A 288,358-nucleotide genomic window follows, 5' to 3' on the forward strand; every position below is an offset into this window, starting at 1 on the left:
GTTAACGTATTTCTGGTGAACTGCAAAACTAGCATTAACACAAAATGCATGTTTCCTTTTGGTTCTAAACAGCTGAGCGGAACCGTACCTAATCCCACCAGCTGCAGAGCTGGACCGTCTCTGCACTTTTTAAGTAGTAAGAGGAATGAGGATCTGTGGTTGTATTCCCCCAGCCCCTGACTTTCTCAGTCTAACGGATTGCCGGTGACTATTCAATAAACAGATGTCTGATGGAGGGGAGGGACAAAGGGATGGATGGAAGAAGAGAAGGAATTTCACAGGGTTTTCTTGGACGATTGTTATTTAGTTTTATTTCGTAATCATAAACTTAACTCTGTAAACCAGCTAGAGTTGGAAGGGGTAAGGAAAACGTGAAACCCCATGAACTGAGTTGAGAGCATGAAGATTATAGAACATTCCATGATGGAATGAAGATGGGGGTGAAGAGGTGCTCTCCCAAGCTACAGAAGGAATGGTCTGGTGGTTAAGATAAAGCACAAGCCAAATTTATTCGAGTTGTCCACAGTCAGTGATGATGATCTTCCGGCTGGTCCTGCCATTCCTGGACCCTTGGCGCTCCATGGCTATCACAACATCCATGCCTTCTTCCCCCTGGCCGAAGGCCACCTGCTTGCCATCCAGCCACTCGGCCTTGGCAGTGCAGATGGAAAGCTGGGAACCATTTGTGTTGGGTCCAGCATTTGCCATGGACAAAATGCCAGAACCCGTGTGCTTCAGGATGAAATTCTCAGCATCAGATTTCTCCTGGTAGACGGACTTACTGCCTGTGCTATTGTGGTGTGTGAAGTCCCCACCCTAGCACATAAATCCCAGAATAATTCTGTGAAAGCAGGAACCTTTATAACTACATCCTTTCTCCCCAGCACTCAGAGCATGAAAGTTTCCTGCTGTCTTTGGCACTTTGTCTGCAAACAGCTCTAAAGAGACGCAGCCCAAAGGGTCGCCATCAGCAACAATGTCGAAGAACACGATGAGGTTGACCACGGCTGGGTGCAGAAACATCTGAGGTGGCTGTGGCCTCTGCAAGGCTGGATTTTTGTGATTTAAAAGTACTTGAACTAGCTCAAAAATCACTGGGCAAACCAAGCCAACCAAAGGTTATGCAAATTGTCTGAGGCACAGTAGGCCAGCAGTGCCCACTTAAAAAGCAAGTGGACTTACATCTATGTTTTCTGGAGGCCTAAAATTTCTCATATACAATAAGGACTTCAATGCCACAAGCAGTTTAAATGTGAATTGCCTGAGTTGTTATGACTGAAGTTTCATTTTGCTTAGCAGTGCTTCTCAAACGTGGTCAATAACGGGCCGTATCATGGTTGGCCTGGGGCAGTGCTGCTTGGCATCTGTCATTCCAGTGTTTATTTGTAGCGATATATTTCACTTTTAAAGTGTCCTGGTTTTGAAAGGATATCATTGATATGGTCACTAACCAGTGACTAACTGCATTTGAAAATTCTGGCTATTAAAAACAGAGCTTACCTGATGCCCTGGCTGGTGGGGTTCAATTGGTTGGGTGTCGTCCCACAAACCAAAAGGTTAGATTCCTGGTCAGGGCACATGCCTGGGTTGCAGTTTCAGTACCTGGTCAGAAGGCAACCAATCGATGTTTCTCTCTCACATTGATGTTTCTCTCCTTCTCTCCCTCTCATCCCCTTTACATACTTACATACATACATACATACATACATACATACATAAATGTTGAAAAAAAGTGGAGCTACTTGGGTCCCACTTCAAACCTCATAAAGTAGGACCTCAGAAGGTCAGGCCCAGGAATAGGCATTTTAACAAGCACCCCTAAGCAATGGTTAGGATTATCAAAGTTTAAGAACCATTGCATTAACACATAGTAGAGGGTGATAGATTTCCATGAGGAGATTCTAGAGCAGTGAATGAAAATAAACAGGAAGAGGTGACATTAAATAATACACCTAAAGCCACCAATATGGAATTCTGCTGATTTGGCAAGTTTCCTCATGCCCTGTATCCACTGCCACCAGAACATCTATCTTTGTCCCAGCGGCAGCGAGACGACTGAAACGGTACAGATGTGAGGAAGCACGAGAGGGTTCCGTCCGGCTCCCATGTGGACATTTGCCATGACGCTCTGACGGCCGTAATTCCAGGTCCACGTATCCTCACGTCCCGTCCATCTGACCCGTTCCTTCACTAGACCAGCTGTGCGAGGCTACCTATAAAAACGAGTCATTCCAGACGGCTATTTTTTATCCTTCCCCATGCCACCCTCTGTAGATCCAAATTTTAACTTTAGAAAAATAAATACCATTATTCCAGTAATCCAGGCTGAGTTTTTCCACCAAAGAATTAAGGAAAGGGGAAGAGCAGCATGACCCCATGGAGGGAGAGGTTTGCTTGGAAGTCTTCTTTTCTTCTTGTAGTCTTCCTCTTCACAAGGACTTGACAATTTTAGTTAAACTTGAGCAACGCCATCTAGGATCACCGTATATAGGTATGCCTTGCTTTTCGAAAGTTCGTGTTATGCAACCTTGCTTTTGTGAAATACTTGCTTTCACTAACTGAAAGAAATCCTAAAAGGATTTTCACTCTTACAAAAAAAGGTGAAAAGTGAAAATAGCCTTTTGTGTTTTGCAGTGAACTGGTGTGGAGGCAGCTAGAGTGGCCCCACCAAGCTACTTCCCAAGAACTACACTCGGCACCTCAGCATTAAACCCCCATAGCTTTAAACTGAGTTTGTGAACATCTGTGTTTTATTTTGTGCATCCAATAGCAAAACGTGTCCTAAGGTGCCAGAAAAGCCTAAGAGAGTTCCTAAGAGCGTTACCCTTAGCATAAAACTGGATGCAATTTAGCATTTCCATCATGGTTAACAAAATAAAAGCATTGTGTGCGTTTTGAATTTTGGGTCTAGGAATGCTCAAAATTATTCTGTATTAATTAATGGTAACTGCTTCTTTACTTTATGCCATTTCAGTTCATGGAAGTTTTCGTAGAATGCTCTACTTTTGGATTGCAAGGGAAACCTGAACACAGGTAATCTTTATTTGCTATAGTTGTTAACTAATGTTCGTTGGTTGCAAGGGACATAAAACAACTCTGGCTAACTTAGACAAAAATGGAAGATTATGGGAAGGATTCTAGAACATTTCATGGATTCTAAGGAAAAAGTGAAGGGCAAAGGCTCAAAATGACAAGAAGTGGGAAGGCTCCAAGGCTTCAAGGAGTTCACAGATCTCTTTCCAGAATTTGCCATGAATGCCACTTGGATTGAGTGGCCTCTCACCTCTCCGTCTCACTATTCCAAATGCTATTCATAGGGATGCAGAACACAGTCAGGTAGCAACTCCCAGGCAGGTGCCTATGGCCACACAGAGTCACATAACATCACATAGCATAGACGGGATCTTCTGGAGCCTACATCTCTGTTCAAAGGCATAATCTCTCTGAGAACATTGAAATCACCATTGACCATGTAGCTACCAAAATGTCACCAGTTACAACACTCCCTCTGGCTGCCCAGAATGCTCACACACACTCACACACCACATACCTTTCCCCCTCTGTATCCAAAATAAATGGTCATGACACATGATCACCAACCCTCACTCAACAGCAGTGGGAGACAACCAAAGCCATTTCCAGTCATCGCACACGGAGGTGAGATATGGGCCTTCAAGTCCAGGACCTCTGGTTCATATTCATCCCTCTTCAGGTCTGTCACAACCCAATCTCAATGCTCTACAGCCTAAGGACAACATGATAAATTCAACCATTACTTGGAGAACATTACATGCTCCTGGAAAAAAAGGAAACAAAAAATTTCATTATTATAATTCTCATTTTAAAAAGGAAACATGAGAATAAATAGTATACTTAGCAAGGAAATATTGGTACAAGCTACTGCCCTCTGTTCTGCAGGCGTTCACAAGACTGCTGCTGACATATAACAGATTCCTTCTTTGTTTCTTCCCAGTTCTGGTTTCCAGCCAGCACCACAGCTTGCCAGGTTCTTTGCCCTGATTGCACAAAGAATCCAGCAAGTCCAGGTGACTGTCTTAGCTACCAAGCCAATAAAACCTACACTTTTTTAACCCTTGGATGAAGCATTTCTCCACTAAGAACTGAACATTTTAGGTTAAAAGAGTTAAATATTTTTAAAGAGTTAAAGCAAAATTTCTGAAAGAGAAAGAATAGGTGTAATTGCAAGAGGTATCTTCACCTCTAGGTCCTAGGATGCATTCCACTCTGTCTGTAAAAACAATATTAAATGTGTTGGTCACTGGTTTCGTTCATGTTTTATGTTCTACATCAAAGCACACCAATATCACAATACATCTTAGATAGTGTTGTGGCTAAATTTCCACGTGGCCATTCCAGTGAAGCCTGGCATCATCGGGGTGACTGGATATTATACACAGTAAGGCCAGGCAGCCAGTGGCCTAGTGCCTTGCCTGTGTCTCCATGCAGTGAGTGCATCAATCAGAAGCCATGCACAGCATCCTGTGACGCCTGCAGGGGTGTCCGACCTTTTGGTGTCTCTGGGCCACGCTGGAAGAAGAAGAGTTGTCTTGGGCCACACATTAAATACACAAACACTAACAAAAGCTGATGAGCAAAAAAAGGTCTGTGCATAATTTTTGTGATACTTGCCACCACAGAGAAGCAAAAAAGTCCTCAGGTAATAACCCTAATTATTCAGCAGCCCTCTTGATAATCTTTGAAAATTGTTGAGCAGGTCCCAAGTTTGTGATCACTAATATAGAAAATATACATATCTAAGTAATAAAATTTAGTATAAAAGTTTGTAGTAAAATTAAATAATGCTTTAATAAGTAAATTTATGATTTTGTGTTGGGCCACATTCATAGCCATATTGGGCCACATGCGGCCTGCAGGCTGCGGGTTGGATATCCCTGCTTTGGAGGCATGTAAGCAGAGAAAGCAAATCCAAATCCATAAAAACTATTCCAGTGATGATAAGTTGCTGCTCTTTCATGATCAAGGGGCATTCCCAACTTAAAATAACTGATCTGCCACAGAGTAGCAGGCCAGGTGCCCTAGAAGCACATTGCTGGTCGCTGTTGCTGCCAGTATAGGAATCAGTCTTGATTGTGTCGTTGAGTCCAAGCACCTCCTCCATTCTGGCCATCACAGCTGTCAGGTCCATGGACCAACAGACTAGCTGGAGGAGGAGAATGACTGACTCCTAGAGAAGGAATCATTTTTCCCTACTTATTAAGAGCCTCTTCTGCAATGATAGTCTCTTAATGTGCACTCCCATAAACAGATATTCTCACGGTCTGGGCCCTTCTGAATAGTCCATCCATCCTTCCCTGAAACTGCCTAGTCGTCAGTTCTCCAGTCTTGATTCTCCTAAGTCCCTGACCATCTTAGTCAGGCCAGGACTAAAATTACCTTGTATGTGCTGATTCAGGCCTCTCCATCTTTATAACATCGCCACTGTCCCTACCGAGCTCCTTGCCCCAGACTACACACATTGCCCAGGTCATCCTGGTCCCTCCCTCAGAGACATCTCTGACCTCCCCTGAATCCAGCAATGACAGAGTTAATGTCTGGCACAACCCAGATTGTTGAGCACTAGATTCAATTGCCTTACTTGTTACAGATTTGGATGGCACCTCTGTGCCAAATAATGAGCTCAAGAATTGGTATAGATCCTGATCCCAAGTAAAATAGACAATAAAATGTTTCCTTTCTTCCAAAGTGGACAACACAATTACTTCTCAAAATTTAACATTGTAAGCATTCTCCTTCACAAATGTAGTTCAGGGCCACCCTGGAAAACGGGAATGCTTCCTCTCTGTGTCTGCCTGGTGCCAGCACATCATGCGAAGCCATCTGTACACCAGGTTGAAGTTACTCTATCCCTGCTCCACTCGTCATGGGAAACTCCCTATGAGACATATGAAGGAAAGTAATATAGGAGTGCAGCTGTGTATTCATTCAATTCACCTGAGTCTTCAGGCTTCTCATAGGCTTGGCCTTCATACTCTCCTCCTCCTTCTCCCTCTATTGGATGTGGATCACAGCTGGGAATGCCTGGCTTTATGGCTATGTGTCTGAGACAACACTGTTTTATGGGAGGCATCAAGGTAACGTGGCCATCTTATGCCAGATGGCTGATGATTCTGTCTCTGTGTGAGCCTAGCCACAAGCCAGGAGTTATTTCTCAAAATGAGGGGTCATCTACTAAAGGGGCCTTTGCATTCTCTTGTTGGGGCTTGTCACGGGTTCCATCACGCTTTCAGATGGGCCCCAGGCAATTCCAGCAGCACTGGATCCGTGTGCTCACCAGGGCCAGGGCAGAGCTGCCTGCCCTGCACAAGGGCCAGCTGCAGAGCCCCCGCCCACTTTGGGCCCCACTCCAAACTGGCAGCTGTTGGGTGGTTGCCCAGAAAAAGGTCAGCATATGACACCCAAAAGTGGCAATACCATATCTAAGATCCAAAGAGGCCCCAACTCACTATGCCTGGAAAATTCTGTTTTAAAACTTTGTGGATGAATGTTTCAATATCTCATATAAATCACAAACTCGGTATTTTTAACTTCGAAGTGCTAAAATGTCAAAGCGCCACTCTATTATAGTAGTCAAATTTGGTGATTATTTTTTCCCACTTCATTTCATTCATTCATTCTTTATTTAAACCCCATCTGCTTAGAGAAGGGATTGAAAGTGTCCTATCATGTCTCATTATCGCTTTTCCTTAATAAAAAATGGTAGCAAGAAGTTGCAGAGTAAAACAGAATTTTATAATATTCAGATAAGTTCATCACTTAGCTACATTTACTATGTTATGAATCTATATGCAGAAATCTGCCACATTTGAAAAACTATTTAAGGACAATTCAAAAGCTCTAAGAATCTGTAGCTCTTGTGTGAGACAAGCACAATAAAGATTGCCTCACATAAGCAGGAAATCATCCTTTGCTGAGTTCTTTGGAAGCCATCTTAGTGAAGACTTTCAAATGTAAAATATCTATCAGAAATTTTTTTAACAGCACCTTGGGGGTTGAGGCAGCAGCAGGAGAAACTCCCAGCCTCATAGAAGAGTTCATTGGAGAGACCCACAGGGTCCTAGAATGTACACAAGTCTACCCACCTGGGAATCAGCACCAGAAAGGCCCAATTTGATTGTGGGAAAGTGACTGAAAACCAGCAGAGGGCAGAGCAAGCAGCACTGTTCCCTTTCAGACCTCTCCAGCACATACAGTATCACAATGCAGCCACCAGTGTTGCCCTGTCCTGGTGTAAACCTAAGGCTCCGCCCCTTACTACGTAACAGATGTGCTGAGGAAATGGCCCAAATGAAAGAACAGATCAAAGCTCCAGAAAAAATACAACTAAGTGATGAAGAGATAGCCAACCTATCAGATGCACAGTTCAAAACACTGGTAATCAGGATGCTCACAGAAATGGTTGAGTTTGGTCACAAATTAGAAGAAAAAATGAAGGCTACGAAAAGTGAAATAAAGGAAAATGAATAGGGAACCAACAGTGACGCGGAAGGAAACCAGGACTCAAAACAACGGTTTGGAGCAGAAGGAAGAAAGAAACATTTAACCCGAACAGAATGAAGAAACAAGAATTCAAAAAAATAAGGAGAGGCTTAGGAACCTCCAGGACATCTTTAAAGGTTCCAACATCCGAATCATAGGGGTGGTAGAAGGAGAAGAGGAAGAGCAAGAAATTGAAAACTTATTTGAACAAATAATGAAGGTGAACTTCCCCAATCTGGCAAAGGAAATAGACTTCTAGGAAGTCCAGGAAGCTCAGAGAGTCCCAAAGAAGTTGGACCCCAGGAGGAACACACCAAGGCACATCATCATTGCAGTACCCGAGGTTAAAGATGAGAGAATCTTAAAAGTAGCATGAGAAAAGGAGACAGTTACCTACACAGGAGTGCCCATAAGACTATAAGCTGATTTCTCAAAAGAGATCTTGCAGGCAAAAAGGGTCTGGAAAGAAGTATTCAAAGTCATGAAAGGCAAAGACCTACATCCAAGATGACTCTATCCAGCAAAGCTATCATTTAGAATGGAAGGGCAAATAAAGTGCTTCCTAGGTAAGATCAAGTTAAAGGAGTTCATCATCACTAAGCCCTTCTTATATGAAATGTTAAAGGGACTTATCTAAGAAAAACATCAAAACTATGAACAGTAAAATGACAGCAAACTCACAGCTGTTAACCGAACCTAAAAACAAAACCAAAAACAAACTAAGCAAACAACTAGAACAGGAACAGAATCACCAAAATGGAGAACACATGAAGGGTTATCAGCGGGGAAGCGGGAGGGAGAGATGAGGGAAAAGGTACAGGGAATAAGCAGCATAAATGGCAGGTAGAAAATAGACAGGGAGAGGTTAAGAGTAGCATAGGAAATGCAGAAGCCAAAGAACTTACATGTACAACACATGGACATGAACTAAAGGGGGGAATGCAGGTGGGAGGGGGTGTGCAGGGCAAAGGGGAGTAAAGGTGGGGGATGGGACAATTGTAATATCATAATCAATAAAATATATTTAAAAAATAAAATTAAATTAAAACCAAAAAAAAGAAAAATCATTTTTTAAACAAATCACTCTTTTGTCTATTCCCTTTAGCAAATATCGGAAATAAATGAACACCTACATCCCTATGAACTTTTTAAAGTGATTTTAACACAAGTTTATTCTGAGTACACCCAAAAAAGTGCTTCATTTCTGCAAGTATTTATTCATTATCTACCACATGTAGGTTCTGTGTGGGACCATGGGCAATAAGCCATCAGAATGTACGGTCTAGTAGAGGTTACAAATAAGTAGTTAGAAAATTACAGTATAGTTTGGTATGTTCTAAGACAGGACTTACAAGAAGGTGCTATGGTATTGAGGGTCAGGAAAACTTTCCGAAGAAAGTGATATCTAAGCTGAGGCCCAAAGGGAGAAGGAAGTAGGAGCCACACAGACCAAGAAGCTAGAACATGAAGGAAAGAGCGTGCGTTCTGGGCAGCACAAACATTACCTGCGAAGACCCAGAAACCAGAGAGCGTAGCATGCCTGGGCACCAAAGGCAGTTCAGTAAGTGTGGCTCTTAGAGTTGGGGCAGTGGTGACAGTGGTAGTCAGAGAATAATGGAAGCATATGTGTGGTGGACACGGTTCCTTGCCCAATTCCCTTTCTCAAATAACAGAATCTCAGAAAGTTGGCACAGATCCATTGGTTTAAGGGGGATGAATGATTCTAGGGAATAAAGGAAGGTAATTTCACTTTAATTAGCTATCAGAGTTTTTGGCCAATCAGATCTAAGCAGAAGTCAGCTGAAGTTTCTTTTCTGGGTTAAAATTGGACCCTCCCAAGGAGAAAGCTGTTGCCCCCACTTCTTCCCTGTCTGGGATGCTCGCACAGGCCTTAGAAACAGCCTAGAGGAAGCTGCTACAGCCATCTTGTGATCAAGGAAAAGACTCAAAGAATTGCAAAGAGCTGACTCAGGCACTAGCCTTTAGCTGAGCTAATAAACTATGCCTGGAACTATCTTTGTCTAAACTTCTTGGTGTGTGAGAGAATGAAATGTCTTTATTATTTAAGTGTTTGTCTGTGTTCTGCACTTGCAGCTGGGCATCTCCCTAAGGGTTATATGAAGACTGAATTGATAAGCTGAGGTCATATCGTGGAGGGCCTTACAAGCTATTCTAATCAAGGCCCTTTTGTTTGCATGTAACAAAAACCTATTTGCAGCTGGCTTAGGTGAAAGGGGAGACATTATAGGAATGTACTGGAGTATGTCATATGGTACAAGGAAATGTGGAACAAACAACGTGAGCAAAGATGGACTATAGTCAAGGTTTAGGGACAACTTGAACCAGAGCTTGTAATACGACCAGCAGGTTGCTGCCTGTCTCTCATCCATGCTTCTCCCCATGGGTTGGCTGTGTGCTTTCTCACTGTTGACTGGGTTCCAGCACATGGTGAAAACATGGCCATTGACAGCTCTTGAACTTCTGCTCTTTTAGCTTCCACTCCCAGGAAGGAAATGCTCCCTCTAATATTAAATTTAAGAATCTCATGTCCATAAATAAAGTAGTTGTTCTGGGTGGCCAGAACAACAGAAAACCACTGCACAGGGGATGAACAGATGATAAGCAAATCGAGAGAAATAATTAAATTTGTCCTGTAGAAAGATCACCAAAGCCTCAGGCTAGAGAATGGATTGGGAGGGTAGTTCAGGGAGGAGGAGCAATCGCCAAAATCTGTGTGAGAAGTAAGAGTGCTTAAACGGAGGTAGAGAGGGTGCAGGTAATGTTAAAGCTCTTATCTAGCCATTGTGGTTAGTCCCTTTCAAATCACAGTGAAGACCACAACTTGTCTCTGGGAGCAGGGGCTGGGAGGAAGTGAGCAGAGAGCTGTACCTGTGATTGCAGTTTTAAGCAAAGGTTTTGTAAAAAGATTAATCAATTTGCCCTCTTTGATCATAATTAATATTTTTAAGCTCTGTTTTAAGATTCGACTGACTTCAAGTACTGCTGGAGCTAACACTTATTCAATACTGATTTAACATAAAAATCAATGAGCAATTCACAAGTTTCTTTAAGTCAGAAAATACCAAATATGAAAAGCCAGTGATCCATACTTATGTGTTCTTACCAACCCAACATATTTTAGCAGAATATCACTTACTGTGTGCTGTGCAGAAAGAACAGTTTATCTGAAATCAAAGGCAAATGATGCCTCGATGTATTGCAATGCTAGGAAGTGGAAGTAAATGTTTGCAAATAAAAGCAGAGTCATGAAACTAAAGAGGAACCAAATATAATCACACATAATAACAAGAAAAAGAATTAACCCAAGTGAATGATCAAATGTCATATTGGTACAACCTGATGAATTGGGGGATTGAATTGATACTGATATGATTTCAGATATAGGCTTTTTTTTTCTATTTGGTGCCTAGATCTGTTTTAGATGGATGTTTCTTCAAGAGTAGACCACAAACCCACAAGCCAGGGAAAAAAGATGACAGATGGGAAAAGGTCAGGATGAGGAGGGGAGGAAAGACAGAAAATGAGAAGGGAAAGAAGTGTTTCCCCAGTGTGAGTCAGTAAATATTTACTGCATCTTTGCTGGCGCAGGCTCCAGGCTGAGACTGGCAACAACGGTTGACAGGCCATGTTGCTGCAAACGCACTGACCCTGTTGGAGGGGTCATTGTGACAATGTGACTGATGGCAGACCCTTGAGCTGGGCTCAGGTAGTCCTAGGCTCCTTACCCACTCCCTGCCCTTGGAATGTGTGCTGTGCCCACCTTTGCCACAGTGGGAGCTATTTCAAGGGCACACAGAGTTTCTTACACAGTCTTGCATCTGGATCTCGAGAGCTCTCCCTTAGTATTCTCTACCTTCCCAAAGCTACACCAGCCTCTTGGGCCCATAGATCCAATGGTTTTCAAAATTTCATGTGCATGAGAATAACTCAAAGAGATAGTTTAAAATGCAGAATCCTTGGCCTCCACCCAAAGGTTAATCTACTAGGTCTGAGATGGAGCGTATACTGTTAATGAGCCTCTCAGACACCACTGAAGCACACTGAGGTTGAAGAACCACAGCCCCAGAGAGACAGATTCCAGACCATCAGGGGAACCTGCAAATTATAAAATACAGTATGTACTCTGTAAAAAAGCCAAGTATTACCAAAGGGTATAAGTGAAAATCCAACCTTCCTCCACCTCCAACCTTAGTCAAAGAAAATGAACACTCCCCAGAGACAGCCTCTGTTCGCATTTTAGTAAATGTCATTAGAAACCTATACTTTAATGTAATATATAAAAAAATTACTTAAATAGAATTGTATTTCATGCTGTGTTGTGCAAGCTGCTCTTTTCACTTTTATAAAATCTTGACCTCATTTCTTTTTAACAGCTATCAGTGTTTAATATGTAAGTGTACTGTAATTTAGTTAATCTTTCTTTGAGACGGACATTTTACTGTTTTCAAAGTTATTTCATTTTTTTATTGTTGTTCAGTTAGTTGTCCCCATTCCCCTCCCCCACCTGTTGCTCTCCCCTGCCCTGTCCAACCCTTGCTCCCAAAGACAATGCCCTCCCCATTGTCCTTGCCCATGAGTCCTTTGTACATGTTCCCCTTCTTCCCCCGTGACCCCCTCCCTCCCCTCTGGTCCTTGTCAGTTTTAATGTTATAAACAGTGTTGTGATGCTCATTTTCACATGTTCACTTTTGTACACTCATGTATTTCTGCATCAAAAGATCCTAAAAGCAGAAATGCAGAATCACAAGTATATACAGTTAATATTATGCATGTATTGCCAAATTGTAAAGTTGCATAAATTTTTTGTTTCTAACTTAAGCCACCATCAATAGATGAATGGATAAAAAAGTTATGGTGTATATATAATAATATATACACAGAAATGTACATATATGTGCATCTATGTCTATATACATGCATGCATACATACACATATGTATATATAGACATATACACATGTGTATACATGTATGCATAAATATTTATGATTCAGCCATAATTAATGAGGAAATCCTATCATTTGTGACAACATGGATGGACTTTGAAGGCATTATGCTAAGTGAAATAAGTTAGAGAAAGACAAACACAGTGTGACCTCATCTATGTGTAATCTAAAAAAACAAAAAAGCAAGAAAACAAAAAAGACCAAACTCATAAGAAGAGATCGGATTAGTGGTTATCAGTGGTGGGGTGGGGGAGGGGAAATTGGAGAAAGGTAATCAAAGGTACAAACTTTTATAAGACAACGAAGTGCTAGGGATACAACACACAATGTGATGACGATAGTGAACACTGCCGTATGACACACAGGACTGAGAACCGTCATCACAAGGAGAAATTATTTCCTTTTTTAATTGTATCTGTATGAGATGATGGATGTTTACTAAACCTATCATAGTAATCATTTCCCAATATAAGTGAATCAAATCACCTTTGTATGACTTAAAATTATACAGTGATGTGTGTCAATTATTTCTCAATAAAACTGGAAAAGAAAGTTTTTGTTCTATCCTCACTTTATGAGGGTCTGTTTCCCATATTCTCATTAACTCCGAGCATTTTAGCATTTTTGGTTTTCATGTTTGCCAATACGATACGTGAAAATGTTTTTAAGTTGAAAAATGTTTTAATCGTCAACTGAGGACAATTTCTCCATTTCCTTTAGAGAGAAAGGAAGGAAGAGAGGGAAACATCGATGCAAGAGAGAAGCTCTGATTGGCTGCCTCCTGCACAGGCCAGGATTAGGAATTGAACTCACAGTATTTTGGTTATGACACTCCAACAAACTAAGCTACACCAACGAGGGCTTAAGTTGAAAATTTTTTATTGAAAAATACTATTTTTAAATTTTTACTATTTCAGTGTATTATAAATTATTTGTCCTTGGCTTTTGCCCACATTTCAGTGGGAGTGTTGATGAGAACCCTTCTTCAACATGAAAATATCCTGACTCCCTGCCCGCCCTACTAAATAGTAGTAATACACATAATATATATTAATCAAGAAAACACAAAATGCAAGGTTACTATTAATTCACCAATGGAGGGACTTCTACTTCTTACTAATATGAAATAACAGGCACCAAATGTAGCTCCCACCTGAAGTAAATAAAACAAAATACAACTCAAAATATTGGATACTAGGAAATAATATATTTATCCTTCTTTCCCTCCACCCAAGCCACTGACAACTGATTTCTTTTATTGTTTCTCTTATTTTGCCTTTTCCAGAATGTTATCTAGCTGGAATCACACATTAAGTGGCCTTTTACACTGGCTTTCATTTAGCAATATTCTTTTAAGCTTCCTTAAAAGAATATGTCTTCCTTATGTCTTTTCATGGCTTCATAGCAAACTCCTTTTTAACATTGATTAATATTCCACTGTGTGGATACACCACAGTTTATCTGTTTACTTATTGAAGGACATCTTGGTTGCTCCCAATTCTGGGGCGATTGTTAAAAAAGCTGCCATAAATATTTATGTGCAGCTATAAATATTTGTGTGCATGTTTTTGGATCGACATGCTTTCAACTCACTTGGGTAAATGACAAGAATTGCAACTGCAGGGTCGTATAGGAAGAGCTGTACCATTTTGCATTCCCACCAGCAGTACAGGAGAATGTCTTTTGTGCCACATCTTCATCAGTATTTCGTCTTGTCAATGTTTTGAGCCATTCAAATAGGTGTGCAGTGGTATCTCATTGTTTCAATTTGCAATTTTTTAATATAATATTGGGCACATGTTTATATTATTTCCCATTTGTATGTCATCTCTAGTAAAGTGTTTGCCCAGAATTCTGCCTATTTATTAATTAGGTTGTTCATTTTCTGATTGTTGAGTTTTAAGATTTCTTAAAGATGTGTATTTTAGAAAACAAAGATTTCTTAAAGATTATATTTTAGATAAAGTCCTTTATCAGATAAGTTTTTTAAAAGTATTTTCTCCCAGTCTATGGCTTATCTTTTGACAGTGTTTTTTCCAGAGAGAAGTTTTATTTTTAAGTTCCACTATCCATTTTTAATTTCATAGATTGTGCCTTTGGTGTAGTATCTAAAGAGTCTTCACCAAACCCAAGATTATCTAAATTCTCTCCTATGTTATCCTCTAAGTTTTGAAGTTTTGTGTTTTATATTTAGGCCTATGATCCACCTTGAGTTAATTTTTGTGGAAGGTATGAGGTCAGTGTCTAGATGCATTTTAGGGTGTGTGAAGGTCCAGCTGCTCCTTCACCATTTGTTGAAAAAACGATCCTTTCTCCACTGAACTGCTTTAACTTTTTGTGAAAGGCCAGATGATTATCGAATCTCTGCCTCTGGTCCATTGATCTATTTGTCTGTTCTTTTGCCAGTGCAGCACTGTCTTGATTACTACAGCTTGACAGTAATTCTTGAAGTCAGGTCACGCCAGTTATTTGACTCTGTTTCTCTCCTTTAATAATGTGCAGCTATTCTTGTGGCTGAAGTTTTTCAGTTTGATTAAAACTATAAATCCACACCTCCAAGTTCAATAACCCTTTTCCCCACCCAAAACTCCAGCAACATGATAATCAAACTTCTTTAAATTAATGATAAGGGGGAAAGAAGTCTTTAAAAAGCAGCCAAGGTGTGTGTGTGGGAGGGTGGGTTGGGGCTGGGGGGAGACACAGAGGACCAAAGATAAGAATGACAGATTTTGAGCCAGGAACAATGCAAGACAGAAGCAAGGTTGGAATTATATTTTTAAAGTATTGGAAAGAAGTCAACCTAGAGTTCCTTACCAATGAAAAAATATTACAAAACCAAGGTGAAATAGACCTTTTCAGATGTACAAAACTAAAAGGTTTATCACCAACATACCTACATCTCAAGAGTTTTGTTGTACTATCACATCACATGTACTTTTAAAATTGTAGCATTTGTCAAGCAGGTGTTTTATCTGCAGACATTAGTTGTTAGAGATTCAAATCCTGTGATCGTTTGCATTAATACAAAAACCATCATGGTCCTGTGACCCAGGGATTGAGAATTATTGTTTTTGAATATAAACATGAGAAATGAAGAGCTTAATTACAATAAAAGCTGGGCTATAATAATACCCAAAGACATAGTGGGTTAAACAACATTGAACTTTATTTCCTTTTCATAAAACAGTACACTCAGGAGAACCAGGCAGTACAGCAGATCAGGTGGTCAGGGATCCAGGCGCCTTGCTACCCTCTAAGTATTGCCCTTATTTGCATGCTCAAAGGTGGTCCAACCAGTGGCAAAGGCAGAGGGCAAAGGTGAAGGTGTGTTTCTTTCAAAGGCATGACCTAAAAATTATATGCGTCTCTTCCAGGCACATTCTACCGGCCAGAACCTGGTCACACGGGTATACCTTGCAGCAAAAGAAGTTAGAAAATATAGTCATTTGCTGTGTAACAACATACTCAGCTGAAATTTATATTACTATAGGAAAAATGGAGGAAAAGTATTGGGAAGTAATTACCATATTTTGCTGTGTAAAATGCACACATTTTTGCCCCAATTTCAGAGGGAAAAATAAAGATGTGCATTATACATAGGTACTACTAATTCTGTATCTACCTTCTATGATGTATAAATATTGTAAATTTGTTACTGGTACATAAAACTTCTTGTACCTTGTATCTGTTCTTGTTATCTGTGTTTTGTAATTATGTGTTACATAAAATTTCTTATACTATAAGCATTTAAAAATAAATGCTAAAATTCTTTTATGATACAAAAAAACCCCCAAGTGTCTAAATATAAAGAAGTAAAAAAATTGAATTAAAAAATTAAAATGAAAGATTTTTTTCCCTGAAAGTTTGGGTCAAAAATGTGGGTGTGCATCATACATGGCAAAATACAGTAACAGTCTCTGCCAAGGCAAGTAAGTTAAGAAGTTAAAAGAAAAAGAAAAGTACATCTGACCAGGAATTAGAATGTATGGGTTATAGTCCTAATTCAGCCTCCTAAACCAAACGATGGACCCACACTTCCCCTGAATTACTTTGATTATCTGCACCTGAGTTCTTAGGGTGGCAGAGGCGTGGGGGGCGGGGGGGAGGCGGTGCAGCGGAGACAGAGAGACAGAGAGAGAAAGATCTAGGGAGTTCCATCCAAATCTTTCAGGTGAATCTTGTTCTCTCCTGGACAGTGACCCTTCAAAGGCTCATAAGCTCTATGACTGCCAAGACCAGGACACAGCTACAAACTCTAGGTTAAGGTTTGCCCAAACCCCAGCACAGTTCCTAGTCAGAGCAGGATCATACTAGATGGCAAAAGTTCCAATGGATGATAGTGATGTGGAACTGCATTGTTTTATGCAGAAATCTAAGCTGCTTTGGTAATGAAAATAATTACCTTTCTCTTTAGCATAAAATAAGCCTTCTCTCTTCACTGTAGCCTTATTTTTGAAGGGAAAGGAAGTTAATTTTAATTAACAAAACTTAATGCTATTAATTAAACATTTGTTCTATTTTCACATGCTCACACAAATTTGCCTCAAGATATAACTAATTCTGCTGACAGTATAATAGAAGTTTTGTTTTGCTGTGTGGAGAGCAAAACTGATTACAAGAATTAAACCAAACTTGGTCAAGATACTTAGCCCATCTTCTTGGGTACATCTAATTCCTCTTTAAGTATCACACAATACGGGAAATAAGTGACTTCATTTTGCCAATAACATTTAGCTTAACTTTTCTTTACATTTTTATCATCAATAAAAATCACAGAATTTAACAATAATTTTTAAAATAATGTATTCAAAGTTTATTCTTAGAGAGTATCTAATTTTAACCTCCCAGCAATGCTGAAGGAAAAGTGATATTTTTTATTAATTAGCTGAGCTTTAAAGAGATATAGATTTATATTATAGCACTTTTTCTTTTTAGCTTTTAATTTTTAATAGTGATGTGGATTGGTTTAAAGACAATGATAATAATAACTGAAGCTCTACATTAGCATCATACTCTAGAAAAGCATGAGTACTGTCAAAGATGAGTCAGAAAATGAGAAGATGTTGGAGCAGTAGGATACTATAAATACGTCTGGATGGCGGAGCACTCATCTGCATCATGGTGCCCACTGCCCAACAGAAAGAAGGGTATTCTGCCTTACTTGCTCATGTTGGGGGAGCACATAAGGAGTATTCAGACCATAAAAATATCTACCAACAGTCCACTAAATGAATTGTATTAATGCAGATGAAGAGTTTGTGTATGCTCATTTAGACATTTATGTATTTATTTACACATATATATACATTTTCTTTTCCTCTCCTGTGCTAAACAATTACTAATCTACTTTCTGTCTCTATAGAATTCCCCATCCTAGACTTTCATGTGAATGGAATCATATAACATATAAACTTTTATGGCTGGCTTCTTTCACTTAACATAATGTTTTCACAGTTCATCTAAGTAACAACATGTACAAGTATTTCATCCTTTGTCACAGCTCAGTAATATTCTACTGTATAGACATACTATATTTTGTTTATGTATTTATCCACTGATGGACAGTTGTACTATTTCCATCTTTTGACTATTCTGAACAATGCTGCTACAGACATCCACATGTAAGTTTTTGTGCAGACATAGGTCTTCATTCCTCTTGGGTGTATACCTGGGAGTGGAACTGCTGGGTCATACGGTAACTCTATGTTCAATCATTGAGGGACTTCCAGACCATTTTCTAAAGTGGCTGCATCTTTTACATTCCCATCAGCAATGCATGCAGGTTTCTCTCTCTCCACATCCTCACCTGGATTTACCCTTAAGCAACATTACTTTGCTCAGAATGGTGGAATGGAAGAAGAGGGCAATACCCTGGAGACTTAGTGGAGGCTGTGCAAGCTCTGGAGCCTACTTTCCGATTTCTTTAATGTTTAATAAGATGAACCTTTATTTCATGTAATCCACTGCTATTCTGGGCATCTGGTAATGACCGCCTAATAGATTTCCTAATATATAAGGTTCTATTAGCACATCTTGAACCTGGGAAGCCATCAAAAAGAATATCATTGAATGAATATGTAAGAATTTTTTTCTTTTGAGTTTTTTTTTTCATCATTCTGTTCCACTCTGGAAAACACACATTATTTCCTTCTTAATTTCAGATTCCAACATTCAATACCCATCCTCTTCTTAGAAATGTTTTCAGTTCTCCCTAGCACCTGTGGGTGCTCTGCAAGAATGAAACAACCACCTGATACCCAGGAACGAATGGAAGTACTATCGGTGGGGTGATTTTTGAAATGGGAAGAAAAGCACTCATTGTGGTTTAGGTAGAATGAGCACAAACGTAGTATTTTCTTCCTCAAATATTATCCTAAATTTTAGGACAGCATTAATAATGATGAAAAGTCATTAAAAGCTCTGTCTTAAACTCTCTGGGAGCCTCAGGAATTTCAGCGCCATGCTGACCAGATAGTGTTTGTGTCCCACAACTGTTTACTTTTAGACACGGTTTTGGAGCCACTTTCAGCCTCCGTGGCGGGTTGTTAGAGCCCACAGCCCCAGCTTTCACCTCAATCTTTGGAAAAGTAAGAGGAAACCTGAGTCATTAGTTATATAAATCAGCAGTTTTGTCCACCTCCCCTAATGCTTGTGTTCCACTCATCCGTATTTTGTGAACAAACACGTAACCTGCCATTCTGGCTCTGGTAATGGATATAAATATCTACCACAACGTCTGTCTTTCTTTTTTTTCTGTTTCTCTCTTTTTTAAAAAATTTTATTTTAATCGTTGTTCAAGTACAGTTTTCTGTCTTTTACTCCCATCCCAGCCCATCCCCCCAGCCCTCTCCACCTTCCTCCCATTTCCACCCCCCCCTTAGTTTTTGTCCATGTGTCCTTTATACTTGTTCCCATTCTCCCCTGAAATTCCCTCCCCTCTCCCCTCTGGTCACTGTCAGCGTGTTCTCTTTCATAAACAGGTTTCTAATAGTTTTTCCTGAAACTAGTACATCACCACTGGTGGAAAGGAAGACATGACAGAGTCAAGACATTTTGTGACTGATTTCTCTCTCAATGTTTTAATTAACTGACTTGATATATTCAACCAACACTTGTTGAGGACCTACTATGTTAGAAATAGCACTTCATTCTGTTTATAAAAAAATCTCATTTTTTCAAACTCATAATATTTTTTATGCATAAGTTAATGGTTCTTGAAATCAAATATTTAAAAGCAAATATCTTAATCATCCTTCTGGTACAAGGAAGGCCTTTTTTTTTTCATGTTAGGAGTTTTGCTCCTCCCCCACCCCCACACACCTTTTCCTTCTTAAAACAGGAAAATCATTTAGCTTGTGTTGTTAATAGGTCAGTTTGAATGCGCCTTGTAAAAGCCAGATATACGAGCAATGTTTTTCTCTCCCAAAATTTCTCCTGAATCTCAGATTTTTAGTAATTTGCTATTTTTATAGCATTTCATTATTTATTTATAAACATTTATTAAGGACTTTGCTCTATTCCATATTTTGTGCCATTCTGAGACAGGCTCAAACCTATCAATGATTAACAGAATCCCAAAGAATATATCCAAAGAATAATGTCAACTTTAAAGGTTACATACATTTCTGGAGCTGCACTATCTTATTACTTTTCTATTAAAATGGCAACATCTTCTCCTATACAATTTCGCTATCATTTTGGTCAGCCATATTTCTATCTTGAGATTAGCTAAATCTCTTGGTTCAGACAATCCTGGATTCAAATTTCTCCTCGGTATCCTGTTAGCTGAACGCCTTTCTGGCACTCTGGGCAGTGTTTTCATTTGTGAAACAGGAATAACAATTTCATCTACACTGTTGGGTTGCCGTAAAAACTACATGGAAAGCATATAGCACATATGCTCGGCACAGAAGGAGCTGCCCATTCACGTTAGCTGCGGATTTCAGATGTTTGCATCTTTATTTGACAACTGTCTCTCCTTCCACCCTGTTAAATTGTTTCAATCAGTGACTACTCAATAAACTTGTTAGCAAGTATATACCATAACCAGGGATTGAGTCATAGCACATTGGGATTGCTTTTCAGTAGAGATAATTTTGGGAATTACCTATTCCAGCACTTTTCTTCACGTGATCACTACCGGGTAGTTTAAAAACATGGTTTGATTTTTTCCTGATGACAAAGGATAAGAGAAGATGAAATTATTATAAACATCAACAACTCAAGTATAAAAGGTATGTGACTATGTGAGAATGAAAAAATTATATACATACAACTCCCCACGCCCCCACCCCCACACAGCCTTTTTCCTTCAAGCCCAGACTTGATTCACAGGTACAGGCCTCTGTAACTTTTCTTGGCACCGAAGTCATGGAATCTCCTGTCCCTAAAGCCACAAAAACCTATAGTGGAAGCAGGTAGCTTGCCCTACACAGGGCACAGTGGGAAGGAACCCTTTGCTACGGCTCCCACCTGTCGGCCAGGTCATTGTGACGCAAAAGCTATGGATACGTGGAACACCCGCGGGAGAGCAGGGGCGGGGTCTCCCGGGCGGCTGCTCGGAGCAGGGGATTCCCCAGGAAGTGGGAGTGGATGAAAGACCCCAGGGAGTTGAGAGGGAGACTCACTCGCCCCATCCCCGACCCGCCCGAAACAAAGTGAGGCCATAGCCCCCTCCATCATTCAGATCCCGAGGTTCTGCTGGGAGGGTTCTCGAAAAAGGAGAGGTAGGGAGAGAGGGCGGTGGCGGTGGCGGTGCCCGGACTGCCGGTGCCCGCTCGCCCCCGCCGCTGCGCTGCGCTGGGGCGCGCGCGGGATCCGCGGGTTGCTATTCCGGCTGGCGGCCGCCACCGCAGGAAGGACCGGTTCCTGCGCTCCCCCGCCCCTTTCCCTTGCCTTCTGCTGACGCTGACGTCGGTTGAGGGAGCTGGAGAGACGCTCCGACTGCTGCCGGGAGGCTCCTAGGGGCCGGGGCCCGAGGTACCTGCCCTCCGGGGCCGGGGTGGGGGTGCACCGGGCGGGCTGCAGGCTGTTGCGGGAATCGCCCCGCAGCCAGGGCGATCGGGGCGCCAGCCTGGGACTGCCAGTTCGGCGGCGGGTGACAGGCAGGTCGCCTTCTCCTGCTGCTGATCCTCAAGCGGGAACCTCTGAAGCCCCTTACCCTCCCCCGCCTGCTCCCTCGGGCCTGGGAAGGTCTGGCAGACGCGCGCGCCAAGAGAGCGTGCGTCAGCCCCAGGGGAGCCGGAGGAAAGCGTTCGGGGCTCTGGCCCCATCTCTCCCCAGCGCCCAAGCACCCCGACTCACGCCAGCCCACATCACCCTCTCACGCCTAGCCCCGCAGTGGCTCCGGCCCCAGGACCTCAAGGTCCTTGAGACTGGGGCTGACTTGTTGACAAGTTCACCTGCCGCGGAGCGTGGTGTTTGCCTTTGCTCTTCACCCCACTGCCCATCCTTGGCGGAGGTGGCAGGGAGCAGATGGGTACCTCTTTATAGCCTCTAGTGCCGAGAGGCCCGAGCTTGGTTCCCTGGGAGGGAGGTGGTGACTAGCCTCGGACCTGACGGGAGCGAGAGACCCTAAGCAGGCCAGATCTCTGCAAACCCTGACGCGCCCGTTTCCTTTGGGTGTTGCTGACGCCTCCTTTCCTGACCCGGGGCTATTGCAGCTCCTGCTTCCTCTAGAAACGAGCACATCCTGTTATTATGCCGGCTGTTATCCAGAACGACTCCGCATTAATCTTTCACACCGTCTTTCACCTGGAGTGCTCCCTAGGCCCCTCAGCTTTTCTCGCGGGGGGCGGGGGGCGTGCGGAGGGCGGAGAATGGAGGGTCTTAAAAGTACTGCGCCTTGCACTAGCGTTAACTGCCTGGTTGGGGAGAGTCCTAGTTTAGAAAGAGAATCAGGTTTCCCTGTGTTTAGATAGCATGAAAAATCAGCATTAGAAAGGGTGCTGGGTGGCAGCCTTAGTAACTGAGATCTGGTAACTTTATAAAAATGATCAGGGCCTGGGAAAATACAGCACCAGCTGGTTTGAGAATGATATTGAATGTAGGAAGCAAGGTACATAGGGCATTAGCCATTGAGGCTCTATAAATTATGACTCACTGCAAACATGTTCGTGTCCAAACATTTCAGTGAAATGTGGCCAGAGAAATCTCACATTGGTTCCTGTCGACATTTGGTTTAGATTTTCTGAGGTCGAAACTGTTCCTGGGGGTTGGGAAGTGAAATGGGGAATGCTTATTGGTTTGAAATCAATGCTCCAGACTTAGTTCCTTACCTTCTTACCTCCTGTTTAAAATACCCACATTTTTAAACATGCTTTTAAGTGGGTTTTCAAATGAGCTTCTCTTTAGGTTTTAGTTTCGAAACATCATGTGTAGAGTAAACCATAGGGACAAAATCTATTTGTATTCCTTAATAATTCCATTGTCACTGGTTTTAGACCATCATATGCCTATATATTTAATTGCAGGAGATGTGACTTTCTAAATATATCTTGTTTTGTATTGTATAGGTAAATAGTTGTACTACGTATATTAAAGATAAAAGATCTTTAGAAAGTGACGGTGAAGCTATTGAGTATGAATTATAATAGTGAAGAAACCTGAGGCTAAAAACACGGCCTGTGGATACTTCATCCACAGGTCATTAAATGCTGAAGACATCCGATGGGAAATGCCTGGACAGTTCATTTTATAGTTGTCTTCCCCTCATGGGGTACACCTGAGTGTCTAGCTGACCACTTTCTCTGAGCATCTTTATCTTGCTCTAAACATTTCTCCCTCCACGTCAGCTGTGTGAAAAATACAGAACATTTTGTTACCCAAGAGAAAACCTTAAATATTGCTGTTTCTCCACACATTTGACTAAACAGTACGTGTTTTCAGGTGCAGGCAGTGTTACCGGAGATAGGGAGGTGTGGCCACTGTGCAATGAATGACAGAGCATGAACTCTAAGGTTACAGACCCCTCATGCAGGAGAAGGCAGGTGTGTTAATAGGTCACATGGATCAGGAAGAGTTTTTCTTCTTTACAGTTGAGCTTCATAGCTAGAAGCCCTGGTAGCAATATGTAGGATCAGTGCACTGGTCATGAGGGTAATTTTTACTCCATCTGCATGGTCAGATTTATGGAATCCATGGATCCATTTGCTCTCTGCATGTTTTTATTTATTAGATAACATAGGTCACTAATTAATTAACTTAATTCCCAACCTCACCTCTCTCTAGAATCTACCTCAACAGAGCTTTACCCTCAAAGACTGATACAGGATAAACATTTCCCCCGATGAACTCCCCCCCCCACACACACAATCACATTTATTAGCATGGAGGATGCGCAGCGGGTACACAGGCCATGGATCCCAATGGAGCAGGATTGGAAGCCCAGCTACAACAGCTAACCTGCCGTGTGCCCTTAAGCAAGTTGCTTAAGCTCTCTACACCATCCTTTCCATACCTACAGAACAAGAATATACACCTTGTAGAGTTCTGGTTGGGAGGAGAGATAGTATATGTTGACCTTTAACAAATAGCCAGCTCTTTCTCAGAAAAAAATCCTTTTACTCATGAACAGCAAAGAATTGCAATTCAGAACATGTGGTCCAATGGTGAACCACTTGTTAGTCCAGAGAAACAGAGGAGAGAATGCTCTCTTTTATAGACTTGGAGGAAATTGAAAGTTGGAAGGATAGTGGCTTTTCATTGGCTGAGTTATGGCAGTCTCCCATTGGCTGAACTGTTATTGGGCAAGGAAGACTCTTTTTCTGCTGCTGCTGAGGTAATAAACTAGTATCACCTCCTGTCAGAGATGCAAGGCATGTCTCCTTCTATTGGGGTCAGTGGGGTTCTTGAGTGACAGCTGTGAGAGTTTTCTAAATGAGGTTTCTGTTTACTTTTACACACAAAGAAAATGCTTTGCACAGTGACTAGGGCTCAAGTAGTAGCAGTAAAGTATTCTTTCACATGCTAAACATAGGTGCTATTTGTATCTGAAAGGATGCTGCTCCTTTTCCCCTAGTGAGAGGGCAGGTATTCCAATTGGGTTTTCAGTAGTTAGGTGATTTTGTACCAATACTGAGAGTCTGGGCTTTCTAGAATACTTCAGAAGATGGGGATGCAGTCTGTGGTCCAGAAACGAAGCAAAGCTCATTTGTTCCCATGCGGAAAGATCTTCCACATCCCTGCCACTCAGGTGTGACCTGTAGACCAGCAACAGCGGCTTCCCCTTGGAGCTTGCTAGACCTGCAGAATCTCAATCTGCCCCACAGGCTCACTGAATTTGAATCTGCATTTTAACAAGATCCCAGAGTGAGTCATGTGTACATTAAAGTTTGAGGAGCATTGTTCTGACCTGGCATTTACTAAACTTTCCTGTCCAATGGAATGAATCAGTTGGGGGCTTGTTAAATGTGGATTCCCAGCCTGGCTTCTCCCATCTCCTGTTAACACCTCAGGTGCCCCTGACATCCAGGGCCCTTCCATGTTCTTCGGGAAACACTGCACCAAACTCTCTGTCCAACAAGGCACTCTAAAATGGGCCAGTGCCCTCTTTCCTTGACAAAGGTGCACATTAAGCCCTTTTAAGGTAGGTAGGTATTATCATCGCTATCTGATAAAAAAAAAAGTTAAGACCACCTCCCTGCCATCCTGGATAATGCATGTGGTAGAAGTACCTTGAACCTCTGTAAATCCTAGTTAACCCTGCATTCTCCACTTTAGCATCCAAATGTATGCACTCTGTGTGTGTGTGTAAATCATTTTAAATATTAATGAATCTCTCCAGGACAGGGATGACTGTACATAATAGGGCATTTAATGCATGCTTTTAAGCTTCCTTCTGTGTGGCTGTAGACCAGTTCCTTAGAATAACTGATTGTCAGCTTCATCCATAAAATGAGAGTGATGTCTCCTTGGTAGTGTTGTCAGGGTAAACATAATGTGCACGAAGCACACAGCTCAGTGTCTGAAAGTGTTAGTTCTTCAACTAATGGCAACTATTTGGCCCAATGAAAACCTAGTGAGAGAGAACGAGTTCATGGAAATCTGAGGAAATGGCATTGCTCATGATGAGAAATCTCTTCTGCTAAGTCAGAGGACATCATTCACCAGGACTTTGACCAAATCAGGCAAGTGAGGTCACTACTTAGTTTTCAGCAAGCATTGTTGGGTCTGTGCCATGTGCCACACACTGGGCTGGTACTGGGAATCCCAAGATAAGACCCCGACCCTACCCTGCTCAGGAGGAGCCTAGAGCCTGGTAAGGGAGAAATAGAGAAGTCAGCTGACAATCATGTTTAGCAAAAACATAGAAGGATGAAGCCCAGGCCTGCCAGCCAGGTGGGAGAGAGAAGAGAGAAAACCTGAGAAGGTTCGTGGAAGAGGGGATTGTTGAGCTGAGCCTTAAAGGACCAATAGGAATTTGGCAGGTGAAAAGGGTTGGGAATGGAGAGGAAGAGTTCCCAATGCAGCGTCCAGGAGCACAAAGGGAGAGAATACTGGAAAGTAGTCCTTGTGTGCATGTGTGTCTCTTAGTAGCTGAGTGACCTTGGACAAGTTTATCATCTGTGATTTGAGATTCTAAGTGTGATAATCAGGGTAAGCACAAGATTGATTTCAATCAATCTTGTTACGATTGATTGTCTACGATTATTTGCTGAATAGTCGTAGTGGTGGTGGTAGAGGTCTTAGTGGAAAATATGGGACCAGAATTGTCATTAGAATTAGAGAAATTAAAGAGGTCAATTTTAGAATACATGTAACAGAAAATATATACAATTTAAAAAAAAGAGACTGAAAAATACAACAGAATGCAATATGATATGTTGTGGTGAGAAACAGGGGGTGTATGTGTTCAGTGATGGACTGCTGATTATATTGACAATGGTGCATCGTTAACCCCGAGACTCTAGGTGCAGTGTGGAAAGGCCCTCTCAGTCTAGGTGGTGAGAGTACTTGCACAAGGAGTGACTGTAAAGTATTGCAGCTACTTTCCCAGAGCACACATTAAAATCTCTTCCATTACTTACCATCATCTCTCACATCCTATTCTCTGTTCCCAGAATAGGGCATGGACACCAATACCCTAAACCTAAAGGTACTTAGGGGAAATCTAGCCTTCTCTGCATGTTTCTGGGGAAGTGCATCCGAAGCCAGAGTCCAAGGAGCTAATTGTGATAAATGCCCCCCCTTATTGTGAGGAACCCCGATAGCCACCAGGAGTCCATCAGCAAGGTTTTGCTGTGTGCAAGAACCATTGTAGTAATGGATTTGGGGCTAACACAGGGCCCAAGCCTATGATTAGGAGTGGTTGTTTGTTTGTTTGTTTGTTTTTTAGAAATAGAGCCCATTATCCATCTCTTTCATCCAGTGGTAGAAAAGAGTGGTTAAAAACAGAAACTCAGGAGTTGAAAGCAGATCTAAATTTACTGGTTGTTGACTATGGCCAAACTATTTCATCTTTCTAAGCTTTTCTTTTCCTTTTTTTGTAATAACTTTATTTTTCAATTACAGTTTCCATTCAGTATCATTTTGTATTGATTTCAGGTGTACAGCATAGGGGTTAAACAACCATATACTCTACAAAGCTTCCCCCTCTCACTTCAAGTACACATCTAATACCATACATACTTACTACAATACTACTGACTTTTCTTTCTATACCGTAGCTTACAACCAGATGACCTTTTTTTGTGACTACCAATGTGTATTTCTTAATTCCTTCACCTTTTCAACTTTTTTTCGCACTTGCAAAAGGGGGTCTAGCTCCTTCCTTGTGGTGGCATCGGCATGAGATGATGGGGTTAAGACTTCACACATGTGAAGTGCTCTGTAAATGAGAGCACATAATTCCTGCCCTTTGTCCATCACATATTATGAGAGGCTGCTGTTTCAGGTACTTGCTTGGTGTAAGGAGGCGAAGATGAACCAGTGAGAGTCCCTGTCTTCAGGGGACTTGCAGTCTGGTGCAGGAGACGAAGATGTAATTAGCTCATTGCAGGAGAGTAACAGGAGTGCAGGGTATCACCAACACAGGGCAGTTAATTCTTCAATGATGAGGGCAGGAGTGGAAGGCCCCTGAGGGATGGCAGGGTGGATGTTGGGTGGGGGAAGGCTTCATGGAGGAGGTGACATTTGAGGAGAGTCTTGCAGTAAGGTGTATGTTGGCCAGCTGGATAAAAGAGGGGAAGGCATTTCAAGTGGAAGGAAACTTTGCAAGTGATATGCAAGGTATATAAAAGAAGGCTCTAGCATTCTGAAATGACCAGAGGAATAGTTCTGTGTGAGGGATAGCAACATATTTTTGGAAAGGGAGCCAGAATGTGAAGAGGCTTGGGTTTTTTGCTAAGAAGTTTGGAATTTTCTCTGGTGGGAGGGTGGTATAATTAGATTTGCATATTATAGTAATAGCTAAGACTGTGGTGTAAAAGATTGGAGTAGGCAGATACAGGGATAATGTTACCTCTGAAGGCCTAGACCAAGTCCTGGATGTGACTATAGAAAGGAGAGGATGTAGCTAATAGCTTTTTAGGAGGTAGAAGGGGGAGAACTTGGAGACTGGCTGCAAAAGATGAGAGAAAAGTCAAGTTTTCAACTTGGGCCACTCAGTGGGTTTCATGCTGGTGATTAACATAGGGACCACAGGAAGAAGATCAATGTGGGGGTAGAGATAGTGGGAGATAAGTGTAGTTTTACATGTGCTGAATTTGAAATACCTATGGGATATCCAGGTGAAGATTACAGCAAGGAAATGGAAATTTTATACCCTTCTCCAGAGCATCAGATCCACCTTCCCACCTCCCTACTGTAATCTCTGGGGAGGTGTTTAATTCTGGAAGTCATTGGCATACAGCTGTTGGTTGAAGCCACGGAAGTGGATTAAATCACCTAGAGAGAGCTAGTGAAGTGTAATAGAAGACAATCAAGTTTGGAACCTTATAGATCACTGATATTTGAGAGGTGGGTACAGAGGAAGAGGAGCTGACAAAGAAAATAGAAAAGCCAGCAAGAGTGTAGACAGTGTTTCCTGAGAAATCAAGGAAGGGAAGCTCAGTTAGAGGTCAGGTGCACTGAGCACTTGAGTTGGGCACAGACTGAGAAACTTTCTCTGGTATGGTGGGGAAAGGAACCAGGCCGTGTGGGCTCAGAACTCTGCAGAGTAAGGATGTAGATGGTAACTAGAGGAAGGAAGCAGTAGAAGAACGTGGGTTCAGGGCAGAAAGGGAGGTTGGTTAACTTGAAAGAGAAGGGATGATAGATGGACTAAAGGTGGACAGGGGCAGGGTGGTGAGGTCTGTCCTCTGTAGAGAGAAAGAAAGAAGTGAACAGCTGCAGGTATAGTCATGGTGCTGGAATGTACCAAAGAAGTGGGCAGTGGTACATGAGGAGTGGAAGCTGTGAGAGAAGGTGCCCAGTGCAATGCCAATGGTCAGCATTCCCTGAAGGGCACAGGGAGGGAGACTGGTCATCATCACCCTGGGGAGTTTTCTTCCACAGGTTCATTCCTTGGTGTTGCCATGGGCATCTTTGCAAAGTGGGTAAACTTTGCGGTGGTGCCAAACCGCTCTCCCCTTCTGCTTCCGGCTCCTCTCTGCACTCTGGGCCTGGAGCTCTGTGCCTTTGAGCCACTTCCTACTTATTCTGTGTGCCCTGCCAGGTGTACGCCCAATGGCCCTGTCTTTCCTGATCCCCATCAACAAGAACAGTCTTCTGCCCTGTTCACTGCGGCAGGCTGCTATTTAATCCCGTAAGGTTCTTTCCTAGGAAAGTAGAGAGAACCTGGAAAAGGGATCTTATATTATGAGTTCTCACATAACACTAACTGATGACCCAGTAGCGATAGACAAGGTGGCTTTGTTAGTGGGGTGCAGGAAAATACGGTGCTTTCTCTTGTTGCTTGCTTCCCTCTGCTGCTGACTTTTATTCTAACATCCTCCTTTTGCTTCTCCCTGCCCTCCCTTGGCTGCCTTCATCCCTTGCTTTTAAGCCAGCCCAAACTCAAACATGATTTAGTGACTACAACTTTACCAAGGAAGTCCTTGAGTCCACGCCATTTCCAGAGCAAGGAGCTGTGTACAACATAGACATTTGAAAAACCTCATATTGGTGCCTGTGTGCTTCAGGAATTTAATACCAATGAAAAAGGCTAACTATGTGTCTTTGGAAATTTTCTTCAGTCCCAGGCCTTAGTTCCCTGCTCTTTGAAAAGAGATTAGACTAAATGATCTATAAATTCTCTCCAAGCTCTGAGTGATCCTGTGGAGGCATAAAGAAATCACTTGATCATCTCATTAAGATGCTTTATTATGAATTTAATCTTAAAGAAGAAGAACCTCGTAAATGTTAGTGTCTCCCTAATTGGTCTGATTGTTGACATTATGCTAATGTGTAATCTCATGGAGTTGTGGTCACTGTATTCATGTACTTTTCTTCTGTCACACCTGTAATATTATTAACCATTTATTTCTGTATATTTCCATATAAATTATATAATAAAATTTATATATTTTGTATTTGTAGGTATATGTATTTCTACTGAAATTACTGGGGTGACCTTGGTTAATAAAATTATGTTGGTTCCAGATGTACAGTTCTGAAATACATCATCTGCATAGTGTATTGTGTGTTCACCACCCCAAGTCAAGTCTCCTTCCATCACCATTTATCTCCTCTTCACCCTCTCCTACCTCCCCCGCTACCCTTCCCTTTCCTCTGGTAATCATCATACTGTTGTCTGTGCCTATGAGTTTTTCGTTTAATTTTAAATTTTTCTTTAATTTTTTTGTTTTTTTGCTTAATCTATCACCTTTTTCACATAACCCCACAACCCCTCTCCCCTCTGACAGTGTTCAGTCTGTTCTCTGTATCTGTGAATCTGTTAGTTTATTAAGTTCATTAGATTCCACATATAAGTGACATCATATGGTAATTGTCTTTCTCTAACTGGCTTATTTCACTTAGCATAATACTCTCCAGGCCTATCCATGCTGTCACAAAAAGTAAAATTTCCTTCTTTTTTATGACCAGATAGTATTCTAGTATGTAAATGTACCACAGCTTTTTTTATCTACTCATCTACTGATGGACACTTGGGCTGCTTCCAAATCTTGGCTATTATAAATAATGCTGCAATGAACCTAAGGATGCATATATTTTTTTGAATCAGTGTTTTGGGTTTCTTCACTTATATTCCCAGAAGTGGAATTGCTAGGTCATAAGGCAGCTCCATTTTTCACTTTTTGAGGTATTTCCATACTGCTTTCCACAGTGGCTATACCAGTCTGCATTCCCACCAACAGTGCACAAGAGTTCCCTTTTCTCCACATCCTCTCCAACACTTGTTTGTTGATTTGTTTATGATGGCCATTCTCACTGGTGTGAAGTTGTATCTCATTGTGGTTTTAATTTGTATCTCTCTGATGGCTAGTGATGCTGATGCAGAGACATCTTTTCATATGTCTCTGGGCCCTTTGTATGTCATCCTTGGAGAACTATTTGTTCAAGTTTTTTGTCCATTTCTTAATTGGATTGTTTTTTGGTGTTGAGTTTTATAAGTTCTTTAAATTTTGAATATTAACTCCTTATCAGATGTATCACTGATAAATGTTTTCCCATCAAATGTGTTGTCTTTTCATTTTGTTGATGATTTCCTCTGCTGTGCAAAAAATTTTTAGGCAGATGTAGTCTGATTTAGTTTTTGCTTGTTTCTGTGCCTCAGGAGATATATCAGAAAAAAATATTTCTATGAGCAATACCTGAGATTTTACTACCTATGTTTTCTTACAGGATTTTAATCATTTTAAGTCTAACATTTAAGTCTTTGATCCATTTTGAGTTTATTCTTGTGTATTGTGTAAGAAAGTGGTCTAGCTTTATTTTTTTTATGTTCCAGTATCTGTTCAATTTTCCCAACACTATTGAATAGACTATCTTTACCCCATTGTATGTTCTTGCCTACTGTATCAAATATTAATTAGCCATAAAGGCATGGATTTATTTCTGGACTTTATATTCTGTTCCATTGACCTATGTGTCTCTTTTTATGCCAATACCATGCTGTTTTGATTACTATGGCCTTGTAGTATAGTTTGATTTCAGGTAGTGTGATTCCTCCAACTTTGTTCTTCTTTTTCAAGATTGTTTTAACTATTTGGGATCTTTTGTAGTTCCATATAAATTTTTGGAATATTTGTTCCAGTTCTGTGAAATATGCCATTGTTATCCTTATAGGAATTGTGTTAAATCTATAGATTGCTTTGGGTAATGTGGACATTTTAGTGATGTTAATTCTTTCTAACATGAACACGTTATATGTTTCCATTTATTTGTACCTTCCTAAATTTCTTTTTTCAGTGTCTTATAATTTTAGGAGTACTGGTCTTTTACATCCTTGGTTAAATTTATTTCTAGGTATTTTATTTTATTTTATTTTTTGATGCAATTGTGAATGGGATTTTTTAAAATATATTTTATTGACTGCATTATTACAGTTGTCCCAATTATTCCCCCTTTGCCTCCCTCCATCCAGTACCCCTGTTCCCTCCAGCAATCCCCCCCGCCCACTCCTGCCTTAGTTCATGCCCATGGGTTGTACATATAAGTTCTTTGGCTTCTCCACTTCCTATATTATTCTTAACATCACCTTGTCTATTTTGTACCTTCCAATTATGCTTTTTAATCTCTGCACCTTTTCCCCCATTCCCTTCCCAGCTGATAAGCTTCCAAGCGATCTCCATATTTATGATTCGGTTCCTGTTCTGGTTGTTTACTTAGTTTGTGTTTTTAGGTTCAGTTATTGATAGTTTGAATTTGTTGCCATTAATGTTCATAGTTTTGATCTTCTTTTTTCTTAAATAAGTCCCTTTAATGATGAACTCCTTTAGCTTTACCTTGTCTGGGAACTTTTTAGTTTGATGTAGTCTGATTTAGTTTTTTCTTGTTTCTTTGCCTCAGGAGATATATCAGGAGATATGTTCATATTTGGGGAAGCTCTTTATCTGCCCTTCCATTCTAAATGATAGCTTTGCTGGATAGAGTGATCTAGGTTGTAGGTCCTCGCTTTTCATCACTTTTAATACTTCCTGCTAGTCCCTTCTTGCCTGCAAAGTCTCTTTTGAGAAATCAACTGATAGTCTTATGGGAACTCTTTTGCAGATAACTCTCTTCCTTTCTCTTGCTGCATTTCAGATTCTCTCTTTATCTTTACCTCTCTCATTTTGATTATGATGTGTCTTGGTGTGGTCCTCTTTGGGACCAACTTGTTTGGGACTCTTTGTATGTCTATTTCCTTCACCAAATTAGGGAAGTTTTCTTTCACTATTTTTTCAAGTATTTTTTAACTTCATTTTAATTGTTCATGTACAGTTTTTCTGTCTTTTACTAAGTATTCAATTGCTTGCTCTTCCTTTTTTCCTTCTCAGCATCCTAATGATTCAGATGTTGGTACATTCGGAGATGTCCCAGAGGTTTCTTATTCTCTCCTCACTTTTTTTTTTGAATTCTTGTTTCTTCATGCTGTCTGGTTGAATACTTATTTCTTCCTTATGTTCCAAATCATTGATTTGAATCCCAGCCTCCTCCCCTTCACTGTTAGTTCTCTGTGGATTTTCCTTTATTTCACTCAGTATAACCTTCATTTCTTCCTTTATATTGTTGCTGTACCTAATGAGGGTTTTTTTTTAAGATTTTTATTTTTATTTATTTATTTTTAGAGAGGGAAGGGAGGGAGAAAGAGAGAGAGAGAGAGAGAGAGAAACATCAATGTGCGGTTGCTGGGGACCACGGCCTGCAACCCAGGCATGTGCCCTGACTGGGAATCAAACCTACGATGCTTTGGTTCTCAGCCCGAGTTCAATCCACTGAGCTATGCCAGCCAGGGCCCTAATGAGTTTTTTGAGCATCCTGATCACCAGTGTTTTGAACTCTGCATCTGACAGATTGGTTATCTCCATTTTGTTTAGATCTTTTTCTGAGGTTTTGTTCTGTTCTTTTATTTGGGCCATATTTCTTTATCTTCTCAATTTGGCAGCCTCCCTGTGTTTGTTTCTGTGTATTAGGTAGAGCTGCTTTGACTCCCTGTCTTAGTAGTGTGGCCTAATGTAGAAAAGGCACCTGTAAATTGTGTGGAGCAGAACCTAGGTTGCTAGGGCAGGGCAACCTGCTTTACTGCTTTGGTGCTCTGTGTGGGGAGAAGGCTTAGAGAGGGGACTGTGCTGTTGCCTGGCTTCTGGAGGTTTGCCCCATCACTTCGCCCACTCCCCATATGTTACTGGTGCCTTTCTAGCTATTGTCCTGGGGGTGAATCCAGAGTGAGTGAGTCTGCATATATTCTAAGACTGTGTGGGCCCTTTAAGCAGAGTTTTCTGAAAATGTGGCTGTTTCTTCTGCTGCCTCAACCCCCACTTGTTTTTATAGCCAGAAGTTATGGGGATTTATCTTCTGGGTGCTGCAATCTTGGACTGTGTGATCTGGCCTGGGGCTGGGATTGCTTGCTCTCAAGGTATCCCTCCAGATTTTTATCCACAACACATGAATGTGGGACCACCCTTCCCCCCACCCTACTGCCTCTCTGTACCACAATGCATCTCCTCAGCTCTCTGCCCTTCTTCATGTCTTCACCCCTCCTACAAGTCTGGATGAATGTGGTTTCTTTAAATCCTTGGTTGTCTGGATTTTCTTACAGTTCTGGGCATTACTTCTTTTGAGATTTAATTGTAATTCTCTCTGTGGTTGAGCAAGGAGGTGAGCATGTCTACCTATGCCTCCATTTTGATCAGATGTGTGGGTCAGGATTATTTTCTTAGTTTCCCTTTGAGATAGTTCATTATTGGAGTATCAAAGTGCAACTTGTTTCTGGGTATTTATTTTGTATCCTGTTACTTCACTGAATTCATTTATGTGTTCTAATAGTTTTTTTACAGAATCTTTAGAGTTGTCTATATACAGTTTCATGTCATCTGCAAGTAATGACAGTTTTACTTCCTTCTTTCCCATTTGGATGCCTTTATTTCTTCTTCTTATCTGATTGCTATCTCTTGGACTTCCAGTACCATGTTGATAAGAGTGATGAAAGCAGATATCCCTGTCTTATTCCCACTCTTAAGGGCAACCCTTATAGTTTTTGCCCATTGAATATAATGTTGACTACACATTTGTCATGTATGGCTTTATTGCATTCAGGTATGTTCCCTCTATTTCTACTTTGGTGAGAGTTTTTATCATAAATGGGTGCTGGATTTTATCAAATGTTTTTTCTGCATCTGTTGACATGATCATATAGTTTTTATCCTTCATTTGTCTACGTGGTGTATAACGTTTATTAGGTTGTACACATTGTACCAACTGTCCATGTCTGGAATAAATCCCACTTGATCGTGGTGTATAATCTTTTTGATGTATTGCTGTATTCAGTTTGCTAATATTTTGTGAAGATTTTAGGATCTTTGATCTCATTGTTAACCCATTCACTGTTTCTAACATGTTATTTAGCTTCCATGTCTCATGGAAATTGGCCTATAATTTCCCTTTTTTTAGTGCCTTTATCTGAATTTGGAATTAGGGTAATGCTGGCCTCATAAAATGAGCTTGGGAGTTTTCCCTCCTCTTGAATTTTTCATAATCATTTGAGAAGCATAGGTGTTAGTTCTTTCATTTTTTGGTAAAATTCACCTGAGACTCCATCCAGTCCAGTACTTTTGTTTGTTGGAAGTTTTTTTGTTAGTGCTTCAATTTCACTAGTAGTATTCTGTCTATTCAGATTGTATGATTTTTCCAGACTCACTTTTGGAAGACTTTATGTTTCTCAGAGTTTATCCATTTCATCCAGATTGTCCAATTTATTGGCATTTTGTCATTCATAACATTTTTTTTACAATGCTTTGTATTTCTTTGGTGTCAGTTGTTACTTCTCCTCTTTCATTTCAGATTTTATTTATTTGGGTCCTCTCTCTTATTTCCTTGATGAGTCCAGTTAAGGGTTTATCAATCTCATTGATTTTTTCAAAGAATCAGTTCTTGGTTTTATTGATCTTTGTATATTTTTTTAGACTCTGTTTTGTTTATTCTGCTTTGGTCTTTATTACATTATTCTTCCCATTTTGAACTTTATTGTTCTTTTTCTATTTCCTTTAAGTGTAAAATTAGCTTGTTCATTTGAGATAGGCTTGTAATGCTATGAATTTCCCTCTTAGGACTACTTTTGCTGTGTCCCATGAATTTTGGGTTTTTGAATTCTCGTTTTCATTTTTTAAGGTATTTTGATTTCTTCTTTGATCTCCTTGTTAACCCATTCACTATTTCTAACATGTTATTTAGCTTTCACGTCTGTGTGTTTTTCAGTTTTTTTCTTGTGATTAATTTCTACTTTCATACCATTATGCTTGGAGAAAGTGCTATATGATTTCAGTCTTCTTAAATTTATTGAGACTTATTTTGTCTCCTAACATGTGGTCTCTCCTAGAAAACATTCCACATACACTTGAAAAGAATTCTGCTGCTTTGGGCTGAACTGCTCTGAAGATATCATGTAAATCCATCTGATTTAGCGTGTCATTTAAGGCCACTGTTTCCCTCTTGACTTTCTGTCTGGAACATCTACCCATTAATGTCAATGGGGTGTTAAAATCCCCTAGTATGACTGTATTACTGTCAGTCTCTTCCATTATGTCCATCAAGATTTGCTTTATATATTTAGGTGCTCCTATGTTGAATGCATACATGTTTACAAGGATTATATCCTCCTGTTGGATCGTTACCTTTATCATTATGTAGTGTCCTTGTTTGTCTTTTACTATAGCCTTTGTTTTAAAGTTTATTTTGTTGGCCCTGGATAGTGTGGCTCAGTGGATTGAGTGCCAGCCTGTAAACCAAAGGGTTACAGATTCGATTCCCAGTCTAAGGTACATGCTTGAATTGTGGGCCAGGTCCCTGGTGGGGGGGCAGTGAGAGGGAACCACACATTGTTGTTTCTCTCCCTCTCTTTCTCACTCTCTTCCCATCTCTCTAAAAATAAATAAATAAAAAATTTTAAAAAATAAAGTTTATTTTGTCAGATATAAATATTGCAACCCCAGCTTTTTTTTTCCTTTCCGTTCACACAAAATGGCATGTAGATACATATTTTTATGTGGAGAATATGTAAGTATAAATTTATAGAGAGAAATGTAGATATATTCTTATATAGAAAAAAGAGACAGGGAGAAGTGGAGGGAGGGAGGGAGAAAGATTATCCTCATCTTTTCCCATTTGATGGTCTTATGGTAGATGATTCATCTATTTCTTCTTCACATGAATCTGATTTGAAACAAATAGCACATTATACACATACAGTTGGACCATTTTAAAGCAACTTATGAAAATACATTTTCATATATTTTCTATATGAAAATATAGAGTGCAGGCATTTTATAGGTCATTTGTAAAGGCTATATATATATATATACTCACATATATATATAATCTTTATATACATATATGTATATATATTTGAGATTGTATTTTTGTAACAATATTTCTGACAATAATTATCAGAGTTTCTGGGAAGAAAGTACTGTTTAAAGGTATTTGCAGCTGTACAGAATATTAGTGGCCTTAGTTATGGAATTAATTTCAAGCTCTTTGTTGATTTGCCTAATGCCATAGACAAAAGCCATTCAATGAAAACATAATGGCAGTCACAGATATAATTTAAAGTGTTCTGGTATGCACATTTAAAACACTAAAAGGAAATAGGTAGAATTAGGTAATATATTTTATTTAACCCAATATATTAAACATATTTCAACATAAAATATAAAATACATATATAAATAAATATAAAATAGACTGTAAATATACATTTATATATAATATAGTAATATAGTTACATAAGGTTTAAATATATCAACAGAAAAAACATATAATTTCTCTAAATATAAAATAAAATATTGATCAATGAGCTATATTTGGTGGGCAGTACTAAGTCTTCAAAATCCAGTGTGTGTTATACATATAAACTATGTCTGAATTCAGCTGCTCAATAGCCATGTGTTGCTGTTGCCTGCTGTATTGCACAACATAATCTGAGATTATTGGTTCCATAACAAAAATTTAAGTTGGTGTCCTTCTTTAAAATAATGTTTATATAGCCTTCCAAATTTTATAATTGGGTGCCAATTATAAAATGCAGTTTTGAAATACAATTTGACTTATTCCTATCATTTGATAATGTTCTCTGCTGGTAGTTGAAAGGTGTAATATTTCTTTACAGAAATTGATTGAGAACTTTGTCTGGATAGGGTGTTCCTTCTTTCACCTTTTGAGGTTAAGCTTTTAGAGAAAAAGCCACCATAAATACTAGAGATTAAAATCCATATGGTAAATTCTAATGGACATTTGAAAGTTACATAAACCAACCTAAATAAAAGTAAAGGTGAATATACTTTATACAGCAAGTGTTTTTAATTAATCTTTTCTTCAGCAAAAATAGCCTATTCTTTTTTTATTTCCAGTCCTCTAATCCATTTTATATTATTTGCTCTTGTGGATGTCTTTGAGGTTTGTTGTTTTCACATGAGTTTTTTGTTTTGTTTGTTTTGTATTTTTGTAGCAGAAAATTCACCCTTGAATTTTCTTTGCAAGCAGCACTTTAGTTAAGAGAAAGAAGGACAAACAAGACATAGACTGTGCCCGTTGGGAGCCATGCTAGTTCTGTGCAGTTAATTTTGTTTTTCAGTTTGTTTTGTGGGGACATATTTTTAACCAATATTAATGTTAAGGAGTAAGAACTTTTGGAGAATATCTTGGCTATTCCTTTTTAGTTTCTTAGAATATGAGATGTGGTGTTTGATATTTCCCTTTGAGAAATATCTCTTAGAATAGAGGAGGAGACCAAGGAGAGTACCAGGTGTGACTAGTGTTTCTGTCTCAGCATTCCTCCTTATGAACTCAATCTCTAACCTGATCTTGGACACATTTTCTCCATTTTTGCAACCCCAATTTCCTCATCTTTAAAAAGATGTGTTCATCATCTCTAAACTTTCCCTTATATGTAAATGTCTCTAAAAGTAATTAAAATTAGCTTTGTAGTTGTTTGTGACTGAGGGTATTTTAGATGTCAGCTAGCCTCCTCTGCTATTTGACAGAGTAGCAAAGGAAGGCCAGATGGGTGGAGTGACTTGGAGGAGGCAGAAGCTTATGGCATGGTCATGGGTTCACCAGCTTTTATTTTATATTGAGCAGCATATTGAGGGACAAGGTATGTCGATGACATTAAAAATATTTACTTAGACCCTGGCTGGTGTAGCTCAATGGATGGAGCGTGGGCTGAGAACCAAAGGGTCTCCAGTTCAATTCCTACTCAGGGCACATGCCTGGGTTGCGGGCCAGGTCCCCAGTAGGGGCTGTGTAAGAGGCAACCACACATTGATGCTTCTCTCCCTCTCTTTCTCCTCCCTTCCCCTCTCTTTAAAAGTAAACAAATAAAATCTTTAAAAAAAATATTTACTTTAAGAATGTGATTGTAATAGGTTTTGGGCATCATTAAGCTTAATTAATATCTGTATAATGCTTCAGCTATTTCAGAATGTGAATGAAATGATCATCTAAAATTCAAATTTTAAAAATTACTTACATGTATAGGGTTTAAATACAAACTCTATCTTTTAGCTCCCTTGAATAAGGTTAGAATCCTGTTTTCTTCTTGTAAGACTTGCTGACTCACAGAATTGAAGCATGACTCACAGAATTAAAGCATGAGCATGTTTATGTTTCACTTCTACTTGCGAATTTATGAAATGTCAAAAATCATTTGTATAAGACACAAAACTCAACTAGAAACAGAATCCATTTAAACTTACATGGAATACTGAAGTAATCAGAGCCTTAAAGTCTGAAAGGAAAAGGTACATGATATCTGAGAGAAGGGGAAAAAGTACAAGTGAATTAAAGTTACATTACTTTGATGTTTAGCTTTTGACAGGATGGAAGATAATTCAACTTCCCACCCTCCATAGGCATCTCTCTCTCTCTCTCTCTCTGTTTTGTGAACATGATCTGAGGAATCAATATTTTAAAAATAATAAGTATAGGTAATTATGTCTGGGGGATTGTTTCATCTTTTTCTCTGTTTCTGCTGAAACTGTCTTAATATTTATACTTCAAAGATACTTATGGGAAATTATAAAAACCATTGTGACAGGAGAGAAAGTGATTAAATAAACCTCTGGAAAAGAGGTGAAAACTACTTTGAGCAAAAGAAATGTACAAACGTTACATTAAAACTCGGTGCCTAGAACCACTGACGAATGTGTCTTCCCTCCATGCGTGAGGCAGCCGTCAGGGGCCGCGCTGAAGCTCTGGCCCTGGAGCTGGCCCGTTTTTTCTTCAGGCCTGTCAGGGGCCTGTCTCGATCACAGGTCCCCACTGTAAAAGGAAAAGGCTTCATTTGGTTGTCTCAGTTTCCTCTGGGCTCTAAATTATATGACTTACACAGACCTAAAACTGCTCCAGAGAAATAAACCTAGTGACAATGCAAAATATTAAAAACTGGGGATGTTTCTAACTGAAGTGAATCTCTGTAATAATGGAAACATGGAACCAGCAGAAAGTTATATAAATAAGTATTATGCAATTGGAAGTTAAATCTAAGAGACATGCCACAAACTTACGGATAGTCAAAGATGAACTCTCTAGGCATTCACTATATGTGAAATAAACAGCACTTAGTGTCTACGCTCTGGTGGCCATAGAATATATGGAAATGCTAAAAGTGACAAAAGGTAGCCTCAGTGATTGGCCCCTATGTCTCCCCACTCATACTATCTTTTGTTAAGTTATGGGAATGCACATCTGCTTATGGTTGGTTGTACATGCACACCATGCCATTCAACCATGGGAGAATTTGTTCATTGCTTTCCCTCTGCCTGGAATGATGCCCCCACCACTGTTCCCCCACCACACACACATACGCACACATGCACTCTTAACCATCACAGGGCCAGACTCTACTGATTCTTAGACACTCAGCCCCAAGGCCATGGAGCAAGCAAGCTCTGTGACCTCTCCTCTCTGTTCCCCTCACCTTGGGTGTCTTCCTCTGTCACGGTGCTCCTTGCATGTCACAGGTGACAGGTCACAGGTAACACTCGGGATTCCCTGACTTCAGATTCTCCTTTTCATTTATACACCAAACAGCCTCAAAAGTCTGTGGCATGGAGTGATGTATAATTTTACGGAGGATTAATTTTAAACAGTTATTCTGTATTTCATCAAATATAAGACACCATTGCTCATGAGATCTTTTGCCATTTTATGCTCCATGAAAAAAGAAAATGACTGCGAAACAGTTGACAAGGTATCAACTGAAGTTCATATCCCAGGTTTGGCAGTGTTGGAACCTGAACAGATTTGCACCTTGTTCAGTGCCCTGTGGTGCCCTGAAGCTGGTGTTTGGGGATGAGTGATTTTACTATGAGGTGATTGAAATATGCCACTTCACACCTATAATACTATAAGCCTCTCTTCTCTTAAAAAGGGTTTCTTTTTTTTTTTAATTTTATGTATTTATTTTTAGGGAGCGGGGAAGGGAGGGAGAAAGAGAGGAAGAGAAACATCGATGTGAGGGAGAAACATTCATCAGTTGCCTCTGGTCGGCACCCCGACCAGGGACCAAACACACAACCCAGGCATGTGCCCTTACCAGGAATCAAACTGGCAACCATTTGCTCTGCAGGACAGTGCCCAACCAACTGAGCCACACTGGCCAGGGCAAACATGTCTTTCATATGGGAAAAAAACAGCCTACTTGCCAAAGAAAGCTAGATGTGATGTGGACAACAGAACTGAAGAGCTCCAACACAGTGACAAGTTTTAGTTAGAAAATAGACATTTTGAATAACTTAGAGAGGAAAATGACAAATTTGGCAGTGCCTCAGATCAGCAGTTCAAGAGAATGTACCTTACATTCAGTGCAGAGACAAGAAAAAGGGATCTTAGACTCCATCTCAGCTAGTACTGGAATTAAAAGAAAAACTGCTCACTGGTGGGAGAGAAAATCTGTTAAGGTTGGAGATATAATTAATTTAAACATAAAACCACCCAAGAGACAGGATACAGGAAGTGTGGTTCAGGAGGAAGGTTACTGAAACATTGCTGTGGATTGAGAGTAGTGATAGGGTGAAATACAGCTATTGATCTTACTTTACTCTGAAGAAGGGTTGGCTCAAGGATTTTAGATTCTTTGCATAATCCAAATGCAATCAGAAGTGCCATAAACTAACTCCATAAGCTCATAGAAAAGGGCATAACTTGAAAAGTTGAGTGCTGCTGAAGGCAGCCTATATGGACTGAAAATACTTTTCCATGTTCTATCTCCAAGGGGGAAAAGTCATGACTTCTCTTCTTTCACTGTAGTGATGCATCAAACTTTTTTTTTTTAAAGAAGATTTGCTTTAGCATTCTTTGAACCTAGCAGAATTGGAAAAGATTATTTTGTGGGTATTTAGGAAAAACTTTGCTTATGTATTGGCCATCTGGTGTGTTCAAAATGGTTTTTTCAATGGCTATCGGAAATTGAAATAAGTCGAACAGTAGTAGCCTGTCCACAAAGGTGGATAATTTGATCATCCACAAGTGAACAAACAAGTGTTGGTGAGCACGTGGAGAAAATAGAAGGCTTGTGCACTGTTGGGAGGATTGTACATTGGTGCAGCCACTATGGAAAAAAGTATGGAGGTTCCTAAAAAATTTCAAAATAGAACTACCATATGACCCAGTAATCCCACTTATGGGTATTTATTTTAAAAACACTAATTTGAAAAGATACATACATTCTGTGTTCATTGGAACATTCTTTACGACAACCAAAATAGGAAGCGTGCTAGGCATCCATCTGTAGATAGTGAGATAAAGAAGATGTGGTACACATATACAACATAATACTACTCAGCCATACAGTAGAATGGAAGCTTACCATTTGGACAGTGTGGATTGTCCCAGAGGGTACTATGCTAAGTGAAATAAGTCAGAGAAAGACAAACACCATATGGTTTCACTTATATGTGAAATCTAAAACACAAAATAAACAAAACAGAAGCAAACTCATAGATACAGAGAGCAGACATATAGTTGCAAGATGGGAGGGGGTTGGCCAGCTAGGTAAAAAGGAGAGGGGATTAGGATGTGCAAAAGGGCCCTGGCTGGTGTGGCTCAGTGGACTGAGCACTGGCCAAAGGGCCCATTTGCTCCAGTTGCGTATAATCCAGCACTTTATTCAAGACAAAATTCATTTCCAGAAAGAATTTTTTCTAGGTGCCATTTAGCTGTGGCACTCAGATTGTAATATGCTTAAAAGGCCCTTGCAACGGCTATTAGAAATGCAGACTCCTGGACACATTCCCAGAGATTCCAGTTCAGTAGGGAAAGGGTGAGGCCCATGAATCTGCATGTTGGCATCCCAGAAGATTCCAGAGCAAGTAGCCTGGAAACAGTGCCTGGAGGAACACTGCCGTGTAGCATCATAATCCGGAAGTAGCTTGGAAGTCCAGGTAGAAGGGACAGTTTGCTCAGTGATTTCATTATCTATTTTACCACAGATAAATTGTTAAATACTTTTAAAGATCAAAGATTTATAAAAAAAGTTGCAGCAAATGAAATAGTCAACAGTTAAAAGGCAACTTACTGGGTGGGAGAAAATATTTGCAAACCATATATCAAATGAAGGGTTAATATCCAGAATATTCAGAACTCCTACAATGCAATAACAAGGAAATTATTCAATTAGAAAACAGGCAAAGGACTTGACCAGACATTTTTCCAAAGAAGATACACAAATGGAAAATAAGCCTATGGAAAGATGCTCACCTTCATTAATGCTCAGGGTAATGCAAATCAAAACCACAATGACATATCACCTCATGCCCATTAGGATGACTGCTATAAAAAAATTCCAGAAAATAATGTGTTGGTGAAGATGTGAAGAAATTGGAACCCCTGAAACACTGTTGGTGGGAATGTGAAACGGTGCAGTCACTGTGAAAAAAGTATGAAGATTTCTCACAAAATAAAAAATAGAGCTACCATATGATCTAGTGATTCTACTTCTGGGTATAATAGCCTAAGAAAATAAAAACAGAATCTTGAAGAGATATTTTTACATTTATGTTTATTGCAGCATTATTCACAATAGCCAAAATGTGTAAGCAATCTAAATGTCCATCAATGGAAGAATTGACTGAAAACAATGTGCTACATACACGTACAATGGAATATTATTGAGCCTTTAACAAGACAGAAAACTGTCCTATGTTACAGTGTGTATGAACCTTGAGGTCATTGTTCTAAGTGAAATAAACTAATTACAAGACAAATGCTGCATAATTCCACTTACATTAAGAATCTAAGATAGCCAAACTCAGAGATAGAGAGTAAAATGGTGATTGCTAGGGGTTGGGGGAGGAGGAAACGGGAAATTGTTCAGTGGGTATAAAGTTTCAGTCATGCAAGATGAAGATGTTCTGGAGGACTGTTGTACAACAATGTTAAAGTTAACAATACTGTACTATGCACTTAAAAATTGTTAAGAGAATAAATATGTTTTTTTTTACCACAGCAAAAATATTAATCAGAAAGTACTAATAATCCTGGACTCCTGGCCAAAATAGAGGCATCGGTAGATTCATTTCACCTCCTTGCACAACTGAAAGAAGGACAACAACAAATTTAAAAATGAAAAATAACCAGAACTTCCAGAAAATCAAGCTGTATGACAACCAAGAAGTTAAAGAAACATTCATGCAGACCAGTGTGGGGGCCAGGGGGCGGGGGGGATGTGCAGCAAGGCAGCAGCTAGAGGACCAAGTAGGTGAGGTGACAGCTGGTGGACTAGGCAAGGTGGTGGCTGGAGGATGAGGCAGAGCCACCTTTGCATGCAGATAAACTGGGAGGATCAACTGGGGAGTGAAACAGACTGTGCAACCCAGGGTTGTGGTCGCAAGAGAAACTCCCAGCCTCATAGGAGAGTCCATTGGAGAGACCCAGAGGGTCCTAGAATGTGCACAAACCCACCTCCCCAGGAATCAGCACCAGAAGGGCCCAATTTGCTTGTGGGAAGTGGGGGAAGTGACTGAAAGCCAGCAGAGAGCCAAGCAAGTGGCATTGTTCCCTCCCAGGCCCCTCCCCACACACAGCACCACAATGTAGCTACATGGTGTAACAGCTATGCCAAGACAAAAAAAAATATGGCCCAAATGAAAAAACAGATCAAAGCTCCAAAAAATAGAACTAAGAAATGAAGAGATAGCCAACTTATCAAATGCACAGTTCAAAACACTGGTAATCAGGATGCTCACAGAATTGGTTGAGTTCGGTCACAAAATAGAGGAAAGAGTGAAAGCTATGAAAAGTGAAATAAAGGAAAATGTACAGGAAACCAACAGTGATGAGAAAGAAACCAGGACTCAAATCAATGGCTTGGAGCAGAAGGAAAAAATAAACATTCAGCCAGAACAGGATGAAGAAACAAGAATTCAAAAAAATAAGGAGAGGCTTAGGAACCTCCAGGACATCTTTATAGGTTCCAACATCTGAATCATAGGGGTGCCAGAAGGAGAAGAGGAAGAGCAAAAATTGAAAACTTATTTGAACAAATAATGAAGGCGAACTTCCCCAATCTGGCAAAGGAAATAGACTTCCAGGAAGTCCAGGAAGCTCAGAGAGTCCCAAAGAAGTTGGACCCAAGGAAGAACACACCAAGGCACATCATCATTACATTACCCAAGATTAAAGATGAGAGAATCTGCCCTGGCTGGCATAGCTCAGTGGATTGAGTGCAGGCTGCGAACCAAAGCATTGCAGGTTTGATTCCCAGTCAGGGCACGTGCCAGGGTTGCAGGCCACGGCCCCCAGCAACCACACACTGATGTTTTTCTCTCTCTCTCTCTTTCTCCCTCCCTTCCCTCTCTAAAAATCAATCAATCAATCAATAAATAGGGAAAACATGATTTTAAAAAAGAAAGAAACTCTGGATTCCCTTTAAAAAAAAGATGAGAGAATCTTAAAAGCAGTAAGAGAAAAGGAGACAGTTACCTACAAAGGAATGCACATAAGACTATCAGCTGATTTCTCAAAAGAAACCTTGCAGGCAAAAAGGGTCTGGAAAGAAGTATTCAAAGTCATGAAAGGCAAGGACCTACATCCAAGATTGCTCTATCCAGCAAAGCTATCATTTAGAATAGAAGGGCAGATAAAGTGCTTCTCAGATAAGGTCAAGTTAAAGTGAGTTCATTGTCATCAAGCCCTTATTATACAAAATGTTAAAGGGACTTTTCTAAGAAAAAGATCAAAACTATGAACGGTAAAATGATAACAAATTCACAACTATTAACAACTGAACCTAAAAAAAAAACAAAGCAAAAAAAAACAAACAAACTAAGCAATCAACTAGAACAGGAACAAAATCACAAAAATAGAGATCACCTGAAGAGTTAATCAGTGGGGAAGCAGGAGGGAGAGATGGGGGAAAAGGTACAGGGAATAAACAGCATAAATGGCAGGTAGAAAATAGACAGGGGAATGTTAAGAATAGTGTGGGAAATGAAGAAGCCAAAGAACTTACATGTACAACCTATGGACATGACCTAAGAGGGCAGAGGGGAATAAATGGGAATAAAAATGGGACAACTGTAATAGCATAATCACTAAAATATTAAAAAAAGAAAGGACTAACTATCCTAATAGTTCCTGGTGACATCAAACTCAAGACAAGAGTATAATTTCATTTCCTTGAACAATATCTTTTTATGAAAATTTTTGTTGGAAATTTTGAGCTAAGTAAAGCAAATGTGTACTTACTGTGAAGCTGTATGGGTGGTTGGTGGCCTCCCACGATTTACTGAGCAGAGGACACGGCTTACTCATCATGAATGTCATTTCCAAAGCAAATGGTCCAAAAACCTGGATGCTCTCCAGGAGAAGGAGAGATGATGATTACGGGATGCTGTCATTCCAGCGGCATCTGGACACTCTAAGAAAGAAGCCTGGAATTTCAACACCTTAATTTAGTTCCCTTAACACATTTTTGAAAGCCTGGGAAACTTTAATCATTTTAGGGGTACTAGTTGCCAGGACCCTTTCTAAGGCAAAAGGAGACGATTGCACTGATTTTGTTGGAATAGCCAGAAGCACTCATACATGGAGCATTCACTCTGGCAGCCAGCACTCTGTGTCTGGCCAGAGGCCATCTCTTTAAGTAGTGAGCTCACCACTCTTTCCAGTAAAGAGTAGCAGGGAAGTGTGGCTGGGTTCGGTGGTTCTGCCCCTCCCTATTGGCTGGCTAGTAGCTTCCGTGAATGGGGCAAATGAAGTGAGAGGCAGAGACATCAAGTGACTCCCATATGAATGAATGAGATGACAATAAAAATGTTAGGCTGAAAAAAACTGAAATAAACACATTTTCTTCTTTTTACCCATTCTTGGTATCTCATTGCAGCCAATCAATTCTTTTTCTGTTTTTGTAATGCACTAGTTCATTTTTTAGAATTACTAATTATGAAATATTTCAGATCTCTAAAGCATACTGATGCAATATACTCGCTGCCTAATTTAACAGAGAGAACACTACAGGTACAGTTGAAGTCCCTGCATACACATCTCAAATAATACCCCCCCCCCCCACTGCAGTGGTAACTGTTGTCTGGAATTTAGTGTTCATCATTCCTAAGCAATTCTTTACACCTTCACCACATAATATTTCTATACTTTTTTATATATATATATATATATATATATATATATATATATATATATATATATATATATATATCATTGCTCTGTATGTTATGGTCTCATTTTATACAGCCTTCTACAACCTTCCTTTTTCTTTCAACCTGCTTGTTCATTTCTTACACTTCATTTGGGATATTTCTTCCAGTGTTACTTAGCTAAACTATTCTTGACACCAGTGTGCAGTGTTATTGTGCAGTGTTAATGTTGGGCCCCTAGAATACAGTCAGAAATGCCTTAGATTGGGATTTCTATGTGTCAAATTAACCCATCATTGTAACATAGTGTGTGACTGTTAAATGTGTTTTTATTTCAGGTTGTAACTTACCCTCTCATGCTTTTTCCCTGCCCCTTCTCCCCAAGTCATCAATAGAAAAAGAAGAAGAAAACATGTCAGGACACAAATGGTAAGAAAGTTGTTGTCTTTTCTGAATTGGGAAAGGCTAATCAAAGTGGAAAACATGTGGTATAAGTTCAATAAGTGTCTGTGGAATAGAAAAATCAGGAGTCACATTAGCAATGAATAACCTGCTAGTCCCTATCCAATGTTGCGTATAGTCATGTTCAATATCCCTATTAAATGTAATATGGAAACAAAGTACCCCAAAATATAAGTTCTTATCTGATGAGTATTCTCTAAGAAATTAATTTTTCTCTGACTTTTCTCTTCAAAAGCAAATGTTGGCTTTTCTTACCACCATTTCTTTAAATATAGTGATACAGTTTTTATCACTATCTTATTTATAATGTATAATATTAGAATTATATTAAGATAATTTTATGTAGGGAAGTGATAAAATAATGAATGAACACAAACTCAGACTCATTAATTTGTAGTCATGACTTGTTGAGCCCTAGCAGTCATGGCTCAGTGGACTGAGTGGCTGCCTGTGAACCAAAGGGTTACTGGTTCGATTCCCAATCTAGGTCACATGCCTGGATTGCAGGCCAGGTCCCCAGTAGGGGGTGCACGAGAGACAATCACACATTGATGTTTCTCTTCCTCTCTTTCTCCCTCCCTTCCCCTCTCTAAAATAAATAAATAAACTCTTTAAAGAAAAGAGCCAATCACTGTTGAAATTAATGATGATGAATAAAGCACATGTGGTAATCATATGGCAATGTTAGCACCAACATTTATGTGCCTATAACACATCTAAGCAGCATGGTTAACATCTTATAAATTCCAGATCTGTTTCAAGCAGTGGTTCTGAACCCTTTCGAACTTTTATCCCATCAGGCAAGCAGATCTTTGTCACATTTTACCGCCTTTAATTTGTATCATGAAAAACGTGGTGCATGTTTTTATTATCAAATGCACAATTAATTATGACAAAGAGTATACTTTTTAATCCCTCCTCTCTCAGTAGAGAGTTTTAAAAGGTAATTAATAAATAGCTAAGGGATTTAGTTTCCCTGAGCATCGCCATTTGACAGCTTTCTAACTAAGGGTTGTCATACTGGTTTTTTTTTTAATTATTCCATCTTGCCTCATTAAGACAAGGGGATGGTTCCATCCTGTGACCCTCCTAATGGCTGTCATATCAGCAGCGGCTGTGGGAAGTAGGTAGTCACTTTCGTGTGACAGATCGGAGAGCCCCAAGAAGTGGGCTGTTCTCCGAAGTCTTTTTCCCACTTACTCCGCCACTTCGTTACGTGTTGCTGAATACAAGGGCTGCAGAACCATTGTACTGAGCCCTGGACTGGGGATTCAGGGGCCTGGATTTTAATCCTGTGTGACTTTAGACAAGATTCTTAACCTTTTCAAACCTAAGATTCCTCATTTGTTGAATGACTTGGGGTGGGATTGAGGCATTCGTTTTCGCTAGATCTCTAAAGGTCCCTTTTATTTTTTTCAAAAAGGAATTTATTTTTTTTCTGTTAGTCCATGACCTTTGGGAAAAAATAAAAAGATAACAATACAATGAAGTCCACTTAATTCCCCTGAAATTCCCCTGAAATAACCCCAGTTTGGGGGTTGGGGTATATCCTTCCAGTCTATTAATGTACAATCTCTAGAGAGAGATTATCTTTTATATAAAAGTTATGGATATTTTCATCTTATTTTTTATTATATAAGTTCTTACTAGAACTTCTAAATAATGCAGAAACCATGAAAGTCCCTCCAATTCTACTTCTGTCTTCCAAAGATAACTGTTGCTAAGAAAATCATCTGAAATCCCTCATGACTTTTTAGGAATAAAAACGTGAATCGAAAACTGCCAATGTTATCGGAAAGGAGGTTAGCAATCATCAGGTTCTGAGACACAGGTATTCTGATACGGTAGTGTAAAGCAACTCATGGTTTAGGACACAGGCTTGGCACACTTTGAGTGGCAGTAGCTCGGATGGAATATGACGTGTGTCTGTACAGCACAGGAGTGGGGGCCTCTGGAGCAGGAATCTAGGTGGGAGGAGGGCTGCAGATGACAAGGGGCGGGGTGGAGTGCCCAAGGCAGACTTCCTGTCAGTACTTGAGGTACTCAGGTCACTTTACAGAATTCCATTTCATTCTCAATTTTTTTTCTGATTTCTTCTTACGTACTTTTTGATTTGATCTTCACTATGTTTTTCCTGAAGAATGTAAAGTATTCCAAGCATTTATATTTCAGAAATTAAAGTTTTAATGTCAGAAATCTACAACAGGTTTTTTAAATGTTTTTAAATTTTATTTGGCTTGGTAAGAAGTCTACCCTCAATTTTTTAAGTGTACAACACAGTGTTGTTAACTCCAGGCACTGTATCTCAGGAATCTGTTCATCAGGCATAATTGAAACTGTATGACTGTTGATGAGCAATATCCCATCTCTCCTTCACCCCACCAGCCCCTGGTTGCCACCATTCTATACTCTGATTCTATGAGCTTGACTATTTTTAGGTACCTCTGTGACAGATTTGAAGCATGCTGTTTTTCAGCCCTTTATCTTGGCTTGTCTGCCATCGCTTCAGGGGTGGAGAGACCTCTGGTGTCCAGCTTTGGCTCTGGCTCACTGGTGACTTGAGCCAGTCACCCTGCCCCGTGGGGCCTCACCTTCCCCACTTCTAAAAGGCGTGTGTCCTGCCTGTTGATATCTAAACTCTCTTCGAGGTTGAGTTTCTTGATTTCCTGCAAAAGTTGTTTTATTTCTTCATTAACTTTTAAGGTTTTAGAGTCAGGGTTGATTAGCTTGTTTGGTGTAATAACCACAAAAGAAAGTATTTATATATTATTAATGTTGTAAGCATATAATATAATATTTAGGTAAGTTTGTTCACACTGGAATATCACAGTCATTATGAAAGTCATGAATAAAATAGCTCTTTAAATGTTTTCAGCAGCTATCCCTGGGACTTACAGGATCGGTATGCTCAGGATAAGTCGGTTGTGAACAAGATGCAGCAGAAGTACTGGGAAACAAAGCAGGCCTTCATCAAAGCCACCGGGAAGAAGGAGGACGAGCACGTTGTGGCCTCTGATGCGGACCTGGACGCTAAGCTGGAGGTGAGCCCCCAATTTCCCTCTGTCCCTGCACAGCTGTCTTGCCGGAGCCGCGGGCCTGGGGCAGACTCCGCTGGCCAGGCATAGGAGCTTTACATTCAAAAATCGATTGTGAGCAACCAGTTCATGAGGAAAATCTAGGATTATATCATTTCAATCCCAGCCTACATATATATTTTCAAACCTACAAATTCTCATGTAACTATCCATATGCATCCATTAATTTTTTTTATTTTTTGCACTTAGTTGAAATGCATGGCATGTGGTCTGTTCTCAGTAACTGTTGAAAAACATGAATGCAATTAAAGAACCACCACTAGTGATATCAACACTGGGGTCTGGTAAATGTTTACATTTAGAAAAAGAAAAAAAATGACAGCAAGAGATCCTGGAAAGTGGAGTCTGGTGAGCTTGGTGCTCCACCCTGGAAAATTCTAGAATGAAGTATAAGCAGATACTTAGTTAGACTAGTTAATAATCCAGTAAGCTGAATTTGTATCTGGTTGACCCTGGAATACCAATATAACTGGTAGAAGGTCCACTAACCCTGCTTCTTCCTGGATATTCTGCCAATAGTTTAGATTAAAGTTTAAAAAGCTTACCTCTGGGAATAACGGGGCACTGAGAGGAAAAAGATGCTATAGAACCTGGAAAGAATTCAATGTGATCTCCTGGTTTAATATATGAGCTAAACTTAATGAGCCGAACATTGAATGAGATTGAAACAAAAAGCCCAAGATTTCTGAAAGCTTTCTGAGAAGGGTGGCTGGCTGGTGGAAACCGTGGTTGGATTGTCGCAGAGAGAGAGGTTTAGGGGGAGAGAGGTTGGTTGTCAATTGTACAGGAAGCTCTATCACGTGGAGGAGGGGTAATTCCTTCTGTGCGTCTGAGGGCAGAAACAGACCCCGGGCCACCATTCATGGTGCTCATCTCTCATGAAACTACCTCGTGCTGGTTGTTTGCCTCTCCTTCCTCCTCCAGGAGGTCAAATTCCATGTCAGCCTATTCACCATTATGTCTTCAGCCAGTCACACAGTATACATTCCCGAACTATTAACCAAACAAGTGTACATGTTAATGCAATTAACCTTAGTTCCCAGCTGTCCCCCTGTCTCTAGAATTGTTCAAACAGAAGCTGGGTGTTTGGTAGGGACGTTCTAATGGAGATTGCTCCAATAGAGAAAAGTACCACTCAAAGGTATCTATTTTGATATTCACATTCTAAATACAGTTGAAATTATTATAAGTTGCTTTTGCTTTCCATGACTTACAACTTTATGTTTTTCTTAACACCCTAGTAAACACAAACCTCATTCAAAAAGGAATTTCATGTGTTAATTATTAGTACATTAAACACAATACAGCAATTTTACATTTATATTTAGACTCTTGCAGCAGCGTTTTTACTGAATCAACTATAGTGTAATCAAAACAACTGCTGTCCTAAGCACAGAACATCCAAAGAACTTAGCTGTTACTAATAATTTTACACATGATAGAGGTTTCTGTTGCAGAAATGTTAATACTGATGTTGGTATTTATAGAGACTGGAATCCATCAACCAAACATATGAAAACAGTGTGCAGGCTGTTTTGATGTGGTTTTACACTGTTATCCACACAAGGCAAGCCTATAAAATAAGAATTTGTATTCTGTGGGCACAGAAAGCTATGTGCCAAGCTAAAATAATGGTCGGATTTCATTCCATCCTTTTGGGAAGTCAGTGTAGAAGTGTTGCACTGAGTTTAAATATTTGCCCAAATTTCTTGCTAATAAAATAATTTTCTCAAAAATAACTCTTACGTACAAGCACAAACAAAATATACCCGACTAGCAAGACTTAGTTAAATTAAGTCTTTTAGGTGCCACAGCAGAGGAGACCAGCCAGGTGGTGGAAAGTTTTCTTATCTTATTTTGGGTGTGGTTACCAGAGTGTGTACAGGTGTCAAACTCACAGAACTAACACTGCAGAGCTGTGCCTTCTATTGCATTTAATCTACACCTCAGTTTTTCAAAGGTGAGCAGTAACAACAGATCAGACCCTGAATGCATTTTTTGAATTTCCTTGTGTTGGTGGTTTATGACCCGGAATACTGATATCAAGCATTTGTGAGGGAACAGATTCAGACTGCTGATTTCCTATTTTGTTTTATGGTAAATGAGTGCTTTTGTTTTCCTTTTCCAAACAGGTAGGGGATATATTATAATGAAATGACATTTACTAAAGTTTATATGATTTATTTCCACGTTTTGTCACAGTAAGCACTCCTGGGAATAGTTTTAATCTTTTCAGTATAGACATAAGCCTCCCTTTTTATTAATGTACTCATACACATTATGAAGCAGATCATCTGTTTTGACCTAAATAGTGAAGTGCTATCTAACACCAGGACGTGACTGCTGCGTCACCATGACCAGTAAGCTCGGAGGGAAAAAAAGGAACCTTTTGCCTTGGCACATTGGGTGGCTCTTCAGAGGCAGAATGTTGTCTTCCGGGTTTTCTAGTTGAAGCCAGCACTGGCCTCTGTGCTGGTGGAGATAGTGTGAAGTATCTGTTCTGTCTTTTCTTGAGCTGTCTCAGTTTCTGATGCAAAGACCAGGTCCACCATGAGTTAAAAGTACAGCCCACCTGCTTTTCCCTTAATTCCCTCTGTTATGGCTATAGCATGACATTCGATTTCTTCTCTGTGTACTTTATGAAATCATTGGAAAAATAAGGAGTAATGGGGCTGCTAGGTGAACTCCATTTTACCAGACGTCTTCCAAACAGACAAACATTCAGCTGATTGATTTTTGTTTGCTTTTTATGGAGTTGTTTTAGCATGCCCTAAAAGACATTAGGATCATAAACTAAGCTAATTTTATGTTTTAAATATGATACTTAATTGACAGATTCTCCATTAAAAAAAGAAGACAGCAAATGGTAAAAGAAATAAATTAGATTATGAATGAATATTGGGTCTCTGGTTTACCAAATCCTTTAATTGGGCCCTTCACTTAGGATTTCTGTTTTTCAGCTATTATTTCAATTGTCTGGAGGAAATCGTTGCTCTGCAGATTTTAATTTAGATTGCAGAGATGATGAATTCCAATAAATACAGAGCAATATGAGAACGTATTAGAAGGCTTTGCTCACAGTTGCTGTGTAGTACACCACGTAACACCAAGCACGCTTAGCATGTGATCTCGTTTTTAGTGGGCAAATCAAGCACTATGGTTATGTTCAGTGTACTTATTTTTTTATTTCACTTCTGCCTATTTCATTTAGCAGTTTGTTTGTATTTTTATTACAGCTGTTTCACTCAATTCAGAGAACCTGTTTGGACTTGTCTAAAGCAATTGTACTCTATCAAAAGAGAATATGTTGTAAGTATACCATAAGTATGAATATTGATCAGTTAGTAAGATATCGGATATTTTGCCTCATGGTGTCATTGCATATGTTTAGGAAGTAAGACCAAGAAACTGCTAGCTAGGAGTGTCTGTCTTTGCTCTGTAAGTGGGTGGGGGGAGGATCTTGAATAATTTTTATCAGAAATCCTTTATGTAGGCTGTTTATCTTTCAATGCAAGTACCGTAATGGAAGAATTTTGTATTGGGTCTCCCATGATTAAGCACATACCATTTATTTTTCTAACTATAAAAAAGTTTTCTCAGTTTTTATATTTTGGGGTTAAAAAATTTTTTAATTGCCCTGGCTCTCTTCTATCTAATGTTGTTCTTTTAAAATGGCCAAATGGAGAGAGAAGGAACGTAAGGTTAATTCATTGACAATGTTTTAGGGTTAGCATTTCCTCAGCATTTTCTGCTGTACATTGGTTATTAGAAAAGAAGACTTTTCTGTGATGATCCTGTCTTAAAATCATTACCAACAAAGTTATCCTTGAGATGTAAATAAATATCAAGTAGTACATTAGTCTGGGTTGTTTTTTTGTTTTATTTTGTTTTGTTTTGTTTTTTTTATAGATGACTTAGCACAGATTCTGTATTTCTGAGACTAAATGTGAAATTTTCTGTTTCTAATTGCTGCCAAACCCTTTTCCACTCATCACAAATTAACAGTCAGTCACCTTCCTTCATTAGTAGTCTTTCATTAAGACTACTTGGGGATAAGCACAAGCTCCTAGGACTGACAGGCAGAATTCGTAGATTGTCTGTATTGCCATTCACTGCGTGTTGGAGCTAAGACTTTTCCAGGGCTGTAACTCCATAGCCTTGAGTAGGGAAGAAGTCAAGATATAGGAGGCACACGCGTGCCCCCACTTTTCTGTCCACATCCCATCAGTCTCGGTTACAGGTCCTTTTTGTCACCAAGCAGCCTTCAGGTTCTCCTTCCTGTCTGCATGTTCACGGCCCCATCCTAGCCAGGCCACCTCCATCGCTCTCTCTGTGTGCTGCATTGGCTTCCTCACTGACATCCCCGCCTGCAGCCCTGCCCCCTCCAGCCTGTGGTCTCCACTGCAGTCAGAGAGCAATCAGGTCACTCTGCCGGAGCTTCCAGGGGTCCGAGCTGGACAGTGTGAGCAACAAAATCAATAATGACTGTATTGAATTATTATAATCCATAAAGTTAAATGAATATCTGTAAAATCTAAGTGTAAATAAACAAATGAGGAAGAGAAACACCTCTTCCTGATAAAATAACTCCAATTAATAAATACAGAAAGAAGGAAGGAGCCACAAAATCATCATCAGGCAAACTCCACAGTAAGAGTTGTGACAGGATGCACTGAAAGACAGTATAATTAGTGAATGAAAATCTGAGGAGAAACTGGATGTTCGCATAGTCTTGGGTATTCCCCCAATATTTTAATAATTACAAAAGGGAACAAACATAAATTTACAGTAGAGAAACCCAGTAGACAGCACCTAAAGAAGTGATGGAGCTGAACCTCATGGTGAAAATGGGTGCTGATGTCTTGCAGCCCCGACCCCACGCCCTCCACCTGCATGGCTCGTTACCTACACACCTGTAACCCAGTCTGGTCTGAGAAATTGGACAAACACTTATTCAGGGAGATTCTGCACAACACCTGGCAGGTACTTTTAAAGGGCGTCCAGGTCATGAAACACAGGACAGAGAATTGTCGCAGATTGGAGGTGCCTAAGGAGACTTGACATCTCGGTGCCACGTGGGGTCCAGGACTGGATCCTGGATCAGAAAATCGACATCAATGGGGACACTAGGAAAATGCAGATCGGGCTGTGGTTCGCCCAGGAGCCTGGCCTGAAGTTCGTTTCCTGGCCATAATCCTTGCACCACGCGCCGTCAGGTGCTAACATTAGGGAAAGCTGAGGAAGCAGGTGCAGGAACTCTGCATTCCACTTAGAGTTTTTCTATAAGCCCCAAATAATTTCAAAAATTAAACGTTTTTAAAAATGCACACTGGAACATATCATTTCTCTGATGAAAAAACCCCAGTAGCATTTACAGTAAGATCCAGACTTCCATGCCATGGCTTATAAATTCCCACGTGATCGGCCCTGCTCACCCCTCCAGCCACTTTTGTCCTCACCCACCTGGGACCTGAGGCCTTTCGCCCTCCCTGTTTCCTCTCTGTGGAGTGTCCCTGCCCTGATGTCTTAAGAGTGGTTTCTTCCTGTCAGTCAGAGCCCGCCTTCCTGGTCACTGCTCCGATATACCTTCCTTGACCACCAGTCAAAAGCATCTACTAATTTCTCTTACTCTCTGATATTGGATTTGTGATTACATACTTTTTTAATTTTCTATCTCCTGCTTCTTGAATATAAGCTTCATTAGAGCAAGTATCTCACAAATTATAAATTAATTCACCCTGTGCTGAGTGAATTAATGCTGCCTAGCTAATTGCTTTTACAGTTCTTTAGTTGCCTTTTGGGGGCACATCTGAAAATCTAATCAGCGATTAAATATGAATAGGTTTTGATTTGTCTCTGAATTGTTAAACACCAATAAAGTGAAAACTTATAAGTATAAATTTGTGAGTTATATATTGCCCTAGAAGAATTTTAAATGTCTATCAATTAATTTCAGTATTTTATTTTATTCAAATTAACATTAAGAAATGAACATCTCAGAAAATGAGAGCCATCACTAAGCAATCGGCTCAGATATTTCCCATCGCCCTCTGAGCAGCACTACCAATTAATCAGAATCTAGCTCTTAAACCAAAACCTGTTAACTCCCCTGCCCCTGCCCCCAAGTTCAATCCTCAAGTGCACAAAGTGATCAGAAACAATTTTTCAAATGCTTCAACCTACTTATGCTTATTTAGAAAAGAGTGCATTTCATGTAATTATTCAGGTTCCATGAATTGGTTTCTTCCTAGCCTTAAGCTGAATGTGTTTGTTTGTGTATGACTTGAGGCTTCAAGGTAGAAGAGGCGACAGCAGCCTCGTGCTGTTATGAGCAAACACGTGACCTCGCTGTCCATAGGGACAGAGTCGCTGTGGGATTGAGTGAGTCTTCCACTAGTAAGTGAAGTGAAGAGGAATGAAATGCATTATAAAAAAATACTTCTTATAATTACAGGAGCTTTTTAAAGCCACATAGAACCATGGCATAAATATCAAATAAGCATTTGAAGTGAAACAAAATGCACAGGGATAACAATGGGAAAGTTACAATGAATTCAGTGTCACAAGCATTTGCCTGGGGAATCCATAGTCCACAGGAGGCCCCTGTCCTGAGAAAGCTTACAGTCTCTGTGGAAATACTCTAATACCGGACGCTCAGAGGACACTGCTGTCCTACAGAAATAGGGATAAACTACTTCACAGAGGAAGTAGCTGTTGAGCTGGACTTTGACCAATGAACAAGATTTTGAGAGACAGAAGAGGAAGGCGTGTAGTCATTCATTCACCTCTCGGGAAGGATGGATTCTTAAAGCTCCTTCTTTTTTGGAATGTGCAGAGTGAACCATGGTCACAGATTAATAAGGGAGAAGTATAGAATTTAACCTTCACCTTTGGATTTGTGGTTCCTGGCTAACATTCTATAGCCGTTGTTGGAGAGGTTATGTGAAGTACAGGGTGCATTTTCAAAAAAGTCTGGATGGTTCATGAAAACAAACCAGAACAAACATTTCAAAAGCAGGTTTAGAGCTGGCCGGTGTAGCTCAGTTGTGTAGAGCATCATCCTATGAACTGAAAAGTCATGGGTTCGATTCCCAGTCAGGGCACATACCTAGGTTGCAAGTTCGGTCCCCTGTGGGGGTGTGTATGAGAGCCAACCAATCGATGTGTCTCTCTCACATTGATATTTCTCTCCTCCTTCCCTTCCCCCTCTCTAAAAAAAATAAAAATAAATTTTAAAAAACAATTTTATAGACACATGATGTATAAAAACAATACGGAAGTGTGAAATAAAAGTAGTGGTGTTCTGAGTAGGTCCTTAGCAAATCCTTTGTTTAGAGAAAAATACCACATTCCAGGAAGCTCGGTGCTACCCCTTGCTTGGCTGTTGGTGAGTGTGCCTTCAGGATGAGCAGTTGCATTTGATGAAGCTGTCTCTTCTGTGGGGAAAAAGAGTGTTTTGCCATAGTAAATAATGATGGTGTGATTATATCTGCATACACCTTTCTGTGCTCATGTTGCTACTTCCTTAGGATGTATTCCCAACAGAAGTGCAATATCAAAGAGACATTTGTACTTGTTGCCAAATCAACCTGTAGAAAGCTTGTACCAGTCACTGTCTCTCCAATAGTGCCATCTGAGGGTGTCTTGAAAAATAAGAACCAATAGCCCTGGCTGGTTTGGGTCAGTGGATTGAGTGCCAGCCTGTAAACCAAAGGGTTGCCCATTCGACTCCCAGTCAGGGCACATGCCTGGGTTGCAGGCCAGGTCCCCAGTAGGGGGCACGTGAGAGGCAACCACACATTGATGTTTCTCTCCCCATCTTTCTCCCTCCCTTCCCCTCTCTCTATAAATACATAAATAAATCTTAAAAAAAATAAAGGACTAATATAAATATCAAATCATTATGTTGTATACTTGAAATTCATATAATGTATGTCAATTGTACAGCAATTAAAAAAAATAAGACCAAGACTAGGCATAACCAATTCAGATGTGGTTCCAGCTGTGCATTTAAAAAATCCACCAAGCCATCAATCTACCCACCCTCACTCCTCATCCCCCGCCCCACCAACCAAAAACCTAGGTCATGGATAAGGTGTTTGAATTGCTTTATAATCAAGTAGAATGTAACTCAGAAAGCAGAGATCAAAAAGTCAGCAAGAGGGAAAAACAGAAGGAAACCAGCCCTCCATTAGAGGCAGCCTCAGAACATTCCCACAGTCATACTTGACAAACTCAACTTTTTCATTTCAGCCCGAAGCAGCACATTATCGGCTCGCTTTTCAGTGCAGAGGTCATTTTCTGGTTCTAATTACAGGGCACCAAGCGCATGGACAGATGTACTCAAGTGAATTTGATCTCTCGTTTTTGTAAAAGGAAGAACAGCGTGAAAGTTAAACGGCGGGGGCAGGGAGCGTACCTCGTAGCCTGTCACTTGGATTTAATTTCACCTCGTCTTTGACTCTAGAAGAGAGAGGACCTTGTGATTCGTCCCTCTCCTTCTCTCTCTGTAATAAAAATGCTCATTGTTCATTGCTCTTTTTGGTCTTTTCTTCATCAGTCTTGTCCCAAGAAGAAAATGAACTGGGAAAATTTCTCCGATCCCAAGGCTTCCAAGATAAAACCAGAGCAGGAAAAATGATGCAAGCGACAGGAAAGGCCCTCTGCTTTTCGTCCCAGCAAAGGTGTGTGGCCTTCCTCGGGGCTCTGTTTAGGGGACCTGCTGAGACTGTGGGACCTGCTTACTCATGGAGGAGAATTGCCCATTGTTCTGTAGAAAGCTCTTGCTTACCTCATGCTATTCTGTTCTCGTTGTTAGTCTGTATTTATTTTCTCATTAATATAACAGGTATGATCTTTTCCCCTCCATATTTAAATTAATTTGTTTTCATATTTCTTCTGGTCTGTAGGGTGCATTTTATACGCCAGTCACTGAGGACTGTCCTAGGCTCATATTTGACCTTGAGCATTGCTCATAGCAATCAGTCTGGTCCTCTTCCAGCAGCTGATCTAAGCTGGAGACCAGTGGGAAGGGTTCCTCCTCTGCTCTAGGTGAGCCAATGAACTCGAAAGCAGTATTGTTCAAGATTCCCGAGCCATTCTGCTCCGACCCTGGACAGCAATACTAGCAGTCCCACCTGGGCGCGTGTGAGAAATGCAGAATGTAGGCCCCATCGCAGAACTGCTGAGTCCCGATCTGCATTTCAACCAGATCCCTAGTTGATTTCAATGCACATTCAAGTTTGAGAAGCTCTGGTGCAGAGAAGACTGTACTAAATAAGCAACTTTTTTTTTAACACTACCATGACATGTTTTTACCGTCAGCATAGAACAAGCAGGAGCCCCTGCATCTAGTTGCATTTGGCGTCTGAGAAATTCCCACTCTTCTCCTCCTCCTTCCCCAGTAACTAACAGGCCTCCAAAAATGTCACACACTAATATTAGGCAGGATTGTACCTAAATAAGGCTTAGAGGTGTTTTCAAAAAATATTTAGGCCACAAAAATTTCACTTAGATTATCCAACAGTTTCTTCCCTGTTAATTTCTTCTTCCTGCTTTCTCTCGCTGTGGGCCAAGAGCAGGCCTGTTGTCAAGTGTCTCTGTGACAACCAAGGAAGGTGGAGTAGAAGAGAGACCAATCGTGTCAGTTTTCCAGTGGTCCCACTCCAGGGCATGTTGGTTCTTCCTAGTGACATCTGGACTCTGGCCTTGTGGGCCATGCCAACTCTCCTCGTTGAATGGAGCCATTGCTAATAGATCTTTACCCCAGGTTTCCAAGAAAAGTTTCTTTATAATCTTGAATTACACCTTTTAATCTTATTATAACTGTTTTCCTTACAAAAATAGTACTTACTCATTCTAGAAAAATTTTAAAACAAAGAAAACCCCAGAGGGCAGAATTCAAAAACAACTAAAATTTTAATAGAGACGATCCACTTTTAACCCCTTGGCACTTTCTATCATCTTTGCTTTCCACAGCCTTAAAAGGGTAATTGATTCTTGAAAAATCATTTATATATTCTCATATGGTAAGCAGATGATTATTACTAATTTCAGTGGGAAAATTCTTATATAGACCCCCATGCCAAAATTAGCATCCATTTGTGCAAGACACCACTAAATTCCTGGACACATCACTACAAAAGCTACCGTTACTGATCCCATGATTGTTTTATAATAAGGCTCACCAGCGGTACCCTTTCGTACCCTTTCACACTTGTGTACCAAATTATCTCACACAGCACACCTCTGGTACCTTAAGATTATATAAGCTAACCTCTGGATACAGATAAAAACAGTAAAAGAAGACAACAAAAACAATGCAGATGATACATGAAAGTATCGCTGCTATAAACTAGCAACCTGTTCTGTGCCCATAATTCAGTGCAGTGTGGACAGCTTTGCAGTTTGGAAGGTGGCCTCCTGCAGGACGCCTCTGCTTTTGTGGCACTCGGCTGCTCATCAGACAGGTGAACTCACAACCAGTCCTCCTGAACGTGGGGGAGGAGGAGGATTACATCCACGCTCGTGAAGTTAACCCTCAGACTTTGAATGGACGTATTTTGGTATATGTCAGAATTTGTTTTTAATATAATCAGCATCATACCATACTATTTTTGGATAGTATTGCATTATTTAGCAAATTGATTTTGCTGATCAGATAGCACTAACCACCTTTTATGCCTATATATACATTTAAAAAAAATAAATATTTGTAGCAAAGTATTTCATCATCCAGGCATGCCGTAATACATTGTACCTGAGACCTTCCCTGTACTACCTACCAAAGAATGAATGTCTTTGGGGTAGACCTTTAGGCACTGTATTAAGTATTCCCTTTGGGTAGATTTTCATGAATGAAAACGTGGGTCAGTCTTTCACTGCAACTGGGTGGTTCTGGTTCCTGAGTTTTTCCTTGGTCGGGACTCAGTCCCTGGTACCACAAGCGAAGAAGTGCTCACCTTTCTCATCTCATATGCAGCAGCAAGTGACAGGAAAAAAAACGAGGTGCTTTTATGTGCCTTTTCCTTTTCTTCAAGATCTTCATCTCTATCACCATGCCATTACATCTTCACAAGTTTGGGTCCACCTTGACAACAGTCAAAGAAATGGAGAGTGTTTTATTCACAAGACCCTTTTCAGCCAGTTTAGGAAAAGTGGTGAAATCCAAGGGAAGCTGAAAAAAAGAGTCCAGAAATAAACAGGATCTTTAGGGGGACAGCTGAGGACTTTTTTTCTCCTTCTCAGTAGAAGTCTTCAATTTTATAAACCTCCACACCAGCATTCATTTCACTGTTTCACTTGGCAGTCGCTGCTATGACTGCTCGTTCAAGTTTGATGAATGGTATTAAATTTGACCCCGTGGCAATGAAGCACAGGCTATTTCACAGCACAACGTGTCTTTGAAAACAACTTGCAACACCTGGGTAGGACGGTGTGGGCACACTGTTTTCAAAGAAGTGCTGAGTACTTAAATACAGGGCTTTATAGGCAAAAAAACTAAATATTAAAAGGGATTTTTTCCTTAAAAGGTGTACAGCTGTATCCCTATCTTACTGTGCTGTGCACGTGGGAGGCATGATCGATGGGTGCAGCGGCCCAAGGCCGACTTCAGCTCACGGACAGCATCACCCCAGCGAGGCAGGTTTACATTTAAACTGAAATGTAAATATGCATCTTATTTTTATTTTTTGAAACTTTGCCCTGCAACTTCATGCAGATGACTTTTTTTTAAGAGTGCAATTCATCTGACATTACTGTTTGGGGTAGGAAGAGGCAAAGAGAGTATTTTTCCCCCAGAATATACATTTTATCCAAAGTTTGAGACACATCAAGCATTATTATTTTTATTTTTAATTTTTTTGCTGAATAAATGATGGTATGGTATGACCAATATTATGATTATTTTACACCCACTTCATTGTGTGACATACTTTCGTGTCTTGGGTCGTATCCCTGAGTTTCGCTTTTTCAGGAGGATCAAATCGCAGACCCTATCTGAAAGTGCCTAACGCAGGAGACCCTGTGTGCGAGCACTGCTTCCCCTCCCCGGGCCGTTTAAACATGCTTCTGCGTGTGCTTCATCCTCTGACTGTTGAAGCAAAGAGCAGGTGCCCAGGCCTTGGGAGAGCCATCCACACTGGCCGGGGCAACCCCACGCACACACGGGTCATCCCTCCCTGAAGGGCCAGGCTTCAGAGGAGCAGTGGGCAGGGAGTGGCCCAGAGCAGACATGGGAAATGGTCAGTCCTTGGCCTTTCTTCATTCACTCAGGATTGATTCCAGCTTCAGTGAGTATTCTTTGCCCAGGCATGAGGCCACGCCCGACAATACTGATGGAAAGACGTCCCAATAATGCAGTGAAGTAACAGTAACCTAAGAGATGAGCACATGGCTAATCATTCCTGGTCGACTCACCCGTTCACATTTCACTTGTAATTCACCAAACATTTCTACAGCATTGTCTGTGTTCCAGGCATTGTGCTAGGCCCATGAGTTTAAGACTGGTAAATTGTCAATGATTCCAATCGCTAGCCCGCTGAATTTCAAGATTGGGGCTTTATCCACCATTTAGGTTGGCCTTGCGAAATCCTTTGTGTCGATTTCACCAAGAAGTGGAGACTTTTCGGCATCGGGCCATCTCAGACACTTGGCTGACGGTGAACCGCATGGAGCAGTGCCGGACAGAGTACCGAGGGGCGTTATTGTGGATGAAGGATGTGTCACAGGAGCTCGATCCAGACCTCTACAAGCAAATGGAGAAGTTCAGGAAGGTAGGAGACTTGGTGAGGGTGACCAAAAGGGGCACCTGCTGGAAGGTAAGGAGGTGTGATCTCAATCCCTCTACTGAAGAAGACGTAACTCAAAAGCACCAAGGATGCAATTAATCATTGCTGGTGTCTTTTTATGTGACAGAATACCAATTAATGTGATCTATAATTCTCTAAGGATAAGAGCAAAGAGACAGCTGGAAATTGCTGGGACTCAGTTACTGGTTGTAATTGAAGTCAGATTTTCATATAATGTGCACTTTTTGTAAGATTGTCTCTTTTAAATGCTTTTTCATGCATAACTAATCAAGTTTAGATCAAATGAAAGTGGAAGGTGAACAGGCTATTGTGGAAATCTTTTTTCGATTGCTAATGAATATTAAAAGTGATAGAATAGTAATGCTCCTTTGTTTTGTGAATTGGTTCAGAAGCAGCAAGGTTTCATTGTAGGATTAAATCTTGGCCATTGACTCCATCCAAAATAGGTCTTTTCAGAAGTTTGTCTGAGGAAAATACATAGCTGAGGAGATGTGTATGTATGCTCCTAAATTTCCCTGAAATAACTACTGAGCAGCAGAGAACAAACCGTGTTTCCTTGGTTTTTTAATTAGTTTGTGTCCATTTAGCTGTTTGGAGTTTTAGTCCAACAAGGGTACATCCCTCCACTAGGTGGCAGTCATGCATTTAGTATTTATGAAAGTGCAGTGAGATTTTTTTTTTTGTTGTGTATGTAGTCTTGGGTTCTTTGTTTGGTCAACTTAGATATATTTCAGGGTGTGAAAGAAAAAATATAAAGCAAATGTTAGATTTCACGTAACACTGTATCAACTGTCGTTACTCCTTTCAAATGATTCAATGATATTGCTTAAAATTTCTAGATTTCTTTTGAAGTGCAGCATTGCAGAGCTGTGGATGGGAGGCCCTGCTGGTACACAGGAAGTGGATATATGGGGTGTGTGGGGTGTGTTGGATGGGGGTGCGCAGGGGGAGGGTGAGGGGAGACCTTCTGTTGCTTAAGAATCAGGTCACCAATTCTTGACCTAGGTATTAGAGTCATACAAATTCTTCTAAAAGTCGAGTTGCATTCTTGTTTGTGATTTAGAATCCCTTTCTGTGAAGGAACTCAGAGCCCATTTTATTTCTGATCATGGATGACCTTAATGTGTTAGCAGCGTCTAACTTCTTGGTGAGGCAGGCTTCTGAGCTCATGGGAAATCAGAACTGAAAATTCCTTTAATAAATGAGCAAGTGAGACTCACTCGCTCTATAAAAGAGAAAAGCAGAGCCTCGGCATAGTAAATAAAACTTTTCAAGAGTTGGTAGCTAGACGTTGGTGAGGCCAGGCTTTCCTGACTTTCTTATCAGGCACGCAATTGGGTTTGCCTTTGACACTTTGTTTGGGAGTTGGGGGAGGATGGAGGGTGGACTGGAGGAGTTAAAAAAAGAAAAAGCAGGGGAGCTCTCAACATTATCTGTGGGCACTACACCCCACAGATACAACTTTACAGCTTTACAACCACGACATCCTTGGAGCCTCAAAATAACCAGGACACAAATTTCATTTTATGGGTGAAGAAAAGAGTGCCTACCTGAAGTGACTAGCCCAGGGTTAGACGGGAAAATGAAAGCCAGAATCCCAGAAAATTTTTTTCCCCTAAGAGGAAAAAAAGGGAAGTTGAAGAACGTACCTAAAATTAAAAAGGACATTTTCATAGTAATGCCTCTCCTGTGATTTATCCATTCAACAAACATTCATTGAACACATTCTCTGTGCCAGATAATAAAAGTAAACTTGTTCTGGAAGGCTGGAGAATTTCATGTGGACTTGTGTTTCTTTTGTTTGTTTGTTTTGTTTTGTGTTGGAAGGTGGTTACTAGCTGTGTGAGGATGAAATAGAAACCAAGCCCTTCGTCATTTGGTTTGAATGTTGAAACATTACCCACTCTTTACTGTCATCAGCCTGTTGATTTTGGAAAATATGGTTGAAAACCTTACTTGCCATACAGAAGGAGCTGCAGTGATGCCTTGCCCCAGTCCCATGTGTTCTGGGTTTCATTTAGCAGCGGAACATGGTGTACTTAGGATTTAGGGAAAGAATGTTTTTTCATCCTTACCAGAGAATATGTTTATTGGTTTTAGACAGAGAGTAAAGGAGAGAAAGAGAGGGAGAGAGAAATACCAATGTGAGAGAGAGACATTGATCAGTTGCCTCCCATAGGTGTCCTGACTGGGGATCAAACCCGCAACCTAGGTATGTGCCCTGACTAGGAATTGAACCTGTAGCCTTTGGCTGTACAGAATGATACTCTCACCAACTGAGCCATCTGGCCAGGGTGGGAAAGAATTTTTTTAAGAAATCAAATGCAAGTATGTATTTGGTGAAGCTGGACTCTCCATGGGAACAGAGACTAGACTGATTCTCTTTACTGTCATACCCCCATGGCCAGCCCAGCGCCTGTCCCCAAGTTAGTACTGATATCAATGGCCGGATTTCAGTCATTGAGCTTGAAGTGCCAGAAGCAGTTTCTCAAACCTCTAGAGCATGCCCATCAAATGCAACTGACCTTCAGATATGTTTGAAACGGACGTGTGTGGTTTTGCAGGTACGAAGTAGCATTGTTAGTTTGAGCCTTGCTGCTCTCTTTGGAATGAATTTAAATCATGGAGTTTGCTGTTCATGTGGAGTTCATAACATGGAACTTAACTTCGAGCAAGCTTTTGTGTTTCATTCCAGTTAGGATTCGATGTTAAACAGACCTTTGCTAATCTCTCATGAAATTGTTAATTCTCAGTCCTCTGGGAGGGAGGTCGAGCTGCCCGTGGCTCCCTGGGTGGCACTGTGGGGTGGGGAATTTCTGTCTCCCCAGAGTCTCTTCCTGCTACTGCCAGGGTTCGACGGATGAATCTTGGACTAAAGGAGTATTTTGCTATAATTTCTGTTGAGTTCTCACTTTCTGAGGAGACAGAATTCTAACTCATACCTCACAGATGGGATCCCTTGATTACCATCTTTAATAGGCATTCACTCATTTATTCATTCATCCAACCAATGATATTGAAGCCCCACTGCATGCTGGGCCATGAGTGGGATACAGACATGATCCCTGGCTTCCTGTCATGTGTAGTCACTTGGGGATGGGGCAGGTAAGCACGGTGCAGTACCATGGACCATCATCTGAGGTAGCACATGCTGCCACCCACAAGGGCTACCTGGAGAAAGTGGCATCTAAACAAGATGTGAAGGGGGAGTTGGGAAGAAGTTGGGTGCAGGGAGTAGGGACAGCAGAGCAGAGCTCTAGGCTGAGGAAGCAACTTGGATAAAAGCCTTTAGGTGAAAGCATTTCTAAGGACCTGAAAGGCACAGAAGGTACCGTGGGTGTGGGAACAGTGGTGCCCAGAGCAGGGAGCTGCAAAGGTCAGCAGAGCTGAGGCGTGTGTCCCAGAGGGCTGGCGGGGTGGCGGGCGGGGGAGGGGTGGAAGGGTTCGAGAAGGGGAGGGGCACGACTAAGTCCATATTATCGGTAGCTCACTCAGATTTTAATGTGCAGGATCGGGCCTTGAGTCCGGGAGGGCTGCAGGGAGGCTTCTGGATGAACCAGACAAGACGTGGGGTGCCCGTGGAGTGAGCAGTAGCCCAAGAAATAGGCCGTCCTGACCTTTCCCAGACTCCGTGCTAGCACCGCTTTAACTGCTCAGCTCTTCATTCTTTTTAGAGATGAGCAGAAAAAAAGTATAAATAAATAAACAGCACAGTCAAGTGTACTTTCGCATCCTATCAAGGCTGTTTTCATAGTGTTTTCCAAATGCTAAAAAAACTTTTTGAATAGCACACAGTAAGCCTGACTGAAATGACGAATGAAAAACTTAAAATTAAACAAAGTAAATAATCTGTTTCCATTCCGGCGCGCTTTGAAGCGCCGGGGCCGATGACAGAGCACTCGGCAGCAACATTAATAAGCATGCAGCGAGTGCCTGCGTTTGGGGGTGGAAATACGAAGAGGTGGAAAAGCTTGTTCCCAGCCCCCAAGAAGGACCCTGCTAGTCATCTGTTCCTTGTCAAAATTACCGTGATAAACAAGACACCTGGAGAGTGGCCATATGTAGCTATTCTCCTAAAAACCGAACCTTAGGAAACGGTGCATGAACTTGAGTGGGCGGGGCGGCTGCGGCTGGGTGCCGTCGGAAGCCCCTCCTGACAGCGTGACTCACCCCAGCAGGGAAATGGACGGGAGGCTACACCGTGAAGTATTTTATGAGCAGTTGCAACGTGTGATATATGTGCCCTTTGAAGGCAGAGTGAAAGGGTGTAATTTAAAAATAGAAGCCAGCTTCTTGTAGCCGATTACATCAGCTTAAGCTGTGAGCTCACGGCAGCGCTTTCGCGGCGAGGTCCCTGAGAGAGTCCTCCTGTGGTCAATTAAGTGTCTTGTTTTTCTTGAGAGTCAGAAGCGGGATGGAGGGTAATTATTCTAAATGGAATAAAAGCTGCGTTAGGTGTAAGGAAATAGTTCTGAACCCTCTAAAGAGATAATATGGAAATGTATACGTGGGCATCTGGACGAGTCGGCGTCCTCATAGGCAAGGACGGGGGAGCTGGCATTGGAATGGGGCCGTTTATCACACGGTAAACGAGCCCCTCTGCCCGTGTCTAGTGTCCCATCACCGCGCTTCAGAGGGCGTCTGAAAGGTAGAGAATGGGAGTGGTGCCCCGGTATTCCCAGGCCGGTAGCTATTTAAAATAGTGTTCGACTTCTGAGAGCTGTTAATTCACCAGAGTCGTGTTATTGAAGGATCTGTTCCTGGGAGAAGGTTTCATTAACAAATGGTGGTGGCTCAATAGGTGTGGGGCTTTATTAGGGTCATCAGTCAGGGGTGTCCCCATGTCCCGATGGAAGATTCGGGGCTGCAGAGTGTGGTCGGGGGCTAGTAAACAGCAGCGTTGACATCAGAGGGGTTTTTCCTGTGGACAAAGATGGGTTAATTAATTTGACAGTATCATTAATTACTGCAGAAATCGTTGGTCTTTGTCAGAGGTCGGGCTCTTTTAGCAATGGAGGGCAGGTCCCCAGAGAGCTGGAGAATATTGCAGGCGAATCACCACTCAGCCATCTCCCCGTTCTGTGATAAAGGCCTTTCCTTTGGCCTGGGCCTTCCAGCTTTCCTGCTGGAAGCAGTGTTCTGCTCTGGTTCAGTGCCAAGGGCAGGGCGGAGACTCCTCCCCGCCCCAGGACATGGTGTTGAAAGACGGGGGAGAATGTCAGCTCTGGGTCCATGCGATGGATCCACGCTGTCTGTGTAAGCAGCACCTTGATCTCAGGGCTCTGCGTAATTCATAGAGAAAGGGGTGGGGGGCTTCACCTGCTGTCTCTTCTGTCTCCTCGAGTTCTAAACTTCTATGCCCAGGGTTGAGTTCTTTGGTGAGGAGAAAGTTCCTCGTGTGAAGCTAGCACTCTCCATTAGATCTACTTCATAGCCCTCCATGTTCGTTTGTTGGGTTTTGGGGTGTGTGTTGTTTGTTTTGGTGTGGTTGTTTAACTAGGGTGCCTGTGTTCTGTGGTGCCCAAGAAGATTGAACCGAGTTGCTAAACCCCACCCTTGGGTTGCCGTCCCTTTACACTACCCACAGGCCTCAGCAAAAGCCCACCACTGTCACATGGCACAGTGGGGAAGGGAACAAATAATTACACCCTTGCTTTCATTTCGGAATTTCACGAGATGAGGCCTTTGGGGCTTTGTGTGTCGTTATTGATTTCCCCTGCTGAACTTGGTGACTAGCAAAAATTAGTTTCAGGGTTAAGCCAAGACCATTTGGAATGGCATGCATGAAACAGATAACCCTCGAGGAGCGGATGCCTGGCTGGCCGGCCGGCTGGAAACAGAGTGGAGGAAGGCGCCTGAGCTCAGCGCTGGGATGGCTCCCCACTCCGAGTCTAGCCCTGCCCACAACAGCTGTGACAGCTTGGCGAGGTCTCTAAGTCTATGGCAGCGTTCTCATCCACTAAAGGAGAGACAGGTACTAGATGCTCTCGGAGCTCTCTCCCAACCATAACATTTCTATTATCCTTTCTCCGAATTGTTAAGCCCTAAAATTGTTAAGCTCATCTGCAGAGACGTGGAGCCCGGAGCAGGCTAACGTGCCCTTTGTCAGCGTGGTGGTGTTTTCCTCCCACTCCAAGTAGTTCTGGTCTCGCTGGGTCAGCCTGGTCCGGCTGCCCTTGTGCTAATATTAGACTCTGGAAAAGAGGAATGTTTCCCTCGTAATTCTTGGGTAGAGGAGCCTTCAGTGTTTACAGACTGACTGTGTTTATTTCTTATTTCGATATTAGACTTTTGCAAGGGTCAGAAACCTATGACCCACAGGCCAGCCGCCTGTTTTTGGAAATCAGGTTTTTTATTGGAACTCCACCATACCCATTCATTTACTTGGGTCTGTGGCTGCTTTCATAATACCCTGGCAGAGCCGGGTGGTTAGGTCAGACACCACTGAGGCCCACAAAGCCGGAATACTGGCTTTCTGTCCCTTTGCAGAAAAGAGTTTGCTGGTCCTGATTCACAGGCCCTTCTAATGCGTGTTGGAGTCAAGAAGTTTGGGTAATTAAAAAAAATTAATAATAGTAGAATACACAAAATAAAATTTATCACCTTAAACATTTAAATGTTTTGTTTGATTTATTGATTTTAGAGAAAGAGAGAAGGGAGGGAAACAGAAAAAGAGAAACATTGATTTGTTGTTCCACTTACTGACACATTTGCTGGTTGATTCTTGTATGTGCCTTGCCTAGGAGTCAAACCTGCAACCTTGCCTTAACAGGACAATGCTCTAATCAACCGGGGCATCTGGCCAGGGCACTATCTGAACCATTTTTCAGTGTCCAGTCCAGTAATAACTATGTTCACATTGTTGCGAACATGCTGTTGTGAACAGCAGATCTCCAAAACTTTTGCATCTTGCAAAACAGAAACTCTAATACCCATTCAACAACCAGTCCCTGTGTTCCCCTCCCCCAGCCCCCGGTAACCACCATTCTGCTTTTGTTTTCATGAATTTGACTACTTTAGGTATCTCATATAAGTGGAATCATGCAGTATTTGCCTTTTTATGACCTGATTATTTCATTTTGCATAATATCTTCAGGGTTCATCCATGCTGCAGCATGTGGCAGGATTTCCTTCCTTTTTAAGGCTAAGCAGTATTCTGATGTATGTATACCCCACATTTTATTTATCCATTTATTTAGCAGTGGACATATTTGGGTTGCTTCTACCTCTTGGCTAGTATAAATAGTGTTTCTACAAATGTGGTATGCAAATAACTCTTCCGGACCCTCCTTTGAACCCCAAATATATAATAAACAAACATAATATGCATCTTATAAATGTTTGTATTACTGCATGAAATTTAATCCTGCCATTGAATAAAAATGAGACTCAGGCTTTGCAAGCAAGGAGTCATTTGATTCTATCCCCCGAGAAGATATTGTCTGCATATAGTGATTCATAGTTTATATTATCTCATTTCTATAAGAATAGTAAACATTGGTACGGTTTTTAAAAATAAACATATATAATGCTGTAAAAGCTAATGTGTTGGCTTAAAACAGATTTTTTTCAAGCGGGGGTTAGAGAGGACTGCTTCTCTCTTGAGACAAATGCTGAGGGTTTGCATGTGGCATTTCTGATTGTTTGAGGGGGAAGCCTGCTGAACTCTCAAGTTTCAGAGTGGACTCTGGACAAAAGTGAGTTATCGAAGTGTGAACTGATCCTGCCCAAGATAGTTTTCCTTTTGCCAGATTGTCTGGCTTTTCCCCCGACCCTTGTGTGTGCTAGGTGTCCCATGCAGGCCTGGTTTCTACAATTTCACGGACAATAATGTACCAGACCTACAGATTTGACTGAGTAGAGCCATCAGGTTCCAGGTCAAAACGCCGCCGTACAGTGAGCCCATCTCATAATAAGGGCTTCTCAGGGCCTCAGCCGCTGGGATCTGTTGGATGGATTCATTATTTCCATGTTTCATCACGTTGTGCTTTTGGCTGCAGGGTCAGAGGGATGGCTGGTGCCCAGGCAGCATACCGCAACCCTCCCCCCCAACCCCCGCCTCCTGCCCAACAACCACAGACTGTTCCATCTGCCTCCGTCTGCTTTGGGTTGCTGTTGAAGAAGGTGTCATCTTAGATTATGGTTATGTGGAAAATCACTGTGTTCAAGTAGTTTGATTTACCAGTTACCATCTTTCTAGTTCGCCTCCAAGGCTGTCATATCTATATCATCCTCTTCCTTTGGGTTAGCAGCTCAAATGTCATCTTTCCTAGCCGGTCCCCTTTCTCTCTCATTTTTAAATGTGGATGCTTTAAGAACCCATCTCACTATGCTGTTCTTATTTTTAAAAAATGGTTCTCACCATTTTAAGTGGCAAAACCAGTTTTAAAAATGGTTTACTTATATACACAAAATAGAATGTGGATTTTATTTAATTTCAAGCATGAATAATATATCTACCATTTCCTGAATGCCAGGACCTTTATATACTCTAAGTTACTTTTCGTAGAGTCAGAAAGAATTTTCTTCAACTACATTCTTCTTTGCAACCAGACTTTTCAGTGACAGGAAAAAAATAATGATTTGACCGTTTTCTAAATCATCACTTTTACCTCAGACTGGATTTATAAATGGGCTATGGAGTGCTACTATTTCAGAAAGGAAGCACTAAGTCACGATTGCTTTAGGAAAAACCTACATTCTGTGTTTGATTGTCATTAAGGAATATTGAAAAGCTTTAAATAGCACTTTAAAAAATCATTAAATTATTTTTGTGAACCCCAGCAAAGGATTCTAACAGGATTTAAGCAGTATTAGTCCCATAATGGAGTTGTGAGCTGTCACTGGTTTCACAGGTTTTCTGTCTCTCAGTGAAAATCCGAACCCGCTGTGTCCCAAGTCCTAAATTTATCCATGCTTGACTGTCTGAACTATCAAAAGAATAAGACAGTAGAACACTGGTATTTTCCACTCACCGTTCTGAAATTTGAAAAAAAGAGCCCTGGCTGGGTGGCTTAGTTGGTTGGGGCATCATTCTGTATACCAAAAGGCCGCAGGCTCGATTCCTGGTCGGGGCGCCTACCTAGGTTGTGGGTTTAGCCCTCCATAGGGGCAGGAACAGGAGACAACCAATCAATGTTTCTCTCTCTTTCTCCCCACCGCTCCCCTTTCCTCTCTCTCTAAAACCAATACAAGCATATCATCAGTGAGGATTAAGAAAACAAAGATAATCTGCTGATTCCTTGGCCTCCAGAGAACAGGTACAATCTGAATCTAGAAGGGAGGTGGGCCAGGGGCCTCTGCACCATGCCCATGTGTGTCTGGCCGTCGTGGCACTCTGTTCTCTAAAGTGCGCACAGTTTCCCACCACTTTCATCTCGCTCCTCTCAAAGAGGGGCATTCCTTTGCCCCCTTTAATGAGTTTGCAGTAAAACCTTAAACAGAAAGCAGCTTTAAGTGTGTGAGCTACTCTTTCCAGCATAAAACTTTCAGGACAAAGTCCAGGTGTAATATAATTATCCCAAGTGAAAAAATCTCTTTGTCATACAGCAGTTATCTCAAACTAAATCATTACCCCACACAAGATCAATGAAACCCATACAGAGGAGCCCTAAAATATTAAACCCAACCACTTGACTTGAACTCAGGGAGGCCTAAGAAAAAGCAGGTCCATGAAAGGCCATAGATATAACTTTGAAATGAAATTCCCACATGCATTAATCAGGCTTCTGTTGTTTCCATCAAATGAAATATGATTTTAGGGCTTGGTAACACTTCACAGTTGATTGGCTCTTTCTATCCAGCTACCCATCTATCTGTCCATCTATCTATTTAAATCCTCTCCCCAGCTGTGATGCTGAGACAGCCATTGTCATTTAGATGCTGCGTCCTTCCCGCGGTGTTTCTGGTGACTGCTGACACTGGAATAAGGGGTGCTTCTCAAGAGACATTAATTATATAAACAAATTGAGGAACGGAGTTGTTGGGTTTTTTTTCTACTTTGTTCCTTTAAATAGTTTTTTACCCACCCTGGGCATTTAGAGGTGGGACTCTGTGTTCTTATACGCAAAAACCATTCATGAGTATTAGATCACATTCCGAGAGAGGCCCAGGCAAAGAGATGTGGAAAATACCTCATACAGGGAGCAAGCACCGTGTGAAAAGCCCATAGATTAATGCACAGGAAATAAATGAAGAAATTTCTCAAATAGACAGGGAAGCTGCAAAGAAGCTAGTGGAGTAAAATAGATTACATAGAAGATCTTGTTCTCTTTCAGGGCTTTTTTTTTCCCCTTAAACAAGGGGGAAAAGGTGCAGGCAAACCTGGCTGTGGTGATTGTTTCTGGGGCCGGATACTTGTTTGTGGGTGGGGGTCCCATGAAAGGAGGTAGGATGACAAGAGATGGCAATGAAGGCTGCACTTTTACTGTATGCCTCCTTGTGCCTTTTAACTTGTGTGCCCCGCACATGTATTATCCTTAAAGTAATTTGTATAAAAAATAATGAGATTAGAATGAGAACAGATACAAGTTGGTAGAAGGAAAAAGCTACTGACAGAAAACTCTTACATGGACATAAATGGGGAGGATTTTTGTGTTTGTGTGGTTTTTGATATAAAGGGAAGAGAGAACACAGGCTTTAGAGGCAGCAAGGAGAAGCCAAGTTCCAAAGGTGATGTCATAGGGCAGCTGGATGGAGGGGGTGGGAGGATGGAATCATGTTCAGAGGCCTCAGCAGAGACAGCCACGTGAGGTGGTTAAGTTGCTGAGGGATAAAAGGATCAAAAATAATGCCCGAGGAAAACCCACCAAAATCAGCAAAGAGGATGAGAATGCTACTTTCTAAAAGCCTTCCCTGTTCGAGAAAACTGGAATAAGCAGAGTTATGGTTTACCGGAAGGGAGAAAAGGTGAGGAAGTGAGTAGATAACTTTTCCCATTACCCTCAGCTGCATCCTGGAGGGGACGAGTCCTGTGTTTTACACCAGTGAGAAAGGAGAGAAGATTCCTTCCCAAAAAGGATTCAAAGAGGGAGAGGGCAGCTATTGCGCAGCGAACAGCCTCCGCATTTTCTGCCCCACACTAGGGCCTTTGAGTGGCGTCGCAGCACCCTATAGGCTGACATTTGATCACTCAACGTGGAGGTTTTCTGCTGGTTTTAATAACTTCTTCTGTGTTTACTGTTCACTTCTCATTCCTGCTATTTAACACGCTCAGTCAAAATCTTTTCCCTACAATGTCCCTCTCATCTCTTTTCTCTAAACTTGTTTTCTGCTACATCTCTGAGATCTAGCAATTTCATCAGTATCTTTTTATGGGTAGTCTTCCAGGTTTTTATTTTTTATTTTTACCAACAAAATCAGGAATATTGATGCTCCTGTGGGCCCTAATTTTGTCATTAAAATCTCTTGAAAAGTAATATCAATTGCCATAAATCAAACTATAGCCCTTTGGCTTCCTAGTATTTATTTATTTATTATGGGTTTATTTTTAATACACTCACAAGGGCCTCCTGAGTGCTCAAGCTTAAAAAGAAATTGACATGCATGCAGATTCTAAACCGCACATCGCTCTGTGCACATGCTATGGACTGGGCTCCTGCTCTCCAAGTATTCATGTCAAAATCAGATGCGACCGGGAGGCACAAGGACAGAGGGTTTCCAGAGACAGCATGGCACGCTCAGGTTTCACTGGAATTTTATTACGGTCACCACAAATCAAGTGTTTCAGAGTGAAAGGTCAAAAGCATCTTTAATTTTAAAGCTTTCCATATCTCCCTCATCCAGGCAGCGTAGGCGATGCCCCCTCCCCCTCCCTCCCCAGGCCCTGCCAGGAAAAGCCAGTGATTTGTAAATGGAAGCTATGTCAGCTAGAGATTTTATTGGTACTTATTATCCCAGCCTCTGTCTGCTTTTAATTTTAATTTTCTGCTGAAAGAACTAGCTTTGTCTCTAAAAAAATTTTTTTTTGCACGTCTTCCACTTTAAAATAAAAAGCAACAGCCAGAAGTAGTGATGTGGTGGCAGACAATGGTTAGGCGTCCTGAGTTAGACTCCCTTCTCCCTGTCCTGAATGTGTTTTCCATTTGGGGCAGCACCTCTTGCCTTCTGTGCTGACCAACTGGTTCCTCCTCTCTTCCTGGCTTGTCCCACTTTCCCCACCGTTCTTCAGTTGAGTCAAAGGACTCATGGACATGGACGACAGTGTGGTGGTTGCTGCAGGGAGTGGGGAAGAAGGGGACTAAACCATACGGGAAAAATACACTAAGGATTTTAAAAAGAAAAGAAAAAGAAGATTCGATCAACTTTTTCACTTATTATTCTTCAATCAAGAAAATAAGAACAGCGTATTTTAAGAGAATGTTAATTAAACATGAGTTGTGCAAATGTCAAAATACTGCTTTTTTTTTAGTATAATTTTGATAGTAAAAAAAAAAAGCAGATATTTAGGCTCCGCAGTGAACTATATGATAGGTTCATTTATGGAAGGTATTTAACATACTTGAAATCTTTCCCAGCCTCAGGTTTTTCTTAGCATTCAGCCTTATAGATAGGTGTAACAGCTGCTGAAATGTGTACATAATGCAGACAGTTTCTGACTGGGTATTTGTAAGATGGTCTTCAGTTCACAATGCCATCTCAGAGTCGTTCCTTCCCTGAGGCACACAGTGGGTCTGTGAATGCTGGTCCCATTTCACTGGCGCCATGCATCTGACTGGCTCGCCCAGGGCCACCTGTATGAATGGAAGTCCTCTGGTGCCAAGGTCAATGCTCTTGCCAGCACAGCTGCCCCAAGTTCCTCCTACTCCAATAAGTGGGCCTGTGTGTCATGCTGAGCCGCAGTGGGAGAACCAGTTTCTGTGGCGGAGACCCAGCGACTCAGTGACATAGCAGCCGCATCTTCCAGCTCGTTCTGTATCCTCTGCACTCACTTTCTCTGGCCCCAAAGCTCCTTTTACCATACTCCCTTAAGAAGTATTTGGATTTTTTCCCCTTCTCATCAAGCCAGCCTATCAGTGTGTCTGTCCTCTGAACATCTAGTCACGTTTCTGGATTCAGCATTGAGCACGTCTTGGGTTCTAACTGGTTCTGGGTGCCCTTTTGAGGTGAAATTGCTGGTCTTCAGTGTGGGTGCCTTGGGGGCAGGTGCCTGAATCCTGAGTGTGTTTCAACCTCAGGGCCTTGAGTCTGAATGGAAGGTCAAAGGCTCGTGACTGGAAAGGAGACATCACGGAGGCCAGCACGCCACTCAAGGATCGTGTGCTCGTGGACGGGTAGGCTGAAAGCCAGTACACTATAGAAAGGCATTTACATGTAGCAGGAAAGCAACAGAGGCCCTACAGCAAATAGACACAAAGTTAGCATTTCCAATAATAAAGGACATCTTCTTATACATCCAACTAACCCTGAGTTAGAGTCTTTCTGTCCTGAGTTGAGTGTAAGAATCCTCTCAGAAGCCAGTTGGACATGGGGAATCCTGGGTTCCACCTAAGGATTCTGATTTATGGGGTCTGGTTTTTAATGAACTCCCAGCTGCTTTCCTTGCTGGGGTCCATAGACTACACCTTGAGACACATTTTCCCAATATGTCACCACAGAATAGCTGATGCTCACACTAATGACTGATGCATCAGAAAAGGTAATGTCGCTGTATTTGACAAGACAGACATTCAAGAAGGCAGGTGTCTGTTGAATGAAGATTTCTTATTTTTAAAGTGCTTTTTTTCAATAGACTAAACTTGAATTATATGGAAAAGTTACTTAACTAAAATCACTTCATCCCCAGGAATCCTAGTAAATGAATCATTACTGTGCTCCCTGGTGCTCACTACGTGTTTGCTTAAGTGCCAGAGCCTCGAGAGTTGTGTACCACCAACACTCAGATACGCTTACTTTGTTCACTCACAATCAATATTAACCTTGCTAATTAAATCAGTTCTCCAATTTCAACGAACTCCTCCTCCATGTTCTCCCGGTCGGCTTAGAAAACAAAGAGCTGGGATGGAGCCTCAGGTTAGTTAATATCTTGAATCGATTGCTCAAGACCATGCTGCTCTGTCGGCACGCAGCAAACAACCCTGTGAATTAATTTATACATGTTCAACACAGGGCATCTTCCAAGTGCAATCTGGCACTGTTAAAGTGTCCTGATATGCATGTTAAACTGAAAATGCCTACAGCATCACAAAGAAATCCTTCCCGCCACATCCTTCCCCGGTCATGGGGCTTGTCTGCTGCCTGAAGCTGGTTCATCCTCTGGCGACTAGCGCAGCCTGAGACAGAGAAGCCTTCACCACCAGGTCCTTCAGCGGGGCCGTCATGTACTCTGTGGTTTGTTACAGCAAATGTTATTCATAAGAAATACAGTTTGGGCTTTGACTTACTTACCAAGATGTTGAGAAAAAGTCAGGGATGGTATGAAAATAGTAATTCTCAAATGTCATTTGTCCCAGGATGACATTTCTGTGCTTGTGGGATACAGGAGGGGCTATGAAATTGTAAGTAAGGAATGTCAGGAATACAGTGTTTTGTCATTTCTCAACAGATGTCCAGCCATTCTTAAATAGGACAAAAGAAACTTTGAAGTTGAAGGTATTAGTAGAAATCACAACAACATTAACAAATATATTATTAAGAGTTTATCATGTGCCAGCGACTATTCTAAGCATTTTGAATAGGCTCATTCAAGTTCTCCAAAGGGCAGACACCGTGATCCCCTCTTCTCAGCTGGGGATTTTGAAGCTTAGAGAGGCTAAGTGACTTCTGAAATGTCTCGCAGAATGCAGCAGGGCCGGGTGGGAGGGGTTGTGCATTTACTCAGGTCACCTCTACACACACATTTTCTAGACCCGAAGTGGTTTCCTTATGAGCGTGTGTGGTAGGACCTGTAGACTTGTCAGTTAAAAGAGGTTAAATAGCCTCCCTCATTCAGTAATGTTGAACCTATCCAAAATTTGGCTTCCTATTAGCCTTGGTTCAAATAGTCTCTTTGGAGATTCTCTTTCAGAATCCCACCCCACTTTTCCTCCCTAGGGGGCACGGTGCTGACTGTGTCCTGGAGGTGGCCAGGGCATCTTGAAGCCACCCTCCATCCCCGGCTCCATGCTGGTCTTTGCTGCAGCATGGCCAGTCTGGGCTCGCCCAGTGAGTCCCTGAGGCCTGTGACTGGGGCAGCACCTGGTCTCTTTCCTCAGCTCTAGCAGTGTTCTAGAAGCTCTAGCCACCTTCCCTCCGTGAATCACCAGTGGGGGTTCTTTGTCCCTTGACTAGAACAGCAGACAACAGGACGGAAGAGTTTATAAGGGAAGGAGGTTGGGGAGAGTCGGTCAGGAAAGAGGAATTGCAGGTCTGAAGTGGCAGCTCCATCACTGTTTGCTTTCTTGTTGCCAGGGAGCTGAGCACACACACAGTGAGCAGGCGGCCCACCTTGCCACCTGTGCCCTTGACAGTTGGCTCTCTGGGCAGCTAATTCTGGATCAGGGAGGTGTATTGGGTAGACACTGAAGGCACAGAGCAGGAATGTGTGGTCCTTGCCATGAACAGGCTTTAAGACAGTCGGGGAGAGAGGTGGACACATATGTGATAACTCTAGTGCAGTGAGCTACACCCAAAGCCCTGTATCTAGAGAAGAAATGATTAATTTCTCAGCTCTTCACTATTCTGCTGCCTCTGGTAAATGTCCTTTCTCCTTATCTGTTTCACTAACTGGTGCCTTTTCTGTCTCAAGCTGACTAACAGGGCATCTCTTGAAACGTTCATCAGGTCCTTCATCGTCATTTTCACATTCTTCAAGTTACTTATCATCTCTCACAACTTCAAGTCCATGTTCTTCATTTTGCCTGCTACAGCTGTCTCCTTAAGCCTGCTTTCTTGCTTAATATATGCAAGATGGGTACTAGGCTATCAGGGTAATCAGTGCATAAGCTAGAGAAATATGTATTTTCTGTGTTGTACACCTGAAACTAATATTATATTGAATGTCAACTGTAATTGAAAAATAAATTTTAAAAAATTCATTAAAAAGATATATGAAAACCACTGGGCAACCCTAAGGTCTCCTCATAGTCCACACCCCAGTGTCCAAACAACTCGACATGACTTTGCTCTCTCTCCTTTTCCAGTCCCCTCTGCAGACAGACCTCTTTTCTTTACAGCACACCCAACTTTCCCGGTGGCCCTACTAGTCTCCTAGACCCCAGACTCAAAACCCGACTCATTCCCTACCTTCATCTCCTTTGCCCAGTCAACCGTCATTCATAGTCTGCTGAGACTTCTTCAGAACACCCCCTGCACTGGACCCTTCCTTCCCTTGCTTCTCACTGCAGCCACCTTCTTGCCTCTTTCATACTCCTTGCCTTCTCTTCCCTTTACCTTCTCTCCCTCTCCCTCCCCTCTCCCTTCCCTCCCCTCCTTCCTCTCCCTCCCCCACCTCACACACACACACACACACACACTAAGCCCAAATCATGCCTTCTCCAAGGTTTTCAAGCAGTAAGAGGTAGACTTGTTTGGATGTTCTAGATGCAGGTGCCCGTGGATGACCCTGTTGTGTCCCCTTCACATCTAAGTGCATGTCTGTGCACGTGATAGGTGCATTTGATAGTGCAGAGGTCTGCAGAACCTGTAGCATTTAAGCCAGAGAGGTAAGTACTCTCTCAGCCTTACCTGGCTGTGTTGTACCGACCCAGTGCTTGCTTCCTCCAGATCAGGCCTCACTCAGGACACCCTATTCGGAACTTGAATGAAAGAGACTATGCTTTGCAGCTCTGATTGGGACCCTTTGTTGTTTTTTTCTCTCCCGCTGCTTCAGTCAGAAATCCTGTGCCTTTTTTTATGTGTTCTGGCAGGCATATTCTGTTTGTGCTGTCATCACGAATCCCTTGTTACCCAAAGTGTAATTCCTGTTTTCAAAAACACTTTACAACCTTGCTGTCCCTCCTCATCCTGTGAGTCGGGCCAGCATGGGCTGCCTTGTCCTTGTCACATCTCATGTGGTTCCCTCTCTAAAAAGCAGAGTTTTTCCTTGAAACACTGATCTGAATTCTGGGTCTGCCCCCGACTCCCAAGTCTCCTGGAAAGAGACTCCCAGAGGGACAGACTGACCCTTTTATGAAGAGCAGAAGCTAGAAAATTAATGGGAATGTTGATTAAGGAAGGAATCAGGTTTTTAAAAGATGTTTTGAGGTTCATCCCAGCAGGAGTGCCTAGATGTTTCCCTTCTCTGTGGCAATATTTGTGGTTTTTTTACCATTTTGCTTTGATTCTGGAGCAAAAAAGTTATATTTGCAAAGAGAGCGCTTACTTCAAAGATAAATTAACTGACCATATGTCAGCAGAAACTCGAGGCTCACTTTCCACTCTTTGATCTTCCTTCAGTGGCCAGTTGTTGAATGTGCCTGTTGAGTTGGACGCTATGGAAAGTAGAATGCAGATAAAAAACGGCCCCCTCCTCAGTTCTACAGTTGAACTGGGGAGATAAGACTTATCCTCACAAGAGAGAGAATGCGCTTGGTCACTATGTGCTTGGATGAGTGGTATGGTCCGTGTATGGCATTTGCTTAGAATCGTCCCCCTGAAACCTCACTGAAGGCATGAATTTCCATCTAAATTAGGAGAACTTGCCAAATGTATTTCTATTAACATAAGCCAGATGAGGAAAAAAGATTGTCTAATAATAACTGGTCATACTCAGGGTATTCCATTTCTTCCATCTTTCATTTTTTAAGTCATAGCTCATGGGCCACAAGAGAAACATGATAAGGAAGAAGGCAGAGACTCCCAGAATTTGACTAACACGTGGTCACCTTGGAGAGCCTGGTAGCACTGGGCTTAGATCCCTCTTCCTGGATGATTCTAGATTCAACGCCCCTTTCAGCCTGAGCATGATGATGTGGTAGCTGGTTGCCAGACTGGTGATACCAACCAAGCTTTCTGGTTGGGTGATAGCAGGAAATAGCCTGACAGTACTGCTGGATAGTGAGGCTCTGCTGATTTTTAGGGAAGGTAAGAAGGGAGATAACAAGCTTTATAGTAACCACCGTCATGTGGGAAACCTGGAGGTACCGCCAGGTTTTGGAGAGATGGTGTGTGTGTGTTTCTATGTGTATAAGAAAGAAAGAGAGTGAGTGTACAACACGGGTGTGTTCAGAGCCAGCAGTGTCTCTGCTTCTAGCATTTTTCCTGCCTGTTTTTACACAGTTAAGTTTGGGGCATAAGAACAGTAATTCATTCTTAGTATTGTGTGAGACAGGGGTATGAGATAGGTCCCGGTGGAATTACATATTTTGACTTGGAGCTCTAAGAAAAAACCAGGTGAGATAGTCCCCTTTGGGAACTGTTGGTATCTATGATTGAGGTGCACGAGAAAAGATGGACTTAGGAGAGGACTTGGAATACAAAGGGAAAAAGTGACTGGAATTTCATCATTTAAAGGGTCAAGTATAGAAGGCAAAGGTATAAAGAAAAAACAAGATTATTGGTGTTAATGCAACCCCCCAAATTAATGTATTTCAAAGGAAGAATCTGTCAGCCCTGAATGCTACCCATGTTAAATCAAATAGGATGAAGGATAAAAAGTGCTCCTGGATGTAGCATCAGACAAGTGTGTTTTGCAGAATTATTGAGTAAGGTGCTTGTGTGGAAGGAAGAACAAGGGAGATGAGGAAAAGGAGATACAGTATGTGGACAACTCTCTTTGAGAAGCTTGGACGGGGAGTAGAATATAGAGGAAGGCAGAAGACAGAGTGGTTTTTCCCAATAGGAGACACTAATGCGTGTCTGACTACAGATGGGAAAGGGGGAGGATGTAGAGTACAAAGCTGAAGAGAAAGGAATACTGTGGTGCTTGTGGGTCCTCACCTCAAAGACTAGAAGAATTGGAATATAGAGTGGTCTTTGGAAGGAAGCGGAAAGAAAGGAAGAAAGGGAGGGAAAGGAAGGGAGGCAGGGAACAAATGGTGGAAAGTCTATATACATCTGATACTAGGACAAGAAGTTCCCATATGGCAGTGTCAGCCTTCACCTTTAAGTGTCAGGAATAGACATCCCCTGAGAATAAAGGGGGAAGAAGAGGAGTTGGATATAAGGTGACAGGAGAAGGCATGTCATATTTAACTAAAGAAACACTGTCATGAGGGCCTGGTTGAGGGCAGTCACCAGGGCCACCAGGTACCACTGTGCAGGCTGTGTATTGGGCCAGGTTGCCATACCTGACAGGGTCATTGCTTACATCATAAACACTGTTTATTTGTTATGACAAGATTCTGGCAGATGGCAGTAAAGTTATCTCGTTCTTGCAAAATCAAGATTATCAGGGCCCTGGCTGGCACAGCTCAGTGGATTGAGCACGGGCTGTGAACCAAAGTGTCACAGGTTCGATTCCCAGTCAGGGCACATGCCTGGGTTGCGGGCCATGGTCCCCAGCAACCACACATTGATGTTTCTCTCTCTCTCTCTTTCTCCCTCCCTTCCCTCCCTAAAAAATAAATTAATTAAATCTTAAGAAAAAAGATTATCAGGACAGCTCTCTGTCAGAGAAGTGAAGTGTGTTGAGGAAGTACCATCTTGTTCTGATTCCCCTGTAAGCACCGTGTGGATACTCGTCCTCATGCAGGGGTGAGATAATGCCACCCTGCCCCAGGCACTGACCTTTCTTCCGCAGCACATGAGTTGCTGCAGGGACAGACACGAGAAGGTGGGGAATGGGTCCGTCCACAGTTGGAGTTTTCCAGGTAGTTGCGACATGAGTAGAAATAGGAAATGTTGGTGACCATAGCAAAGAGAGATTGAGGTGATACCTCTACAATACAAGCTAGACAAGGAGCAGAGTGAGGACCAGGTCAGTGGATCTGAAGCATCAGTGAGAATGAAGCCCTTGTTGTTACACTGGGGATTCCTGAAGAAGTGAGTCCCAAGGATAGGGAGCCATGATCCAAGAGTGTGGTATTTCCCTGGTGATTTTGGAGGTAGGGAGCTTCTGGTGAGGTCCAGGTTGCTGTGGGAGAAAGGAGAGTGTGCTCATAGACTTAATATACCTTACATATATTTTTCCCTTAGCTGCCAGTGTGTACAAAGTCTAAACTAGAAGAGAAATAAAGGTCCCCAAAATTAAATATGATTATCTCAATTTTCTGCATTTGAGCTATAAAATATGAAAATAGAAATTAAACAGAAACCATGATCAGTATTTTCAAATACAGTTTTATAGGCATGTGCTTTCTTAGATGTTACTTAGCTATTCATTAGACATTATTAAGATGATTTTAGTTATTTTGCTCCTTAATGATCTGAAAAATATTTCAACTTTTGTTATTCTGACATACTGGTAAGGCTTATTTAAAAATCAGCTCTGTGTGTGTGACTCAGGGAGAGGAAACGAGTGTGTGTTAATGTGCAAGGGTAGCAAGAGTTACTATTGAGACTCAATTATTTTTTAAAATAGGCTGGTACACTGGGAAACTAGATGTGACAAAATATTAAGTATTATAAATACAGAAATAGTAAAAAGAGCCCTCAGAGTTAGTAAAGTATTTGAATAAAGGCCACTTTAGGAATAAAATAATTTATTTTATTAATAAATTAAAACCAAAAACCAGGGTACTTTAAAACCAAAGTCTGATCAGCAAATACAAATATTACCTTGTAATCAAGAGGGATCATTACAATAAGGGTCAGTGGATCTTATGACCATGTTTGGGATACAGAAGTATTTCCCTGATATTCCTGTTCCCATGAGTGGATGTTTGGATGCTGTTTCAGTTACTATGGCTGAGTAAATTACTCCAAAACTTAGTAGAATGGAACAGCCATTCATCATGCTCACAGAGTCTGTGGGTCAGGAATTCAGACAAGGCACAGAAATGACCCTTGTGACTTTCACAGCAAAGGACAATACAGCTTTGGGCTGACTCTTTTTGGGGAGGATACTTGCCCTTAGAACCCAGCCAGCAACCAGCATCAACCATTAGACATGTGGGCAGTTTGGCTTCTGCACAGCATGGTGGCATCCCCAGATGAAGAGCAGGTTGCAAGCTGCACTGCCTTTTGACGTGGAAGTCACACAGCACATTTCTGCATGCTGCTCATCAACGCAGTTGGTTAGGAAGTCTGTCCCATGTGGAACTGGAAATATTGCTCTGGTCATTTTTGCAAAATGCACTCTGATACGCATACCTCTCAGTTTCAATAAGCATTCACTATTCAAAGATATCTTCTGAGATCCAGGGGTACACCTGTTTAAAATACATATCATTTCCTGGATTCATGATTGCAAATGCCCTGGAAAATGAAGGAGCCCAAGAAACAAATGGTGTTAACCCTTTCAGAACACCTGAATAGCTCTTACTTCTCCCAGCTACCCCAAACCTTCATAACCCTCCTCTACTTAAGCTTCCATCCTCACTCTCAGCTCATGGCTTGGCCTCTTATTCCAGTTAGAAATTTGCAGCCATCAGCCCTGGCTGGTGTGGCTCGGTGGATTGAGCACTGGCCTGTGACAAAGGGTCGCTGGTTTGATTCTCAGTCAGGGCACAACCCTGGGTTGTGGGTCAGGTCCCCAGTAGGGGGCATGTGAGATGCAACCACACATTGATGTTTCTCTACCTCTCTTTCTTCCTCTCTTCCCTTCTGTCTAAAAGTAAGTAAATAAATAATTCTTTTTTTAAAAAATTGTAGTCATCAGATAGCACCTTTCTAGGTATCCCCTGCTCTTTTTCCATGCCCTTCCCATCAAAACTCTCAAAAACTAGTCTCCATTTACTCAGCTCCTTATTACTCAGCCCCGCTACTCTCACCAAATGTCTATGACTTCCCAAAGTCCAAAATCTGTCACATTTTTTTCAGGCCATATCTTAAAGGACTTCTTCTCAGCAGCCTTTTACAAGGTGACCACTCCCTCCTGCTTCAAACTCTATGGCCTTGACCCTCTGAAATCTTTTGTCTACCATATTAATGTTGGTATTTCCCAGGATCCCCTCCTTGCCCAAATATTCGTCCTAACTTTTACGTTTTTTCTGAGTGATCTATTTGTGCTGCTAGATTAAACTACGGTTGACTCCAAAATCTTTATCTCTAGTCCAGTGCTCTCCCTCAAACCCACCCTAATATGCCCAAGTGCCTCTTGAGTGTCTCTGCTTACATATAGAGATGGGCTAACGCTATAAATACAAGGCATCTGAAACTGATTTTATTGCCCTGTCTCCCAGTATTGCTACCCCAGCGCCAGCTCACTGTATTCTCACTGAGGCTAAAAACCTAAGAAATGTCAGGAGGCACTACTTTCTTGTACCTTCTATAGCTACCAGATCCCCAGATTCATAGATTTTACATTCTAAATATGACCAGATCTGTGCCTACCATCTCAGCTCTCCTTCCTGCCTGGACTTCCAGCCCTACATACCATGCCTCCCTGCTTCAAGTCTGCCTGCACACAACCCGGTGCGATCAAAATGAAAGCAAAATCCAACCACATCACGTCTCTGTTTAGTGGCTGCTGAGGCCACAGGATCGAGTTCAAGCTCCTCAACATCCCACAAAACCCTTCTGTGGTTTTGCTCTTGTCCATACCGAGGGCCTTACCTCACACCACTTCCAGCCTCATGTTTTATGCTGCAAAAACTTCAGGCTGCTTAGTTTCCTCCAGACAATGAGCTGTTTCTTAACTCATTTGTTTGCTCATATTGTGTCCTCTGCCACGAGACAGGTTGAAGCCAATACCAGGTAGGCGGTTGGTACTGCCTCAGCCTTGAAAAGGAGAATAGAAGCATGCGAGGGAAGGGCTGTGGGTTGGTTTGCACAGTGTGCACGGCAGGATGGGTGGATGTTTGGCAATGGGTGACATTTACCCAAACCACACTTTCTGCCGTAGGCCATTAGCTTGTATTCTCTTTTCATGTTTTGGCTGCGACCACAATTAGTATTGCTTGTCACATGCACAACTTACAGAAACTTTAATTTTCAAAAGAAAATTCATAGATTATGTCATTCCAGAATCTATATACTACTCTTCTTACAAAGTTACCTCTTAGAGGAAATGTTTTTGGTCAATTCCCAACATCCATTCTACCCCAGATGGTTTAGTCCAAGACTGTAGTTCTCCAAGTGTGGTCCCCAGGCAGCTGTACCAATATCAACTGGGAACTCATTAGAAATGCATTCTTGAGCCCAGACCCACTGACTCAGAGATTCTGAGTATGGGGCCCAGCAAGCTGTGTCTGAATAAGATGCTCCAGGTGATTCTGATTTATGTGCAAGTTCAAGAGCCATTCACTGGTTTTAGATAATATAGGTAATGCAACTCTGGCTTGTGAGAGGTGAGAAGTCAGTTAGGTCAGTGGGGAGCCTCTGGGAAAAGTGTTCTTGCTTCCAAGAGGGATATTCAGGAAAAGATCAGGAAATACTCCTGTATTTACCGGGATGTTATCACGTCTGGATATGACCCCTGGAGCTGCTGCAGCCTTCTTCAGATCTATGAAGAGTGCCAGCTAATAGCAAAGCAACATGTCGTGAATGGTAGGTAACACGGGAAACTGGAAAGAACTTTGGTCCTTTAGGACTTTTTCACAGCGCCATTGAATTAGCCAGCTGGTATGGTCCTACCTCTACAGCGAGAATTAGTTTCCTTAATATTTAGTTCTTTTCAAGTCAGTTCTCTGATGCTTGTTTTAAAAATATAATTGATGCATATATTTATTATTTGTAGATACATTTCTTCACATTGAAAAATTCTTCCTTTGTTTTTCTAGGAGATGCTAGGTGGTGATTATAATTACTTACCATGACAGTGAGGTTCTTTGCAACCAAGCAAAACCTACATGTCCCATTCACATCTAGAATGTAGTGGTCACGCTTCACTGTAACAATCTAATAATGATCCTCCAAGCCATTTTTCCTATTTTTCCTGGAGGTTCAGGACTTTCCCAGGAGCCCCCGCCCAAGCATCCTTGTGAATCCCATAGGAATGCTGTATTCCTCGATGCTACTGTGGCTGTCACATGTCTCCTCAGTCAGCTGTCAGCCTCCTTCCCACCGGGTCACTTTCTGCACGTCATCCCTTGTCATCCTGTAACCAAGGAGAATTAAAATGCAGATGTATGACTCCTCATAGAATTCATCAGCCAAGCACTTTCAGAGTCCACTTCTGGAGGACGTGTCTCTCCTCTGTCCCCAGCATGTCCCCATGTCACAGGAGACAGCTTCACTTTCCCACCTGGGAGTTCCATTGGGCCTGTCTTGCCTCCCACTGAGGTTTTCAAAGATTGAAGTCTTACTTGTCTAAAGGGAACAGCATGAGAGAAGCAATCCACCCACTAGGAAGATTAGCATTTACAGAGCTCCTTAGCTCCTCCTCCCCTCTCCCTTCTGTCTCCTTTCCAGAATAGGTCCCTGCCTTTGCCTCTTCTAATCAAAGATGTATCCAAGTGCTCTTCCCTGAAACAAAGAAGCAATTTCTCCTCAAAGGTGAATTCAGACCTCACTTTGAAGATTGTTTTCTGCTTTGAAGAAGGTTTTCACAAACGTTGAGTTGACTGCTTGCTGATGGAGCATGCTACACAAGGATCAGGCACTCTCTGAGGAGTGGAAGTCTTGCAGATTAGAAGGAGGACCTTGGAGATAAAGCAGCTGTGGGAGCCACCCTGCCAGGCCTTTCAGGAAGAACCACACAACTAGACGCCCCAAAACTAGAACCAGAGCGTCCCTCAGGGTCCGCCCACTGGCTCAAGTCAGCAGACAGAACTCATGGGCTCCTAGCTGGGTGCACAGCCGCACTCTGGGTCTGTGTCGTCTCCAGTTCCCCACGGCTAATTGTCTCTTTCTTTCCATATTCTCCAGTTTAAAGTTTAAATTTCCAGGAGAGAGAATTTGATTGGGCTAGTTCATCAATGTCTTTTGTGTTTGAGCAGAGCTTTTTATGCCAGATGACCTCACAGGTCATTGACCCCGGTGGAATGACTCCCTTGGGTCAGGTGACAACCCCAGGTCTGTCAGCTGTATTGACTGGATGGAGTGGGGGTGAGGGTGAGGGACAGGGTCACAGGGTAAACCACAAAGCCGCTCCTCCCAGGGAATAGGCTAAGGTTGCTCCTTCAGCAGAGCCTGTGGGTGGGGCAGTTTCCCTTGCCAAGAGCCAGTGGGCCTGGCCCAGGCAATTATCATCGCAGTGTGACCAGTAGGACAATGCAGTCCTTTCTACAGGCAGCGCAAGGGAAGGCTGACTTTAATTAATGGTTGACATCCACGTTTTGACCTCATCAGGTTGTTCTTTCAGGACCTCAGTTTCTTCATCTATAAAATCAAATAGTTCATCTGAGTGATGTTTAAGGACCTTCTGTTCAGGGCAGATCCAGGTCATATAAGGGGGGGAGGGTTATGCAATATTTGGAACTCTATAGGAAAAGCATTACAAAATGAAGTGCAAGGTCTTAGAAGGGGCCCTGAAACTCAAGCTTCCTGATTTTCATGTAAATCCTCTGCTTCTCTCCCTAAATTCTGTGGTTTCTTTTGGTCATTGTTCTGAGCTCTACCTACCTCACGTTCACAGTGTGAGGCTTTTCTGATGAACTGCACAGAGGCTCGTCTTTTGCTTCATTCCCAAAGAACAGCGTGCTCCCCAGCAGTCCCTTAAATGGACTATAGGCAATCTGGTCGTTTGAGAAGGTAGAAAATGTGGTCCACAAACATTGCACAAATTGGAAATATATGGTTATGATATTTGAATTAATTAGCACGAGTTTTACAGAAATCCCTTCACTTTCTAACTATACATTCTTCAAGGTATATTCGTGCTGCAAAGACGGTGGCAGTGTATCTTAGCTGATGCATCTTCAGGCTCCGTGTTGCTGCTTATGTTTGTTTAATTTGCTACTGTTGTTACCATTGGATTGCACTATATCCGCCTGTTCACACACAAAAGAGATCCACAATAATGTAAAATTTGTATTTTTTTATCATGAGTGAGGTTGAATAATTTTTCATATGTTAAAGGCCACTTCTATGCCTATTTTACAATAAATTATCTGTGTGTGTCTTTTTCCATTTTTCTATGACAATTTTTTTATCTTACTCTCTCAATTTAAAAATGTTTTTTTGTATAGAACCAGAGGCATTGAAATTAAGAGCAATCTGACAATAACCAGAGGGGAGATGGGAGGGGATAATGAGGGGAAGGATTTTCAGGAACTACTATAAAGGACACATGAGCCCTGGCTGGCGTAGCTCAGTGGATTAAGCATGGGCTGGGAAACAAAGTGTCCCAGGTTCGATTCCCAGCCAGGGTACATTCTTGGGTTGCAGGCCATAACCCCCAGTAACCGCACATTGATGTTTCTCTCTCTCTGTCTCTCTCTTTCCCCCCCTCCCTTCCCTCCCTAAAAATAAATAAATAAAATCTTAAAAAAAAAAAAAGACACATGAACAAAACCAAGGGGGAGGTTGGAAGCAAGGGAGGGAGGTGGGTTTGCCTGGGGTGGGGGGTAAATACAGACAACTATAATTGAACAACAATAAAATAATTTAAAAAAACAAAAAATAAATAAAAAATTAAAATGTTTTTGTATATTACAGGTACTATTCCTTTATCTGCAATATACATTGCAAATATTTTCTTTCAGTTTATCAGTTATCATTGGATTTTGTGTATACTATTTTACTATACAGAAATTTTTTTTAATTAATCAAATTTATCAGACACTTCTTTCATTGCATCTGGGTTTCGAGACATAGTTAGAAATTCTTTATCTACACTCAAGTTCAAGAGGAATTCATTCACCTGTAGTTTCTTTAGTACTGGTATAGTCTTAGTTTTTACATATAGATCCCCAACTAACCTGGAGTTTATTCTTGCGTGTGGTGTGTGTTATGGATCCAGTTTGTCTTTGCCAATGGCCTAGTCAGTTCTCCCAGTGTTATTTGCTAAGTTCATTTTTGCACCAGTGATTTGAGATACTATATTTATCATACTGCTAAGGTTTCATAGGTACTTGTGTTTATTTTTCTATTTTCCTATTTTCTGCTCTACACCTCCAGTGCTCCTTCAAGGGCCAGTGACACGCTGTTTTTAAAAGGAACTTTAGTAGACATGTCTGCCTGGCTTGTTTCCCCCTCGTAACACTTCTTTTGTAGTGTTTCCCTGGCTATTCCTACATGTTTATTTTCCAGATATGAAATTTACTATTGCCTTGTCATTTCTGTGGGGTTGGTTTAAATTATAAATTAACTTGGGGATGACTAACATCTTTATTAGGTGAGCATTCTTTTCTAAAGGCAAAGGGCAGCCTCTGTTCCATCAAGTCTACTTTTATTTTTCAGGGATGTTTTATAGTTCTCCTTATAAGGATTTTATGCATTTCGTGCTAAATTTATTCTTAAGTGTTTTGTCTTTTTTATTGCTATTATAAATAGAGTGTTTTCTGTCTTTGTACATTCTTTTTTAGCCTGCTTCTTTACTGAAATCCATTATTTTGATTTGGTTTTGCAATGACTCTTTAGGGCTTTCTAGGTCCATGATTATATCATGTATACATATAGTTGTACTTCCTTTTCAGTTTATATGTCTCCCATTGACTAAAACTTCTGGTAAAATTTTATTTTCCTATTTTGAGTTGAATGGTAGTACAACAGTAGGTAACCTTGCTTTGCTCTAATCATAGTGGAATGTTGACTTTAAGACTTGGGGACGTTCCGTTTAGTTACCTACAGGGTATGTGGGTGGCAGTGGGGTGGCAAGGGGGTGAAATGAGGGAGGGATAGCCCTTTTTCAGTGTACCAGTTTCTACAGACCTGCCTTGTGGATATATTAATATTTCACATATCAAAAAATGAATGAAATAGATGCAAAAGTAAATTAAGCCCCACAGTATGTTTAGGGGCTCTTAAATTGAATACAAACAAATGAAACAAATTATATTTCATAAACCAGTCAGAAAAAGACAAAGACCATATGATTTCACTCATATGTGCGATCTAATGAACAAATTGAACTAACAAGCAAGATGGGGACAGTCTCACAGACAGAGAGCAGGGTGACAGCTAGTTGGGGGACAATAGGGGATGGAGGGTCTGAGCAATAAGGAAAAAGGGCTCATGGACACGGACCACAGGGTGGTGGTTGCTGCAGGGAGGAGGGTAAAAAGGAACTAAGTGGTAATGGAAAAAATACAATAAAGATTAAATCGAAAAATAAAATACAATAAAATCTAAAAAGAACAAATCGTATTTCAAATTAATAACCACATTGAAAAAGGAAGGGGAAAAGTGAACCCAAGTAGCTTTTGAATCCAGTGTTATGACAACAGGCTCTCAGATGAAAACCAAAAACAACTGTGAAAATAAAAAATTGAACTTGTTAATAGACCTCTCTTTTTACAGAAGCATAAATTAGCAATCCTGAAACCATTTTTTGTTCCTCCTAGGACTGCATGAGTAAATTGTGAATACTGGGAGCTAGGTTTTGCTCTCCGGGAGAAGGAAGCTACAATTATGGTAGAAGGAGAAAACTGGAATGAACCCTGCAATATGGGATTAAAATTGTAGAGATGGGTATGAACTCCTGGGCTCTAATACATACACGTGCATATAAATGTAAATTAATATGGCTATGTGTGGGCATAATATATGTGTGTGCACTGTGTGTGTTGAATGCATGTGTACATGCAGACACACATTTGTTTGTGTGCGTGCGTCAGCATGCCCTAGCTCTGTCTTCCCAGACGGCCTTGTAGTGATTTCACTCCGGTAGCAATGAGCTAAGATCTTTATTTCTATATACCCCATCTTCCACTAAAAGGGACTGGGGCTCCATGGAGAAATAGCTGAATTCCAAATCCAGGCAGAGAAAGAATCGCAGCATCTTGTCATGCTAACAAGTAAGGAAGTGCTTAGAGAATGATAGGAACTTGTGGAATGACACAGGAAACAGCTTGAAGGGGCTGCCATTGGCCAAATCTGGGGTAATGTAATAATTAAATTACTAACTTAAAGAAATAATGTTAATAAATTTAACACCCTTGAGTAAAGTGCTATGAGCTACATTGATGTAAACCAGCAAACAAGTAAATAAGGAAAAGGGAAAGCTGTAGGAGAAAGCTCACTAATATAGAAGGAACAATGGAATTAGAAAACCAGATTTGCAAGCCACCATAAAAACAATTGATACAGGCAATAATCACCCACAAATGCTGAAACTAGTAAAGTTTGAGAGTAGGATATTTACATTGTCTCCCAGTACATTCCTGCAAACTACTTTTTATTTACAAAGAGTAGAATAGTAACTCTAAGTGGAGAAACCTGGCAAGCACCATCTTAACCAAAAAATTAGTTAACATTGGTATTAATGAGATTAATCAACAGTACGTGTATTTTCCTTTGTTACACAGAGAAAAACCAGGATCACTTTTGAGGTATGCGGCCAGAGGTGTAGAACCCCAGTGTAACCATGAGGGCACGTAGGACAGACCAAAGCTGGGGGCCGGGGTTCTGCAGGAGACCTGGCCTGTGCAGAGGCAGACCCAGGACTGGACCCAGATTCGAGGAGAGTGCAAAGTTAGGACCATTCAATGCAATGCATGATTTTAGATGTTCTTTTGCTATAAAAGATATTATTGGGAAATTGATAAAATCTCAATAAGATTTTATAGATATTTCCATGTTAATTTCTGATTTCTATAATTATAATGTTTATGTAAGAGTTTTCCTTATTTTTAGAAAATATGCCATGTAATATTGGGGAATAAGAGAGCATAATACCCACAACTTACTCTTTTAAATAGTTTATAAAAAATAATGTGTGCTCATGTGTATTTAGTAAAAGACAGATACAGTAAATGTTGAAATTTGGGGAATCTGGGTGAAGGGTGTCAGGAATATGAAAGATTCTTGCAGACTTTCTTGAAGGGCGTCTGGAGTTGTTTAGCGACTTCATGGTTTGAATTTTAGTACATTTCTTCATAATATTATTCAAATTAAGAAAATTAAGCATTCACTATGTGATGGAAAAACACTGAGACAAGGTAACAGCAGTTCATATCACATATCCTATTGTATTTTTATTGTAACTATTGTGATAATAGTTACAATAATGTATCAGCATGAGTCTTGGCAAGTTTAGTGAAACCTGGCCTGTGTCTTTCAGATGCAGTGATCGAAGTCACATTATGCACCAAGACAGTAATTTCAGTCACTCTGGTATAAATTAGGGGGTGGGGTAGGGCAGATGGGCAGCTGTGATCCTATTAGATTATTGGAGCTTATTGCTGGAGCATACTGGAGTCAGACAATGGTTCCTTGCATCTGCCGACTGCTCTGTGTCTCTGGAATAAACAACTCTGTGGTTCGTTTAGTCATCATCGTACTGGAGTCATGTCCCTGAGGAACACCAGGGCAGTAAAATTTTAGAAGCTAAATGTTTAACTTTCCAGAGTGTCTGTGCAAGACAGAGCAGGGTTCACAGAAGCCAACTTCCTCGTTCCCTAAACACTGAGCCCAGAATGGAGAGATCGCACTTGGTGACTGTGAACTTTGCAGTGTTGGATTCATAAACTTGGCAAACCAAAAATAGATTCTGTTGTTGATCCCAAAACCTACATTCTGATGATAAACTGATGGTGGGTGAAACCTTTTTAAATGTGAGATTTCGTTCCTGCTCTGTCCCTGTGCACGTGATCGAGTCAGGTTGTGTTGCACTGAGCCTGGGAGAAGAAACACATTGCCCAGGAAGGGTTTTCTAAGCCGCTGGAAGGAAAGTACTAAATGCCAGTTCTGTTAGGTTTTAGAATCCTCCAGGGGGCACCAGAACATTCCACTGTAGTTGGCCACATTTCATTAAGTCCAGAAAGGCGAACTATATTGCCTTTTTATAATTGATTCGCCCACTGAAACGTTTTTAGTTCCATTAACATTATTTTTTTTTCGTACATGGGCCTTTTTCCGAACGTTTGTTTTTACGACATCTGTGAGTTTATGGAATGTTTCTGCCTCCGAGGAGGTAGAGGAAGTGAGGAGATCATCTCTTGGATGAGCCCTTAGAAACCGGAGCCAGGCCTCCTCGGGGTAAATGCGAACGCTTTCAGCCACTCTGAGAGTACGGATTTTCCAAATGTTCCTAATCTGGCCAAGGGGGTGTGGGGGGGAGAATTTGAGGAAACTGAGAATTCATTCACTTTCTTAGCTTAATGCTGTGTCTAAGCTACCCTGTTATTATCATTATTAATAATAAACACAGTGAACTTCGTGGTGGATTTTTACATGAATTTTATGCAGAAGTAAGGTGTTGCCAGGCTACTGCATAATATTACTCAGTTCTGGTCCAGGAGTACAAAATTCCAACGGGCCTCCTGAGTCTGTCCCTCCAATTAGTGGCTACTTCATTATGAATAAAGCACCCTCATTACTGTGGGCCTTCAAGTGAAATAGGATCCCCTACCTCTTGAAATCCGCCTTTCTAAGTACAGACAGTTCCCAACTTACAAACAATCCACTTAAGAACCACCAAGGCATTCAGAGGCTGCCTAGCCTCCTGCAGCTGCTGCCCGGGCCCCCTGCCCAGCCCCCCTGCCCAGCCCCCACCCCACACTCCTGCTCTGCTCAAGGGAGTTCTGCCCTCCCTCCTGCAGAGCCAGCTGCCCACCTGCCCCCCTAGGCTGCGGGCTCGGAGCTCAGGGTTCAGTGAGGCCTCAGAGCTACCGCTGGTTTTATAGTCGAGCTCAGCTATGGGGTAAATAGGCTTTTGTGGCCTGGCCTGGGAACCAAACCACCATTTAAAAAAAAGAAGAAGAAAAAACCTGTCTCCATGGGAAAATGTATTCTGCATCCCCAACAACCAGCCAACAGACGTTAGAATGAGTGTGGGAGCTGTCTCCATGCCTCTAGCAGGGCGGAGAGCAGGAAGGACGGCCTGCGGGTTCTGGGTTCCCGTTCTGCTCTAGCACTAACACCCCCTCCCCTCCACTGGGCCTCAGCAAACCCCTTACCCTCCCTGGGTCTCACATTGTCCGTGAAACAATAGGATTGAACCGAGTTATAAGCCTCCTTCTAGTATAATGACTCCAGTTGGTCAAAGCCCTACTCTCGTGTCTTTCATTCAGTCACTCACCCACAGACAGTCTACTCAGGACACCTGCTCTGTGCCAGGCTCTAGGCTAAGGGTTGGGGTTGCAGTCAAGTCCCACCGATCCCAGCTCTGGAGGGGCTCCGTGTTTGTGGGGAGACAAGTCTCTCGGCCAATGCTTCTGTAACGTCGGGACTGTGGTTGAGATGACCTCTGGGTGTCACCAAGCTCAGAAGGGTGGCATCCGAAGCAGATGAAGACTTCCTGTCCTGGTTTCTGTTTTCATTCTCTCCTCTCCCTGGGTATCAAGGCTGGTTCCCTGGGAAGCGTGGGCAGTTCCAGCTCTTCCCTGGCCTCTCGGGGTGGTCCTGCCCACTGCCTTGCATCACCGAGAGATGGAGTGCAGAGGATGCTCCTGCCAAATCCCTCAGCAGGTTCCCTTGAGTGCTGCCCAGAATGCCGCCTTCTCCCTGCCCAGGTGAGCTGCAGCCTAAAGCTTGCTCTCCCTGTCTCCCGGGCCTTCTGTGCCCTGGCACCTCCTGGATTGCCAGTGACTGTGGTGTTCCCAGATTAAAACAGAATTCACACTCCCCCCATGTTTCTAAAGTCGCAGGCATCTCCTGCTGTTCTGTATTTATAATCTCTAAATTTCTACCAAAAATCAGTGTTAGGCTCCTACCCTTACCCCACACTCGCTAATGACATGAACAATAAAGGTGATTTGAAAAGGTCCTCTGCCATCTGGAAGGTGATACGGCAGCTCAGGTTTGAGTCTGGGCTCTGTGACTTGGTGTCTGACGTTGATAATCACGTCGTCAGGAAGGTTCCTGAGCAAGGCAGTGACTGTGGTTTGGGGGGAGATCGCCTTGGTAGGTCCGTGCAGGCTGCCAGAGCGGGGAGCGGAGGGGAGGGGAGAGAGTTCCAGAGCACAGTGACGAGTCTTGGTGCCAGATACATGTGTCACTGTGTGTTAGGAAATCATTCTCATGCAGTGTTTTTTACACTTTTGAACAGCTGTTCCTCCGAAGTATTATAAGAATTAAGTATTCTATTTATTTTGCATCTCTGAAAGCAGTTTTGACAATTATAACAGGAAATAACCCCTCAAAATCTGTTTGTTTGTTTGTTTGTTTGTTTGTTTTCATATTAATAGTAAAACATCCCAGGACAGTTTTGGATTAATAAAACTTTTCGTTTCCAACCCCAAACTATTAAGTTCCATGAGATGTCTTTAGTATAAGAAATCACCTGCCAACAGGTGAGTTCACTTCCTACCACTGGGCTCTCCTAGGTTCAGTCTGGGGCTCCATGCTGTGGAGCAGTATCATCTTGGGTAGGTCTTTGAGCTTGTCTGTACCTCGATGGCTTCGTCAGAAAAATGGGCATTATAATATTAATTGCATTAACTTCATAAGATTCTTAGAAGGGTTAAATCTGTAATATTTGTAAAGTACTTAAAGTCTGGTCCACGTAGCACACCACCAGCATTCATTCTTGCCCAGTTTTAAGTATTCTTTCACTAAAATAAATCCAACTAAAATAAAGAGCCTATCTGTTATGTCAAGATGTTGAATGGTTTGTCTTTTCCATGGGGAGAGGGCCTTACTGAAATAAGAGCTCAATTCTAACCAGTTGCCATATTTTCCCTTATCGGTGGCACATGGGGACCCAGGCACAAGTTGTGTGTAACAGAGCCCATCAAACTGAATACCTCGTGTCCAAAAGCGAATTCTTGATGCTTTCACCCCGGACAGCCCCTTCTCTTTACCTCCTTGTCTGTTGATGTAGGCTTCAAACGTTAGCTTCAGGTTTGACTTCCCCCTCTCCTTGTCTGATGTATATCATTGGTTTCAAAATCTCATTTCCGGAAATACCTCTCTCTTCCATGCCCTCCTCTCCATTCTTGTAGCAGTCTACACAGTGCTGCCATAGTCATCTTCCCAAGTACCTGCTCTGCGGCCACGTCCCTGTTGAGGACCTTTTGCAGCTCCCTGTGACTTAGCAACGCAGAGCCCCCACCTGTCATCAGAGACCCTTCAATGCACAGACCCAGCCCACTCTCCACCCCTGTTTCCAGTACTCAAATGCCCAGCAGCCTGTGCTCCAGGGTGAGCCCATGCACGGTCTCCTCTGAATCTGTTGCCCTGACACCCCCTTTCATTTGCCAAGTGCCCGTGTTCAGGCAATAAATTATAGGCTCCAGTTTCTGTTATCCTGTTAGCCAGATTCTGTATTCCATGATTCCCACCCTCCTCCCCATGCTCCTCGCATCTGGAATGTGCTTCCCTTGATCCGTGCTTATCCAAAAGCTTCCTCTTTTTTAAAAACCAGACCATATGTTGCTTCCTCCACTCTTTCAACCTCCCAGGGCACTTTATACACCACTCTTTGCCACCTAACACTTTCTACCTTGCATTGTGGTTACTTGCATGCTAGTGTAGCTTATCTTCCAGACCTAGGTCCTAGAAGTAAGAAGCCATGTCTGAGCAACATTGTGTGTACTACAGCATCATGTAACATGGGGCCTCCCGTGCCTGGAAATTGCAGGTGCCAGTCAGTGCTTGCTGTGTATCAAGCATTGCATGTGTGACGTACAGCGTATACACTATGTGCCTTATCTGCATATATCTCCTCCTTTAATCCTAACAACAGTCCTGAGAAGTTCCTAATTTAGAAATCGAGACTTGGATGAAATAACTTGCTCGGGGTCACAGAGACAATAAGTCTAAATGCAAATACTTGAACCCAAATTTCTCTGATTCAAAGAGCATGACTTTAGCCTTTTCACTCCAGCAGGCTGGTTCTTAAACTTCAGCATGCAACGTAATCACCTGCGGGGCTTGTGAAAACATATCACTGAGGCGCATCCAGCTTTCTGATTCAGCAGGTCTGGGGTGGGGCCTGAGAATTACATTCCTAACAGGCTCCCAGGGGATGCTGATGTTGCTGGTCCAGGAATCCCATTTTGAGAACCCCTGCAGAAGCATAGTCCTTGGTCAATGAATAAATGATAGATGATGGATCGTTTTATGTAAAATTCGTAATTCTGCTCTGCACTTTATGTATCAGGCACATTCGTATACTCAGTTATCAGTCTTACAAGATCAGGATTACAATTGCATTTTATTTTAGCTGTCTCATAGTATTGCTTAAGTTTGAATCTGAGCTGAGTTTTCTATGTTTTTTAACCAAAGGAGGATACAACTATTTTAATGTATCTCTTTTTCTTTTTATTTTCTTTCATATCTTAAAAATGTTTAGTTCAAAATAATGCTAAAGATAGCTTACATATCTCGCCACTCTCCAAGGTAACTTTATATCATACTCCTGGGTATATATTTTACACACAACAGCTATTTAATCCATAGTTGGTCATCAGGTTTTATTTCAAGTATGAATTATTTCTCTAAACTTAAATGTATTCTAAAAGGATTATTTGTAAGCAACCTGGGAAGAGAAAAAGCTCCCTTGTGATTTTTATATTGTGATATATTCCTTAGGGAGGATGATTAAAGCAAATTTCCTTTTTTCTGCTCTGTATCACATCTTAACAAAACAAGCCACGATACGAATTCGGCTGTTACTTCCGAGTGAAGAGCAGACCCCTTTCCCTGTTGAGTGTGCTTCCTGCAATGGATAAGAAGCACAGCCGCCACAGAAGGCTGTGTGCTGGCCCTCCCTGCCGTCCTCTCGGAGCCTGGAAGTGGCACCAGGCCTTGCTGTACATCCGTGACGTAAAGCCCCACCTCGCTCTGCAGAAACAGGTTGAGACGAGCATTATCCATAGGAAAGCAGGCACTTGCAGGATGTTCCTTCCTGGGCACTGTCCTGGGCGACTGGACACATACTTAACAACTCTGACTGGGCAGTGACCATGATCTTGCTGTGGAAGTTAAAAGCTCATTGATTCTGCATATAGAAGACGCTAGCAAATTAACTAGCTCTTTCTGTTTTATCAGCGAGATAAACATCTTGATGGAGACTAAGAAGTAACTTTCTGTGTTAGTGATAATATACAGAAAAATAAATGTATGGAAATCCTATCCTATTTTGTTCCATTCTCAGGGTACTTTTCAAATACTACTTTATTTTCTATTATTCGTGCCTGTGTCTCATCTTCCCTGCAATCTGAACTTTCTTTGAGAGTGGGGAGCATACCTTATTCATTGTTCTTAAATGTTTCTATGTCATTTAACCACCCTTTTTACAACTACCCTTACAAATTCGGGGATATAGTCTCCCTGTGTGAAAACTCTCATTTGCATTGCCAACCTTGGCATGACAGTGGGTTTCCTTTCAAAAAGAATTACGTGGCACAAAAGTGAACAAACAGGATGCTATCGTGTACCACACAAAAACAGAATTTTAAAAAGACAAAGCATTTTCCAAAATAGCATAAATCATGAATGTTAGCTCCACTGGCTATTCTGGAAAAGTTGTCTTCTTTCAAGGTAGTTCTTTAATTCATTTTTATTGCTTTATGTTTTATCAACGATAAAAATTAGGAAGAAACATAGCACCTGTAAGACAACTACCAGGATTATAGACCTTCCTCTAACTGATTCCACTGTAGGACAATCCAATGGTTGGCTTCTACTGACTCCAGTATTCAAGGAAAAAAAAAAGGGTCCCAATCTCCTGCTCTGCCCAGATTTCATAATAAATCCGTCACATATTAATATTGAGCAATTAATATATTCCAGGCAGTGCAAAGCCCTAGAAATAAAATCGTGAATTAGGCCATCCCTGACCCTGCCTTTGTAGAATTCATAATGTTGTCAGGGAGACACACTAATCGGGCACAGTGCAGACTCTAGAGCTAGGAGAGAAGATCTAAAGGATCTTATTGGGGCCCATAGCAGAAATGCCTAATTCTGCCCACTGGGACAGGATAGGCATCTCAGAAATATCACTGTTTAAGCTGAAGACTGTGCATGCATAATCAGCAGCCAGGTGAGAGGGGGAAGGAGAGGATGAGTTTTCCCAGCCGTGTGGCGTGTGGCAGGATGTGTTGAGAGTGCAGAAGGGGATGGGGGAGGTCGCAGAGAATGAAGGGAATCTGACCCGAGCGTTGCGTTTTTCTGCCATTAGCCGTGTAACTGGAACACTGCTCCAGGAATCATATATGCCCAGATATGTTCACCTCTTAGAAAGTAGAAGAGTTTAACATTCAGATAATCTTCTAGATAATTTTCACTGTATTGATATTGTATATTTAGTTTGCATTTGGGTTGTGTTCTTTTGACCTCTGAAACAAGGTAATGGGAACGCTAGTCATACCTTACATTTCTTTTCTTTTTAAATTTTTAATTGAATGTATTGGGGTTACATTTCCTAATTAAGCACTGGGTTATTTTCTTAACCACATTTAAAATTGGAAGTGGCAAGTACCTGAGAATACATCTAACCAAAGACATACAAGACTTTTATACTACAAATTCCAAAACTGCAAACCATTGCTTAGAAAAATTAAAGCAGAGTTAGTTAAGCAAAGGGAAGGGTATACCATGTTTATGGATTAGAATACTCCATTCCTTCTTATCAACATATCAGTACTCTCCAAATGGATCTGTACATTCAATGCAACACCATTCCCAACCCCAAGAGGAAATTCACAGGATGATAATAAACTTGCAGAAATACAAAGGACTTAGAAGAGCCAAAGTGATCTTTAAAAACAAGGATAAAGCAAAGTACCTACATTTCTAAATGTTAAGACTTCATATAAAGCTATAGGAATTAAAACAGTTGGTTTTGACCAACAAATAATCAACCAATAGAACAGACTAGATAATTTGTAACACACACACACGGTCACCCAGTTTCTGTCCAAAGCATTGCTGCAGTTCATTGGAAGAAATAATGATCTTTTCAATCAACGAGGCTGGGTCAGTTGGGTCATAGACTTAAAATCCAAAATTAAAACAGCAAATCTTTCAGAATAAAACATAGGCAAAAATATCTAAATGACCTTGGGACAGGAAAAGAATTCTTTAACAAAACAGAAAAAACACTAACCCTAAAAGAGAATAATAAATTGTATCTTATCAAAATTAAAAAGTCTGTTCTTTAAAAGATACCACTGAGCAAAGATAAACTACAGGCTGGAAGAAGATACTTGCAGTACAACAAGTTGCTTGTATCAAGAGCGTCTGAAGAAGTTTCACAAATCAAAAAGAAAAATATCGATCACCTAGATATAAAAAGCAAAATTTCTGAACAGACACTTGACAAAGGAAGATATCAAATCTGCAACACGAATCTGCAAAGGTGCGGGCATTATTACTCATCAGGGAAGTGAAAATTAACACCCACTGAATGGCTAAAATGGAACAAACTGACAATCACAAATGTTAGTGAAGACACGAAGCAACTGAAATTACATCGCTGCTGGCAGCATAAATGGGTGGGACTACTGTGGAAAACTGTTTGGTATTATCTACCAAAAAGAATGTATTTCTGGCTTCTGGGTCTAGAACCCAGGAAAATGAGTGTTCATGTAAAACTTATGTATAAGAATTTTTATAGTGGTGTGATTCATGATAGCCCCAAAGTGAAAGCAAATCAAATGTCTACCACCAGTAGTATGGATAAATAAATCATGGTGGTGTTCATTCAGTAGGCGACTATACAGCCGTGGAAAAGAATTAGCTGTTACTATGTTGTAATAATAGGGCTGAATGCTGTTGAAAAGAATGAGACATCACCGAGTATGTGGTGTGCGATTTCCTTTATGTGAAGTTCAAAATCAGGCAAGTGTCATCTATGGTGATAGAGGTCAGATTACTCAGACTATCTTGGTTCTGTTTGGGAGGAGATAGTCCCTGTAGTGACACACGAAGGAGTCCCTTGGAGTACTGAGAATGTCCTATATATTGATCTGGGGGTGGTTATGTGGGGTGAATATGTACATCTTTTAATGTTTATGGAGCTAATTTTAATGTACAGGGTCTGACAGAAGTACCCTGTCAGACCCTGTACATTTATGGCCTGCTTGAGTGTGGTTGGTAGGGTAATAATATGGGTGTAATAATTTACAGTTTTAATTTGAGCATTTCATCTAAAATGTCATCTGGTGTGCTTGAGTGTGATATTGTTATGTTACAGAATTACATGCCTATGATTTTGTAATAAAAAAGGGACGTTATTTGCGCTGGACCCTGTACTTAAATGTAAGCTGTACCTTAATTAAACAGTTAAAATATAACTGAAAATAAGTGGTTAGAGGAGGCAGAAGACTAGAGGCATAGAGCACATATGAAAGAAAGCACCAACTAAAATGATTTTTTAGTGGCACAATTATTTAGAAGCACTTTAAAAAGAAAAGGACCGTTGTGATGAGAGGCATTTTTGTTGTTGTTCACATATCCAACTTTCTGGTTCCTTCACCTTTTCAAGCATATATCTCTCCCAGCCCTAAATATCAAGAAATCTCTTGTATGTAAAAGTATAAAAAATGGCTTTCTCCTTTTTCAAGGAAAGCACTATTAGCCTCTGGAAACTGGTTTGGGGAACTTGGGCCAAGAGCCTTAGAAGGTCACCAGAGTCAGCCAGGACTTCTGAGTTCCATTGAGAACAGGCCAAAGATGTGTTCAGAAGTTTCACTGTTTCCAGATTCACCCCACCATGCTGAGCCCAACCCCTTGTTTCTGTGCAACATTTCTACAAGAATTCAGCAACAGTGAAATGAATGTCTGAACACTTTAGTAATCATCTGGTATGATTGATGGCATTCCTGCTGACAATCAAAGTAGTAACAGAAGTAAATCTTTGGATCGTTGCTGATTGTCTATGGGATTGTTAGACTGTAACCTGATTCCAGTATCATATCTTGTCATTTAGCCTCTTCTTAAAGATCCATCCCAACATTAGGTAGAATAGTCTAGGCTAGGCTATGGTACAAAGAGATACTCAAAATTCTGTAATTCCATGGCTTAAACTAATAGAAGTTTTGTTTTATTTGTTTCTTTGTTTTTACTCACCAGATAGTCCTGGATAGGTGTTCTGGTCAATGGACTGGCTCTCCTCCAAGAAGTCATTTAAAGACCCAGGCTGATAACAGCTTTGCAATCTTTAATTTTTTAAGACTTTATTTATTTTTAGAAAGGGGAAGGGAGGGAGAGAGAGAGAGAGAGAGAGAGAGAGAGAGAGAGATGGAGATGGATCAGTTGCCTTTCACACACCCCCACCCAGGGACCTGGCCTACAACCCAGGCATGTGCCCTGATGGGGAATCGAACCAGTGACCTTTCAGTTTGTGGGACAATGCCCAACCCACTGAGCCGCTCTAGTCAGGGCCTCTTTACAGTCTTTAAGTCTGCCTCCCAGTGTTCCCTAGATGTGGACACCCCAGTCATCCCCAAAGGAAGCAGCGCATGCAGGAACATGTGGAGAAAGGCTTTATGAGCCAAACCCCTCTCCTTGTGCTCACATTCCATGGTGGGAACTCTTGTCCCATGGCCACACCTGTTTTTAGGGGAGTCTGGAAAATACACAAAGGCCGGTGAATTTTTATGGACAGCTGGCGGCCTCAGCCACAGGAATATTTGCTCATCATACTGAAAATCTGAAATGTTCTCAGGCCTGTAATGACAGAGGGAGTCAGCATTGGCACAGAACTTTACTGAACTGGGTGTGTACAAAGAACGCAAACCCACGTCTTCCAGAACAGCTGATTAGAGCAAACTGGAATGAAGTGTTTCCTAGCAGGAAGGAGCAAAGAGGCGCTCTAGAAATGTGTGGAATCTCAACACAGATCATGGTTTAAAGAGTTAGACTAATGGGAAATTGAAAGAGCTGGACCAGCTTTCTTCTTGGTATACAATTACTATGGAGTGTCTTCTAAAAGAAACCAAAAAAAAACAAAAAACAAAGCCATGCCAAGGGACAAGATGTAAATCATTAGACTATAAAAGTAGAGGCTATACGCCCAAAGCTCCTGATGGTGTATACTGCTGTGCACCAGGTTAAAAACTATTTGACTAGTATTTTTAGCTCCTACTATCAGTACTTGGGTAACAAAATCATGATACAGTTCCTGCCCCAAGCTCCCTGGGGAATACAGAAGTCAATTAAAATGATAGCGATCATACCATGTGATGAGTGTCATGTGAGATGGTAGAGGTACATGATCAAGTGCTGTAGGGGCCACAGAGGGGGCATCTACAGCCAGGTTTGAGGATTGAAATGTGCTTCCAGGAAGGTGAAGTATAAGCTGAATTTTAAAGAGCCAAAGAGGAGAAAAAATAAGACATCGATGGGAACAGCATATGAAAAGGAAGAGGATAAAACTCCTTTATGAGCTGGGAGAAAAGAGTGAGTTGGAAGATTCACTGGCGGAAAGAAAGAAAGAAGCCGAAGACGAATGTCAAGAAGTGGGCCAGGGCCAGATAAGGAAGGCGTGCACGCAGGTTACAGAGTCTGGGTTTACCCTCCGTACTCTGGGTGCCCAGGGAAGTAGTGGGTTTTGCATCAGTCGTCTCAGGTACGTCCTGACTCCCAGACCCACCACCCTCTAGAGCTCAAGGGCAGCAGCACGGATGCACAGAGGGAATGTCCGCATCTCCCCCCATGTGCTCTGTTCGGGCCCCACTCCAAGTGAATAAGCACAGCTCCTCACGCAAGACAATTCTCAGCTGATCAGTCCACCTGTTAGTTTATAAGTCAATTTGTGTTTGTGAGTTAGATTACTCACACCGAATGACCATCGATAAGCATAATAAAAATATACTGTAATATAAAGAACAGTCAGGTTTAGCTTGGGCAGCCAAGAGACACAAGAAAATTCTCCAGTCTTTCACGTGGCCTGCAGACAGGAACAAGTGATCAAAAAGAGGAATAAAAAAAGAAATGATACATTTTTAAGACCACAGTAAAGTACAAGAAATAGCAATGGGATAAAATGACAGTGTTGTAGCTGTGTAGTCCCCTGAAATGTGTGCGTCTCAGATTAGAGAGAGATTGACAAAACTGGTGCCCTGGGCTCAGTCTTGTGACCCTAGTTAATATGTCCATAAATGACCTAAAAGAGGAAGTGAACCCAGTCAGTTATATTTTCCTGATGACAGAAATGCTCTATGTTAAAAACAGATCACAGAAAAATAATTTACCAACTGAGCAAACATTAAGAATGTTGGGGAGGTGTAATAGCTAGCTAAATTAATCTGAAATGTATCTGTATATTTTGCCCTACATGGTTGTGAATAATTTTAACTGTATTTATTTCAAATTGCCAAGGGCTTGAAAATAGAAGACCCTTAATTCTGATCCTACATGAATGGATATATTATTGCATAGTGAGTAATGGTTTGTATTTACTTATTTATTTTTAGAGAGAGGGGAAGAGAAGGAGAAAGAAGGAGAGAAACATCAATGTGTGGTTGCCTCTCAAGCACCCCCTACTGGCGACCTGGCCCACAACCCAGGCATGTGCCCAGAGTGGAAATGGAACTGGTGACCCTTTAGTTCACAGGCCCACATTCAATTCACTGAGCTGTACTAGCCAGGGCAATAGTTTGTATTTTAAAACAAGCTATAATCATGAATTTAACATATTAGAATATTTTTTTGTAATGAGTTAATAAGGCGACAAGGAGAAAGAGTAGTAGACAAAACTGACACCCCTCCCCCATTTGGGGTGATATACAGTTAATCTTACTAGTTTGAGATTTGCTACAATGGGGAACGCAAAGTGAATCAGTGAAAATAGCGTGGACTTTCACATCCTGCCCCTCCCCGGCCAGTCATATTAGCTAGGGCAAGTTACCTAATGGTTCTGAAACCCAGTTTCCTTCTCCGTGAAGCAGAAACAAAAGTATGGTGTAGGAGTGTTGTTAGAATCAAATGAGAGTATGTGTATGTTCTCGTAACACCTGGTCAGTAAATGGTGGTGGTGATGGTTAGGAAGGGAGACAGTATCTGGGAAAGGCCACCAGAAGTTCTGCAAACTGCGCAAGTTGTGCACTGTCGAAGAGCGGTGCTGTCCTAGCTGATGTGGCTCGGTTGGAGTGTAACCCTGCACCTGAAGGGTTGCGGGTTTGATTGCCAGTCAGGGCACATACCTTGGTGGTGGGCTCGATCCCCAGTACAGGCTTCTAGTACGGGCGTGTATGGGAGGCAACCAATCAATGCTTGGCGTTGATATTTCTCTCTCTTCCTCTCTCCTTTTCTTTCTCAAAATCAATGAGAAAATGTCCTCGGGTAAGGATTTAAAAAAAGAAAGAGCAGTGTTACATAGTGAGAAAGTAAGGCCTAAGAGTTCATTCTTCTGCTCTTCTCTCTTTATTCATTCAGTGTTTTGCATACCCGCTAGCTACAGGCCTGGAATTGAATTACTCCTGTGAAATCGAATAGTTAACTTCCACCTTCCTGCAGCTTATCGTTGAGGGAAGCTGGGCATACGTGGGAGCGGGTAGCACTTACCGTAGCTTTGTGTCAGAAGGGTGTTTGCCAAGCACATTGACTGCAGAGAGGAAGAGTTGCTAACTCAGCTGAGGAGCATCACAGAAAAAGGTTCTCAGAAGAGAAAACCTTTGAGTGGAAACTTAAAAGGTGAGTAAGAGTTACCATCTGGACAACGAGGGGAGGGCTTTCCAGGCAGAGGAAATGTGCAGAAATGTGGAGGTGGGTTTGCTATGGTGCGGCTGGAGAATGGCAGCCCGGTGTGCCCAGAACACGTGGCACCAGCAGGTAACGTGGGAGAGGAGGGGGAGGGGCCACAGGTAGGCAGGGTACGGGTGCGGGGTTTATATTTCAGACAAGAGGAGACAACATCCAACCCTGGGCCAGATCCTGGGCTTTCTACTTAACTGCTGTTTGGCTTTAAGCAGATCATTTTGTACCTGAGTTTTTTCTTCTGTGAGAGTGGAACATGGTGAAACATTGCCGTCCTGAGATGTTCACTCCTCTTCCTCTCCTCACCCAACTTGGAACACATGGTTCAGTGGAATAAACAAAGGAGAGCGAAAATTCTCTTTTCTGGGAACTTAAAAGAGAGTGGTCTGTGGTATGTGTGGGCCCCTACTTCTTCTGAATCAGCATTGAGATACTTATTAAGGTTTTCATCCAGCACAGTATTTTATACATTCCTAGAACATTACCCAGAAGTTCTGGTGAGCTCCTCCATTCTAGGTGGCTTTTGCATTCGTGACCAGAAAACATGTTACAGACATGAGGTTCTAAAGAGAAAGTAGGGGAGAAATTTGGATTTTTTTTCATTAGTATCTGAATAAATGTTGCATAATGTTCATATGAATGGGTTGAGATTACGTCCGTGACATGGGTGCGTTGTTCTGAGTACACAGGCGGGTCCAATGTCCTCGTCTTGAATAAGCAGTTTTCGTTCGTGTAAAGGGAATGCTAGCTGACCAATTCGATTTTATCTATACATTCAGCAGCAGTATAGCCGAAAAGCCTTAGAATCACTGCTTATTTATTATCACTGAATTGTTCAACTTCAAAATGCTTGTTTAAGAGGAAATAAAAGACAATGGCATCTTTGTTTTGGGAAAAGTATTAATTATTAGCTATCATAGTTGTAGTATTAAACATGTATAGATTTCTTCCTGATCCCTTCTCCCTTTTGTCTCTCAGACTGTAGGAGTGCTTTCTCCAATGCACTTTAACCACCTGGTCCCTCCACTTGTTTGTACCAGTGGAACATCTCTCTCTGGCCTAGTCCTAACGTCTCTTCAGTTCCTCTCGCCCAGTATTTAGACGTGAATCTTTGAAGAACGTTGCTAGAATGATGCTGCAGAGGGTGGAAGTGTTTTTTCCTTCACTGTAGAGTGAAAATTGTCTCTTTTTTCTTTTCTTGGCATTTTAGGGGAAAATCCCAAATGACAATGTGCGGGCGGGGTAGGGATGTGCAAAACTTTATAAGCACATTTAACTATTATTCAATACCAATAGACTACATTCATTACAACAAAAGCGTGAAGGACAACATAGATATGAATGAGCTTTCTATAGAAACTTAAAACTATTGATATGGTCATACACTGACTTTCAAAATATAGAGATTTTTAAATCGCCCGTTGAGTTGGGTTAAGAGCACCATTTTATCAACTTGTTCACAAACATATGTGTCAATAAGGCATGTAAAACAGATGGGAAAAAAAACAGAAAACCAAAGAGAATGACCACAGTTCCTTGCCAGGCCGAGAACACTGTGCCCTCAGGGCCTTCGCATTCATCATTCTTTCTGCCACGAAAGTGATCTTCCCCCAATATCTATATCATTTGCCTTCTCGCTTCCTCCAGGTTTCTGCTCCACGATCAGTCTTCCCAGGGAGTTTTTACCAGACCATTCCATTTAAAACAGAATCCTCTGCCATTCCTCCCTATCCTGCACTTATGTCTTTCTTACATTGCTTTTTTTCCCTATATTGCTTTATTTTCATCATCCAATAAACCATATATTTACTTTTGTTGTTTATTGTCCAGTTTCACCCAGCAGAGTGTAAGCATCCTGAAAGAAGAGGCTTGACTTTATTTCCTGCTGTTCTCGGCATCTAAAACTGTAGGTGCTCAATACTATTTCTTGGGAAGAAAAACAGAATTTATGAAGTAAGAATGGTTTCAGGATAGCTAAAACTTGGAATGACTGAGGTTTATGTAACATGCTAACAACAAAGCTGTTATAAGTGTGAAGACAGATGGAATAGATGGTTTAATATATTATGTATTCTTTATTAATGAATACATATGAATGGTTCAGTAATGAGTAACTTTCCTTCATCAACTACCAGGTTATCCTGAAGTAGAAGATAGTTTGATAGAAAAGACAGGATCAATGTTTGGTTCTTTGTCAGAATATTCAGTTGGTTCACTGGCATTCTCTACAGGTGCCCAATGAGGTTGTTTAGTTTTATCAATTTGTTCATTTTCTCGTTTTTATGTATCCATATAAACTCATAGATTTGAATATGTTTGATGTATTTTTATTGTTGATGATATTACTTTATTGATGCTGAAATTGTCTCACCTTTGACTAGAGGGGCCTTTCAGGTTTCCTCCTGAGTCCTTTAGACACGGCTCTGGTAGTGGTCCTCCTTGCTTTCTTGCACAACAAAATGTTTCCGAACCATCTGACATATTTCCTGCCCCAGCCCTGGAATCAGCCATTTTGACAAGAAAACCTGGCTCCTTTAAGAGAGAAATGGTAGTTAGAGCCCATGAGCGGGGTGATGGGGTGCATACTGCTTTTGAGCTAGCCATTATTTTTAGACCTTTACTGTGAACAGAGCCAGATAATATATTTTTGGATTATTTAACCTTAATAATGAAAGCAGAGAAAATAGAACTAAGCTTCTATTGTACTTTTATCTTTAAGGGAAGTGTTACTAGAACTGGAAAGGATAGAAAGAAACTCTGAAGGAACACTTGAAGCTCAATATATGAAAGGGGCTAATGTGTATTCGTTGTATGCAAATACACTTAGTCACTGGACTTAGATGGATTATGTCCCAGAAAGATCACATGTACCCATGCACAGAAATACTTCCAGTAAACTGAGAAATCAGAGGTGATAGAAAAACAAAGAAATAATGTTCTATTTTAAAAGAGAATTTTAAAACCTTAACAATTTAATATAGTAAATTACACTTTAATTCTTAATCAAATCTAGAACTGATTACTATATAGATGGTTTGTAAGAACTTAGAAAATAATTGAGATTATTCTGAAGCAGAATGGATTTATTTTAATACCAGACTAACCCTCATTTCCTCATTGATAAAATTTTGAAAGTTCCATATTGTTCTCTATAGAAAAAATATGGAGAAAAGTGAGTTAGAGATGAGATTAAAAAAAAAAAGCAAGACCAAGTTGGGTCTAGTCTTAGGACTCATTTTAAATATAAAGACAAGGACAAGTTAGAGTAAAAGGAAAGCTTAATATATAGTTTGAAAACCTAATCAAAAGAAATCTGAAGAGGCTATATTAATATTAGACAAAATAGACTTCAGAACAAGAACTATTGCTGGACATAAATATAATCTTTACTAAACATGGTTACCAGAGGAATGGAGGTCACTTTAAAATCCGTCAGTGTAATTCTCTATGTGAGTAGACCAAAAGCAAATCATATGATCACCCCAGCAGATCCAGAAAAAGGATTTGATAAAATCATATCTACTCCTGATAAAAATTCTCAGCAACCTAGAAGGAGTAGAAGGAAACATCTTCAGTATGGAAAACAGTATGGTAGTTCCTCAAAAAATTAAGAATAGTGTTACCATAGGACCCAGCCATCCCTCTTCTGAGTATCTACCCCCAAAACTAGAAAACATTTATTTGTAAAGGTAAATGAACCCCTGTGTTGACTGCAGCATTATTCATGGTGGCCAAGACATGGAAACAACTGAAGTTCCCTTCAACACAAGGTTGGATAAAGAAGATGCAGTGCATATCTGCTCTGGGAGGGGAAATGTGGTCTAGGAAAGAGAGCACCAGCCCTCATTTACACCACATTGTTAGAATAAAGAGAAGGAATATCAAAAAAATAGACAGTCCCTGACTCTACACTTTATTGCCCACACGCATGCGTGGCACACATACAGTCATTTACACAGACTTCTGTGCACAACACAGTGTTAAAATTGCTCCTGCCATCGATGGGTAAATACCATAGATGAAGTACAGAACAGTGACTCAGCAAGGTGTTTGGTTAGCTGAACCTCGACAGGTCTTCCTTGGTTCATTGGCCTCCAAAACAAGATCTTTTAATAAAGCCAAATATCTAACCTTCGGTTTTCCAAGTAATTTCAGACAGAGTAGCCTTTGTCTTGCAGTACCTCACTAAGCCAAAACAAGTGATTGGTGTATGCTGTCATCCTAAATGTATTCTCTGGATGCAGGATGTTGCCTCAGAGGAAAATCGGGGTGAACGAATGAAGTTAATGAGGGAGGGGTATTGAGAGCTGTTTGAGAAAGAAATTAAGGATTCTGATGTGGTCTCAGGTGTCCATGAGAATCGTCTGGTGGAAAAGGCAATTTAGACGATGACATTGAGCTTAAGGTGGTTAGATACATAAGAACCAGAGCACTTTTTCATACCCAGCACCACTATCCACCCCTTAACTCTAGCTCTGTCCTCACCTACCCTCATCTCTCGACTCCTAACCATCCCCACACCACAGTGAGTGATCATTTCAAACCGAAAAATAAGATCCTGTGTCTTCCAGGCTTAAAGGCCTCTGGTGTTTTTCCACTGCTTCTAGGATTAAAAACTAAAATCTTGAGCACGCCTACAAGGCTCCTGCTCCAGAATGTGCCCCAACCCACCCCCCTCACCTCATCTCAGACAACCCTTACACTTTCTCTCAGCAACCCAGCTACACTGGCCTTCTGGGACCTGCCTTCTTGCCCTCTGCCGCATGGCCTTTGCACATGCTCTGCTCCCTTCTTGCACGGTTAATCATGTTCAGTCCTTTAGAATGGAGCTTATGTGTTGCTTCTTTGGAGAATGTCCTTCCAGATTCTGTGGTAAATCATTGTGGGTCTGTGTGGCTTTCTTTCCAAGCATCTCACTCAGTTTGCTGTTATTCCCTCACTGATGTGAAAACGCCCACCGGACTTTCAGTCTGTGAGGATGGAGACCACCTCCATTTTACTCGCTGCAGCCACTATGTAGAAAATACTTAGTAAATATTTGCTGAATGAATGGTTGGAGGTAGGGAGGCAGAGCCTTTTCCTGGAAGGCAATGTAAAAGTAGGATTGCAGTTTTTCTTTATTTTGTTTTTAAAGGAAAGAAAACACTTCCAAAAAAATACAAAACTACTCTCAAATTATTTGGTTGTGGGGTAACATGAAGACCTTTCCCACTGGATGGGGAAGCCAGATTGAACTGAGAGGATGAATAGCTTTGGCTTCGCCATAATGTAGTTCAAGTTGGGGCTAAGAGGTAGAATTTCAGGTTAGGAGGAACAAGAACAGAGGAGTGCCCTGTAGTTTTGGCAGTTGAGACATTGCTCCTTTCTCTGGTAAACTGCGTTTCTGCAGCCTGGGGGAGGCAGGGTCAGAAAGAGGGTCTGATATGCCCAGCCATTTCCTGGAGCTGGGAGAATAAGAGGAGAAAGGTGGGGCCCCAGAAACAAAATTAAGAAATAAACAAAGGGGACATTTATTTGACTAAAGACTTTTTAAAGGACCTTGAAAAACAGAGGAGCTCCTCAAGATGTTTATGTAATTGAATGTAATTTATCTGGGATTGAAAGGAATAATAATCAAAACATTTTTCACTTAAGTGCATCTGGAGGCATATGAAATTAGACTCTGCCTGCCTGTGTCCTTGGTGTTTTGTCCTCAGGCTGCAGACTGGAAATGCGTTTCAGAGAGCAGACATGCAGTACAAAACAGTAAGTGAACTTGACCAGATTCGAAATGCCCAGCAGTGTACCATCCTCCTTGTTTGGCAGGGAGAGGGCTCAGCATTTGGAAACTCAGCAGTGCATTAAGTATTTTAATAATCATTGTTGACGCACAAAGCATATGGCCTTTCGGAACTCGCTGGGTCAAGTGTTGAAGTCTTCTTCTGGGTTTCTAAAATGACTTTACAGAAATTCAAACAAAATTAAATTAGGGCACATTTCAAAGCATGTTAATTCATGAGCTTTGTGTTATAAGCAAGTGAAACAAGTTTTCTCCTAGGATAAAAGAATATCTATGCGTAATCGATTATGTTAATGTAAAGGAAAAAGCTTTAGTTCCATCCTTGCAAAAATATTCATTTGCATTTAATTAGGAAACCTAGGACCTCCCCCTGATCAGGCCAGTCTCGCAGATACCTAGCATGCACTATGTCGAGCTTTAAGCCCCATCTCAGATACTCCCCTATCTCAGAAGCCTTTATTGCCCACCTACCTACCATTTATAGCTATTATTGATGGCTACAATAATGCTGTGAAATAAGCAACCATAACTCTCAGTGGCTTAAAACAACACAAGTTTCTTCTTGCTCACAAGTCTACGGGTAATCAGGACCATTCTGATCTCTGCCGGCTCATTCCCGAGTCTGTGTCCCGCTGTGGCCATAGTTGGCCAGCCCAGGCATGTTCTCAGGCTGGCCTGGGCACACGACCATGGCCATCTCAAAGCAAGAGAGAAAGTGGACGCACACTAGCATTTATTTTTTTCAAGCTTCCAATTTCATCACATTTGTTAGCATCCCATTGGCCAAAGCAAGTTACATGCCAAGCCCAGAGGCAGAGTGAGAAAAGAGTACAGTGTTACAGGGCAGAAAGTAGGCTACTGGGAAGCCAGTCCTTGTGGCTTTAAAGCCATCAACCCACCCCCCTGCCCCACCCCTCACCCCTCACCCCAGCATTCATCATTCCCTAGTCTGTGCTACCTGTGTTCTTCAGCCTGGGTCCTGTTATCCTTTTCCCATTGTATTACAATTTAGTTGCTAACTTGTCTGTCTTCTCTGAAAGATTAGGGGGTCCTTATGCCTCTGTGCTTTCATTCATAAGTATTTCTTGACCAGCTGCTCTGTATCTTACTCCTTTACAGACACCCTAGTGCCTAGCATTGGTCCTGGCACATAATAAGTGCTCACTAAGTATGTGTTGAATGAATGCTCACACCCATATTAATCCCTACCCCCCCCACCCCCCCGCAGAAATGGTTGAGGACAGATGCCTCTGGGGTCCAGATTGAGGAGGAGGGGTTCCTGGCCTGTGCAGCTGGGGCACTCCTGGGGCACCCACAGAGGGTCTCAGCTGCTGGCACGCCTTTCCCTCCCCTCTCCCACCTCTCCCCTCTCTCCCCTCTGGAACACGGGTTTTCTTTTCTCTGTCTCCTTATTTCCCACTCGGGAAGGCAGGAAAATCACTGATATTTAACTGACTCTAAATTCCTTTTATGATCAGCACTCCCGCATTCTTTACCTGGAGTCTCTCCACTCTCCAGTGGGGAAAGATTGGCTTGGGGACTGATTTCAGCCCAAGGCGTGGACAGTTTGAGAGGCTTCCGTCCTCCGGTTTTCCCATCTCCATAGACCAAGAACACAGAGGAGTTCTTAGGAAATGTTTTACGCAGATAGAGACACGAGACCCTATTCACTTAGGGTCCAATTCTGTCCACGTGGTGGTAAACGTGCTGCCTCTTTGTTTTTCAGTTCCATAGAATATACAGGGAATACTTGTGCTTCTGACTAGAACCATCATTTTGAGCCTCTTGATTTTCCGGCTACTAGTGTAAGTTGCTTAGGAGGTAGAAAGCATGGCTTAGGAACCAGGCAGGCTACTCTAGGGTGCCAGCCCTGCCTGTTTGTTACTTTCCCGAATGAAGCCTCTCACCCCCAGCAGTCAAGGAGGCAATAACAGAGGCTGGGGGAGAATAAATGCTGGCAGGCGGTGAGTGACTTGTCTTAACTGTTCAATTGTATCCATTGTGAATTATATAGATTGTTAAATTGTTTCAATTGTTAAATTTCCACTATGATTATATCATAATTTTATAAGCTGTGAATATAGGTTAGTATTACTAGTGGTAAAACTTAATGTATTTTATATGAAATGATCTTCATACTTATCTTTATTAGAAAATAAAATCATCCCTTCTAAAACTACTTTGAAGGTGATGCTTTAAAATGGTATGCAGGTAATTTACCTTTTGAAATGGCCTGGAAAATCTCTTCACTCAGTCACCAAATATGTATTCAGCACCTGCTTTGTACCTGGTTGCTAGATGCTGAGTATATAATGGTGATCAAGGTAGACATTGTCTTTGCCCCCGGTATGTGTCCTGTGATGGAAGAGCTATTATTACTTCCAACTCACGGTTCCCTGCCTGGTAACTACCGCTGCATGAATTATCTGAGAAAAATGAGTATCTGGCTGGCTTTCCCTGGGTAAAATATGATGTGGTGATGCCTCAGATGGGAGGAAAGGGAAATTTTGATGTACCCATTTCTAATGTAGCTGTATTAAATTTTAAAACCTTCTATTTCATTATGAAATAATACATAGAATTTCTGAGTCTTTTCCTGACCTTTCCCCTGCCCCAGAATTACTGTATGGCTCAGGGGTGGATGGAGGATTGCTAGGTACATACTCAATTTTAAAACCTTGGAAGTTTATCAGTGGCGGTCATTTTTCAGGCTGCATCACAATTCCCTGTCATGGAATCCTAGGCTGGGTCTTGGACCAGAAAAGGACAAAAATTGGTAAAATCCAAATGACGTCTGCTGTTAATAGCATTGTATCAGTATTCATTTCTTGTGTTTAACAAATGCAGCGTGTTATGTAAGATGTTAACACTGGGGAAGCCAGCTTCCAGGAACTGCAGGAATACAGGAGGGAGAATTCTTCCCTTGCTGCCCTGTGTGGTTCCAGGCTTCTCCCTGCCGTGGGCCGTTTGTGATTGGCCGGAGAGGAGAGAAATTGTAATATTCATCTGAGAAAAGTATAATTAGGATGGTAAGTTCGCTATATGGTTCTGATAGGCAGTGCTGTCATCGAGGTTCTCTGGAGGTAAAGAACAGATGCTGTGGAATCTTCTTGCCCTCCCTGGAATTTTCAAATGTGTTTGCTTACGTGAAAAGCATAAGCCCACTATTGCTCTTTTCCCACCAGCAGATTTGAACTTCTGAAGAGTTTTTTTGGTTCAAAATGGTTCCTTTTACTTTCACAGGTACAAGCACAGGTACGCCTTGCCAAAAAGAGCTTTGACAAATTGAAGATGGACGTGTGTCAAAAAGTGGATCTTCTTGGAGCAAGCAGATGCAATCTCTTGTCTCATATGCTCGCAACATACCAGGTAACAAAGTGATGTTTGTTGCAATGAACCAAGGATGTTAAGAAGTTTAGATAACAGAAGAATGGTGTTTGAGCTCAAAGTACGATTTGGGCCTTTCTCATAATTCATTTCCTACGTCTCTGTCTTCCAGCGGACTGCAGTCGAATCAAGCCAAGTACTACTAGCTGTTCCCTGTTCACACGCTGTAATCTGCCCCCTCCCCGCCCTGCATTGGCTTGGGGGGTGCCCTCAGCCTGAGCGCCTGTCCCCTCCACGTGTGCCTTTCCAAACCCCACTCTGTGTGACGTTTCAGACTGTGCCTTGCCCTTCAGAACACCCCCTCGGGAGTCAGCATTGATGCCTGCACCTCCCCCAGCACAGTCACTTACCCATCAGGCCGTCTTCATTCAATGAACTTGGTTTTGTCCCATACTAACCTCCAGTTGGCACTTTGTATCCATCAAAGTACCACGAGCACCGACCGAGAGTGGGAGGCCAAATCTATCAACGTTAACAAGACCAGATTCCCTGTCCCCAGAGAACTGAAGGTTCAGGAAGAAAGTCAGAGGCAGTGTAGTCCGTGTGTATTTTCTATACTTCAAGGACAGACCAGGGTGTGCCAGGTAAAATAAGTTCTATAGGATCCGACGAGGGTTTGAAGAGGGAGACATCAAATCAGTTGAGGGATCACAAAAGTATACTGTTAATGCTTAGCCCTGGGTTCGGGTGGCTAGATCCGGGATAAGTGCACAGAGGATGGAGCGGAGAAGGCCCCAGGTGGTCGAGGACATGAGTCTAAGTGTTTGGGGGCACAGTGGGCCATTTAGTTTGGCTGAAATGCAGGGTGTCAGGAGGGGCATGGTGGGAAAGGAGTCTGCAGAGACAGGCTGGAGTCCCTTTGGAGGACCTCGATGGCCGCAGACGGGCACATGTCTCTGGGGCCCACAACCAGAGCCAGGCATTCAGGACGCTGATGGCTTTGCTGTCTTTCTTCACAGACCACTCTGCTTCATTTTTGGGAGAAAACGTCTCACACCATGGCAGCCATCCACGAGAGCTTCAAAGGCTACCAGCCCTACGAATTCACTACATTAAAGGTATGAGAGCTCGAGAGGCCATTAGAAAATCTTGTGAAAAGAAAAGTTTTGCTTCTGTCACTGTGCCCACTGCAGCAAGCAGCATTATTCTGACAGACCCCAAACGTCAAAGCGGGAACTGTGGCCCTCAGTGGTGTCTTCCTTACGGCACCAATATTCACAGCCACAACAACCCAGACACACAGGCTGGGCCACGGGGTGCATGTCCCCAGGAGATGAACTGCGGTGAACCCCAGCCTGTCCGACTCCTTCCAAAAGCTGAAGAGGAGACTGGACAAATCCAGAACATTCTGTTACTTTTTAATTATTGAATTCAAATAGGCTCACTGGAGAAGGTATTTTTTTTCTCCCTTACTTCTGGCAAAAAAACAAAACAAAACACATTTTATTCTGTGAGCACTATCCAATATGGAATTGGATTTTTCCATAAGACACTGGAGTAATATTCTCTAATTGCAATAGCAACATTAAACTCAATTATTTCTCAGCTCAAAAGAGACACATGCACGATGTCTGATTCCCGGGGTTGCAGCTGAAGGTGGAAACGTTTTGCTCCCTGATGGTTGCTGAGGGTGAGCGCCTGTTGAGATAAGGACATGATTTGGGTTCCAAAAGGATTTTAAGAATGGGGAGCGAACACTGGGTTACCAGGTCAGAGCCTTAAAACAGAAACACCAGGAAAGAACTGTTCAAGTTCACCTAGAAATTACCTTTCTAGTTTTTCAGGCAATTTGTGTCTTATCATCTTGTTTAACAAACATTAAAAAGCTGGTTTTTGTTGCCATTAAGCACCTCTTTGATTTTGAGATGTTTGTGATGTCACTGCATCTACGAAAATACTAAGACAGAAACCCTTTGAAGACCCTGGCCCTTTAAAGGAAGGTCCCAAGAGGAACCCAAGACAGTCCAGTCACCTTGTACTGTACCTGACCTGACACCAGACAGGACACCTGGCCATGGGGGGTGTTCCTTACAACCCCTGTCCGCTGCTCGCTTGCTTCCTGGTGGGCTGCATGAATGGAATCAGAATGTGTCTTTTCCTGTTCTGTCAGCTGGACTATGAGCACTTGGGGGTGGAGATTCATTTCTCACGTATCCTCCTCCGTCCAGCCCACTGTACCGCACAGAGGGAACCCACAGCCTTCCTCATCCCGTGGGCAGTGTGGCCGCTGTCAGTAAGGACTGCGGTCCTTCCCCCTGACTTACTGCTGCTTTCAGTAAATCATGGGGAAGGAACTATCCCAACCAAGGCCATTGATTAAAAGTGGAAGAGAGAAAAAAGAGGAACATAGTTATAAAGAATAAATGGCAATACATTCTTACCTATCAATAATCACTTTACATATAAATGGCTTAAATGCTTCAGTCAAAAGGCATAGGATAGCTGAATAAGAAAGTAAGACCCTGCCCTGGCCAGGTGGCCCAGTTGGTTGGAGTGTCATTGTCCCCTGTAACAAAAAAGGTTGCAGTTTGATGTCTAGTCAGGGCACATGCCTCGGTTGCAGGTTTGGTCCCCTGTTGGGGTATGTGCAGGAGACAGCCAATCCAGTCACTGTTTCTTTCTCTCCCTTCTCCCTCTCTCTCCCTCCCCCTCCCTTTTCCTTCCCTCTCTCTCTAAAATCAATGAACATATCCTTAGGTGAGAATTTAAAAGAAAAAAGACCCTTACATATGCTGTCTACAAAAGACACATAGACTAAAAACAAAGAGATGGAGAAAGATATTTTATGCAAATAGAAATGAAAAAATAAACTGGTCAGCAATTCCTATATCCAACACAATGACTTTAAAACAAAGACTATAATACGAGACAAAGAAGAACACTACATAATGATAAAAGGAACAATCCAACAAGAGGATGTAACCCTAGTAAACATTTATGCAACCAACATAGGGGCACCTAAATATGTAATGCAAATCTCCATGGACATAGGGGAAAGATATACCGTGACAGAGCCATATTAGGGGATGTTAATTCCCCTTTGACATCAATGGATAGATCTTCTAGACAGGAAATCAACAAGGAAACTGTTGCCTTAAATGACACACCAGATCAGATGGATTTAATGGATATCTTCAGGTTAATTACAATTAGTACAACTCACACTATTTATGTTTTTTACACGGGCCTGAGCAGAATCCCATGGATCATTCTTTGATAAAGCAGAGAGTTTGTTTTAGGGCAGGAATGTGCATCAGATTTTGTTTTACAATACAGGCAACTTCAGGTTGTCTTTTGAAAGACAACTGTATGTAACACAGGTAAGCCAGGAGGAAGCTGAAGTGATGCCTACCCAAAGTATAGTTTAAAAGAAGCTCAGGTTTGAGCTACCATATTTTTCAGACCGTAAGATGCACCTAGGTTTTAGAGGAGGTAAATAGGAAAACAATTTTGAAGCAAAAAATGTGGTAAAATATTTAATAACATAAATAACATAATATTTCACCAATGTAAATGTAAACAGAACTCGACAGCAGTATTAACCACCATTATTCCTCCCAAATTGCCGGGGGGGGGGGCGTCTTATAGTCTGAAAAATATGGTAATTGCATGTAAAGTACAACATGAAGTTGAATTTGTGCCACAAGAATGGAAGAGTCCTTCTGTGTACCCCTGGCCTCCTGTGCTGAGGGAAACACGGCCCTTTAATTTCTGCCATGGCATTTAATCCTGCAGAGAGGATCCAGCTAATGGTTATGTCAGAGGATTTCTGGGCAGAAGATTTAGGGAAAGTTTGATGGCGATGGTTCAGGATATAATTGCAAATATTTTGGGCAGATGACACTTTATTGCCTTTTTCATCCCCAGAGCCTTTCTTAAATTATGGTTTAAGTACCAGTTTATGGTTTGATTTTAATACAAACTCAGTAGGAGCAATACATCTGTTGAGGTATAATATGATTATAGTAATATCAAGAATGTTAAGTGTCCAGAAGTCACTATGCCGAATTATGTCTCTTGAATGCTATTCATCTAGAACCTCAAGCTAATAGCTAATTCTTTTTTATATGGATTCACACCTGTATAATGGAGTTCTGTTATTATGCAGCCGTCATTGCATAGATGGAGGTGTGTATCCTATCGTCTGCCGTGAAACATGAAAATGAAAACCATCGGTACTTTCTGTATCACTGTCAAGCCTAAGGACATTACCTGACTTACCAACCCTCTTGCACTAACATATTTTTTAAATACATTCCTTAGATTTAGATTTGATCAAGTCATCGAATGCATATAATTTTCTTCTGAATGGCACTATATATTGATAATGAATACTTTGAAATTTAAGTAGATACTTTTACGATTTATTTGTTCTCCTGATTTACCTAAGTAAATCGCCCCTTAAATGCCTTTTCGGGCTCTGGCTGGAAAGAAAACATTGTCTTTGGAGAGGTTTGCCAGGCTCTGTTAATGAAAAGCAACCCATTTGTTTTCTTTGCTGCAGGGTGTGTTCAGAGTGTGTTGGTAATTGTGCCACTGCAGCTGTATTTCCTGACTGTTAGTTTTATGCTTGATGAAGGATGATAATTAATGTGTTAAACGCTTGGTGCATCCTGTTTGGAGGGGAGAGTGTTTTGCTGCAGAATTACAAGGATTTAACTCATGCCCCAGACGTTCAAGTTTTATATCTAATGAGTCTTTCTCTAGAAAATATGTACAGTTCTTTTTCAAAATCATTTTATTATAAAAGTGAATTGAAAAATATCCAGGTCACTATGTTGACATTTTGTAAATATTGTGTGGTCAAGGTTTTCGTTTTTTTCGGGGTTTTTGTCTCTGTGTGTGTGTGTGTGTGTGTGTATGTGTGAGAGAGAGAGAGAGAAACAGCTTTTATTCAGGCCTGACCTGATTCTGTTGACTCTGCTTTTAGTGGCTTAGTCTTTTGCCGTTTTAATTTTTGATAGATTTTTGTAGAATTTTAACTTTATGGAAAATTTAGAATTGAAATTTAATATTACAAACTATTCTAGCCTAGTAATTTTAACAGTCACATTTAAAAAGTGGACTGTTTTTAAGTAGTTTCCAGTTTCCAATAAAAGAAGAGATGCCATAATCTCGTATTTCCAAACAATAAATATGTATTGATTCATTAAAATGCTACTAAGCATATGCGTTTTGCATGAGTTATCATTAATGTGTTAATTTTACACGGATTCGAAGTCATCTGGAAATGTCTTTCATGTGGTAGAAATGGTCAAGTTACGGGGATGGGAATGGAATGTCACTAGCCTGTGTTGAAAGCACTCCCACATTTTTAGAGAAAATAGTTTAGACTTGGAGTTTAAAGCATTGCTTTAAAAATGAAATGAAGTGCTGCCCCTCAGATGTGGTCCTGTCCACCTCATCCTTCTGGGAGGTTGCTTCCTCACACGTGTCCCCTGGGTCTAAACCTGCATCACGGGGAGGGGCCGGGGAAGCCCTCAGGAGTCAAGTGGCTCTGCCCTGGAAAATCTAAAATTCCTTTTGTATCAGTGTCCTGTTTGTCCTCTCTGGGCTGCTGGCACGTGGGTTGAGCTGGAGGTCTGTGTAGAGAAGTGAGCCCTGGGCACTTTGGAGGTGTGGGCACGCTCATTGAGAGCTGTTGGACGAGAAGGCCTGCCCCTCCGCATCTGTATTTTTAAGAGATCCAAGTGGCTATGTTTGCTGAAAATGCCTGGTAGCAGCGTGCCTTCCTGCGACGTGCCCGTCCCAGTGTTTTGGAAGGAAAGCCGGGTTTGTGACTGTGGGTGCAGGAGAAAGCATAGCATGTAAGAGCACAGTCTCGGGAACTGGCAGGCCTGGCTCAAAACCCCATACTGTCACTTCTCAGTTGTGTGGCAGTGGCAGCAGCACAATAACAGCATTGGCCATGGCCATGGTGGTGGCCCTGGTAGCCCCATGTGGGGGCGATAGGGATGGACTCATCAAGATTACTATGTGATGAACCCAGAAGACAGCCATTGGCAGTATCAATACTGAAGTGTTTGTTGAGGTTGCCAGGTCCCATACCCCAGCTTCCACTACTTCCTTACTCACCACTTGCGCCCTGGCTGATTGGTACTGCAGTGAGTTTCACAGGCAAGGCTGTGGGTGGCAGTTGCATAGGAGGCCTCTCAGACCTCGCCCAGATAACCCATCCCACGTCCTGCCTGACCCCCACAGACGCTCTGGCAGCTCCTTCCCAGCCCTTTCCTTAAGCCCTGCAGGCCAGTCTGGGCTCATCTGACACCCACGGGGACCCGAGAGGGTGGGGCAGGCCTGCTGGCAAGAAAGCAAGAAGAGCCTCCCGCCCAGCAATGGGGCTCATTCTAAAACTGCAGTTTGCCTTTGCAACTGGCTCTCTGTGCCAGGTTCCTAACTCTGCGAAAGCTGAATTTGAAAATCTAACTCTGAGCATGCTAAAAAAATAACCACCAAAACAGCTGTGCCACTGCTCCCTCTTCTTCTCCTGGGGTCTGAGACAGCACTGTTGTGTGGAACATCCTTCTGGAGACCAGAACGCTTTGAGCTTTCACAATTCAGAAAACATCTTTTTCTGAATTTTGTTTTTCTCAGATTCGTATGCCTAACAGCCTTCTTCCACCCACCTCCACATTTCTCAGTTAATCACTTGAACATTTACTGACAAGCCACATGGCTCTGTAGTTACTTGCTTTGAAAATAAAGCCATAATAGTTTTTATGAAAATTGGGTAAATATCTGTGCAATGCTATTTTTGTTGCCAGTCCCAACATGGCAATTACTGATGGCGAGCATCCAGAATATCCCTTTAGACTTTCAACTTTTCGCTCAGTGTCATTACACTGCATTTAGCAGAATGATTTTTTTTTTAACCCAAGCTGCTCCAGGCCAGCTCATTGCAAGCAGCAAATTGGGACACATCCAGGTCACTGGGAAAGAAGTGGTTAGAGGGTTTGACCACGACCACCACTGAAATCTAGGTGGGCAAGCAAGAGTGTGGCCAGGCATGAGTTCATCCATCCCTTCTGGTGACTGACGTTTGTTCCTCTGGGCAGCTGGTAGCTCAGACCCTACTCACAGAGTTAGGGTTAGGGTTAGGGTTAGGGAAGAACAGTGAGTTCTTCTCCAGCCCCACCTCTTCTCACTCCCTAACTCTTTATCGAGGGGAAAGGAAAAACTTATTAAGTGGAGTGGTTATTTTATGCCAAGCTCTCTGCTAAGGGCAAAGTGTAATCATGTCAAGGGGAGTTTGTCATGGTATCTGTGACTCTAATATACCAAGGTTGGGAATTATAATTAATGATACTGTTAGGTTCAGCATTGACATATAGAAAGCGAAGTGCATATATATATAATATTTTTAAATTGTGTTTATTGATTTTAGAGAGGGTGGTGGGGTGGGGTGGGGAGAGAGAGAGAAACATTGATGTGGGGGAGAAACATCGATCAGTTACCTCCCATACTCACCCTGACTGGGGATTGAACCCACCGCCTTTCAGTGTACGGGATGACACTGCAACCAGCCAAGCCACCCAGCCAGGGCCAAGTACATATATTTTAGTTAAGCTTCAAAATAACCTTGGGAAGATGGGTGTACCCATTCTTGTTTCCATGTTTCCAAGAGGAAACTGAAGCTCAGAAAGGCCTACTAATTGCCCGAGGCTACACTCGCACGCAGTCCGGGGCAGGTCTGGGACTCAGCACACTCAGGCTTTCTCGCTCTGCTGTGTGGCATTTCTTCCGGGTGGCACTTCTGGCCATGAGGCAGGAGAGCAGGAGAAAGCAGGAGTGCCACTTTTAAAAGCTACAGCTGTAAACTTGCTATTAAAAATAACACTTTAACATGTTGGCTTGTAGGCGAAAGAAAGCCTGTTTTATGTCATCCACCAGGTACCTAGGAACCTATGATCTTTTCTTGAGAATTTGGAGTGAAGTCCTCTGGATCTCCTTGGCATTTCCCATGAAAGGGGAGCTCAGTACATGTTCTTGGCTTGCCTATTTAATACTCTTTCTTAGCCAGTGGTGGAATTTTAAAGACCTGGATTCAAATATTGCTTCTACCTGTTAGTGGTTGAATAGCCCTAAGCAAGTCACTTCACCCCTCTGAGTCTGCATTTTCACATCAGGAAATCAGGAGCATGCTGGGTCTTGTGAGATATGGAAGACACATGATGTAGGACCTGAACAGGATGAATTTTTACGACATCTAATTTCTTTTAGATTTTTAGAAGTCGTTGATAAGAAAGCACATTTTGAGTGCTTACCATGAACTTGGTACTGTGCAGAAGCATTATTTTGGTTCATCCTCACAATGTCCCAAGAAAGGTATTCTTGTTGATGGCTCCATTGTTGACAGGTAAACAGAGGGCCCAAGGGGGGAAGACCATTTTCCATGTCATAGCACTATGTAATCTGTCTCCAACATCCAGGACATTATCTTACCTTTCCAGTACCAATTTTCCTTCTTATTTTATTTTTTAAGAATGTAACTTTATTTCTGGGTAGGAAGGATATATATATATATATATTTTAAAGATTTTATTCATTTACCTTTAGAGAGGGAAGGGAGGGAGAAAGAGAGAGAGAGAGAAACATCAATGTGCGGTTGCTGGGGGCCGTGGCCTGCAATCCAGGCATGTGCACTGACTGGGAATCGAACCTACGACACTTTGGTTCACAGCCCATGCTCAATCCACTGAGCTACACCAGCCAGGGCTAGGAAGGATATATTTTTTAAAAAATATATTGATTGATTTTAGAGAGAGAAGAAGGAAGAGAGAGTGAGAGAGGCATCGATTTGTTGCTGCAGTCACTCATGCATTCGCTTGTTGCCTCTTATATGTGCCCTGACTGGAAATCAGACCTGCAACCCCGGGCGTCATAACAACGCTCTAACCAACTGAGCTACCCAGCCAATGCCCTTCTTATTTTAAAGAATAAGGTTCTAGCCCTGGCTGTGGAGCTCAGTTGTTTAGAGTGTTGAGTGTTGTCCCATGCACCAAAAGTTGTGTGTTTGATACCCAGTTGGTGCATGTACAGGAGGCAACCTTTCAATGATTCTCTCTCAAAAAGATGTCTCTCTCTCTCTTTCTCTCAAATCAATAAACCTATCCCATATCCTTGGGTGAGGATTTAAACAAAAAAAAGGGTATATAATTTATGATTGTGTTCATTTTTCTCTAATTGTACTCTTTAACATTTTGTTCTATAGTACAACGTGAGAGCGCCTTCTGGCCCTAGATTAATAGTGCCCCTTATTTAGCGTCTTCATGAACTTATAGCTTCATAACGGCATGGGCGGGGAGGGCACATGCTTCATGTCCATGAATCGCGTGGCTCATAGACATCATCATGTCCTCTGCTTTTTATCCTTCATGTGCTACCAATTATATAAACACAAACACACACACCCAGCTGAGTCCAGCATCTTTTTACCATGCCTCACTATTTTGAGCACTTTTATTTCCTTTTATGGACAATATTTGGCACCTTCATAGGCATGCAGTATAAATAATGGGAAGTAGCATAAGAGAAGTAAATGTCGTAATTAAAAATTAGAGAAAATGCTATCCAACTGTCCAAGTCAAACATTAAATTTAGGTCAAATATTAGGGCCGGCTGCTGGCCTTCTGTCTGTGAAGTTTGTTTGCTGGGTCATTTTGCTTTCATTCAGACGACTGTTACTCTTGCTTCTTATTTTCCTAATATAGGAAGTCATACCTCCCGTTATTATATTAAGCTGTTTCCTTTCTAAGACACTTAGCAAGCTCTGTCTGTGCATTTCCTCTGTCACGCCGATCTTATACATCATGTGTGTGCTTCCTGAAACCATTTAAGCCTTGATGGAAACTATTAGCATGTCAGTGCAGGCTTAACAGAGAAAGGTTGCTTAGTCTAAAAACATTCTTTCCTCTGCAGAGAACTTTTCAGTTTTATGTGATGCTATTCGGCTGCTAATAGTGATTTTCACAAGCAATTTTAATGAAGGACCTAGTGGAATTGGGGGTTAGAAACCAAATGCACTCACATGTCGTTTCTGCACATGCATTTGAATGTGGCTTCCATCAGCCGGTGATACGGAACAGTTCCATCTGAGGGCTGCCTCGTCTGTACGGTCGGCCAGGCCTCTTCGATTCATTTCGCCTGAGCAGGTGTTCATGTCACACAGAAAGCTGTCACCTCTGACTTTCATGGACGCTACAGGGTTAAGTGTTTTCAGCTGAGTTGTGGACTTTAATCTAAAGAATCACCTCCACCCCAGCCCCCAGTTGGGCCTTTTAATCAAGCTGGGGGAGAGCAGTGGTCCACCGTGTGGGTGCCCTGTGCATGTGATTTGTCCTCTCTGATGTGTCAGAGTTTCTCCCAGCCTCTTTATCTCTTCAGGGTAAGAAACGAGTTCCATCTTTGTAAGAAACAAGTTCCACATGTGCTGGGGGCGGGAGGCGGGTCCTGCCGTATAGAGGAGCGTGTAGCTTAGTTTGATCTGAAGATCTTACTTTATGAGGAGATGCCCCTCTAAAATCGATTGTGGTGATGGCTGCCCAACTCTGCGCCTCTTCTAAATATCCCTGAATTGTATTCTTCAAATGGGTGGGTTCTCTGGTACATGCTGTCTCAGTAAAACTGATACATGTGCATGCATGCACACACCATTCCCCTTGGTTCAAAATTCTAATGTTTAGTAAACAGGCCCATGTGCCCAGTATAATTTTTCACTTGTAATTTCATAAGCCTTTTCATATTACTCTCCTGACCCTTTGCATTTTCTAGCTACAGAACTCTAATTTTTGCTGTTTAACCTTCTGTACATTAATTTATCAATCAACAAGTACATATATAGCATCCCTTTTAAGTGGCAACAACCAGATTATAAAAGGGACAGTGGTCATAATAGGCCGAGAGGCACTTTTGTCACGGGAATTATTAATGATAAATTAAAGTAGCAATTGGAACTGCGGCCCTTCTGCTGGTAAAGCACAATAGTGATTTCACTGTGACTGTGGTGACAGGGTGAAGACAATTGAGTCCCTGCTACTGCTGGACAGGGGAAGGGTTGAAAAGGAGGAAGGAGCAGTTTACATTACAAAAGGATTGTCTGAGAGCTGTTCCAGTGAGTTTCTGAGGGGCGGTCAGGCTGCAGACAGGGGATGAGAATGGTGGAGCTGTCCAGCGCATCTCAGGGGCTTAGGCTAGCACCCTGGCAGTGAAACAGGGCCCAGAGGCTGAGAGCAGACAGGTCCTGGCCCCGCCTGGTTCCCACTGACAACCAGGAAATGCAGCGAGAAGATAACTGAGCAAACCAGGAGGCCTGAGCAAGTGTCAGAGAATCCAAGAGTGAGTCCAAAAGCCACTGGAACCTGAGCTGAAAAAACTCCGGGCTTCACTTTGACCAGGGTTGGACCACTCTTTGGGGGAGTAAAATGGCATCAAGGAGTGTGTGTGTGTGTGTATGAATAAAATGCTGTGATTAGCAGATGTATTGAAAAAGAGTAAGTCCTTGACATCTGTTGAACTCCTCCTTAAGGTTGCACGTTTCCAAAATGTGCACACACACAGGCACACACACCCTGATTTTACCAGATGCTGTGGGGTATATAATTAAAGAAAAACAAACCATCTAGACTACAGTCCATATTCCAATTGCCTCATTTGTTCCAGTGCTGTTCTTTATAGCACTTCCCCTCCAGCCAAGGATCGTGGATTCCATTTGGCTCGCATGCATTAGAGAGACAGAAAAAGCCCCGGAATACGAAGGAACTAATGAGGCAAAATGTTAAATATTGATGAATGCCGGTAAAGGAATGTTCTCCCTGTGCGACCCCTGCCGACCTCTTTATCCCAGCCTCATAAGTCTTGTCCGGCTGCACACTATACCGCAGCCCCAGTGGCCTCCTTTTTGTCCCTCGGACAAGCCAAGCTGTCCCCACTTTTAGGCCTCTGCACTCAGGGCCCCCTCTTTTCCCTGAGCTGCACTTAGCTGGCTTCAATGTGTCACTTAGCTCTCAGTTGAAATGTCACTTCCAAGAGAGGACGTTTCTGGTAACCAAAGTGGTCCGATCCCTTTCTATCCCCCTATTTTGATTCTCTGCCTAGGCCCACCACTAGCTGATAGTTTTGTCTGTCTCATTCACCAGTGTAGCCCTAGAGTCCAAAACAGCACCCAGGTGCTCAAAAACTGCGCCCTGAGTGTGCTCATCTGAATGCCCAGAAATAGGAAGTCATTACAGATGATGGCAGTGCCTTCTGGTTGTGGTTTGTGTAAGAAAATGCTTCAGCTCTTGAATCAGGGCCATATATTCAGTGAGAAAAACCTTGGCTCTCCATTAGAATAATGATGAATAAGTGTACATTTCTATATATTTTAATTCAATATTAAATGCTTAAGGTACATAAAATCTTTTTTATATTCTCCACTATAACAAAGAGTTGGGGGGGGCGCTCATGGCTTTTAGAGAGGGGGGAAGGGAAAGAAACACCTGCTGCTAGAGAGAAGCATGGATTGATTGCCTCCCATTGGTGTATGGACCAGGGGTCACACACTCCCATGCCCAGACTAGAGATCAAACCCACAACCTAGGTGTGTGCCCCAACCGGGAATCCAACCACAACCTTTCGGTTACGGGACGACGCTCCAACCAACTGAGACACACTGGCCAGGGTGTAAAGAGTGTTTTTGGTTATGAAATACCAACACAGCTTACATGGGTTAAGAGGGCATCTACTGTCTATCAAATGCATATATATATTTTTATATCTATATATCTATACACACACACACATATTCCAAGTATATAAGTAGTACAAACATGAAAAAAGAAAGGAAATACATGAAAATAACAACTCATTATTTGGGAGAAATGAAACTATGAGTGGTTTTTCCTATTTAAATTTTCCTAGCATTTTACATGTAGTTCTGTTATTTTTCTAATTTAAAAATACTTTTAAGAGACAAAAGTAATACAGAGCAATCAAACATTGCTAAAACTGTGAATGCAGTTTGGAGATAGAAGAACCTTCTCAAATTTGGCATGCTGCTGCCAGAAGCTTTACAGAAAACAGTGGTAATTCATCTGGGCTTTGCGAAGACATATTTTGAGGGTGGACCGAAAAGTAAGCAGAGAGATCTTTTTTGGTTAAGAAGCAGAATGAACAAAGACTGGAAGGGCCCGAGTAGTCCGTGGGAGACAAGCCTACATGAATGGAAAGCTTGAATTTGGGGGGTGGGAGGAGGGACTTGGGGGAGGAAGATAGGATCGCATGTTAGAAGATCTTTGAAACTATGCGGAGGCTTAGACTAGAAGTGGAAAGAAATAAGGAACCACTATAGGTTCTTGAGAAGAAGGGTAACGCGGTGGCCTGGGTGTTTCAGGACAGTTATCCTACGCAGGGAGGGAACCAGAGCTGGCAGCTAGGCAGGCGCGGCCAGTGTCAGTCTGGTACTCGTGGCCGACACCAATGCCGGTCACAGCGCTGCTCCGCCTCAGTCGCCCTCCAGCTAGGCATCGCCCGTCCATCCGTCCAGCTGGCAGAGGAGGCTTGGCTGCCTGTTTCTGTGCGTGTTGTCACACCAGCGAGGTGAGAGCTGGGGAGACGGAAGGCAGGAGAAGAGACGCAAAGGCCCAGTGGATGGACTTTCATGGTTCAGGAAATAGAAGGAGGATCAGAGTCTTGAGATGTTTCTTTTATGTTTGTAGGTTTGTGTTTTATTTAGGGCCAGAAATAGAAATCTTTTTGTGTAACTCCTCATTGAGGTGTTAGAGAAATGTTCTGCTTTTTAAGGCTCTGTCTCTGGGGTACGGTTTTTATGCAGTTGCTGTGTAAAAAATCTTCCCTTAACTATTTAATAAACCTTGAGGATAGTCACTCCAAGAAATCATGTGTCATGAAACGACTCTCTCCTGCCTTTAATCTACAAAGGTTTAGAAGCACCTGCTGTGTCCACTTGAGGGAATTAACTTGTCAGAATATGTTCAGCCACTACTTATGGTTTTTTTTTAAGGTTTTGTTTTCTCTTGTTTTTTTAAGCTGTTTTTAGATGTGGAATAGCAAACAAAATTAAAAATAAAGTGAAATTGTCTTATCTTTGGGGGAGAAAAACTTCTACTCTGACAGTGTGTGGGCTGCAAGCAGAACAGAATGTTTATCTTAACTACATGTTAAAGATGGAAAATAAAGTTTGCAATAGCCAAAAGGCCTTCTTCTGAATAACTTATCACAAAAGGGAAAACACAAATCTAGTGGCAAAACAACTTTCCTTTATAGGCTAGTGCTTCTTGGATGGGTCAGAGAACATATAAACTTTCGTTTCTGTCCACACACACAGTAGCCTCCCCAAACCCCTCATTCAAGGTTTGGTTGCTGGGACGAGGGGCAGTTGAATTTTTTATGGATGATCTTTCTTTTTTTTTCTTTTGTTCTCTTTTCCTCTATCATCTCTGCTTGTGATCAAGAGCTTACAAGACCCCATGAAAAAACTGGTTGAGAAGGAAGAAAGGAAGAAGCTCACCCAGCAGGGAAGTGCCGAGGCCACAGCGGACGAGCCGAGTCAGTAAGTCGCCGGCCACTCGTCTTGACATCTTTGTGCCCTTGGGCGAGGGCCGCGCAGGCCGCACTGACCACTTCCGAGGGGGCCTCGGACCTGGGCTCATCGTTTACTCCCTCATTTCTGGGAGTGGATGTGCTCAAATGGAGACCAAACCCTCCAGCACGCTTTTCTACCAGACCAGGATTCACTCACCCCAGTAAGAGACCCACTCCGGGGGTGCTTGGGAGGACACACTTGTGAGGCTTTCAGTGGGGCAGGAAAGGGTAGTGTCCCCACTGCCCGGTCTCGGCTTTCTGGACCCTGTCTGGCCCTTTTGTCACCATCATTTACAAGATCCTGCCCTAGATAGGAAATCCCCTGGCTTTTGTCTCAGAGAAGGAAATAACCTATGACACTGCCTCGTAACTCATCTCCTACTTAGGTGCGATCACCCGAATGCACTGGGCTTTGACATTTTGCGTGCTGCCCTTCAGACTGGCTGTTTTCTCCTCTGTGAGGCGAGAGCAGCTCTGAGTACAGGAAGTGACTGCTCCATCTTCATTTCTCGCCTCTGTGCAAAGAGAGCGCCTCCAGTCATTTTACATAATGAGAGAATCGTTGGACATATATGGTGCAAACCTTCGCATACAGCCGGGAGAAGGTTTAAATGTGAATCTGTCTTTTTCTATTGAGATGTCAGAGCCTGCAGGAGCGGCATTAACCTTGAACGGGCCTGACCTAGGAAACCAAAATAGATTACCCTGCCGTTTGCTCCTTTTCCACCCACACACACAATTAGATGACAGTCTTATGGCAGAGCAGCCTGATATTTTTACTGTGTTTCTAAATAAGTTTCAAATACACACACACACACACACACACACACACACACACATGTTTTTTTGTCCCACTCAAATGTTTGCTACCAATTGTAGCCACCCCCTCTTTTTTAAAGCAAACGCTAGCAAATTTCTTTAGTGCAGAAGAGAAACAAGTTTTCACTGTAGGAAGGCTATAGAATGTGATCTCAGTGTGGTGCAGGTGACTATATTGGGGAAGCAGTTTAACCTATTCCTAGTAATACAAATAAGTATAGTACCTGGTGGTGAGCACCTTCTCTGTACCCAGCACAGTGCCAGGCACATTACTGATGTCATCTCACGGCGGCCCTCCCTGTGATCAGGGTGGGCACTTCCCCAGCACATGAGTGAAGGAAGTGAGACTCAGCGAGGTTAAGGGACTGGCCACCACCCCCCGTGTGGTAGGAGGTAGAGCCCGAGGGGGTCCTGGCATCTTTTCACCATATAGGGCCACTACAGGGGAAAGAAAGCCCCAGCCCTTACTCAGAAGGGAGCCACCCAAGAGCATCTTGATTAGTTTTAATTCATTTCAGATTTCTGCTTTTATTTAGTACCTCATTTTTAAAAGCTCAAATGTGTAATCCATGAACTTTTGAAAGACAATGGAAATTTAACAAGCACTTTCCCAGAAAGAACAGATAAAGGTGAACCGCTGTGGGAGGAAGGAGGCACCAAGGCACCAGCTGGGTCTCAGGGTGGGTGTCTCTGCCATGGTCCTACCTGTGTGTGGGAAGAGCTGAGGCAGGCGACAGTCGTCTGCCTCTGAGAGCGATCCTCAGCCTCGTGTAACTTAATTAACTTGCTGAGAAGTCCTCCAGAAATTAGGATAAACACCTGCTTGCCCATTGGTTGTTTAACTATGTTTTTAAAAGCGATAACTTCAGTATCCATCTTTCTTATCCCTAACTAACCACCTAGATATGTGCAGAATTTGTGCCTTACAGTGAAACAAGATTCAGATGTTAAGATGCTACTAATCAGCCTTGGGACAGGACAAAGCAAGCAAACAAATGTATTTCTTCTTCAAAAGCACAGCCTGTCAATGACTACATTCACTGTGTGTGTGTGTGTGTGTGTGTGTGTGTGTGTGTGTGTGTGTGTGTGTGTGTTGTAAGTGCGGTAATAGATATGGTACCAAAAAGCTGGCTGTATCATAAATACAACATTTCAGAACGACATTACTAATGGTGTTTTTTTTTTAATTTTAAGGTTAATTTCCTTAGAGGAAGAAAACCAGCGTAAGGAATCCTCTATTTTTAAGAGTAAGTTTTGATTTGTATTTACAATTGATTCTGAAATACTACTGCTCAACAGCCAGCTCATTGTCTTTTCTGGGAAACTCCCCCTAGGCCTTTCTTCTCTTCCAACTGAGAAAATTGTAGATTAATATGCTTTTAGTCTTAAATTGGCATAGCCCAGTGACATCGACCCTACAGTGTCATTGAGAGGGGTTGTACATTGGGAACCAGAAAATAGCGTCATTAGTCGCCTCGGCAGCAGCCCATCAGAGGAGTGTCCACCGTGGAGAGTCGGCAGAGAGCTATTTCTTGTGCAACAGATGACATCATTTCTGCTATTCCCATGACTAGTTCTGACAGCCATTTGGGCTGCAGAGATAGTTTTAATAAGCTCACATAATTGCATCGGGTGGGTATGGTTTGCACTGTGCTGTGGGGTGGGTGTAGGTCTTTATGGGGAACAGAGGGGGAGGATGGGACAATGCCTTTCAGGTGATACTTGGGCCTGTTCTGCAAGGAGTGACCCCAGATCCCTCCATGTCCCGACCCTCCTGTGGTCGGAAGAACGATCAGAGTGTTGGTGGAAAATACCATGTGCTGCGAGCTGTCTGTCAGCTCTCCCTGTCTCCTGCCATTACTGCCAGTTCTTTCATTGGTCCATCTTCTCATTGAGGACTCGAGGGAATGGTAAACTGGAGTAGAACTAAGGGGATGTAATGCTCAGCCTTTCACTGGGACTCAGAATCCTCAGAGATGCAGGGGAACGGTTTACAGCTGATGGGGGGAGACCTTACTCACCCCAACCCCCTGTTCGGCCTGGCCCTCCCAGCCGCGTATCTGCATCTGCCCTGCTCCGCCCATTGCTGCAGCGTCTGGCTTTCCTGGGAGATGGGAGAGGCACAGCAGAGTGAAAGTTCCCTCTCTTCCATCCTTTTCTCCACCCCTATCGTCCTTCTGTCTTCCTTTCTGTGGTTCCAACCTCCTGTTTCACCTGCTTTATTCTTCTCCCACTTCACTGCTTCATTTGCTTCTCTGTCATGTGACATTCAACAGGGAAAAAACAGCTCTCATTTTTTTGCTTCTCTAGGTTGGTTCCCATCATCCATTCACACTATAGACACTTTCACTGACTCACATACCTGTTCATCTGTTCAACAGAAAGTTTCTGAGGGCTGTCTCTGTGGTGGGCACAGCCCTGGGCCCAGGGCACACTGCAGTTCACCCGACCTAGTCAGAGCGTCTGGGATGGGGCTCAGAGGCAGAGGGGCAGTGGGTGCTGATCTAGCAATTACACACAAAACGGGGCAACTCCAGCTTTGGTGAGGTGTGTGATGGAGGGACATCACCTGTCTGAGGGATCAGGGAACTAACTAAGTCAAGTGCTGTTGTAAGACCTGTCAAAGCAAAAGGAGCCACCCAGGCGGAGATTATGAACAAGGGAGGACCAGGGCAGAGTCCAAGGGAGGGAGCCAGGGGCGGAGGCAGGCAGAGAGGCCCTGGCCTCAGTGGCCATGTAAGCGCTCTCTGACTATCGCTTCACACCCTCCAGCATCAGCGTCCCTTGGGTGCTGACAGCATGAATCATGTTGAGGGTAATCTAGGTAATCGAATCAAAAAATTTTAATTCTGTGGGAAAATGTTAGCTCCAGTTCATTATATTTGTATTCAAGTTGCATATCTATTAATATATTAATCATATATTCATGCCATTGGTGACAATACAGGACTATCACATTTTCTTCTTCTTTGTGCAATATGTTTACTTGCTTGTGGCATTTGCATAATATTTTGAGACTATAAATGTTGATCACCTTGTTTTATATGTACACAGAATGGAATCCATTAAAAGGAAGTGTCATTTTTTATTCTGTGACTTGCAGAAAGTCTAATGTTCATATGAGCAAACCAAGTTTTAAGGCTGTTCTAGTGGGTGTGTTTGTGTATGTATATTTACACACATGTACACACACACACATTTTATTACTTAGAGCATTTTTTGGTTCCCAGCAAAACTGGGCAGAAGATGCAAAGATTTCCCATATACCCCGTGTCCACACGTGCACAGCCCCCCTCCATTGTCAACACCCCCCACCAGAGTGGTGCCTTTGTTACGACTGACGAACCAACACTGACAAGCCTTATCTCCCAAACTCCATAGTTTACCTTAGGGTTCATTCTTGGTGTTACATAGCCTATGAGTTTAGACAAATGTATAATGTATCCACCATTACGGTATCATACAGAATGGTTTCGCTGTCCAAAAAATCCCCTGTGGCTTCGCTTACTCATCTCTCCCTCCCCTCAAACTCCTGGCAACCACTGATCTCTCCACTGTGTTCATAGTTTTGCCTTTTCTAGAATGTTATCCAGTTGGAATCATGCAATATGTAGCCTTTACAGACTGGCGCCTTTTACTCAGTCACCTGCCCTTTATTTTAGCCAGGCCCATATGACTGAAGTTCACTAGCACCATCAAGTAATAGTCACTTCAGTCGCACATTTGTCCATGGAAGGACAATTGTCAGATCAGTGTCATGTGATTTTTTACTAAACAAAGCAGAGACTTAGGGCTGTTAACTGAGCGTTCATTGAGAGCCATCGGCTGGAATGGAGGGGACGTGAGGACCCCGATTCTGCACGCGTGAGTGCGTGGGTGCCACCTCCTCCCCAAGCTGTGTGCGCACCTCACACCACCGTAGTGTGAGCATGCATGCCATGTGAACTGGCGATCACCAATTGCGTGTTGTATTTACAGCTGAAGAGGAAAAAAGTGTTTTATCTGCCTTGGACAAAAGCTCTATGCATAACGTGTGCTCAGGTAATCCAGATTAAAGAGAATGGCTCAATTTTAATAATTTGACTCAAACTCCTTCCAAACTAAAACTAACTCATGCTTTTGTTTTCTTTCCCCTCCTCTAACGGACTATAGATGAACTGTTAAACATCAAACCTGAGGAAGGCGGTAAGATTTATACATTTCTTTGGGGTTATAATTTAATTTTTTAATGCCAGTTTTATATGCAGGAAAATGTTATGTTTATCTTTTCCATAAGTGACTGTCGTTTGTCTATATAAATGAACTTAAATATGCTGAAGCACCTATTAGTATGCGTGGCTCTGCCATCTTGGTACAATTAATTTCACAGCGTCAAACCACTAAAGCGCAAAGTTGCGATGCCAAAGGTGGTGTGTTGTAGGAGAGAAAACATGGCTGTCCAGTCCGACAGGCCTGGATTTGAACGCTGGTTCAACCATGAGTTATCCCTAGGGCCTTAAGTGATCTGGTTCATGCTTAAGCACCCTCAGCCTCAGTTGTTCTCCTTTGTTGAATGAAACCATTAGGAACAGTCTTGCTGGGTTGTTGTCAGGATGGGAGACCGTGTGTGTGAAGGGTCTTTTCTGGTCTCCAACATAGGGGCGCTACGCAGGTGAGACAGGACGACTAGAAATGGCGTTCTGATGGTATTCGATGTTGCATCTCTGTCGAGCTTCAGTTAAATTCAGAGAGTTGGCTGGTTAGGTGTCACACCGAAGTTCACCAGGCCTAAAATCCTTTACTGAACACCCAGCCAGGAGAGAGTCCAGAGCCATGGGTTTGTGTGAGACATGCATAGTCTGAAGGAATCCCAAGAAACCGAGTGTGTGCAGCCTGGCACAACATGTGCTCTCCATGCTCCTGAGCAGAGCCCGAATACCCCTGAGATTCCGAGCTGTACTCCAGAGCATGCCTGGCCCTTGGAATTGACACATGGTCTGCCCTGGCCTTCCGGTTTTCCTACAGGACTGAAATGGGCAAGGTCATCCTACAGACTCCAGTGAACTGCATCCGATGGCTTTCTTGACTTGTTCTGAGCTTGATTTGGATTTAATTCGCAGAGTGTGAGAGGAAGAAAATCTAGAAAATAGAGGCTATTGGTTAAAGGGTTCTCAAAAATGGAAAGACAGCAGAACTCTGATACTAAGTTTTTAGGGCTTAAGAAATATAAACTTGAGGATAGAAACCTGCTTTCCTCTTTTTCCAGACAACATATCGTGCAATTGTTTATGAATGTCCATGCATATTTTATCAGAATGACTACTTATTTATAAATATTGAAATCATACCAGGTTGTGAAAGCAATAATCACATGGCCTCCATTTTCATGAAAACTTTCCCTCCTTGGCTTAAGGATAGAATAAATTGATGGAATAATTTTTTTTTATAGATTAATCTTTGGAGGGGGAAATATTTCAGTCTTACAAAGGTGAGATAAAGACTATAATATAACACCCTGGTGGTGTGTCTCAGTGGATTGAGTGCCAGCCTGTGAACCACAGGGTCACTGGTTCAATTCCCAGTCAGGGCACATGCGTGGGTTGCGGGCCAGGTCCCCAGCTGGGGGTGTGCAAGAGGCAACCACATATTGATGTTTCTCTCCCTCTCTTTCTCCCTCCCTTCCCCACTCTCTAGAAATAAATAAATAAACATTTTTTAAAAAAGACTATGGTATAATAAGCACTGGGTGCCCATCATGGGGTTTTAGCAAATCTTAACATTTAGTAAATGTATTTATAATCATACATATGTTTCAACTTATTTTGATAGGAATATTGTTATTTCTCCTATTCACAACCTCTTCTATATGTAGTTTGATCTTTGATTTTTGTCTTCCATTTCATTTCATTATTAAAATAAAACAATTTTTGAACAGGTGGCATATTCACATTGGTACAAAAAACAAAGTGATGATAAGATGTACACAGTAAGAAAACCCTCACTCCCATTGCTGCCCCCCACTCCCCTCTCTGCTCTGACACTCCCACCCCTTGTAGTCTTCCAGCACTTTTACACAGACACAGCAAATACAAGTCTGTCTTCTCGTGTTTCTCCCCTTGTACACAAAAAGGGTTCCAGTTTTGCATTCTGACTTGTTTAACTTAGTAATGGCAGCACTGGCCCAGGAACCATGCCTTTCTTCCCAGAATTAAATCAGAAAGGCCACTGCCTGAGCTAGTGCTCACTTTCATGCACTTCCCGCAAAGCATGTGCGAAGACACACCAAAGTAAGGATGGTATCTTTCCACTTTTTCAAAACAGCATTTGTCTCATTGGTTTATAGTTACCATCTTATGTTTCACAGATGAGCAGCTCATATTCTTTTTTTTTTGTTTTTTTCTTGAGCACTCAATTTACCTCTAAAGATAGAGAGATGACATGTGCTGTATCCCCTAAATGCATTTTTTTTTCCTCAAGCAAGAAAATTGATTTACAAATTTCCGTGGTTAAATGCAATGTCACATAATTTCTCCTTTCCTTTTATCACTGCCAACCCACAAAGCCCTTCTTTCGGCACGAGCCATGCCTGCCCACTGTCTAGCTCTTCTCACTGGCAACCCCTAGGGCACCATCAGCGTAAACATTACCATGGCCATGAGTATAAAAATATTCTCTCAGTGCGCAGAGAACTTGGGGCAACTGAAGAAAAGAACACTCATTTAATTAGTTGACTTCAAAATGCATGCCCTTCAAGAAACTGCCAGAAGGCCCAAATCCCAAATTAAAACACTGATTATAATATGCAGGACATTAAACAATCCAGAAATTAAAAGAGCTCAATCCAGGGATGGCTGACGTTACAGGACTCGGGGGCTGTAAGCTCTCGCACCCTGCTGCTCCGGCCGTCCCCTCCCAGGGGTAATTCTGTTAGGCAGACTAGTCATGGCTAAGCTGTGGAATAATGGCATTGAAAAGCAGACTGCTTGTGACAAGAACAAGGAGACAGTTCTTCAGGAGCCGTTGCCCAGGAAATCACGCTGATTCAGTGTCATAATGAGATGCGTTGTCTTCAACTCAATAGATCATGTAATGGAAAACTAATCTTTGGCCAGTTTACAAAAATAGTTTAAGTTGAAAACAGAAACTGATCGGCGTTTTGAGATACTTGAAAGTAGCTCTGACATCACCTCGTGACCACAGGTAACAATCCCAACCTCAATTCACAGCTTAAACCCCATAGAAGCCTTTGTGTTCCTCTAAGTTGAGCCAAAAAATTACCATCAGAGAACTGAACAGAAAGCAGTGGTTTAAGCACAAGAGAGTTAGGTGAATTCACCTAAACCTCGTAACTTAGCCTTGTACAAAAGATCCCTCTCTAGGACAAGACCCACTGAAGCAATTTTTTACCATTTTAATTGTTCATAGTACAGTAGAAATATTTGTCTTCTATGGCTTCCTTGTTTACTACATCCAGATGCAACAGTTGTAAATGCTGGCCAAACATCAGAAGGACTGAGGAGCTCAGTCAGTGGCTCCCATAGGTCTGGGTGGAACCTGTCATCCACGGCAACAGCATGTGTTTCTGTCTCGGGCCTGGGTCCTCCTTGGGCATTCGGAACCTTCTCCAGCAGGTCTCCGGACACAGCTGAGTGGGAATCTGATCGCTCCCTCTCATGCAATGTGTCAAGTGCTAAGCTCATTCTTTTTTTAAATAAATCCCTTCTCTCTGTCTCCCTCAGTGTCCATGGATGAACTGCTATAAAATAATGGTGCACTTTTTATTTTTAATCCTCCCCCCAAAATATATAATTATTGACTTTAGAGAGAGAGGAAGAGAGAGAGAGAGAAACATCGATGTGAGAGACAAACATCAATTGGTTGCCTCCTGTACACACCCCAGGTGGGGATCGAACCCACAACCTAGGTATGTGCCCTGACCAGGAATTAAATCCAGAAACTTGTGGTATATAGGATGATGCTTCAACCAACTGCACCACCCAGCCAGGGCATGAGCACATTTTAAACCAACATGGTCCTCACTTGATCACCATGTAGTCGGTTGTGTTCTGTGTAGCTGTACCCACCCCAGTGCCAAGCTTTTCAGGGAGATTGCTTGCTTGTTAAGATCTAATGCCACAATGGAGGAGCAGGCTGGGAATCATCCAAAAAATTCTTTTTGCAGTGCCTATTCAGGGTCTAGTCCTGTTGGGGTTTTTTTTTTCAGGTGGAGGGGGATTGTTTTTTATTTGTTTGTTGTATGTCTGTGTTTCTAAGACAGTGGGTTTATCTTCAAATGTTCTTATTATTATCTATGGCTTTTCCAGCAGAAGTGAGTTTTTAGAAGCATTATTCTGAAAGTCCAAACAAGTACAGTTTGTTACCAGAGCTTTTCATGATGAAGAATATGTTTTTGTTAGACATTTCTGTGAGGTAATTTCCTACCCCTCTTTCCCCCTGCACTCTCTTTTGGGTGATGTGAGGATAGTGTTGGTGTTGGGGTTTTTCATGTGAGCTGCAAGCCTGCGGCCTTTGCAATTAGTCATAATGCTGAGAGTGGGGACCAGGGAGAAAACCAGAGAAACAGCCTTCCTGTTTCACACACATGCAGGTACCTCGGTGACATTTATCTGTTTTCCTGTGCTCTCGTTTTTGGTCTGCATAGTTATGTTTCCACCTTGTGTGTTTCTAATTTATGCTGAGGTCATGAAACTCAGTATGATTTCAAAAATGGCACCTGAGGGGGCTACCACCACTTTCCCACTTGAGCTTTCTGTCATCACACCTAGACCTGAGAGCTTCCTCTGTATGTCAGTCTTCACTCACTGAAAACTCCTTGGGTCAGAATCAGTCAGAGCTCATTGGTTCAGGATCAGTTTTCCCAAGGAATGTTTTCCCAGGGGGCACAGGGCTTTTATTTGTGGATGCTTGGGCAGCACCGGGCAGACACGCTGAGTGGTTCTGGCTTCTCGGCCATTCTGCCATGGCGCCTGCAGCCAAGGGCTCCACCAGGCTGCCAGTGGGGCCTTCTGACCTTGGAAACCCTCAAAACTACCACACCTTAAATACTAGTTTATGTATGAGATCCTTCCTAGGCTCTGAACTGAAAGTAGTATAGAGAAGACATCTGCATCTGTAGTCCAGGGACCTCCAGCCAGATAACCTGTAAGTAATAAGTTCTATGACCTTGAGTGCATGTCTTTTCCTCATCTGTAAAATGAATGAGAGGAGACGATCTCTGAGATCCCTTTCCATTGGGTGTGACTGTCCTCTTAGGGCATCTCATTGGTTCCCAGGAGGGAAGGCTGGTAAGCGTGGTTGAGAAAGGGCAAGCAGTATAGTTTTGCCAAGTCATAGGCTTCCCCGAAGTCAGCGTTGATGAAAGGGTGCGTTAGAACTTGGTAGAGGTCCTAATACCATTATAACGAGTGTTAATGCTCAGTCATCGGAGGGAGCCATTGAAGGTTTTGAGTGGTAATCTCACAGCTGAATTGAGCAAACGTACATGGCGGGCATGGGGGTGAGGAGAGTGCCTTTCATGGAGTGCCAGCAGACTTGCCCATGGGCAAACCCCAAAGGGTCACCATGTCAGGAATTTATCATCAAAGTTTTTGAAGACTTGGAATTGTAGATGGAGATTTGAGAATCTTCCCGGTTGCCATTGAAACCATGATAATATGTAAGATCCACCGTAGGGAACTAGGGAAGGAAGATAGGATGGCTCAGGAGGAAACAGTGATGGCAACCCAAGGAGGAAGACGCAGCAGGGGAAGTATTGTCAAGAAGCTCGGAGGACAGCAGAGGGAGCCGCTTCGTGGGGACTCTCAGGAGGTGACCGCATTTCCAGCGTGGGCAACAGGGCGAAGGGCTGCCGAGGCGGAGGCCTGAGGAAAGGAGGCTGGGACTGGCCAGGAGGAGCTCACTGGTGACCTCCGAGGGCCACTTCAGGGTACGGTGGCGATGGGAGCTTGGTTACAAGCAGGCGGAAGAAGAGTGGTGGCTAATGGAGCGTGACTGCACAGGAGGAAAAGGAAACCAGAGCAGCAGTGTGAAGCGGGGTGCGGGGAGGCAGCAGCCTCCAGTGTAGATCCACGGTCATCAGGCTGCGCACACGTCCCCTGGGGCCAGGAGAAGCAGCCTTAGAGAAAGAGAGACTGTAGACTCTGGAGCTGAGTGATGATGGTGCAGAGCACCAAGGGGCAGAGCAGGCTCCCAAAGGGGGTGGGGGTACAGAGAGGGTTCATCTTGGACAGGAAGAGGGGATGCGCGGAGGGTCGTAGGGCTGGAGGCCGAGAGGTGAGAATTGGGGTGCGCCGTCCATGGGCCTTCACTTTCATAGTAACGTCTGTGGTTGGGTCACCTGATGTAAAGGTCAACATGGAGACTTGAGGGCTTTCAAGAGCCTGAAGGGGGCTTGGAACGGGATCTGCAGGTTTGACACCCTCGGGCTTCTCAACCTTGGTTCGTCCTTTAAGGCCAGAGCAGGACAGGATGCCATGCCCCAGGAGCTGTCGTTTCTCGTCTCCAGAGCAGCAGCCATGACTTCAGTTGTGCGGCTCCCACTGGGGCTTCCCTCAGAGAGCTTATCATACCTCTCTGTGCGCCCCCGTTTTCTCACAGCTGAGTTGAACTACTTCCAACGGAAAGGGTAGCTTGAGTCTTAGGGGCCAACTGCCTAGTGTTATTTTACAAGTCTCGACGTGTCTGGTGGCAGACCTAAACCTGTCCTTTTCTGCTTGTAATTAAGCTTTTCTTACAAGTTATGTATAGTAATCTCAAGCATCTTAATTATCAGGGCAATAATTGGGAGGTTTCCCTGTTTTCTGGTTCAAGTCAGTGCCAGTTTCATTGCTCTTAGCTAAGGAGTGAGTTCTCTTAAAATAGAAAATGGCCACTGTGCAGCCTGCTTCCGCTGTTAAAACCCAGGACACCGAGCAGAAGGCCAAATTCAAGGGTAGCCCTCAGACTTGGTTCTGAGCTCGCTCTAGACAATATCATCCTCCCCACAGGTCCTTTTCTCATTTTTGTCACCAAGTGTGTGTTAGTTGGAGCTTTTGGTTGAAAGTAATAAGACCCTTCCCTAAATAGTTTAGCTTTAAAATTACAAAGAAAAGCAATGAATGTATTGGTTATCAGTCCATGTGACAGTGGTAGATGGCTTCGAGCAAGGCTGGATCCAGGGGCTTAGTGTTCTCGGGAGTCTCTCTCCAACTTGTGAGGCTGTTTCGCTATGTGCTCGGCTCCCTCGTCACTGGGGCCCTCAAAAGCTGCACCTGTACAATGTGGAACCCCAAAGAAAGAGAACCTCACCCCTCTGGCTCCCGTGCAGCATACTCGGGGAAGCCTCTGGCCTGTGCCCACCCACCCCCACCCCCCGCCCCGTGTCAGTCACTGTGACTCAGCCTGGGTCACATGTCGTCCTGGGATGAGGTGAGAGGAGGCTCTGAGTGGTATCTCACTAGGATCCCAGAGAAGCTGTTCCCCCAAGGGAAAACAAGAAAAGGAGGAGAGGGATGCTGAGTCAGCCAGACTCCCAGAGGTCCACTGTGCATACCGGCCATCACACAAAGCCTGAACTGGAAAAACAGAGCTAGAGCTTCTCCCATCTGCGGTTGTTTTCTGAAGGCTCAGAGTGTACTATCTGTTTTGTTGTTGCTGAAGCGAGTCCATGATCTCCCCTGGACTGACATCTGGAGGAAGGCAGGGGCGCCCCTCCCCCACTGGGTCTGACTTCACAGAGGGCTGTAGAGTGACTTGAGGAAGAACACCCATAACTTCCAATGCCTGTTTACAGCTATCTGTTCCTCTGGGGTCTACACATCGATCTGAATGGGTTCCACTAAACTGGGTCTGGTTCAGCAATCATCTGGTTTCTGTCAGGCCAAAAAAGTAAGCCACGCGGAAAGGTTTGGACATTTCGGTCCCAGCTGAAAGTAGGAAGCACAGACCTCAGTGAAGCTGTATGTAAGGAGGGCGATGCCCGCGAGGGAAACGGAGGGAGGGCTCGTGCCTACGTCTTCTCACCACCACACACCTACCGGCTCCATCTCAGGGCAAAGCTCTGCGACAACACGAACAATAAGAACGCTTAAAATAGACAGTCGTCCGACTGAAGCGATATTGTGCCAGTGTTTCTAAACCACAGTAACACGAGAGTGACTGGCCTCCTCCCCTCCCTGATTTATAGCCAGTCTGCTCAGCACATCAGAAATCCCCACAATCTGTAGATCTTCATAGAAACTGTGGTTAAAAGGAGATCCAGTTAAGCTGACAGAGCTGAACTTTTTTTTTCCCCAAAAAAGCCTTCACTTGGTAATTATCTCATATATTTGAGGAAAACCTGTTAAACTCACTTAGTAGGACAGTGTCAGAATTGCCATGTAGCTCTGAGGAAATATAAATTGTCATTGTCCCTTCTCTTCATGACTTACAACGAAAACATTTGCAGTTGCCTGGTGGCAGTTAGCTACCACAACAAAGCCACAGTCGATAAAACCATCAGCCTTTGGTTTTCAAAATATGTAGAAAACCCAACGTAAGGTCTTGTTCCAGGATTTTCTGGTAGCAATGCCCCCATTCTACTTGTGTTCACTCTTCAGTGCTCTGTCCACGTTCATGTGGTAAGAATGGCCCTCTTCCTGAAAGTCCTCCTTCTGGGCCGGCAGTGAGGGTGTTTCTCTGTGAGCTTCCTGACAATCCTCTAAGAATGCTTGAGGCAAGCATTATGAATCCTATTTTATAGATGGAAAACAGAGGCTGGGGGGGGGGGAGGGTGGTTATAAAGGCCTTGCTGCAGCCACACAGCAGGTAAAAGGTGGTCCAGGGGCTCCCCCTCTGGTCTCATGCGCATTCCAACCTTCCAGGGCTGTGGAGCTCACCTCTGAGGTGGTTCCCTGGTTTGCCCTGATTTGCTGTCAGCCTTTCACTCACGCCCTCAGGCAAACCAGACCTACCAGACCTACCATTGCTCTGTGCAGGTGGGTTGCAGCGAAGGAGAAAGGGGGCTTGGGTGCCTTCATTGGTCGTCATTGTACTTCCTGACATCCTCCGCTCCCCTGTCCTTCCCTGGGCCAGGGCGGGGGGGAGGGGGGTCCTCTGCCATCCCGGATGGCAGGGCAGGCTACGTCCTGAGGGCTCAGGCCCCTGACGGTGATGGGTTTTGTGCTCTCTCACTCCGGTCAGCTTGCCTGGGCCCCATGGCGGAGACCGCGGAACTGGAAGGTGCTGACAGAGACGACCTGCTGCTGCTGAATGAGATCTTCAACGCCTCCTCCCTGGAAGAGGGCGAGTTCAGCAAGGAGTGGGCCGCTGTGTTTGGGGACAGTCGGCTGAAGGAGCCTGCGCCCGCGGTGGCCCCTGGGGAGCCAGACCCCAAGCCCCAGACAGGCTCAGGGTTCCTTCCTTCGCAGCTTTTAGACCAAAATATGAAAGACTTAAAGGCCTCGCTACAAGGTAAGTGCTACAGGGACTGAACGGAGGTTTCTTGGTTGGCTTGTGAATTCTTTGTTTTCTTTTATTTCGTCTGAAACCCAAAGGCCTATTTCTTGTGTCTTTGTCTTTTTGTTTTCTGATTTGTGTTTCATGTCTAGTGTCTTTTTGGCTTGTTGTTTCATCTTGGTAATTCTCTTTGACATCCAGTGACTTTTCAGCTGCAGTCTTAGAATCACAGCCAAGCTTTGAGACACATGGCAGGGTTTTGACTCTGTTCGCCCTTGCCGTGTTCTTCCTGTGCTAACAGCTCCTGCCCAGAAAGTGTGAGAGGGGTGGCGCTCAGTCTCGCTGTCTTTGGGTTTTACACGGGTCTGTGGCCTACGGGAGGGGACCAGATCGTCTTCACCATCACGGCCCTGGCGGCTTGGCCGTGGCTCTGAGCCATCACCCTCGCTGAGCCCCCTTACACACTCCCATGCGACAAAGTTCTCCACATCCCCATAGACCTGCCTTCTGAGTGCCAACTGACACGACACTGGGCTTCCCGACTCTTCCCACGCTACGTTTCATCTTGCTCTTGCTCGGTCCCCATCCTGGCTGACCCCCATCCTAGCCAACCCCTACCCTGCGGGCGCCCTAGCTCAGCTGCCTGGCTCCTGCCAGAAGCACACAGCCCCGCAGTCCACTCCATCCTTGGCCACAGCCAGGAGAGTTCCCACCCCATCACAGGGCTGGAAGCAGCGCTGAGGGCTCAGGGTACACCGGGAGTCACCAGCAGCCCACATGCTGGTTGAGAATTGCTGGCCTGGGGTTGAACTGCATGGATGGAGGATGCAGAAACCAAGTCTCGGGGTGAAACTTAAATTTTTAACTTTGAGCCTCTAATCCACCAGACCTTGGAAAGGAAACCATTTTCTACCATTTCAATACTTTTTTCCTCCTTTCATGTTGTTTTAATTGTGAGATAGTATTAAGAAGTTCCCAAATTGTTTTGGTTTTTCCTTGAATTTAGACTATCTCCTTAATAAAGACCTTGTTTACCTGGCACTTAAAGCTGAGAACAGACGGCAGAGTTGGAATGATTAAGTAATTATGTGCTATTAAAAAAAAGCCTTAGCTCGTTGGGGATGAGATCATGGACACACCAAGAACTGGTGAGCAAGACAAGAAACTCTTCCCTCTTTTTTATGAAACACATCATCCCTTTTATCTTCCTTTGTGAGTCCTATTTTATAGACATCTCATTTCTTTTCAGATACGGAGTTAGAGATAGGAGGGAGAAATCCAAAACTACTTTTCTGCCCTGGGTTTCACCTCTGGGTTTCACTGTCTCTTTCACCGAGCTCCCGACAAGCAGAGGCAGCCATGGCTGGAGTCTCACCCCACCCACCTGTGGTGGAGGTGCTAACGAGCTGCGGGAGCGCCGGAAGGCCGGAGCGGCTGCCGCAGCTCAGCTCTCTCCATCCGGCCGGCCGTGCTGCAGGATGCACCCCGCTCAAGCCTCACATTTTGGAGACACCACAGAGCCTGCTGGTGGCGGTGCTCCCACTTAGCCAGGGTGGCTGTGCCACACACTTGTGAGTGCCCCACTCCGACAGCTGAGAAGTCAGAGCTCCACACCCTTTTCCTGAGCAGGCTGGGGTGAGATCTCAGCTCTGGGTGGGAGGGTGCCCAGAGTCATGCCCAGGAGCTGTGAAGACAGCAGTGACCCAGGGCCTTGCACTTCAGCCCTGTCCCAAGTCCAAGGGGAAGGCCCAAAAGCACAGTTGGGTCTAAGGAGGGAGCTGTTCTGGCAGCACAAGAGAGATGCGAGCTCTACGGTAGAAAGAGAAGAAGGGGCCCCCCCTCCGAGGGAGGCCATTCATTTCTCGGACAGACAGTCTCCCTTGGGCTGCCGCCCCGCTAGCACTTCAGCAGGTTTCTCACCCATTCAGCAAACCCTTGTTGGGGCCTTCTGAGTGCCAGCACTGGGATTCACCCGAGAATGAAGCAAGGCTTCTGCCTCCCTGGAACTCACATCCAATGGAGAGAAGACGATGGGCATGGCAAAGAAGCAAATAACGCTGTCAGTTAGAAACCGATGGATGGTGTGGAGAAAAGAAAAGGTATAGTTTGGACAGTCCTTTAAAAAAAAAAAGCAAAGAAAACGTAGAGCCAGGGTTGCGGGGCTGCAGGGCAGGGCAGGCTGCAGGACCAGAGAAGTTGAGATCTGGCCACGACTGACAGGAGGTGAGAGGATGAGCCCTGTGCCAACGCCAAGGGGAAGCACGAGTCCGGGGTGGCCCAGGGTCTGCAGGAAGGGCGTTGTGATTGGAGCCCACAGAGCAAGGGGTGAGGGCGCTCAGGGAAGAGACAGAGGCCAGGCCCCTCAGGGCCTCGTAGCTGTTGGAAGAACCTGGGACCTATCACAGCATCTTGGGCCAAGCACGAATGTGATCTGATTTACCATTTAAAAGGATCCACTGACTGCTACAAGTTTCCTTTCCTCTGCTGTGGTTCTATCAAGATCAACGTGGAAGGAGTTATTTTGTAACCTCTGAGTTTCCTTTGCATGCCAACAGCTACAAATTGAATGTCTGTGGAACTCAGAATGACAGATAAAAAAATCTCAACCAAAGTGCCTGGAGGAGGAAGTCCATTCAGCTTCCACCACGCCAGCGGACCCCCAGCAGGGGCTCCCACAGCTCCCCCCAACGCTGCTGCCTGACTCGGGGACCTTTTGGAACACGTGGTACCCATGAAGAACAGGCTCCCTGCTTCGATGATGGATCCTGTGCTGCACTTACAGCCGCATTCTATGCTTTCGTCAGGACTTCCCTCACCACCCCTGCCCCCCAAAACGGAGAAAAAGCAAACATTGGCTGTGGCTTTTTTTTACTGCATCCATAGTCTACCAAACTCCATTTAGTACGTGAATTGCAAAAGCATCCCAGTAACTGTTCAACCTTTTGATACTTCATATTGAAACTGCTTTCCCTAAATATCCACATCATCTCAAACACCAAATTACATAAATGCTGAAATAACTAAGTAGTCAGGCTAGACCTGGAGTAGAAAGTCTCGTAGGCACATCTGCTCGAACCGAAACCGTGGGGAAGGCAGGGTTGCCTTTTATCCTGCAGACCCCGCCCCTCCTGTCACTCATTCTTCGACAACTGCTCAGGCCCTTCCAATGCGCCAGGCCTGTGCCTTCTCGTCTGCAAAATGAGGTGTTAATAGGCCTCACTAAATGATGTATGAGTGGAGGCCCAAGTCATCCAAAGGTGTGCCCTCGGCCTTTCCACAAGCCGCTTTTACCTTCTCCTTCCTGGGTTAACCCCCACTTCAGAGATGCTGAGGTCTGCAACTGAGATTCTAGGAATCCGCCATTGGCAGCTGGTGAACCAGCCACTACCAGCGCTCCACGTGGCCCACGCTGAGCCACACGCGGTCCTGTGCACTTTGTGGTAACTCAGTCCTCACGACACCCTGCCCGGGCAGGTGCTGTCCACATCTCCATGTTAAGGCCCAGGAACAGAGTAGCTGACTCAGAGCTGCCAGAGTAGCAGGCTCTGAGGTAGAGTAGCTGACTAATTTGTCCGAGACCAGACAACTGGTAGGACACAGGCTGGATTTTTAATCTGAGACTTCTGACTGAGGAACCCGTGCCTTTAACCTCACAGTACCACGTCTGCAATGGCAACGTGACTCCCCAGGAGGCCCCTCCCTGGACACTTCCAGAGGAGCAGGACTGATGATGATCAGCCGATTGTTACGGAGGAACAATGTAGACGTGGGGAGATAGGGCCCACATTCTTCCACAGGGGTTGGGGATGTCCCAAAGGAGACTGTCTGAAGTTGAGATTGTCTCCAGTACTGTCGCCTGTGCTCACAGCCGCCTGCACGTTCACTCGTACGCACTCCTGCCCGGGGTCCCCGTTGTCCTTGCTGTCCGTGAGGGCCAGGTGGAGCTGCGTCCTCAGGGTCAGAGTGTCGAGAAGGCTGAGGTGGAGGCCCTGGCTGGGTAGCTCAGGTGATTAGAGTGTCCTCCTGTTGCGTCAAGGTGGCGGGTTCCATCCCTGATCAGGACACACAGAAGAATCAACCAATGGATGCATAAATAAGCGGAACGACATATCAATGTTTCTCTCCACAGCAGCCTCAGGGCTCTCCCACGTGTTGCGCCTCATCCTCCCCTGCCTCTCCCCACCCACCCCTTCAGCAGGCCTCCTCCTCCCCTCCTCATCCCCTGCTGTCTCCCCTCTTCTCTCTGACCTCTGGGGGAACAAAAAGGAAAGAGAATTTAGTAAGAGAACCTGTATATGCCACTCCATCCCACTCCCATTTCAAGCCCTAGGAGAGCAAAACAAAGCAACTTATATTTAGGATCAAATTGTGCTGAATTTGTGCTCAGGATGTCTGAGTTTCTGCGTGGTAGGGGCTGGGGCTCCCTGTGTCGTGGCGATGAGAAATCGTATCTTCCTGAGGCCTCCTGAAGTGAGTGGGAAGAGAGCTGGCGGAGAGGCCCCCTGAGGTGGAGACAGGCCAGGCTGACAGGCCTCGCCCTGCATTCCTCCCTGCTCGCCACCACCACCCAAAAGATAGTTTAGGAACAGACAGTGATGCTCACAATATATGCACTGGGACATCTTTCAGTTGAGAACTTTGCAAACAGAAGTCAGGAATCTGGCCCCAGAGTCTCACAAACACACCGCCTATGTTCCTTCCAGATAGTCTTTTGTTTCACCCAATTCCGGGGTGCTGTTGCCATCGGGGTGGGTTTCCATTTAAAATCCGTTCAGTGTCAGGCTTTGGTTTATCTCAGATTCACCTTTCCTCGGCCAGAGCTCCCCTCCTGCTGTTCCTGGCCTAACCTGGGTCCAGGCGACTGGCAGTTCTGGGACTCGCATGGAGCCATGTAACAGGGAAGACCGGGGCGTGTTTGAAGACAGTTCGAAGGCAGAGCAGTCACTCTCATCAGGAGCAAATGGGATTGTTTGTTCCATTGAAGGAGCAGCGCTGTCCATGCCTGCTGAGGAGCAACCATCGGTCTTGGACATCTGCAGGATTTGAGTGGCCTCACCAGCCCCCGATGGCCATCCAGTGGACCCTCATTTTATAGATGAGGCAGTCCAGGGGTCCCAAGCTGTTGCAGTTTACCATGTAAGGTCTGAACTCCTCTGCCTGGCCCACAAGGCCCTCCAGAACTGGCCCCAGTCTTACTGTTGCCCACACCTCCCACCCCATTCCCTGACACAGTGACATCGTTCTGCCCGAGAGCCCTGTATTACGTCAGCAGGCTGGGCTCCTGCCCTGTTGGGTTTCAGTGCACCCAGCTCTCCCCACCACTGGGCCTGGACACGTGCTCCCCCTCCCCCCAGAGCATGCTGCCCACCTACACCCCCATTGTGCTTGCTCTAAGGAGGCCCAGCTTTCGTGCGTCGGTTTCTCCACTTGAGTGTGGTTTCACACAGGGAGCCTCCTTTGACCCGGCCCCCTGCCCCCACCGCTTGGCCACAGCAGTGAGTATTAGGTATTCCTGCTCTGCCCATTCCCCAGGCACACCCCAGCCTCAATCATTCCCCTTACCTCACCTCATTGTAAAGTTGGTTTCAGTTTCTGTCTCTTGCTTTAGGTTGTCACGGGCAGGGCTCCTGTTTGCATTGCTTGCCTTCACATTCTAGAACATAGCTCAGTGCCTGGAGTACAACAGATGCTTAAAAAGCAGTGGATGGATGGATGGGTAGATGGTAAGAAGGGAGGGAGAGAGCAGCTGACATTGAACCACTAGATTAAAAGGAAAACAATCCTGAGGTGTGAACCTGAGGATAATACTGTCAAGGGCTGGCCCCGATGACCGCTGAGCTGTCCGAAACTCCAAATTCAGCTTAGATTTACTAAGGGCCTGCTCTCTAGCTTCTGTACCCTCTGGCTTCACTTGTAAGATCCCATTTTACTGATGCAACTACCCAATGAGGCAGGGATTTTATCACCTTTGCAGGTGTGAGCACTGGGGCTCAGAGCCATGAACTCTGGCCGGCAGCCTGGTGCCTGTCCACCACGGCGGGGGGTGTTGCCACCGTCCCCTTCACTGCCAGCCCTGCCCCAGAGCTCCCTGGCCCACCCGGGGCCTCCGCTGTCCTGCTGGGGAAACTGCATTCATGGTGAAGTGCTCCTCTGCATGGTGTTATTTTGGCCTCACTTGCAGCTCTAGCTGGCCGGTGTTATTTCTGGCTGATTTATATTTTCCCTTATGTAAGTAAAGGAGGCAGGATTGCTCCAATAAAATTTTATGTGTGTTTCCTGCAAATGGGTAGCGCAGTCGACATACCAAAGGAACGGGAGCTGGGGTAGTTGTTTTGTTCACAGAGCGCTGGGCACTCGCCGCCCCCACCCTTCACCACCCCCTCCTGACTCAGTTACTCTGAGACGGAAAGACGTCTTTCTAGCCATCTCAGCCAACTAACACCCAGTAGAGAATTGATGGCAATTACAGGAATATTAGCAACACGAGGTTCTTTTTAAACGCATTTTTTTTTCTGACAGAACCTGGGACATTTGAAATCTGGCTTAGCATTCTGTCCACAATTACCTGCATTGCCCCTAAATAATTCCCAAAGTGTGATATGATTGAGGGTGAAATTGCAGCTGAGCTCAGTATTTGCTTTAAATTTTTTTTTAAATACATAGCTAGTGTCACAGGAGTGGCCCTCTCGCCCTCACGCTCGTGCCATCAGGCTGTTAGAGGGATGCGCACAGCTGTCCTGAGCGGAGACGGGGACCGGGTCAGCTGGCTGTCGTTTCTGCTTCGCACCACAGGACACGAGACCAGTGATGCTCTGTGTCTTTGTGAAAACTCTGGGGCAGACTGTCCCCATCTTCTTAGTCCCCAAAGAGGGGTGCCTTTGGGCTCTCCCTGCTTGGGGTGTCCCCTGCTGTTGCCTGTGTGGTTCCTGAGGTGACCAAAATGCAAAAACTCTCAGTTTTGCAAAGGAACCCAGTTAGAAGACACGTCGTGTCTTTTAGAAGGAATCTGCCATTACAGTCCTTTAAATGATAGGCTTGAAAGTAGGATTTGTCCTTCTGGCACTTTTACAATAGGACTTGATATACAGACATTTTATTTATGTGTAACTTTTCGGGAATGCGCCCATCACACAGAGCAAGAGGAGCTCCATCTTGACCCGCCTCCTTTAGGAACACGTTCCATTTTATACTCTGAAACATGCAGTGCTTTGAGCCTGCCTCTGCCTTCCAGGGATCTCTGTGGCCATTTTTTAAAAAAATGAACATGGTGCATATTTTTGAAATGAGAGGAACTTTCTTGTTGTGTTCCCACCGTATCAGGCAGCACCCAGAAGGCAGGGAGGGAGACTGCCACGCCTCTCACCTGGCTTTTCTCTGAGTCGGTCCAGGTTCTCTCTGGAAGCACGGGCCTCCCTGAACTCAGTCAGAGAGCTTGACAAGATCAAAGAGCTTCAAGCTGCAAGACCTGAGGAGAAGGTGGGGTTCTGAAGTGGACCCTGCTGTTTCCTAGGATAGCCTGGCTCCTCGTGCCGGCCCTGACTTTAGCCAAGACAGCCCTGATTCTCACGGAGATGGAGTCCATCTATGTTGCCTCCCAAACTTACACTTGCTTAATGATCGTTAAAGGGTTCTTAAAGCCGTTTCCTGGGCTCCGCTCCCAGGGATTCTGATTCAGGGAGGTCAGCGTTGGCCCCTTGAACTTGCACTGCCAGCTCCCAGGCAGCGGGTGGTTCACACTGCTGGTGAGACCGCTGTTCTGAGAGGCGGAGGCCCGGCAGCCGGCTGCAGGGCTCTGCTGAGCACAAGCGGGCCTTGACTACACTCAGGTCCAGGAGAGAGTTACGGGGAAAGAGGTACAATTCACCCGATAGGCTCTCCCTCTTTCAGCTTTATAAGGCACGCAATGGAACTGAAGTTTTAACTCCCCCCATGTGCCACTGCTCGATGTGGTTTGGGTCCAGAAGCAAAGTGCTTGTGGGCCAACTTCCTAGGAACCAGGGAGCTTGTGTTACTCCTGGATCACACCAAATAGTGCTTGTTTTAAAAAACTGCTTCATTGAACTGTAATTTACATGCCATAAAACTCACCCATTATAAGAGGACAGTTTGATGGATTTCTGGTACACTTATATTATGCAACTGTCACCAGAGCCCGGTGTTAGAGCATTTCCATCATCCCAGAAAGTTCCCTCAAAATCCGGTGCTGTCGGTTGTTTATGAAGTATGTTAACTACACATGCAAGTACCTTTAATGAATGGCAATACTTTTTAAAACCCCACATATGTTTTCATTGTTTTAGTGCCAGTAAGTAGGCCACAGGCCCCCTGTTTCATTGGTCACTCATTAGTCTTCACGGAGGAGTCCGTGTGCCACTTGCCCAAAGTGGAACAGTTCATCCGGCGAGTATTTCTGCATCCACTGTGCCGAGCATTGCTCTGCCATCTCTTAACGCATTGTGAGTGTATTTCTCATGGTTTATAAAAGTACTTCTATAGTGTATCTTAATCCACCACCCACCGTGCGCCAGGCATTGAGCTGAAGGATATAACGATGAATAGTCTCTGCCTTTGAGGGGCTCCCAACTCTGGGAGCTGGGACAGTGATGCACACAAATAAATATGGACTGATTCTCTACACAAGTCCCTTGTTCGAATGGCAGCATAAGGGCACAGCATTAAATCGTATCATTTTTGGAACACACACTGAGCGGTTTTCCTGCTGCAGAACTGTTTTCACTGCCATGGAGACCTGATGCCCCACGAGGGCCTTTTCAGGAACAAAAGCTTTTCTGTTGAAAACACTGTGACCAGAGCATCCCAGCAGAAGGACCCAGTGTGAGCCACGATGGACCCAGCGGCAGCGCAGCGCCCACAGTCGGTGTCTCCCAGCCAGAATCCACGATGGACCCATACTGCGGTTGGGGTTGCGGAACAGGCTGAAGAAACAATTTCTCGTCCCTGAGAAAATAGGACTTCCACATATAAAATTAAAGCAGATGTACAAAGAAGCTTCACATGATGAAGTTCCAGGACTGCTGAATGCCTCTTAGCCCTGACCAGCAGGCGGAGTGCAAGGTGCTTTATGGGATGTTGGGCTGTACCGGCTAAAAGCCATTGCGAGGGACCGCCACCAAGGGGAGGGGCTTCCTTTCCCCTCATGTATTTGGACGGGACTGCCATGCATTTATCTGTGTTAACTAAGTCTCCCCTGTTAAATTAGCTGTGTAGAAAACAAATGGATTGGATCATATTGGGAGAAGAGAAGACTGTGGTTTGCTAGTTTCAGGACTACATTTAACGGCGTTCACCTTCTTTACACTTTTTCTGTTCCTGACAGACAAACAAGCACTTGGTTTCCTTGGAACACTGCTGATAATCTTTGGTGTGGCCGTGAAATGATGTTACTTGAGAAGAAAAATGGGCTTAAAGCTACAAGCAAAAATGTTTTAACCTCAGCAGTTTCTGATTTGTTTTTCAAAACCCAGCCTGTCCCCTAGTTTTCCATACTTTTGAGCTGGGCATGGTTTTTTCTGTCCAATCTCCCCTGGAGAAGGACAGTCTCGTTGCACCACCCTCTTCCCTGGCCTGGGAGGCCACCGTGGTGGAAAGCCACAGCAGTGCCTGGCCACAGGCAGCTCAGGGGGGCCTCTCTTCCTTCCATCTAACGACCTCTGATTTTGAACATCAGGCTGGTCAGAGAGAAATGTTTGTCCTCCTCTGCCAGGGCCAGCACCAAAGGCACACCGTCCAAATGACCACAGCCCTATAGTGAAAGGTAATGCAGTGTTTTATCCCCCTAAAATAACCATCAACTTCCTTTCCCCTGACCTAACACAATCTTCTGTCTTTCTTACCGATTTCCCCGGTAGCATCTGCTGCCAAGGTGGAGCCTTTTACATAATCCTCAATATTACATTCTGACTTTTTCTCCTGGCTTTTACTGTCCGAATTCATAATTCCTTTTATCGAATCTACTGAGAAGGAGTCAAATGTCTGCCTCCCTGTGACTGGCTGCTCCCCAAGGTTGGGCGGAAACAGCAAGACAGGAAAGGCCACGGAGGTGTGCTACCTTTAGCTGAAGGTACCATCGCCACCACCCAAAAGGCATTTAATTAGTGATTCTCAGAAAGAGCCAGGGTTCTTAGTTGTCCAGAGAGGGCTTTTCAAGCTCTTGAGATCTGTTCTCTTTTGAAGAAGCCCCGGAGAACATCCGCTCGACTAGAGACCTCTGGCCTGCATTTGCATCTGTCTCTCCCTGGGGTCATCACCCATTCCTTGGGCTGACCACACGAAGTTAAAGGAAGTGGCTGGTATCACGAGAAACCTTTCCCACGATGTGCTTTTAGGCGTTGTGCAAAGGTTGTGTCTGGTTTTCCCTCCGACAGTGGAGGCCTGGGGGACTGAGGGCTGCCCCCAGGCACAGGCCCCTGGCTCCCCCTGGTGAGGCCACACCCACTCTCCGAGGGCCTTCTAAGACCTTTCAGAGGTTAGGAGGAAGGGGAAGTGAGCGTGTAGTGTGTTTTAACTGGAGCTATCTTTAAGATGTCTTGATATTCTCTATCAAGCATAGATTAATCCTCCTAAATCAGTCTTGCTGCAAACAGTTTCTTTGTGTGACTTCCTACATGGCCAAAGAAAGTTACTCCTTTTTTGTTGTTGTTGTATTCCCCACCCCCAACTAAACTATACTGAGATGTCTCAAGTCTCGGTTTATCATAATCAAAATAACTCGGTTTATCAGACCAAGTGCCTTAAGGGCTAACTGCACATAGAATTCAATTAATGTTACACAGTAATTACTTGCATATTGCTCACTAGCCTTGCTTACAGTAGTTATAGCTGTATAATAGATGCATTGATTATCTCATTAAAGAGTAATATACCGTGAAGGGGTCAGTGAAAGAACATGTATGAATGACCCATGGACAGGGACAACAGTGGGGGGATTGACTGTGGGAGTGGGGGGGCAGGCTGGGCGGAGGGGGCAAAGGGGGAAAAATTGGGACAACTCTAGTAGCATGAACAATAAAATACTTAAGTTTAAAAAGTTATATATTGCCCTGGCTGGGTGGCTCAGTTCATTGGAGCATCATCCCATGCACTAAAAGTTTGCAGGTTCAAATCCCGGTCAGGGCACATACCTAGGTTATGGGTTTGATCCCCTGCCAGAGCACATATGAGCTGGAGAGGCAACCAATTGATGTTTCTCTCGCTTCTCTAAAATCAATAAGCATATCCTCAAGTGAGGATTAAAAAATAAAAGTAATATATGTACCAGAGATTTGAAAGAAAAAAAAAGATGGACTCAGAAGTACAACATGACTGGTATACTGCCAACAGTTAGGTGCCATTTCAATGAAAAGATGGAGGGTCCTGCTTTGGCGGTACAGTTGCATCAATGCTCCGCCATCACTCTAGCAGAACCACTTCCAGCAACTTGTCCCACCCATGCTTTCTGAGACTCCTCCTAGCCAGATGGCAAGCACATTCCTAGCTGCTCTTAGCTAGAAGGATAACCTGTCAAAGAGACATTTTCTTGGTGCTTTTGATACTCCCGTCTGTTGGAGAAGGAAAAACAGCATGGGTCACCCAAGCCAGTGAACTTAGATTCTCATGTGGAACAATTTAGATAAAGAAGAGCCCCCAACTTATTTAGAAATCGCTTGCATCAGGCACTCTTTTGAAAATGTTCTCCTCATCTGGGAAACAATTTGGCTCGTAACTGTGGCGTTCAGGAAGCTCGGGCAGGTGGTTCAGTGCAAGTAGCTGAAGAGAGCAGTCCGCTGAGGCTGAAGGAGCGTGGGGGCGACTTAGAGCCAGTGGGAGAGGGGGAGGCGTGTCAAGGGCTCCTTCCCCTGCCTGATGGGACAGGGCTGAGGAAGGCAGAAGGCAGTGACCCTGAGCTCCCAGGCCTAGGCTCCAACCCCCTTCTGGGCCTGTAGGTTTGAAGCCCTAAAGAGTGGCCGCGGTACTTCTCGTGGCCCAGCAGACTGGGGAGGATTCCTTCAGCGAACACTGGAAGGCCCATCGCTTCCTCAGCCATGCAGTCGGGTCTCTGAAATGACTATGATACCTCCTGCTTGTGGTGGAGGGGCAGGGTGTGAGGTTTGAGGCAACTCCGTGGGCTATGGACACCGCAGGGGTGGGGGTGCAGGTGGGGTTTGACACAAGAGCTCCGTCTTTCCTGAGCTTTAGGCCGTGGTTGAGAAATGTTCTTCAGCCAGCAAGCAGAGGGACCTGGAATTCCCTAACTAGTCTTACTGATCTTGGAGTGGGGCAGGTAGTGAAGAAAGAGAAACATTGATTTGTTGTTCCATTCATTTATGCATTCATTTGTTGCTTCTTGTATGTACCCTGACTGGGGATCAAACCTGCAACCCTGGTGCATCAGGACAACGGTCTAACCAACTGAGCCACCTGGCCAGGGCCCTGACTCATTTTAGAGTTGAAGTGCAGGGGTCTTTGTCTGGTTTGAGCATCCACCCTTTTCAAGATGAGCCTGGACCCCCCCACAGGCAGCATAGTGGAGGTGGGCATCTGGGGGCAGCTGAGCTGATGTTTCCTCTTCTCTCTGCAGAGCCTGCCAAGGCTGCCTCGGACCTGACTGCCTGGTTCAGCCTCTTTGCCGACCTCGACCCACTATCAAATCCTGACGCCGTGGGGAAAACCGACAAAGAACACGAGCTGCTCAACGCCTGAGTCTGTGGGCTCCGGGAGGGGCCCACGCACTGCCCCTCTGCACACTGGGGGCTGGCGGAAGGATGTCGCCATCAGTCTGCTGTTTTAATATTTACGTGCCATTTTAATAAAATGAAAGGGTCAGAGGCCCTGTTTATATTGGTATAATTATTTACTCTTATTTGGTATAAAGGGATTTAGTGTATTCTCTCTGTGGATCTAACAATACAGGATTGTCTAGGGGCGGTTTCCAGGCGGGCCGTTCTCCTGCCAAAATCCACCTCATGGCTGCTGATGTGTCACTGGGCTACTGTGAGATCCAAGTTCACATCGTAAACTGACTTTGTGTTAGGTTTAAATCATGTGTCTGCAGCCTCACAGGCAGCGGGAGGCTGGCGAAGCTGAAATGCCTCCCCTTGTACCCTCTGCCTCTGTCCCCCTGGAGGGAGGCTGCAGGGAGGGCCCTCTGCCTGCCAACCACCTTCCAGCAAGCTCGGGACGAAGCTCCGGCCAACCAAAGACACCGTGCTCAGCCCTTTCCCCGCGGCCATGGGCGCAGGAGCTGAGCTGGTCTCCACTGCATGAACCTGTCTATGGAAAGCGGATCCCAGTGTCAAAAGCATGTATTTCTGGCGTCCCTTGTGACAGTAACTGTTTTTTTTTTAATTAAATGGAAAAGATATTTGACATGCAAAGTCAAGTTAATAAATGAATGTGTTGTGGGGATGTGCTGTGGGGGCAGCAGGGACTGGAGAGGGACAGAGGAGGAGGGCAGGTCACACCTGCATGAAGCCGCTGACGTGACCCCGGGCATCCCCCAGGTACAGCAGCCGGGAAGGAGGACCTGGACTTTTGTTGGCTCAGGCAGGGAGGGGAGTAACAGTTTTGCAGGTGGGAACACAAGTGGCTTAGACAGTCCACAGTGGTAGAAACCCCAGAGCTGGTGCCTCCTCCCTGCTTGTCACCAGTGGCGGACTAGAGGAGAGGCCGCACACATCCGCAGAAGCCTGTATGCAGCCCTTTCGATAAGCCAGTGGCCCTGAGGGACAGTGGAACTGATGCTTAGCCAGGAAGTGGTCCCACGTGCTCGGCTAGGCCAGGGAGGCCTCTTCTGCTCTCCTGTGGCCCCAGTTCCCAGCTTTGAAAGGGTCTCCCCCAAACCCACAGGAACGTTGGGCTCCCCTGGCTGCCTGTGGTGTGCCCCCATGAAAGGGCCCAGCTCTAGGAGTAGCCACTGTCCTGCACAAGACAGCCTGGGGACAGGAGATGGCCTCCTTTTCCACATGGGAAGAAGGCTGAGGGTGAAACTGGGCTGGGACTCAGTGTTACGTGGCGGGTGTGGCTCTGCCCCTTCCTAGCCGTCAGAGGCTGTCCCAGGAGCCTCATTTGTTTAGCAGTTCCTCGGCCAGGTATTCTCAGTCTTGGAGGACATCAAGATAGAGCCCTGGGGCCCTGCCTGGCAATTTTCCCTCTCAGGCCCAGGAGAGCTCGCTGTACCCTGAACCTCTCTCCCATCTCTGGGCCTGTGCATTTGCTGCCCACTCTACCGAAGACGCCCGTCTCCTTACCCTCATGGCCCTTCCCACCCCCAGGATCCCACCTCCTCAGATCTCACCTCCTCCACGGGGACTTCTCCAAGGGTAGTCCGAGGCCTCCTTTGGAGGAACCACCCCTCAGCTGTCCCTGACAATTCCCCTCCTGCCCTTCTCTTGGCCCCTGATTACCGCAAGCCTGGCGCTCTGTCTGGCCGCCTAAGGCCCGTGTGGTCTGCGTCTCCCTCCACTACCTGGTGTTGCAACCCCAGAGGACCGGGCCCCCGTTTGCCCCAGTCTCCTCAGTCTCTCAGTCCTCCTCGCTCCGGAGTCACCTCTACGCACGGGATTAATGATTGCTGAAGGGAGCTGCCCGTGTGGAATGCGGATTAAGGACTCCTAGTTCCACCCAGGGTCACAATTGTTTGCAGCCGCGCAGTCAGGCACTGGATCAGGAGGGGCTGACACCCGGCTGAGGGCCCAGGGAGCTCCGTAGGGGGAGGGGGAGGGCAAGGGGGTGTGGGGTTCTCCCATGTTGAATGGATCACTTTAAATACTAACAGGCTGCTTGTTAAAATGATTCTGTGAGCAAGGGGAGAGGAGAATGGTGGTAGCTGGACAGGCTTCGCCACTAGTAGAAGGAAAGGATTGCTCATGGAGGCATTTTCTCCTTGAATTTTCTTTACATTTTTGTTAAATAATAAAAAAAAAAGTTCAATTCCCGTTCCCATCTGCAGTCCACTTGGCCAGGCTCTTGATCCCCCTTGATAGGCGTGTTTTGATCCGGGCTCACACAAAGCCCCTCGGCCACCTCTCCTGTTTAAGGAGAAGCAGCTGCTGCCTGATTCTCTTTAAAGCAGGCTGTGTGCCAGCCAGGCCAGGGGGCTTCTTCGGGGGGGCCAACCTCAGGGCACCTCCCCAGCAGAGGAGAGCACCCATCTCTGGCACAAAGAAGAAAAAGGTGCCCCACCCTCATCACGCCCAGTCTCCGGCTCCTCCATTTTCACTCCACGTCCTGAGGCCCATCCGACCCCCACTTGCAGTGGCGCCCTCAGGCAAATTCAGACAGCACCTGCTCCTTGAAACCTTTCCTGCCATTTTAGGTGGTCTGCAAGCCCCCAACCCCCCCCCCCGCCTACTCCCCCTGCCCCGCCAATAGATAAAGAATATTCCACTTTAAGGGATGGAGCCAGAAATATTTCTATCTCCTCCTTTCTTACTGTTTTTCCCCAGCTGGCACGGGCTTTGGTGCACATTATAGATTCATTGCCTTCAAAATGTAATTTTAGAAATGTCAAGTTGATTTTGAGTTCTGGGAGAGTGAGAAAAACATCCGTCAGCCTTCAGAATTAGAAATGCACCAATGTAGAAAGAACCAGCACTTTTTGACAGAGGTTTATGCCCAAGAAAATGTGATCTGCTCAGAGCTGGCAGCCCTGGGAGCCCTGAGTTGCCAGGGGGCATGTAGGTGGGGCTCACCCATCATGCTGGGGCCAGTCTTTCCGCTGGGTGTGGGGCCAGGCCTGAGCCCCCTGAGGTGCCATGAGAGGCTGCCTGGCCATCTGGGTCAGTGGTAGCTGAGCTCTCCGGCCTTCTGCTCATCCTTCAGTTCCAAGAGCCACTAATTGAACTCCTTGCTTTTCTTTCTCAGAGACCAGCGCAGAGAACTCTCCCCAGGCGCCAACCCTGGCAATGGCTCAGGGCTAACTATTAGCACTACTGGTTTTGCCAGGATATCAAAGTTGCATCTGTCTTTGTGGTCAACTAGTGCCCTCCAGACAGCCGTGGCAATTCATCCTCTGCTTTGATTGAAACCATCTCCCCAGCCTGGTGACTGGCACCACTCGCAGAGCAGTCATGTAGGTCTCTTCAGCGTGCTGCCAAGCTGAGATGAGTGGCTGTGGCTGCCAAGAAGTCTGCACTGAGAAGGATTCTGAAAAATGAATGATGTTTGTAATGGGTGTGGGGCAGGGAGTGGTAGCAATAATAGTATGTATTTCCTAATGCTGCATTAGACCTTGTCCTTCATGGGGCTTCTCCTTCTTCCTCTTCTTCTTCTTCCCCTCTCCTTCCCTCCTCCTCCACCCCTTCCCTGCTCCCTCCCTCCTCCCCCTCCCCTTTTCCTCCTCTTCCTCCTTCTTTTCTTCTTTTTCTTCTTCTCCTCCTCCTCCTCTTCCTTCTCTTACTGTTCCTTCTCCTTCTTCTTCTTCTTCATCAAAAGTAATTAGGATCCTGGAGCCCTGAACAAGGGGCAAGTATAGATAAGAAAAACAGAAAGTTCAAAGAACATGTCATTACTGAAATCTAATTCAACTCAAGCTCATTTGAAAACCTACAACAAAAAAAAGTGGGGTGTATTTATTTGCCCAGGTAACTGAAATGTGTATGCTTCAGGCACAGCTGGATCTAGGGGCTTGGGTAATATTCAGTTGTCCCCTCTTCTGCTCCCAGCACAGAATCCCTCTGTGATGCTTTCATTCCAAGAGATTTCTCATAAAGAAGCAAAAAAGGACCTGCATCTCCAGCCAAAGTTTTGGAATTGAGCCTACCTTGGGTCCTGTGTCTAGTCTTCAGTCAACCACCGGGAGCAAGGTGGGTGGGGGATCAAGTGTCTCATGTGTCTATGCCTGAAGCCTGCCCCTCAAGCACTGAGAATGGAGAATGATAGTTACTCAAGGGAAAACTGGGGTGCTGTCCCAGAGGAAGAGGGAGTGGATCCTGGGCAGGAAAATGCAATAGAGGAACATCAATCAGCTGCTTCTCCTACACACCCTGACCGGGGATTGAACTAAACCTAGGTATGTGCCCTAACTGGGAATAGTACCCACAGCATTTTGGTATACAGGTCGACTCCCCAACCAATTGAACCACCTGACCAGGGCCTCATCTCTTTATTTTTAGGCCAAATGTACCCTTTGGGGATAGAATTTAGGACAGTGGTTAAGAGTTTGGGTTCTGAAGCTGGACAAATCCATGGTCAAGCCAAGGCTCCACCGGCTGTAAGTCAGAGGCCCTCTCTGAGCTTCCATGTTCTCGTCCATCTACTGCGGACAGCAGCGACCCCCGCTCACGGAATTGCCACAGGGATGGACTTAACACTGTGCTCGCACTCTGCGGCATGCGAGGGCGGCGGCTGGCGTGTCACTGACAGCCGCTCGCTTGGTAAGTGCTGCCAAAGGAAGACTGGGAGGCTTCTCCCTCCTCATGACCTTCCAGAAGCCTGTCTGAGCCCCATCTTTTCTCCCCACCGTTTATTAACTCTTTCCTAATCATCATGGGAATGGAGGAACGTAGGATGAGTGTGTTGCTCCTGATTTTCCCATAAGGCTGGGCAGAACATCGTGCTGAGCATGGGAGAAGTGAAGTGGGTTCTCCACCACACGAAGGGGCCATACTCCAGACTTGCTACTTCGAAAGACATTTTAAAAATGAACCACTAACCAGAACGTGGATCAAAAGAAGCTGGGATACAGAGCAACTGGAACTCAGACATTGTTGTTGGGAAAGCGAAGTGGAAAAGTCATTCTCAAAAGCGGTTTGGCAGTTTCACAGAAAGTTAAACACACACTTACCATATGACCCAGCAATCCCACACCCAGGAATTCACTCCAGAGGGGGAAAAAATTTACATCCACACTAAAGCTTGTACGTGGATGTTTGGAGCAGCTTCATTCATGATCTCCCCAAACTGGAAACAGCCTAAATATCCTTCACCTTGTGAATGAATGAACCGCGGTACCCGCGTGCATGGGGGCCTCGCTCAGCAGTGAGCAGGAACAAGCCAGTGTCCCTGCCATGACGTGGTCACCCATGGTGGTGTCATGTACTCCCCGACGTGATGCAATAAGGAGGGAACTTCATCTCCATAGTATTCTTTCCTAAAACTCATAGCCCCGTCTAGTCATAAGAAAAACATCAAATTCAAACTGAGGGACATTCTACAATATATTCGACCAGTAGTACCCTTCAAAAGTGCCTCCGTGGTGCAAGACAAGAGAAGACTGACCACAAATGAGGGAAAACCCCCACAGATGTGGGAAAATGAAGGAGACAGGACACCTAAATGCCACCTGGAATCAGACTGGATCGTGCAACGAGAAAAGAATATTAGTGGGAAAATGAATGAAATCTAAATAAAGTCTATAGTGTAGCTAATAGTATCATACTGATGTCAATTTCTTCACTTCGACATTCTTGTAAGATGTTAACATCTGGAAGTTGGATAAGGAATTTTGTACTATCTTTGCAACTTTTGTGTCAATCTACAGGCATTCTAAATTTTTTTAAAGTTTTTTGTTTTAAAGGCTACATGCTGGGTGATTCCATTTGTATGCCATACCAAAAAAGGCAAATCTAAAGGACAGGTACAGATCAGTGTTTCCAGGGGCTGAGGTTGGGGGAGGGCTGGACTCCAAAGGGGCATGAGAAAACTCTGGGGGTGGGGGGGTTGCGGATTCAGGGCTCTGGCGGGCGTGAGGCTCACCAGAAGACTGTCCACAGTGGTGTTCGCATGGATGTCTTCCAGCACCCACCCACCTGTGGGGAAGCAGGACAGGCCAGACTTCGCTTCGGCGGCAATCACCACATCTCAGTGACTTATAACAAGGAAGTTTTTTTCCTTTCTCACTAGTGCTCTCTTTCCAATGTGGATCAGAGAGGCTCAGCCCCACACACCCTCAGGCACTCGTGCTAACAAAGCATTGCCAGCTTATGGTGGATCTCATGAAACACGGGCTTCTTTGTCTCTACAGCAAGAAAGAGTAGCACTGGAGTGGCACCCATTGGCTGAGCTGTGCTTCATTCAAGGAATAGCACACAGCCCATTGGCCAGAAATGGTCACATGCCTAACTGCAAGGGGCTGGGAGGTGGGATGGGGTAGACAGAATATTTCCTGAGTACTGCTCTGTCTGCTTTATGAAGGTTTAGGTCTTTAAAGTTGACTTTGAAAACCTTGTATTAAAATTTAGTAGAAACAGACACAGAGAGGCACACATGCAGAGAACAGACCGGTGGTTGCCAGAGGAGAGGGGCATTGGGGGATGGGCAAAAAGGTGAAGGGATTGAGGAGTACAGGTTGGTGATTACAAAACAGTCACAGAGGGGGAAGGTACAGCAGAGCAAATGCCGTTGATAATACTGTAATGCTTAGGTACGGTGCCAGGTGAGTACTGAAAATATTGGGGGAAATAATTTGTAACGTATGTGACTGTGTAACTACTATGCTGTACACTGAAACCGACTGAATGTAAACTTTAATTGAATGAATGAATGAATGAATAAATAAATAAAGCAAAATCTAAGTCTCTTCGAAGGGAGGAGGAAATACATATGTTAAAGAAGGGAGTTTTATTCTTAGTATGAAACAGTCTTGTAATATTGGCAGTTTGGACTTCCTATGGGAGACTGGAAAAGTCTCATGTAAAGGTGCTGACACAGGTCGGCATTCAAACTGCCTCTCACACCACTGTCCCCTTCCAAGCCATCCTGGCCCCTGTTGGCTGGGAGAGACACGGTCTTATGCTAGTAAGTCACACTCTGGGCCACAGGACCTCCTGGTCTCAGCTGACCAGCCCAAGGAGCCAAGGCGGCAATCCTGGCAGAGTTAACTTTCCACCCAAAGGAGTCAGGAGTTCATCAGCTTCTCCCTCCTTTCGTTCTGAACGGGTGATGATATGAACAATGTGTTTCCCATCACCAAAATGAAGGAGAGCAATGCACAGCCATGTGCATTGTAAAGCCATGGGGCCTGGAGAGCGACCCAGTCTGAGCACGCCAAAGCCCAGAGGGATAGAGAAGACACTCGGTGGGCGAGGCGAGGTGGCTGGCTGTGGCCCCACCGTGAGGACAGCCAAGTTGCTTGGCCAGCCTGAGAATCATTGCTGTACTGCTGCTCATCTAAATTTCATCCTTTGCACCTCGTTGTACTGTCCTCTGAAAACAGGATCTTCAGTAGCCTTTTTAAAAAAAAGATTTTTAAATTTATTTTTAGAGAGGGGAAGGAAGGGAGAAAGAGAGGAGGAGAAACAGCAATGTGTGGTTGCCTCTTATGCACCCCCTACTGGGGACCTGGCCCACAACCCAGGCAAGAGCCCTGACTAGGAATCGAACCAGTGACCCTTTGGTTCTCAGGCTTGAGCTCAACCCACTAAGCCACACCAGCCAGGAGGGATCTTTAGTCTTAATACAAAATATACACTTAGGTCCTGCCTTCTGATGATTACTTGGTAGGAAACTGACCTGATAGCCTGACTGCTCTCAACATGCCCAAATGCTCGCTCTGGAGTTTCCAGGCGTTTGGCCACAGTCATTGAAACAGTGATCTCTTGAAGAACATGTGAACCTAAGATGAATTCTGGGGCCCCTTAGGCTCTCTATTAAATTTCTCCCTGCACTCCCCCAATTCTCCCCCAGCCCAGCTCTCAGCTCCTATCACCTGACACTTCCTCCACTTGCTGAGACATGACCCCTGAGTCCCATCTCATGTCGGATAAACTCTGGCTTTGGCATAAGAATGGGCATCTTCTTCATGACTCCATCCAGCAGGCAGCTGGTTAGAAGTGCTTAGGAAACCTCTGACACTGGATGGAGGCCTGCACCCAGGCCTCCTCTGCAAGCCAGGGAAGAGGCCATTGATTTTTAGAAATAGGTGCCTCATCAGAGGAGGCTGGGTTAGACATCAGCTCTGGGCTTCCTTCTCCGGCCGCTTCCCGGGGGGCTCCTCTGTTCATTTTGGCCTGAGGCATCTCCTGGCTGGTATTTCTGCCCCACGGGTTCGCTCCACATTTGGAGTGCCCTCCACTACCCGCCTGGCCCCAGCACAAACAGAGCATTCTCAGGGCTGACATAGCACTCGACACATCAACACCCTTCCTTCCACTCTCTTCTAGAAGTTCATTGCTATTTCCAGCGGCCGGGTTAGAAACGCTATTTTGGTCCAGGGATTTATGGACCTCTTAGCTTTAAGAGTTCTGTGCATATTCTGAGAGCATATGTAATTTTCTGTGTGTGAAAATGTACCTCTGAATTTTTTCCCCCTGAGGAAACGATCTAGAGTTTCCATAAATTCTCAAAGGCGGTGATGAACAATGAGAGTCAGAAACATTCATGCTAATTGTGGGTTTCACACTGATGCAGGGGCACCGGGGCCCCTGGAGCTTCCTCTGAGCACCAGAAGGCCGAACCGCCACGTGTAAGCAAGCGGGAGATTCCTCTGGCCACCTTTCCCCGCAGGCCGGTCACAGCCATTCTGCACTGTTTCCTCTCTCCTGGCCCTTAGTGGCTGAGTTGGCCATGCGTGTCGCCTCAGCAGTCAAACTGAGGGGTATTTTTATCCTGCCAACAGGAGCTGCCATCCTGGGTGAGCTGTGACTTTGGCTCCAACTGGAGAGGAAGAAGCTAGCAGGGAGGGAACAAGTCCTGACGACACAGGAGCCTAAGCTCTTGCTACCTGCAGTCTGCCACCCATCTGTTACCTGCCCTCAGGGCACCCGTGGGGGCCCTTTCTTCTGTGTCGTGGACTTCAGTGGTGGGCCTAGGGTGGGAGAAGCCCAGGGCTGAGCAGGCCGGTTTTCCTGAGCTATCAGCCAAATTCACTGCTAAAGACAAAGCACCTGGAAAAGAGGGAGAATTGGGCCCAGCAGGCAGCTGGCTGGGTGTGGGTGGGCGAGGGGAGTCGGGGAGCAGGGAAGACATGGGTAGCCAGGGTGGCGGCCCTGGATGAACCCACTTACGGAAGGCAAGGAGAGGTGCAGGGGACAAACAGTGGGCAGCAGAGGGAGGATGTCTTCTTCTTTCCTCACATGTATATGTATTTTCACAAAACCAAGGAGTCACACTGGCTTGTGACCTGCTTTTTGCCACTTGGCGAAAGTGCTGGCACAGTCTCGTTCAGGCTGCTCTGATTCGATTTATTCCTCTAAGAGCAGAGATGGGAGTGACCATGTCCTGGCCGCCCTCTCAGCACTAAACAGTATCCTTTTTAACCTTTGCCATTTTAAAGGCAACATTATTTCAATTTGCATGGTTTGGGGGACTAGTGAGGTTGAGCGTTCACTTTCCTGTTGGTCATTCCAGTGAATTTCATCTTGTTTTTGTATCAGAAACATGTAAATCAGGCAGCTCTGTCATACCCACTTTCTGCTGCAAACCGGATGACGGAGGGATGGGTGGTGAGAAGGGGGTGCAGGAAGGGGAAGGGGTTGCCAACAGGCCATGTTTTTTCCTTGTCTTCTTTTTCTACACACCACAAAGATAATGCATGCTCATTGTAGGAAGAAATCGAGTACTTCATAAAGGCATACAAATACAGTGAAACCCTGTGTCAGCATTTTCCTCCCCGCACCCACAGACCTTATTCCCCAGGTGTAACCGTTCTGAGCCTCTTCCCGCTGCTTCTTATCTACCTGCAGGCCCTGCTGCAATGGTCACAAATTCAGCAGAGCGATCAGGGAAGGGGTTGGGGCTTCAAAAAGGAATAGGTTCTTCACAGAAAGCGCCCAGGGTGGTCAGTGAGAAGGGAGGCAGGAGAGACCACAACTGCTGTTTGTCTGCAATCAAACGGGCAGACAGAAGAATGGAGAGAGAGTTAAGATTACTCTGTTTGCCTTGATTTCAGTCCGTAGGAAAAATGGCAGGCTGCTTACTGCAGCACCTGAGCAGTGTCCTTTGTTAACTTCTGTCCCTCGAGTGTAACCCTTTTCCTTCACAGAGCGGAGTGGAAAGCCTGAGAAAAGGCTGCCGTGGCAGCGCGAACCCGCCTCCCCATTGGCAGGTCTGCGTGGAGCCCTGCAGCCGACTCCATCCAGACAGCGGTCTGAAATAACATCCACGGCCTGCGGGCCCGGGCCCTGTTCTGGCCAAGGGAATGCCATCAGAGTCACGCTTAAAACTGATGCCAAGACTTGAGTAGAATCTGTCGTGTGAAAGGGAACCCATTCCTTGTTATCAGAAAATCTTCCAGAGGAAAAATGACCTAATTGTTCAAATTCTCAGTGTTACGAAAATGGCTGTTTAGAATGAGAGGGGCCATCACCAGACTGACCAGGAACCTTTGGAAAATTTATTTTTTATTTCCTCTTTGAGAGATGCAGATGCCTATGGAATGGGCTAGGCCAAATTAGGACCAGTGGGTCACCAGCCTCCTGTTTACTAAAGTAAAAAAACAGACATTCAAGGTGAAACTGTGTATATATTTTTTGAGATTCTGCTTTCTCTTCTTTCCCCGCTGTAAAAACAGACCACCCATCCCACCCCTCCTTGCATCACTTTCCACAGGCAACCCTTTGCTGCAAGGGCCTAATTCCCACCCGCCCCTCGGCTCTGTTCCTGTGTCCCAGGTAAAGTGGCTTCACGCCAGGCAACTTTTAGGCACATACAGCAGACCAAATATCATGTGAATTGTTCAAATGACAAGATTTTGTGTGAGAAAAGTCTGTCATGGACTGAGTCCAAAAAAGCTTCTTTCAAGAGGTGTCCATTCTAAAAAAGACAAGCCTTATTTAATGGGCCAGAATGACATAACAGGACTCCAGGTGGTGATGTCGGGGAAGGGGAGCGGAGAGCCCGGCTGGACTGTATTAGTCCTCTAAGGCTAGGTAACAAAGCACCCCCAAACTTAGCACCTTAACACAACAAACTGATTATCTCACAGCTTCCGAGGGTCAGGCACCCAGGAGTGGCTTAGCTGGGTCTTGCTTGAGGGCTCTTATGAGGCTGCAGTTTTCTCAAGGCTCAACTGGGCTGGACGACCTGCTTCCAAGCTCACTCACACAGTTCCTGGCAAGGGCCTCAGTCCCTTGCTAGCTGGTGGCCAGAGGACCCCACTGCCTTTCCATATGGGTCTCTCCATAGACTTCCTGAGTATCCTCATTACACAGCTTCCCCCATAGCAAGCGATCCGAGAAAGTGCGCGCCCCGAGACAGAAGCCTGTCTTTTTATAATGTAATCTCAGGAGTGCCAGCCTATCACATTTGTGGTATTCTATTCATAAGCAAATCCAGCCCACACTTAAGGGGAGAACAATTCATCTCTCCCTCTTGAAGGGAGGCGTATCAGAGAACTTGTGAACATATTTCACAGACAACCACATGTACAAGTAACCTACATCTAGTTTGCTCCTTGGTCTACGGAAGTCAGCACACTTGTACTAGAAAGAACCAGACAGTAAATATTTTAGGCATCACGGGCCAGACTGTCTGTGTTGCAACTACTTAACTCCGCCATTGCGCTGCAAAGCAGCCACGGGCCACTCAGGTGGTCCTTGAACAATGCGGGGCTTGGGGGTGCAGACGCTTAATACAGCCAAATATCCACATATAACTTTTGACTACTCCCAAACTTTACTATTTAACTACGTAAGCAAATGAGTGTGGCTTTGTTCCGGCCAAATTTTTATTTACCAAAGTAGGCATGGGGTGGATTTGGCCCCTTCAGCCACCTGGCATGGCTGGCTGATCTGACGCCACCGTGCCTCTGCAGCCTGAAACGGGGTGGCGAGATAATAGGAAGAAAGGAAGGATCATCTGAGAGATTTAGGTGGAGAACATGTCAGGACTTGGGATTCCGGTCTGTCTTATGGGAAATGGGAATAGGCGTGTAGAAAGGGAGAGCTGATTTGGAACAACAGGGCACACGACAGTGTCTTCGCTCCATTCAGTCGCTGAAGCTGAGATGAGGCAACAAGTCCGAGATGCTCTTTGGACAAGTGGAACTGTGGGGCTAGGTCATAGCATTCCGATTTTGACTCAAGATGTGAACGAGGGGACCCGTCTTCACAAAGATCCTGCAGCTCCCAAGAGTCAAGTTCACCAGGGAGCGAGTGTCCAGATGAGAAAAGACTTGTGCGTCACAGATGGGGGACAAGGTGGAAGCAGCTTGGAGAGAGCCATGGGGGACACGTGGGGCAAACGGAACTTCAGACCTAGACGTGGCCTCACGCTGTGGGGTGGGGCGTGGGGATGGCACTTCTCCTGCAATATTCATAAATAAACTTTAAGACGCTACTTCTAGTTAGCGTAAGTTTAAACATATGTAAGGTCTTAGGCGTAATTGCCCCCTCCTGGTTTCTTAAGACTTGATTTGGCAAATGCTAACATACTGACTTCTTAGGGTTATTCATATTAAGCTTATTTTATGATTAAGCCAAGCAGAGATGGGGCTGGGAATTCTACTTTTCCTTCAAATTCACTTGTGATGGAATTTGTAAGCTGTGTAAGGTACATAATTTCCTGCCTAAATTATGTATCATTCTCAAGAAGATAGCTGACAAACTTCACCATTAAAATTTTACTTTTTTCAGCCAATACCTCAGATACTAGTCATTTTTAATTTCAAGGGTGAAATCTTCTCTCTTTGATGAGATGTAATTCGGAAATGCACACTCTGCTGGTAAATTATTTCTCAAAGTGATCTGTTTTTGCTTTTGGGACACTGCATGGTCTATCATGACCCCATTTGGAGAGCTGGGCGTAGCATCAACACCCCATTGTTCTCTAAAGCTTTTCTCCCTCTCATCCCAAAACTAAACATAAGTAAAAGAGTAAAAAATAAATTGTTCTTTTTTTGCTATAGCTTTCATTGCAAAAAATACGCAACTTTCTTGGAGCTGATTTCAGCAAACTTGAAAAAATGTTTCCACAAATAGTTCTTCGGTATAAAATAATGACGTGGAAACAGTATTTTCTCTATTTAAGGTGCTCATGGCTGGGAGCATTACAAACACTTGGAACTTTAGACATCTAGCTTCTCACCCCGTGATGGAAAGTGTGTCAGGAGGAAACCAGGCTGTGGAAACCCGATCCAGTGAGAGTCCCCACAGCCCAGGACGCAGGGCTGGCCCTCGCCCAGTGCCGCCCCTCGCCCAGCGCCGCCTACTGCCGCTCCCTGAGCTGAATTCCTCTGTCAGGTAAGGTGCTCACCACCCAGTCTTTCCACAAACATCTGTGAACTGCTCCACTTTTACTAATAACTTTATTTAAATAAGACACAAGAACTTCTATACTGAAAAATACAAAACAAAAGCCACACACTTCCTTGTGTAAAGCCATATTGGTGGTAACTCGAATACTGTTCAGCGCAGTGGCTAAATTAAACAGTACAACTATATACAAAATTTAAACAATTTCTGACAAATTTCTACAGCTGGATGTAGGATACATTTGAGCTCAACAACTTCTGGGAAATTTACATGGCAAAGCATAAGCTTTAACACATTTGGTTCAGAACTTTAATATATGCTAAGAACAAATGTACAACACAATCAATATTCAGTTTCTCGTGAGAAAATAAAAGCACATATCACTATAAATATCGTACATCAGATTTCATCACCAAAAAAGCATCATCAGTCCATCTTTCAGAAATTGATATTGATACTATTGCATCTTATTTGGACAAAAGCAGAGCATAAGATCAACACATTATGTAATGCTAAACCAGAGAGCAGAAGTTAATGGAGCTCATATTTATCTTACAGAGCTAATAATTTTCTCCCTTTAACCATAATCTACAAAATATAGTATTTTCATCAAGGCCTGAGATTATTAGGGTTAAAGGTGTCTGCTGCTGAAGAGATTGTTTTGAAAGGTTCCCCTGTGAAAATGGCAAAAGTAAACTGAGTCCTTCCCCATGGCAGTCTCCTACAACGTAACACTGACTAACTCAAAGGGGCTGGGGTTTACCTTCGGGAGAAACATTACTGCGAACTTTGGTGGAAAGAAGATAATTGGGATCATGACAAAAGAACACATAGAATACATACACACACACACACACGAACATGTACATATATATGCCATTTCTTAAAAAAAATCAATGGTGTTGCTTTCATCTTCATCATTTTTTCCTTCTTCAACCTCTTTAGAAAATAAAATCCCAGGAATGACTGAAGGGAACTGAAACGTTCCTATAGCCGTACGCACCTTGTTCCCTTAACTTTTAAGAAAACTGTGCCATACACTTTAGGTGCAGGTGGAAACGACTCTATGTTTCATTGTACTGAAAGCAATGGGATAAAAATACAAAAATGCCCGTTTGCTTCTGCATGCTCTTCATGCAGCAGTCTGGGAGTCAGGCCATCCACTGACCGATCAGGAGGACCTAGGGCTCTCCTCACACCTGGATGAGAAGCCAGGTCAGCTCTGAAAAGTCAAGGCTAACTTACTTGGGTTTTGCTGTACTTTGTACAACCGAAATGTTAACAGGGCTATGCATGATATTATAAGAGGCTTAAATGAGACAGCTTCAAACTACTGCGTTTGGAAGTCACCAAATAACCTGCTTATGCTGCATTAATTCTGAGACCTACACATTCCTTCTCTACATGAATGTAACTCGTGCACCTAACCTGCTTGAGGAAAACAATAACCAAAAGTGTGTTATTTTTAAACCTGCAAACTAAAGAATTACCAAAAGGGAAATCAACAGTAATATGCCTTTGGACACAACAGTAGCATTTCATGACCTTGATGGCCAACATTAAAAAAATCTCAACCATCCCCTGTGAAACTTCATTCGCTCTGTACTTAAACCCAGACACTCTTGTCTTTAAATTCCATCACACGCAATGTGGAATGTCTGTGTGCAGCCTAGTCCTGGACACTTCATATATGACATTGAGCAGTTATTAACTGAGCAACACCTGAACTTGTAAAAAAGAGAAAAAGCCACATTTACACATGTTGAGACAGTGAATGCAACAGTTGTTTTACTTGTAACCACATGACAAAAGTGAAGTCAGACACCACAAGATTTGCTGGTTCTTCTCATGTTCACCCATGTCCAGGATTATCGTTCTCCTAGGGTTGAATGCACTTCTTATTCTAAGAATGTGGAATGTAATGAGGAAAGGGAAATGCATAAAGGAAGGAAAGGCAAAGAGTGATGTTCCCTCTTTAGCTTTTTAGCTGTGAAATAGTTAATATCCCAATATGATATACATTCCAAGTTACCTGAGTTTAGACTTCAACTGAAGTACCTGAAGCTAGGCCATAGGGTGGGCACTGTGCAACTGTTGTGGCCATGTCTTTTGTTTTATTTTTTGCATTGTATGTATTACAGAAGTTAGAAACACACACCTGGATCAATTGTAAACATAATCCTGAAGTACAGTATTTTCCATAGGACAAAACACAGCAAGACATTTTCTACTGAGACAGGCAACTTTTTGATATAGAGCTTATTTATACTGAAGAATTTGGAACAAAACACAGGACACAGTACTAATCTGTCAAACATACTATGAAATGCATAGTCTCCACTTAAATGCTCAATGATACACACGTTTTGCAAGCATTACTGCTTTCCACAAAAACTGCTGAATAGGAGTTCCGTCCCTGCCAAGATCAGTGTTAAGAGATACTTTATGTTGCTGAGAAGTATTTTGTCTGTGGTGATGTTCTGAAAGTTTTGTCACTCCATGCAGATAGATGTCTGAGATCTAGCTCCTAATCCACGGAATGGCGGGTCGAGGCCAGCTCCCCTTCGCTTTAGAGGATCACGTAGTTCTGTGCAGAGATGTGCTCCTCGCCCTGCAGCTCCTGCAGGAGCTGCGGGGGCTGCTGGGATGGCTGCTGGACAGAGGCCTCCAGGGAGCCCGCCGTGCTGGTGTCTTCAGAGAGGGATGTGAAGGAGACCCGGGAGGAGAGCTGCTCCACGGCCAGGGTCGCCAGGGCCGCGCTCTGGCCAGAGTTGGGGGAGTTCTTGAGCATCAGGTCGGAGGCAGGTAAGAGAGGGCCTAGGAGTTTTACAGGACAGAAAGCTGATCCGGTGGGGATGAAATTAACCTTGTTTTTGTCAGGACATGAAAAGAGAGGGGCTGAGACAGGCTGACGAGACCTGAAACCACAAAACAAAATGAGGTTTACAATCTCGAAAGAGTTAAGCACTTTCTGAATTAATTCGAGTTCTCTAACACAGCTCAAGTGTGAATGGCAGGGATGAGTTAAGTGTACACAGAGGGGTAAACATCTTCCATAGCACAAGTCAGCTGGCAGACTACCGATGCACACAGCACTGCAGTGAGATTTGAGACCAAAGCATTTCCGAAAGGACCGGGCAGACACAGAGATCACTGGTCTGCTCTCAAGCATTTAGGACCATGGAAACACATCTTACATTACAGCTGAAGACTAGGCAAAGCTAGGATGAACCTTTTCTGTTAAGAACAAGTATACTGGGGAGAGGGATTACCCCATGATATATTTGATTTTAAGCATTTCCTCCTTTTTAAAAATTTAAGTGTTTTTTTATATTTTATTTATATTTTTTTAGAGAGTGGGGGAGGGAGGGAGAAAGAGAGAGAAACATCCGTGTGTGGCTGCCTCTCATGCACCCCTGAAACTGGGGATCTGGCCCACAACCCAGGCATGTGCCCTGACTGGACTCCAACTGAGGACCCTTTGGTTCGCAGGCCGGCACTCAGTCCCCTGAGCCACACCAGCCAGGGCCATTTTCCTCCTTTTTCTGCATCTCTATACATACTTCTAGAACACAGATCAGAAAAAAAAAGTTTCAGTAGTTTCTCAAAGAGCCAGTGAGCCCAGCAGAGCAGGGTCCATGAGCCTTCCCCTCTGCCCAGGCCCAGGCACTAAGCCACCCTCGCCCACAGCCGGGTCTCTGCCCCCTCGTACGTGCAAGAGCACAGCTGCCTCCGCCAGGCACCTGCGCTGGGGGCAAAGGGACGAGTGAGCCCAAGAGCCACAGGGTTTCTGCCAAGTCTTTACAGTATGAACCTCTATTCCTTTAATTTCTAATGTATACATATTAAAATTTCAAAAAGAAAAAATCTGTAAATAGGAAGTCTAAACTCAGTGACTACAGGTGCTAGCGGTGCTCACAGGGAAGGAGGCGGGTCTCCGCCGTCAGCAGGCTGGCCACGTGTGGGCATCGACTCTGCCGCCCCACGCCTCTGTGTCGGCCACCTCAGCCCACACGGCCTTGGGCGGGAAAACCCGCAGCGACTGAATACAGGTCTTTTATTTCCAAGCTTCTTTTGTATTAGCTTACGTATTTGCAACATACAGGCTCCAATTCTACTTTAATAAGATCTCTTTTGCCTATTCAGTTCTCTTTCCATTATTTTGAAACACATTATCAGCTGGATGGAGTAGTTGATTCATCTGTAATCAACTGGTCTCAGTAAAAAGCTTCACAGCTTTGCAGATCCCAGCTGATAGAAAAGACATTACTTACGCCATTTCCTCAAAGACCTTCACTCGCTCACATCCCTCTGGGGGCTCCCGTTTGAACATGTAGCTGTTGTTTGGTTTGGGAGATGAAGCATACTTGGGTAACGGTGAGCTACTCCCACTGTCTGTAAATTTAAAGCAGTTACATTAACTAGTGATTGAAAGCTCTTTTAAATTAAATTTGATTTCCAAACAAGCAGCCTTTTGCACAATTTATCCACTATTGCCCCTGTGCTTCCACCACAGAGCTTCCTTTATTGCAAAGCTATTTCTACCACCCTTGTGTAGTACATTTCTTATAAATAAAAGCTCCAAAGCAACAGCAATCTGCCACACCACAGAACATAAAAGGATGATATTTTGGTCTAGAAAACTGCATTTATTCAGAGAATATAGTAGAGCCGTAGTCCTGAAAACAAATACATTATTATGTATTTCAAAATGTAAATGAGTGGCGTAATATGTGTAAGTCATACAAAAGAACTGCGAGAGATTATAATACAGGGTCCTCTGTTTTCTCGGTGTCCAACCAGTGTAACTGAAAATTTTAGTACTCGGAATAATCTTCCCTAGCTCTTAGCAGGAACATTACTTTCACTCAACATCAAGAATATTATGTATGCAGGGAAAAAATAGGTTTATAATACAATGTCTTTTTCCCTCAGCCCACCATGAGAAAGTAACTGGCTCAGGATTTTGCCTTTGAAAATGTATAAAAGTACCTGTTAGCATAATTTGTATTTTTGCTATTGGAGGCATGAGAAATCTAAAAGCATCTCTGTCTAACATGTTTTCTTCATATTTCTAACCAAAAAGAAAATGGTCTATTCATGAAAAGCCATAAAACCTATATGTAATTTCTCCCTTTCCTACCTGGCAAAGGATTTTGGAAATTCAAATTCACCAAACTGTGTCATTATCTCTGTGAGATGCCAAGCTGTAAAGTCAGTAACATGCTTGTATAAATACAATCGTCCTATTTAAACAAGGTCTGACTTAATGCAAACCAATCCCCACTACTAAAATACTAATAAGCACATGATCTACTGAGATGTATTATTTTCATACATATTTTGAAAGACAGCATTTGCACCATAAATAATTGCATTTGTCACAATTTTGAGGCACTGCTTTAGTTTAGGATACAGAACACAGTCTAACCTTCAGAATTGGAGTGATAGGTGTTTTAATCATCACTAATGAAGTACAGCACATGCCTAGACATAGACCCTTCGGGCACACTTGTAGTGTGTTTGGTGAGTGATTCAAAGAGCTTCTGTGTTAGCCCTGGGAACCAAGATGTGTGCTTACACATGAATACGGCTGTATCTCTGGCTGGGAACTCATGGCCTGAAAAATAACAAGGCCACACTATTGAGAAACCTAGAAAACCACATCGTTTCTCCATCACTACTGTTGTGCATGTCCCTATAGATTCTGTGTTGTCTCTTGGAAATAAGTCTTTCTTCACATGCCATGCAGGTCGGAGGATTACTTTAGATTCAACACTTGTGCTATATTGCTTAAACAAATCTCCCAGGAAGGGAGAAGGGGAAATGTGACTTTCTCTCTTAGGCAGATGCAAAGCGTCATGAACCCAACTAGAGTCCGAGTTTGCTGCTCTCTATTGGAGCTAGGCTAGACTGAAAAGACGGGTCCACAATAAAAAACTGGTAAGAAGGAGGCCTTGAACTCAGTGCAATACCAAAAATACGGCTTGACCTCGCTTTGCTCTCCAAACAGCAACAAGCCATGCAGAGGAAATCCGTCAGTAGACAGGGCCCCTGGAGCCTACACGGAGGTTGCTGCTGGTAACAAACAGCACAGCCCTCCTGGCGTGCGGAAGCGGCCTGAAACCACGGGCTCCAGGCCTCTGCCGAGCATTCCCGCCGTCAGCAGCCAAAGATTCACCGTGTTATGATGTAAGAAGGATCATCTTGGCCACAGTTATAATCTTCTGTGTTATATTTCTTACTGCATCATTAGGCCTACCCACATGATTTCTCTCAGAACTTTATCTATAACTTCAGGGGACTATCCCAGAATTGAAAGTTAGGTATGAGTTGAATAATATATGAAACTGATTATCTTCCCATTAACAATCTACAATGAATTAAATGGTTTTTCTTCTTGAAACTTTTCCAACTTCCAATTTCTAAAAATTTTTGAAAATACACAGAGGCACACATTTACTTGTTTACATTTAATGTTTGGTGGTCTGGAAAAACAAAGCCGGAAAGAACAAAATTTGGAAGCACAAGCCAACGTGTTCAACCTGAAGTGTGTTTCTCAGGGGAGCGAGCAGCCAGACGAGCGCACAGGGGAGAGAGGAGAGGAGGCGCTGCGCCGAGGGCGGAGCTCCGTCACTAGCTGTGCAGCGGTGTGACTTTGTACACGGCGGCCTCTTTGAGCTTCTACATGACTGTAAGAGCTGCCACTCCTAACTCCAAAATTCTGTGATTTTTTTGATGGTTCTAACATACAAAGAAAAAACACTGTACCAACTTTTTTTTACTCCACAGAATGGCATGCTTCAAAATAACCCACACGAACCACCTATCCTACCTACCCGTTGCAGACTTTGATTTCTAACGCACTCATTTAGAACTCTTGGTTGAATTTAATAACCACATTTCAGAAAGAATTATAAATAAATATGAGGTGAGCTTGCCTGCTCAGAAGATTGAAGATGAAAAGTCTCATGTAATCTTAATTTAATCCCTTTTGTTCACAAGCATGACACACTTTCTCGTTATTCTGTTACTCCACAGTAGGAAACCACTAGATATGTAGGTGAGATTAAGTTAAATGTTACTCTATGTTCTTATAACATTATAGCCAATGACAATAAGACTAAATGCAATGACTATGATTATTTACATAGTTGTCTGGATTCATAACATTCTCACCTATATTTGTGACAGGATAACCCAACTCTGAAAAACCAAGAGTGGACAAACATTTTATTGGTTATTTTACTATAATAGATCATATTTATGAATGTGTACCACATTTACCGAATAAAATACAAGAAACTTGTCCAATACTTTGACCAATGTCCACACCTCACCCCTAAGAGACTCTGACTTCAGTCTGCAGCTGCTCCCAGTCGTGTGCTCCTTTCTGGGGGAGAAGCTCACACGTGTTTCTGAAGTGCAGTCAGATTTGAAAACTAATCATGAAAATCATAAACACTGATTTGGAGTTAGGCTACCTGACTTCTACTTTTACCTAGGCCTAAATGGAAATAACTACTGATATCAATTATGAAAAATGTGTGTAAAAGGATTAGGATAGTGCCTGAAGGACAGTAAGGTCTCAATAAATATTGCTACAACAGTAGATGCATAATTTTTAATTTGAAAATTTAAAAAGGTGAACCATTCAGATATTGTCTTTTCCATTGCTTGTTGGCAAAAAATAACAGAAGCGTCATTTTTAATAGGTCTGCACACTCTAACTTTATTCAGGTATGCAGAGACAAGATTTTTGTGTCTGGTGGGAAAGCACAGTAATATCTGGGGTACCGGATCTCCAGCATGTCCGCCCAGCGTGAACTATTCCAGTTCACAATGGCACCCTTTGGCATATATATAGAGACCCATCATGCTGAAATGAAAATCAATGCCCTAAGCATGCAGACTCTACCGATTCCCCTACAAAGAAAACAGGTTTACAATAAGTGCACCAATAATCAGTAGAATGCAATTCTTATTCTACCTTTACCAGCTAGAATAACAGGCTGGGAAAGTGAGCACAGAGTTAACCAGCACTAATCTCAATGACACATGAAAAGCATAATTAAAAGTTAGCCAACAGAGTTAGTGTAGAAATATGGTTGACTAAATAGAATCTAAACAGAATTACTACTCTACCTAGTAAAATTACTTCTTCTGCTTCAGGAAATGAAATGATCAGCTGCAGTGAGTTTTGATGGCCTAATGAAATCCAGGGACACAACCGTACACATTCCCTGGCAACAAACTTTTGGAACCAGCTGACATTACCAGTCTTTTGAAAAGCCTACATTTAAAAACATTTTAAATGTTTACTGAGTTGAGACAGAAAGGAGGGAGGGAGGGAGAAAGAGACATCTATGCGAGAGAGAAGCACTGAATGGGTACCTCCCACGTGCAGACCAGGCACTGTAGTCACCAGGACGGAGGAGCAAAACTGCAACCCAGGTATGTGCCCTGACTGGGAATGGAACCCGTGATGCTTCGGTTACAGGACGGCACTCTAACCACTGAGCCACACTGGCTGGGGCTGAACCCCAAAACTTTTGGTGCATGGGATGAACTTCAACCAATTGAGCCACATTGGCCAGGTCCAAAAGTAACTCCAAGACTAAATTGTGAACAGGTAAGGACAACATTTGCCTTTTACAAGTAGTCTCTAAGGTTTCTATAAAATTTCAAAGTCAACCCTTTATAAAGTTACAGAATTTTAATAAAATAAGACATCAGCTATAGTTAAGATCTTCATTAAACCAGTGTTCAGGTAAGAAGGAAAAAATAACATCATAACCTGTTGGGAACCTCCCTGCCTGATTTCAGAAGTTATAACCCCCAAGGCTAAGGCTAAGTAAAAGACCTTAGGACCATAAGCCACTAAGGAGACAAAGCTTATTTTCCTTGTAGGGAAATAAGCCTCTGCCCCCTTTCACCTCACCCTGCTTGGCTCCAAGCTGATGACCAGTTAGCCAATGATGGGTAAGATTCCTCAAGGGAGGGACGACCTAAGACAGGCACAGTCATGGAGGAGCCCTCAGGGAAGGACTTGGGGGCTATAGAAAAAGGGGGTGATGGACCCTCACCCCTCGGCTTTGACATAGCCTGAGTCCTCCTCATTCTGTCCTCAAGAAGTCTTCTAATCTCTTGGCTGACTTACTTCCCCTGCCTGACATAAGCCTGAAATAATTCTGGAGGGTGGTGCAGCCCTGGGCAGGAATGGGTGGTTCCTTGGGGCAATCAGGCCTAAAAAGAATGCATAAAATCCTGTGAAACCTGCTTTGCTAAGAATGTCCTCAGTTTTCTGATAAGGGTCCAAGCATAAAATGAGTTTGTTTCCTAAAGTTTTATGGCTCTTTAGCTATCTGACCCTGACTCAGAATAAGCCCTCATAGTTCTTTGAATGTTTTGTATTGTTTGATCATTACTGCCTGACAATGATGAATGAAGACCTTCCTTGAGGTAATGCTACCAGAAAAGCAATAAAAGCTTGTCCAGGCAAGGGTCAGGGTGCTCTCACTCAGAAAGTGGTCATGCTGTCCCTTTTTCTCCACAGGACTTCTGCAGTCAGTGTGAATTTGTTCGTCGCATCCACAACAAGGTGGACGCCACTGGACAGAGTCTGCATCAATAACCTTTGCTACTTATGTTTCGCTTCTTCCACAAACACAATCCTGATATGCAGAACAATACTGCTTATTACTGTCTCTAAATGTGACTTGACGTTGCTGATATGCTAACTACTCACTCTGAATGTTACATGAATATGAACATTTCACTCTGAATCTATCTGACATGGCATTTAAAAATAAAAGCAAATCAGTTTATTGAAGACAGTCCTCAACCCAATTTATAGCTTAAAATGACTCTTACAAATATGAATCACAATGGTAAAAATCAACTGAAAATAAATTTCAGATTACACAGAGTATTTTATGTCTTGAAAGCAATGTAAGTAAGCATCTCAGGAAAAGCATTCTGATACAATCTTATTTTCTATATTCTTGAACTTTTTAAATCAAAAAATTTTCAGGGACATCAGTTTTCAAAAAACTGAAACACGCTGTTCATATTAAATTGTTCCTAAAGTGTCCTACAGTGGGAAAAACAGTTCTAATAACAGTTTCACTATAATTTTAAATGCTCACTTAAATATTTACTGAGTGCTTAACTATACAGAAATAGAAAGCAAAGCAAAATCTATAAATGCCTTATATTAGGTAAAACTCAGTACTTCCTTTTTTAAAAATTTTCAATTCTTGCTACACAAAAATGGTGCTATAACATCTTCAGGCAGAAAGCCACAGGATAAGCTTAGTTATCATTATAGTCTCCTAAAGGCCTGTTCCTTCTCTGACATTTACCACTTTATTAATGGTGGCAATCATTTCCCACAACTCCTAGGCCAGAACGTGCTTAGAACTTGCCTTTATCTGCATCTCCCTTCTCCCACACCTCCCTCACCTGACACATCGAACCAGCCACCAGGCGCTGCTGATTTCCTTCCATGTCTATCTTCCACTCCCTCTACCCTTGCTGCCCCTCCTCGTCTTTGCCCCACACCTGTAATTTCCCAACTGAGGAGCACAAAACGATGTGCTGACCGGCCGGAAGAAAGTATTAGAACACTTACAAATATTTACTTTCTACCTTTAAAAGTAAGAAAGGAAGCTTTACGAGCACATAGTTTGGGGATTGAATCACACACGTATATGAATTTATATTGGGGTACAGATTAAAAACTGCTGGAAAAGGTGTGTAATAAATCGAGTTTGGAGACCACAGGACTAGACTACTAACACGGCACCTTAGCTTGTCCTGCTCTCTCTCCAATTCTATAGTTCCACCTGTGGTATGGCCCCAAAAGATAAAGCTGGTCACGTCCCTTAGCTGACAAAAGATCTTTGCTTGGCTCTTCATTTCTCTTAGCAAGGCCTCCAGGCCCTTTATAAAATAGTGGTCTCTCCCCTCTCCACCTGCACTGCTTTCTGCTCTGCACCATTCACCCTGTGCTCCAGCCACATGATTTCTTACTGTTCTCCACACACCAGGCCCTTTCACAGCTGGATGCCTGCATACCTGCTATTACTCCTGCAAAGGCAGCAAGAAATAGTATAAAGTAGTAGACCTTTGTCAGCATCTGGACTGCACAGAATTTAAGGAAGGAATGTCATTTCTCCAAGCCTCAGAATCCCCATTCTTAAAATAAGGACAACAAAGATTAAAAAAAAAAAATAGACAACGTTCATGCTCATAGGACTGTGGTAATATTACAGGAGATAACAAAGGTAAACTCACCTGAGCACATTTAAGCACCATAACAATGCTATGAGGCAGGTAACATCATTACCCCCTAACTCACAGGTGACATGAGCAACTTGCCCAAGGACACAGAGCAAGGATTCAACCTGGCCTCACCAGTGTTGATCTATCTCACTTCCAGTGCCCTCATTGGAAATATGAGGTGACTAGAAGATCAAGGTCCTTCCAATCTAACATTCTATGTTTCTAATTAAAGTCTTACACCTCAGGCAACGGCTTTACTGGGTCTGCCTTCTATTAGACTCACAAAGAGATACAGTGGGAGGAATGGCCTCTATGTGCTGGCATTTATTCCTAGAGGAAAACAAAAGATAACAGGACAAAAAAATCCAACAGCCCCCTTTTCCTCTAGCCTGACTGATACCCTATGTTTTCTCCCCACTCATGAACAGAGTAGAAGATGTGGTGGGCTTTAACAAAATTACTTCCTTTCCCTTAATTTCAATAGGAAACATGAAGCTGTCTGCTTTCTCATGGAAGGTCTATCTAAATTAGCCTAATCTTTGTTTGTTTGTTTGTTTATTTATTTTTTGGTGAGGAGTTGGGCAGAGAGATTATCTCACTGTTCCTGAAAATTCAAAAGCCAAACACATAAAATTTAACAACTTAAAGAAAAAGATATTAATATTTTCAACACAGCTATAAAAATATATCCTTAAAAATGGACACAGCATGAAGAAGTCTTAAAGAACTACTCCAAGACTCTCCACTAGGCACCACCCCATTTCAGGTGCTGCTCTCTGTGCTGAGGACACAGCAACAGGCACAGTGAAGTTACCTGCTCTTGCTGGAGCTTATGTTCTGCTAACTGTACACCAGGACATTAAGTGAAAGATACATGCATGCATGATAAGAAATTTTGGGTTGCTTCTGTCGTAGACTCTAGATTGTACCTGCTAGAAATCAGCTGTATACTTATCAATTAGTTTTAAATAATGAACAGTAACTCATCCAGAGTCTAGCTAGCAAAGCATCTGCCATGGGTGCACTTGTGAACATTTTCCGAGAGTGGGGGAAAGGCATTCATTTACCGGATGTTTCTTATGTGCTGTCAGAATAGGAATATATGTAATTTTAGGTGTTATCTTGAAAAAGAGAAATAGGAAAGATGACTTTAGAGCCATAATTCTAAAGCAGATCAGTTTTTTAAAAGAACAGCTAGTATTTATGTATTATTTATTTTAATTAAAGTTATTGGGTGACATTGGTTAGTAGCATTACATACATTTCAAGTATACAATCCTGTAACACATCATCCGAGTACTGCACTGCATCTCACCACTCAAACATCTGGCCTCCTTCCGTCACCACATATGTGATCTCTTTACCCTCTTCCCCTCCCTTCCCCTCTGGTCACCATCATATTGTTTCTGTGTCTATGAGTTTGTTTGTTTGTTTGTTTGTTCTTTTGTTGCTTTACAACAGATCTATGTTAACTTGTGGAATAACTTCTTTGTTGGAACTATATCTCTACACTCTTTGTAATTTTACCACCAAGAAGTTCTAGGATAATAAACATTCTGGAAACACAAGTGAAGCACCATTTCATAGAGAAACAGATTCAGGCTCAAAAACTAGTCATTTACAAGATCTGGTGGCTGAAAGAATTATATACAACATGTATCATTTTCACAATGTAAACCACAATAAGAAAAGAGCTACAAAATCTTGGCCGATTAGGCTATCTAGAAAGTAGAGCATTCAAATATGGTAGGACAAAGGTAAAAAAAAAAAAAAAGGTTAAGAAACAGAGCCCTAGAGATAAATTGAACAGAGTTAAAATGTATGTAGAAAGGAATTAGAAGATGTCAGAAATTCAAAGTCTGCCTAGGGTCAGCCAAAGACCCTGAAAAGACAAGATAGCACTTTTTTTCTCTTCTGCAACTAAGGGCTGCTCAGTCCTAACACCCAAAGTTGAGAAATACTAATATTTATGAGTTAAATCACAGCACGAGTTAAATAGGCTTTTATGCATTGGTCTTGGAAAACTCCATCCACATAACATACGTTGTTCCTGTGGGAAAATATAGTTTAAGTTCCAAGTAACCAACTTATGGACTCTTGGAATACAACTCTTTGCAGTGGGACTAAGCAGAATGGGTGAGTTGACTTCATGATTAGAATAATCAATGTTTCCACCATGTCTTGCAAAACTGCAGAATTTTATAACAACTGCCTAAGTGAGTTGTGCCAAAGATCAACTCTAAGTGGCAGGCTGAAGTGTAGGTTTTGTGGCTTGTACTAGTTTGGCTACCATCAAGGAACACTGGCAGAGCTAATAAAGAACTAGTATTTTGACTCTGCCATTTGTATCACATACATGACTGCTTTTCCCCCTTGCACTCTGGGCATGATAATGTCTTAGGAAACATTCTGAGGATGTCGAGATGAGAGCTCCTATTCTGGACCCCTGAATTCTCCTCTAGATCATAATGTAGGATCTGTGGCTGTTACACAGTCAGTTAGCCTGGCAACTTCATACATGGGTCCAGGATGGATGCCTTCAGTCTTTTGGTCACTGGAAAAACCTGGCCAAAAAACCTCCACACAGAAACCAAAACCTGAAAGTAGTCTCTCCATGGCTGGACGTTTCTCAACAGAGTGTTTCTGTACTGGCACTGCCACTGCAATATCCAGAGGGGAAAAAATCAACAGGCTAATCAACTATGATTATTTTAGAGGTCTCAAATTATACACAATTCATGGAGAATAGATGTTAGGAATAGGCAGAACTGCTGTGAGCACAGTCAGGACCAAGCAAAGTGTTCAGTGGACGAGCACCAGAAGAATACCCAGTCCCCTGCACTCTCAGGAGAACACGCACTCCGCACAGCCACCCCTCGCCTCCGGTGCACACTTACCCTGGTGCCCAAACATGTCTCCACAAGCTATTCTACCACAGAACACATTTCTCTACGGCGACTGAAGAATATGTAGGTACTCCCAATCAATCCTCACTGACTACAAAATTATAGTATCAATCCTGTTTTCATAGTTAATGATGCAAACCTGCTAGAAACCTGTAACTTCCACTTTTTTTTTTACTGGAAATATATGAAAATAAAAGACCAATGTATGCCTTACTGTGAAAAAATGCCAATTATAAGACAGAATTAGAAGCTTTAAAAAGTCCCCAGAACTTAGACTGCACATGGAGAAGTAGTGAGTCAGGGACTATGCTCCGTAGTTTGAATGACACCATGTATGTAAGTTTCAGAAACCGTGAACCTGACAAGTCGCTCCTCCGTGCTGCAGCAGTGTGTTCTTTATTCAAATTACTATTACTCCCTATCAGACTAGGACTTTCTTATAAACAGATATCGCATATTATCCATTTTTATTTCTCTAACTCTCTAAGAGAGGACCTGACATATGGTAGGTGCTCAACAAATGTTTCTTTAAATAAACTAGAAGTATTAATTCAGCTGAAATGCATAAACTACTACTCCTGATCTTAAAATGCATATATATGTGTGTATACATACACATATAAATAGCATAATCAATAAAATACACTTAAAAAATTAAAATTCTTGCATGTGGGGAAAAAGTCTGTATTTTTCCTGAGGGCACTAGGGGGACAACAAGTAATAACAACGATGATGATTTTTACAGCAGCGGTTACCACTTACTGACTCCTTGGGAATCAATGCAAGTTTTGTGGCCAGAGCTTTACAGGACTCAGAACCACTCTTGTGTGTCCAAGCCAGTGAGGCTCTTAATTCCTACTGTTCGTTCTAAACTCAGAATCTCAGTAAGTACCTCTCTGAACTGCAGAAGCCACCGATTTACCTGCCTCACGGAACAGAGTCACTTCGAGGCCCTGAAGGCAATCCACAACCAGTAAACCAAAATGAAACTCATCGATCATCATCTTAATACATTTCCTTTGTGGTTTAGCATCTCCCAATTAACCACAGGCAGTATTAAACTTAAAAAGAAGAAAACAAAAGTCTAGAATTGCTTGCCTAGCCCTACTATCACTGTTATTTTTACTTTTCATTTTAACCCAAGTACAGGTCCTAAGAAGCAGCAGAAGTGGCCGACCTGAATCATACTTATCTTTTCTACTGGTATAACAAAGAACACGGGTTTGGGAATCAATCCTACAGACCTGTTTTGCCATTTACCACCTGTGTAGCCTGAAACAAGTTAAAATTATTTAACATTACACCATTTACCTTCAAAACAAATACTCCTACTAGAAGCAAGGTGTTTTCTCGTTTGTTTTACTGCAAACCCTCCCTAGTGAAAATGTTGTGGGGGGTGTATTTGCTCTCGTAAGGTGCCTCTGTGAAATGAGTTTCCTGGTCTGACATTCTACAAAATGGAGACCTCCCCCCAGGAGCAAAGGGATGCCTTCAGAACAACCTTCATGGAGTAAGGGAGCTCTCAGGCTTTCAACAATGAAAGGGTAAAAGAAGGGAGAACCACTGAGATCCACCCACAGAAATAAGAGCAGAGGACAAAGTCCAAAGTGGGTTCCATTTAAAATCTCAGCCAGGAGTCAGGCATAATGTGAATGAAAGAAGCCCAACACAAAAGAATCCACACTCTCCGGTTCCACCTCCATGAAACCCAGTAACAGAGAAAAGCTCGATGATGGTGATGGACGTCGGAATAGTGGGCACTTCCAGGTAGAGACGGGAAAGGTGCCGTCTGGGGAGGGGGCCAAGGGAGCCTTCTGGGGTGCTACAAATGTCCTATATGTTGATCTAGGCAGTGGTTTCATGAGTGTACACACAGGTAAAAATTCACTGGGCTGAGCACTTAAGACCTGTGTACTTTACATGTAAGAATACTTCAAAATGAAATAAATTAAGGGGCGTGGGGATCAAGTCAGGACCAGGACCATAAAAATCCTCTAAGATTCTGTAAACCTTAACTTTCCTATGTTTTAAAATTTCTGTTGCCTACGATCTAGTTCTCTATGGTGAGAAGCCATGGATGTGTTACAGAACAGGTTCAGTGTTTGTCTGAAAGTAGCGAGAAAGGCGGAAGCTGGGCAGTCTCTGGTACCTTTTGGGTCTAGGCCTGAGGGGGCCAGCACCAGAGGAGAGTAAGCGGCGGTAGCCACGTGCCTGTCACCAGGACAGAAGAACATGGGGAAACCATTTGGGCCTGACAAGCAACAAAATCCCAGAGGTTCTGCCCTCTTATTGGTGTTATCAATAACTCATGTAATACCATAATATAATCCCTGATGTCTTACAGCAGGAGTGCCAAACTCATTTTCACTGGGGGCCATATCAGTCTCGCAGTTGCCTTCTAAGGGCCAAATGTAATGTTAGGACGGTAAAAATGTAACTACTCCTTAACTAGGGGCGAGGAGCTCGGTGCTGCCACTGGGTAGAAACAGGGTGCCGGGCCGGATAAAACAAGGTGGAGGGCCAGATTCGGCCATGGGCCTTGGGTTTGCCACCCATGTCTTCCAGGTACTTATTAACATGTATCTACTTGGTTAAAAATATACTCATTTCCCCAACAGTTTATTCAGAAATTACTTACTCCCAAAGCATTCTGATTATGAACTCTGACTAGAGGCACGAGAAACACAAATTCTACCAAAACCATCATTAACTCAGGACAATGCCAGGGAAAAACCTGTGCGTTGCATGATACGAAGCTGTACATACTCCATTTTATAGCTTTCATTAGCTCTCAGAATCACGTGCTGTGCTTCTCTGACACATTTATGGAAGATGTTTGTAAGAGTCACAAAGAAGGGGGTATGTGAAACCAATGAACAAACAAACCTAGGTTAACCAATCCTTTATAATCCCACCATTCAACGAAAGAAAAAATATGATGTAATGGTCTAAGACAAAGATAGTGTAATGAGCAAATCCCTGTAACAAACACTCTATCTAGGTGGATGATTTGCCTCTTACCTTTATCACGATCATAGAGTAAATCTTCTGTGGAGCAAGGGCTACCGTCCTGGGATTCCGGGGGACAAAAAGGGGAGACACAGGGTGAGTGGCTGCTGCAGCTACTGCTGCGCTCCTGGACCGAGGGGGTCTGGGTGTCAATGCTGCGTGTGCTGCTGCTCCGGTAGTGAGCAGGGAGTGGAGCCCTTCGGCCGTCCGGAATATCCAAAGGCTGTAAGGGGGACAACCATTAAGCATGTGAATGACAGCGCATACTCTCGATTCACACAGAAAACACAAAGCGTTTCCTTTGATGTCAGTCCACTGCTATTGTCAGCATAACTGATTCTCCCAAGAATAAAGATACCAATCTTGTGTCTTAACTTCTGCAAGTTACCTTTATCGAATGAAAAATTTCTTTCAAATCCCAAAGCAGTTAGGTTTCAAACTACTATGGAAAAATTGTCTTTAAAAACTCCGTAGCTCTCTGTATGTATTGTACGTTAGCACTTCCCATAATATTCCTCAAGGGCAGAGGCTTCTTTTACTACTGTATCCCTAATGCCAAGTACCGGGTCTGGCACATCGCTGACAGTCAATACATATATGCTGAAAGAATTCACCAAACTGCTTAAGAAAACACTTTCACTTGCCAGTAAGAAAGGAAAATCTAGTATTTACAGGTATATCTTTCTGTTTGTTCGTTCATTCTTATTTTAATTTTGGAGGCCAGGAACAAAATCTTGCTTTCTATTTCTTTTGCAAATTAGCCAAAATTTCTAATAGAGGTTTTTTTCTGTTAGTACTCAATGAAGAATATTAATGTGACTCAGAACAATTCTACTAATTTGGTATCCAGCTGAGAAGGACTACTCATAATTTTCCTTAATTCCAATGCATTGTTCTGAGTGGCAAAAATTAAAAATGGAAATGAAACTATAATCACAGAATCATGTATTTTGGACCCGGTAAGACCTTAAAGTTCATTAGTCTAATGTCTTCACAAATAAAGAACTTAGAGTTTCAAGCTCCTGGTGACATGGCTAATTAACTGGCATCAGAGCCTCTGCCCCAGTGACCTTCCCACTCTGCTTCTGTCAAGATAGACCTCGCTCCATTTTCCTCATCTGTGTGCTGAAAAAGGTTAACAAATAAAATTCTAGATAATAATCATTTAAGATGTTTTTTGTTACTAGATAGACAAGATTGTAATGCTCGGAAAAAGCACCAATATACTCCATTTATTTATAAATTATTTTCACTATTTACTGTTCTTACTCTGAACTTTGTCATTTTAGAATTTTTAGAAATGCTGTCAGAGAGAAAATGTGTAACAATAAAATTAGGCAAGAATCAGGCAAGAATCAAAACATATCTGTTTTTCTAGAACAAACTGCTAAACCAAAGCTACACCATCTTCACAAGGACTACTCTACTGTGAAGAGATTCCGTAAATGGCAGGCTCAGTTCCTGGTCAGGGTTCATGTCCAGGTTGTGAGTTTCATCCCTGGTCGGGTACACTAGGCCGGCCTTCAGGGTTCGGGCTGGGGTGCATGCAAGGCGGCAACCAATCAGTGTTTCTCTCTCACATCAATGTTTCTTTCTCTCTCCCCCATCCCACTCTCTTTAAGAGAGATGAAGAAATGTTCTTGGGTGAGAATCAAAAAATAAATAAATAAATAAATGAGATTATGTAAATATGAATTCATTTGTAAGTAAATTAAAAAAGTAAAACTTTCCAATTTGGGAAAAAATATTCCTAAACACTAATTTATTTGGTAAAATGCTAAGAAAATGTTACTTTATTTTTATTACTTATAATTTTTCTTTTATTTAACTAAATTTATACTTTAATTATGACTCTGTCCTAAATGTTAGAATGAACAAAGAATAAATCATTGATGCAGTTTTTTTTGGGGGGGCGGGGGACAAGATGCTTGGTGTAAGATTGTATACTTGAGGGCCCCATGACAGCTATTTCTTAAAACTTAGATATTTGGGTTGATAAAAATGTCAATATTAGTAATCAGGAAAAGACTAGTTTATTGATCTGTAGGTAAAAATTTTTAAGAATCAGAGTTATCTTTTAGATTAGAGTTCATGTCCTATTTAGTAAGCACAGTTTTTCCATATTCATATTTCTCAGGCTGTAACCGATAATATACATCAATTTCCTTAATCAGCTTTTGTTCTGTTGGGGAGGAGGATTAGAAGAATTAGAACAAAGCAGATTTCAGAAACCTGCATATTTATATAAGTAACAATGAGAAATGTGAAGGCTTATTTAGAACATTGATATATTTAACAGTAAAATTTTCTTTTTATAGCTACTGGCATATTCCTTACTGGTGACATTTCAATTTATTAAAACTCTGAGGCACATAATCATAAGTCTGAAAATTTTCAAGTTAATCTTTTAAGTGTGTAGTGAACCCCAGAATAATTTTAACTTGGCTACCATGAAATTCAAGTATGACTTATTTAAAGGCAGAACTACTAGTAAGTTTTATATTCTACAATAGTTTTGCTCTGAAGTTCTTAAGGAGTCAGCAAATATGTGACTGATTTTCTCATCCTCAAAAAATTCAACCAATTTCACTGTCTTACATTACTGTTCTGAAATATTACTTAATGTAAATAAAAAAACATTTTAATGGTTAACAGCTAAGCTCTTAAAAGTTGATTGCTTTGGCAATAAAAAGGGATAAAGTACTTAATACATATTAAAATATAGGTGAAACTTGAAAACATCATGCTAAGTGAAAAAAACCGGTTATGAAAAGGCCGTATAGAACACAATTTTATTGATATGAGATGTTTAGAACAGGCAGATCCACAGACAGAGAAGGCAGATCTGTGGCTGCCTAGGGTGGGCCACCAGAGGGACGTGAAGGGTGACAGCTAACGGTACGGAGTTTCTTTCTGGGGCCATGAAAACACTGCAAAGCAGTTTTGCTGATAGCTGCACAACTCTGTGAATATGGTAAAAACCACTGAATTGTACACATTAAATGAGTGAATTCTATGGTATATGAATTACATCTAATACAGCTATCACCAAGAAAGGACTTTTGAGACAGTTTAACAATATTAAAGAAAAAAAGGGATTCAAACATTCCATGTAACCTTACCTTGGATACTTCCTCCTTCCCATTATTTTCCTTAATGAATACCTTTTCTAACTCAGGACTTATTCCTTCTACATTGCAGGGCACACGGGAAACCGACGATTTTGGCACGGATATATTTGACAGTGGCATAGGGACTGATCTTGATCCAGTAGCCTACAAACAGAAGATAAAGTGGTACCACATTATTTGTTGTCCATCAAAACTAGAGGATAGTAAATCTGAAAATAGGAATTCAATGAGCACAGTTATTCTGACCTTTCAAATACAATATAAATTCAGATAAACATACAGAAATTTAGAAAATGAAATAAAGGTAAAAATCACAGAGCCCAACTAATCCTTTATGCAAATGTACAGGTATAATTGCATGATGTGTATACTGTTAGGCAGAATGGCAGACAGAGTCTTCTGCACTGTTTAATTTGTTTCAGGTTGTTTTTACTGGAAAAGCACAGTCGAAATCATTAGGTTAATTGTGTCATGTGACTCTACTCAACAGCTCTGTGTGTGTGTCCTGCACTGAAACAAAGACCTGCGAGTATTTTTCATTTCCATTTGCCATCATTTGAGAAAACCTTTGGATTACTAAGTCATGTGGCAACACCACCACATTAAGTTCAACAACACTTAACTCTTAGTCTGTTTACCACCGTGTTAAGTTCAACAACACTCACTTAAGTCTTAGGCTGTTTTCAAAAATTCTATGCGAGGTGATGAATTCCCCAAAATTCATCACCTCTCATAGTTGTTGTGAGGATGCCAAAAAACAAGCCTTTTGATAATCAAGAAACTTATACAATGGAAAGGAAAGAAAAATAGAGATGAACAGGTAAAAATAAAAATACCAAATGATCTCTGCCTCATTCTGGTGATTAACGGTGATATATATGCTTCATAACGGGGCAGACTGCTCATCACTGATTGGCGCTCGAACATTTCCCACACTCAGTGCTGTGCTCCTGCCATCTGTATACATTGCTGCCCTTTGTGTCTTTATTGATGCACGAGGTTTTCTCATATTAAAGTGGTAGCTGTGTCATCCATCTGCTGCTTACTTTAGTGTCACATATATTTCTTTTAGAACTTTGCTGTTTTTTCCCATTTACATACCCTATTATGATTTCTTTTTGTGTATGATGTGAAGTAATATTACTTTTCCCACATAGTAATCAAATTGCCCCAACACTCCTTTATGGAGTCTATTTTTATTTCCTTGAGCGGTTAGCTGATAAAGAGCTCCACTTTGTTGGAGCTCTTTGTTATAAATTTGTTGTATTTTTGTTTGGTTCTTTGTTGGAGTAATTGTTGTAAATTTTATAGTACATTTTGGTATCTTGCAGGGAAAGCCTTTTCTATTAATTACCATTACTTTTCCACATGATCCTTGAAAACAACTTTTCAAGTAATAAAACAATTCCTTTTAAATTTTCATTGGAACTCAGTTTGTACATTAATTTTGGGGAAATTATTATTTAAAAATATTAAGTTTTCTCATGCACAATGTATTAAGACTTCCCATTTATATCTCTATTTTACATTTCATAACCTCAATAGAGTCTTTCGATTTTCATATTTCTTTTAGGTTTAATTCTAGGCATTTTATGTATTTCATTATTTACACTAACATGTTATTGCCAGTTGTGACATAGTAAGAAATATATATTTGGTTTCTGGCCCTGGTTCCTGACCCAAGTTCCTAAAATTCTTATAATTTCCTGAGTGACAGGGGTGCTGGGAGCATCTTTTGTTCCTATACTTGCTTTTCGGCCCCCGACTCTGACACAGAGCTCCTAAATCCCTTGAAATTTCCTGGGTGATAGGAGCAAGACTCCTTTGTTCTAATGAGGCAACCCTTGGTGGGCTGCTGAATACCTTCGGACTGGGGGCTAAGCACCAGAAACACCAAGCCATGATTGGAAAGAAGCTTGGATCTCTGGGCCTCACCCCCAATCCTCCGGGAAGGAGAGAGGGTCTGCAAGTTGAGTTAATAGTGGATCATGTGCACGTGACAAAACCTCCATAAAAATTCCTCAACTACGGGTTCAGAGACCTTCCGGGTTGGTGAACACAAATCCATGTCCATGTGCCAAAAGGGTGGCACACCCCAACTCCATGGGGACCTAAGTTCCTGCACTCGGTACCCTTCCGGACCTTGCCCTATGTCCTTCTTCATCTAGTTGTTCATCTGTATCCTTTATTATACCATGGGAAAAAAAGCAATAAATGTGTTTCCTTGAGTCTGTGAGCCATTACAGCAAATTACTGAACTGAAGAAGGGGCTGCGGGAATCCCTTTTTTATAGCCATCTGGTCAGAAGTACAATGACAACCTGGGACTTGTAACTGGGACCAGCAGTTGGGGGCAGTCTGTGGGGCTGAGGACTCGACCTGCGAGGTCTGTGCTCACTCCAGGCAGTTAGTGCCACAATTTGACTGTGGAACATTCTGTTTGTGTTGGAGAGTTGGGGCACAGGCTGTTGTGAAGAAATCCACCCCGGGATCTGGGGTCAGAGGGTACGGGAGTATACGTTTACTAGTATATGAGGAAACTACTGAATTCTGTATGTTTGTATTTTACCTAATCATTGTAGTAAGCTCTCAGTGTTTTCTTTTTATTATGAAAAACTATAATCGTAAACATAATTAAACAGGATAGCATAATGAATCCTCAGGTGCACATCATCCAGCCTCAAAAATTATCAACATTTGCCAATCAATCTTATTTTATCTAGACATCTATTTTTTCCCATTCTTGGAGTATTTTAAAGAACATTCTAGACTTCACATTTCACCTACAAACAGTTCAGTATGTAGAGCAAAAGATAATCATTTTTGTATATAATCACAATGCCAAAAAGTTCTACATAAATTGGGAACAAGCATATAAGTCTTTCATGTTAAGTCAACAACAGACCTACTATAAATGCGTTGGGGTCTTAGAGAAAAGATGCTTGAAATAAAGTAAGAAAAATATATTAGTTCTATCAGGTTAAAAAGAAAAAGGAAGGCATATGTGGAATTTCACTTGAAATGTCTGAGGCTTGCTTGCCAACTGCATGTCTGTTTCACAGCTCTGATGAAGTATAAATGGCATACAATAAAACCTTCCCATTTTAAGTATGCAGTTCATTAAGCTTTGCAAATATACACAGTCGTCCAATTATGAGTATAATCACATTTTAGAACCCTCCATCATTCTGAAAAATTCCCTATCGTATCTGTAGTCAGTTCCTATCCCTAATACTTTGTCTCTATAATTTTGCCTTTTTGAGAATTTAATATAACAAATCATATAGTATTCAGTCTTTTGCTCCTCACTTCTCTCACTTAGCATGTTTCTGAGATTCAACCGTGTAAGCATCAGTAGATCCTTACTGCTAAACAGTATTACATTGTATAGATGGGGGAAATGTCGTTTATTCACTAAACGACATTGATGGATATTTGTTTCTGCTTTTTGACTCGTGAATAATGCCTCCATGAACATGGATGTACACGTCTTTGTGTAGACATGTGTGTTCACTTCTCATAGACAGACACCCAAGAGTGGAACTGATGGGCTGTATGGTCAGTGCATGTTAACTTCTGAAGAAAACACCAATCTGTTTTCCAAAGGGGCAGTGCCATTCTGTGTTTCTCACCAGCAAAGCGTGGCCACTCTAGTTGTTCCACATCCTCATCAACACTTGGTATTATCAGTATCTTTCATTGTAGCTATTCTTAGTTTTAACAGTTCAGCACACACACTTTGATTGTCTAAGTATACAACAATCTCACATCCTGACAGTGATAATTATTTCTTTTTCTCACTGCTGTCTATTTCACTAGCAAATAACAGACATCTCTGACTTGATTTTTACTGTAAGAGCAATGTTTCCAATATTTTATTGGTAGGGTCTCACTACATGTGCCACATTAGGATGTATCCTATTTTTAAATTTTTTATCCTCACCTGAGGATATTTTTTCACTGCTTTTAGAGAGAGAGAAAGGGAGGGAGGGAGGGAGAGAAACATTGATGTGAGAGAGAAACATCAATCTGTTGCCTCCCGTGCACGTCCTGACAGAGATCGAACACGCAACAATTTTTTTTGGTACACAGGACAATGCTCCAGACAACTGACCCAGCAGGCCAGGGTACCACTGAGTTTCTATCAAGAGTTTTTTAGCATCTATTCTGACCATCTGATGCAATGAATTAACCTAATACATTTCCTAGTATTGACTCATTCTTAATTTTGTGAAACAACCCCTAGTTGGACTTGTTTTCATGTATTACTTGGGTTTCTCCTGCCTACTACTGTATTTTATTTACTAAAATTGACATAAGTATTTGTAAGTAAATTTGGTCTAGATCAGCCTTTCCCAAATTTTGTTCTATGGGATATGTTAGTATATGTTCCTAGAGGGAAAGCACAACAGAACTATAATCCTCAATTTCTTCATATGCAAAACAGGGGTAAACTATATAAAGAGATATAGAGATGGATGGGTTAAGGTACTATTAGGAAGATGAAATGAGATAATTCCCATAGTTGCATCATAAATGAATGAGTTAGGATGTCAGCCCAGGCCAGTATTAATCATCCTCGAGACCACTATACTCCACTATTATCTGTTATTAAAAGAAGACTAGGCATTTGACTTATAAAACACAAAAACCAAAAACTTCTTACACAATTTAAACAGTAGTAACTTAGTAGATTTAGGGATTTACATTATTAATTTTTAAAATCCTAAAATGATAGATTCTGCCCTGGCTGGTGTGGCTCAGTGGATTGAGCTCCAGACTGTGAAGAAAAAGGTTGCCAGTTCGACTCCCAGTCAGGGCACGTGCCTGGGTTGCGGGCCAGGTCCCCAGTAGGAAGTATGTAAGAGACAACTACACATTCACGTTTCTCTCCCTTTCTCCCTCCCTTCCCTTTTCTCTAAAAAAAAATAATATCTTTTTAAAAATTCCATTAAGAAATGATAAGCTTCTCCCTTTATAATGAACCCTTTAAAAGAAAGTACTCAAATTAAGACAAGAAGTTAGCCTACCTGAGTGTGATTGATGGCTATATGGTTGCCATGGAGCGGTGATTGCCGATCTTTCTCCTTACTGTGCCGACTGCTCTGTTTACTGCGTTGTAGCTGCTGCCTCAGTTTGGCAATCTGCTTCGGAGAGAGGGAAGGAGAAGGAAGAAGAGAACAAAAGTGATTACCAATTTTTAAGTACTTATTTAATTTTGGGATATTAATAGATACATTTTTCTCAAAGGTTTCAAAGAGAATATTTCACTATAATGATATATTTTCTCCCAAGTATTTATGATTAAGACTGTTGAAAATAAGAAATAAATAAATGCTACAAACGCTTCACTTGTACAATTTACATAATGTTGTTGGTAAATACATAGACTAAATTTCCCCAAATTATTTCAGATTTTGCCTTGAAATATCTTCAAGGCAAAGAAGAAATATCTTGCCAGAAATATCTTTCTCTTTAAACACTTTTTTTAAGGTGAAAAACTTAGTCTTTTGCCTATTGATTAAAATCAAACCCAATCTCTTAAATATGGACATTAGTTTCTAAACTCTGGTCTTATATAAACAAATATGACCTGCTCTATCAATTTTTAAATGCTTTAAAATTATAAATTCTATAGTGGTGAGAAAAGTCAAAGCACAGAGTATTAGCAACTTATTAGTACTTAATATTTTACTATACATTACTCTTTAGTTACACTACTGTTACTCTCTTTTCCAGCTTTACTGATCTAAACTGACACAAACATTCTGTAAGACTAAGGTGTGCAACATGTCGAGTCACTACATTTACATTTGCAAAATGATACCATTACAGCATTAGCTAACACCTCCATCCCTCACATAATTATTGTTTTTTTTTGTAGTAAGAACATCTGAGATTTACTTTATAGCAACTTTCAAGTATGTAATACAGTATCATTAACTATAATGAAAATGCTGTACATTAGATTCCCAGAACTTATTCATCTTGTGTCCAACTCCCAGCTCTGGTAATCACCACTCCAGTCTCTGTTTCTATGAGTTCTGGCTCTTTTAGGCCTCACACATAATGGATATCATACAGTATTTGTCTTTCTCCATCAGACTTATTTCACTTAGCATAATACCCTCAAGGTTCACCCAGATTGTTGCAAAAGGCAGGATTTCCTTCTTTCTCATGGCTGAATAATAAATATTCCATTGTGCATATACCACATCTGCTTTATCCATTCATTCATTGGCAGACACTTGGCTATAATCATACAAATTTTAAAAACAAATATAAGAGTTGATTTTCCTAAATGGAATGGTAACACTCCCAGGCTTAAAAGAAAAGTCATTTACTACAATATCACTTGGAATTCATTAAATTACTAATATATTTTAGGTAAAGTATAATCTGCTTAAAATGGGCTAGACCAGAAATAAAATATTCCTGAGCACTTTAAAGGGTATCATTAGCAATTTGAGGGAAGTTATTTAATATTGGTATTACTTGTAGAAAAGATTACATTAATTAACAGTTATTCTTTGACAAAACATTTTTATGTTACCTACTAGGCAAAGTGTACATACAAAGTCTGTGAAATATACTGATTTTCTCAGACATAAGGCAAAAATATAATGTATTTTACTATTAGCAAAATACTTACCTTGAATAACCATGGCAATAAAAAGCAAATTAGACAGTGGTTATTAAAACTCAAGGGAAAAAGGATACAGGTTGCCAGGAAAACTTATTTTTATCTGTGGCAAATAGAAGAGAAATAGCATGGAAGGATATAAAGCACCTAAACCAAGGAATAATTTATATCCTTTTTAATACTGAGATGTTTATGTTTTAGTTTTTTAAAGCTCTTTGTAGCTTATGGACCTCTCATAAACATCCTTGCAAAGATATACCAGTAAGATTATCTGTGTTATTATTTGTGTTCCTTGTGCTGTTGTAATGACATAACTTTCTTCATTAGTTTCATGAGAAAAGGTATCAAAATAATAGGTAATTATAAATCAAGACAGACTATTCCTATAATAAAAAATGAAACTTTAAATTGTACAAGTCATTTAATTAGGATAGAAATATAAAATTAAGTGTTTTCTGAGTATTAATGATGTTTAGTGGTATTTTGAAACCTGCAAGAGCTTGTACATGTATAGAAGAGTCCATAATGCTTAGAGATTAATCAGGCACTTTGTATTTTTTCATTTAAAAAATATCTTTAAGAATAAGCTTAAAACATCAAAGTAAGCCACAAAACTTTTTGTTCTAAAAAGCTTTAATAAACTCCTGAAAACAAAATGTACATATACATCATGATACACCTTACTTTTGCAGGAATGCCAAATTAAAGCATGCAACCTTATAGCTTTCACACAATACTGTTCATCTTTGGAATATAACATGGTTATACTCTTGTAATCTTTACAATGCAGTAGGGTAAAAGTTCATCCTCATATATATATATTATATATATAATATATATACACACACACACTCAGAATGCAAATTTTTTTGTCAAGAACTATGTGAAACAAAAGTAAGATGCCATAAACCCTCCCCTTTGCTTCAGAGTACAGGAGGCTCCTGTGTTACTCCATGTTCAGAAGAGGGGCAGAGCTGCATAACAGAACTGCAGATGCTCTTGCCTTCTACAACTTTTACTTCAAATGTCTCTTCTCTTTTCCCTTTAATGCTCAAGACCCCATCGCCTTCCAAAGCCACCTTTTCTCCCTAACCTTAGCACCAGGGGAAGAGCAGACACAGAGGTGTCCTCTAGGAGAAAGGTGCAGGAGGAAACTGAACCCCACCCCCACACTGCTTCCCCTCATGCACAGCTCTGATGCTGGGCCTCAGACAGCCTCTCTAAAGCCTATCCCACGGCATCACAAGGAAGCTCTCGGTCCTCACTGTGGTGGGCCTACCCACCCCGGCTGCTATGATGAAATGACTGCACAACTTTCCTTCACAAAGAGAATACTGAGTTACACTGACTGGATTTTTAAAACTAAACTACAGATGAATCTTATTTTGTGTTTCTAAATACTCATGTGAAATATGGCAGTCAAAGACAAATACTGTATGATCTCACTCCTATGTGGAATCTGAAAAAAACATACAGGAACAGCCAGCAGATTGGTGGCTGCCAGAGGTAGAGCGGGGTGGGGGGTGGGGGGGGGCAGGAAATGGGTGAGGGTGGTCAAAGGGTACAAACTCCCAGTTGTAAGATGAATATCAATTCTATATGGTATATTTCAAAGCTGTTAAAAGAACAGCTCTTAAAAGTTCTCACTATACATTAAAAAAAAACCAACAACCCTGTAACTACATAAGGGGATGGATGTTAACTAACCTTATTGTGGTGATGATTTTGCAATATATACCTACATCAAATGATTACACTGTATGCCTTAAACTTATACAATTTTATATGTCAATTATATCTTAATAAAGCTTAAAGAAAAAAAAATTAAGGAAGAAGGAGAGATGAGCTCTCTTTAAACATGAAAGGGTCTCAAGCACAAGAGCTAAAAAGTTTTAAAAGGTTAGGGGACAAGTGACCCTAGGTCACGAGGAAGAAATAATGATTGTGCAGAGAAGAATTAGCATAAATCTTCATAAAGAAATGACTAAATTATTTGTGGACTCAAAGAAAAATCAGAGACTGGCTGCACTGAAAATCTGAGAACTAGGCACACATTTCACTGTCCATTTCTGAAAACCTGAAAGGATGGCTCTTGTTTGCTGGTTTTGTCTTGGTTTCCCCACTATACTTAACATTTAAAAACAAAACTAAACTCAGTCTCAAAAGACTGGTTGAGTATTTTGCCTCAGGTACTGAAAGGGAGGGACATATTTCCCAGAGTGAATTCTCTTCCATGGTAGGCCAGGGAAATGAGAAATCTGAACTTCTCATTTCTGCAGGCAGCTGCAGGAATGGAGGCAGGATCCTGGGGCTTTTGGAAGAAAAGGAAAAAATGAAAAGTAAAGTAGCTTAAAACCAGGAAGAGGGCACTTTGCTATTTGCTTTTGTGGGAACCATCACATTCAATTTTCAATAAAAAAACATGAGATAGGTACTATTATTATCCCCATCTTACAGGTGAGGAAACAGAGGTAGAAAGGCATAGGCATGAACAAACGTGCAGGTATAAGGAGCACATGCATGTGCAAGCACACACGTATGCAGAGGGAGAGGTCACCTGCAAGACCATCAACCTCACATCCCCACAGGTACACTTGCCGGCCCACAGACTCATGCAGAGCAGCTATCTCAGGGACAGACGGACAGACCCCCACACAGAGACAAGTCCCCACAGACAGAGCAGGCACGTTTTCAACAGAGGCATGTTAACAGTGTGGACTAGGATTTAAAGTCCACTTAGTTCACAAACCCACTTTATCCCGAAGACTGACTGTACCTCTTTTACAGACTAGGAAACAACTCCAAAAAATGAAGTACCTTTTGCAATGTAACACAGCCAGTAAATGGCAGGCACAATCCTTTAGTCTTTAATTCATAACCTCTTTCTATTACCTACCAACACTACAGAAAGTAATACTAGATTAATGTTCTACTGTAATAACTAACCAGTCACTATGTATTGACTCATAATCTCAACCACTTAGCAAAGTAACTTCCTTTCTTAATGTTGTAGATATTGCAAGATGTGAAACTGGAATAAACATGAACAAAAACTTGATGAAGCAATTAACTGACTACATACTAACCTACTGATAAGTTTCTATTTTTTTGATAAGCAGTTTGTACCACCTTAAAAACTGTGCCTATTGGATACAACTTTAAATAATGAAAAATTATAAAACATCTTTAGAACTAACTGGATATGAATTGAGACAGATATATTATTAGATACATGTACTTTTAAAAGATTTATCACATAATTCCCTTGATTGCAAAGGGATAATCAGATTTTCCAGATTGTTGTCTTTTGGGTCCACAGAAAATACTGCAATTATTTTCTCCGACTATAGTATGAGAAAAAAGATTTTTAAATACCAAACACTAAAAGGATGTTAGGGCGGAAGGTATATTCTTAGTAAACTATAAGGAAACTTTAATTTTCCTTACTTAAAAAGGGAAGTCCATATCAATAATATCTAATAATTAGTATTTGATCAGGCATGAGAAACATCCCTAATCATTTCACTTACTCCTACAAGTAGTACCACAAAAAACTCTTAATAATGAGGAGGGCTGAGATAAGGAAGCAATTCATGTTTTTTCTTTATTTCCTCTGAAGAACTTAAGAATAGTAAACCCAGCTTTTACAATTTATCTTTGTAAAAATCAAGAATAGTAAAAAGAATTTAAATAACAATACCACATGTATTATTTTTGTTCTCTCTGAGAATGTCACCCACTGGGATAAAAAGGTTTGCTTACTGCTTACTATAAAAACAGTGGATTCCCCAAGCTCTGTGTTTCTGTCCTGTAATGTGATCTACTGTGTGTGTAGGCATCTGTTGAGCCCTCCCCATCACCCCATGTGACTTGGAGTTCAGGCGAACAAATGCAAACTTGATAGTCTTGAGACTTGCTGTGCTAAAGTCCACTGTCTCCAAACCAGGAGTCTCATGCCTCTGCCAGCATCCATGAAATAGTGAAAGACAAACTTTGTAGACTGTAAGCAGAAAAAAAAATCAAATCCAAGACCTGAGAGGGTGTACTTCCTCCTTTGCCTCAACTGGAGAGAGGAGTACCTTTGTTTTTTTTAACCTCACCTGAGGACATTTTTTTCATTGCTTTTATAGGGGAAGGGGTGGGGAAGTGAGGGAGGGAGGGCAGAGAGGGAGACAGACAGACAGACATTCATTGGTTGCCTTCTCGTACACACTGACCAGGGAATGAACCCACAGCCTGGGTATGTGCCCTGACCAGGAATTGAACCTGTGACCTTTTGGTTCACAGGACGACTCTCCAACTAACTGAGCCACATCGGCTGGGGTGAGAGAGGAGTTTTAATGGAACAACTTGAATGACTGATGTATGTTCCCCATAGATAAGGGGTCAGATGAATTGGTATCTGACATCCATGCCATATACTGAAAATGTTGAGCTAGGATAACAGAGATTTAATGTTGCATTAGATTCATCCTAAACTCTCAGACATTAACCAGACAAAAAATATGAGAGTTTCCCAAGAACTATTTGGGATATGTGAGTGTTAGAGTCATCGTGGAGGGCTGTCTTCGGTCCTGTGCAAGAGGGTCACCTAGAAGGCTGAACAGAGCTCAGCAGCAGGGAAGTAAATTCTGTTTCTACAATTCTGGAGGTGAAGGAGAGTAAGAGCCTCACTGACTCATAAAGACAGAACTATAGGTCAGAGATGTGTGGTAAGAAGGGATCTCCAAAGAACTTGTGAAATCACAAAAGAAAGGTTTAAGAATCTGTCAAGCCCAGGGAATGTAAAGGCATCTTACAACAGTACCAGTCAAGTAGGAACATTTCTGTCCCCTTACCTTTCCCTCTCTCCCCCTGGCACCAACTCCAGAGGGGTCGGACACAGTAGCTATGGAGTTAGGAAGGAGGTGAGCAAGAAACAGAAAAGGAGCTTCCAGGATCCCTTCACCCATGAAGTCACCCAGCTGTAGCAGGCCCTAGTTGGGAGAAGAAGAGTAGCTATGACCATGGAAGCAGTTAGAAGCTTTGACTATGTCAGGGATCGGAGAGCATGCACACTTAAAAGGATCACAGGCGTGTGAGAACGATCAGCTCCTCGTTTTGTGCCACGGACAGGAAACAAACTTCTCTCAATGAATAAGGATAGTCGGAGTTAATATAAAATCCTTTCATGATTAAGTCCTTAAAGTCTGAGTTGCTTTTCCTAATCGTAATTAAGCTCCTTAAGAAGTAGATTGTTGTCTACAGTTTCTTTTGAAATTCTAGGTGCTTTATATGACATAGAGCATAGAGTCTTGTTCTCTGGTATTATTCCATGAATGAATGCAGTACCATCAAAGGCTGATGATGTATGCTAAACAATCTTAAATTTTAATTTAGCTTTCTTCTTTTACCTCTGCTAAATGTATAGAAAGCAAGTACCATAAAAAGTGACAAGTATTAGTTAAATATCATTTACTTAGCAGACTTCTTAAACCTAGGTATGCTGTACAAATTAATTTAATTTTAAATTGTGCTATATAAACAGGGAGCCACTTATCTAACCAATGGAAAAGTACACATGTACTTTTTTTTTTAGCTTGTAAAATCTAATCAAAGGTATGGTCACCAACCCTTCAGTAAACATAATCCAAGGAAGACAAGTCATCTTTTCATACAGGAAAATGATGCCTCACTTGAACTCATTTCCTCAACACAGACACAGACCACAACCACCTCACTCTATACTGGCATCAATTACAGTTTGTGATAAATGCATTGATAATCTGCCATTTCTTTGTAGGTAATCTGCCTTTTTTCTGAATTGCAAGAAGGTTATGTGTGTGTGTGTGTTTGCCTCGATCTACAATTCCATTACAGTACACCTAAGGGTTGGAATTTTTTCATTGTCCTGTTTTTTCTCCTTGGAACTGGTGGGCTTTTTCAATATAAAGGTACACATGGCTCTTCAAATTTAGCAAATATTCACCTTTAAAAAAATTTCTCTTCCCAGATGCTGACTAGGCTTACTTTCTGGAACTCCTAACTTGGTCTATTTTCCATGTTTCTTAATTTCTCTTTCATGTTTACCACTGTTCCATTTTGTTTATATTCTAGATGATTGGCTCATCCTGACTTTGAATTCTCAGTTGAGTCTTTTGATTCACTAATTCTCTCTTCTGCTATGTCAGTTTAATCTACCAAAGAGTTTTTTTTTCTAAAAAAAAAAAAAGATTTATTTTTAGAGAGAGGGGAAAGGAGGGAAAAAGAGGGAGAGAAACATTAATGTGCGGTTGCCTTTTGCATGCCCCCTTCTGTGGACCTGGCCTGCAACCCAGGCATGTGCCCTGATTGGGAATCAAACTAGTGACCCTTTCGTTTGCAGGCCAGCACTCTATCCACTGAGCCACACCAGCCAGAGCTACCAAAGAGTTTTTTATTTCACCAACTTTTGCTAGTTACCAGGTTTGCAAATTGACCTTTTTCATTCCGCATGTTCTTATTTATTCCCATACTCACTGCAAGTTACTATTTAATTTTAAATTCTAAACATTCTTATTTTTAGGTTCTTTTGTGAGATTTTGTTCTTATCCTTATTTCCCCAGATGTAAGTGATTTTATTTTAAATATCTGCCATCTTTTATGGCAATAAAGTTCCTTACATTCCCTAAAATACTTGCTTGCAAGCTCGCCTCATGTGGGGCTTTTACCCTTTGTGAGCTCTTCCTGCCATGTTGTTTCACAGTTGCTCAGAGGAGCCCCCTGGGAAGGCACAGCTCCAGTGCAGGTATTAAATTAGGATGAGGGGGGCTGTGGACCCACATTGGTAGAGCTCTACTGCAGATGCCACCCCCCATACAACATACGATTACTATTTCCATTTTTGCATCGCTGCCTCTCTGGCCCACAGGAAAACACTGATAGTGTCACATGAAGTTATTTCAGGTCCAGATTTACTGCCTAGAAACAAAGTACCCAATTTATGCAGAGAGCCCAGTTCCAATCTGCTGCCATTTGCAAGATGAATTTAGTACTCTTAAAATATTTAAGAATCCACATGCTCTTAAATTTGGCTTTAAAATCCTTCCTTAAGCCCCAGCCAACATGACCCAGTCTGTGAGGCAGGCAGTATCAACGTCCACTCACCACCAAGGATTCCCTTTCTATTCAGGGCCTGCAGGGGTCTTCCTTGGCTTAAACGTAGCTAGAATACAGGGTCTGACAGAAGTAAGGCCTGCTTGAGTGTGGTTTGAGGGTGATAATACGGGTGTGTAATAATTCATAGTTTTTATTTGAACATTTCACCTAAAATGTCATATGGTGTGCTTGAGTGTGATATTGTTATGTTACAGAATTACATGCTTATGATTTTGTAATTGAAAAGGGGGCATTATTTGTGCCAAACCCTATATATTTACTTATGTATTTCTTTGAAATAAGTTCACATATCATTCTCACAAGCTTGAAGCAAAGTGGGCAGATTATACAGGTGATTTTACTGACATCTTAATCAGAAATCTGGATGCAAATTATCTGAGGGAGAGAGCATGTATGTGACTCAGGAAAAACACTGTTGAATTTGATGCTATGAAAAGGAAGCAGGTCAAGCTATTTTTTAAAAACACTCAAGTAGTATTTAACTTTATAAAGTACTGATATTCAACAATGGATTTACTTTTCATCATTTTGTCAAATGCCAATTCTTATTTTTACTTTTAGTCTTCGCCCATATACTCCTATCCTTTTTCTAGCCACTGTTATACACATCATGTGTATAATAATACCTTCATGACACATCATGGAAAACTCACCAGTCTTTTATACCTATTTATTGTTTTTCATCTTTACTGAGGTGTAATTTACATTCTCTTAACTTCATCCATAGTAAGGGTAAAATTCAGTAAGTTTTAACCACTTTTCAGAGTTGGACAACAATAATCACAAAGCAGTTTTAGGACTATTTCATCACCCTCAAATTTGCTTTGTAGCCAATCTCCACTCCCCCAGCTCCATGCCCAGCCACATGCAACCACTAATGGGCTTCTTTTTTCTCTATAAATTTGCCTTTTCTGGCACTTCAATATAAATGGAACCATATCATATGTAGTCTTAACTATCTGGCTTTGTTTGCTTAGCAGGGATTGGAAAACTACAATCCTCAGGCCTAATCCAGCTTGCCTCTTGTTTTACAAATAAAATTTATTGGAACATAACTACACCCACTCCATATTGTCTATGGCTGCTTTCACACTACAACAGCAGGGCTGAGTAGTTGCAACAAAGATAATATGGCCCACAAACTCCAAAATATTTATTATCTGGCCTTTTATAGAAAAAAAGTGCTGACCCTTAACTTAGTAAAATCTTTCTGAGCTTTTTTATTCACACTGTAGCGTGTATGAGTATTCAGTATACTGTTTGTTTCTATTGCTGAAGAGTATGCTATTGCATGAATACACCACACTTTATCTATCCATTTACCACCTGATTGATATTTTCCAGTTTTTAGTCATTCTGAACAACTCTGCTATAAACAATAATGTACATATCTCAATGTAGACATGTGTTTTCACTTTTGTTATACAAATTCCTAAGAATGGAACTGCTGGGTTACATGCTAAGTTAATGACTTCACTTTTAAAGAAACTGGCTGTTTTTCCAAAGTGGCTGTACCACTTTATATTCCAAACAATGTTTGAGGGTTCCAGATTCTCTCCATTCATGCCAACACTCGACACTGACTTTTAAATTAAAATCATTGTACTAGGTGTGTAGCTGTATTTCATGGTTTGAAATTTTGTTTGTCTAATGACTAATGATGCTGAACATCTTTTGGTAACCATAAATTTTTGGTGAAATACTTCTGTTCAAGTGTCTTCCCCATTTTTAAGTGGGTTGTCTTAGCATTGATTTGTATGAGTTCCTTACATATTCTGTAAATAAGCCCTGTATCAGATATATGGTTTGCTGATATTTTTTCCAGTCTGGGGCTTGTCTTTGCATTCTCTTAGTCATATTTTTGATGTGTAATTATTCCTTTTAATAAAATTCAATGAAGAACTTTTTCTTTTATTGCCTCGCTCTTGGTGTTGTATCTAAGAATGCCCCACCTAATCCAAGGTCTTCTAGAAGCTTTATAATTTTAGAGCTTATATTTGGGACTATGATCCACTGTGAGCTAATTACGCTCTGAAGTGGGAGGCAAGGACTGAAGTTTCTCCCTTACGCAGGGACATGCAGTCATTCCAGCCGCACTGGTCAGAAACACTTTTTCAAGTAAATTGTGTTGGCAACTTTGTTGAAAACCAGCTGACCACACATATGAGTTTAATCCTGAATTTACAATTTTGATCCATTTATCTATATGTGTTCCTTTATGTTATTACTTTGCCAACTTCATTAATGTATATTTATAAGAAGTATTGAAATTGCATAATGTAAGTCCTCCAATTTTTTCCTTGCTTTCAAAATTATTTTGGCCATTCTAGGTCCTTTGCATTTCCACATAAGGTTTAGGATTACCTTGTTAATTTCTGCCAAAAACAAAACGTCTGGGATTTTAATAGCAATTACCGTGAATCATTTTGGGAGAATTACCATATTAATATTAACACTGAGTGTTACAATCCATGAACAAAGTAAGTCTTTCCATTTATTTAAATCTAATTTGTCCAGAAATGTTTTGTGTTCAGTGTACAAGCTTTGCACTGTTTCATTAAATTTACTCCTAAATCTTTTAATCATTTTTGATGTAACTATTATACTCTATTCCCTTACCTTCTGTGTTGTTCATGTCTAGTATCTAGGCAGACAACTGATTCTGCGTGTTGATCTTGTGTCCTGTACTCTTGCCTGAACTTGTTTATTAGTTCGTGTAACATATTTGTACACTCCCCAGGACTTTCTACAAATAGCATCACGTTACCTGTGAATAAAGGCAGTTCTACCACTCCCTTTACAATCTGGGTATTTGATTTACTTTTCTTGCCCAATTCCACTGACGAGGGCCCCTTGTGCAATAATGAACAGTAGTAGCGATGAGGTGACATTGGACATTGTTGCCTTGTTTCTGATCTCAGGAGAAAAGCATTCTGGTTTTCACATTAACTACGTTATCTGTAGGCTCTTCAGACGGGTTGGGTGCATTCGGGGTGGTATGGCCGTAGACCATAGGTTCTTCATAAATGAAGAACATTTTCAACACAAAAACTTTTATTTCTGGTTTGCCAACAGATTTTTTTTTCATAAATGGGTGTTAGAAAATGCTTTCTCTGACTCTTCTGAGTTGAAAAAGTGTTTTATTATTAGTAGTAATAAAGTGTATTACATTAATTGAATTTCAGATCTTAAACCAACTCTGCAAACCTGGGACAAATCCCACTTGCTCATGTGGTGTATAATCCTTTTTATATGTTGCTAGCTTTGGTTTGAGAATATTTTGTTAAGGGTTTTTACATCTATATCCAAGAAAGATTGCTCTGCCATTTTATTTTCTTGAGAGGTCTTTGCCTGCCTTTGAAATCAGGTAACTATGGCCCAATAAAATAACACTCCCAAAAGGGAGTGTGCCCTTTTCTTCTGTTTTCTGAAATAGTTTGTGAAAGATTAACATTATTTCCTCTTTAAATATTTAGTTAGCACTCACCAAATCTAATACAAGCATTTTCTTTGTGGACAGATTTTTAATTACTCATTCAATTTTTTTACTTGTTACAAGTCTATTCATATTTTCTAGTTGTTCTTAAATCAGTTTAGGTAATTTGTCTCCTTCTAATAACTGTGTCTGTCTAGAAATTCATCACCCATTTCATCTTAGCTTCTAAACTGATGACACAAAGTTGATCAGAATATTCCTCTACAATACTTTTAAGTTCTGTAAGGATGCTACTAATGTCACCCCTTTCACTGCTGATTTTGGTAATCTGTATCTTTTTTTTTTTCTTGGTCAGTCTGTAGCTAAAGGTTTGTCAACTTTGTTGACCTTTTCAAAGAACCAACTTTTCGTTTCACCAATTTTATTCTTATATTTTTGTTTCACTGGTTTCTGCCATACTCTTTCCTATCTTCTTCCTGTTTGCTTGTGGTCTGGTTTGCTTTTTTCCCCTAGTCTCTCAAGATGGAAGTTTAGGTACTGATCTGGTATTTAAAGGTATAAATTTCCCTTGAAGCACTGATTTAGCTACACCCACAAATTCTAAGTTATCTTTTTGTTTTTGTTCACTTGATTATTTTAAAATTTCCCTTGTATTATTGGAAACATATTGTTTAATTGAGAAATATTTGGGGTTTTCTACAAATTCTTTCTGTTACAGAATTTCAACCTTTTGTAATCTATGAAGACTTGCTTTATGGCCCAGTGAATGGTTTAACCTAGAGAATGTTTCACAGATGTTTGAAAAGAATATGTATTCTGCAGTCACTGGGTAGAGTTTTCTATACATGTCGATTAGGTGAAGTTAATGGATAATGTTGAAGTTTCTATTTCCTTGCTGATTTTCCATCTAGTTAGTTGTTCTACCAAGTAATTAGAATGAGGTGTTGAAATATCCAATTATTATTGTAGAAACTGTATTTCTCCTTTGAGGGGCTTGCTTCATGCATTTTGGTACTGTTGTAAGAGGTACACAAAATTTACGATTGCTATACCTTCCTGATATATTGACCTTTTAATCAATATAAAATGCCTCAACCTGGCCAGTGTGGCTCAGTTGGCTAGAGCGTCGTCTCATAAACTGAAGGTAATGGGTTCGATTTCTGGTCAAGGCACATGCCTAGGTGGTGGGTTCAGTTTTAAAGGTGCTTACAAGAGGCAACCAATCGATGTTTGTCTCTTGCAACCATGTCTCTCTCCCTTTCTCTCCCCCTCCCTTCCTCTAAAATCAGTAAGCATGGGCTTGAGTGAGGATAAGAAAAAAAGTCTCTATTTATCTTTGGTAATACCTCTTGTTAAAGTCTATTTTATTTGGTAAGCTTTCTTACAACTGTTTTCATTGTGTATCTTTTCCCATGTTTTTACTTGCAACCTATTTGTTTTTGAGTTGAAGGTGTGCTTCTTACAGATGCACAGAGCTTAGTGCTACTTTTTAAATCCAGTCTGACAGTCTCTGCCTTTTGAGCAGAACATTTAGTCCATTCACATTGAATGTATTTACATGGTGAGATTTACCTCTACCATTTTGCTATTCAGTTTCTCTTTGTGTCGTATGTTTTTAAAATTCTATTTTCTTTTGTGATATTTTTAGTGCACTCACCTGATACCTCTCTGATACTTTTACCTTCAGTTTTTTAGAGTTATTTTCTTAGCAACTACCCTAGGGATTATAACACCTTATCACAATATACTTCAAAATAGTCCCAGTAAGATAAGAACTATACTGAAATAATATGTCCTTTTCCTTGCTCCTCTTTTGTGTTATTGTCATATATATTTTATAAACCCAACATTATAATGTTATAATTATTGACTTATATGATATGTCTTTTAAATATCTGAAAAATGAATAAAATATATTTACAGACTCTTTGATATTTACCATACAAACATTCTTCAATTCTTCCAGTGGATTTGAATTAACATCTGGAGATTTCATTTAGTATTTCTTGTTAAGAGAATTAGTAGAAAGAAATTCCCTCAATCTTTGCTTATCTGGGAGTACTTTATTTCACCTTTATTTTGGAGGACTAGATTTTTTGGATATAGAATACTTGGTTGACAGTTGTTTTTTTTTTTTCTTTCAACACTTTCAATATATCATGCTTTATGGTCTCCACCATTTCTGATAAAAAGCCAGCTGTTAAAGTTGTTACTGATCCCCTATGTGTAATGAGACATTTTCTTCTTGCAGCTTTCAAGAGTTTTCTCTTTTCCTTTGGCTTCCAGCAGTGTAATCGTGCTCTGCCTATGTGTGGCCCATTTTGTTTTCCTACTTGGGATATGTTGAATCTCTTAAATCTATAGATTGTTTCTCACCAAATCTGAAAAGTTTCCTGCCATTATTTCTTCAAATATATTTTATCTTCTTTTCCTTCTCTCCTGGGTCTCCTATAATGTCAATGTGTATGTACTTAATGTTTTCTCACAGGTATTTTAGGGTCTTTTAATTTTTATTCAGTCTTTTTCTTTCTGGCATCAGAGTGTTTAAATTCTGTTGACATATTCAAATTCACTGATTCTCCTTGCTATCTCAAATCTGCTATTAGGTCTATTTAGTGAATTTGTAATTGCACTGTTACATTTTTTACCTCTAGAGTTTTTGTTTGCATCTTTTAAATGATAACTATCTCTCTGTGAAAACTCTTCATTCACTAAGTTACTATCACCCTACTTCCCTTTAATGGTTTAAAAATGGCTTCCTCCTCTGAACAGTTACAACAGTAATTTTGATGTTTTGTCTGCTCAATCCAACATGGAGACACAGTTCCTATTACTGCTTTTTTTAAAAGTATGGGTTATACTTTCATATTTCTTTATATATCTCTAATATTTTTGTTGAATATCAGACATTTTAGATAATAGATTGTAGCAACTCTAGGTTCTGATTTTCTCTGAAAGCTGCTGTTGTGTTCTCTGTTTGTGCTTTAGTAACCAGATAGACTAAAATACTGTTTTTCCACTAACGGGTGGTCACTGATGTCTCTCCTCCACTATTTCCCCCTCATTTTTCCTTGTAAGTCTGGCTTTGTAAGACCTTTTCAAGCTTGTCTCCAATGTTCGTCTTCGGGTTCAGCCAAAGACTGACTGAGATTTTACCCAAACATCTCAGTCCAGTAAGGCTTCCACTCCCAGGATGGGATTTGTATATAGAGTGAGTAGTGCCTTTGAAGTCTGAGCCTTTTACAAGTTGGCTCCAAGTTTTATTATCACTAGGCCTGCTTGAATCTCTTCTACGTATTCTTAGGCTCCACTGACCAGCGATGCATAGGTGGCTTGGGCCCACTTCATTTTCTGCTGTGCATATCCAGTGAAGATGGGATATGAGATGAACTTGTAAAGCTCCTGTGACTGTCTTGCCTCCTAGAACTCTATAAAATCTCACTACTCCACGAGTGTATTGCTTGCCACAAATAGGACTCCAATCTCAGATTGGCAGAGTGCCACTGGCCCTCCCTGTTCCTTTGCAACTAAGATCACTAATTTAATCTTCCACACTCTCTACTAAGTGCTCTCTCCCTGCAAGGGCTGAAAGCTTCTGGTTTCCAAGGCTTGCCCCACCTCAGTTGAAATGTCAGACCAACAAGGCCAGGGATGAGGAAGAGGGGGAAAGGGCCAGATAAGAACACCACAAACTTGTGTTATTCTTACCCTGAGTTCAGTAATTTTCATGAATAAAGAAAGCTTCTCAATTTGTTTGGTTGATTTCCAGAGCACTGAATTAGTTGATTCATCCTGCTTTATGGCTGCTTTGTGGGAGAGCAATCAAATCTCTCATTCCACATTTAATGTTAGCCATTCCTTTTTCAATCATGCATACCTTGTGTTGTTGTAGTCCAAAGTTCACCCATGCCAAATCTTGGCTATTATTTTGAGATTGTATTTACCTCTGAGATAAAATTACAAGTGTGCTTTTTTGTTATTCAGATTTTATGCATAGATACGTAGCTACTTTAGTTATATTAAACCTGCTTCCTTCTTTCCTTCTTTTTTTTTTTGCTGCTGGAAGTAACTGATTTTGTGCACATGCATTTGTGTGTAGGTGGACAGATGTCAAGGATTTCTCTATAAAGATTATAGAGAACCTATTTATAATTAAATATAAAGAACCTACTGAAATTTTAATATTCATAGGCATAATCATGCTAATAGATTATATCTATTCAGTCTACATACAATAGTATATGCAAGATACTGATAGCCCATAGCATATGAAAATGACACTAAAAGTTATGGAAAATATGGCATATATAAAAATATATAAGAGAAATGTCAATCTTTACCTTGGAGAAAAATGACATTGCTAGCATTTGAAATATTTAAGTATAGACTTACACATTGATACAGAGGGCAGAGTCAAAACTAAGGGGTATAATTCTGAGTTCAATGTACAGAAAGAACTAGTTAACAACTTAAGCTGAAACAAATGAAGTAGTTTGGTTCTCTTGCAAAGCCATGAGATTCTCTCACCAAGAACGATCAAAATATACTAGATAACCATTTTTTAAAGGAGTGTTTACATAGAAAATAGACTAGGTGACCTTTCAACTCTAAGTTTCTATAAAAAGTAGATAAGAATTTAGATAGATATAAGATAACACTATCAGGAAAAATAATCCAAAATATACATAAAGTTGATTGTAATTTGGGTTATTCATAATGAATAAGAAAATAGGGTCATAAAAACCATTATAAAAGATGTGACTTCCACTGTACTATACTGGGTCTTAAAGGGCAACAACATGCTGGCTATATAACAAAGCTATTAGAAGCAGAAAACACTTTCTTACCATTGTACAAAGCTATGATCTAAGTTTTGGTTGCTGTAACTCAAAAGCAAGAAAGCTGAGGTGGAACAAAAGATAACCAAAACAAAGAAGATATACCAATATGATATATAAAATCAGAATTCATTCTGGAAAGGCAAAAAGTGAGAGGGTGCATAACAGATACTTATAAAGAACATGAATAACACATCTAAGTTAAACTCAGACTTGTTATCAAAACATGGGAGGCAAGACTTAAACTCTGTAAGAGGTAAGGCTAACACAAATAAAGAAAGTACCATTATATTCAGGAAATAGTAAGATAATTTGCTAAGACCAAAATAGGTTATAGGACCCTAATGGGCATAACTCAGTCGTTTGGGCACTGTCTCACAAACCAAAAGGTCGCCAGTTTGATTCCCATGCATGGCATATGCGTAGGTTGTGGGGCCAGGTCCCCGGATGGGGGTGTGTGAGAGGCAACTGATCAATGCTTCTCTTGCACACTGATGTCTCTCCCTCCGTTTCTCCCTTTCTTCCCCTCTTTCCAAAAAATAAATAAATAAAATCTTTAAAAACTAGGTTATAGACTAAAAACAGAAATAGCTTACCTCTTTTAGTTGGTCAGCACTCCCCCATGATGCAGATCGCTGATGCGACCTCTTTTCTGCTCCCTCTTCCACCCAACAGCTAGGTGTCTTTATAAAAACAAAAACAAAAGAAAAATAAGGAATTTTGTCTTTACTCCTTATTCTCAAAGCAACTAAAATATATTTCAAAATTTTTGTGCAAACCAGTTGTACAAAAAATAGCTGTACACTAAATACTAAGGTCCCTTAAATGCTAAGATTTTCATGATCTTGTGTAATGTTTAAAACATTTTATTATATTCTGAATTAGACATGATCAGTTGAAGATGCCTCTGAGTAAAGTTACTAAAAACATTCAGTTTTTCACATCAACAAATTAATGAAACAATCAAATGTAATACAAAACACTAAATCCCAACTGATTAGTACCATTTAGTAGCTATATTTAAAATAAGGTAAATTAGGGAAAATAAAAACCACAACTTAAAGACAAATAGTAATGATTATCATAGTAAATATATATGGCTTTAAAAATTATTTTTATGCCCTTGGCTGGTATGGCTCGGTGGACTGAGCACTGGCCTGAAACCAAAGGGTTGCTGGTTCAATTCTCAGTCAGGCCATATGCCTGTGTTGTGGGCCATATGCCCGAGTTGAGGGCCAGATCCCCAGTTAAGGGCATGTGAGAGACAACCACACACTGATGTTTCTCTCCTTCTCTTTCTCCTTCCCTTCTTTTCTAAAAATAAATAAATAAAATCTTTAAAAAATTATTATTATACACTGAAAAAAATCATTGCTTATGTTGAGGCTGTACCTATGGCTCCACATAATATATAGCTTCTTGTGGAAAAGCCATCAGTTCCACTTTATACAGAATGCTTGTAGACAACTTTTTAAGTAATGGCCACCTCTTAAAAGTAATGAAACCAGTTACAATTGAAAGGTAATGGAATAAAAATACATAAACTCCTTAACAGTTCAAATACTAAAGTGAAGTTCTTTAGTCATAACAGAAAGAGAAAATATTTTACCCAATGGCAAGTGTAAGGATAAAAGGTATCAATATATTAAATAAGCTGCATGCAAAGAATTATTTAGTTTATGAAATTTCCCAAGTTCAGTTCTAGATAAGACAAACTACTTTGAAAATGATGAAGTTCTCAGGTAGTCCTATCTTTAATAATTTATTCTAAATAATTCAAGTTTCTTTTAGTCATACTTTTATTTTGCCAATTTATATGCCTTAATTTATTTTAATTTTTAAATTTCTAACAAGTGTAAACATTACTCTTGTCAAAAATCAAATAATTAAGGATCACAATGTTTAAAACTCAAAGTACATTCACAGAAAATGAGTCAATTTTCTGGCATGTCCAAAAGTATTTAATAACAATGCTAATTATTTTCATTTTGTACAGATCTAACATTTTCAAAGAACATCTATATACAATGTACCTCCAACTTAGAGATAAATCAATACTACAAGTTTTGCAAATGCTTTAATGCCACTAAGCATGCCAATGACAAATGGAGCTAAATCTGAGGTCTGTTATCTCACAAGATATCTTTCTTCACGTTATCATTTTTTTCTAAAACTGAATATAAAAACTTATTTCGTAATTTCAGAATGCAGTATTGGTTATACAAAAGAAATAACAACTACAAAAAATATTAACAACCTGGCAAGCTAGCTAATAAAATAGTTTTTTAAAAGTGCAAACCACTGAGAGAGTGCTCTCAATTATGTGGCTATAGAGTTACGTGCACATAAACCATATAAGTATATTCATCATAGTCTCAATTTTTAAAAAAATACTCCCCAAAGAGTAATTTAATTATAACCATATCAATTTAAAATAGTATAAAAGTGCTCTGGTCTATACATCTAGTCTATAGGCTGCACTGTCTAGTACAACAGCTGGTAGCCACATGCAATTATTTAAATTTAAATTAATGAAAATGAAATAAAAGTAAAAACTCAGTTCCTTAGTCACACTAGTACATTTTAAATGCTCAATAACCACTCGTGGCTAGTGGCTACCAGCTGCCACCTAGAACAGCACAGATATGGGACATTACCATCACTGCAGAAAGTTCTATTGAGAGCAAGTGCTCACATTTAATCACTGACTTTTAACAAGTTGTTTCAGTCAAAGCAAAACCAAAAGACAGCTTCTTGGTTTATGAAAGCTATTTAAAGCTTATGCTTGTCAAGTCACAGAAGATGAAATCATTTGTATCTAATTTGTTAAATCTGAATATTTGAAAAATGTCTTATCATTTAAATGAGGAAAAACAACACCACAGTAGCAAAAGTTCTTTCCTTTCAACTCAGCAAGTGATAGCTTCCAGCTAGCCTGTTTTTCTGCCCATTAACCTAGAGTAGTGTTTTATGAAGCATACTACTTATAACAGTGCTCGTGGATATAGGTCAGAATATATGACAAAAGGGTTCCGTGATCAAGATAAATTTGGGAAATAAGGTATACTACACCTTCCTCTAATCAATGTACAATGTAATTAGCCGTTCAACAACTCAAATGCATACACACACACAAAGACATATACTCTTTAAAAAACCTCCTTTATTTTCTTTCTTTTACTTATACGACCCAGAACACTTATTTTGGAAGTATACTCATTAACATCCTCCAGAGACAGCTTGGGAAGCAATATTGTCCTGAATTAACCTGTACTACGTATGAGAGCTTGCTCTTCAACCCTGATACTGTGGGGATTCTTCTTTGCTAGCTGCTTCCACTTAGACAACCAAGGAAGAGAAAATAAACCTTGTGTACACTTGGGCAACGCAAGAACACCAAAGCCTAGCTCTAAGACTGCTGAGACAATGGTGGTTAATTTTTAAAAATCCCCTCTACGTAAAAAGGACATCTATATGTGGAAGAGACCATTTTTCACTTTCACCTCTCAGAATCACCCCAAATCCAGCCTGTGAAGCTTTCTTCCCAGCCCTCAGGTTCATCCTCCTACCTCTGGTTTCCTGTGTGAGGACCACTCCTTCTCTGAGTTAAATACACAGAAAACAGTACTACTGCACAGGACTCCACATTTGTTTTTCAGACTATTTTTTAAGAGCAGTTTTAAGTTCATAGCAAAACTGAGAGGGTGTTACAGAGAGCTCCCACGAACCCCTGTCCCCACACATACCCAGTCATCCTCCACCAGAGTGGTACACGTGTCACAACTGATAAACTTACACTGACGCGTCACTATCACCCCCCAGTCAACAGTTTACATTAGGGCTCACTCCTGGTATTGTATTGAATATATTCTATAGGTTTGGTTTGGATAAGTGTAAAATGTCATGTTGTCTATCGTTACAGTATCACACAGAGTATTTCCACTGCCCTAAAAATCCTATGTTCTGCCCATGCATTTCTCCCCATCCCCCAACCCCTGGCAACCGCTGATTTTTTTTTACTATCTCTATAGCTTTGTCTTTCCCAGAATGTCATAGAGTTTGAATCACATAGTTGGCTGCTTTTTCAGAGTGCCTTTTTCCACTTAATATACATTTAAACTTCCTCCATGTCTATTATGGATTAATAAATAATTTCTTTATAGTGCTGAATAATATACTCTTGTCTGGGTGTACCAGTTTCTTTATTCAATCACTTCTTTTTTAAATTTTTTTTATTTTTTAGTATATTTTATTGATTATGCTATTACAGTTGTCCCATTTTCCCCCTTCACTCCCCTCCACCCTGCATATCGTCCCCCATCCACATTTCCCCCCTTTAGTTCATGTCCATGTGTCATGCTTGTAAGTTCTTTAGCTTCTACATTTCCCATACTATTCTTGCCCTCCCCCTGTCTATTTCCTACCTACCATCTATGCTACTTATTCTCTGTACCTTTTCCCCCTCTCTGCTCCTCCCACTCCCCTGTTGATAACCCTCCATGTGTTCTCCATTTCTGTGATTCTGTTCCTGTTCTTATCATGATTGCTTCCAAGATTTGGCAATTAAAAATAAAGCTACTATACTGCCCCGGCTGGTATGGTCAGTTGGTTGGAGTATCGTCCCATAACTGAAAGCTCGTGGGTTTGATTCTGGGTCAGGGCACATGCCTACGTTGCGGGTTCAATGACTAATCAGGATGTGTATGGGAGGCAGGCAGTCAATGTTTCTCTCTCACTCTCTCTCTCACCTCCTTCCTTCCTCTCTAAAACATAATGAAAGAATATCCTTGGGTGAGGATCAAAAACAACAACAACAACAACAACAACAAATAAAGCTACTATAAACATCCACATGCAAGTTTTTCTATAAATGTCCAATTTCAAATCCTTTGGGTAAATACCGAGGGTCATGAATGATAGTGAGAGCATGTTTAGCTTTGTAAGAAACTGCCAAGCTATCTTCCAAAGTGTCTGTACCATTTTGCATTCCCACCAGCGATGAATGAGAGTTTCTGATGCTCTGTATCATGGCCAACATTTGGGTTGTCAGTGTCTGGATTGGGGCCCTTCTAATAAGCATGTAGTGGTATCTCATTATTGTTTTAAGTTGCATTTCCCTGATAACGTGATATGGAGCATCTTTTCGGATACTTATTTGCTGTCTTCCTTGGTGAGATATCTATTAAGGTCTGTGGCCCATTTTAAAAAATCAGGTTGTTTTCCTAGGTTGAGTTCTAAGTATTCTTTGTGTATTTTGAATAACAATCCTTTACTGGCTATGAATCCTGGTTACTTTGTTATTTACATCTTTATTCACAAACTAGCAAGGGAAACTACATAGTCCTGCATTATCAATGTCAAAACAGATCAAAGTAACTCAAAGCAAGAAAATACTGTTTTTAAATACTGATTTTTAATTTGTAAGAGCCAAAACCCACTTCTAAAGAAAACCTTACAAAAAATAAAAATACTAATAAAAACTTCACAAAATTCTCTTAATCTTATTTAAAACTTTAAAAAATTATGGAAATATGAATATTGACTGCTAATTATTTTATTGTACTTATACAGATGATCCTTAGTGGCAAAGTACAGTACTGATAAACCTGGCAAGAAATGAAGTGGGAAAACATATTTGCCAATGATACCTCGGACAAGGGTCTGATCTCCAAAATATATAATGAACTCACACAACTCCACTCCAGGAAGACAAAAAACCCAATTAAAAAATGGGCAAAAGACTTGAACAGACACTTCAAGGAGGACACACAGAGGGCCCAGAGACATATGAAAAGATGCTCAGCATCACTAGCCATCAGAGAGACACAAATTAAAACCACAATGAGATACCACCTCACACCAGTCAGAATGGCCAACGTAAACAAATCAACAAACAAGTGATGGAGAGGATGCGGACAAAAGGGAACCCTAGTGCACTGTTGGTGGGAATGCAGACTGGTGCAGCTGCTGTGGAAAACAGTATGGAATTTCCTCAGAAAACTGAAAATGGAACTGCCTTTTGACCTAGCAATTCCACTGTTGTGACTATATCCTAACAGCCCTGAAACATCAATCCATAAGAACCTATGCACCCCAATGTTCATAGCAGCACAATTTACAATAGTCAAGGGCTGGAAGCAACCTAGATGCCCATCAGTAAATGAGTGGATCAAGAAACTATGGTACATTTACACAATGGAATTCTATGCAGCAGAGAGAAAGAAGGATCTCCTACCCTTTGCAATAGCATGGATGGAACTGGAGAGCATTATACTAAGTGAAATAAGCCAGGTGGTAAAAGACAAATACCATATGATCTCACCTTTAACTGGAACATAATCAACAAAAGAAAAAAGCAAACAAAATGTAACCAGAGACACTGAAATGAAGAACAATCTAACTCTAGCCACAGGGTAGGGGGGAGGGAACAATGGGGGGAACGGTGTCCAGGAACTACTATGAAGGACACATGGACAAAACCAAGGGGGAGGGTGGAAGCAAGGGAGGGAGGTGGGTTTGGCTGGGGTGGGAGGGGAGTGGTGGGGGCAAAATGCAGACAACTGTAATTGAACACCAATAAAATAATTAAAAAAAAGAAATGAAGTGTAACTCCTTGAAAATCAATGATATTTCAACTAATAATTAATAATGATTATAGACTAATTTTCACTTATAAAAAGGTTTTAAAATAGATAACAAACCCTTCATTATTATAAATATATCATTTGACTGATAAAAATTTTTAAACTTTTAAAAAACTTTTAATTTAAAAGGTAACTTTGAAAAGTCTATCCTGATGAAGCTTTAAAAAGGAACACAAAAACATTATGATTCTAACACTACTTTCCTTTGTTTTTCTAGTAACTGTATGTAAATATAGCCAGTCTTATAACCGGATATAAATAGCATCTTCACTTAGAAATAAAGAGTATAGAGAGTTCAGCTGAAAACAGCATGAGGAATTCAGTGAGAGTAGCAGTTACTCAAACTTGAACCACACTCCCACAATGTACCAAGTTACGTGCTCATTCTATCAGACCAGTTTCAGCCAGTGATCCCTGGATGAGCAGTATTGGCCTCAGCTGGGAACGTGTTAGAAATGCTAATTCTCAGGTTCAATCCAAGAATTATAACTGGAATTTCTTAGATGGAGTCCATCAACCTGTGTTTTAACAAGCTCCCCAGATGATTCTCATGCAAGCTAAGGTTGGAAAAGCACTGTTAGATTAAGGAAAGAAAAATGAATAAGAAAGAGATTCTGCACTCAAGGTGACATGCTGACCATATATAACATCACTCATTTTTCTTGTAGGCTAGTATTATAAACCAATATAATATCAATTTGCATATAATTACATCTTTAGACATCATCATAAGCTAACATAAATACTGTTTGGAGACAGGCAGAAAGTCAAATTGACAGGGAGAGATTTTTCTTTTCTGAGGAATACTGAACAATAGTCCTTAGGAAAGACTAACATGCCTGAGTATTTAAGTAAAATGTATAAAATCCATGTCTACTGAGTTCTCCATGTGTTCTGCACAACTGAATTGAGATCTGTGACGGAATGATTTGTGTATTCTAGATTATTAACCAGGGAACTTGTAGAGAAGCTGTACTTCTGTTTCTAGATCTCAAGAGGAGGGGGAGAAAGGGTGTTGGTGGTAAATCTCTGAATTGCAATTTTTTAGAACAGGAAATAGCACAGAAATCAACTATTACATCTGTGCTAGACATGATAAAATGAAATAATTTGACTCACTCTGTAAGAAATGCTAATTTGAGAAAAAGCAATCATAAATGTGCCAACAACCTTAAACATATTCACAGCAATTCTGTTTTCAAGAATTAACCTGAGATGTACACCAAAAGAAGCACTGAAATAAATTAAATGTCTACCAATAAAAAAGTTACAATTGTGGCACATTCTTATAACAATACAAACCCCACCCCCCACAGCATGTGGACTAACATCCTCCTTTATTAGGCAAATACAAAGAGAAAATATAAATAGGGGTGGGAATTCTAAATAATTCTATAGTAAATCTATAATTTTTCAATTGAGTGAGAAAAACAATCAGAAAAAAGGACTTAACTATCATGTTTAGGAATATTGACTGGCATGAAAAAATACTATGACTTAAGAAGGTTATAAAACACTACCTATGGTATCACTTAAATTGTTTTTAAAATAGCTTTTAATTTTTTTAAATATAAATAATCAAAATATATAAGGATATACATCAAAGTGATAAAATGGCTGTCTGGTTCTTAGAAATATAAACAACTAAATTTTAATATGAAAAGGTTATACTCAGGGGAAATATTAATCAAGACAAGGAATATTCTATAAAAATAAGTAATATCAACCCTAAGGAAGATATAATGTACAAAACATCTTTAAACATCTACAATATTATCAAGATATATAAGGCAATGACCACTGAAAACAGACAACAAAAAATTCTAACCCACAACTGCCAGCTTATGACAGAATAAGTGGACCTTTAAAAAGGGGGCTATGTAGAAAAAAATGGAAGAAGATCCAAATAAGCATATACTTATTGGATGGGAAGAATTAACATCATTAAAATGTCTATACTACCCAAAGCAATTTATACATTCAATGGAATTCCTATCAAGATTCAAATGACGTATTTCACAGGACTAGAACAAATATTTCAAAAATTTATATGGAACCACAAAAGGCCCCACATAGCAACAGTGATCCTGAGGAAGAAGAACAAAGTTGGAGGAATCACACTACCTAATATCAAACTATACTATGAGGCCATAGTAATCAAAACAGCATGGTACTGGCATAAAAAGAGACACATAGATCAATGGAACAGAACAGATAGCCCAGAAATAAATCCACACCTTTATAGTCAATTCATATTCAACAGAGGAAGCAAGCACATACACATACAATGGGCTAAAGATAGTTTATTCAATAAATGGTATTGAAAAATTGGACAGATATATGCAGAAAAATGAAACTAAACCATCTCTTTACATCATACACAAGAATAAATTCAAAATGGACTGGAGACTTAAATGTTAGACCCGAAACCATAAAAATCCTAGAAGAAAACAAAAGGCAGCAAAATCTCAGATGTAGCTGAGATTTTTATCAGATATATCTCCCCAGGCAAGGGGAACAAAAGAAAAAATAAAGAAATTATATAAAACTAAAAAGTTTTTGCACAGCAAAGGAAAATATCAGCAAAATAGAAAGACAGCCCACAGAATGGGAGAACATATTTGCCAATACATCTGATAAGGGGTTAATATCCAAAATTTATAAAGAATTTACAAAACAACACAGAAGAAAAACAACTCAGTTTAAAAATGTGCAACAGACCTGAAGAGACACTTCTCCAAAGAGGACAGAAAGATGGTCAGGAGACATATGAAAAGATGTTCAATGTCACTAATCATCAGAGAAATGGAAATTAAAACCAAATAAGATATAATTTTACACCTGTCACAATGGCCATCATCAGTAAATCAACAAACAGCAAGTGCTGGTGAGGATGTGGAGAAAGGGGAACCCTTTTGCACTCTTGGTGGAGTGCAAACTGGTGCAGCCACTGTAGAAAGCAGTATAGAGATACCTCAAAAAAATTAAAAATAGATCTGCCTTTTGACCCAGTGATCCCACTTCTGTGAATATATCTAAAGGAACCCAAAACACTAATTTGAAAGACAATGTGTTCATTGAGGCACTATTTACAATCGCCAAGATAGGAAGCAGCCCAAGTGTTTTATCAGTAGATGAGTGAATAAAAAACTATGGGGCATTTACACAATGTAATACTACTTAGCTGTAAAAAAAGAAGAACATCGTACCCTATGCAACAGTATGGATGGACCTGGAGAACATTATGTGACGTGAAATAAGCCAGTCAGAGAAAGACAAATACCACATGATTTCATTCACATGTGGAATCTAATGAACAAACTGAACTAACAAGCAAAATAGAGAAAGACTCACAGATAGAGAGCAGGATGACAGCTAAGCAGGGGAGGGTAGTGGGTAAAGGGATTGTGCAAAAAAGAAAAAGGACTCATGGACATGGACAACAGGGTGGTGATTTTGTGTGGGGAGAAGGGTGTGTAAGGGGACTAAATGGTAATGAAGAAATAAAAAAGTCAAAGAGTATATCCAGAAAGTATTGATAGATATCTGAACCTAGAGAGCTGTAAATTTGCCAGAATATTACCTAGCCAGGCTTATTTCTAGCAAAAGTAAGATATAGATATATGAAGGAAAAAATAAAAATAAATAAAACAGAATAATAAGATTGAATATATAATTAATTCTGTATCTAAAATAAAAGATTGTACTTCATTTTCAAGTACAGAACATTTAAAAAAAGTCATATATTAGTCCACAAAATATTTCACTGAAGTTTCCAAATACCTATAATTCTATGTTCTAATTATAATACCATCAAAATAGAAATTAAATTTTTCCTAGGAAAAGAAACTTTAACCACATAGAAATTAAAAACAAAACAAACAAAAAGTTCTCATATGCTAGACCGGAATAAAAACTAAAATTGCATAATATCTTAAAAATATAAATAATGGAAACATTATACACTAGCCAAAGCTGAGCTTAGAGGATAAGTCTTGGCATATATTACTAAACAAGAAATATCACAAATATGAAAATTGTGCATTCATCTCCACAATCTAGAAGAAGAACAATATAGACTGCAGGAAGGCAGGAGAATGGCAACGACAGAACAAAGACTGAGGGCAATGAACTAGAGAACAAAAATAGAAAAATCAATCTAACACCTTAAAAAGATTAAAACACTGTTTAACTTAGTAGTTCCTCAAGGGTTTTTAGGAACATGTACAAAGGACCCTTGGACAAAACCAAAGAGGTAGGAGGATCAAGAGTGGGAAGTGGGGATGGATGGAGGGGAGAAGATGGTGGAGGTAAAATGGAGACAACTGTACTTGAACAACAATGAGCAAAAATAAACAAAAACCTAAGAATCAAAAAAAAAATAAATGAAATCACTTAAAACACAAAAATGCAATGTTAAAAATGAGAAAAAACTATAGATATACAAGAAATTAAAAGAAATATTCGAGAGTACTTTGTGAAACTCTATGCAAATACACTTCAAAATCTGGATGAAATGAATTATATTCCAGCAAAATAAATGAAAAATTTCAACTAAATAAATAGAAACTAAAAGAGATCAAGAGCCATGGAAGAAGTTGAGATTTCCTAAATAGCTACAATCCCAAAACATACAAGTCTACTCAACTTCATAGGTAAAATTCTTTAGACCCAAGTAACAGACAACTGAGATAATTTTACACCATGTCAATGGAGAGAGGAAGGAAATCTTGCAAAAATCACTTTATGAAGCAAGTATAACACCAATCTAAGGATTACATTAGAAAAAAGAAAAAACTTCAGCTCTCATTTCTGAATATTGAAACAAATAAATAAATGTTAATACTTCATTTAACTAATTTTAAATGTCATATTATAAAAAGAACTCCACAAACCAGTAGCATTTACCCCATAAATGTAATCATAACCAACTATTAAGTGATCTATTAAATTCACCATGTTAGAGTCACGAGTCAAAAAAAAATATTCATTTCAATGATGAAATGACATTTGGCCTATAAAGAACCACACCTGATTTTAAAAATCAAACAAAAATGATTACTAAAATCAGGTGTGTGTTTGTCAGAATGAATACACTGGCTTTCTTTTTTAATTGAGGTAAATTGAAATAATCATATAAATTATAGGTGTACAAGATAATGATTTGATATTATACAGACTATGAAATGATTACAGTGATAAGCCTAGTTAACATCCATCACGACACATAATTATAGAACTTCGTGAGACAAAAACTTAAATTTACCTTTAGTAACTTTTGAATATGTGACATAGTATTATTACATAGTTGCCATGCTGTACATTACATATCCCTGACTTCCATATGTCATAACTGAAAGTTTGTACCCTTTCACTCCTTTCACCCACCCCTCAGTCCCCATCTCTGGCAACCACCAATCTGTTCTCGGTGTGTGTGAACTTGGTTTTGTGTGTGTTTGTGTTGTTTTGTTTTGTCTTATATTACACATACACGTGAGATTGTATGGTAAATGTCCTTCTCTCTATGAATTATTACACTTAGCATCATTCCCTCAAGGTTCACCCATGGCTTTACAAATGGTAAGATTTTTTTTTATAAATGAATAATATTCCACTGTGTGATATATAGCATTTTCTTTATTCAGTCATCTGTCAATGCGCACTCAGGTTATTTCCATATTTTGGCTGTCACAAACAATGCTGCAATAAACATTGTGCTATATATATCTTTTTGTGTTTTCATTTTCATCAGATAAATGCCCAGAAATAGAATTGCTAGATTATATCACAGTTCTTTTTAATTTTTTTGAGGTATTGGCATCCTGTTTTCCGCAGTGGCTATAGCAATTTTCATTCCCAACAGTACACTAGGGGTTCCCTTTTCTCCACATCCTCATCAAAACTTACTTTTTGTCTTTTTGATAATAGCCATTGTAATAGGTGTAAAGTAATATCTCATATCCAATGAGATGGCTTTTATTTCTTTTTTCTTGTCTCATTGATCTGGCTAAGACTTCCAATACTATGTTGAGTAAAAGTGGCAAGAGTAGGCATTCTTGTGTTATCCCTGATCTTAAAGGAAAAGCTTTCAGCTTTTCACCATTGGGTATGATGTTAGCTGTAGGCTTGTAATATATGGCCTTTATTATGTTGAGATATGTTCCCTCCATACCTTGTTTTTTGAGAGTTTCTATCGTAAGTAGATGTTAAATTCAGTCAAATGCTTTTGTGGTATCTAGTGAAATGATTATATAATTTTTATCCTACATTTTGTTAATGTGGTGTATACAGTTGATTTATCTGTGGATGCTGAACCAACCTTGCATCTCAGGAATAAATCCCATTTGATCATGGTGTATCATCCTTTTCAATGTAGTATTGAATTTGGTTTGCTAATATTTTGTGGATGATTTTTGCATCTATGTGCATGAGAGATATCGGCCTGTAATTTTCTTTTCTTGTGGTGCCCTTGTCTGGTCTTGGTGCACCAGCTCTTTAAAACTGCATTCTAAAGCAAGTCTCCTGGCCACACTTAACTTCAAATGGGCAAAGAAGTATAATACTATCATGTACCAAGGAGAAAGAATGCAAATATTTAACAGCCTTCAACAGCACTATACCTGGAAATCAGAGGAAACACCTTTGATTATTGTTCTATATTATCTTTATTGTTTGTCCACTTTAAAAAGAATATATGTTATTTTCTCATTTGACTTCAATTTATAAAAAAGGAAACTGAAGTTTAGCCACGCAGCAGTTGATTCAGTGGGCCATGACTTTTTGAAAATTATTTTCTATTGATTGTGCTATTACAGTTGTCCCAATTTTTCCCCCTTTGCACCCCTCCACCCAGCACCCCCCCCACCTCAGGCCACCCTCAACCACTGTTCATGTCCATGGGTCATACGTATAAGTTCTTGGGCTACTCTATTTCCTATACTGTACTTTACAACCCCATGGCTATTCTGTAACTACCTATTTGTACTTCTTAATCCCCTCACCTCTTCACCCATTTCCCTATACCCCCCTCTCATCTGGCAACCATCAAACCACTCTCCATATCCATGGTCTGTCTCTGTTCTTCTTGTTTGCTTAGTTTGGTTTTTAGATTCAGCTGTTGACAGATATGTATTTATTGCCATTTCATTGTTCACAGTTTCAATGTTTTTTTAAAAAAATAAGTCTCTGTAACATTTCATATAATAATGGCTTGGTGATGATGAACTCCTTTAGTTTTTCTTATCTGGGAAGCACTTTATCCGCCCTTTGATTCTAAATAATATCTTTGCTGGGTAGAGCAGTATTGGCTGTAGGTCCCTGCTTTTCATGGCTTTGAATATTTCTTGCCAATTCCTTCTAGCCTGCAAAGTTTCTTTTGCAAAATCAGCTGACAGTTTTATGGGGACACCCCTGTTGGTAGCAAATTGTTATTCTCCTGCTGCATTTAAGGTTTTCTCTTTACCTTTGGCATTTCGATTATGATGTGCCTTGAAGTGGGCCTCTTGGCATCCATCTTGTTTGGGATGCTCTGTGCTTCCTGGACTTGCATCTCTGTTTCTTTCACCAAATTAAGGAAGGTTTCTTTTATTATTTTTTCAAATAGGTTTACAATTTCTTGCTCTTTCTCTTCTCCTTCTGGTACCCCTATGATGCAAATGTTGGAATACTTCCGCAGGCTGCTTACACTATTCTCGTTTTTAGATTTTTTTCTTCTTGCTGTTCTGATTGACTGTTTTTTTGCTTCCTTATGTTCCAAATCACTGATGTGATTGTCAGCTTTATCCACGCTACTGTTGTTTCCCTGTAAATCGTTATTTATTTCAATTAGTGTATCCTTCATTTCTGACTGGATCATTTTTATGCTATGGAGACTCTCAGTAAGTTCCCTGAGCATCCCACTAACCAGTGTTTGAACTCTGCATCTGATAGATTGCTTATCTCCATTTTGTTTAGTTCTTTTTCTGGAGTTTGATCTGTTCTTTCATTTGGGTCATGTTTCTTTGTCTCCTTCTTTTGGCGGCCTCCCTGTGTTTTTTTCTATGTATTAAGTAGAGATGCTTTGATGCTGTCTTGCTGTCTTGTGTGGGCTAATGGAGTGGGTGTCCTGTAGGGTACAGTAGCACAGCCTCCTTGCTTACCCAAGCTGGGTACTCAAGGTGTACCCTCCATGTGGGCTGAGTACACCCTCCTCTTGTAGTTGAACTTTGACTGCTGTGGGCAGGTCAGTGGGAGGGATTTACCTAAGCCAGTCAGCTGCAAGGACTGGCTCTGACCACTGACCACCAACCTCCACCCTCCATGGAGGATCAGCTGTGCAGTGGCAGGATGGTAATGCTCTGACGTGATCTGTAGTTGTCCACGGGGATGCAGGCTCTGGGATATCCTGGCTGGTGTAGGCCTAGGTCAGTCCCCACCTGTGTTCTGCCGAGGGCCCCTGAATGAGCTATAAAGCAGTCTAAGATGTCTGCTACTTGTGCTGGGCTTGAAGATTCCCAGGTGAAGCCACACTGTGAATCTAGACTGGCTGTTGCTAGTCCTGGGCCTGGGGGCACTTAGCAAGAGGTAGGAGGCTGTGAGCTCATTGAGGCCACTGTTACTTGTTTGATAGGATTTAGGAAGTTATAAAGCATAATCTAATATGTCATTCATATGGAAAAGTCACAGTTAACAGTTTGGGTGGGCCTATAAGTTGTCTCAGGGAATAAAGTCTCAGGGAATCTCCAGGGCTGGACAAACAGTGTTAGCCAGGTTGATGGAGTCTCAGATATGGCACTGGTCTGCTCATTCTGTGGCTCTGTGAGAGGAGGACTCAGAAAGGGACAATGGCCTCTGCCTGGCTTTCTGTGTGAGAGACAACTGTCCCCCAGCTCTCACCTTGATGCCAGACACTTCAGTTCCTCCCCATATGCCACTGGTGCCTTTCTAACTGCTACCCCAGTGCTGGAGCTCAGAGAGAGTAAATCTAAGTCCATGTATGGATTCTTTAAGGGGAACTGCTTGGGACTCCAGAAGTTTCTTCTATCAACTCAATCCCCATTGGTTTTTGCAGCCAGAAGTTAGGGGGACTTATTTTCCTGACACTGGAACCCTGGGCCGGGGTGCCTGGTGTGGGGCTGGGACTCTTCGCTCCTGAGATATCCTTCCCAAATTTTTATTCACCACACATGCATGTGGAACTAGCCTGTTCCACATCTTTGCCCCTTCTACCAGTATGGATGGATGTGGTTTCTTTAATTCTGTAGTTGTTAGACTTCCACTCGACTCAATTTCTGATGGTTCTGAGTGATGGATGTTTTATATTTTAGTTGTAATTTTGGTGTGGTTGTACAATGAGGCAAGCCACGTTTACCTATGCCACCATTTTGACCAGAAGTCTTGGACATCACTTTTCCCCCCACCATTTTATTTTAAAAAATTCAAACACAGAACAGCTGAAAAAACTGCTCGTGAGTACTCATAAAACCAACAACTTATATTTTATAGTCAACTTTTTGTTGTATTTGCTTTATCACATATCTATCCATCTATCCATAACTGAGCTGACTTTTATTCATTTCAAAGTTACTGGGTTAGCCAAAAAGTCCGTTTAGTTGTTTTCCATAAAGTAAAAGACATTTTTCATTTTCACCAATAACTACCGATTTGGATATTTTGAGTATGTCGTTATCTTCCACATGGTATAACACTGATTATTCTCAAGTAATATCTTGATTTGATTGCTATCAACTTTGATGGGTGTACATGACCAAGGGGCATAGTCCAGTGAGAAATCTCCAGGATGAAACTTTTGATATGTTCGATTGGTCGCAGGACCTTTTCCAAACACTACACATATCTTTTTTTTTTGCATTTCAGTTGCATTTTTATCTTTCTTGAAATAATAAAGCATAATATGCCAAAAATGTCACATATTTTCTTCCATCTTCAGTATTAAAATGGATACATAGAAATTCACCGATTTTGATAAGCTGTCACAATACAATCTAACAAAACTGTTTCCAATGAAGTTAAAGACAACTAAGTACTACTAGAGCCATCTTACGGAAAAAAACAAATGATCTTTTTGGCCAACCCAAGAGTTGCAGACAGCAATATACTTCACCCCTAAACTATTAGAGTTCAATATTTATGTTCTATATTTTTAAAGTTATATAATAAAATGCACAAGTATCAACTTAGATCTAAGTTCTGACAAACGCATTCACCCATGTAACCAAAGCCTCTCAAGATATACATTTCCATCATCCCAGAAAGTTCCCTCATCCTGAGCCTTGATTTGAAATAAGATCTGTCTCCAAAGTCTAGTCTTTCTCACATTATACTAATTTTTAAAGGCCCAAAGTATAAATATATTGAATATTAAGAGTTTTATTGCCAAACCTCAATAATTAAGGTAGTTGAAATATGGAAATATGACAGGAAGAAAGCACCAGAGATGCCCTCCACCAAGACCAGAGAGCCCAAGTATTTAATATCCGAGGCAAGGTGACTGTACCACTTGCCCTCCACTAACTCCGACTAAATAAACAGAAACTTCTACTTCCCTCCCCCAGAGTTCAAAAGTTAATCCAGGAGGGAAGAATGTGATAATAAAAACCATCGCATATGTTTATCTCTTTTATCTTCAATTAAACTAACAAATACTTGGGGCCAAAACCATTTCTTTTGCTCGTGAGGCAAGCAGGAGGATAAGTGTTACATGCTTCAGTGACTACTATGACCGGCAGTGGGGAATTGGAGGAACAAACAAGGCTTTGTGATCAACCAACTCTGCGTTCAAATCTCTTCATAAAATCTCTTTGTATTTATCAGCTACATAAACATTACCAATTACTTAACTTTCCTAGGCCCAGTATCTCACCTGTATTACCAATTACTTAACTTTCCTAGGTTCAGCATCTTACCTGTAAGATGAGGCCTACATGTTATCTTTCTTTCAATGTTAGGTTTTCAAAAAGGACCTACGTGCAGAACCAGGCAAGGAGAGCCCCTACCCTGAACCTTGAGCTCTTGGGGGGAGAACACTGGTCCTCTCCCAGCCATGTCCCTCTTCAGAGGGTGAAGCGGATTTAGGACCAAAGGGACATGCACACCATGAACCCATGCCTCTGCCACAGGCTATGCTCTGGGTAGTCCAGACCCAGGAACTCCTTGGTCAAATGGCAGCAAGCTGGCTTTCCAAGGTCTGCCAGGACCTACTTCCTGAGAAAATGGGGATGAAAATCAATATGAGGACTGGGCGTTCAACATATGTGAAAAGCTACCCCTCAGGGCACAGAATGGTGTGGGGGTGTAAAAAGATACGAGTTTAGGCTCAGAAGGTGGGTGAGCTCAGCCCATGTAGACACATTCTGGCATGTAACTCTAAGGAACCTAGAAATTCTTAGCTCAAACCAGAATTTCAAGATCCATATGAAAATTTATTTGTCAAATTAGAAGGACAAATATATTTCATATAATAGTTTGTTAGTTTAACTTATACAGTATGGGTCTTCATTTATATTTGCTCCAGACCCTCCAAATGTTACAAATGGGCCTGTCTATATTTACTACTAATAACCTCACATGTATATTGCCATATACGCTTTCAAATAGTATGTTTAGTCTTATAATATTATAAGTTCAGTTACATTACTCCTATCACATAAAGAAACTGATATGTTTAAACCTACTCAGAGCCCTTCTATGCTATCTCCATATCACTCTTTTTTAAAATTAATTAATTTATTTTTAGAGAGAGGGGAAGGGAGGGAGAAAGAGAGGGAGAGAAACATCAAGGTGTGGTTGCTTCTCATGGGGCTCCCACTGGGGACCTGGCCCGCAACCCAGCACGTGCCCTGACTGGGAATCTAACCGACAACCCTTTGATTCACAGCCCGTGCTCAATCCGCTGAGCTACACAAGCCAGGGCTCTTCTTAATTCCCCAATATATGCGTTTCCTCCTCTGCCACATCATACTATCCAAGACAAGGTGCCCCTAATCCTTAAATCCAGCCCTTATTCTCCATGACCTCTCTTTACAAGCTTGTAAGTCTAGAGTATTTCTGCTCTCTTAGCTTTTGCTCTTTCCCTGGCTCTTCTTTCTCAGAGCTTTTGTGAAGGACAAATGAGATAATGTTTCTGGATAGTGTCAGCATGAAGCATATCCAATAAAAGGTAGGATTTTTTTTGTCTAAAAAGAATAACTACCATTTTTAAGTGCAGTGGCAGTTACTCTACTAAACAACACACACACATGCACGCACGTTACTCCATTTATCCTAGCAGCAGCAAAAAACTGGAGCTCAGATTGGTTGACAAATTAACCTATTTTAGAAACCTGGTTCCAACACTTTCTAGTTTTATGATCCTGTGTAAGTCACTTAACCTCCCTGAGTTTCTGCTTCCCTGTCTGTGCAGTCTTACAATGTCCTTGTGAGACTTAAGTGAAACACAGGATGTAAAACACACAGCACATGGCACACAGTCAGTATATGTTGACTCCCTCCTCTTCCTATTGCTTCCAGGTGCATACATTAGTTTTCTCCTTTTCCCTTGTGTGCACTTCTAAAAACTGAGTCTCCGGTCCTTTGACCTTCTTTGTTTACACTCTACACCTACACTTGTGAATGCGGCTCCTCTAGAGAGATGGTTTTGAATTATCTGTGTCCATTTTTAAGTGTCCAGGCCCACATCTCTAAATTTTGCTAGTTATTTCTACTTCAGAATCCCACTGCCTACCATTTCAAACTGATCTTTTTGCTCACAAAGCTAAGAATAAAAAGCAAAAGACTGGGGGTGGCATAAAATATTACAAAGGCAGAATTGGTAGGACGGATGATAAAGAAGCTAATTTCATGGTTTCAAGCTTGTCTTAGAAAATTAGAAAAATTGAGAAGATTCTCATACATCACGTCCAAAATTTTCCCCCTTTTTCTCTTCCCTCATTCTTCAGACATGAAACTCTAATCCTTCTATTTTCCTAACCTACAAAGCATAATGTTCTCATTCCTTTGAATTCTCTCACATTTAAATGCATCCTTTTTAACTGGGAAAAAAACACCCAAAACACCTCTGACATAAACTTCCTTAGTCATATGTTAATACTTTGTAAATTATTCCCAAGACTGTGCAAACTTTTCTTAAAAAAATTACTTAAAATTTTTAATATAGTTACTCATCATATTAATTTCTCTTGAGAAGCAATTAAGCTGTAAGTCTAAAAAAACTTTGTAATACAGACTGATACAGTTTTATTAATTAGTAAATAATTTAAAAACTTAGAAAAACCAGATGACAAAAAACAAAGTACATTAAAAGAAACAGCTTTCTTCTTTGGTTGAATATATTATATTTCAAATTTAGGAATATTTGATTAAACTACATTTTCTTTACTGTGATCAAAACAGAATAACTGCAGGGTAGTCAAACTGTTGATTTGCTATTTTACCTGAGTAGCTTTATCTTTCATGCATGAAGGGTAATGAACATGAGGGTCCCGTGGCCACTGTCCTGTGAGATAAGGTCCTGTTATCGTATCCAAAGAAGAGGTTCGCCTTATTGTACTAGAGGTTCGAACTTGCTGCGATTTTGGCCTGTCCACTATAAAAAGTGAAAAAGAAATTAGATTAGTCACTAACAAATAAATAAAATCTAAAATTATTTAAACTTCATAGTTTGTAGAATGTCATCCTATCAATTTTCCCTACAACATATATGTTTATCCCAAGAGCCCCTTTATATGATCTGATGGAATTTACAGACCCCCTCCCAAAGAAAAGTAAATTCACATATTAAATTTGACAGGCACTTCCAGGACTGCCACGGACCCTCTGAAGCCCATCTATTTTAGAGGCCTGCTTTACAATCTGTATATCATCTCCACTGCCATTACTTGGTAAGACTAACAGGTCTCACCTGGACTGCCAATTTCCTAACTGCTATCTCTGCGTCAATTTCAACTGAATCTTAGAGTGCCATCTCCTTCCACTGTTAAAAAACATTTCTATCGGTATTCATTTTTTTCACTTAAAGCCCATATTCTTCACAATTTGGCTCTCACATACTCAATGTTTGATGTCTTGCTACTCCTCCATACACCCATGCTAACTACTAAGGGCCACACAAACTAACTTCAGTTTTGCAAAACACTCCCTTCTCTACCTCTACATACGCTGTTATTTCCTGAGCTAGAACTCTCTCCTTCTCTGTTAACTTGACAAACTCTTATTTAAGATACATTCTCCCCACCAGCACATAAGATTAGTCCTTACAAACTGAAAAGGAATTTATGCGCAATACTTACTTAATGAATTTATTTACAGCTACATAAAAACAACATATATAATGACACCATACTTTAATTCAACTTCCTCATTGATAGAAGAATTTGAAGCCCAGAGGGATAAAACTGAATGACCCAATGAAACAGAACTGCTAACAGGTGAGAGAGGTAAAAAGGATTCAAGATCTCCAGACATTCTACACAGTTCAATCAAAACACTAGGACAATCTACTTCTCTCCATATGGGTACCATAAGTACCTCTGTTGAAAATTAAAATGATCATACTGAACTACAGATTTTTTATCTATGTATCTCAAATAATTTGATGTACGTTCTATAATAAAATCCAGTGGATTACAGAATCCAAGGCTCACAGTCTTACTCAGAGTTATATCTCACATCAGGCAAATGCCTTGCACATTACAGAGGCTCAGGAAACATTTGTTACAGAATGCTGTCTTTTAACTGTCTTCCTAAAACCAGAATGGTTTTTAAAATCAGAAAACAAAAGAAAATATAGTATATGCTAATGTTACTATATTTTTATATATTTTACAACTGCAGTTTTGACTTCTTTGATATAACAAAAGATCTGAAAATTTCTAAACTTCCTCCCTGTCTTCACTGCTTAGGTCTAATTTGATTTCACCATAGTCAGAGTACCAAGGACAGCCTATTTCTGCTCTTTGGAATTATCTGCAATTTTCTTTGTGACCAAAAACGTGGTAAATTTTGTATACATTTCATGAATCATGGAGAAGACATATTTTGTTTTCAGAATATACAGTTCATTGTCATGTACATAAACTAAAATAAAAATATAGAATATAGGAATAATGTAATTATCAACTTGATCTGTCACAGACTTAGAGGAATAGTCCACAGTTTCTGAACTACTATTGAGATCTAACAATTTCCTTTATTTCTTACAATTTTTATAATTTATATTTTATAATATAATATAACTTGGTTCATATTAATATACACTGTCAATATGTTTTGCCATTTTAATCTGTTCCATTTATTACTTTTTACTTTTAAACTCTGTCAAATTAAACATTATGATGCCCTTAGGCTTTCTTTCTATTACAATTTGCCTGGTATGCCTATTCTTTCATTTTTTATTTCTTTGAATCATTTTGTTTACGTGAGTCTCTTGTATACAGCATATAATTAGGCTTTTTGAAAAAAACCTTTGTAATAAGACTTTTCATAAAAGGTAAGTTTATCTCACTTATGTTTATGGATATAACAATTCTGATTGGACGCGTCATGTAATTTTTTTCCCTGTGTTGTAATGCTTCCTTGCTACTTGTTTTCTGTTTTACTGTTTTTTTCTTCTTTCTTCTTACCTCCTTCCCCCATAAGTAATTTGGAAAATACGTAGACTATTTTCAGTTCTACTACTAGAAGTTATTTCTATTAATTCTTCTAAAAACCTTTTTTGGATGTAAAAGCAATACATACAAATTTTTAGCAGCTTTGGGAAACAAAAAATTAATGTGTTGCTCAAAACATGATTTATAACAATTTGTTTTAAAAATTTAAAAGCTACTGTACATACCCTCCACCAGGAAGAAACAAAAGACAAAACAGATGATCCACCCTCCTCGCAAAAGAGCCAACATTTATAGTAGTTCACCACTAAACTTAAAAAGGCCTACATAAAGATCAGCAATAACCAGAAAATAAAAAGCTATTATATGTGGCAAACTTCAGGCTAAAAAATTGCTCCCAACTATTTAAAAAGCTGTATGTAGTGTACTTATAGCTATTAAAGCTCCTTCTAGCTTGGTAAATAAACAGGGAGCATTTTTGATGTTTTATAATGAGTTAATTATAAAAAAGGTACAGTCAGAAACAAAGGATACACTAATTGACATAAAGAGCAATTTTAAAAGGGGAACAACAGTAGAGAACACGAAGCTGAAGATCAAATCAGTGATGTGGAACATAGGAAGCAAAAAACAAGCAATCAGAACAGCGATAAGGAAAAAGAATCCAAAAAATGAGGATAGTGTAAGAAGCCTCTAGGACAACTTTAAGAGTACCAACGTTCACACTGTAGAGGTGCCAGAAGGAGAAGAACAAGAAATTGGAAACTTATTTGAAAAAAAAAAATAATGAAAGAAAACTTCCCTAACTTGGTGAAGGAAACAGACATGTAAGTCCAGGAAGCACAATCTCAAACAAGATGGATCCAAAGAGGACCACTCCAAGACACATCATAATTAAAATGCCAAAGGTTAAATACAAAGAGAGAATCCTAAAGGCAGTAACAGAAAAGCAGTTACCTACAAGGGAATCCCCATAAGACAATCAGCTGATTTCTCAAAAGAAACTCTGCAGGCTAGAAGGAATTGGCAAGAAATACTCAAAGTTAGGAAAAGCAAGGGCCTACAACAAGATTGCTCTACACAGCAAAGCTATCATTTAGAATAGAAAGACAGATAAAGAGCTTCCCAGACAAGTAAAAGCTAAAGGAGTACATTATCACCAAACCACTATTATATGAAATTTTAAAGGGTCTTCTTTAAGAAGACCAAAAATATGAACAATAAAATGACAATACATATCAACAATTTAATCTGAAAACAAGATAAATAAAAAAACAGAACAGAATCATAGACACAGAGAATGTTTTGATGGTTGCCAGATGGAGGGGGGTCAGGGGAATGGGTAAAAAAGGTGAAGGGATTAGTAAAAATAAATTGGTAGTTACAGAGAAGCCAGGGAGTTATAAAGTAATGCATAGGGAATAGAGTAGCCAAAGAACATACAAGCAGGACCAATGGACATGGATGACAGTGTGGGGTCTGCCTGAGGGAAACTATGTTAGTTGACTCTGAATCTGAGTATCAGCGGAAATAACTGCACGTGTAGAGAGAGGCATAAAGGGGGCTGAGTGGAGGGGGACAAAGGGGAAAGATGTGGGACAACTGTACTAGCATAAATAATAAAATGTTTAAAAAGACCTTATAAAGGAGCCCCTTGATCTGCACAAAATATTCTATGTTTACAAAATTTTATTATATTTTAAATCACTAAACCTCTGCTTATCACTTCCTAAAAATCACATGTTCTCCACTTAGTGTCCACTCTCTATGGTTAGCTATGTTAGGACCATGGTCTTCACGTTTTTTTGCTTAAGTAATCCCACAGTGAATATGTAAGCATGCAGGAACATGTGTAGTTATTTATTTATAAATGAGATTATGTACTAGAATACTAATATGATATATATTATAAAACAGACAAAACAGAAATGCATATGTATGAAAAAAACATAAGATACACATGTATAAAAATTAGAAAATCAGTCATGATATTTTCTTCCTATATCTCAATGGGCCTTACTCGCTTCAATGTGAAGACCCTTGGGTAAGGGATATGAAATTGGGCTAAATTTAATCTATAAATTGTCTAGTTAGCTTGGTCTAATTCTATGATATAACCCCATGCTTATCTGTGTTAAGGATGTGTAGACAAGCACCGCACATACCAAGGAAGGAAGGAAGGAAGGAAGGAGGAAAGGAAGGAAGGCTCATCTTAAAAAGAAAAATTAAGTTAGGACAACAGTGTCCATATCTTTGTGTCAAATTCATTCAAGCAGACATCATTAAAATAAATTAAAGTGTAACAGTCAAAATACTTCAAAGGTTATATTTCAATCATATACTTGAAAAGAAAGATTCTCACCATTCCACGTAACAGGAAAATTTCAAAAAATATGTCAAATTTATTTGAAAATTTCAAATAAACAATTTGAAAGGTAAAAATTCAGAGTAAGTTTAAAAACTGGCAAGGAAGGTTCTCTTCCAAGATATGATTAGCTCTAATAACCACACTTATCAAATATCACTAGGGCCTTAGATTTATCAAAAGATTTATCATAAACAGTGCAATTCTATGCCAATAAGATGATTATTCTTGTTCCTATTACACAAATAATCATGGCAATGAGTTGGTTTTTAACTGCTTCATCAACATCTAAGCTTTGAAATCGCTCAAGTTTTTATTTATTTAATTTGTTGTATTATCATCTACCAACTCAGATTTTACAATTTAATGCAATAAAAAATTAACTGGTTTTGCATTATTTGTATCTTTGACACAGTACATTTTTTATTTCATAATTACAATTGTGATCAGAATATGTATTTAGTTTTTAATTAAGTGATGACAATATTTCTCTACTAATTAGTACACAGTGACCTCAATTCAAGTAGCTAAAACAAGAGCACTTGTTATCAACTAGAAACATACATTAGTATGTATAGTCAATCTTTGAATTAATTTGTAAGAGCTAAAGTAAATATTTAATTATATATGTAAAGTATCAAAGAAAATCAATAAAATACATACTTATTTTAATTACTTAAGCTAAGCAGGCATCAGGAAAATAGTACATTCTTAAGTGGAGAAACCGGTAAACATTATTACTAAATAAAACTTGCTGAATGTCTACTATATGCAAAGCACTGTTCCATGAACAAAGGGGAATTACAAAATAAGGTTTAGACTCCTCTCAGGAGATTACATTCTGGTTGGGGGAAATATATGTATAATTAAACTACAGTATAAAACATATGTATGACACATACACACCAATGAAGGATAGGAAGACAAACAAGACAAAAATAAATTCAGCAGCAGACAGCAAGAACGGTGCTCTCTACACCAAGGGAGGCTTTTAAGAAGGAGTAAGAGGCTTGCCATGCCACTTAGCAGTCCTGAACATCTCTTACTTAACTATTTGAGAGTAAACTACAGACTAACTCAGTTCAGCAGTGGAAAATGACAGTTAAATTAAGTCACATCTATTTCCAGCACTGTCATCATTGTTAGGACCAGAAAATGACTGTTCATAGCAGCAGTGTGCAAAAAGGTTTCTTCATTACACTCATCTACAGGTTGAGCTTCCCTCCCCCTCCCCTCCCTGAACAGCAAGCCACATGGCAGTAGCAGTTGGTGGGCCTGCGGCTCCTCTGGGGCACCTACTCAGGACTAATACAAAACGATTCTTGCTCTCTAACAGCCAATTAAAATTCAACTTGTTTAAAAACAACAAACTGTATTAGCTAACTCTGAATATCAAAACAGATCTTGTTCTAAACAGGCAATGAATGCTTAATATCTAACTGCAAGAATAATGTAATATAATGTTAAATTAATTTGTTCCCAACAGCCATTTTTCTTCAGAGGCAATAACTGAAGATGGCTAGTTAGTGAGCTTGGTAATCTGTCTTTAAGAAGTGAATTTGTAGTGGAAAATTAACAAAGTTAAATAAAATTCCTGTAATTTAAAGTAATAGTTACTGAATGCTGAAAAATTTAAGAACTTTAGCTACAGAATAATATGAAATAAGCCACCACACCTTCCAAACCAATCATACCACCTGGTAAAGAGGATGCAGTAGTTTTGACTGCCATAATGTATCCATACAGAATGTAAACCAACACAGATAGTAAAATAACTGCTCCCATTCTTTTCTTGGACTTTAACATACTCCAATCTTTTCATCCTACATTCATAAGGATGAAATAGCTAATTTAGTCTGCAAAAGCAAATAAAAACAGTCAGTTGTCTGTGTTTAGCTCTCAATTAATGATTACTAACCAAAGCTTTCCCTTAACATTGATTACATAAGCAAGGCACACCTAAACTTAAAAAAAAAATTAAGTTTAAATTTTAACTCATTTAAATTACAACTTATTTAAACCTTTAGAAAAAAACTACTACTACTTCAACAAGTGTATAAGCACTGGAACTCCATGAAACTTGCCTATTATAGCACCAACACCAAGGACAAACTGCTTCTTACTTCGTTCAAAACCCATCATTGACTATGATCATAAAGAATCCACAAGATATAAAATTCAGTAAAATGTTTAAGATAACTAAGTACTAATATCAAGTTTCCCAGTAGTTTACCTCACAGAATTCATATTAAATAACTACCTTGTATATAAAAACATCACATTAACAATGCTAGCCAACAGTATCAGACAGAACACACATATGTAATATTTTGTCTTGAAATTAAGATCCTGAAGTGTGTAAAACCTTTTTATCTTTTAACAGTTAACAGAGCAAAATTTATTACCTAACTTGTTAATGTCCAAAGTGAAAACAGCCATTAAGATTTGTAATACAAACATACATACATATGGGTGTATGTGTGTGTGTCTTATTACTTACTATTGATTTAGAAGAATGTTAACAAAAAAATATTAAATCCCTGGCCAGGTTGGTTGGGGCATTGCCCCACATACACCAAAAGGTTGCAGATTTGATCCCTGATCAGGCTCAAACAGGAGGCAGCTGATCCATGTTTCTCTTTCACATTGATGTTTCTCTCTCTTTTTTTCTTTCTCTCTCTAATTAATAAACATAACCTTGGGTGGGGATTAAAAATATTTTTTAAAAAGAATGTTAAAAATTGGCGATGCTTTTTAGCCACTACAACGTCAACATCTGGTCATGTCTGAGAAGTAATAGAAAGTTTTCTAAGATTTCACCAAGAAATTAGATTTTGAGAGATCCTAGAACAAAAAGGCACAAGGCCCTTAGGCAACTCCTAGCTGGACTAAGCCACAGATCAAGGATGGGATCCTGAGATGTGGTTTTCTGTATAAGGATTACTATGCACCTTGTTAAAAATGCAAGTTAATGAGCCACATTCCCAGAGATCCTAATTAAACAGTTATAGGGTGGAGCCAGGTAGCAACATATTTTTCAGCCATACTAGACTGATTCAGATACATCACCAGGGTTGGGAACCACTGCGATCTAAAAGCAATGTGTCTCCAAGTGTGAGATGTTTTTTTAAAAATGCTCACTTCTGGGCCCCAATTTCTCATCAATGACATGATTCTCTGGTAGTGAGGACCCAGAAAACAAAATTTTTAATAAGCATCTCAGGTGACTCTAATGCTACTACTAAAAGCTTAGGAACCGATGTCTGAAGGATTAGAACTAGATCCTTTAGAATTGTAGGTGCTCAAAAATAAAATCCTTTTGGACAATAACCTACTCCATGTAGAGGCACTGAAAATTTTAACTATAATCCTGCTGCAAAATAGTCAACCAGGTCTTTGAAATCTACAACTAGCAGCTAACCTTCTAGAATATAATCAATTTAAACATCTAGTCATCTCCTTTAAAAGTTCATGTTCTAAACTCAATGCCAGCCAGAGCAATAAGAAACTTCAAACCTAAATACAGAGCACTCTAAGCGGAATGATTAGGAACACTAGAAAAATGAGACAAAGACAAAGCTGAAAATAGCTGCTTTTGGAAAGAGACTCTCCCACCCAAATAGGGCATTTTGCATGCAAATAAAAGTTAACTACAATAAAATTTACTTCCTGAAAAATATAAGCCTGAAAAAATATATTAAGTGGGTTCCTTTATAAAATGAAAGTGTCAGAGCAAAATTAAATCAAATATATGAGCAAAGTAAAACTTAGATTTTAATAATTAATTTGGTTAAAAATTGAAGCCCAAGTCTGAAAATGTTATAGCTAATTTATTAAACAATCTTATCTTTAATACAAAACCAATGGTTATTCATGATGTCCAACTTAACTCATTCACATTACAGTTTCAGTCATCACCAATGAAAATAAATTCATTGAGCAGAGATTGAATACAAGGCAGAAAGTTGCTTTTCTTCCACTTACAGTATCCTGAAATGGTACAGCAGTTCCTAATCTAGTAGACATCAAGAAGAGCCATAAATAAATAACAGGAAATTTTCCTGCTATTGGTTCACTGAGGTTAAGGATAAATTGGCTCAAGTTCCCTTTTCAAGCTGTAGTATCACTGAGGAAGAGTCTCCTCCACCAAACTTTAGTCAGGTTTCTCTAAACTCTTCTTAACTAGGCCCTAGCTTTGGAGTGTCTGTGTTCACCTCTGCATTGTCCAATTTTAGCAAGAATCTTACTAAGTCAGTTTAACCGGAACTCCCCACCCTCGGTAACTAATCACCCTTGACATCTGATCAGGCTCTTCATCCTCCATCACCCCCAGGTGATGTCTGATCACCTGGCCTGCCTTTAGCAACAATCCTGTTAGGTCTGTTTAGCCAGAATCCTCCCTTACCGCAATCTTTCCTCTCAGTGGTTTTCCATCCACTGACCCCTGCCTCTCCACCCCACCCCCACACACATACTCTGCTCCTTGGCTATAATTTCCCACCCTTCCATGTTATATTCAGAGTTGTGATTGTCTCCCTAAAGAAAGTCTGCCTTACCATTCTTTAACAAGTGTCATGAATAATTTTTGTTTTAACATTGTTACCAAAATAAATTTTAAAAAATTTTAAGAACTGTACAAATAAGAATTTAAAAATATAAAAAGGAGACTGGTATGCTTCTTAGCCAGTCTAACGTACATTAATATTGATCACCTAGTAGAATTATTACTAGGTTCAGCTTTCCAAAATTAGCATAGTCTAGGCACTTCACCAATGGCCTTTATAGGTCTTTCTTCCTTGACATGTAAGAAGATGAAAATTTGCCAAAATATATGTGCCACATAAAATGAAATCATCAAAACCAAATGAACTTCAGATAAGAAACAAGAAGGACACTACATATGAATATGCTATCTAAAATAGAACTAAAGGGCAAAAACTAAAGCCATCTCAATGTGAGTAGATTCTGAAACACTAATCAACCAGACCTGGAATCCTGCCACAGGAGCAATCTAGAAAACATGCAGAAATGACCATATGGCTGCCCCACAGAAATCTGGAAAGGAACCAATCAAGAAGCTGACAAGAGAAACAAACATGCTTTTGACCAAATGAGGCCTGACGCAGCCTGTAACTTGAGGTCTGTTAGGAAAAACAGTTAAAAAATGTAGTCAGGCAGGCATTTAGGAATGATTCTTTAGGTTACAGCTCACTCTAACCTGTGACAAACGGCACATAAGTTGAAACAGGCCACTTGGAGGAAGGCCATCAGCCTATTTTCAAAGAACACCCAAAAGAGTATATTCTGGATCAAGGTTGTAAAGCAAACTTCACTAAGATGGCACATTGTAAGAGTACACAACAAATTATGGAGCTCTGACATTTGAAATCTACATCTACAAAAATTACATATATGGCAGATAAGATGCTAAAGATTATTAAGTTCATTTTTTTCTCCTTGCAAATGGTAGTCGTTTAAGGAACCCTGGCAAAGCTATAATTAGTTGATGGTTCCACAAGCTTTACAAATTTCCGATTAATTCCAGTAATAGAGATTCCAAACATCTAAAATCCATTAGGACTAAAGGGCTCAATGTTCAAGAAATAATCACAAAGTATTAGCAACTACAAAGTAACCAAAACAAGAGGATCAAAGATAAAAAGCAACATTGTAAGTGAAAGGAAAGTAAATATTCCTTTAATCAGAACACTGAGTATATCCCAAAATTTTGTTTCACAGTACTTAACTTCTAGTTAAAAAGTATTGATAGAGCTTGGAAATTTTTTTTACCCAAATGAGACTGATTCACTATTATATCCCAAATTAAAAAGAAAAACAAACAAAAAAGATTACAATAAAGGCTACAGAATCGGCAGTATCTTGACCACAGTATGACAATCTAATATTAGATTAATATTAATATTACTAATAAAAGTCCTTGATTTTCAAAGTAGGGAATAATTTTCCTGAACTTGTGATTATAAAAGGCATTTTCCCCAAAGTTTACCTTTTAATGAGAAAAAAGGAAGAAAGTTAAAGACAGAAAAAATTCATTCTTCTAGTAGAGGTAACTACTAAAAATTTCAGCTGCTTTTATTTGGGATATACAATATATCCACACAGACAGAAACATTCTCTCTCTCTCTCTCTCTCTCTCTCTCTCTCACACACACACACACACACACACACACACACACACACCACTCTATATTTATCCCCAGTAACAGTTTCACTTCATAATACTAACCTGTTTCTTAGTTTTCATTTTAGCATCTTGGCAAGTTTCTAATATATGTAGCATTGTTTGTCCATTAAGTATAGCAATAAGTATCTCAATATTCAAGAGAGTTCCTTATGTAAAAGTTTTGTCAAAATATTCTAAAAGTGAGAAAGATGATAGCAGAAAAGATTTTAAATCTCCTTGTAACAACAGACAGAGAGATGAGGATAGCCAAACTAAAGATTCAGTATCACACAGCAATGTCACAAAGTAGCCCCACAAAAACTTCAAATGTAAGCAAACAGAGAAAAACCATAAAAAATTAGTGAGATTGTTCTTAATTTCAATGTCTCTAGTTATATTTTGCATGCTTGTTTGTTTTGTTGATTAGGTTCCACTGAAAGGTGAGATCATATGGTATTTGTCCCTAACTGCCTGGCTTATTTCACTTAGTAAATGCAGACAACTGTACTTGAACAACAATAAAGTAATTTTAAAAAATTAGTGAGAGGCAGCAGAGGGAAAGCCCTTGGGCTTCTGATGGTCCTACAAATAAAAGACCACCAATTATTAATGGGTGAATGTAAAGTGTGATTCTGAGAAGAGTAGACAAAATTGGGAAGGGTTCGACAGGATCCAAATTTCAAATGAGTGCAAGAGGACACCAAGTGAATAAAGTCTGACATGCTGTAGCACTATGGCTAGTCCCAAATTTCACAAACAAAAATTGCTTCCACTAGAGTCCAATGCTGAGGAGAAATTACTGGGAGTTGAATCCAAATTGAACAGAACAATGACCAAAAAACCCACAAACAACAAAACCCCAAAGAAAAGAGATAGTTGAGACAGAGTTGGAGAAGAAAGTCAAGGAGGCTGGGATCATATAAGAAAGAGATTTTTTTTTAAGTCATTTTACAGAAACAACTGAAGTGGAAGGATTGGAACTCTGAAGCTAGAAAAAGTATCCTGAATGCTCCCTCCCTCCTAAATGTACAGGAAAATTCATTTCACTTAAAAAGTCAGCAACAGACAAAAATAGCAGACTAATCCCACAAAATTATATCATAAAAGGGCACAAAGAATAAATGATGTCCCTATGGCTAACATATGCATACCAGAAGTACATGTCTATATAATGTGAAAACTGTAACCTCATAGTTCAAAATAAGCTAAATAAATTTTTTTAATGATAGAAGCAATGAAAAGCCTCAGAATTAGAACTCAGAAATTTTGTGTTTGAGGGCAAGGAAGATATGAAAATAGAGATGACAAAGTTGAAGAAACATATGAAATAAAAGGAAAACCTATGCCAGTAATGAAAACTAAGTTACAAGAAACACATTGGGTAATACCTTAACAGAAAGAGAAGAGAGAACATAAGACAGACTTTAGAATTAAAAAACATGAAGCAAAAAGATTTCAAAATAAAATGATTAATATGTAACATAAGCAAGACAACCCAACATATGTCTAATAGGAGTCCCCGAAGACCAAAGTAATAAAAACCAAAAATACTAAGAACTATAATAAAAATATAACTGGAAATGGCATGTTCCAAGAACATACATATACCTAGGGAAAATAATCCAGAACAGCCTACATCAAACACATTTGAATAAAGCTAAAGTAACCTTCAAGTATAAGAGCCATTGATAAAAATTCTAGTTATCTGCCCTGGCTGGGGTAGCTCAGCGGAAAGAGCGCAGGCTGCAGACCAAAGGGTCACTGGTTCCATTCCCAGTCAGGGGGCCATGTAAAAGGCAACCACACACTGATATTTCTGTCCTCTTTCTCCCTCCCTTCCCCACTCTCTAAAAATAAAATAAAAAATATTTTTAAAAACTATCGTATCTTAGTTCTTGCTACATAAAGTATGCAGAATATAGTTCCTACGAGTCATTCCTGAAGAATCTATCAGAGCACCCTGGCTGAGTGGGTCAACTGGTTGAAGCATTATCCCATACACTGGAAGATGGTGGGTTTGATCCCTAGCCAGGGCACATATCTAAGTTGTGGGTTCGATCCCCAGTCAGGAAGGTGGGGTGGCAGATGGGAGGCAACCACTGACATTTCTCTCTCTCACCCCTCTTCCTCCCCCTCTCTCTAAAATCAATAAAAACATATCCTCGGGTGAGGATTAAAAAAAAACCCCAGAATCTATCAGAGTGTAAGCATCATACAACCAACAGTTTGGGGAGGAATTAATGTAAGGACTGCTGGGAGGAGTGAGCCATACAGGCAGTAACTTTGAAAGAAGACAGCAGCTCGATATCTCCAAGGCAAATCTTCATCTTGCCTTAAAAATAAATGTACAGAGAAGAATCAGAAATTCATACTTTTCTTTTCAGCACATGTGAATTTAAGACTATGAATTCATAGAGTATCTGATAACTAAATATGGGTTATTAAATTCCTCCTAGAACCAGATACACATATTTATTTTCTTAAATTTTAATATCCTTCCAATATTTTCATTGTGCTGACTCAGAAAAACTGATGCTAGCCTTAGATAGGCACACTTTCTTCCCAGATAACCAAGTCCAAAAACAGCTCCTGTCTAATCTAGAGAAGAAACTAACTGAAATGGGGTATCCATAATCACTGCATCAGTAGAATGCTTGCCATCCACTCCCACTGGAGCTGGCAATGACGGAGCAAAGCTTCAAAGTATCTCCAACAGAAGCCTGCAGCAAGAACCAGAAAAGGCCTGAGTGAGAAGAATGCCTTTAGTGAGGAAAGGTGGAGTTTACCATGAGAAATAAATGGTAGGGCAATGGCCTGAGGAGCTTGCAGAGGGAGTTATGTCAACACGACGAGATGGAAAGGAGCCTTGAGAGGACCTTCACCTTGCAAGGGGCCAAATTTAAAAGGGCTTCTCCTTTGAAGGGACAAAAATAACCAGGCTCTTTCCACATAATCCCATCATCTAGTGGGCACATCAATAGAGAACAAAGAGTCCTAAAATAATTTTCAAGGCCAAGAGAGAATTGATTATGACTATTAACATTCTGGAATAAAGGTCTTACCACAACTGGAGAAGGACAATCAATTTTATACTCTGTAAAAGGAGATCTTTAGAAATCTGTGTGATGACTACAGTTCCTGATTCTGAACAGGAATCTGCAAAAAAAAAATTGTCAGCTTTCATATCTCTATCTGAATAAAGAATAATGACAACAGTCTCCTTGACAAATAAGAATTTCTCATGATAGCTATACTAAAAATTTATAGAATTCAAAATCTAAATATATTTTGACAACATACAATTTAAAAACAAAAGTAAGACTCAAACTTAAGTTGAAGATATAAACACTTTGCTTAGGTAATAATGACTAGAGATTAGCTCATGATAGCGTAATACTAGGGTTAAGTAGTTAATTCCATGGTTAAATGTAGAGATTTAGGGAGAAAGGCCCAGGAAAAGTACAACTGTTTAATCTTAATAAGATATGACTGCCAGGCAAATGATAAACAGACATCTGTACTGAAACATATCTAGTACCACTGATTTGCTTAACGCATAGAATCTAGTAAATGAAATCCAGCCTACAAACTTTATTTCCCCTTACAATGTGTCCCTAAATCCAGTGAGGGTGAACATTTTGTTGACTGGGAAATACACAACTAACTACACTTCTCTAGAATAAACCCAGAATCAAAGGCTCAAAAGAATGAAGGTTTCAGAAATAAGTGAGCACAGATATTTATTCTAGCATTTACTTTCATAAATATTGACACCAAAGAACCAAATATGTAGCTGTGAAGCAGAAGTTTATCCAAAATTGAATGCTTCATTAAAGTCGGAAATGGCCAAAAGCTGCAGGAAACATCCCAAAGGAAAATGTCCTGCATAAATGACACCTTTGTGGAGGCCATGGGGTAAAACAGAACGTGGCAAAAGCCAGCTCTGTGTTTGCGTACACAGAACACCTTCCACACCTCAACAATTCTACAAACATTGTGCAAAAGAGGCTGCCAGGAAGCTGCCAGGAAAACATTCCCGAGGACTAAAAGCAACCTAACAAAAACTAAAATTACCAGTGTCATGAGTAAACGTAAGGGAAAAGTGTCATAAAATATTTTAGGAGAGCATCACACCTTATTGTTCTCGAACAGCCACGGAACTGGTCATTATGATCTTAGTCAAAAACCATGTATTGATATTATTGATTGAACTGTACTGCAGTCAAGATGTTGCTGCCCAGAAACTACAAATGGAATAAAGTCATGAAGTTCCAGAGTTTCTTGTTATTGCATCTAAGTTTTTTCTTTATATGATAAATGTGAACAAATATCAGACTGTAGTTTGGGATACAGCCTGACTCAGCTGTATTTTGGATATAGTTTAGAATAGCTGGGGCATTTGGAATAAAAAACTGAACACCTCCAGATGTACTGGAAAGATTTAATGTAGGAGGAAAACAAAACTATGCTAAGTATACAAAAAGACAGGTAAACTGGATTTTCCTCTTCACCTCTAATTAGGATTTTTTGCACCCTTTTTACATGTGTTGAGATAGAACAAACATTGAACAATATATGTTCAAAGATTATAAATAAAGCAGTCAACTTTTCCCCAAAGATAATAAATCACTCACTTCTCTCTTTCTACCTACAGCAGTACCCCCTTATCCATGGGGGATAATTTTCAAGTCTCCAAGTGGATGACTGAAACTACAGATAGTACCAAATCCTACATATACAATGTTTTTTCCTATACATACATACCCATGATAAACTTTAATTTATAAATTAGGCACAGTAAGAGAGTAATAGCTAATAAAATAGAATTATCAAAATATACTGTAAGAAAAGTTATGCAAATATCTTATTATACTATACTCACCTTTCCTTTTCTTGTGATGACATGAAGTGATAACATGCCAAACCTATTCTTAGACCTGTGTACCATCCTTACTTGCTTGGTGTCACCCATTTCAGGGTACCCCTGGCTGAAGTCTTTGTATAGGCTCAGTATTTTCTGACACAACATACGGCTGTCAATCGGAACACACTTTTTTGTTCATGTCCCCCACCCACAAATTTAAAGCCTTTTCCATCTTAACTAAGCACTTACCAGCTAAGCCATAACTTCTGCTGTTTGAGATGTGACAGCAAAACTAGTACAGAATCCTTTTTCCTTCACAATTTCATAGAAGATTCATTCTTACTGCAGATCTTAGCAACCTCAGCAATATTTTCTTTTTAAGTCAGAACTTTCACCATTTCGTTTAAAGAAAGCACTTTACAGCTTCTCTTTGGCACACCACAATTGCCAGCATTACTACTTTTGTGCTTTAGGGGTCATTATTAAGTAAAATAAGGGTGTCTTCAATATAAGCACTGTGATACCTAGACAGCTGAGCTGACAACCAAGACAGCTATTACGTGGCTAGCAGGTAGCACGTGTACTGAGTGGATGTCCTGGACAAATGGGTGATTCAGGTCTTGGGGTGGGCAAGGTGGAACGGGATGGGGTGAGATTTCATCATGCTACTTAGAATGACATTCAATTCAAATTGTGTATTTCTGAAAATTTCCATTTAGTATTTCCAGACCACAGGTGACCAATGGAAACTGAAACCGTGGAAAGCGAAACCATGGATAAGTGGGAACTACTGTATATTTTAACTATCCTACTTTTGCTTGAGAATGAAATAGTAAAGAAAAACCTATCATCATTCCCTAATCTTTCATTTGTACACAAATGATAAAGAGTTATCTACCAGAGGATGGGCTCATTCCTAAAATTAAGGCTTTTGTCTTTTTATTTAATTGTTTCTATAACACTCAACACAGCTACTCAAGAAACATCTGTTAAACCTCTGGACATCATTTATCTATACTTTCCTTAGTCTTTAAGAAACAAATATTCAAAAACTAGAAAATACCTGGCATGTATTCTGGACCTCTTTACCAAAGGACAGTATTCTGTCTGTGAGGTCCATCTATCATCATTGTGAATAAAGTGCAAAACAGTAACAAAAATAACATAAATTCAGGTCCTACTGCAATCCTATTTTCCACATTTATATAAAAGACTATGATTTCTATGCTCAGGAATTTCATAAACAGGTAATTACGATAGGTTCATATAACATTGTACTTTTTATACAGTGCATATTCAAGAAACATGTTTATATGAAATAAGAAGACCCACTTAACAAACACACTAAACTTCTTGTCCTGCCAGGCGTTCTGAAAGGCCATGGAATCATTTCCACAAGCCTACTTACTCTTGCTTAAAACAGCTCTGGACTTTTTTGAAAAATGGTCTTTTAAAGTTTTAATCGAAGAGTAGTTACATGGCACCTTTAGTTGAACTAAATTGCAAATTCTATTAAAATAAGTACATTCCAGCAAGTTCACACAATCACCTTGATGAAACGTTTCTTGTGTACTGACAGAAGTGCTGACAACAGTGAGCCCCACGTGCCAATGCGATGGATCCGACGAAGCAAGAGTGGGATTCCCGAGATAAACTTCAGAGTGGCTCCAGTAGTAGGCGGCTGGTAGACCGCCTTTTTCAAAAACTGTGAGGTGTGTGCGGTTAAGTCGCTAATGCTAGTTGCTACAGTTTTTAAAAATTAGTGCCTTATCACAATAAAAGCCCAGTACACATCTTCAGGGCTGACAGATGGCCTTCCACGGGATCATTCAGAAAACTTAGGTTTCCCTCATCTTATGACTCCACCATCCCCAGCGGCCTGCACTGGAGACCTCTGCTAGAATCTCTGCATACAGCTGGCCAATGAGGAAAGAGAAAATCAGGAGGATCAAACTAGGGCTTTTTTATTGAACAAGGATGGAAAGTGTTGTATGTCATTTAGCCTTACCTAATTGCAAGGATAGGAAATATAGCCTAGCTGTAGCATCAAGACAGAGAGAAAAAAGGGTTTGGTGAGCCCACAGAAATCTCTGCTACAGAAGGGCTTAACTTCATTTGCTGTTTGTCTAAATTACCCTTGGAGATAGTCTGAGCCAAATTTTAGAGTGAGTCTCACTGAATTATCATGAACTGTCACCACAAATAGGATAATCTAACTTAATCTAATTTAAGGTTATCTATCTTACTCTACCCTAACAAGGGATGTGTATTCCAAGTATGGAGTTATAAAAGGATAATAGCATTTTCAATAAATGAGTTCAGTTTGCAAAGACCTAAAGGTACACAAAGGAGGATGCTGAGATTGAGTCTTTTATGTCAAACTATGAATTTTGAATTTCAGAAATACTTTTTTTTCTTTTTATAAAGAAAGACTGTGGTTATAGTAGTGCAATAGCTAAATTAAAGATGAGGGCCTAACAGAAAGGGAAACCACTTAAGAGGTGGTAGGTCCAACAGCCCAAGGAACAAGTAATAATGAAGATATGAAGGGAATGGAAAGAAGCTATGGAATTCAGAAGATAATTCTGAAGAGATGGGACAAGACACAGTGATCACTAGGATGAGAGACACAAGGGAGGAGGAGAAGTCAACGATTACACTGGCAGGAAATGAGAGCCTCGCGCAGTGATGCTCTGGGTCTGCTAGTCTTAACCAAGGCTTTGTCTCACAGTGCCAATAAAGGCAACCATTCAACTCCACCTCTGTACCAAGTCTCTGAGTTTAAGCTTAAATCATTTGATATTCATCTTGCTAACTATACTTCTAATCATATTATTGTATTTCTAATTTAATTATTCTTGCATATGAATAATTAAAAGACAATACCCAAATTTTGAGTTATATTGGTTAAAATTTATTAATAAATTATTGTTTTATTAACAGCACAGAAAAATAAACTAGACCATTTTTTCAAAGTATGTTAGCTTAGGGAGCATGACATATTCTACTCTGTGAAACAGAGGCTGAATTCACTTTAAATTAAAAAATTTTATATAAATGGTAACAAAACCAGCAAGAAGAGCATAAACAAAACATCCAAAAAACAGTTATAATAATATTTTTAAATATTTGGATATTTAAACTTGCAGAATGTAAGAATTATGTCTATTTTAATTTGCATACACAGGTACCACCAATAAAAATAACCACTCCAGTCAGTAGAAATGCAATAAACAACACTTCTCAATGCTTGTTTCAACTCTAAATCTAAATACCAAAATAATCTCCTGCTTAAAACACACAAAGCTAACCCCAGCAGAGAAAATTATCACACATTTGTTGAGAAAACTAAATGGCAGATAATTGGGCTGTCATTCTGAACTATGCTAGTTGATTCAGAAAAGGAGATTTTTATTTAAACTGATTAATTTGTTTGTCCAAACCTACCCAACAAACTTATTTTACCAAATAACTCCGGGGTAAACTGATCAAAGAATCCAGCCTTAAAGACATGCCTCCAGTAAAGAAATATACTTGTAGTATCATAAATAGTAAACTTCCCCATAGTCACAAGGAAGATGTTCAGAATTGTATCTAGTTCGCTATCTATTGGTTTTATCTTAATGAGATAAGCAAAATCCCTAAGTCACCACAACTTAGTGCATTAAAATTATTTAAGGTGTTATAAAAGGATGAGGATGAATCTCTGCTCTGTGTGGAGAAAGGATCAGGGCCTTCTCTCTCATACACACACGTACACCCATATTGTGTAGTCCTTGGGAATAAAAAGATTACTTGGCCAATTAATTTCTTGGTCCTTAAGTAAAGATACCAATAACAGTAGAAGGTTTTGTGAAAGTTTTTCATGACAGAAGAAATACTTCCTCATGAAGCTGGTTAGACGGAAATAGTTTGCTAGGAAATTATAACTGAAGTAATAACTTCTTTTTGTAATGACAAAATATTCCAGAAAAAGCCTTGGAATATTTATTTAATTTAAAAGCATCCATTTCCACAGAGAAATGTGAAAAATAAAATCATTAGTACATAAGTTATTTCCCTTTTAGGGGTTCTTTCAATACCAAATTTGTTAGAATCACTAAATCCAGACTAGAAAGGGAATGGAAAAGATCTAGTCATGTTCATTTGTACAACTTATGGTATTAGTTAATTCTACTAAATGTCAGTAAAACATTTTATGCAGCAACAAGAAATTACACTATTCAGTAATGTGTTTTTACAACCTCAGATAAACCTCAACCTTGTGTAACTGACTTCCTAAAAAGTTTGTGTAAATAACACTTTGGTAAATTGAATAATTTCACTTGCACATAAGTTAGACATTCTCTAAAGCAAATAACCACTCCAAAATCTGCTCTACAGTTTAAAAGTTTTACATTATAATAAAGCACAAATTAATATATAACTTACATTCTCCCTTCCTGGAGCTTTGTATAATCGTGATCTTTATGACACAGTCTAAAAACATTTAGATTTCTAATTGAAAAACCCACCACCAAGCCTTGAGCATGTTGTTTAAGTTTCTCTAAACCTAACAGCTTCAGAAGCCGATCCCACAGAGCCTCACTGGACCCAATGCACTTAGCAGAACTCTAAATGGAACTTAGAAACTCCCAATGTATCTTCAAAATGTGACTGTCCTGACACACCCATCTTTGTCCAGCCTATTTCTACTAGGAAAAGTACCCAGCTCCTTTTTCCTGTGAAGGTCTACATCAGTGCTTTTCCAAGCTTACACATCACTGGTGGATGACAGGTCCTAAATGAAGATAAAAGCCATCAGCTACCTAAAAACAATTAGGCATTTTAGAAAATGGGCCACACAGCTATGATCTCTTAATTTCCATCTCTGTCAGATATTTACAGGACTGCATGCCAAAAATTACCTCTGTTCAGTGACTTGAACCCAGCTACATGTAAAGTTAAAACAGAAATCTGTATGTAAATTCTATGAGAGGATTTAACAAATATTTACTGCAGGGCCTTCTAAGCACCACATACCATACTGGATGTCGGAATGTTAAAAATGACAAGGTGCTACTTGGCAAAGTACACACACTCACCAATATTACCTTGAATACAGAGTTACACAAGCATTAAGACAAGTGGGATAAAAAATCATTAACAAATTGCTGTAAGCCTCTAGAATTGCCGTCTAAACTATGAGAATAGCACAGTAAGTCTAATCAAAGATTCAGCCACAACACTATACATTTACTTACTTTTACATTATGAGGCACTTAGTTCAAGAATGAAATCATATTTTAAATGATCAAAATAAATATTAACAATAATTTATTTCATTACTTTTTCTATGCTTTCCTATTTCCTAAAATTCCCATATGCAATTCTAGATGGTTTATTATATGGTTATATTCAGGGGCTGTAAGTGTTCATATAGCCCCTAAATATTTTCAGTGTTCCGTATACAAGGTACAAAAAATTAACCCAGATAATATGATTCATCTAAAAACTGTTTTACCATGAAATTAAGTGTAACACTTATTCCATTAAATAGGGATATCAGTATAAAGACATCGTTTTTTGACCACATGGCTTAATACACAAAGTAGAACAGGGCAACTGTCCTAAAGATTTACTAGCACAGCTGAATAGTAATACTAAAGGTATAATGCTAGTAATTCTTTAAGGTAAAAGCTACAAATAAATAAAAATCACAAACAAGTACATTCTGGGTATAATAAAGAAAAGTCACTGTGCATTCAAACAAGATATCATGTAATAGTAGATATGTAGTCAAAACCACATCCTACTCATTCCAATGGCCACAGAAGGCACCACTATCCAGGTATTATTACTATACAACATTATTACTGCATAGTACTATATTTCTACGATACTATGAGAAACTACATCCAATAACAAAATTTAGAATTCTGAAAGGGTGTGCACCTGTGTGCACAGAAAAAGTATCAGTGAAATCATCCTAGGCCAAACTGTAAGAGAATATTACATGTAATATGTCTAGGCAGCAATATAGCTTAGACCTATATACATGATAGAAACCACAGGATGAAGCTCTCCTAAGCTTCATCTAACGAAAGGAAAACACATATAAACAGAGTATCTGCCCTTCAAAAATACCAAAAAGCTCTAACTTAGGAAGGCAAACAAAGCAAAATAATAATTCATATATAAAGTCCAAAGCTCAAAAAAAAAAAACCAGTGAGTCAAATTCTTAGCAAACTTTAAATGAACTGACCTTGTTGAGAAACACAAATGTGACCATACCAATTGCACCTGGAATATGTATTCTGTATGGGTTAGAGTTCCTCAGACATAGTAGGGTTTCAATAAATATTTATTTTACCAAAGAGGGGGGAAAACCCATCCGTTTTACTCACTAACATACTGCCACAACTAGTATAATACCTGAAACTAACATTTCTTTAATGAATAAACAGTTACCACTGAAATTACATGAAAGCTACACTAATCTTTGGCCATATAAAAACCAAAAAAGGAAAAGAGACAACAAAGCAATGGACTGAACCAAGTGTTTTTAAATAATAGATTGCAATGGTATGTAAAGAATAAACAGAATTTTAACATGAGTTTTGTAAAGATATCTGATAAAAAAATACTACAAAACATTGCCATTTTTCCCCAAAACCTAATTTCTGAGCACAGTCCAACTCCCCAATTTTACAATACTAATGAAACTGTATTTCCCAATGTTTGCTAACCCCTATTAATAAGTAGTAGGCACTTAAATTAAATAACCTAACTTTAAGTAGGAAAAGGGCGGTTGATTCTTCTCAGGGTGACACATTAGCTTACCTCAAACAGACTTCGGAAGAAAATGACATTGTCAAAGAGCTCTCAAACATACTATGATTGTATTTTGTTTAAAGACTACCAGCTAATATACAAACAAGTCTCTATTTCACTAATGATCTCTTTGTACCTTCATGGAAAGATCACTTCATCAGTTTATATGAGACTAGTAAAGTGTTTTATGGGTAACACATGCTGTAATCCTGAGCAACTAAAGCCCTACTAGTTTTTACCATCTTCTAAGATACAACTATTACTTCACTAATTCAACTTATAACTAATGTGTTCAATTAGAAAAGTAACTAGAATTACAGAAGAAATGTTATGAGAAACTTCACTTGTCACATAGACTCTATAGAAGACTCTCAATATCTCAATAAAAATCCCATTTCTAATGTTATTTATGGAAGGACTCATGCTCCACATCAACTATTAATGAGAGTTTACAGTAAGCAAAAGTGACATTGAAAAAGGGCCAAAACACCCTGGGAGAAATTATTAAAATTGAGATAAAAATATCCTTTCTACATCATATCAGCAAACCTAGAAAACGTGAAACAGCCCAAGCAGGTATAAATCGAGAAGACAGTGAACCTTACTGCTTTGTCATATATAAAAAGATACTATTTTGAATGCTACTAAAATATCAAAGGATGTGAAAAGTAAAGAATTGATGTTAGGGTCCAATGAAGCCTTATGATGCTTTGTTATAAGTATAAAGCTTGTCACATGTGAAAACACAAAAAACCTTACTCTACCTAGATTTTGAAATTTCACGGGAAAGGTAGTTTTTAAAAATAAAATCTGTATCCTGTCTTAACAAAGTGGTAGGTCCTTTAAGGACCAAGAGAAAGGCCTACTGATGACATAATAAGGTTTCCAAGTGCAATGACATTCTCACATGCATACCTGAGGCTTGAATCACTGGAAATACCTGCAGCTATTTAAAGTTCTGCGGACCTGGAGTCTAGTCCCATTTAGCTCCCTCTTTACCCACTCCACCTCCCCACGAAAGCTGTTTTTTTTGGCCTTCCCAGGAGTTGCCCAGGAGGAGCTTTGGGATAACCCACTGTGTCTGCTTTTCTGCTCCATAATTAACTGGGTTCCAAAAGTAACATTCAGCTCATTCAAAGTCAGGACTTAGAGAGTTACATGGGCCCTCTGGGCCTTCTGTGGATTCTGCCTGACCTTGGGCAAATTAACTTCTCAAGATGTCATTTCCTCATCTGTGGGTGGGGTTATAAAAGTACTCTACTCTGGGTTCCAGTGAAGACAAGGGAATGACATAAAAGCTCAATAAGTGATAACTTTATTAAAAATATCTAGTCTATACAATGCTACAGTAATCAAAACAATGTGGTACTGGCAGGAAACACACACATAGTCCCATAGAACAGAACAGAGAGTGCAGAAATAAACCCACAACACATGTACATTCAACTAATTTTTGACAAAGGTGTCAAGAAAACTGGATACGTAGATGCAAAAGAATGAAACTGGACCCTTATAAATATACACAAAATTACTGAAATGAATTAAAGAATTAAACATACAACCTGAAAAAATAAAACTCCTAGAAGAAAATATAGGCAAAAAGCTCCTTATAATGGTTTTGGTGGTGACATTTCATATACGACACCAAAGTACAAGCAACAAACGCAAAAATAAAACAAGTAGATTACATCAAACTAAAAAGTGCTGTGCAGTAAAGGAACAATCAGCAAAATGAAAAAGCAAGCTATGTAATGGGAGAAAATATCTGTAAACCATACACCAATAAAAGGTTAATATTTAAAAATGTAAGAACCTCATACAACTCAATAGCGATAAAACAAATCAAAAGATCTGAAAGGCATATATAAATGGTCAACAGTACACGAAAAGGTGCTCAGAATCACTAATCATCAGGGAAATGCAAGTTAAAATGATAAGGGGATACTACCTGTTAAAATGGCTATTACAAACAAACAAACAAACACAACGGAAGTGTTGGCAAGGATGTAGACAAAAAGTAACCCTATTCACTGTTGTTGGAAATGTGAATCGATGGGAATGGAAAATGGTATGGAGGAGGTTCCTCAAAAACTTCAAAATAGCACTACCATACCACCCAGCAATCCCACTTCTGGGTATATATCCAAAAGAAATTAAATCTGTATCTTGAAGAGATATATGTACCCAAGTTCACTGTAGCATTACCCACAATGGCCAAGATAGAGGAGTAACCTAAGTGTCCACTGATGGTGGAATGAATAAAGAAAATGTGGCATACATGTACAATGGAATATTATACAGCCTTTAACAAGGAAAATCCTGCCATTGGCAAGAACATAGATGAACTTGGAAAACACTATGCTAAGTCAAATAAAGCCAGATACAAAAAAACAAACACTATATAATCTCACTTATATATTGAATCTAAAAAAGTCAAATTCACAAGAGAAGGGAGTAGAATGGTAGCTGCCAGAGGCTGGCAGGTGAGGGGGATGGGGAAATGTTGGTCAAAGAGCATGAACTTTCAGTTGTACGATGAGTACGTTCTAATAATGTACAAAATGGTGACTATAGTTAATAATGTTGTATTGTTCACTTGAAATCTTAAGGGTTCTCATCACATACCATCCGTAAAAAAATAGTACCTGTATTACGTGACTAATGTGCTAATTAGCTTGACTGTAGTAATCATTTTGTAATTTATAGATATATCATAGCATCACTTAGTACACCTTAAATACACAATTTTTATTTGTCAATTATATCACAGTTAAGCTGGGGGAGAAACAAAAAAAGAATTACTGACTGTAAAATAATACAAAATGATTATATAATAATTTCAGGAAATGTTTCATTAAGTAGTTAATTTTTTGGTAATGTTAGAGCTAAATGCGGAGCATTCAGAAAAGTTTTCCCTGTGGTCATACTTGGCTAAATAAGGGGCTGTTACTGTCAGTAGGCATTTGAACCATTAAGCAGCAATTTGTAGCAGTTTTTGCCTTCTTGTTATGAAATGCATTCAGATGTTCAGTGGATTTAACTCTAGTAACTGGACAATTTTGGACACTAAACGTGCCACGCAATAATGGGTTTTACTAGTTTAATTCATCCTTATTTTTGGTGAGCCATCGTCCAGGTGCACCATGATGGCACTTCATTAAGTTATGAACATACAGAGTTCAAACCCACACAAATTCAGTGACAACTGTTAGCTGTTGTAAGGGCCGAATTAACCTAGCATCAGTTGCTGGGACAATCACTTGAGACCAAAGTTTCTACTTAGTGAGTGGTTCCTGAATCATTCATCAGTTTACCACCATGTATAACTATCTTTCAATATTTGTGGAGAAAAGTACTTCTGCTCACTATAATGATCCCAGGACAACACAAAATCTAGATGTGAGGAAGGCCAAGCACAGTCAAGTTCACATGCTTGAGCTCTCAGGAACAAGGATTACTCTTTTGTTCTCCCTCTTGTTTGCTCACTGTCACAAACACACGCTCAGCCTTTTATGTAAGGAACAAATGGAGGAATATGACTAATCCATCCATTTTGTATTTCAGTCAACATTCTAGGTCTTACATTTTTAGGCATTCTGAAAATGTCTAAAACAATAGAAAATCTGTTCTCTGGTAATTTTTTAGCTCAGGAATCATGACTGTTCACCAAAATTCAGGTGGTTTTGGAATTAGGAGCAACAGGATAGTCTTGTGGAATACACAGTGAATCTGAAATCAGAAGATCTGCATTTCAAATCCACTTTCAAGTGAAAGCATACATTGCCTTGCACACAGTGAGTACTCAAATGTTTTCTTTCCACCTAGAACTGGAGACACAACACAGTATAGGAGAAGTCACTGAGGTATTCATGAACTTGCCCCCAGCATTTGCCTCAGTAACATTCACTTCAACAACACTGCTGAAAGGTATCTGCCATGTTTGTTCCCTACTGAAATGAAATACCAGAAAAGTATTTTTCCACAATTTATTCACAGGATAAATAAAATCCTCCTTTTCTTCTTAATCACTACTGATCCACTATAATTTGCTTTGCAGAATAAGCACAAATCTTACTCTTCTAAAATCAGCTGGATGATGGGTGGAGTCCTGAGCAGTTCTAGAGGTCCAGATGAGGGGTAGAGGGAAAGTGAGGTGGCTTCTGGCTCTTCCATCACTTTCTTAGGCTTTCTACATCAACAGATGAGTAGTGTTCTTCTCTCTTTCCTCAACTTACCTCTGGCAAAGCCGGTCTGAGACCATTATCAGATAGATAAGCTCATCCTCTTGTTAAAATAAACAGTACATTAGACAGCAATGGCAAGAGTGATTTGGCTTCTTTGACATTGAATCGGAGAATGAAATCATATACTGAAGACAGAGACAACAGCACTAGGCCCAGACCCAGGACAAGTGCTGTAGGAAAGAAAGCCTATCTTGGTGGTGTCTGGGAATTTTAAGCTCTGGAGAAAAGAATGAACTAAAATTAGAAATAACAAAGTCATTAGTATATATTTCTTAACAGATGTTAAAGTTTTAGTTACATGTGAAAGTTTGGATAAAATAGGCTTTTAAATTTTTTTAAATTTAAGAGTAAGAAAAACCCTCTCCTATTAGCCATTGGTGAACATTGCCATTTATTACCATTATTATTCATTGCCATGCAGACCAATTATTTTTTAGTTTTCTAATTCACATTTAGTCTACATTATCACAAATAAAATAAAAATCACAAGGATGCTATTGCCAGTAATGTCAACATTTCCCCAATATGTAAATCCTAATTTGTATTAAATCCCTGAAGAAATGCACACTGCAGTAAATGAAATATCCTTTCAAAAAAGTACTTTAAATGATGAAATAATTTTTAGCTCAATGTATACACACTACACTTTACATGCAGCTAAATTGACCTAGGTATTGTGATATACCTTAGGTGTATGATAATCAATATGTGTAGAGTAAATGTTATTTGAAAAAAGTATAATCTTTGAACATAAAACAGTAGTTCAAGATAAGTAACTTCTATAAATTCACCATCTATTTTGCTATTCACCCACTGATCCAGAAATTTTATGTACCATAATTGCTGAGGAAAAGTAGATAAATAAATAATGAATGCTATTGATACTGAGTATAGTTCTCAAAGGCTGAAAACTCCCCCCCCAACCAAATCTGTATTTAAAACCTGTCACTTCAGTTAAAAAAAAACAAACAACTTTTACTATTTTTCACTCTAGTATAGGAAAGCTTAGAAACAAGTTCCTCTTAAAAAATTACTTTTAAAAGAGGAGGACAGAAGGATGACCTTAATTTCCAAGAATATCCACCTGAAAAAGTAACTTTACAAGAAGAGAGCATCTGAATATCTTTTAAAAGAGAACAAAGTAATTAAAAATGTTGGCATTCCACAAACTAAGCACAGCATAAAATGACACAAAAGGGAAATGTAATGAAGAGATAAAAATCTGAAAGGAAATTAATTGATTAAAACACATGGGCACACACACACTGCATGTAGTCATTCAGCATTATATGCTGCCTGGCTCTGTATTTTCTTTTAAAATATAATCATAACTTCTGTATAAGACAATATAGGCTCCCAAGATACTCATGAAAAATTCTAATCAAATTTCACTCCAGAGTTAGTAATCTGTTAGAATACTAGGCCTAAATAAATCTGTTATGTTAAATCAGGAACCAACACACACTATTTTCCATAACAGGAGCTATATAAATTACAAGCTCCTCCATGTTTTGTTAACTAGATTTGGTACACTTAAAAATAAGCAGTACTCTACATCTAGAGTACTCCAATACAAATGTTTTGGTATCTTTTAGAGTTTATCATTCATTGTAATGCTCAATCTTTACAAAAAACCACCAGAGGATTTGCAATTACTGTCTACTATCTTGCACAGTAAATATTGTATTTGTTCTGTTTTTAAATCCATATGTTTTGCTGTATGAGGTTTTAGAAAGAAGCAATGTTATTATATTTTCTTTTGGTTGTCACTGATGATTTAAACTTAAAGATCATTAATTTTAACACTAAAATCCTGTTACATTCTCATTTGAGTTGTTCTATTAATCTCAAAGGTAGACTTTATGTATTACCATTACAAAAAATAACTATTTGCATAATACTTTATGATTTTACATCTATTACAAACACATCACAGGGAGCCTGAGGATGCATTCAGTAGCCTGTCATTCACCACTCAAGACCCTTCAGAACCAAACAAGGGGGAGGGTGACATTCTGCTAATGGCACAAGTAAAGAAATGAATATAAATAACAATCCTTGAAGTTTTAAAAATACAAAAGAAATTTTAAAAATACAAAAATACCATCCACATACATAAACAAGACAGTTTCAATTTATAAAACTCTATGTCCTCTCTGCAGAAGCAGGGTGTGTTTGGAGATTTATGTATTTGTTGTAACACCCATTTAAATTGTCTAAAACTATGCTATAAAACTAAAGGAAATTACCATCTTCTTGCTGGGTTATAAAATAATATCATATTAAAATTGAATGTATCTATTTAAAGAATTCAGCTATTCTTCAGCCTTGTGAAATAACCTAAGTGCCATATCTTTATTACTCTAGTCTTAACCCTATAAATGTGCATATTAAGAATGCTTAAGAGGGAAATAATAATAATCTAACACATTTAGAAATTACTACGTTGTTGCATACTTTCTTCCTGGTAAAACATTTCCAAAGAAAATTATTTAAAGCTTCTGTATTTTCTTCCATAACCACCAGTCCAGATAAAAAATACTGAATGCTCCGTTATGTCACCTCATAGCACGTAAGGCTTCTTGTAAACAATATGCCTCTATACTGAATACATATCCCTTGGGTCACCATCTACGTAATTTAACATTTTTAAGTGTAGTTTCATACCCAGCATAACACCATCTAAAACATGCACGCACACGCACACACACACACACACATACACACACCAGAGCAGTGTGCAGAAAAGGAAGGAGGTGGAGAGCAAGAAATGGAGCACGTTGTTGTTTCTCATTCATGCAGTATAGTGATGTCAGTGTCTGCAGCAGCAGAGGCAGCGGCAGGAGCCTTGACCTGTGGAGACTAAAATCCACTGAAGTCAGAACCTTGCAGAATTCAAAAGAAACTGAGTAGGTAATCGTTTGAAAAATTGCTCAACTGGCCATACTATAGATTTTAAATGGCTAAATAAACAGAATAGAATAGTTGTACACTTTTAATTTGGGTAGCTCTCTAGCTAGGCGGGATGTGGAGAAGTAACATAAAGGTAGTATCATCAGGGGGTTGGGGACAGAAAAGTCTGCATTCAAAATCATTTCAGTGTAAGAAACTGACAACATCACCTGGTCTTAAAAAGAGCAGAAAAGCCTCTTCCATTTCCAGTACCAGCTCTCTGATGATGCAAATCTGCCTACTGCACAACCAGACTCAGAAGTGTTTTCATCATGATTGCATTAAAATTGCATTAAATTCAGATGTGCCATACTACAACAAAGAGGATAGTTTAAGCCTGATCACAAATTTCATTAAAACTGCTTGATGATGGACCATGTAATTCCTAAGCAATTAAGGCTTTTGAAGGAGGCAGAAAAACAAGTTGTACTATGATCTGTTGTAAGATGCTAGTGTTTATCAACAAAAGAGAAGGTACTAGATGGTCATTATACTGTTGTAGCAATTGCCGAAACTACTCTTACTCTGCCCACAAAACGCTCTGTACACAATCTGTCTGTAATGCTTATTTTATGGCTCTTATATTAGTCCCTAAAAGAAAATCCCAAAACTCAATCCATGCACTGTTGAAGCCAAATCACTCACAATTTATGTAACTGCTGCCTTCTTTTCATTCTGTTACCTCTCATTTCATGTAGCTCTAGAAAATGTGCAAGAGAGTTGCATATGGCATTAATCTGTTAGAAAATGGTGGCCTTTTCTATAAAATACAGCCAAAGATGTGTGTTCAGTGGTGGTCATTATTAGGGCGATCACGTTGTTTTCATTCATTCATTCAGGATTTGCTGGAGGATGTCAGTTTCTGCAGCAGCTGGCTTGACCTGGGGGAGGAGTGGGGGAGCAAATTCCTCCTGGTGCATACAGATTACAGGATGTATTTCTTGGTGCTCATGTACTCATACCTTGCCTCACCATCAAGTGGTCTGAAAACAAGTGCCTTAACAATGTTAATTACAGGTCAGAAATATTAAAACAAAAACACCAAAACTGCAATCTACCATAACAGAAGCACTTTCTCCAAGTCTAAGACCTTCATTAAGAAAACTCCATTAAAAAAATTCCACATACCACATAAACACTGTACAGAGAGCTCCACTGTGTTTCCCTTCTAAGCAGAGATTTTCCACTTAGCATGATCTGTTCTCTCCACAATGCAGCAGCAGCAACAGCAGCAGCAGCATCTGTAGCTCTAGCCTGGTATCTAATAATATTAGCTACTCCACTCTCCCTTATGAGTTTTAAGTCCCTGTTTTGGCTAGTCTTTCTCTTCTCCCCAAGGACTCAACTAGATCATGCGCTATGTCCCTAGACATAAAACAAAACCAAACCAAAACAGAAAACCTTGAGGGAAGCCAACAGCATCCACTAGCTCACCATTACCTTTGACACCTAACAAAAAAGAAACCTGAGATCCTTTAACAGCTCAACTGAACTATAAAGTGTACTTAAAAATGGAAGGAAAAAGTGAGCACACATCACAAACAGGTCTTTAAAATTTACCATGAAAATGTTGAATTGGGCATAAACTCTTTCCAGTGCAGTACTGCTCTGATGCATATGACTATATAGAGACAAGAGGAGGGTGGGGGGCAAACCAAAACACTATACATTCTAATTGCACATCCCAAACTGTTCCCTTTACACATCCTTACAACAAATATCCTTACATCACAACTAATGCCACCACCTCTCAAAAAAAAATTTCTTGTAGTCACAGACATTAGGAACTTTGAACGAAAGCACAAAGAGGCTGCTAGAGAGTTTGTGTGTGTGTTTCGCCCTCCTTCCCCCGCTACAAACAGCAAACATATGAGTGAGCTGATCAGCTCTTAAATTGAAAAACCTTTCCACGCAGGTGAGTGATGGAAGATAAAATCTGAGGGGCAGCTGGAGGGTCAAATAAAAGTTGCTTTGCAGTTTGCTCCTCCAAGCCCCGCAGCGACCGCAAGGGGTGAGATTCCCAAAGCCACGTTCACACCTTCGATAATGCACTAGCAAAGAGAAGCCCGGAGAGGCTGAAGTTTCCGCGGAGGGCACCGTCGGGGAGACGCAGCCCGGGAGGACGGAAGGGTTGGGCTCGCTACCTCTGCACACGGGCGAGCCGGGGCTCCTTCTCTCAGGTGAGTTGCTCCTCCGGTGGCTCTCGGGGGACCGTCTCGGGCGGCCCTTGGTTCGCGGCGCCTGGTCGGTCGGGGCCACGGCCGGCAGCGGCGTCGGGCTGGGCGGGCTGGGGCCGCGGGCCGCTCCGGGCCCCGGGAGGCTGCCCAGCGAGGCGGCGGGCAGGCGCGTGGGACTGTGCTGGCTGCCCCGCAAGAGCTGATAGGGAACTGTGGCGCGGATGGGCTGCAGCAGCCGACCGGCTCCCGCACCCGGGGCGCAGCCCACTCCACCGCCTCCCGCACCGTTCCCACTCCCGGCAACGGGGACCGCGGGAGGGGAGCCCGCGGCGCTGCGCCGCATCCTCTGCGGCGGAGGATGAGGGGTCTGGGAGGAACTAGAGGAAGAGGAGGCAGTGGACATGGTGGCTCCACCGGCCCTGGACGACGCCAGCCGAGCCGGAGGCGCGGAGCGGGAGGCGCACGAGCGTGTGGGAGCCGGCGCGATGGTGCGTGCGAGTGTGTAAGGGGGAGGGGCGGGGGTATCGAGGAGGGGGAGGAGTCTCTCGGCTCCCCCTTCCCAACGCGCACCCCCGCCGCCTTAAGCGAGGGGGAGGGGAAGGCTGCGAAAACAAACGTCCAACGGCCCCAACCGCCCGGTCGGGCTTGATGTGGCGGTCACGGCCGGGGCCGCGAGGAGCCCGGAGCCGCAGCCGACCCGGGCATAGCGCTGACAGGGGAGAGGGGCAACCGTCCGGATCAAGGAGCCCCGGGGCCGCTGGCAGCCAGGCGGGGCTGCACGCTCGGGAGAGCCCGGCAGCTACCGGGAGAGCCGGGACTCCCGCTTCTAGGAACCGGGTAGGGGGTAAGGGCCTTGAGGTATCTGGTTCTCCCGGGAGCCCGCGCCACCGCAAAAGCCAGCGCCGCCGCCTCTGCCCCCTCGTCACTCCAAAAGGCAACTAATTCCCCCACCCGCACCCTGTCCCCGGCACCGCCTCCGGGTGCTCGGGACCCGGCAGCTGCCGCAACGAACATTCCCATTGGCTCCGTCTCTCTCCACCAAAATTCGAGTGATTGGTTTCAGAATACGAGTGAGAGGAGCATCGACCAATGAAAGTGGTGATTTCTACTTCGCAGGTGGGGCGTGAAGGGTGGAAGAGTGAGGAGGGGGCTTAATGCGCAGTGAGAGGCCTGAGAGTTGACAGCCTTTGAGGTGAGAGCGAGACTTTGATTGGGCTTCCATAGGAAAGTGGGTCCGTGTGTCTGCGCGTGCCCCGGACACCCACAGACACAAGCACGCCCCGGTATGCAGGTTTCGAGGGCTCCACCCTCCCGGGACCAATTGTACAACTTGAGACAGAGGACACTTAAAGGAAACTTTACTTTGCAAGTGCACCTGTTCTTGTAGGATGTTTTGGAGTTGGAACCAGATTCCATTCCTTTCACTCTAATTTTAGTAATCTGAGTTTTCCTGCGAGTAGACCGCTTGACAAAAAAAAAAGGCAATGTCTGGATGCTCGGTTGAACATTGGGTTGATACTTTTCACAGCATATCCTAACATTTGTAGTTATGCGGTGAAATGAGATAATCAAAACTTAGGTTCCAGGGCAATTACTCTGAATTGCAGGGGTCAAAAAGGACTTGTACATCATTACACCGTCAGTTAGATATATTAATGGAGGGCACCCTGTTGCCTTTCCCCAGAAGCAGATGGCCTCTTGGGAGAAATAAATACCAGACTTAATGTAACAATCCACTGTGGCAAATTTGGTTTTTATTCTGCAATGAAACTGAAGAGATACAAAGATTTTGGGATAACTATTAAGAACCTAAGTTTACCCTACAATAAACCAAAGTTTTAAACCTTAATTAAGCAGGAACAATTAATTTAAGGGTCTATGGTTAGTACCCTCTATTAATTTCCTTGAGATAAAAAAAGAGAAGTGGGAAGTCACATTGTTCTACTCTTGTGTCTACCCACATTAGCAAGCTTCCTCTGATTTCAGGCAATTTATGCAGGGGTCAGTTTCGCTTAGAGGAGCCATCCTCCTCTGTTTCCTTGTGCCCTCAGACCAGAAAGCACAATAGGTTCTATAAAAAGTAGATGAAACAAACCTAGTATAAATACTGGGATTGCATCTAATACTTCCTCCTGTTAAGACTAGTGATAGTTCCTTACTTTATCACACATTAGAATAATTAACATCTATTGAACATTCACCACGTGCCAGCCACTGTTCTAAGAATGTTTTATGTGTTAACTCATTCAGTCCTCCTATGATCCACAAGTGGACACTATTATTAGCCCCACTGTGTTCTCAGCTGAGGCACAAAAAAGCTAAATGTCTTGCCTGAGATTACTCAGCTAGTAATTGGGGAGTTAAGAATCTAACCCAGGTAGACTAACTTGAGTTTGTGAGTAAGCCCTCTGCTTTGGCACAGAACAACTTAAAGATGTGGAGTACATGTTTGCAGAGTATTTTCAATAGTCCACAGATCTCATCTGTGACATAAGTTCCCATTAGTTCAAAGGAAATTTTACAAGTGAAGATCGACCACTACATATGTATTTTTGCTTTCTAGAATAGTATATTTTAATTATAAATACAGGAAAGACTTTACACTTTTGAATAACTGACCTATTGCGTCACTGTTTCCACCTAAATTAAAGATTCCTCGTTAATTAGGAAATTGCATTCTTTCTTGAAAAATAGTGATAAATGGCTTGCTTCTTTCCAATGACATTGTCAACATATTATGAACAGAAAAATGTCATAGATTAAAATGCATGAAGGTAAGAAAAATGCTGGTAAAATGCTAAGTTGTTGATTTGATTGCAGCATGGTTTCATAATAGAAATGTTATCTCTGGCCATTCCTAAACATAAGCATGGAACCACTTCAACACATTAGATTACAATAATTCTAAATTTATACCAAGCCATAGTCATAATATCAATACTTGATTTGGATTTAAAATAACCTACCTGTCCATATTTTAAAGACTTTGCCTTTGTTCATATCTACCATAGCCAACTTCAATCAGACATCTAAAGTGAATCTAAATGACCCACAGAAAGAACTACAGCAGTGAGCAAAGAAGGAGTTTTATTGTTGTATGGAAAATAATGTAATAATAATAATAATAATAATAAATAGTAATATAAGAATAAACACTGTTTCATGTACCCATAACTGTAAATCTACTTTTGCCCACCCCTGTAGTATGACCATAAAATTCTAGTTTCTGTTAATGATAAGTCATCATGACCTCTTTGGGGGTTCAGTCACCTTCTCTTTGCTAAAGAAATCTTGGTTGTCTCTTAACCTATATTCTCATGAAATAAGTATTGATTTTCATGGGTAAGGAATTCATTCTTAAACCAAATGTAAGCTGAAATAAACTAAACCCAATGACTACTTTCAAATGTCCATTTGCTGAGTTCTTAATATTTTATTCTTTTAAGGATTTCCAGGGGGACAATGGAGGCTTTAGGAAAATGTTCTGCTCAGTAAACTGGAAACCCCTTAGAAGGAGGGGTGGACTGCTTGCTGGGCTAGTAGAGCACTGTTCCACTCCTGTGCTAGCTGTGAGATAGGCCCCACTGCAGATCACCTCTCAGTGACAATCTCTGGAAAGTCTACATAAGACTTAATGTTAGTAATGCCCTCTTTACTGTGTGGTCCTGGCTAGAAGAAGACAACATTGAAAGCACAGTTCGGTGACATAGGAAATACCCTTTTCTCAGTAGCTTACATCTAGTCTGACTATGGGACAAGAATTGACCATTAGCTGATTTGAGGTAGAATCATATTATACATACTTTTTAGTTCATAAATGATAATGGACTATATTTTAGGTTTAAATGAGAACTTGGAGTTACTGGCCACATATGATTACTATGCAGCCCCATATGGAGAGAGAATGAGATAAAGAACCTACAGGCCTACAGAGCTACGAAAACCTCTCTCTTCTCATTTCATCCGCGTTTGCCAGGCCACTCATCCAAGGCCCATCCAAATGTAAGCAGCAGTCCAGGCTGTCAGTGTTAGCAATGAGGTCATGGCTGAAAGAGAACACTAAACAGATCTGCACTGATGTTCATCTTAAGCTGATTAAGCTCTCATGTAGGTGGATTCTTTATAGCAACAACAACAAAAAAGGCCTTGCCTGAATTCTTGTCCCTGGCAGATGCTTACAGTAAAACTCCTTACTGCTTGTGACAGCCTACGTGCGCCTTTGCACTAGGTGTTCCCTCTGCCTGAAAAGTTCTTGCCCCAGATAGCCACATGGCTTTCTCTCTCATCTCCATCGGGTCCTTCCTCAGATTTTACCACCTACATGGTGACAGCTTTTTTGAAAACTCTTTTTTTAAAATTGCAAGCACCCCCTAGGCATTCTCTACTCTCTTCCTTACTTTTTCCCCCCCTGAGCATCTGTCACCATTGTAACATATTATATATCATAATTATTTTTTGTTCTGTCTATCTAGAACAGGGATGTCAAACCCATTTTCACCAGGGGCCACATCAGCCTCATGGTTGCCTTCAAAGGGCTGAATGTAATTTTAGGACTGTGTAAATGTAACTACTGCTTAACAGTTAAGTGAAGTGAGAGCTCGGCACTATCGCCGGGTAGAAACAAGGTGCCAGGCCAGATAAAACAAGGTGGAGGGCTGGATTCAGCCTGCAGGCCTCATGTTTGCCACCTGTGACCTAGAATATAAGGGCCATTAAGGTAAGGTTTTTTACCTGTTTTATAACCACTGAATCTCCACAGTAGTGCTCAGTACATGGTAGACAATCAATATTTGCTCAGTGTTGTTGAAAGAGTAGCAAATTCTATCCAGTGAACTAAATTCTATCTCATGAATTAAAATTGTGTGTTTCATCAGAAAAAATATATAATAACAGGTATATCTCTGCTGCGAAGGCATAGCCACATAGTAGGCAAATGTTCCATGTGGCTACTGTAAACCACAGAGATATCTGCATCGTGGCTGACATTCAAAGAGAAAGCATATCTTGTATTATGGTCCTTATACCCACAAAGTGAAAAATATTAGTCTTTGGAGGCTCATCTAAGCTCGAAAGTAGAATTGGTAATGAAGAAAAGGCAGTTGAAATTTGCAGGAAAAAAATAACCAACTGAAATTGACCGAGAAGGACAGTTGAGAAGGATCAGTTAGGGAGTGACATCTGCTGATTTGTAGTTAGCTCTGTCTCACTGGTAGAAACAGATATTCTCAAGAGGCCTATATAAAGGAACTGAAAACAATTATATTTAATTAGGTAGAAAGGAACATTTCATGTAAATAATAAAAATTTTGCTTTCTTTTCCCCCAGCTTTGAGATGTAATTGAGATAAGATTGTGTAAGTTTAGTGTATATAATGTAATGGTATGATATAGGTTATCATGCAAAATGATTAACTCAGTAAAGTTAGTTAACACATCTGTCACTTCTCAGAGTTAAAAAAAATTTTTGTGATGAGAACTTTCGAAACCTATTCTCTTAGCAACTTTTAAATATACAACATAGTATTCTTAACTAGTCACCATAATGTACATTATATTCCCAGAATTTATTCACCTTAAAATTGGAAGTTTGTACCTTTATTTTAAAAGATTTTATTTATTTACTTCTACAGAGAGGGGAAAGGAAGGCGAAAGAGAGGGAAAGACATGTCAGTTTGTGGTTTCCTCTTGTGCGCCCCCCACTGGGGACCTGGCATGCAACCCAGGCATGTGCCCTGACTGGGAATCGAACCGGCAACCTTTTGGTTCACAGGCTGGTGCTCAATCCAGTGAGTCACACCAGCCAGGAAGAAGTTTGTACCTTTTGACTACCTTCACCCATTTATCCACATATAAGTGAGAACATATAGTATTTGTCTTTCTCCATCTGACTGATGCCACTTAGCATAATGTCCTCAAGATTCAGCCATGTTATCACAGATGGCAGGATTTCCTTTTTATGGCTGAGTGATATTCCATTGTATGTATTTACCACATTTACTTTAGCTATTTATGCACTGATGGACATTTAAGTTGTTAACATGCTTGGCTATTGTAATAATGCTGCAGTGAACATGGGGGTGCCAATCTCGCTTCAAGATACTGATTTCTTTTCCTTCAAATATATGCCTGAAGTGGAATTGCTAGGTCATATGGTAGTTCTATTTTTAATCTTTTAAGACCCTCCATGTTGTTTTCCATAGTGGCTGCACGCATTTCCATCCCCACCAACAGGGCTGCCTTTCCTCCACATTCTCGCCAGCACATGTTATGTCTTGTCTTTTCGGTAACAGTCATTCTTACAAGTATGAGGTGATATCTCATTGTGGTTTTGATATGTAGTTCCCTCATGATTGGTGGTGCTGAGCACCTTTTCATGTACCTGTTGAATATTTGAATATTTTCATGGGAAAAAATATCTGTTTGGATCCTTTAGTAATTTTTAAACTGGATTGTTTGTTTGTTTGTTTGTTTGTTTGCTATTGAGTTGTATGAGTTCCTTATATTTTGGGGGAACTAACCCTTTATCAGATATGTGCTTTGCAAATATTTCCCTTAGTCTGTGGACTGCCTTTTTCTTTTGCTGATCATTTCTTTTGCTGTGTAGAAGGCCTTTTCATCTGATGCGGTTCCACTGGTTTATTTTTGCATTTTGTTGTTTCTGCTTTGGGTGTCATAGCCACAGAATTTTTGCTAAGACCAATGCCAAGGAGCTTTTCCCATGATTTGTTTCTAAAAAAGTTCAGAAGAAACAGTAGAAGTAGGGGACGTTTTATTTTTAACTGGTAAATATAAAGAGTAAATATGCAATATTTCTACCAGGTTTGAGAACAGTGATGAGGATGGCCAGTTTTTCAGCTTTCATCTCCACACCAATTCCTGTTCCCAACTGTGATGCCAGGGGCACATCCCCTACGCTGATACACAAGTAGACTTTTATCAATTAACTAAAAGACCATATTGTGCAAAGCCAACATACTCAGAGGCTAAAGATGTGAGGGCCAAAGTACTGCAAACGTCGTCTTTCCATGCTGTGACATTCCACTTGTGTTAGTTCCAAACATGTCAACAGGACCCGAGAACAGTTGTAGTCCTATGAAGAGAGTGTGCTTGATTATCATGGTGTTACTTTTGAAATGCGAGTTGACAGTGATTGAATGTGTCAGGGATTAATTTCCTATGTGGCTGAATTTTCCTTTTGCCACGTGAGTGTGTTGAGGGACTGCTGTTAAAGTGCAGTCCCTTCATCACCAGTGCTTGACTAGAGAAGTTTCTTTGCATTTTAAACTTTTTGTAGCACACAATTTTCAGTGTTCTGCTCAGCATCTCATTGAAAAGGTCCATACTAATACATCTAATAGGCCTACATGAGAGTTGAATAGTAACAATACTACTAGCATCAGGCCTTAGTTAACTCCTCATGAGGTTACTTACTGAATGTCTTCATAGTGTCAGACACTGTTCCTTACTTTGTAGGGCATCCCTGTTCTCACACTTTTGTGAACCATAGTCAATCATAGGCAACAAGAGAGGCCTAAAATTAACAGTTAAAAAACCATGTCTAAACATATGTCGTTTATAGGAGAGATGCCAGTAATACAGAAGTGATGGGAAGGAAAGATAGGTTTTGAGGAAAAGCTTCAGAAAGAAGAGAGTGAAGGAGTTTATCACTAGGAATACATGGGCTATGTCAGGAGGTGATTGAAGAGTCTGCCTTGACTGATGGTTGACGGAAGATACATTTTTGTCTGCTGATGCCAGGTCATGGAGATTGCACTTTACTGAGCATGCAGTGGGAAGCTGCTGAAGGTTCTTTAGTGGGTGGAGAGAACATGAGGGCTCTGTGCTCTATGAAGATCAGTGCAAGAGTGGTTTACAACCTAGGTTGGAGGCTGCCAATGGGAAGATGATTTTTCAGGCTTTGGGAATGGTCCATGTGAATTTAAGTGGTGAGAGCTGTGGGGAGACAGAGGATATGGAGAGGAGGAAAAGATGCGAGTGATGCTCCTTCTCAGCTTCTGGAATTTGAACACAGGAGGTCGGGCAACTCTGAAGGTCCAGGCTTGGATGCTTGCAAGGATAGCATTGCTTTTACCAGGAATAGGGCAGCCAGGAGGAAGAGTAGGTTTGGGGAGAAGATAATGAATTTAGCTATGAATGACACCACCAGAGGATATTTAGGTGGAGGCAGGGGTTTTTTTTTCCTTTGTTTTTCAGAGATATAATTGACATTCAGCACAGTTTATGTTTAAGGTAGACAGCATAGAGACTTCCGGCAAGATGGAGGCATAGGTGGATGCACCGTACCTACACACACAACCAAGGTTGGAACAACAACAATGTAGAGGCAGAATAACACCCAGAACTGACAGAAAATTTATCTGAATGGAAGTTGGACAGCCAAGAAGTTGAAATAGACCCTTTTATCCAGACTGGTAGGAGGGGCGGAGACAAGCAGCCAGGCGTGGGGCGCAGCGTGGAGAATTGGGTGCATAAGGCAACCGGAAGCGTGTAAAGCATCTGGGGTGTGCAAGATCGCAGCAGGTGGACCCTGAGTACACAAGCGGCAGCTGGCAGACCCAGTGAGGTGGTGATTGTGGAGCAGGGCAGAGTGTGCAACCAAGGATCCCAGGGAAGGGACTGAGGTCCCACAGAGAACGGAGCTACCACCATTGTTCCCTTTCGACTCCACCCTCACATACAACGTCACAATCTAGTGACTGGGGTGCCCAGCTCTGGTGAACACCTAAGGCTGTGCCCCTCACCATAACAGGAGCAACCAGACCAAAAAAAAAAAAAAAAAGGCTCAAACAGAAGAACAAATCAGTGCCCCAAAACTCATCCTTTTGAGTGACTAAGAGATAGCTAACCTATCAGATGCATAGTTCAAAACACTGGTGATCAGGAAGCTCACAGAATTCGTTGATTTTGGTCACAAATTAGATGAACAAATGCAGGTTACCATAAAAGAAATGAAGGAAAATGCACGGAGAACCAATAGTGATGGGAAGGAAACTGGGACTCAAAACAATAGAGTGGACCAGAAGGAAGAAAGAAACAACCAAACAGGAAAGAATGGAGAAATAAGAATTTTTAAAAAAAACGAGGAGAAGCTTAGGAACCTCCAGGACATCTTTAAACATTCCAACATCTGAATTATAGGGGTACCAGAAGGGGAAGAAGTAGAGCAACAGATTGAAAATGTATTTGAACAAATAATAAAGGAGAACTTCCCCATTCTGGCAAAGGAAATAGACTTCCAGGAAGGCCAGGAAGCTCAGAGAGTCCCAAAGAAGTTGGACCCAAGAAGAAACACACCAAGGCACATCATAATTACATTAGCCAAGGTAAAAATGAAGGAGAGAATCCTAGAAGCAGCAAGAGATAAGGGGACAGTAACCTACAAAGGAGTTCCCATCAGACTGTCAGCTGATTTCTCAGAAGAGACCTTACAGGCAAGAAGGGGCTGGAAAGAAGTATTCCAAGTCATGAAAGACAAGGACCTATATCCCAGATTGCTCTATCCAGCAAAGCCTTCATTTAGAATGGAAGGGCAGATAAAGTGCTTCTCAGATAAGGTCAAGTTAAAGGAGTTCATCATCACCAAGCCCTAATTTTATGAAATGTTACAGGGACTTATCTAAGAAAAGAAGATACAGAAAAAACATGTATAGCAAAAGGACAGCAAACTCACAATTATTAACAACCACACCTAAAGCAAAACCAAAAGAAACCAAGCAAACAACTAGAACAGGAACAGAACCACAGAAATGGAGATCACATGGAGGATTAGCAACAGGGGAGTGGGAGGAGGAGAGAGGGGGAAAAGGTACAGAGAATAAGTAGCATAGATTGTAGGTAGGAAATACACAGGGGGAGGGTAAGAATAGTATGAGAAATGTAGAAGCTGAAGAACTTATAAGCATGACACATGGACATGAACTAAAGGGGGGAGTGGGTAGGGGAGGGTGTACAGGGTGGAGGGGAGTGAAGGGGGGAAATGGGACAACTGTAATTGCATAATTAATAAAATATATTAAAAAAGGTAGACAGCATAAAGATGTGACTGACATTTATTGTGAAATGATGATTCCCACAGTAAGTTTAGTTAATATCCATAATCTCACATAGATACAAGAAATAGAGAGAAAAAGTGTTTGGAGGCAGTTTTAAAATGATAGTGACGTTGAGATATGGATTTGGGGGTTATCCTTGTATGTATGGTAGTTAAAGCCATGGACACAAATGAAGCTGGCAAGGGAGAAAAGCATAGAAATAAAGAAAAAAGAGGATCAAGGGGAAAAAAATGAGAAACTATACATTAGTGGGAGGGGAAAGAGTTAAACAAAAACAACAATAACAACAACAACCAATAACAACAACAACAAACACTAGTAAAGAAGGTCAAAGAAGCACTTCCTAATAAAACAGAGTTTGGCATCTTGGCAGATAAGTATGGTAGATGCCTTGTGGGTACCCAGTAGCTCACGGTCCTCTTCTCTGAGAACGAATCCTCTCCCAGCACACAGAGGGCTTGGGCCTGATCGCTATGTCTGTACGGAATAACCTCTTTCCTCTGGCTGTGGATGGTTTGACCTGAGTCTACAACTGACCAATGCTGGACCAATCAAATTTCTCCCCTGGAATTTGGAATTAGGAAGTACAATATCCTTCTACTGGGGGCATGACCTGGGTGAGCACAGAAACCTGTGCACGGGGTGGCCGTCCTTTGTCACAGGCACAGAGAAGCACAGGAAACCTGCCTCCTGCGAGAAAAGAACCAAGTGACTCGCAGGAAATAGAAATGAGAGCAGGTGATGTGGGGGCAGGGGAGGGAGAGGGCCTGAGAATGTGTTTATTTTCCCATGATGACTGTTTTCTGTCTTGTCTGTCTTCCTCAATCCTCTGAAACCATCTCCACACCTGCATCCCCCCGACGTAACCTCAGCATATTTATTCCTACTAACAGATTTACAAATCTTCCTCTCTTCCCTCCTTGGGGACTTCATTTCTTCAGTTATTCCCTTCCCTCTTGTCCATCATCCACTTTTTGATCATTCCTAATATGTATGAACATATTCCATCCCAACATTAAAAAAACAGCAAAACGAAGATTTTTATGTTGTCCCTTTCCACCCGCAGTTCCACATTTCTGATCCCTTCCCAGCAGCCCTGCCTTTTAAAAACCTTTTAGTTTTTCAATTACATTCAACTCAATATTACATTAGGTTTAAATGTATAGCACAGTGGTTAGCCATTTATATAATTTACAAAGCCATCTCCCCAATAAGTCTCATACCCACTTGACACCACACACAGTTATTACAGTATTATTGACTCTGTTTCCCTCCTGTGACTATTTCGTTACTGCCAATTTGTGCTTCTTAATCCCTCCACCCCTTTCACCCACCCCCCCCCCCCATTCCTCCCACCTGGCAAGCGTCAGTTTGTTCTCTGTGTCTGTGATGGAGTTGTCTGCGAGTCACCTCTGACTTCCTGTTCAGCCTACTCCAATCTGGCTCCGACACCATCGTGCCACTGACAGCTGCCAGTCCGTGTTGTCAACAGCCCCCGCTTGCCAGACCCCGAGGATGTTCCTTGGACCTCGTCCTACCCTTGGTAGGGTAGCTTTCAAGAGAGTTGGTCAGGCTCAACTTTTCAAACAAATATTTCCTTTTGCTGTCCAGGACACTGCAACTACCTGGTCTGTCTCCTACTTTAGCCACTGCTGTTCGGTGTCCTTCGGTGGACTTTCTCCTTTAGCTTCCTCTAAAAATGAGGCTCTGTTCTCTGCTTTCTTCATGGTAAATTCACTTTGTTGGTAATCTCAGCCATTCTCATGGCTCTCAATATACCAGATGCTGGCAACTGCCAAATCTTTTCAGTCCAGACATTTTCTCCAAATTCTGTATTTAGATATCCAGTTGCCTGTTTGACATGTCAAGTCTCCAAGAATATCTGAAATTAATATTTCTGAAACAGAGCTAAATTTTTAATTTCTATACTCCTGTGTTTCCTCCATCAAAAAGAGATCCTATATTTTTTCCCACTTCAGTAAATGGTATCACCATCCACCCAGTTATTCTAAACAAGACAACCTGAGCACTCTTCTTCATTTTTTATTCTTTCCTTTCCCTCCTAACTCCAACTCATCATCTAGTCCTATCATTTATGCCTCATACATGTGTCTAATTCACCCACTTCTCTCCATCTCCTCTGCTACTGCATTAATCCAAACCACCCTCATGTTTTACCTGGGCTATTGCTATAGCTACCAGCTGGTCTTCAGCTTCTACTCTTAATCTCTTTTCTGCTTATCAGTCAGGATAAACCTGGAACTATGTTGGACCCTGTTGTTTCCTGCTTAAATCAGTTCCGTGTGTTCCAATTACTTTGCAATACAATCCAAATTCCTTAAAATAGCTTGAAAGGTCTGGCCTGCTGTGGCTTCTATCTCCTCCTTGACCTAGTCTTGCTCTGTGTTACCCTTTAAGTTCCAGCCACAGTGGCCTCCTTTCATTTCCCCTGAGACACCCCTGCAGGGCCTTCAGATAGGTGTGTCCTCAGCACAGACGCCTCCAGTTCTGAGTGGCTTCCTCACATTCTTCGGGTCTCAGTTTAAATGTCACATCCTCAGAGTATCCTCTGAGTCCTCACTCATCACTAACAACCGACAATAATCTGTCATTAAGCCACTTTGTTTCATTTGTAGTGCTCATTACAAGTTGTAAATATACATTTGTTTCTATGCTTATGGTAAGCCTTCCCCACTAGGTTGAACAGTCTCCAAAACCAGGGGCCTTGTTTCTTCTGTTCACTACTTGATCGTGTAACACCTTGCCAGTGCTTAGAATGGATTAGGTGCTCTATAACTGTTAAGACTTTATTGGTTACTGATAGCTTCCTAGGTCCTGATTCCAATCCTTGAGCATCCTTATTACACTTTCTGTGGGGAGTTTCCTATAGTCTATCTTAAAATCCTCCTTGTTTCAGTTTAACTTACAGATTTATGTTCTTATAATTAAAAGGTTGAGTGCTATAGTTTTTAAAAGAATGAGGTGATCAGCAATGTCGAATGTTGTTAAATGGGTAAGAAGGTTAAGGGCTAAGCAAAGGTCATTAGATCTCATCACAGGTAGTCTTCAAGTCACTAGTGTCTGTAAAATATGGCTCGTGGAAGCCAGAGGCTAGTTGGTTTGATGAGAAGGGTGTGAAGGCAGATGCAACCAACGTAGAATGTGCTTTTTGAGAAATCTGACAGAAAAAATAAGTCATGAAATAAAAATGGGATCTTGGGATTGAACAGAGTCCAAGAAAGTATATGTTTGTCTAGTTTTAAAGGAATGGAGGAGAAATGACTATTGATAATGTCTATGAGCCAAAGGAGAAAAACATGAAAAAAGCAAGGTTTGAATGGGGAGAAGGATTAGTAGATTTAGCTTCTGCAGGACAGTACAGGATTTGATCAAGAGCACAAGTTTGACAACAAGGGACAGTGTTTCCCCCTCCACTGCAGGAAGACGGGAAGATAAGAGGGTGAAGGTAAAGAAAAATTTTGAACTGAGCAAAGGAAGGTTGAGCGTGGCCACTTCCGGAAGTAGCAATGCCACCTACAACTGGTTGTCCTGGGGAAGGTCAGAATCTCCTGCGAGGCTTTTCCAAACCACACCTCTCTGCCTTGACTCCCTCCCCTCCCTGCCCAAGACTTAGGTGCTGTCCTCAGTCACTACCATGGAGACTCACTGCTGCTGAAGGGCACAGTGGCCGGTGGGAATGTCCCTTACTTCTTAGGTGGGATGGGACAGAAAAAAGCTGCAATCACTGAGAAGTGTAGTCAGAAGGAAATATGGGAGTCGGAAGAGCTCTGACATCATGAGGAATCTGACAAGGATGCAGAACCATGTTTTTCAAACAAGCAGATGACTGGATATCTTGGGGCCCTTGTTAAAAAATATAAACTTCAGCCCTCTTCCAGGGCAAGTCTATTCAGCAGGTGTGAGAGTGGGGGGCAGGAGTGCCTAAGTTTTAACAAGTTCCCCGGGTGATCTTTGTGACTGGGCAAATATGGAAAACAGTAGATTCAAAATGAATAAAAGTTTACCAAATTTAATTGCAGGCCCAAAATATTTTTTCAATTCTTAGCGAAATACAAAGAAATATTGATAACTGACATCAGTTCATGGAAATTACCCTGGGAAAACAGTTTTCAAAGAATTGGTGTCTAATTCTATGCTTCCAAATAATCTACAGAGACACTTAAAGTGTAAGACTAGTGTATGGATACTTCTTCGTTATAGAGAATGTCAGTGAGAAGAACGTAAATGGAGTCAACGGGCTAACAGCTATTATTTATAAGATAACAAGTTAGATATTTTAAAGCATGTTCTGCTTCTAGTTTGCTTAGCTCCCAGATTAATAAACTAAACATAATAAAATCTAGGAATGTAACTTGATCTTATCCATTCCTAACATTCTTAAAGGAGATATTTAACACACTGGCAGGAGAACTACTGAGAGTAGATTCAGTTTAAAATATTTTTTCCATTCCCTCCCAGAAAGGGTGATTTGTATTGATATACAACAGTCGGGCCCCAGACCACTTTCTAGACCACAAGGCCTCACTAATTTGTACCAGTTTTCCTTTATTCTAGTTAGCCCTGGCCATCAGGTATAAATTAGTCCTGAATCAATATTAGCTGATACTTCCCCAGGTGTGGGAAGTGTGGAAACCTGATCACATGAGCAAATATAGCCCTTCCTGGCTACATTTAAAATAAGATGGCTGTTATTATATCGTATGGGGGTAAGGTTTTTAAACAAATCTCATGCCACCTTAATTTGCATCAACTTGATGTCCTGATATCAAGAGTCAGACTCCATTCTCAGGTATTACAATCTCCCTACCACCCTTTACACTTCCTTTATTCCTTCAGGGAGACTTCTCCTGCCATTCCTGTGCTCACCTCCAGCCATGCTGTGTGCCCCACATCCTCTTTCATTTCTGGTACTACTTATGGGGTCGAGTGGATGCAGCGAAGGGGACTTAATGTGCATACGTGCTTTCATCGCTCGCCTTGGGTGGAGCAGTGTCCTAAATAAGCTTCAGCTTTACCTCAGCGCCATTACTCAACAAGGTATATATACAAGCGTCACTTAATGACATGAAAATAAACAAGGCATTTAAACTTGTTATTGAGAGAAGAAGCTTCAGCTGCCCTTTTCCCTTCCTCATGGGCCAATCTCACTTCACTTGTCCTCAGAAACTCTTAAGGGGTTTCCTTTAAAGGAAATCAGGCAGAGGACCAGTGCCTTATTTTTGAAAGGATTGGTTCCTTTGTTAATTATCAATGACAAGGAATCTCATCCTTTCTCTCAACACTTCCAAGTTACAGCTACTTGAGGTGTAGCCATACATTTAATACACTCATAAATATTGAAAACATATGTTAAGTATTTAGCCATAGATGAAAACAGAAACAAATGTTCAAAATTCCAACAAAATGGTGTGGCTCTACATGGTTTTTCTCTTCTGTATCCTGAGTTTTACAGAAAGGTCATATTATGTTGAAAGCATTGCCATAGCTATAACCTTTCTGTTTGCAACAATTTTGTGCAGTAGTTAGGACACAGACACTACTTCCATTTTACAGATGGAGAAACCAAGGCCTGCAGCATTGGCTGGCAGCACAGTTGCCACAGGAGAGATTCAGAACTGGAAATCAGGTCTCTTGACTCCAGGCCCAGTGTTTTCCCTCACTATAAAAATCACCTTGATTGCAAGAGAGTCAGGGATATGATCCCCTGCTAATAGTGAGCATGAGTCTTTTCCATCCTTAGTCTTTGAAGGGCTTATGAGTTAATGTGTATGGGAGAGAGGACACTTCCTGCCTGAGAGATTGATTACCTACATTCAGGGCAACCTGCTGATGCACTCTGATAGGAGAAGGACCTGTCTAAAGGTCCCAATTTGCTTTAAACATCCAGAGTTCCTAATAGGAAGACAGGGTGTGGTAATTACATATCTTGCTTTTGAGTTATCTTCTCCATATCCTCACCCTCTCAGACATCTTTCAAACATTGGTAATTATACCTTTGAGAACCAAAGCCTACAAACCCATAAGCCACACAGATGACATACTAAAATGCACTCAAATGTAAGGCTGAAGGAAATCTCAGTGCTGCTGGACTTACATTAAAAGAAAAGTGCTTAGAAAAGAGGTAGCCTTTATTTCTATGTCACTGCCATACTCTACTACATAGGTGTGAAATTGTGTCTTGTTGATCTGCGGGGGGTGCATATTACCGTATTTTTCAGATTATAAAACACACTTTTTTTACCACATTTTTTACTTCAAAATTTTTCCCCTATTTTCCTCCTCTAAAACCTAGGTGTGTCTGGGGTCTGCACTATAAGACACACCTAGGTTTTAGAGGAGAAAAATAGGAAAAAATTTTTGAAGCAAAAAATGTGGTAAAAAAAAGTACGTCTTATAGTCTGAAGTATGCTAACTAGTTTACCTCTAAAATTAATTAGGGGCTTAAAAATAGACTATAAGTACGTGTGTAGATTATACAGCCATATGAATAAAACCAAATGCAGTAGTCTGACATTGGAAAATGGATCCAAGTTAATGAAATCAACCTGAAACAATGAAGGAACTGCTTCTAAGCAAGATGAAGAATATATCAAGAAATAAGTACAACACAGAAAAGCAGTTGTTCTTGTCATATGGCTTATAAGTGCATCCTGAGTTAATAACATCATAATTTCTTAAGACTTCAGCAAGTTCTTGCTATAGGGGCAGCAACATAACAATATATAATGTATGGTGGAATTTCCCACCATATGTATCACTGGCCAGACTAGTGGTAATATGTCCTCTCTAATTTGGGGTGCCACAGTTTAGAAGGGTCTGAACATTTAGAGAACTATGAAAATAGGCTCAAGAAAAAGTCAAATGAATTATGCCATTTTATTTGACTTGGAGAAGCAGTTCAGAGGGCCTAGTAATAGTCTTCAGGTATATTCAGCGCCATAAATATTGATGTGAGGGTATTTTTTCATTGTAGAAAGAACGTAAGGAAATGTTACAGATTTGAGAATGAGTACATAGAAAGAACTAGCCTATGTTCAGCACCTATGCTGTTCTGGGCACTCTGTGTACATCACCTCCTGGAATCTTCACAGAAACCCTGCAGTGGATCCTCATAGAAACTGAGAATGAGAGTAATAAAGACAAAGATCAGAGTCCTTTATCTGGTATTTGGTCCTAAGGTCTGCTTACCTCCAAGCCCTGTGCTCCTAACACCATGTCTCTGTAATACTACATTGGGTGGAGTTACAGAATTCTCTTCCCTCTTTAAATTAATGAAGAGTTTCTAGAGACATATCTGGGATAATGATATAGTATGCATACCTAGAAATAGGAAAATGAACTAAATTTCTCTGAGGCCACCTTCAGCAGTTATTTTAGATTAAAATTCAAATCAATAGAGGTTTAGTCCAAGGCTTTTACTGGGCACATCATCATCATTATTTAATAATTAAAGATCCAAGACCTAGGGCATGAGTAAGACTTTAAGTGTTTATAGTTAAAGTTTTCTCCACCTACTTGAATGTCCAACAATAAGGAACTGGCCCAATACTTAAAATTCCATTGTATGGTATATGTTTCCAACTGAATTTAAATATATATTTACATATGCATGAACAAAAACAACCGGGAAAATATGTACCAAAGAATTAACAGTGGTTTCCTGTGGGAACTGGGATAATGGATGACTTTTATTTTCATGTCTGAGCTTCTCTAAAACAAACAGGTCTTGTACATATATATATTACTAGGAAAAAATGCTTTGCATGCACACATTGCACAATTTTCTGCAAAAGTTTTACAATTTAGAAATAGAATAACAATGTATTGTGATTGTGATTATGTACGGGATAAGGGAAATTTACTAAATAGCGTCAAGCCCATTGGTGGCAGCAAACTGTCAGTGTGCCCATCAATGGAAATGAAATTGTCCCTTCTTGTAATTTCTCATGCTAAAATTATTACATATTGCTCCTAGAGTCCTTTTAGCCCCTGGCCTACAATCCCCTACTCAGAAGGTGCACAGAAAACACACATCTAAGCAAATGACAGCTAAGTCAAGCTTATGCACTGTGGGTGTAAGATAGAGGTAATAATCATAGCTAGCTCATGGGGTTCTCAAAAGATGTAAATAAAGTACTGCTTCTAAAATTTCTAGCACAGTGCCTGGCACATAGTTAACATTTACTGAGTGCTTACTGGACTGGTAATTATGTTCTTACTGATAAGCTAAAGAATGGAGTAATTCTACAGAGGAAGGTGGTTATTGATCTAGGAAGTTCGTATCAGCCACCTGGCACACATTTTATTTTAAATAGCCTTACAATTAATGTAGGTGGTGTCCAAAGGAATCTCTGGCACATTATAATTATGTAGTACATTTCATTAACTACACTTGCCAATTTTAATGACTAAAGAAATCAGGAAATGAAGCCATGATATAGTTCAGTTTTTAGAAATCATTTTGCTTATGTTTATATTACCAAGATGATTGAAATGTAAAAAGAATTAGCATGCTACAACTACATTGTTACTTGTCTTCATCTAAAAATTTTTATTTGTAATTAAAAGAGCTTTTAATTTAGATATGTCCTTTATATGTAATGCAAACAAAAAGCACATCTAAAATTCTTCCTTGAAAATACCATCAATGTTTGGAGACTGTATTGGTCAATTCAAGCTGCTATAACAAAAATACCATAGACTGAGTGGCTTAAACAACACACATTTATCTCTCATAGTTCCTGAGGTTAGGAAGTCCAAGATCAAGGTGCTGACAGTTTTGGTGTCTGGTGAAAACCTGCTCCCTGGTTCATAGACGGCTGTCTTCGCGCTGTCTTCACATGGTGAATGGGGAGAGAGAACTCACTAGAGTCCCTTTTACAAAGGCACTGAGCCCATTTATGAGGTTCCACACTCATGATCTAATCACCTCCTATAGGCCCTACCTCATTGTACCATCATATTGGCAGGGCGTAGGATTTCACTATTCGAGTTTGGCAGGGGACACAAACATTCAATCTGTAGCAGAAACATGAATGCACTTGTTTAAATTATTTTAACAATCTACATTAGAGGAAACTGGAATGGTTAAATGTTCCACATTTTTTAAGTACAGGTCCTATTTCTAGATGAAGATACATTAACCCAATGATTTCAAAGAATATGGCTTGGGTCTACTATCACTTTTCAAGATCAAGAATAAAAACCTCAGTTACCTACTAAGTGAAAGACGCAACAATTATAACTGGTAAGAAGTGGTTCAGAAGTAAGGGTGGGATTTTAAACAATTAGACTTAGACTTGTCCCTCACTCTGACTGGGACTAGAGAGCAAAATGCGTTTGTTATTTACAGAATAAGGATATCTTTTGCCAAATGCAGCCATTTTTCAAAATGCAATTAAGGGCTATGCCTCACATACCAACCTGCCCCTTTCCATCTTAGCCTTCACCCTCCAACATCTTCTCAGGAGCCGCTTGTATGATCCTCTCCAGCACCACTGCTAATTAATGTCTTCTGGGGTCCACCTTCCTCACAGTGACTGAGGCTTTTTTTTTTTTTTTGCATTTTCAGGGAAAAGTTTGTCTTAGGTGATATTTGTCAACCCTTGCCCAGCCTCAAAAATTATTTTCCAGATAAAAAGTTTATTTTTGGGCCCAGGAGGCAAGATAATGGGAGAAAAGGGGCACAGAATACCAGCACCATTCAGGACACAGCTGGGTAAACTAAATCTGCCAAAAGGCCACAGGTTTCTGTATTTCCTTGTGTATGCTCAGTGGGATTCTTTAAAACTTTATCAAGAGTTCACATTTTAAACCTTTCTATGCTTCTGTTTCAATCATGTGTTATAAAGATGATCAATTTTAAAGGAAAAAAAGTAGAATACAGCCCTGGCTGGCGTAGCTCAGTGGATTGAGCATGGGCTGCGAACCAAAGTGTCGCAGGTTTGATTCCCAGTCAGGGTACATGCCTGGGTTGCAGGCCATGGCCCCCAGCAACCGCACATTGGTGTTTCTCTCTCTCTCTCTCTTTCTCCCTCCCTTCCCTCTCTAAAAATAAATAAAAAAATATTTTTTAAAAAGTAGAATACAGGTAAAATTCAAAGGGGAAGGGACAGGAGCCTATGAAAAGTTCTCTACCCTCTGCCACTTAGAACCAGTTCATATTTGACTGAATAGTGGTTCTACATTTATATTCCAGGTAGCAAATTACTCTTGTGGATAAACAAGGGATGTCTTTTTCTCTCCCCAAGGAGAAACTATGTGACTCTAGATTTCCATATTAGACAGCAACTGCCAATATGGGGCAGAATAGTTTTTCAATCATATTAAATTGTGCTATTACAGTTGTCCCCATTTTTCCTCCCTTTGCCCCTCCCAGTCCCCCTCCACTCCCTCAAGCAATCCCCACACTGTTGTCCAAGTCCATGGGTTATGCATGTGTGTTATGAAATAGAGTGTGCATTTGGCTCCTCTATTTCTTATGCTATATTTTACATCATGACTCTTCTGTAACTACTAATTTGTATTCCTTAATCCCTTTACCCTTTTTGCCCACCCCCTTACCCCATCCCACTTGGCAACCATAAAGTGTCTCTGTATCTATGACTGTTTCTGTTCTGCTTGTTTGTTTATTTTGTTTTTTTTATTCAATTTTGATAGACTTGTATTTGCCATTTTATTGTTCATATTTTTGATTTTCTTAAAGAAGACTGTTTAAAATTTCATATAATTCTGGTTTGGTGGTGATGTACTCCTTTAGCTTTTCTTGTCTGGAAAGATCTTTATCTGTCCTTCAATTCTAAACCATAGCTTTGCTTAGTAGAGTAATCTTGGTTGTAGGTCCTTGCTTTTCATGACTTTGAATTTTTCTTGCTAATCCCTTCTAGCCTGCAAAGTTTCTTTTGAGAAATCAGCTGACAGTTGCATGGGGGCTCCTATGTAGGTAACTAACTGCTTTTCTCTTGCAGCTTTTAAGATTCTCTCTTTGCCTTTAACCTTTGGAATTTTGCTTATGATGTGTCTTGGGGTGAGCCTCTTTGGGTTCATCTTGTTTAGGACTGACTGTGCTTCCTGGACTTGCATGTCTATTTACTTCACCAAATTAGTGAAGTTTTCTTTCATTACTTTTTCAGATAGGTTTCCAATTTCTTGCTCTCTCTTATCCTTCTGGCACGTCCATGATGTGAATGTTCATATGCTTGAAGTTGTCCCAGAGACTCCTTACACTATCCTCATTTTGGGGGATTATTTTTTTCTTCTTGCTTTTCTGATTGGGTGTTTTTTTGTTATGTTCCAAATAGCTGATTTGATTATCACTTTCATTCACTCTACTATTGATTCCCTGTAAACTGTTCTTTATTTTAGCGTGTCCTTCATGTCTGACTGATTCTTTTTATATGATTTCCATGCCCTTTTTTATGCTCACCAAGTTCATTGAGCACCCTTATAACCAGTGTTTTGAACTCTGTATCTAGTAACTTGCTTGTCTTCATTTTGTTTATCTCTTTTTCTGGAGTTTTGTTCTGTTCTTTCATTTGAGCCATGTTTCTTTGTCTCCTCATTTTGGCAGCCTCCCTGTGTTTGTTTCTATGAATTAAGTGGAACTGCTCTGTCTTCTAGGCTTGGTAGAGTGGCCTAAGGTAGTAGGTGTCCTGTAGGATCCAGCAGCACAGCCTCCCCTATTACCCAAGCTGGGTACCTGAGGTGCACCCACTGTGTGGGCTGTGTGCACCCTCCTGCTGTAGTTGAGCCTTGATTGCTATGGGCACATCCAAGGTCAGCCACTGCTTGTGTTCTTTCTGGGGTCACACAGTGTAAGCTACAAATCGATATGCAGATGGCTGCTACTTGCACTAGGCTTGGAGGTATCCAGGCCAGGCCAACCTATGAACCAAGGCCAGCTGTTGCTAGTGCTGGGCCTGACGCAAGTTAGCAAGAAGTATGGGGCTTGCAGAAGTCAGATGCTACTTGTTTGAGATAATTTAGAAAAATCTGAAGCAGGGGCCAAGACAAGCTATTTGTATGGAAAAGCCACTGGAAACAGCTTGGGTGGGTCTGAAAGCTGGGTGGGTCATGGCCTCAAGGAATCACCACAATAGAGCAAAGAGTGTGAGCCAGGTTGATGGAGTCTCAGACATGGTGCCCACTGGCTGGCTCTGTTGGGGGAGGGCTCAGAAAAGGAACAGTGTCCTCTGTCAGCATTTCTGTCCAGGAGAAAGCTGACTGCTACTCTTGCCCTGATGCCAAACAATTCAGTTCCTCCCCACATGTCTCTGATGGCTTTCAATCTGCTGCCTTAGCACTGGAGCTCATAGGGAGCTAGTCTGAGTAGTTCCATGTGTGAGCCCTTTAAGCAGAACTGCCAGAGACTCCAACTGTTTCTGTCTTCCACAGCCTCAATCCCTACTGGTTTTTCCAGCCAGAAGTTATGGCAACTTCTCTTCCTGTCACTGGAGCTCTGGGCTGGGGAGCCTCGCTCCTGAGATACCCCTCTTGATTTTTATCTGCCACACGTGGGTGTGGGACCAGCCAATTCCACATCTCCACCCTTCCTACTAGTCACGATGTAGTTTCTTCTTTAATTCCACAGTTATAGGACTTCCATGTAGCTCACTTTCTGATGGTTCTGAATGGTGGTTGGTCTATAGTTTAGTTGTAATTTTGATGTGGTTGTGTGAGGAGGTGAGCTGTGTTTGTTTACCTAC

At 41.2% G+C, this 288,358-nt stretch overlaps 2 protein-coding genes, 1 long non-coding RNA gene and 1 pseudogene across 11 annotated transcripts; 1 reads left to right on the forward strand and 3 right to left on the reverse strand.

The window, feature by feature from the left end:
• Positions 1–507: 507 nt before the first annotated feature.
• On the reverse strand, positions 508–1,023 carry LOC123811194 (annotated as a pseudogene).
• Positions 1,024–15,636: 14,613 nt separating this feature from the next.
• On the reverse strand, positions 15,637–22,071 carry LOC123812051. The gene is made up of 3 exons (XR_006784478.1): positions 21,886–22,071; positions 20,592–20,656; positions 15,637–15,897 (listed from the first exon to the last, which is right to left on the reverse strand). It is a non-coding gene; the product is annotated as an uncharacterized LOC123812051 (long non-coding RNA).
• ICA1 (islet cell autoantigen 1) lies at positions 21,121–158,051 on the forward strand. 6 transcript variants are annotated; one of them, XM_045828696.1, is made up of 14 exons: positions 21,121–21,141; positions 47,553–47,643; positions 50,552–50,717; positions 54,008–54,080; positions 59,332–59,455; positions 63,346–63,544; positions 116,250–116,375; positions 117,353–117,451; positions 130,844–130,941; positions 132,987–133,039; positions 135,771–135,833; positions 135,945–135,977; positions 144,951–145,220; positions 157,783–158,051. In XM_045828696.1, exons 2-14 carry the CDS (start codon positions 47,627–47,629, stop codon positions 157,902–157,904), a joined length of 1,443 nt encoding a protein of 480 aa, XP_045684652.1. In that variant the 5' UTR covers positions 21,121–21,141; positions 47,553–47,626; the 3' UTR covers positions 157,905–158,051. The 6 variants fall into 6 exon arrangements, with proteins under 6 accessions (XP_045684652.1, XP_045684655.1, XP_045684649.1 ...); XM_045828693.1 differs by lacking the exon at positions 21,121–21,141 and adding an exon at positions 21,186–21,463; XM_045828697.1 differs by lacking the exon at positions 21,121–21,141 and adding an exon at positions 21,186–21,463 and having other exon boundaries at positions 50,555–50,717.
• A 13,316-nt stretch (positions 158,052–171,367) lies between these two features.
• GLCCI1 (glucocorticoid induced 1) lies at positions 171,368–266,521 on the reverse strand. 4 transcript variants are annotated; one of them, XM_045827473.1, is made up of 9 exons: positions 265,529–266,521; positions 233,791–233,942; positions 214,313–214,399; positions 203,144–203,281; positions 196,693–196,806; positions 191,655–191,807; positions 188,545–188,755; positions 175,606–175,726; positions 171,368–174,249 (listed from the first exon to the last, which is right to left on the reverse strand). In XM_045827473.1, exons 1-9 carry the CDS (start codon positions 265,962–265,964, stop codon positions 173,901–173,903), a joined length of 1,761 nt encoding a protein of 586 aa, XP_045683429.1. In that variant the 5' UTR covers positions 265,965–266,521; the 3' UTR covers positions 171,368–173,900. The 4 variants fall into 4 exon arrangements, with proteins under 4 accessions (XP_045683429.1, XP_045683431.1, XP_045683430.1 ...); XM_045827475.1 differs by lacking the exon at positions 203,144–203,281; XM_045827474.1 differs by lacking the exon at positions 203,144–203,281 and having other exon boundaries at positions 196,693–196,809.
• Between the last annotated feature and the right edge of the window lie 21,837 nt (positions 266,522–288,358).

This window comes from Phyllostomus hastatus, unplaced genomic scaffold (assembly GCF_019186645.2).
Source record: "Phyllostomus hastatus isolate PE091 unplaced genomic scaffold, TTU_PhHast_1.1 phas_scaffold_78, whole genome shotgun sequence".
Lineage (NCBI taxonomy): Eukaryota > Metazoa > Chordata > Mammalia > Chiroptera > Phyllostomidae > Phyllostomus > Phyllostomus hastatus.

What these genes read in the sequence shown, in the direction of transcription:
- ICA1 (XM_045828696.1), top strand. An exon ending in CATCAAACCTGAGGAAGGCG is followed by an intron (nt 135,978 to 144,950) that starts GTAAGATTTATA and finishes CACTCCGGTCAG; the next exon opens with CTTGCCTGGGCCCCATGGCG. An exon ending in CTTAAAGGCCTCGCTACAAG is followed by an intron (nt 145,221 to 157,782) that starts GTAAGTGCTACA and finishes TTCTCTCTGCAG; the next exon opens with AGCCTGCCAAGGCTGCCTCG.
- GLCCI1 (XM_045827473.1), bottom strand. Translation starts at nt 265,964, where the DNA reads ATGTCCACTGCCTCCTCTTCCTCTAGTTCCTCCCAGACCCCTCATCCT. An exon ending in GTGCTGACCAACTAAAAGAG is followed by an intron (nt 203,282 to 214,312) that starts GTAAGCTATTTC and finishes TCTCCCAACTAG; the next exon opens with GGCCTGCTACAGCTGGGTGA. An exon ending in GGAAGGAGGAAGTATCCAAG is followed by an intron (nt 188,756 to 191,654) that starts GTAAGGTTACAT and finishes TCCCCCTTACAG; the next exon opens with CCTTTGGATATTCCGGACGG.